At 39.3% G+C, this 288,358-nt stretch overlaps 3 protein-coding genes across 8 annotated transcripts; 2 read left to right on the top strand and 1 right to left on the bottom strand.

Moving 5' to 3' along the window:
- Positions 1-78,319: 78,319 nt before the first annotated feature.
- CNKSR3 (CNKSR family member 3) lies at positions 78,320-133,046 on the top strand. Of its 2 annotated transcripts, none has more exons than XM_061989007.1 (13): positions 78,320-78,498; positions 106,312-106,475; positions 113,387-113,589; positions 115,293-115,380; positions 118,180-118,221; positions 120,000-120,119; positions 121,822-121,881; positions 124,526-124,594; positions 125,442-125,588; positions 127,347-127,471; positions 129,841-130,049; positions 130,540-130,629; positions 131,738-133,046. In XM_061989007.1, exons 1-13 carry the CDS (start codon positions 78,447-78,449, stop codon positions 132,034-132,036), a joined length of 1,668 nt encoding a protein of 555 aa, XP_061844991.1. In that variant the 5' UTR covers positions 78,320-78,446; the 3' UTR covers positions 132,037-133,046. The 2 variants fall into 2 exon arrangements, with proteins under 2 accessions (XP_061844991.1, XP_061844990.1); XM_061989006.1 differs by having other exon boundaries at positions 125,442-125,669.
- Positions 133,047-155,511: 22,465 nt separating this feature from the next.
- IPCEF1 (interaction protein for cytohesin exchange factors 1) lies at positions 155,512-228,228 on the top strand. Of its 4 annotated transcripts, none has more exons than XM_061989009.1 (11): positions 155,512-155,569; positions 185,667-185,717; positions 191,541-191,577; positions 192,232-192,401; positions 201,604-201,677; positions 203,047-203,118; positions 205,996-206,057; positions 210,326-210,414; positions 214,956-215,334; positions 224,267-224,457; positions 227,794-228,228. In XM_061989009.1, the coding sequence occupies exons 2-11, from the start codon at positions 185,694-185,696 to the stop codon at positions 227,992-227,994; spliced, it is 1,299 nt and encodes a 432-aa protein (XP_061844993.1). In that variant the 5' UTR covers positions 155,512-155,569; positions 185,667-185,693; the 3' UTR covers positions 227,995-228,228. The 4 variants fall into 4 exon arrangements, with proteins under 4 accessions (XP_061844993.1, XP_010203470.1, XP_061844992.1 ...); XM_010205168.2 differs by lacking the exon at positions 155,512-155,569 and adding an exon at positions 167,888-167,927 and having other exon boundaries at positions 214,959-215,334; XM_061989008.1 differs by lacking the exon at positions 155,512-155,569 and adding an exon at positions 167,888-167,927.
- Positions 228,229-244,675: 16,447 nt separating this feature from the next.
- Positions 244,676-268,948, bottom strand: OPRM1 (opioid receptor mu 1). Of its 2 annotated transcripts, none has more exons than XM_061989004.1 (4): positions 268,594-268,948; positions 253,827-254,179; positions 252,314-252,834; positions 244,676-245,799 (listed from the first exon to the last, which is right to left on the bottom strand). In XM_061989004.1, exons 1-4 carry the CDS (start codon positions 268,938-268,940, stop codon positions 245,551-245,553), a joined length of 1,470 nt encoding a protein of 489 aa, XP_061844988.1. In that variant the 5' UTR covers positions 268,941-268,948; the 3' UTR covers positions 244,676-245,550. The 2 variants fall into 2 exon arrangements, with proteins under 2 accessions (XP_061844988.1, XP_061844987.1); XM_061989003.1 differs by lacking the exon at positions 244,676-245,799 and adding an exon at positions 245,839-246,311.
- Positions 268,949-288,358: the final 19,410 nt, after the last annotated feature.

Here is a 288,358-nt window from a genome sequence, read left to right as displayed (position 1 = left end):
TAATCATAAATGCAGCTTACATTAAAAAGAAAAGCAACATGTAGAAAAGCTCTCTCAAAACTATTTTCATATTCAAATACTTTTGCTTACTCTATGTAATTCACATACACAGCAGCATCTATGGCAGACAAACCTTTGTGTCCTGAAGAAAAACTAAAGATTAAAAAAACCCACCTCAGCATCCAGAGCAGATGAAGCCCTTTCCTCACCTCAGTCACATGGGTTATTAACAGCATGTACTTCACTGAAAACACCTGAGATACTTCAATCACTTCAGTGATGTCAGTCAGCCACCTCATTAACTAATGCAGACTTAACTCAGGAGAAGTTATTCCACACTAATTATTTGTCCCAGCCTTAGGGAAAGTATTACTAAGCCACAAATAAGCATCTTCTGGCCTAATAGTTTGTAATACTACATAGTAAGTGCTGGTTTACCTTAGTATAGCAGGCTTTAAGCTATAGCAGCTTTCCCTGCCATACATTAGCAACCACTGGGAGAGGACAAAGAGCAGAATTAGGTTCTTCTGATGTTTCAGCTTCACTTGTATTCCTGAACACTATTAGTAAGTTAGCAAAGTGTAGTAAGAATCATGGAGCAATGGTAGAGCTCACAAAAAAATTCCAAAACCAGGGCTTTAGAATTTCTTTGAAATTAAAGTACTTTAATGTCTTAACCTACTTATACAGGAATAAAAATAGCTATTCTATTTCATCACAATCAAAACATACACTATATGTTTTGCAGGTATATTCCAATCTACATTACCCATTTAGCCTGGAAACATCTAAACAGTAGCTAGGTACAAGAGCTATCTTATTTTAGTGCTTCTCTTGTGTTCTTAGTGACATTAAGAAAAAAAAAAAAGAACCCACCTTAAATAGATAACTTAATCTACTTGATGAGAATAAAAGAAACACATGTCAGAAACCTATCTGAAAGGAGCTATTGTTTGTTGTGGTTGGTTTGGTTGTCCTTGGTGTGCAGTTTTTCCTTTTAATTCTTTGAGAGGAGAAAGGTAGTTTTTTTTCTAAATGGTAGGCTTTTAGAAAAATGAATTATGTTATAGCATAAGGAGGTTAGAGGATGTTGTTTATTAAGGAATGGAGTGGGGAGGTATTTATTTGTAACTTTGCTCTGGTTTTTAGGTACTGAAAATCAAAATCCTCATCCTGATATTTTGCAGTTGAGGGGTTCTGAAAGGCATTCTCCTGCTAATAAAAGGTACAGCTTGTTTCTACCTAAGAAGTGTAGTTATCTCTGAGAACAAAGGAAGTGATACTGTGGTTTTCCTTAGGAGTGGTAGCCTGTAAGTCTTAAAAAAAACCAAAACAAAACAAAACAGTAATACTTGCAGCTAATGAATTATTTGTAGTTTTCTATGTTGTGCTACCAGGTAGCTTGCTACCAGGTTTCTTGCTTGTCACTGATCAAGATGAATACTCTGTCTCCAAGACTCACATAAATGAAGAAAGTGACTTAATGGCTTGTGAAAATAGAACTATGCTACAAAAATGAACAAAGAAAGGAAAATACTGAAATTCTCTAGGGAGAGAATTCCTATTCGAGGTATGAGAAGAGAAGAAAAGATATTCTGCCATTTTGTAGTGTAGCTTAATCAGTTAAGCCAAGTCTGGTTTGTGTAGGAAGTAAAAACTAGTTAGTACTTTCAATTTAGAGGCCTATAGTGACTTGATGTGGTATACCAGACTTTTATTGTAGCATTCAGAGGGTTTTTTTCTTAGTTTTCTTTAAGCTGTCTGTGCATGCTGTGTACTTGTGTTTCATCATCTCTAAAAGTTGACATGAAAATATCATAACTTATTAATAATAAGTAATGAACTTTTAAACCCTGAAGTTTATCGTAACCTATGTGTAAAAACCTAATTGAATGCTCTTGAGCTCCATTACCTGTTAGATTTTACTTACTGGGAATCTTGGATTTTTTTTTTCCCTTTTTCTTCCACTTTTCAATGCAAATACTGAAAGTGTGATATAGGAAGTAATTAATACTTCAAAAGAGATATTTCCATCATTACAACACAGGAAAAATTTAGAGAAACTCTTAATTCAAGCAAAAACTGATAAGTGAACTATATTTAAATAGCTAAACAATGTAGTCTTAGTAATTAAAAAAAAAAAAACAATATAGTCTTTGTTTCAGTTACCTCCTTTAGGAATACACCTACAACTATAATATGAATTGCATGGACAAACTCCTTACACTTGGATACAAGCATTTTGAAAAGCAGCGTTACTCCTTTTTCACCACACATTTAATATACACAGCTTTATAGAAAACATTGGCAATGTTTTCTTTTGTGTATTTTATTATTCAGTTCCAGTTTATGCTGACCCTGTAGTTCATAAAATAACTGAAAGCTTTTTGCCAGCACAGGTGGGTTTTCTTTGTTATTAATTGAGAATGGAAGTCCTCAATTCCTGGATGCATCATTTGAAATATAGTGCATGCTTTGGAACAGGCAAGAAGAGAATATTAAAATATATATTCTAATCACCATCATCTGATCTTCAGTGTAGCACTGCAAGTAAACCTGGGGAAGTTATAACAGCCTGGCAGGATTTATCACTGTGTGAATAGATGGATTGAGCAGAAGACAGTCCAGGACAACAAAAAAATTGTAGTATTGTGGGCAATAGCTATGCAACCTCTTGAAGAAATAATAGGTCATTGTGCAAGTACTAATCTGAAGTAAAAACATGTTGGAGCCTTAATCTCTCACACTAAAATGTCTTCTCTACTGAGGTTGAAAGGGATCCCTGCAGAACAAAACCTGTGTGTGTCTTCCTTTTTTTCCCTTAAAAAAAAACCTTCTCACTTAACAGTACTTCTCTGGGATTACTGTGTGTGGTGAGGATGGTTGTATTTTACTTGAGGCCCTTGTTTTAAGGGAGGAAAGTGCTTTTTCATTCTTCATATTTTATTTTTAACACACAATTATGATGGAGCTTTGACTGTTGGTTTCTTTTTCTTATAGAAAGGAGAAAATGAGAGTAAGCTGACACCAAGAGTCATTCTAGAAAGGTAGGAGTTGGAAGTTTAGTTACAAATTTGCCCTTTTCCTTTGGGGTGTGGCTATTTGTGATGGGGACCAGGCTGCCCCCAGGACAGCACTAGGTGCAGGTGTCAGACTTCTGTTGCTGTAGGCTTCAGGCTGCCCTGGCGTAGACCTGTGCTCACATAAGAGGCAGAGGTGGCTGCTTTCTCTGGTTAGTTAGCTCCATGTAACAGAGTCTTTCTGCCAAAGTTCAAGTATCAGTGAAAACCTGATGCCTGTGCTGCTGGGGAGTGGGAGAAGGAATTCAGGCAACTTACACAGAATAGCATTTTCAATCTTGGTTTTCCAGAGGTATCCAATAACCCCAAAGACAGGGTGGCTGTTTAACCTCATGACTTACTGAGGATAAGACGGGCTGAAAACTTTTGTATTCATTCCCTTAAAGGGCCTATATGTAATTTATGCTCTGTTCCTTTAAAATAAAATCAACAAGAAAATCCTGTTGAATAATACTTATCTGATATAGGAAAAGGGAAGAACACACGGTAAAAGTCTGTCCTAGTCCCCTAAAGTGGTACATGAGTGTCCTCCAATCTGCTTTCACTTGTTCACCTTTGTCAGTGAATAACCTTTCTGCTAGTACAAAGTTACTGTGTTAGATGTCAAAAGGTCCCCTGATATTACATCACTAATTGGGACTCCTCAGTGAATAGGATCTGGCCTTTTAGCAGTACCCTGAATGCACTATTGACTTGCTGACAGGAAGCCCTGTAGCGATAACAAAGGAAGAAATGATTCAGCAATCTCCGGAAAGCCTCCCTTGACTTCACAGCTGTTAGTCCATCTATTTCCATGCCAGCAGAGCTGCCTTCACATGAGGGCAAAGTGTCTCAGTGTTTGGTACTGGGATCCTCTTTCTTTCTTTTTACTTTAAAATGTCACATTTTCCACAGGCAGTATCACAACTAGAACTGTTAGGGTTTTGGAGCATCAAGGAGTATTAACTACTGCTAGCTGCAGCAGAAAATGGATATATGAAGACAAAGTGTTGCATTATGAATGGCAGTGTGATTTCCAAAATTAGCTTAAGAAAGTCCAAGGGATTAAGGTATTGTCTTACCAAACTGTAGCAGACCATTACTGTCTCTAGGGTGACTGCTGCAGCACTTTAATAGCCAAATCCTGAATCCTGCTTTAGATAAGTTGTTTTTGGCCTGTTACTGTAACAAAGAGGCATCCATCATTCAAAGTTTTAAATGCTTTTGCTTTGTCTTACAGTATGCAATGCACTTAACTTCCTAATATTTTCTCAGCTGCTTATTTTCTTTAAAAAAGAAAGCATTAAAGACTGTATCTTTGTTGATCCAGGCTTGAGAGAGTGCAGTGTATGCCAGCATGCTTAGCATGACTAGGAAAATTCTTTTCCTGTATTTGGGCAACACGTACACCAAGACATTTTTATATTTCTCTGGATGAACTCAAAACATCAAATGTTCTGGTCCAGATATTGGAATGTTGTGAAAATGAATAAATATGCTAGGAAGTGCATAAATAGTAGTCTAACCCTGATATGTTGATTTTATAATACGTAACACAACATAAAGTTTACATATTCTTGTTTTAATGCAGTTCGTGATGTAAGAAGGTACAACTTGCCATATGAAGTCAAAGCAATTGTCCATATACTTTGCCATTTTATCTCCTAGTTAAAATGACAAGTCTGAGGTGTCACTGAAGTTGTGTTCCTTGCCCTAAAGACATAAAAAAAGGAGTACCGTTTGCTTTGCCTGTTCACAGAGAAAGTTATCCTCTTTCTGAAGCAGCTTAGTTTTTTTCCATGTTATGCCTCGAGTAACTCCTTGTGCTAGTCCTCTTCCAGCTTTTTTTTTTTTTTAAGTGTCTGTATTTTCTGGGAAGCTACATTGCTGCATGGTTTCTGAGATTCATATCATCTTAATTTAAGCCTCTGGATTAGTTTCTTCTTTATGAGAGGATGTAGGAGATATAAGGATTATTCAGTGAGTCATCCTTGAATTCTGATGTGAGAGCTTTCTAAAGCCCCAGGGACAATTTTGGTGGACTAACTCTCAGACAGAGGTGGTAGGTGTGCAGTTCTTTGTTAGAGGCACTGGAATCCATCTGAGACACAGCAAATCTCAGGTTAATCCTGTCTCGGAGAGCGTAAAATGATTATATTGAAAATAATGAAGGTAGTTCCTAATTTTAGGTCATATCTTGGGAAAACAGCCATAGTCACCAGTGTAGGACTATATATGGTAGTAGGATAGAGACAACCTGATAGAGAATGAATGGCAAAACATACTTTCCTCTGTGACCTGTATAAAGTGGCAGTCTGTAAATTTTTGCGGAGTCAATATGGAATACAGTGTAAAACTAGTGTTAATATAAAAGTGGAAACTTTACCCATATACTCCAAAATTACTGTTCCCAACAGCGTCATAGGCAGTTGTGATCAATGAGATTTTTCTGGAGGGTAACTGTCGACCTGGAAAGCACAAGGCATTTTCTAGCAGCAGACTTTCTCTGTTTCCAGCAGAAGTCAAACAATTATGTGTTGGGAAGTGTTGCAGGGCAGTTTCAGAAGTCTTCCAAGTATTTTAAGGAGGAAAATGTGACTCAGGAACACAAGCCCCTAGCTGAATGGAATGTCAGCTTTAATTATAGCTTTCTTGCTTTGTATAAAAGGTCAATCTCTATCTTATGGAAAGCTGGGAATAAAAATAGTAATAAAACCTTAGGAGAAGAATACTAGAAAATGGGGAAGAGAGAGTGAGCACACATGATGATCCCTGATGATCTGAAATTCAGCTGTGAAAGTGAAATGAAGACATAAAACACTTTTTTTCATTGCTAAGGGACCTTTGTTTGTCATAGACCTGGGAATTGTTTGTGTTACCAGTGTTTCTTTAAGTCAAGCACTTTACCCTCATATGTACTGCTGTATTGTTTGTCCCCTGTGCTGACACCAACACAAGGATGAAGTACCAATGGACTGGGTGTGTGGAAAGGTGTTTTTTAAAAATAATTATTAAATATTTAATGATATTACATATTTAAATATTTACTTGTGCATTTCAGACTATATCTAGACATATACACATATATAAACCCCTATAATATATATATCTGTATCTATTTGTAGAATGTATATCTATGACTATATATGACTTTTTATATAAAATATTTTTATATTATAAATATCTATCTAAATATTTTCATTGAATATATTTGCATTTCAGCATATATGTATGTATCTCTGTGATATCTATCTAGATAAATGTGACCCCAGGAAAGCAGTGGTATGATTTCAGAGCTGCCTTTAATGGGAGTGAGACAAGCGGGAGGGGAGAGGCTGCCGGGCGGGCGGCCGGCGCTGGGGGGCAGCGCTGCCCCGCCGCCCGCCTCAGACCTGCCTTGCTGGGGAAACGCGCGCAGCTTGGGAGTGCCGACAGCGCTCTGAAGCGCTGCCCGCATCTGAAGGGGCGGCAAACTCGGCCACGGACAGATGCCTTCATCTCCTTTTCACCCTTCACCCCTACATCCTTCACGCACTCTAAAGTGTCAGAGGAGAGAGCTCACAAGTTCTGGACGGGGCTCGGAGTGATTATAATGCTGTACAGTCCTCACAGTCCACTTGTGTGCGTTTGTCTCTACTTGAAGATGATGGGACCTTCACAGTGGTGAAGGTTGCACCAGCACCCCAACAAAGGACAACTAAGGGGATCAGACCAGTCTCTGCAGGTGTCACAAACATCATCTATGTCCAGTTCTCTCTAGGAAGCATGTAATAATACAGTGATAAGGCTGGTACTTCTGCGCACTTTGTCTTTACGTTTCTTGCAGTCTAATGCATGCTGGAGAGAACATCTGTCTTCTGCTGCATTTCAAGCAACAGGCTGTTCTGGGAGGTTGCATGTTACACTTTCTCATGGAAATATTACTTCCACCCCCATCACCCATATGTTGGTTTGTTGTTTGTTTGGTTGCTTTTTTTTCCCCATGAATTCATAGTAACTTGAAACTTACGGCTGTTCTGAGTGTGTGAAATATTAGCCAATGTGACAAAAGATGTATTCCATATAAAGGAAATTCTTGTTCATTGAAAGTCCATTCTGAAAATGAGTAAATATTTCTTGAGTACTCCTCCTAACATGAACCCTTAAGGTGCCCTGGGGCAAAAGGATAGTAAAGTGGTCTATAGTATGATCTATAAAACTATATCTGACACTTGGCTTTTCTTTTTCTGGCTCTGAGTAGTGTGAAATTCTTCAGGAACCATCTTCTTTTTTCCTTCTTTCTTTTTTCCTTCTTTCTTTTTTCCTTCTTTCTTTTCTCCTTCTTTCTTTTCTCCTTCTTTCTTTTCTCCTTCTTTCTTTTCTCCTTCTTTCTTTTCTCCTTCTTTCTTTTCTCCTTCTTTCTTTTCTCCTTCTTTCTTTTCTCCTTCTTTCTTTTCTCCTTCTTTCTTTTCTCCTTCTTTCTTTTCTCCTTCTTTCTTTTCTCCTTCTTTCTTTTCTCCTTCTTTCTTTTCTCCTTCTTTCTTTTCTCCTTCTTTCTTTTCTCCTTCTTTCTTTTCTCCTTCTTTCTTTTCTCCTTCTTTCTTTTCTCCTTCTTTCTTTTCTCCTTCTTTCTTTTCTCCTTCTTTCTTTTCTCCTTCTTTCTTTTCTCCTTCTTTCTTTTCTCCTTCTTTCTTTTCTCCTTCTTTCTTTTTTTCCCTTTTTAGGAAAGTGATTATTGTTTCTATCACTGGATTCTTTTAACAGTGGCTTTAGTTTGTACTCCTGGGAAATAATAGTTTTCTTTTGGCTACTGTTGATGCTTTTTTTCTCTAGACTTACCCAGAGGAGCAGATTTCCCGAGCTTCTATTCAAATAACAAAGCACAACGATTGCTTACTGCCTTAATCTGCATATGTAAAGACTGCTCACCTTTCTAAAATTGCTGGGCTCAAGCCAACTCTGCCGGGATTTCTTACACTGTGATAAATAACAGGTCTTGCTCCTTTCAACTCATCCAATTTTTATTCCCATGTGTAAAAATGATGTTGAGGATGAAGTGAATTTACATGGAAGATATGTATTCCTTGTTTATTTTGGAGATGTTAGAACCAGAATACCAAATTGTGAATGTTTTCTTTGGTTTATCAATAATGATAGTATCTGGTTCTTATGTCATGCCATTGGATAATGTTAATTCCATTTCGTATATGAGAAACTGAGGCACAGCAAAGTAAAATGAATTCCTGGAAAACACTCAAGAGGCACATGGCAGAAACTGGAAAACAATCAAGTATTCTCAGTACCAGTCATCTGCTTTGTGTACAATGGTTCTCCTTCATGAAAACTAGAAGGATTTTCTTCTCTCTGGAACGATGAGATCAAGCATTGTGGGAGAGGCATTTAAACTCTAATGTAGCTACAACTAGCTGAAAAAAAGCCCTGCACTTTTTGAAACCTAAATAACTTTAAACATTTTAATAAAAAATAATTTGTTATAATAGAGGGAAAGATGGATCAGGAGATGAAAAGAAGGGAAGAAGGAAATATCAGTAAAAAGTAAAATTGCTGTTATTGTATTGCTATAATAATTAACCCATTCTAAGAGTTTATAAACTTCATAAAACTAACCTGACAAGCTTCCATGGCCTATTGAAGGAATGTGAAGCTCAGGTCAAAGTACATTTTGTAAGTACCTGCAGTTCATGATTCTTGTTCTTTTTTTATTTCCATATTAAACAAGGAGATGATGTGTCTCACCTCTCTGCTGTAGGTGGTCCCACAGCTACAGTGTCCTCTGAAAGGCGGAGGATCCTGTTTACAGGACAGGTACCATAAAGCACATGCTTATCAGCCATGACTGAATAAGGCTTTTGATCCTGACCGGTCACATTTTTCCTTTGAATGTAAGAGCCACAGAAAATGCCTTGTGACGCTAAAACTGTTTTTTCCAAAACATTAAACCTCCCACTTTGGACGTTAGAAATCAGACTTGCTCTGTCGGACTGCAAATAGAAATCCATCTTCTTCCGTCATCTGCTTCTCTGATCTTGTGCCAGTAGGTCACAGCAAGGGTGGTTGTCATTATGGTCCTGATGCATCCCACTTGTCTTGTGACTCAAAGGTGGAATATTCCCTGGGACCACTATCCTATCTTTCTTGTAGCCCTGTCATTCCTTGTGTTATTTCTTACTCCTGATAGCCTGGGCCAGGCTAATCTGCCTTTTTGTCTACACAGACCAGTCATGTACATCGTGAGGTGTTTGCTTTGAGCTTCCAGTGATCCCCATATCCCTGCAGAAGTAGATAGCTAGCTTCCAGCAAATGAATTTTTGCCTTTCTGTGAGCTGATAGTTTGGTGTGTGCAACTTGACCAAAATATTAGTAAAATTCTACAGGTATTCTTATCATGGTTTAGCTGTACTACTTTAGAGAAAGAAATTCATCTCCAAAGAAGCACTTACTTTAAGGCAACAAAAGTTCAAGATTACTCTGGGACTACTAGAGAATATTGACATTTCTGTCTCATGGTCCTTCAGAAAGTAAATAAAACATGCTCATCCTGGTGGGATTCAACAGGCAACTGGTTAATAATTATTACCTTGAACACATAATGCCTCTTCACTTAGATAATATGTTGGAAGCTGAAACCTTATCATAAGGAAATCCTTATCATTGATGTAATTCAAGTTAGGAGGGATCATCTATTAGGTTAGGGGCCTCCAGCTTTTTCCTGTAATGGATCATGGGGTAAAGAAGCCTTTAGTAAGTGGAAACTCTCCTGTATTCCAGGAAGTTGCAAGATGATGCCCAAATGTGTATGAAATACTGAAAGCAAGAAGATGCTTTTTCTAAAATGATTTCCTTATGTGGCATGCAGTTATGGTGCACGTACAACACTGACAAGAGTAAGGACAAATCTTATCAAACAGACTGAGTTTGGGACATAGCTGGTTGGCTGGCTATGCTCAGAACACCAGAAAGTGTACTGGTTAATCCTGGTGTGCCTCAGTGACAGGGAAGACAGAAGGACTGACCTGTGGTCTTGCACACTGGAAATACAGAGTGACATTTCTGAATTACTGATTGGAAAGTTATGTCAAATTGAGCTAGAGATCTGTTATAGTTATTTCTGATGATCACATGAGTTTGATGAACATAGAAGGATAGCTGTCTGGTCATTTTTGGAATAATTAATTCTTTACAATTTCAGTGTTACATTGCTTATTAGCTTTTATTTTGACTCTAAAAAAATGTAGTTGGAAAGTTTATTTTAGTCAACTTCTTTATTTTGAGTTTAAACAAATCTTTTATTTTCCTATGCTTCCAGCATTGTTCAGCTCTAATAAAAACTTTCAACTATATATGTGTTTTAGATTTATAAATAATTCTGAAAAACTTCTACTGCATGGCATAAAGTTCTTAAAGATACAGTTAAGGGATCTGTGTGAAAGTTTGACAGGCTAGCTGCTTGTTAGCATCTTGAATGTGTTTTTTGAAAGTATAAACCAGTGTAAATGACAGTGTACTTGTTTTTAATCTGTCGGTGTACATATAGAAAGCCTCAAATCAGTAGTCTTAACTAAATCAAACTGTTGAGTTGTTAACTTATGAAGGAGAGTTTTAAAGCAGATTGGAGGGGAAAAGAGAGATGGAGGGCTGGAGATGAGACATGAAACATGGTAAAGAAGGGGGATATGTGCCTGACAGAAAGCTATAAGAAGGACTTTAACATTCCCACTTGGAAGTTAGAGTGCTCAGAGGCTTTCTTTGTGTGAAGGTGCACTAACATGTTGAGCCCAGTGACATGGAAGAAGGACTTGGAGGTACATACACTGTCATAAGACTGTGTAAGGATGGATTATGCAGTCTCATGATAGGACTGCTCTGTTTTCTCTTTGAAAACAGGCCTTTGAGCTAGTCAAGCATGTCCAAGTCTTGCAGTCCTACAGTCTGTTTGATGATGGAGAGGATGCAAGCACTCTTTAAAGCCTATTCTCCCTGTGTCAACTTCCAGTACAGCACAATTTAGTCAGGCCAAAGAATCTGCTAGATTTCATCTAGATTTCTGTTGTTCTTAGCACTGGATTTACTAGAGTTTCAATAGCAATGAAATGTGATTTTTCTCAGTCTGGCTGCTCTGTAAGTCTCAGGCCCCTTTGTCCACTTCTACTCCCATAACAGGCAGCCTTTTCCAAAAAAAAAAAAACCAAAAAAAACCCAACCATATATCTGGCAAGCCAGGATGCTGCTAAAAACAGAGTATGTAGGAGTTAGATCCCAGAATGGCAAAACTGTTGACTCATGGTCTGTGCTAAAGATCCAGTTGTGGATAGTTGGATTGTTCTTGCAATAATACTGGTAAGTATTGTTGATGGTAGTTTATATGCTCAAACGTTTGTATCCAGAATGTTTCCTAGAGCAGCCTCTCCCATATGAACTGTTAAAGAGCTCAGTGAGCTAGTAGTACAACTTAAATATGTCTGTCCCCCTTCTCTGAGCTAGCTTTACCAGGGAGCAACCATAGTAATAACTTCAGTCTCCAGCTCAAGGGAGGCTCCTTCTAAATGACACTGAGAATTGGAGCTCATTCAGTGGAGAGAAAAAACAATTTCTTTGTTACTTAAGTAGCAGCTCTGACCAGCCATTTGAGGAATATTTGATAGGATGCTTGAGCTCCCTCTGCCTACTAATGACCCTCAGATTGACTTTGGAGGTACTCTGGAGAGCTACTACATAACGGAGTCTCCTTATGCCCCATGTAGCTGATGAGGTATATGTGCTATGTATATGTGATGGTCTGTGAAGGCAGTGCCTGAAAGAAGACAGGTGAAAAATATTAATTATACAATATAAGCTAGGGTGACAGTTCCTTTCTGAACACACTGTGAGTATCCAACAAGAGTGTCTGAGCATTCATGAGGTGTTTACATCCTATCTCCTCTCCAATGAGCCTGTTAACCCATTCAGAGCACAGAGATCAGGTTACAAAAGTGGCTGCTGGGAATATTCAAGTTTTGGGCAGAACCTCCAAACTCCTCAGTCAGATTTCTCCGAGCCAAATATCTGCAATATCTAGTATGGTCTGAAATAATGGAAAGGACAGCTGCTCATTTGAAAATCAAAAATGTAAGAAGTGCTCTGATAGTCCCAGAATAAATTAGGGCCATTGCAGAGTCTAAGACATTAGTTAGAAGTCAGGATTTTGCAGGAAATTGGCCTGCTACAGAGTGCAAAATGTTCACCTGTGAGATTTTCTACCCAGCAATGGATATTTCTTAGCATCTAATAAAAGTGCTAAAATTAGAAGTGGCACATGTTACATTGAGACTTTTTCAGTTTTACCAATGTATGACGTGATGCTTTTGTAGAGGAGCCAAAGGCTCTAACAGTTTCCTTGACAGGGTTTTATCATTGCAACTTGTTCTTGGTCACCAGTAGCCTGCTGTTTCTACTGTAAGAAGTCCTGTCCAAACATGCCTATTGAGCAGATTCTGAGAAGGCAAATACTTTTCTAGAGTGTATATAGTTTGTCTAGAACTGAGGAGGCTATTTACAAAATAGAGAGAAACTAGGGATAGAAGAGGGTTTGCCTTGGCAGAGTTTTCTGGAAAACAGAAAGCTGGAGTTGCCAGAAGAATTTTGTGACCCAAACCAGCCTCTCCTTGTTCTTCAGGAGACTGGGCTTGCTGGCTGCTGCTGGTGTGCAGTCACAGGCAGCCCTGTGGGGGTCTGTATCCGGGATTTTCTGCTGTTAGAGGCTGTGGACCCACAGTACCAGCAGGCTGAAGTTAGAGACAGTTGTGGTTTAACCCCAGTCGGTAGCTAAGCACCGCACAGCTGCTCAGTCATTCTTCCCCATTCGGATGAGTGAGGGAATTGGAAATGTAAAAGTGAGAAAAATCATGGGCTGAGATGAAGACAGTTTAATAATTAAAGCAAAAGATGTGTGCCCACAAGCAAAGTAAAACAAGGAATTAATTCACCATTTCCCATCTTTAGTCAGATGTTCAGTTATCCTCAGGAAATCAGGGCTCCATCCTGTGTAACAGTTTCCTGGGAAGACAAATGCCATCACTCTGAATGTTCTCCTCTTCCTCCTTCTCCCAGCTCTATATGCTGAGCATGATATCATAAGGTCTTGGATCCCTCTGGTCAGTTGGGGTCAGTTGTCCTAGCTGTGTCCCCTCCCAATTGTTTGTGTCTGCCCACAGGTGGGGTGAGAAGCAGAAGCACTGTGTAAGCACTGCTCAGCAATAACAAAACTCCCCTGTATTATCAATACTGTTTCCAGCTCAAATCCAAAGCACAGCCATAGCACTAGCTATTTTGAAGAAAATTAACTCTGTCTCAGACAAAACCAACATAAAATTGACATGACTGATCAGTGACATTTTCCTGCAAGATAAATCAACAGTGAATTTGATTCTGGTCCTTGCTTTGATCTACTAATTCATACAATGAAGTTTAATGTATTGCTCTTTTCTATTTGTTTATTTCTAGTTTTGAGGTCCTTATGCCAGTATCATCTGCTTGCTGTGTGTGGTAGGAAAACCTCTAATGAAAAAGTGGTTTTGAGTGGGTGATCAGGAAATTCTCTGCTTTCCAAAAAGATTTGGTTCATGATTTTGCCCAGGGTACTGCAGCATGTGGAAAAAAGATGCTTTTTTTTTTTTTTTGTAAAGCAGCAACAATAGTCATAATGTAGTGATGCTATCTATAGGTATCATATCCAGTTGGAGTGCAGCTGAGAAATCTGCTGTTTAAACATCCTGACAAAAAACAAAACAAAGCAAAAGTGAACCACAAAAAAACCTCCTTTCTTTAAGAAGTTTACAGTAAGATGGAAAGAAGGCATTCATTGAAGTGCCTTTGGATTGCTGTATGTAGGAGGAGGAAGATAATTTGCTTAAGCGATATACTCATCTCTTAGATAGCTAGAGTAACACCAAAACTACAAGCAAATATAAATCCATCCCTTCCATGTTTATGGGGTATCTCCATGACCTGAGAATAGTTTTCCATCAAAATAGCTTGCTCCAGAGTGACTATCCTATCACTACACTTGTATCCAAAAACTTGTAAAACCAACGTTTCCTTATTCAATTAGCACTGGATGTGGTTGATGGCTAATTAAGTGATGAGGAACCTCCATGGTCAAGGAAAAGGAAAGGCTCTTCTATAGGAATACTTCCTCTATGAGAAAGAAAGGGCAATTATAAAAATGAGTTACTGCAACATAAGCACTATTTATTGTACTGTCTTGTATTTACCAGGCATTGTCCAGAATATGAGCTGATGGAATCGTGTTGCCTCCAAAGCTATGTACAAAGTTTTAGCAAAAGGCTAAGAATTATTTTACTGCCTTTTTTTTTTGTAAAAGTAAGGTTATTTTTCCACTCATTGTCACATCCTGGTGTGTAATTTGCAATTCTTGACTGCTCTTAAATTGGCTTGGGGTGAAGCATTGGGGTGCAGGTCAGTAATCCACCATTGGTGAGGTGTTGGCTCTGTTCAAAATCCTCTTCCCCAGCTCTCTCCCCCTCAGCATAGAAAGATGTAAAAGTCTTCCAGACAATAGCTTCTGTATTCTGTAAACACATCAAAGGTCATAAAAATATACAGTGCTAACATCAGCTCCTGCTTTTCCGCCTCCTCTACCCCCATTTGACCCCATGTGATTGTGTAAAAAGATGAATAGTCATCTTCAGGCTTAACAGTGAAGAAAAAATGAGTTTGGTTCCTTCTGTAATAGGAGAAACCTGTTTTCAGAAGGTGTTACTGGCTTTGGGGAATTTTATTTGCTTTTTACATTTCTCTGTCTTTCCAGCACTGTAGACAAGTGTAATAGACTTTCTGCCTAGAGTTTTACTTAAGTGGTCACAAAAGTCTTCAGTTACCTGTCAGTCACAAATGTAGCAAAAATAGGACATTTAGCAGAGTCTAAACATTTAATGGCATGGATCTGCCCTCTCCCACTCTGATAAGGTTTTTATTCTGTAAAAGTAATGAAAAGAATTTGTGCTCTTTAAAATATTTGATGAGATCTTCTGAGAGAGGCATTAAGTAGCATGTCAATAAATTGAAATCAGACCTATAAAACTGAGCTTTGTGGAGAGGTTTTTTTGGTGGCATTTACTGGTTTCCTGGCTCTGTACACATCTTTCTCAAGTCTGTCAAGACAGTGAGGACATTTGTTTCTGTGAATGAGTAGAATGTGCTTGGCCTGTGAGCAGAAGGTATGTTTCAGGTTACAGTATCATGTTTTTCCTCTAAGAACTTCCGAGAAACATAACTTCTCCATGTTTAAGGTTGGTGGTAAACAATATAAAAATGTAGAAAGGTATTCTTGCTAACTTTTTTCCTCTACTCCCTCCCCCCAAATTGGAAGTATCTTATCTAATGTGTTCAAGAACAAGCAATGTGAAAAGTGTGAACTCGCCACAACGTATTCAAAAGGATTCAGAGATCTATAACCTCACTGGAAGGTGATATGTTAACACGAGCAGTTGGAAAAAGCCATGTCCAAAATTGGCAATTAACAAATCAAACCCTTGATTTCCTTTTCTGTTGTTTGGAAATGTATGATTGGACATCTGCTGTTTTATTTAGGATTGCAAAGTCTTTTTTTGGTCTTGTTTCCTCTGCTCAGCTGTGAGGATAGCATCCTACCCTCATTGCAGTCAACAGTAAAGCGCTCATTTGACATCAGTAAGAGCAGGATTGGACTCACAGTGCTATGTTGCTTGCCTGCAGTGCACAGCAGGCTCCTTAGCTTTTTCAGAGGTAGATCCAACTAGGACAAATCCCAGAAGATTGGGAATCCACTGCTTTAGCCCAGTAACTGGAGTCCTAGAGCTCTAGCTTAGGCAGAGGCTAATCCCTGGAGTCATAGTCCAATGGCCACAGGACTGCATGCCTCTGGGGCAGCAGCTGGGGCCTGTTACAGGGTATGGAGGTCACATCTAGCCTCTCTTCTGCTTGCATGAGTCTGAGGCCCCTGTGCCTCTCCAGAGAAAGCAGGAGGGTGGAGGTTGTGACTGTCTAGGTTACTGCATTACTAGAGCTGATGCCACCATCGGCAGTAGTGTTGTACTGCATGAGTGCTTCTGCAAAGGAGCAGAGTCATAGAATTGTTTCAGCTGGAAGAGACCTTTAAGATCATAGAGTCTAGCCTTTGTCCCAGCCCTATCAACCACTAGACCATTTCCCTAAATGCAACATCCAACCGTCTCTTAAACACCTCCAGGGATGGTGACTCCACAATCTCCCTGGGCAGCCCGTTCAAATGCCTGACAACCCTTTCAGTAAAGAAACTCCTCCTAACAGCCTGAACCTCCCCTGGCCCTACTTGAGGCCTTTTCCTCTTGTTCTATTGCTTGTTACTAGGGAGGACAGACTGACCCCTGCCTCACTACACCTTCCTTTCAGGTAGTTGTAGAGAGCAATAAGGTTTCCCCTGAACCTTCTTTTCTCCAGGCTAAACAGCCCCAGATCCCTCAGCTATTCCTCTTGAGATGTGCTCCAAATCCTTTACTAGCTTGGTAGCCTGCCTCTGGATCCTCTCCAGCACCTTAATTTCTTTCTTATAGAGATAGGTCCAAACCTGGACATGGGAATCGAAGTGCAGCCTCACCAAAGCCAAGTACAGGGGAACGATCACCTCCCTCCTCCTGCTGACAAGACTATTCCTGATACAGGCCAGGATGCCATTGGCCTTCTTGGCCACCTGGGCACACTGTTGGCTCCTGTTCAGCTGGCTGTCAATCAACACTTCCAAGTTCCTCTCTACCTCTCTAGCAGCTTTCCAGCCACTCTTCCCCAAGCCTGTAGCGCTGCTGGGGGTTGTTGTAGCCTATCTGCAGGACCTGGCACTTGGCCTTATTGAAACTCAAGGCACTGGCCTTCGCCCAGCCATCCAGCCTATCTAGATCTCTCTGTAAAGCTTCCCTACCCTCAAGCAGATCAACACTTCACCCAGCTTGGTGTCATCTGCAAACTTACTAAGGGTGCACTCTGTCCCCTCATCTAGATCATTAATAAAGATGTTAAACAGGAGTGGCCCCAGTGTCCTTGGGGTACAGCACTTGTGACCAGCTGCCAACTGGATTTAACTCCATTGACCACAACTCTTTGGACCTGACCATCTAATCAATTTTTCACCCATGAAAGTGTATGCCCATCCAAGCCAAGAACAACCAATTTCCCTAAGAGAATGCTGTGGAAACAATGTCAAATGCCTTACTAAAGTGATTCTTCCCCTCATCTTGTGTATTGCATGCTCCCCTGGAGTCAGGGAGAAAGAATTGCTTTGCTTAGACTGTCTTAACCCTTGCACGATCTCATCCCTCTTATTTTGCTCAGGTACTTCTTTAACATGGGGCTTGCACCCTTCCTGGTCCATCTCTCTACCTCTGGCTTCCTTGTTTATTCTGTTTTTGCTTTCGAACTGACTTGAAATCCAGACCATCACAATACTTCTGTCTTTATTTAGAAATGCAACTCCCCATCCCTGTAAGATTCTTTAAATTCTTTAGTTTTACACTAAAAGCAATACTAGCTTAGAAAGAAAACCAGAAAGAGTGTACTTAATGCAGTCCAAACTTCAGCTCCCCTGATCGTTGGCTTCATTTTCCTGGCTTGTACTGTCAACAGAAGTCTTGAAGATTAAGAACACATATCAAATTTCACTGTCTGGCTTAAAGTTACCCTACTGGGAAATGTTGCAGACCCTTTTTTTTTTTTCTCTGCCAAGTAAATTCTTAAGAAGTTTAATAAACTAAAAAAAGAATTAAGAAAGCCAAGGCGTATACTGAAATGGAATGAGTGTCAGCCTCCTGAGCAGAGCTATCTTCTGACCAGGATTTGTTAGCATCCTGCCTGCCCATCACTGGGAGTGCTGCTGCATCCCTTGGTATTGCCATAGCTGCAAATACCCACTGCCTAAGCTAGACTTGGACTACATCTATTCTGGTTACCTGCCTAGCTGCTCTAGATTTGTACTTTCTCCAAAACTGGGAAGTCCTTAAGAGTTTCCCTTCTCTTTTCTGTCTTTTCTTCAGGCCATCAATCAAGAACATTCACATTGCTGCTGTGCGTTCGCTTAAGCACCCATGAGCTTTAATGTTTTGAAATGATTTGGGATGAGTAGGGAATCTGTTTTCTTTAGATATTAATTTTAGAATTAATCATAATGTGTTTATATACATCCAGCACAAGAAGAACGTAAGTTATTTTTAAGGAAATTATGTTGTGAAAAGAGAACTCTCCATGGAGCCCTTCTAATGTGGTGAAAAACAGACTCAGCCTTGCTCTCGTCTGTGCTTAGCCACACTGCAGTAAGCAAGCAAGTAGGCTCAGTAGGTGTGTGTGTTTTGACAGTCAGACCGAATCTTACCCCTTTGCTGTGCGGTCACTACTGCTTACATGTGTTGCTCATTATCTACTTGCTCCCACACTCTAGGATAAAAAATCATACCTTTTGGGGGTTAAGACAAAGGGGATGGAAAGACTAATTTCTTTCAAAACTGATCAGGATAGAGGCCCAGGGAGCAGAGGATCCAGCTTCTGGGATGGGTCCTGCTTTCCCTCTCTTAAGCATGAGCTGTCTGACACTAATGGAGTGGGCAGAGCCTCTATTGCCAGTTGTATCTGCATCTGATAAGGCAGTAATTTCTGACTTAATGCTTCTATAGAGGCAAACTTTCACTTCATTAACACTTGTGTCATTAGTGGGATGGGGTAATTCACCATGTGATCCATACCCAGCTGTGTCCTGCATAGAGTCATCCAGTGGCAGTGCTAATTAGCGTCTTTGTGCCATGTGAACACTTCTCCACAGTCACTTTGAGGCCTCAACTAATTTCACATGAATTGCTAAGCAGCCATTGCCTGCTAACTAATTTTGGCCTCTAACTGTTTCAGTAAGACCTCCAACCCTGCCACTGAGGATAAATTACATCCTGTTGTTATCTGTCCTCTGGGCAGCTGCTAAATTCCCACAGCAGCTTCAGTTTGCTGTCTCCATTGAAGGATAGTGCTCCAGGCATTGCAGCATGTCCCTGATATGAACATGAATAATGAGTGTAATTAGGGACTGACCGGGTATAGATGCATCAGGCCCCAGTGGCAGAAGCTCAAGCTGGATCTTGGAAATATTTAGTCTTTTTTGGTCTAGTTTTTGGATCAAAGGGGAGAGGAAGGGGCAGGAGGAGTGTGGAGGCAAGAGTAGCAGCTTTCTTCAAATTCCCAGGAGAATTGACACTTTTATGTGTTTAATTTTGCCTCTGATCATTTGACGGGACTGTGCAATACAACTATGTGCATGGCACTGTGAGGAGATGCAAGGGAAATGCCTATAGGGAAGGATTAGTTGGTATTTCAGAGGAGGAGAGTAATGTTTGGGCAACGAGGCAGGCAGGGTTTACCCAGAAGATATAAAAAGACTAATTAAATTTTCTGATTAGATGGATTTTGTAGTTGGGCAAGTCCTTGGAGTTAGTGGCATTAAGTGAGCTATTACCTACAATAAGAAATCATCTTCTTGCCAGGAGTCCAGAATATTAAGTTGTATTGTTAAATTATATTTTGGTGTCTATCCTCAAGAGTCTTTTAGCTTTTTTCCTAATGCCTACTGAATTAGATAGTTGAGATGGCCCCTATTACCTCAAGAACCAGCCCCATGTCCCATAGGAATGTGCTTCAGTGTGCATACATATCCTGACAGTGTCTTCTGACTGATGGCGTTTCACTGACACCTGCCACCAGATTCGTCTCTATCTGCTCTTATTGACAGTGGTTGAGCTAAACGCTGTCTACATCAAATTTTGGAGGAACACATTGCAAAGAATAATTAGAAAGTTTTTACAGGAAAATAAACAAGCAAACAAAATGCCAAAAACCCCCAAACTTCCACAAAATCCTAAACAGTAGTTACTGTTTGCTCATCCAGGTCTGATTCTCAAGCCTAGTTGCTGCAACAAATGGTCCCAATAATGCAGTATTCAGAGTGCCTGCTTCTGTAATTTTGTACTGAAGATGTATTCTCTGTCTTGGTGGGTTTTTTTGGTGTTTCTTTTTTCCTCTCTTGGATGTTTAGCTTACATTTACCTGTGAGAAATCAATCCTTTTCCAGTGGAAGCTTCAGAATTGCGGTAGACTATAAGTACTAAATCAAGTGAGGAAAATTAAGTAACTACAGTTTGATGTCTAGCATTCAAGCTGTCAGGTTTTGGTTATGGGACTCAGCTTCAGCCTGAGGTTTTATGAAGTTTATCTACGAGTAAAATAAGATGTGCTGGTGGAACCTCTGAGGTAAAGCAGAAAATCAAAGCCTCTGACCATTTAGAGTTGGTAAAACTTACAAGTCACTTTTTTAAAGTGGCCTATTGTGTGGTTTTGGACACATTTTGGTTTATGTTTATGTCCAACCTTCTTAAAATTGAGGGGGTTTTTTTCCTGATTTTTGTACTTCATTGAAGGTATGCTCTGCCCCTTGCTTTACAGACCATCCCTATACAACACTTAACAATTCCAAATTGGTTTAGTGAAGGATGAACTGATCCCTTTTTGTTTGTAGGTTTTTTAAGTATGATGACAAAAGCTGTGTAAATGTAACACATGACTACTGTTTATGGTAGATTTAAGCTTGTTCAGCATTTGTCTCAATATTCAGTTTTCAATTTAAAGGATTTTGTGTTGGGGTTGTTTTTGTGGTCTGGGTTAATAGTTAACCTAAGCTGACAGAAAAACTATCTGGCAAAAAAAGCTAGACTGGACTGAGATGTGGCAGAAGGCTTCTCAGTGGGAGGAAGACCTTTGAAAGCAAACATCAAAGCTAGTATGTTAACTCTGTGGAGACTCAGAAACAGTCTAGGTAGCTTTTTTTCTTTTTTTAACAACAAAATTGAGTTTAAACAATCCTTTTCTGTTGTTCGTCTCTCCAGCATGCTCCCATTTGCCTATCCCTCCTAGAACATATCTCTGTGTGATAGTATCCAAGCCAGACTATTTTATGAAAGCTATTGTGCCAAATCAGGAATTGTTAGGGAATTTGTGGACTCTGGGGAGAAAGCTCCATAAAGGCTTTGCACCATGGAACCATGACAAAGATGCTACGTTTCTGGGATAAATACATTTCTGTTTTACATTTATAGTTTATTTTTAACAGAGGTAACCTCTATATGAGAAAGAAAAACTGTGATAGTTGATGTCTAGCAGTCTCGTGAGGGTAAACTAAGACAGAAACCAGTCTGGACCTTTAAGCTAAAAAGTGAGTTGAAAAGAAAGACAAATGTTCTGATCGATGGCTCACTGATTGAGGGGAAAGGCAACCTGTGCTATGTTATGTCTTGGATTTTCTGCAAGGGAAATTCTCCTTGACCTACTCCTGCATGTTGCCTTTTTGTTTTTGTTTTTTTAAAAAAAGGAAAAAGCAAAACCTTATGTTTGTCATTATCAAGGGCAAATATTTGAGACTAGAAAAACAAAGCAGATGAAGTCAATGGGTGGTCTGTGTTCACTGCAACATCTTCTTAAGTGTCTCGATACTGAGTTTGTTGTAATCACTTTCACTTTATAAGCACATATCTGGGTGGGAAAGGAGTAGGGCAAAGAGAACAGTAACAAATATTAGTCACTGAGACAGTATGTTCCTACCAATACTGATGTTAAAAAAGAAAGTAGTTTCCAGAAATGAAACATGAAACTGTTCATTGTTAAGGATTGCTTTGTTTATATTTTTGTATCACAGTCCAGCTTCAGTTCTTTTGTGTCACTAAATTTGATTCACTCACATTCCTACTTTTGTTCCTTGCCTAAATGAAGCTCATATGTTAAATGCTTCTGACTCCTTTAAAAAATGCTGATCAGTTGTAAGTCCTAAACACAGAGATATTCCATCTCCTTGTTGGCTAGAAGAGGCAGACTTTCCTTGCCTTTGTTTTCTGGGGAAATGCCTCCATTGCTGTGCCAGTAGTGCAGAAGGCTTTTCAGATGCAGAGTGGCCAGGGAAGTGCAGCCCTATACTGGCAGACAAAGCTTCTCATATTACTGAGCAGATGTGCCATATAAGCAAAAGAAAACTTTTTGGGTTTTAATTTTTAAAACAATAGTATTTAAAAATAAGAGCAATTAAAATATCATTTTTGTTTGTTTGTTTATTTTCTAAAGGACACTTGAGAAAACCATTTTGTATTTAGTGTGTATCTCTGACCAGTACTGCCTTCACTTTCCTGGCATGGCAAACAGTATTGGGGCTACTTTCACTTGCCAGGGATGGATAGCCTCTCACAGGGGCACTGAGGAATTCCCTCCCTTCTTCCCATGAGTACTAGGCTCTGTGCAAGAGTATTTGAGTATTATAACAAATACATAGATTTTAACCTCATCCTCAGCCTTGTGCCTGCTCCTGGACTCCTGAATCTGGGTGCATGGGCAGTGACAGGGCAAGGCCTGGTGGGTACCCTCACTCCTTCTCCATTAGGAACTTCCCTTGCCCTGCAGGCTGTGGGGCATGGTGATATTTTCTGTCATACATGCATTCTGAGGTACAAGGATGTAAGGTGTCACAGCAGCACACACTTTTTACATAGCCTGAGAGTACGGGGGGAAACTCTACTGTAGAGACTGTTCTAGAGATAGTACTGTGCTTGTAGATATAATTTCATGTTTGCAAACATCAACTGTACTACACCACCCTCTACATTATTGTTACAAACTTCTATGGAGTTTTTGAGTTATTATTTTTTCTATTGCTAGTACAGCAAGCTGGACTGTGAAGGTGAAATTGTGATGAGTAGTGTTCTGTACTGTTGATAGCTGAATCTGGCTGCCTTGCAGAAGTCATGCTGTAGGAAGTTCCTCAGATAACGTAATTTTGTTTCCTGCTGCTTCCAAAGCAAGAACCAGGATTTTTTTTTTTATGTCTACATCCTCTGTAGTCCTCTTTCCTTTGGCTTACTGGATAAAGCTGAACTAACTGGATAAAGCTGAACTAAAGCAGAAAATGTGATTCTGCTTCATGGATGGGTGAAGTTTGCATCTGACCTAATATGGAAGTCAATTCTGTTATTAAATTGCCTCCTGAGATTGTTTTGTTCCTGACTAGCGTGTTGCACTCCAGAGTGCATATCATTCACCTCTCAGTCACTTTTACACACTTTCCTAATGATGGGTTTTTTTGTTGTTTTGTTTTTAAATAATATTAAAAACACTTTGGTACACACCATTGTACAACACAACTAACAGGAATATGCAGTATGCTGTCCCTGAAGCTGAGTAATCCTCTTCAGCTGATAGATGCCAATCAGTAGGGAAGGTCAAGTTCCACTTTGAGACCTTCTGCTCTGGGGGCTGCAGAAGATGCAGGAGCAGCTTCATTATAGCTTGTGTATGTGCAGGAATGTGTCTACAGCTCATGTTCTTCCATATTTGTAGCAGCAGCAGCAGCATTAGACCTGTTGCTTCTGAGCAAGCTGTTTGCAAATACAGGAGAGACTCTCTGCCTGGAGAGCTGGTCATATTCTCCCTGGGGGAAACATGGTGAATGAGGTAGGAATAATCCTTATTCTGGATATTCAGAGGTTATTATTCAGGACAGAGGTTATTATCCCTGAATAAAAAGTAAATTTAATTTTAAATGTACATTTCCTTCTTTGTAATAGTTAAATCCCTCTCATATTATTGATATTTCATAGGATTTCAAGTTTCAAATGCTTCTAAACGGTTCTGAGAGTAAATCATGTGCTCTGCTTACGCCTTGTATTATGTAACAGCTAATTCAAAGTGTGCCACAATTTCTGCTGACCAAACAAATGGATGTGAGGCCTTGTACATAAATCTCCTTGTACCAAGTACTGAGTATTGTTTGATTTGCTGTTTTTTGGTTTGTTTTTCTGTTTTGTTTTAAAATAGTAGAGGACCTGCTGTTGCATGCAGCTTATGTTAAGTTTACCATCTTTGGTTTCTATAAGATGTTCTTCCTTGCATAACTTATATAAATATTCAGGCCTCTGCATTACCAAAATGGTGCAAAAAAGCCTTAAGATGAATGAAGACCAAAAAAAGATTATTTTTACTGGCCTGTACAGCTTTTCCTGCATTGCACATTATCACTGATTATACACATAGGTGAAAAACACATAGGTGGACTCAAATTCATATACAGTCAGAGTGTCTAAGTTGTAGAATTAATTGTATGGTATATCCCTACAGTTTTCAGTAGAAGTTTAGTTAATTGTAGAATTAAACAACTTTGTTTTCCATTGCTGTGGGTCTCTATTGAATTTGGCACAAGTTCAAAAAGCCTTGTAGCATCCACCCTAAAGCAAAGACCTTCCCTAGGAACACAAATGGAATTTCTTTCCACCACTACAGTGAGATTAATGACAGTGTTAGTAGGACTTTTTCTCCCCCTTTGTCCTGTAAATCTGAGCTCTATTCAACTAAAATGCCTTTTAAAGAAAACAAAGTAAAATTCATACTGCCTAAGTTTTCCTGAGGCACCATTCAAGGGACAGCATTTTGTTCATCTTATAAACCTTTCATGGCACTGGATTTTGCGCAGAAGATGTATACAGGCTCAGGCGTGCTGGCAGAGGCTACTGAGGCTTGCAGTTGTAGGACAAAGAGGCCACATGTCAGCTGATGCTGATGTGGCGATGGATTAGCAAACAGAGAAAGGTTTGCATTGTGCTAAAAATGGAAAGATTATCAGCTGCCCTTGTTGGGGGAATGCAGAGGGAGGAGGATGAGTAGGATGGCAGTATGCTATGGCACTGCTGTGTACTAGATTTCCTATCAGCATCCTTTACTGCTAATCTCCCTTCTTACTCTTCAGTGAGAAAAACACATCTGGAGACCTTCCTTTATATCAGAGCAGGAAAATTTTATTCCTTCCTTTTTGTTTAGGCTTTTTTATTATTACTCTGCTGATGACATTTTTATCCTGAAGTAACTTTTAGATAGAAAAGAGTTAGAGGTACTATCTTAACTGCAAAGGCAAATTCCTGTGTGAAGAAACAACCAGAGATGGTTGTGTGTATGGATTTATTAAATGCTACAGCTGTGTGGCTGGACAATGTGTCTTTGTTGAGATCCATTCCTGTGATATGAAGTTTAGATTCAGATCCACCTCTAAAATGAATAAGCCATGGTGTTTTCCTTTCATCTCCTCAAAAAAAAAAAAAAAAAAGAAAAAGAGTAAATTGATTGCTTATATTGATTTTTAGTACTTAGTTCCTTCGGACCCCTGTTTCACTATTTTGATCCAGTTCAGTGATTGAGACTCTTATGTTTGGCAAAAGACCTGTTTCAGAAGTGCCAACAGTTAGCATGACTGCCAATGTCCTCCGGTAAGAGTCAAGAATCTTCCTCAGATGCTTGCTGCCTCTTGCTGTCTATGCTCCCTTCTGCTGGGGACTGCCACCCTCAGAGACTTTGGGAAGGAAGGTGTTTCCATACCTACTGATGTCAGTGTCAGAAAGGGCTGTAGTCGAGCCTTAAATCGCTTCTGAGTATGGCTCTGAGCTCACTCACTGGGATGTGAACAGAAGCAGCTGTGTTAGCATCTAATCTGCCACTATTGCACAGCCACTGTGTGGCTGGTAGGGTATAATTCATGGCATGTGCTCCCCAAACCTGATGCAGCTTCTGGGACTGTGCTTAGGTGCTTTGATGAATTAGAATGCTGTTTCTTCAAGGTCCTCCAACATTTTAAATGCCATTTGGCTAAGTGAAATAGTATTCCTCAAGGAAACTGATTTGCATCAGCAAATCATCTGATCTTAGCAGAGAACTCAGTCTAATGAAGTTGTTAGCAGGTGAAACTCGTCTTTTCAAAGTTGTGTTGCAATAACTGATGTTTTTCCCTGATGGACAAATCTAGAGGTAAGGATTCCTCTGTCAAAAGAAACAGGAATAAAACAGGAGCCTTAAATTACCTGTCAGGTGGTGATACAATCCACTGGCCAGAATGCATGCAGGGCTCACTATTTCTAACCACTGAAACTCCCCACTAGGTCAGCTGCACTGTTCATGGGGACTGTAGCTTTTTATGTAACCAAGAACTTCTAGTATGGTCAGCAAAATTGATCTTATACTAATATGGGATAATGAGTTGTGGTATTTTTAAATACCTCCAAAGAGCTTTGTGGATTAATAACAGTAATTTGGATTTTAGCTTTTAACAAAGAAAACCCATGAGATTGCTAAAATCTATCACAGTATGGAACTGCAGTAAAAGCTGTTCTGGACCATCTTCTATTAAGTAGTGTGCAACATCTTGTGGCATTTCAGATTTCTTTTAATTTAAGGAAAAATGCAAGTCCAAACTTAAGAGCTGAAATTCTGAAAATGAAGCACTTAAATAGAAAGTTCTGTTCCATGAAGTTCTTTTGTACTGTATGAGTAAGCTCTTGTGAACTCTTCAGAAAAGAGTGATTTGCTTCAATATCTCACAGTGAATTAAATACTTAATTTGGGTTTACCCATTTGAAAAGCATTGTAAGACCGTTTGCTCATGTGAAGAACTATATTTAACAAAGTTACTTTATTCAATGAAAGAAAAAGAAGCTGTTTGCAAACAGATTGATTTTAAAAGAACAATTGCCACTGTAGAAGGGAGTTAACATAAGTGCTATTTAAAACAGATTATGCTTCTTGAGAGCAAATGTACCTGGGATTGCTCGTCATGTGGAGTTTGCTTAGCCACATCTCTTCTGAACAAGGACAGAGAAACAATTGAAGACAAGAGTATTCCTGATCCCTTGTCAGAATAATGATTTAATGCCTTATTTTCTGTCACATAATAATCTAGAATATTTGGTATCTCCACCTGAAAGGAGAGGAGAAGGCATTGTGGGCACATGCAGGAGAATTGCTTAGGGAAATTGATTAGAAGAACTTGCTAAATGAGAAAGCATTTCACTGTTTGGCCTCTCAGAAAGTTGCTTGGGAAGTTAGGACTGAAGAAGGTTAGGAAGAATCTGGCTATGTCTTACTTCCAGACTTTTCTTCTTCTCCTTCAGAGAAACAAACCCATTTTAAAAGTGTAAGTTGGAAAGAAGGGACAAGTTCACTCAATGTCATGTTTTATCTTGCTGGTTTTAGATGGCAAGAATTAGTTTTTCTGCATCTCTAAGCATTATTGTTGCATTGTGATCAGCATCTCTCATAGCTGTGAAGGGCATACTTCAGGGACAGTTGAAATTAATACTGCAAGAACAAAAAATCTTAAAGGGATCAAGGACTATTAAGAGATATCTGGTAGTCTGTAGTTCAACTTCTCATGCAAAGACTAGGTCATGCCATTACACTGTGTCTGCAAAGGCTACTTTTGGCCTCAGTCTTGAACACCTCTTGTGTAAAGATTGCACAGCTAGTCTGAGTGCCTGTGCTGGGTCCAACAGCTTCCTTGAGAGTAAAGTAATGACCTTCTACAACACTTCTTCTCATAGCAAACATGCATTTGATTTACAAGTATGTATAAATCTGCAGAGAGGCAAGGTGATGGAGAAGATAATATTTTTTATTTTAAATCCCTAAAACCACAAGAAGGTTTTGTAGCCTCAAAAAAAGGGGAAAGTTTAATCAGAAAATTTAGTAACTTGTTCTCATTGGCATATTTATATCACGTACTTGAAAATGTAATTTATTTACATGGATAATATTACTGTTTTACTTAACTATGTGAGGGCAAATAACATGTCAAGAGTGTAAGTTTCTGGACATACTGTTGAAGAATCATATGGCTCTTATTTGAGACATCCAGGGCTACAAGACTCTGAGTTCAACAATTCATTTAAATTAATCCACTTAGAAACTAAAACTAAAATCAGGTGTGATTTCCTAAGAGAGAGGGGATGATGACTGAAATCCCGAAAAGATACCCAGAGTCCTTATTACATCCTGATAGATGTGATTTTTCAGGATAAATTTGACAGAACAACAACAAAACCAGTCCTGTGGCTCATGGTCAGTAATCCAAGTTGTTTGGGAGATGGATGTGAGCCAATAGAAGTCTTTCCAGAAGTTACCATGGGATCACAAATTCATTCCTGCCTTTTTGTTTTTTCTTTTATTCTTAGAGGCTCATGCAGGCAGAGTGTATAAGATACTTGATGTCCTTCTTTCCCTGCCAAGGTACAATACATTTCTTTCTTCCTATGGAGAAATACCAAAGGAAAGAAGCACTTCAGTGTACACTCCTGATTTGTCCAAGCTCCTCTGCATGCTCTGACAGACTAGGCTGTGAGAGCAGCTGTTGCCAGCTGGCACGCAGATGGCTGCATTCAGCTAATGTCTGAGTACGCTTATGTTAAAATTAATCACTTTCTAACATGAATCACTTTCTACCCCTTTAAAACCCCATGGTGAACTGCACTGAATCTTACTTCTCCAACAACTGATGGAAACTCTTTCATGCATGGACTGAAGGTGGCCTTCAGATGGGCTGGTAGTACATTGGCATGATTTCTCTAGGGCAGCCAGGGCCCTAGGCACCTGAATACTTGTGATGCTTTGCCAACTGTCTCTCTTATACTTGCTTTGGCTATTACTACCCTTCATGCAGCTCAGGTGCCTATGCTGGACTGATAAATAAGCCTATGACATCTTGCATTTCTGCTGACTTCATTGCAAATCTGGCCTTTTAGCAAGTGCAGTAAAAGACTATGTTAAAGTTGAAATAACATTTACATGTTATGACCTGTATCATTATAAGAACATTTTGAATTATTTAGGCATAGCCTGACACATAACTGTTGCAAGAAATGCTGAAAATTTGCTGGTAATATTTTTAAAGTCTTCATAGTCATCTGAGAAAATGTTTAATATTTCTGTATTCTTCAAAGTTTAGATATATGTTTTTGAAGACTTGTACTTATGCACAGCCCAGACACCAAAACTGCTGGGATTTGATGACATTTTCTTTCACCTTTAGAACTATAATTCTGAACAACCTTCTTCAGGAGACTGATAGCCACATTTTAAGTGATGGATCTGAATTCCTTCTTCCAAATACATATGGTATCTGTTAGGATTGTTAGGACATTATGAAAACAAAAGGTCAATTTCTTTGTCAGGAAACAACCTTCCCTGAATAATTTATAGCTAAACACTTCTCGTAACTGAGCAAAGTGTTAACACGTGTATGAGTGCTCCATTTAGCTTCAGTGATACAGAGTCACTTTCCCTTTTTTGACAATCATTCAACAGCGAAGGAGGAGAAGATATCTCAAACTGTGAAGTTTCCATTTTTCGTTTTTTTAGTAAGTGGGCTTCTGGTTGCCAGTGCTCCTACAGCATTATCACTGGAAATGACTCTCCTCTCAGAAAACTCTTGAAGAGGTTTAAATTTGAGATAAATTATCTCCAATACATAACAAACAATGTGATTTGGTCATTTACACATTTCTTTAAAAACAATTTAAATCTCATGCTGCCCAAAAGACCTACTTTTTCTTTAGCTCCAGGAGCTAATGCAGCTACAGCAGTTATGTAAGTATGTTGGGTTTCCACATGATGTATGTACATATGTGAGTTCTGGTTTGTGTACTTGTAGCGGGGATCACCACAGTATCTCTGTCTCTCCCTTCAGACAAATATATTCTGCAATTACTAATCTTCAAGTACTTGTAGGCCAACAGAAACAGGGGGGAAAGAAGGACAAAGTACTTTTTAAAAACCTGAGTCTTGGGATTCGAGTACTTACAGACACAGTTTTCGTATCCCACTTGGTCAACTGCCACAGTACAGTGACATAAAGGCAGTGAATTTTTAAATTGAGTCTACAAAATCTTCAGGAGAATGGCAGAAGATCCTACACCTCTGATGATCACATTGAATCTACATTGTACTGACCTTTGACAACCAACCCCAATGGCCTTTGAAATTCCCAGCTCTGAACAGCCTGTTTTGAAACATAAATCAAAATCCGTAACTGTCTAATGTAAACACCATCTAAGGAGTTCCTGACAGCATACTTGGCCTTGCCTTGTATTGGCTTTCACTTTTAAATCTTTTAGAAAGCTTTGGACAAACCCAGCTCTGGCTGAATGCCTGCTCCCAAGCCTCCTGCGTTTGCCATGCCACTCTCCCAGGCTCTGCACAGTTTTCTCATGATGTGCTTGTGCGACAGCGGTCACACCAAACATGGTGGGTTCTCTGCCCTGTAAAAAGGTTTCCTCTAGAAAACATGTCCTATAGATGCCTATGTGACAGGTATATGTTGAAAATATTTTTCTATCTTGGGACCATAAGAGTGCAAACAGATTTCCCCCTAAATCTATTTTATGTAGAGACTTTGAGGAAAAAGGGGAAAAGTGGAAGAAAGAAATGCAGCAAATATACTAAGGACTTGATACAGTTTGTGATCATGTCCAAGTGCAAGAGAAACAACAATCATTTTTATTTCTGTCCTCCAGTGTTTAGAATTAAAGAAGTCATTGATATACAGGCTAAACTGAAACTAGACAGATGATTTGGTAAAACAATCAGGTACTTCATCAAAAGGCAGCATGTTAATGCTTTTAATTTATCAAAATATGTGGCATTGATACATGGAGTAAGACAAAGTACATTAAATGAGAATTCTATATTATAAATACAGGCAATAAATTTGCAGACTTATTATCTGTTACAAGAGTCTCAAAGTTGGAGATTATTCACCATTATTTGGACTAATGGTGTATCTCAACATAGAGAGCATATTTTCAAATGCTGTTTGAGATCTAGAGATGACAGCTAGCTCTAGTGAGCAATGCTACTTCAGGAATCTGGCTCAGATTCAGGAACTTAAGACAGTTTATCCAAAAGCTTGAATCACCCCTACTTGCATCTGAGCAGCCTTGGCTGGCAATCAATCAGGAAAGCAGAATTCTTCACCATCAGAATGCTAGAGGCAGGTATGTATTTTACAGACAGGGAGGCTGCAGGTTGCAATTGCTGGCCTGGGAGGAAAGGAAGCTGTTTCTATGATGAAGGAACACAATCAAGTCACTTCAGCTTTGAAGATAACAGCACAACTATGAACCTAGACATCTCTCCAACCTGGGAAATGATGTAGTTGCAGTTGCCTGTCTGCTAGTTTTACAGCTTACTTATGTTCTTGTGTGTCTATCCTTCCTGCCGTTACTTGTCTCCCAGTAAGTCTATAGATAACAGAAAATTGTTGCTAAGGGGATATAACTTGTATTAATTCAAATGCCGTTTCAGGATATGGCAATAGAAACTAATATCTGATGTCTATTGGGATTAAAGTTACTTTTAACTACGGACATGGCAAAACTGCAAAACTGTAAAGCTCTGGATTCTGCAAAGCTTCTTGGCAGCTGAGGACTGGACTTGTGAGGCACAGGTGTCAAAAGGCTTCAATAATCTTTTCTTTCATATTCTTCAGTAAAAGGAGTGATTTTAGTAGTAGTCAGAGTGTGCAAAGAGAAGTGGAGTATAAAAAAGAGGAGAGAAACATTGGGGCTTCAGAACTGAAATTCAAGCATTAGAAATCTATCTTGGCTTAGCTATTGGCTTGTTGGGTGGCCTTGGACAGTCTGGTTTATGAAGTGGGGAGGGGAAACTGGCACAAGAACATCTGAGAATTAAAAGATGTTTACAAAGTGCTTTGTACTTGCATCTTTTTAACTTTTCAAAGTGTTTATTAATTTTAAGCTAATCTCTTAGACTGCTTTAACAACACTGAACTTCCCTCAACTGGATTTCTTTCTTCATAAAAAAAAATCATATGTACTTAAATATGACACAATGCATCACACAGGTTCTATACAGTTATACAAATCTTAATATCATCTTCTAAGTATTCAGTATTGAAAAAGTTTGGAATTCCAAGGAGGCAGAAAAGTCTTTATGGGATAGCTGTCTCCTGAAGGCTCTCTTATGACTACATTTATTAACTTCTCACTTAAGGAAATACTGACTTGACTGAGAACTAGACTTTATGTACATTTTCTAAGTCTCTGTGCAATGCTTTTCTACATGAAAACAGAGTGAAAGTAGGTGCTAGTAGATGATACCATCTGCAGACATTGCTGTGCTTGTTTCAAGAGACAAGAACTCACATGTTAATCATCATTACAGTATGAAACTACTAGGTGCAGTCAATTTAAGAGTTCATGCAGAGTAATTCTCCTAAACCCACTTGTCTGCATTGCTTGGATATGTTCCAGGGAAGACACTGGCTCCTTGGGCTAGTCTGGTAAGATAGACTGTGAAGAGCATGTGAAAGGGAGGAAGAAAACAACCTAAAGTAATGCTGGTTATTGATGTTACGATGAACAAAATGCAATAGGTAAAGGAGTTGAGAAGATAGAGAAAGAGATTTATGTTATCATAAATATATGCTATGAGGACATCACAGTTGTTGCATGCATATACTGAAAGCCTAGAGTTCAGTATACAGTAGCTGTAAAGAAAATGTTTCTGTGCTCATTAAAGGGCTGATGGAGTTCAGGAGCTCTGAGGGCCAGCTATTCTTAAAGTCTGAGGTAGATAATATCTTTTGTTGTTAATTACATTGTATTACTGTTTGCTTTTGCACAGCAGCTATGAATATTCAAGTAATTGTGTGGCATATGTTTCAGATGGCTGGAGCCCTTCCTAGGTTTGTGAGTCCTTTACATGTCACTGACTGCAGAACTGCGGTTCCATTTTCAATATGCTTTGAGAGCAAACTAGCAAGGTCAGGGAATGAACATACTTGCAAAGGGAAAAGGTACATTTAGTTCCCATCCCTGGATTTTTCAGGTGTGAAGTCATGAGAAAGAACTCTTCAGAATCACGTACTTTGAGTCAGAGACCCACATTCAATGTTGATGTATACAGATAAGCAGCCTGATTTCCAGGAATGTCAAGAGGCACAGCAAGCTACAGACATAAATGAGATTTGTGTGACAATCAGCAACTCTGAAAAACAGGCCCCTGGTATTAAGTACTTACCATCAGGCACCTACTCTTGAAAGTATTGGCCAAATGCCACAAAACTATGCTTCTTTGAGAAAATGGGACCTGTTTTCTTAAAACTGTAATCTCTAGTGCTGGAGCTTTGTAAACGATCTCAGATATTTCCACTCTAACATTAATGAGTAAGTCATTTACCAATGGAGAAATAGATTGGCTCGATTTTTCTCTCATTGCTCTTTCTTACATGGTCAAGGTTGAAGGACTAGAGCTGAAATTATTACTAGAAGAAGAACTCTCTCTGCTTCTGCCTTTCCAGCTAAAACCCCTGCAAGAAAAAATGCTTCTCATTCCTGGCTCTCATTTCTGGGAGTAAGGCTATTCTCACTCCAAAGTATTTTTCATTTTGCTTGAAGTACTGCTCTTGTGCATTTGTATTTAGTGTCTATGTACAATGAGTATTAAATGTATTCTTAGGTTATTAGTGCAGATTGCTGTGGGCATGAGGGGTATGAAATCTTCGTGGTCTAAGAGTGCTCAAGTACAGATTGAGATTATTATGAGAGAAGCATGACACTTGTATTCAAGAGCGCTGTTCAGTCCCTGTGTCTGTTAGTGTTGTCATACCTCAAACATCCCTGAACTTCTCATGCCTTTTCCCTACTCTCAAAACATTTATTCAGCAGTAAGGTGAAATGAAACTGGGAGAGAGGATGACATTCCCAGTTGATGTATATGTCAGGTTTCTCTAAATTGCTTTGTCTTTTGACTGTTTCCTCCTGTCCAATAGGCTCTAGTAAAGTTTAAAAACCTGTTTCAAAACATTCTGCCAGTTCCAGATGCCTTGGTATTTTTCAGTAGCACAATTACCTAATGATTCATTTAAATAATTAGTTATGGAAGATGAATTTTTAAATAGTAATTAAATAAATATTGACAGCAATGACGGTGGATCCATGGGAGACCTATGGGATTGCACGTGATAGGATTTAGACATAGAAATGGAGGATGTGGATTTGTGCATTTTCTCAGTGCACCCCATGAAGACCTTCTGAACCTTGATCTTACCTGCAAGCTGCCAAAATGCTTGCCTATTGCTTTCTGTCACTGCTGCAGGCCTGATCAGCAATCACACTGTAGCAGACTAAGAGGTCCAGACGGTATCTTTGCAAGAGAAATATTCTAACAACTATTACAATTCCTTTCTGTTGCATAACCAGTGGTATTAGATGCTCTAATAGCTGGGCTTAATGATCCAATAAGACTTAAAACCTAACTGAGTGTGAATATGTTTGGCTTAGCTTGTGGCACTAAAAGCACTTTGCAAAGCTAATCGCCACTCTTTCTTTGAAGTTACAAGTGTAAAACCTCTAGCTTGACAAGAAATTTGCAGTATGCATAGGTGACGTTTACCACCAGCTCAGTAAAGTCAGCAACATATTTGTCTTAGCAATGCTCTCAGGAAGACATTCTGGGTGTGCTGTTGTCAAGGATCTCGACTTTCATTGCCCACAAATGTCTAGCACTTGGCAGGTCAGGTCAGTTAATGAAGAAAAAGGAATGAGGAAAAACCATTCTGGCCAAGAAAAGAGAGAAACCTGCAAATGGAAGCCTCAAAGTCAGCTACAAAAGGGTAACTTGAGCATTTCTTCTTTGGCCTCTCCTGTGAAAGCAAAAGGGCTCAAGGAAGTCACTGTCCTAATGACTCTAAAGACGGAGGGAGGAAAGCATCCAGAGCCTTTCCCTTTCTTATCTTGTGTTTATCTCCTGTTAACCATCACAGGAGAAGGCTTTTAAGGGCAAAATTGTCTTAGTGTAACAAGAAAAGAAACTCAGAAGCTAACCCTTGCCCAGACATTGCTCCTTTCAGAGCTGGCATTGCCCAAACAAAGCTGAGTGTAGCTTCTGACTTGCCGGCATACTAGAAGCTAGTACATACACACTGATATATAATCAGAAGCTATTTTCCTCAACTGTTTTCTTTCCCAGAAGCATATACCTCAGGGAGCCCTACTTCACTTCAACATGCAGCTTGTATGTGATGAATTGAGCCCCTATCACCATGTTCCCATGGCTACCATATAACTGTTTTTTTCTCAGATAGATCTTTCTTTTCTATCTTCTATGTCCCCTTGGGGTAAATAATTATTATTTGTGTCCCTGCCTGTTCTTTATTTTTTATTTCTTGCCAGCCTGACCCAGGCAAAGCAAATTTGGCAACCCTAGGCTGTTCTTGGATAGATAGGAGGTAGGAGGCAAGTGCTGCTGGCTAGGGGTAATATAACAGCTTAAAGGTGAACGCCTCATCCATATACAGCAGATATAGATGCTGTGTCACGGAGCCTTACAACAGGACAGAAGGACCTAGGGACTGAGAGGAATAGGAACAACTCAGGTTGTAGAGGGATAAGTAGGGCCAAGGATAGTATGTCAGAGAAAGAGCAGAACTCACTCAGGAGCTGAGGAGCTGAAAAGTGGGAGAGCATTAAGGCACCAAGGAAAATGGGACCCGGAGTTAGGATATATGGGGTCCATAGTGAGCTTAGGGCTGGGTGGGTTGGAGATGGGAGTTAAGAGGAGCTAAGAGTTTTGGGGATGGTGAAGTTGTGTGTGGAAGTAAAAGGTGCAAGGGGCCGTATTTTCAGCTTGGGAAATAATGGGAATTTCTGAAGAAAGACCAATGAGTATTTTTGATCTCTGTGTCACTCTGGAACACAAGAAGCTGGAGACAAAGTCTGTAAGATGGGAAAATTGAAACCAGGCTCTCTGGGTTGTGAGGGTCTTGCAATTAGGAGAGGACCAATAACCCCCTTCCAAATTTCTCTGCCTCTGTTATGGGCTGGTGGAAGGGACAATGCAATCTGCATAAAAGATTTAAAATACCATCCAATATCCAAGCAATGGCAAAAAAAAAGTAGTATTAGAGGGTATTTCTTTAGAACCAGAGGACAGCCAAGAGTCAACATTCAACAATGCTGCCTTAAGGTACAAATTTTAGTTAAATTTTAATAGTATAGCAAGCTATAGAAAAATAGATTAAAGTACCACATTCTAACAGCTACAAACTTGAGCCCTAAGAATCTAATTACTGAAAGATTTGCTTCAGAAACTGAAGCTGAAGTACTGCAATACTCTCAATTTCCCCATGCCCAAACACTGCTCTGAGGTTCCAATCAGGCACAGCAACCTTGACATAGGTTACCTTGACACATTTCTGTCTACAAGTCAATGTATGCAATCCCTTTTGCAGCCAAAAAATACTATTATCTTGGTTTTTTCCTTATTGAACTTATCTGTTCTCAGAACATTATCGGCGGTTCTTAATTGCCATCAAGGTTCAAGGTGATTCTGAGCATCCCTTAACACCTCAATAAAGTAGGGATTTTCAGGCTTTCAAAGGACCAGGGATGGAAACATTACAAAAAAAATCATGATTCAAGCATTCTCAGCTTGAGGAGAGTGGGGACTATGAATGTCACAAAAACCAACTGGTTTTTAATAGTATGCATATAGAATGAACTACTATACAAGGAACACTAAAATGCCTGAAATATTCAAATAAAAATTGTCAGATACTTTGTGGCCAAAACTGACCCAAGAAAAAAAAATTAATGAAAAGGAAGGAAATAAACTGCATTTATTAACTACTGGATATAAAAATTTGTTCTCATTACCTACCATTAACACTTGAAAACCAAAAAGGTAAGCAATGAAAATACATCAAGAATAAAAAAGAAAAATAATGATAAGGCAAATGTTGAAATAAACAAGCCCTGGTTTTCCTTTTAGTAACTGAACTAAGGTTTTTAAATATGGATGAAGCATTCTCTCAACAAATTTATTAGCCAAATGTCCAAGGAAACTATGTAAGAGAAGGACAAACAGATCCTTAAAAACTTACAATTTCTTTAACATGCAGAAATCAACTGTTCAATGTAAAACTAGTTTTGAGACCCCCAAATGTAATACCACTAATAATATGCTATATGCCTGTAGTGTTTCTTGCTCAGTGACCTAAGTATCTTAGTTTAGCTGTTAGGTCTCTCGTTTCTGCTTCCTTCACACATCATGTTTATCATATCAAATAAACATGGCAGAAAATACAAGAATTACTGTTTCCTTTTATAAGTTCAAAAATAGCTCTAAAGTTTGGTCCTCCAGATTTCTGTCCCATGGCTTCACAGGACTAGGTAGGCATTGTAAAAGGAACTTAATAGATCTTCCTTTTCTTAATATCAGTCCTGTTTATTTTAAACCACAACCTCTGACCTGCTTGCTTCACAATATGCGGAAGTTATAATCATCAAAGCAATCTCAGCAATACTTGCATGAGTTTCCAGACCTAAATTCTTCATGTGGAGGAAATATGTTTTCTTTTAGGAACTGAATTTTTTGTACTATGATTAGTTTTATTTGTGCAGTGATTAGGGATGGCACTCTATCTTCCTAATCAAAGAAGGGATGTTTCTTTTCAGTTCCTCTGCTTAGCAGTGATGGACAAAAGTGTGTCAGTCAAATACTCAGAACTAGAGGCTATGCCCATCTGTAATGTGAATGTAATTCAGAGAAAACTTAAATACAAAAGAATGATTTTTATCTTGTAAACACCTGTCAGTAATTCCATGCTCCTTGGTAACTGTGATTCAGTACCTCTCTTTTCGCTGTGGTCCCACTGGTGTCAGTACTGCACGAGTAGAAATGCTACTCACTGGGGTTTTCCCAGGCACAGCTGCAGTAGCAAACTTGCACAGGCCTTTCAAAGATCTGAAGGACTGTACAAAGACAGAGTTCATCTGGCTCGATGGCATTTAGTGGACGTAGGTAGAAGGAGACACAGTTTCAAGAATTTTTGTGTTTACATGGTGACTTTTACACTAAGATATGCTTTTCCATCTACTCTTAAAAGCAAGAAAAACATCCCCTTTTTTCTTAGAAAGCTGAGTTAAATAAGGAAAATGTGTACTGTTTTGCTTGCATTACGTAGGTCTCTTTTTGTCTGCAATACCTTGTTCTTGCTATGCACCAGAAGCTAAAATGCAACTGTTAATAGGAAGTGAGTAAGAATGAAGGGGCAATGTGAAGGGCCTCTTTTCTTCAAAAAGAAGTCTACTCCAGGCTTGCTCCTCTCAAGCAGACAGTGCTGTTGGTTCTTCAGGCTAAGAGCTGAAGTGAAGGTGAATTTTACACAATAAAGATGATGGCTTGGTGAGGAAGAGAGAACTACCATTAACAGTGAGCAGGGAGGAGCTTTGGGCAAGCAGGCAGTGCAGCAGGTAGCAGGCTCCCCAATCAAGCTGAGGCAGAGCCAAACCTACAAGCAGGTCAAGCTGAGTTTTTTGCCGTTTAGGCCACTTCTTTGGATGCTTCTATGGCAAATAAACATGACTTTGTTTTGGAGAAGGTGTTTTCTGAGTCACCTTAATTAACTGCTGTCACAATAGATAAAGGGTGTGTATGTGCCAAATCCAGTTAGGCCTGTCGAGTTAACCCTGCCAGTAAACATGCACGTTGAATCCTTGAGATGTAATCTGAAAGTGGGAGCATGCATGATTTCCCTGAGAGGGATGAGATAGCCAAGCTTGTCTATTTCCCAAAGGATGTATTATTGGAAGAGAAAAATAGGTCACCTGTCTGGATGACCACAACTGCAGTAGAGAGGTGAGACTGTGTGCTGTGTCCTATAGGCAGGCAAGGAAAAAAATGTTTCATCTGCCTAAAGGGTGGGAAGTTGAAGTGTCTATGTCTTCTCCTACCAGCTAGAAAATGAAGGCATGAAAAGATGTTTCTGTTCATCTGTCATTTAGTAAAATGACAATCCATTGTGATTACATCATGGATTACTGTCCTAGAAAAGAAGCTTTTGCATATGTCAGCAAAACGGTGAGCATGAAAAAGGATCAGCATGGGGTGAAAAACACTGACTACATGATGAGCAGGTTCAGGTGACACAAGAAGGCAGGAAGCTTCTGCCTGGCTCCACTGCTACTACATTTTGGAATTTACTGTGTTTGCCTTGAAATTAAATATAATACCTTGCAAAGATGAACTAACTACTCCAAAATGCTGACCACAGTTGTATATTCTACCACGGGGACAAGTCACATTATTTCTCTCTTCACCTCATCTTGGTACCTTCCTTTATCCCACTAGGGACACATACTTGGGTTTTACCAGGACCTGACTCTGTACGGGATGGTTGGAGCATCTGAGCCATTTGAAGTATATGCAGATTATTTCTTCAGAGCAGTGGTACAAGGAGCACCAAGACTTTTGCCATTTCCACAGAGATCGGTGACATGCAGGAATGCTTGACATCTCTCCCAAAGAGGCTGATGCCCTGGCTTCAGTATTTTCATTTACAAAAAGCAGGCTGGTGGTTTTCAGCCAGCTCTGTCTCTCCTAAATTCTATGAGGGACTCCTGAATTCTGTGAGGACCTCACTGCTTAATCCCATGGAAAGTTAGTTCTCTCTTCTGGGATAAACTGCATGAAGCTTTTGTGTAGGGAAAATTGAATTTTGCAATCCCAGATGGGAGGGACCAAACTTACTTTTATGGGAAGAGAAGAGAGGTGGAGAAAAACACAGAAAACGTAAGAAAACTAGAGGGGAACTAGGATAAGAAAACTAGGGGAGAACCTTAGAAAGCCAGGATTACTGCTTTTGCTGTCACAAAGTTTGGAGAGGCTTGAAGGGGACTAGCCCTTTTGACATCATTGCTTCCCTAGATCCCCTAATGTTTTTCTTGGACAATGGCAGTGCCAGCCTGACTTTCAGGGGTCTGTACCAGACATAGTACCCCAGCAGTCTGCAAATGCACCTGCCTCATTTGCCTTTTTCTCAAACCGATCTGATCCCCCTTTTTTTTTTTTTTTCCTGACAGTACGCTCCTTGATTTTTCTTTTTTTTTCTTAAGGAAAATGTGATACTCCCATAATAACGAGATTTCAGAAGCTGAGGCTTTTAGAAGAAGCTAAGTGGTTCTAGAGGGTTGGCAATTTCACTTAGACTACAGACTTAATCCTATGCAGATGGTTCCTAGTGGACCCAACGTGAGATTTTCTCTGATACAACTTTTAGGAAGGGTTAAAAGTTTTTGTTTGCAAAGTTGTATTAAGTGTAAATGTTGATTAGTGCTCCTAATTGTCACTAAACTGCCATATGTAACTATATCCAAACATTGGTCCCTAATTGTCCAACCCCATGCTTCTGCAAATTTTCATTGTTTTTCTAATTGAGATTTGTCTTTATTTGGCTGAAACTTGTTTTTACTGGAACTGTACTCTGTGCTTGTACAGAAGCCAAAATATGGAGGCTTGAATTCAGCTGGGAACTATAATTGATAATATTATCTACCATGCAAATAATTACAATTCAGTGTACTTCCTCTTCAGTAGGTTTTTCTTGGCAGGACAATTTGATCCTTACTGTTGAATTATTAATTTTCTCCCCACTTAAAATATATATCTCCCATTTCTTTATTCCACTAACATATCAGTCTATTCAAGAGTTTAGCCAAATAAGGCCCAGTTCACGGACATTTTGAACCTATATAAATCTCCTCTCTTCCTTAACAGGACCTGCATAATATAAAAAACGTGCCTCTCTGTCACACTTTGTAAACAGCAAATGAAGTATTAACAAATCAGTTGATTATCTAAAGATTGTAAATTGGGTATAATTTGCCAGTGAACCTACTGTAATCTGGATGCAAACAAACTGTGAGTGAAGTACAAACAAGTAGTAAGCCTTCTTGCTAGATATAAACAAACTTGAGGTGAACAGACTACAGATCAAGCAAAAAAACCCAGCAGCATACACTGTTTACAGGCTGACTACCAGCAGTAAGACTATGTATTCACCTACACATTAGCCAGAGCATTTACCTCAGTAGTTCACCATCATTACCAGCAGAGTTCAGAAGCTGCTCCTTCAGCCTGAGTTTCATTCTTCCCAGTACAGAGAGACAGGGTTACTGCTTTTGTATGGAGACATAGAATCATAGAATGGTAGGGTTGGAAGGGACCTTTAGAGATCATTTATTCCAACCCCCCTGCAGAAGCAGGTCCACCTACATCAGGTCACACAGGAACGTGTCCAGATTGGTCTTGAAGACCTCCAAGGAAGGAGACTTCACAACCTCCCTGGGCAGTCTGTGCCAGGGCTCAAGCACCCTCACAGTAAAATAGTTTTTTCTTATGTTTAAATGGAACTTTTTGTTCCATTACCCATTTTGTTCCATTCATCTGTTTACCCCTTGTCCTGTTGCTAGATATAATAGAAAAAAGGGATTTCCCAGCCCATTTATATACTTGTAAATATTAACGAGATCCCTCCTCAGTTTCCTCTCCTCTAGACTAAACAGCCCTAGTTCCCACAACCATTCCTCATAAGGAAGATGTTTCAGTCCCCTGATCATCTTGATGTCCCTGCGCTGGACTCTCTTCAGATGTTCCCTGTCCATCTTGAGCTGAGAAGCCCAAAACTGGACACAGTACTCCAGATGAGGCCTCACCAGGGCAGAGTAGAGAGGGAGCAGAACCTCCCTTGACTCAATCTTTGGGGAGGAAGTATTCTCACGAAAAATGACATTGACTGTGCTACAAAACTTTCTTCTCTAAGCACCACTAGCTTCATCAAAATCTGTGAAATTTCCTAAAAACTAACTAGGTTTTCTATTAACTGATATAATATTTTCAAGTAGTGTCGTTGGGTAGTAGCTGATCTCACCACAGGGAAGGAGGTGACCTCAATACAGTACTGCAAACATATGTAAAATGGACATTAAACTTCCAGGGGTTAAGTTTTATCTTCAGGAATCTGTCTGAATACATTACTGAAGTGCATTTGCCTGCAATTTTATTTCCAGTGAAACAGAGATTAAGTTCTGTAATTTTCTTAGATTGCCTATAAACAGACTTGGGAAGGAGAAGAAGAGCTCCCGTTGCACTACATGAAGGATATTTTGGTGTCTCTTTTTGTTTCTAGATGCTAAATAATATAGCTAAACTACATTTATGTTACGTCACATACTATATTACATTCTATTATATTACGTTCATCTATTAAGAGTTACAATGTATCTCTAACTCTTTACAGGGAAGCCACTGTTCTTTCAGCCATAAGGATATTAGGTGATTGAAAATTAATTGGGCTGCCACACTAATCAAAGTAGGAAACACTCAGAAGGACATGGAGTCCTGCAGTCCCTCTTTGTGTTAGGAAACTTCTTTGTCAATAATTTTTACTTCTCTGTTTCTGAGTAACCACACATTCATTTAGGCTTCCTCATTGCCCAAACATTATCTACAAATCTGTAGCAAAGTTGTTGTGATTTAAGCACTTTGGACCAGTCACTTAATGCAATTCTACTCCTACACGGTGGTCCCATGCTTAGACAGGAGAACTCCATGTGGCATAAAATGAGTGATGCAGTTATCAAGCTCTTTTCAAATGTTCTTCCCAGTTATCAGTGACAAGAGGTAGTCAGTGTGTGTGCATGTGAATGTGCTTGTATATTCATATGTCTGTATATATTTATGCATTAATCTTAAGGAAAAACTTCTTTCCTGTGAGGGTGAGGGAGCTGTGGCACAGGCTGCTCAGGAAGGGTGTAGAGTCTCCTTCTCTGAAGGTTTTCAGACCTGCCTGGATGCATTCCTGAGTGACCTGATCTAGGTGGACCTGCTTGAACAGGGTGGGGGGGTGAACTAGATGATCTCTAAAGGTCCCTTCCAACCCCTACCATTCTATGATTCTATGATTAGATATTATTTATATATAAGTATGTATCACATTATTGTAATGTGCAGTCCCAAATCAGTACAGTGCAGAATTTTTCTGTCAGAATTTATTGGTTCTCTAAAACGATTATTGGTAATTGGAGGAAGATGTCATTTTCCAATTATTTACAGATGTCCTTTACAGGCTGCAGTAAAATAAATTTGTTATGGTTATGGCTTGATAGCTAAATGATACACTTAAGCATTAAATATTAATTTATATTTCAGACAGTAACAGTTTTAAAAAGGTTTCCTTCTATCCTTGTGTCAGGAAACTTCTTTGTCAATCATTTTAAAGACAGTTTCTGAAATAAAATGTAAGCAAAACATTATTTGTGTAATAGTAGATGTAACAGTTAATCTGAGCAGATGTTTCTTATGAAAGTTTGCTGTTTGAGAGAATTTGAAATCCTTTTTCTTTCAGATACCAGTTGGGACAACCATCTCGGTGACATTTCAGTTTTTGGCTTGTTTTATTTATTTATTAATTTTCTTTCTCCTTACAGAAAGCAAAAATGCAGTGAAATCTGCTTTGCAGGGATACAATTAAAGCAAATATATACATTTTATTTTTCCTTGCCACTTTGGATGAAAAAAAAAAAAATAATGATTCATTCTTTTTTACAAGGTACAATAGTAATCAGAAGCAAAATCTTCAGGAATTAGTTGGCCTGTGTATCTGTCATATGGATGATCTCCAAAGCCCCACTTCTGTCACTTTTTAATGTTGGAATTTTGACCAGTATGAGAAGAATTCAGCACATACTACATATATTGCAATGTATTAAACCTATTGCTAATCCTGTAGTGTTCCTAAATTTATATTAATGAGATTACTGCGTATTAACTGCAGTAATCCTTTAAGATTAGATAACTAACACAGGTGTAGGAAATTCAGTGAGATCTTGACTGGCTTGAGAGTTGGGCAGAGAAGAATGTCGTAAGTTTCAACACGGACAAGTGCAGAATCTTGCATCTGGGGAGGAAAAACTCTATGCTTCAGTACAGGCTGAGGATTGACCTGGAGAGCAGCTCTGCAGAGAGAGACCTGGAAGTACTGGTTGATAGTAAACTAAACATGAGCCAGCAATGTGCCTTCATGGCCAAGGTGGCCAATGGCATCCTGGGATGCATCAAGAAGAGTGTGACCAGGTCAACCTGGTTTAAGATGAAGCCTCATCCCCCTCTACTCTGCCCTGATGAGGCCTCATCTGGAGTATTATTTCCAGTTCTGGGTTCCCCAGTTCAAGAGGGACAGAGAACTTTGAGACAGAGTCCAGTGGAGGGCCACCAAGATGATCAGGGGACTGGAGCATCTTCATTATGAGGAAAAGCTGTAGGAACTGGGACTCTTCAGACTAGAGAAGAGGAGACTGAGGGAACATCTCATTAAGAGTTACAAGTATTTAAAAGATATATGCCAAGAGGATGGGGCATCACTTTTTTCTGTTGTCTCAAATGACAAGACAAGGAGTAATGGAAAAAAGCTGGAACACCAAAAGGAAAAACTATTTTACTGTAAGGACGAGGGAGCCCTGGCACAGGCTGCCCAGGGAGGGTGTGGAGTCTCCTCTGGAGCTTCTCTAAACTTGCCTGAACACGTTCCTGTGTGACCTGATCTAGGTGGTCCTGATTTATCAGGGGGTTTGGACAAGATGAGCTTTAGAGGTCCCTTCAAACCTCTACCATTCTGTGACTGTGTTAAAGCATTTTTGGGGCATGAAGAGCAATTGGGCTATCTCTGGTAGGCTCTCTAGGAGCCTACAGGTCCAGCTCTAAGGCACAGAGGTTCCTCTGGTCTTCAAGCATCTAGCACACCACAGAGGAAATATTTCCAGGAAACTGACATGCTTTGTTCTTTCTGTCAACAGATGTGACATTGGTGTGATTTAGCCATGTGCTACAAGACTGTTCTGTAAATGTTTTGTTTCTAGGATTCAGTATTAATGGCAAAGCGTGTTTATGCCTTGCTGCCTTTATGGAAACTTGAAAATACATTACAAAAGACATGTCACAACCTTTACGAAATACTCAAGTGTGTTATTATTGCACCAGCTGTCCCTGTCCTTGCTTGTACTTGAACTGCACCAACATTAGTGAGGCTGGGAAAGGCCAAAAGCCTGAGAAGATTGAATGCTTTCAGACATTGAGTGGCTCCAAGCTGTCCCCTAGAAGGAAGAAGCCTGGATTTGTTCTGATGGTAGGACTTGGGCTGCCAGGAGAAACTCGGTTGCTAAAAGCATTTTTAAATAAAATCTATTGTACTTTGTGACTCCCTGGTTTTCCATGAAGATAAGTAATGATTCGGGGATGATGGAATGAGCCAACAACCTCACCTCACATTTTGTGCTGTCTACAAAGACATATTGGGAAGCATGCACAGATACCTGCAGATGGGAAAGAGATAGTGTGAACTGCAGTGAGTGTGATGCACTTGTGCTATAGTACATTGTGGAAATTCCAGGCAATGGGAATTGCTGATTTTATGCACAAAGAGGTATTTCCCACGGTTCAATGGGATATTAAATTCCACAAGGAAGGGCAAGACATTGTGGGAAATTATGTGTCATGTCACATACCTAATACTTGGCAAGTCTGAGGTAATAGTTATGTCTAAGATAACAGCAGCTAGTGCACTGGAAGTAGGCTGAGCATGCAAAATATTCACTATACCCTGAGGTTCTCAAACAGTCTGTGATGAGATATACCTACTCTCAGATCAAGTAAGGATTAGAGGAAAGGTGTAGCTGGCACATGTGTCAAAAGAGGATGAAAAAAAAAAGAATCCTTGGCCTGCTGAGTTCACAAGCAGAGCGAAATAAAAATAGAAAACTGCAACTCTTCCAAAAAAAGGCAAATGTGTGAACAGTTCCTCCTGAAAGGAAGTATAATATTGTTTACGTTGCTACTTTTAAGCAAGGATTCAATTCGCCACTTCCCAGAGCATAGATATTAAGATTTTTAATGAAGGCAGCTGCACGACATCTAAGAACATGGATAGTATCTATGGATCAGAATATATTGTCACAGACTGTGTTAACCCTGTAAGTCAAGAACAACTAATGAAGTAATGTACTTTTTCTGATTCTACACTTAATAGCAGAGATTAGCAAGGCAGAAACATTTTTGACTTTTTTTTTTCCTATGGGTAATTCCCTCTACACTTTGATAGCTTAAGATAAAAGCAAATAAATAGTGATTATTTTTGGTCAAAATGCTCAGAGGAATTATTTGGCAAAGCTTATTTTAAATTAGAGCCTGTCTTCCTACAAAAGGAGCAAATTTGGGGGAATCTTCTGGAGAAAATAATGGCAAAAAAATGGTGTTGTAAGCTCAACAAGGACTCTGGCTAATCAAGCCACAGAACTTCTTGAAAAGAAGTGGTGAAAAAAGTGGTGAAAAAGAGTTGAAAAGAAGCAGCTCTGTGGTAAGAAGCTGAAGGTCCTCTGTAATGTTTGCTACAGGAGATTGCATTGATAAATGGACAAATACAGTGAACTTGAAAAGCAGAAAAATATATTTCTGTGTATCTTCATCCACTGTTTGCAAGTGTAATATGCAAACTAATAATACAAGAAACAATTCATACATTAAGCCATTCGGAATAGTTACCAAAATTGCAGCTGAATTCTACTAAATTGCTCACATAGGATGCTGTCCCATTCAGTCTCAGCCCATCTCCATCCCAAGGAAGATGCCCGATGCTCAGGGCTGGGATTCTGCTGGTTCCCCTGAATGCTCGCTCTTGGCTGGGGCAATAGGATGAGTCCTGGCTGCCATGTCTTGCCTGACAAGCCCCCGTGGTCCCAGACACCCAGATCCTGGGAAACCCACTGGTGCTGGAGTAGCGCTGCATTAAGATGTAAGAAAGGAACAAACAAAACAACCTAGCACAAGACACCGGAACTGTTAAGAAAGATGAAAACCTTATGTGCTCCCAGTTCCATGGCAGCTAGACAGCTGTCTTCAGTATTCATAACTCAACAGCTATTCCCTGCTCCAGTGGCATCAGTGACACTGTATCAGATGCTTCCAATTATCCACTAATGCTAAATATGGAAATCCTTTACATAAAATATAGTACTTGAGAAGGTATAAAAAGAAAACCCAGCATTTTGCTCTATTAACGTTTATCAGCCTTGAGAGAATTAAATACCTGTGCTGACCTTTTTGGATCCCAAATCAGGGCTGGACAGGGAATGACTTCTCTCTGATTTATACACATCATTGTACATCTGGCATTAGCAGGGAAGAAGAGGGCTTTGTCTAAAGTAGATCACACTAGAGATTGACAAATGCAAATTATGATGCAAGAAGGACCAGTGACTACACCCACTACAGCATGGCCCATTTCTTAATTTAATGTGCATACCTACCTCATAGAAAAGAAAAAAAATAGACGGTGTCACTTAACATTGAAATCAAACAGCTTTACTGCCTGTTGTGTTTCCTGAAAACATGGCGTACTCATTACATTATGGTTCAGCTGCCTGGGATATTTGAAGAGCATGAAGTAAAAAAGAGTAAAAGAGTGATGTAATTGAATTTTGTTTCTCTTAAGAACTGCATGTTAATATATTTTTCAAACTAAGATTATGAACCAGGTGGGAAATTTAAACTCAAGGCTTCCAAATCCAGTACAACTATTACTTGTTTCTCTTTTTGCTGTGTTTGTCAATGGCCTTCTAAAACTTTTGAACCATTTCAACTACTTTGGAAAAGATTTTAGAGGTACAAAGTTCCTACATGTTTATGAAGACTCAGTGCCTGGAGAGTGGAATAAGAACCAGAGAGACTTCCCTGCTGAAGAAAAAGCTCAAATATAAGGGTATGCATTTACTGATGGCGATGTTGGCAGCAGCTGGCTGGCCAGGACAGAGCCAGCTCAGAGCCAGCCACAGTACCTCCTGCTTATCCACAGTTATTAGTGAGAGAGTACAGCATAGAACCAAGGGTCTTTTTCTTGTGAGGGGAGGTTAAGTGTTGATGGAAATGGTAAGCTGTAAAAAGATGTCTGGAAAAGTGTAAATTCAAATGAGAAAAAATGATTCAGCAATTGTCTCTTCATGGAATAACTTTTCTTTTTTTTTTTTTTTTTTTTTTTCCTGGTATTTTAAAACACCACAGTACAGGAATTATTAAAAAATCTCTATCTGATACTGTAGAAATTATCATATTAAGTTCCCAAAATGACTGCTGGTTTTGGAGAATCATAATTCACACTGCCTGAATATACAGCTCAATTTCTTCTTGAAAGGAGTCTTTCTCACAAGATTCCTGGCACCTCTTTGGTCCAGCTGGACTAGAAATAAAATACAAATAGCCTCTTGAATTCAGTATTTCTTCTCTGGCCACAACATCAATTAGGAAGTCAGCAAGGGTGTGTACATGTGTGGGCAGATAAATGAATATGTGAGATTACTTTAGTTATTCCCATAGATTTAGCTGCAACCTTTGTGACGATGACTTTAAAAATCTATTTCCAACCTCTCCCTCTTTCATATATAACACTAGATGTGTCATTGGTGGCTTCCTCAATCAAATCTTCTCTATCTCAGTTTCTCCCTCACCCCATCTGGGTTCCTGCCAGGTCACATAGCTTCATAAAAGCCCTGAAATCTATTTCCACAGCCACCAATCTGATTCATCCCATGACTTGCTTTTATCTCAGTTAATGCAGTTTCTTTGTTTCCATTTGCTCAGCCTGCAAAGCCTGCACTTGCACAGTAGTTGTGTTAGTTTTAGGCACTAGTGATGTCCTATATTTTCATTAAAAGATGGGAAGGGAGTTGAGTGCAATGAAATTGACAGTTTGTTGTTTGTTCACCTTTGAGAATCCATTATTGATTCTGATTTTCTTAATTAATGCAGCTTATATGATCAGAACATGAACAAACTGAGATAGTCTCTTCATATTTTCATAATAATGGGTCAGTTGTGGGAGGTGGCTCCAATTTGCTCCCTGCCTGAGGCAGCGGCCTGTGTGGCTCTTGATACTACTTTGAGTGATGGAGGGTGGAAGAAGGGATTCAAGGGTGCTAGTCTTGATATTGTATTTCTGTAAGAAAGAAAAGAATTTTCTTCTGTTCCCACACTCCGACTATCTAATAACCTTTTTTCCTTGTCTTTGATGAACTCGTGGAAAAAGAAACCAGAACACATATTCACTCAGATCATCCTAAACAAAGTGATATATCCTCATATCCAACAGAGTGTCTTCTGATTTTTCCTTTAGGTGGCATTTGGCAACTGCTACAAAATAATTACTATGTATTACACAGTATGTCCTGAGGGTTCTAGTAAAGACCCTGTTGTGTTCAGTGGTGTTCATACTTAACAATATCTCCAACAAACTTGTCATCTGAGTAGCCAAATCAAACAAAAAGGCAAGGAGCTGAAGAGCACTGCTGGGTCAGACACACCTCATTGTTGATGTTTCTGATGAGAAAAACCATGATCATCCAAATCTCAGTTCCTAGCTTTTTCCACTGGCCCATCTTTGACAGATGGTATAATTTATAAATCTCTTTAAAAAAATGAAAATTTAAATGAGACACAGATAGAAATTGCATTTAAGAACAAACTCATAATAGCATTTTCCAAGGTCATCCTTCTAATTGTCCTTTGACACTTGCAAGGTTAAAAGACAAGAAAGATTAATTAATATAGAAAGAGACAAATCCCAGTATTTCCATTCATTTTGAGTAGAGCTAAGGAAATAGGCCTCAACTGCCAGGCTGTGAATGGACCCATTTTTAGTTGCTTGCTCCCCTCGGAAGAACACAAGGAGTGAGACATCAAACTCTGCAGGATGTGCAGAGACCTTGGACTAAAGCACACCATTCCCAAGTTTAACTGCTGTCCTTTTTTATCTGGAACTGTGTTATTGCTTTGAAAGGGGTACAGTCCTCTGCATTCACTCAACCCGAAGAATTTGGCTTGGCCATGTATCAAGCATGTGAAGAACATGTGACCTTCTCAACATGGAGAACCTTTGTCATGCAATAAACACAAGTAGCAGCACAGAAAAGTTGTACTGAGATTATAACTAAAGCCTCTTTGCTCCTCCCATGAAGGGATGTGTAGTTCAGTCAGTATTTGGGTGTGGGAAACTGAAAATGTATCACAGACAGTTGTTACTTTTTTAACCTAAATTTTCCAGGACTCTTTCTGGTCCTTGGGGTGAACAGTTTTAACCACCTAGTGAGAGCCAAGGATACAAAGTTACTGTTTGTTATTGCTTCTTTTGCTTCTATATGCAGGCTTACCTCAGTGAATGAGACAAGAAACAATGTAGCATCATAATTTGAAAGAGCAAGAGCAAAAATCTTGCTGTTTGTATCATCCTCAAGCCTCCAGCATGGCTGTAAACAACTGGATGCCATTTTCTGCCTGTCTACTGTCAGATTGTGCAAAGGAGAATGACTCTGATGCTGTAACAATATTGACTTGGAAAATTGGTGTGTAGAGCTTCCGTATGAAATTCTGAAACCTTCATATAAACATTAATGAAAGCATTTCACAACTTTCTTGTCAGACAGGTAACTGTTATTGTCATCATTTGATGTCTGCAAGAAATGAGACAGAGACTATATGTGACAGAGCTAAGTACAGCATCCAGCTCCCTCTGCCACAAGCGTATGTGGCAGCTTCCCTGTCTATCCAATTTCGCTAATAAAATAGATGAATGTAACAATGAAGAATATAAAATCCATTTTAATCTGTGTGGTGACACAGAGAAGGTTTTTTTTTCCCCCCCCAGTAGTTGTATCAGAATGTGTTGGAGAAGCTGTGACTGATACAATGAGAGATATGTCGTTGCAGTGCCCCTGTGAAAGCGAGGACATTGAGAAACTGGCCTTCTGTTTCTACAGCCTGTGTTATCTTCTGGTGAAAGCCGGTGCTTATCTGTGCAAAGGTGTAGTAGTCTGAGTATTGCTTGATCCTTATGACTGCTGGAAAAGTCTTAGAAAGAAGTCTGTGTTCAAGTTTCATTACTGTTAAACCTACTTGGACTGGCACTGTCTCTTTTTCTGTATGTATGAAAAGATAGCAGGGAATGGTTGATTCATTCATGCCTGAATTTTCTTGCATCAGAGATAAGTCATTCTATTCCCCTATGACAGTCGCCACATTTTATTTCACCTCAAAAGAAATAGGCAAAGTTTATTCAGATACTAGGCAAGTTGAATCACAACAGATTAAAATAACAGCTTGTTCTACAAATCCTTAAGGATTAAGAACATTTATTTCTAAACATTAAATCCCAGCAAAAGAACAGGAGGAATTTGTTTTTGGCTTGAAGCACTATCACAGCTGATAGCAGAGATGCCAAATAAGAATACAGTCAATAAGGTTAGGAAAATGCATGAAAGCATAATTAGATTTCATTATTTTTATATTCTTCTGTTCAATAGGTTATTTCATTACCACATATTTATAGTAAAGAGTACAAACTAAGGTTATACTTTTATTTTTATTAAAAAATAATTTATATTCTTTTCTAAGTTAATGAATTACAATTATGTTATGAATGGAATTACCCTCACTCATTGGCCATGTATTCTACCTACAACAACTAAATTCTTGCTGAAATTTAAAGGTTATGAGTTTAGAAGGTTATGAGTTTCATGTAGAAACAATGAAAATACATATTCCCTGACTTGCAGTGCTGTATACTTAAAACCAGATGGTGAATTGCCTGTAGAATAATCTTGTTATAAAGTTCCCTTTATCATCTTCTCTTATTCTAATTCATTGTAAAACCAAGAATCTTCTTTTCCCATGAACTCTTAACAAATACCAGAGAAGTAAGATGTGTCTGTCTGAGGAGGGCAGAATATTGTATTGTCCTCATTGAACTGATTTCTCCTAGGACCAAACTGGTGTTTAAGTTTTACAGTATTTACCAAGAGGTCAACTATAGTGAGCAAACACTAGTATGTGCTACTGTATGTCAGAGGTGTACATTGATGAAGCTCTCTAGATGTAGGAACAATTTTTTAATCTGGGTAAACTTTTGAGGGTTGAATTGTAGGCTGTGTTTCATCTGTATTTCCTCCAGTATGCTCCACTTGGCCTTTTAGTCTTTTGAGAAAGATGTAATGGCTGGGAATCTTACAGGTAAGAGCTGAGTTTAAAAAACAGTTTGGTTTATTTGTAAGGATCCAAAAAATAGTTTTAAGGAGAAAATAACTGTATAGTAATGTCTTAGGTTCCTTCCCACTTTTTCTTTTATTTTGTTTAGCATGTGCTGATGCTGCCTCAGAGCAACTAGATTTCAATTGTGGTTTGTATGTTTTGGAACACTTATAGGATGAAAATACATATACCCCTTAAATGGTATTAATTATGTGTCCTTTCTACTAAATGAGAAAGAATGCCAGTACTTGCTATGGTCTTCCAATGCACAATAAGCTGTTTTAAGATCTAAATACTGCATCTACTTGATCTGTATTTTATTGTCATCTGGTACTTGTGTTTCAAGAAAATTTGATATATTAAGAAATTACTCAGCAGCCAGGAGAGAAAGAACAATGAAGTCTAGTTGTGGAAACTTCTGGCTCCGCACAGACTGTCAGTGTGTCTGTAGCAGAGGTACTCCTCCATGGCTTAAAGACTGCAACCCCCTCCAGATATGCAACACTTACCCACAATATTTCATTCGGGAGATTACCTGTGAGCACTCTGATGTGATAGAGAAGGAATTCAAATTGAAATATCTCAAGCTGATGAGCTTTCACATAAGTATGTTGCTACTCCAGCTTATTTGATTTCTTAAGATTTTAATGCAACTCTACAACCTCTTTGGGATAAAATCTTTGACAACACTGGATAGGACTGAATGTTCTATATGCCGCTGTGTGTCTGTGACAGCATCAGCAAAACATGGAAGCAGATATTTAGCATTTAGCAGCTACCGTAAGAACCACTTGTTGGTAGGGGCAACAGTACAACATTGATAGATATTGTTGAAAGCTTTATGTATCCCACAACCTGACTTGTCACCTTCCTGGGGTTCTCACAGTTCTCCTGCTATGTTTTACTTGGCAGTGACTGTTTTGCCTGTGTGGTTATTCTAGGTGTTGAAGAAGTGTTGCTCTCTCCCTTTGAGTGTCAGCAGTGAAGTACTTTACAAGATTCTTGTACTTTCACAGTTTGCTTCTGAGATTCAAAGTTTTGCCAAATGACCAAGATCTGTGAGAGAGATGCATTCATGGCACTCTAACACTCTGGTTTTGTGACTATCGCAATTGTCCAGCAGAGAGCTACTAAGATGATTAGGAGACTGGAATATGTCTCTTGCAAGCAAGGTTGAGAGACCTGGGACTGTTTAGACCTTACCAATGCTTATAAATAACTAAAGAGTGGGTCAAGAGGATGGAGTGAGTACAAGGGGTAACTGGCACAAGCTGGAATGCAGGAAGTTCCACTTGAACATAAGGAAAAACTGGTTTCCTGTGAGGATGAGGGAGCCCTGGCACAGGCTGCCCAGGGAGGGTGTGGAATCTCCATCTCTAGAGGCTTTCAAAACTTGCCTGGACATGTTCCTGTGTGACCTGGTCCTGTGTTCCTGAGGTGAACCTGCTTTAGCAAGGAGTTGCACTGGATGATCTCTTGAGGTCACTTCCAACCACTGTAATTCTGTTGGTCTATCATTCTGTGATTATTACTACAGAGACAGTTCAACTGTAAGTATGGTGAAAAAGGCTATCACAATAAACTTTATATTCTCACTCTACACAGGCAGACATCTTTGTATCAGTTGGCTCTAGAGATGTACAGCTCCTTCTCTCACTGTGCTTGTACCTGTCCTGTGCAATTGATGATGTGCAGCAGTATAACTCTTACTGTAAACAATTAGATGGTCCTCCTGGCAGAAATAATACTCCATCATCACATTATCTTTCCTAAATGATGTATACTTTGATATTTCTTATGGAGACTTTTGACAACCGCCAAGATTGTATAAAGGCATAATAGGGATGAAGGCAATAGAATCTTTTAACAGTCTGATTCTGTTATAGGAGATATTACAGAAGTGTAAACTTTGAGGATGAAGAATTACCATTTTTTTTTCATTTCCCATCTTTAATAAGCATGTAGGTCTACTCTATGTGTCTTACTTAAGTCACACAGATGGGTTGCACTGGATTTCCTTGCTTTTTTAATAATAGCGATATTCCTACTAAACATTACACAGCTCTTCTATGATGAATTCTGACAGACAGAAGTACAGTTGTTAGGCTGGAAGAAGCTTTTATTTAAAGGCTCAGCCCCATGAAGTACTGTATGCTTTGGACTGCTACTGACTAAAGAGACAATCTGAGCATCTAAAATAGATGTTTAGTATTTTTTAGAACTGAACTCTGCTTCTCTTAATGAGGCTGTTGACTGAAGAGTAGGTAATAGTGCTGCGAGTCTTGCACACCCAGTGTGTAGTTTAAAACTGATGACTCTGCTGATTGGTTATCCAATTTCAGTGTCTCACTATGCAATGATAGCTGAGGCTGAATTGTTGCTCTGGTTTGTGTGTCACACACTGAAACAGAAGAATTCCTCTCCTGTTCAATTTTTGTTTTTTTATTTAGTATCTAGAGCCTGAGAAACATTTATCCCAAAACAGAATTTCTTTGTGTCAGAATCTGGGATAAGTGTTCTCCCTTCAAATACAGTCTTGGGAACTTGGATTTTTAATACAATCAAAATACTCTTACCAAAAAGTGAGCTTTCACTTAGTCAAATTCACACAGGATGTGTAAATGTTGTACAACCGTCCAATTACAATTTTTTTCTATATCTTTTCTGGATCAAAACTCTCTAGGCCAATGTTAAAAGAAACACCTTGTTGAAAATTATTTGCCTTTTCTAAGAGCTTATTATTTCTTTTTTTCAGGGTTGTTTGGTTTTTTTTTTTTTTTTTGGTAAAATAGAAGTGGAACATCTGCTGCACCAAAGTACCTTTCTGGCTTTCAAACACAAAGAAACCTTGCATAGCAATTACTGAACTGGATGTTCCTTTCTGTCTTCCTGTACATCAGCATGTTGACATTTCATCAGTGACACAAATTTTCCACGTGACATTTATTTAGTTGTTAAAACCTGCCTACATATAGCTATTTCAATGTTTATCTACCCTCAGAATCACTATTATGCTTTAAAATGCTTGCAACTGTGAAAACCAATAGACAGATGTTTCCTAATGAGCAGTGTGTGCCATAGCTGGTTGCATGTGAACAGCAGAAATACAAACTTTTCAAAACAATACACATTTTGTGGTTGCATTTCTCCAAACTAGTCAATGTCTCCACCAAAAGTAGTTTCCTGGCATAACATATGGGCACAGCACCTGTTTGAACAAAAAAAAAAAAAAACCAACACCCCTGTTCCTGGGATAGTTTTGAATATCCTCAATAGATTTTTTTTCCCGAAACCATTCAAGTTTGCACCAGGAATTCACAAAGTAAAATGCAAAAAAAGGTCCATCATATGCACCAGGTATGAGACATCACTATATTTGTAGTATCATTAATGCTGTTTGCCAGGCTTCTTGTCTGGGAAGCTGAGTGAAAAGTTACTTGTATGCCAGGCATCAGGAATATTTATCAGATGAGAAAGATGCTTTTCTGAGTCCAGACTTCCACAGCAGAGTACGCCTGACTTTCAGAGGACTACATGTGTTCAGATCCCATTAAATCAACTAGAAATAGTCTTATTTAGCATCTCAGATAATTCTTTCTGAAAAAGCAAACCAACCAGAAGTACTAATTTCAGTTTAAGTGGTATATTTTGTTAACAAACAATTTATGTTTATGTGGTTTTAGGTATGTAAATGTATTATTATTACAGAAAATAACTTTAAAAAATCCATTTCACCCATTAATTATGGTCTTTGTTTATGTGTTTTTTCTTAGATTCTGTATCACAGAAGACTAATGAAATCATCTATGGTATGCTTCACTAATTGTTGCTATTTCTCTGCTGTTCATTAAGTATTTTTTTTAATAGGAAAGAGGAGAAGACATACACCATGTTGGTACTATGATGTTCTGAAGTGCTCTGATATGCTGGATGAAGGCATTCCCTTACATAAAACAGAACTTTTCTTTGGATTCTGCCTAGAACTGAGAGGCTTTGGAAATGTTCTTTTTTTAAGAAGTGAAAGACATGTATTTATTTTTCTTCTTTATTCTAGGCAGTATGTAAGAAGGAAAATATATTTTAAAAAGAATGATTGTGCTTTCAAACATATTTAATGTACATGCATTTGGATACATATTATTCACCTTTGTTTTATCACTCACTTCCCAGAACAAAGATGGCAAAGAAAGTCTAGGAAATACAAGCCAAAGAAATAGAATGTGAAAGTGTGTATGTCTGCATGCAATAATTTAGATACTAATTTCATTACACAGTAATACAAATCCTTTAGCCAGCAGTATTCGCCTGCTTCATTACACTGTGCACAGAAAAACTCAGATTTATATTAGACATCTTGTATTCATTGCCATCTGAATCCTTTGCCTCTTTCATTGTTCTGCTTATCTCAATTTAAAACACAGTTCCAATTTAGATCTCAGAGGACTAGAAGTCCAAAATGCCTAACAACTTCAAAGAAGCTTATTTCTGCTTTACATAGTTATAACTAAGATACAAATCTGGCCCATAGGCACATTAATTTTGTAGCAAGTTAAAACATGTACCTTTATTATTGGCAAATCCCTAAGGTTAACAGACACCCATGCGCTCTTAGAGTTGCACAGAGGTGGGGTGGTGCTTTGTTTCCATCCAGAGCTATTTTTGGTTTCTTCCCCTTTGACACACATTCCTGTTAACAATTAAAAGCAGTTCTTAGTACAAAATTAAAGCTGATAGCTCAGCACTTCATGTATCAAATACATTTTCTGTTCAGGTGATTATTATTGTACATGGAATAGAAATGTGAAGTCTGACTGTCCTTTTACTTATAACAGTGTAAACCAGCAGAGGTGAGGTGAAAGATGGATAGGAAAATGATTCTGGGAATCTATTCTTTAGTTCTTGTCTATCAAAAGAAGAAAGTGATGCACAAACACAGACTGCTTGTGCCTTTGTGGTCTCTGAATGATCCCTGTCCCTACTGGTGGAAAGTCTGCTTGAAAGGAAAAACAATGACCAAGATCATTCACAGCTTTCCTCTCTTGGAGCAGCCAGAGCTGACACTGCAGCACACTGCACTAATGGGCTTTGCCTTGACCTTGGTGGGAATGTCGGACTTTCTGGAACAGACTGCTACTAGTGTCCCTCAATATTGTCATACTGGAGTTACAGGTCTCATCTGTCCTTTGACACAGCTGTTGCCCTTGCAGGTTGAGATGGACTTGATATTTGTGCTCTGTCTGTGTACAGACTGTACCACAAAGGTTAAAAGAGAAGTGAATTACCTTGTCGATCACAAATTCCTACAGTGGGCCTTAAATCCCAAGTTCTCTCAGTGACATAAACTACTGAGTTCCCCTGCATCTAACTGATTTCCTCCAGAAACTCAGGAAAAGTGTTCCATCTTTTTTCAGGGTCCAGCAACAGGAGCTTCTTAGTGGAAAGTCCCTGGGATGTTGACTCATTATCTCTTTTTTTTTTTTTGTATCAGGGTCTAGGTTTTCTGACTTTCAGAGTGCATAACCAGGAATACTTATTTAATTTAACATTCCTGTGCCTAGGCAAAATGCCAGGAATTTATTTTATCAGTGGGTGGGGTGGGCAGATGGTGGTACAGCTTTGGGCATTTTCCAGCAGTTGGAAATTGCATTTGTTTATTTTTCTTTAACTCTACACTCTGCCTACACACGGCATTATGATAATATGGGCAAATAGCCATGAATAACGATGAAGAGGACCAGCTTCTAACAAGATCTCCATTATGTTGAAAGGGTGTTAAACTCACAGCCTACAGTCATCTGCCTATTAACTATCTCCATGTGGCCTATTAACCCAGTTCAACAATGTAAGTTGGTTAAAGTAGCAAACCTGTACTCAGGAAAACTTTCTCCTCAAGACTAGTATGAAGGCTTTAAGTTTAAGCCAGAGGGATGTAACCACATGCTTGTTTCCTGAAGTAGGACTTCTCTAAGTTTCATTCTTTCTAGATAAACCACAGCATTGCTGTCTATCCTCCAGAAAGAAAAGGCAACCGTTGCAATGAGATTAGTTCTTGTATGTAGAGTCCCTGGGTTTCCAAGCAGACTACAATTGCATTTGGAAATGGCCAAAAGTAGAGGGTAGAGGGCCCTATTTCCAAGGTAGTTGCTGGAATAAATACTGACAGTGTGGTCACTGATAGATGAAAAAGACTTGGAGTCATCTTGTTACATTTTGCCAAACACATCCTTTTCTGAAAGAGTAGAGGAACCACATAGTAAAGAGTATAAGAATAATGAATATATTCCTCTAATAAAGACTAGACCAGTTGTAGGCAGAGCATTATATGCAAAAGAAAGTCTTGTGTGGTGTCAGTAAAGATCATATAGTGTGGCCTTGAAAGCACTATTTGGCAGACAGGAAATACCATTGGTATCACACACTCTGTGTGTGTTATTTATCCTCTTGTGACACTGCCTGAAATTGCTACACTGCTTGCCAGCTTATGACACTCCAGGAGACCAGGGTGCATACAGCAGCACTTCTGGGATTTAGCATTGCCCAGAACATGGTGTGGCAGTTTCCTGGGATGTAAAGGATGCAACTGATGTTCATTATAATCATAGAATCATATAATGACGTCAGTGCTTTTATCAGGGCCATAAATTAGTTAGCCTCTTTTACGTACATTTTTAGGATAACACTTTCTCGTGTAAAGCTGATTACCAGAAAAATTTGATAGGAGTAAGCTTCAGACCAGCCTTAGAAGTACAAATTTATATGAGCATGCTGTCATGTGATTGCCTGTATTTCAATCTCAGAAACTTTATGTAGCTTTTTTTCTGAGTGTTGTAGGTGCTCTGATCATGATTCCTGTAATCTTCCAGCCCATAAACATTTGTTACAGCACATAACCAACACTGCCTGGTGCACCTGAACCTTCTATTTGCCTCATTATAGTCAATATTAATTCTATTTTAAGAGTCAAGCTTTCTGGTTAAGTTATAGCTCTCATTGCAAACTCTGTTCAAGTGAATCCTATGTTACGCCACGTCACATAGTAAGGTGATGGCTGTTTTGCATCACTGGAGATGTTGTAAAACCACAATGCCCAGCCCTAAGAAAGCAAGGTGCTTGGTCTAAAGCTCATGAGGCAACTGAAAATAGGAAGGGGGAAGAAAAAAAATCAGCTGACTTAAAATGAAACTTCTCTAGTAAATTCAGCAACTCGAAATACTACTTTTTCTAGAAAATCATATTTAAATGTAATTTAAATATTATTACTATTATATTATTATTTAAATATAATTTTCCTCTGAAAGCAACAGCTGTATGGGAACTGCATTTTCTTTTGGAAAGACATTACAGTGAGAAATCTTTGATCAGCACTAATAATTTAAGCACTGTAGCTTTATGGGGTATTATTATTTACTATGGCAAATAAACAAATGTGTCCTTTGCTCTGTTACCTGCAGTGCCCTCCTTTCCCTTTCTCTGCTTCCCTTGCATTGGCCCTAAAACGCTTACTAGACAAACAGATCATCTAACCTCACCCATCTAGTCCTTTTTCAGCTAATTACTGTGCTCCCAACCCCCAAGCAATTTTCATGTAAACATGTTTCAGGAAATGTGTTTCATTGTGGATAATTCCCTTGCCACTCTCAAGTTCAGGCAGGTGTTTTGTTTGTTTTCGTACAGGTTCTTATTCTCTATCATTAGTCTTTGTAAGTCATTATTTTTATTTTAACTGCTTTGATCTATTCATTAACGTCAAACTAGCCTAAGTAAAACTTGACTCCTGTATGTTTTCATTGATTCATTTTCATGTTATATTAATGTTCCTAAACACAGCTTAGCTTCATTCAGCTTTTCAGTTGTGCTCAAATAAATAAGATTTCTGCCAGAAATAGGACCCACAGACCTTTCTTTCCCACAAAAAGAAATACAGATCATCACACAGCAAGAGCTAGCAGAAGGTAAAACCCCAGCCTGTATCACTGGGGGTGCATATGCTGCATGGTGATCAGTGAGAGAGCTCTTGTAGCGCTGCAGGATGCCCAGTTGTGACAGGTCATGCTGTGGTGATCTAGGTGTCTCAGAAGAATATCAAAGACCAGAGCCTCACTTCAAATGCCGACTTTCAGCTTGTGCAAGGAGGAGAAATGAACTCAGATGAATAAAATTTATGCCTTGAGATCTTTCTTATCTTCAGCTTTCACCTTTCCCATCTCTCATCTCCATCTGTGACTAAGCTTGGTTTACCTTTAAAATAGGTGATGTTGCTTGACGGTTATATTGATGCATGCAATTATCAGAGAATCACAGAATGGTAGTGGAAGAGACCTCTAGAGATCACCTAGTCCAACTCTCCTGCTAAAGCAGGTTCACCTAGATCAGGTTACACAGGAATGCATCCAGGCAGGTTTTGAAAACCTCCAGAGAAGGAGACTCCACAGCCTCTCTGGGCAGCCTACTCCAGTGCTCCATCTGAATCATTCAGTATTTTCCATCAGATGCAGTAGGTCATGCTCCTGTTTTCTTGTAAGTAGTTAAAAAAAATTACACAACACTAGAGAAAATGTAGGGCCTTTTGGTGTATATATCTTATGAAGAAGAGCACATAAATATGCTGCCTAAAAATGCAAGTTTTAAGAGAGCAAATCACGTGACAAAATAGACTACAGGGCAGTAGTTTGTTGTGGTGACCAATGAACATTAAGTCTTCTCTCTTGACATACTGAAAGCTGAGATGATGTCAGATCACTACTAAATTAATTGGAATTTTGTGTTTGATTTACCCAAAGTTGCTTTAAAAAACAGAAAAAAATATCTTTGTTTCTTTAAAACTGCTGAAGAAAGTTATAAATCTAAAATATTACCAAGTTTTATTGTATTTAGTGAAGAACATAAAGAATGCAAAATCACTACAGGAAATCATAACATCTATCTAAAGCCTTTCATCTCTACACCTGGCAGGAATATGTGAACCTGTTTCAATGCCATCATGATCTTTCTTCCTGAAATTAGGAAGGTGGATTATTTTTCTGTTTATAAATGAAAAACAAAAGGAGACTGCTTAGAATAAGAATTTTCCATTCATAAGTGATATTAGCAACATCTGGACTTGGTGTTCTTAAAGGTCTTTTCCAACTGTAACGACTCTATGATTCGTTGGCCCCCAGTGGGAAATCTGTTGAATCCTTTGTAGAAATCCAGTTGGTTTCAGTCAGGAGAGGAGTAGAGACACTGAAAGTTTCCAAGACCCAGCTGTCAAATAAAGTGTGCAAAAAGCTGTGATTTAGAATTTCCTTTCTCAGGTTTCCCGATACAGTGCCTAAAAGCAGAATGTGGCTTAGGGAACCCACATTCTCCCCAGGGAGATAAAACAAACAAGCCCTACAGTCAGAAAATGATCTGCTCTCATATTTACAGCTTGCTTTCAAACCAGCTGGGATTTCCATGCTGTGAAATTTGGATCCATATGGGAGTGAGTGTATACTACTCTGACCCTCATTTTACTTTCAAGCTTTAGAGTTTTTTCCACCTCAGGGAAAAATATAAAATGGCATCAGGATGGACTTGGAGGAACAAACATATTTGTGCAACACATTTGGCTTCACAGTTAGGCATTCTTGATGCTAAATTCAGTCAGGAAGTCATTCATGGCTTTCATGGGAATTTTTGCCTCTTAGTGCAAAGATAAATAAGTGAAAATATTTCCTTCTTCCCAGAAACAGAAGTTATGTAGGCATGATTTGACTTTGCAGTGAAAACAGTGCTGACCTGGCTGTAGTACTGGGGTCTAATGGGCTAAAGCTTTAATTCACTAAGCTACTATGTCAGCTTGGCTTTCCCTTTCCAGCTGTTGTGAAGAGAGATCTAGTCTTCTCCTAATTCCTTATGCTGGCCTAATCAATGTGCCCTTTGTGTGAACATGACAGACCCCGAGGTAGATTGGTACATAATTTGTTATTGCTATTTTCAGGTCAGTTCAAAGATCGATGCATTTACTGTATCTTCTATTCCTATGTCTTCGTGCTTTCTATGCTATGTTAGGGTATGTTCTGACTATAGGATGCAGGTAAGTCTTTTCCAAGTAAGCCTAATACCTGCCTTTTCAAGGCACAACAGAATGTATTGCCAACACTGCTTGTTAGTACAGGAGTAGGAGCAATAACACTACTGTAGCAATGATAACTGCAGATATGAAGGGGTACTTCCTTGAGTGCTTGAAAGCTATCCTGTGTCTTCTACCAACATCACACAAATGAATATTTTCCTGCAACTCTTACTTCTGTTTGTTAGTAACCTTAGAAAAAAAATCTGTATAAATTAATCCAAAGCTAGGATTTTAGCTTTCCTTATGCTCCTGAAACTAGTTAGGACTTAATTAATTCTTAAATAAAGGGTCCCTTTACTTTCGCCTCAACTTTCAGATCTGGAATGAGAGCAGAAACAGACCTGGCTCAGTGTAATCTGTAATATTGCTTACTTTCATTGCTTCTTTTCTTCCCTTAAAATCTCTTTTCTTAAGGCTTACAAATCTGAGGCAAATTGATATTTTTCAATTATTTGTTGATGGAAAATGGTGCAAATTGATCCATGTAACTGAATAAATTCTAAAAGAAGTCTTCTGTGACAGGCAAAGTCCTGCTTTGTCTTCACAAAATTATCTTGTTCTTGTAAATAAGCAGTGCTTAACATAACACAGACCTGGGTTTTTTTTAAGTGTGTTTTATTTGTATTGTAACAAAGTGTTGTTAAGGTTGTAGCAGCAGAAAGTTGCTTGAATTTACCTTAGATGTTACTCAGAAAAAAGCAAACTGATTTTTGGCAGATGTTTGAGCAGAAAATACAGGCCAAGACAATTAAGAACTTTTGAAAATGTAGCTCTGTGTTAGACACTTCTCATCGAGGTGGAAATTGGAGTTATTTTGTGTAGTAGAGGAAAATATGTGCCCCTGTTGAGGGCAGTTTGTATAAATGAGCTCAACTATAATACCAGACACTAGAAAATGCCACGGGTGAGACAGACAGTGGCAATTCAGAAATGTTCAGATCAGACACTGCAGTTTGTGCAGTGCACACAAATAATTAAGGCTTGAGCTATGGCTGAGATGCATTTCTATGTCCTAATTTAAGCCATTTTACCTATATTCATCAGTGGACCATGGCCACTCCCATGAAATAGAGATGATTTCTCTTCTTCAGCCTTTTGCAGTGATGACTGTGTTTGGACGAGGCAGCCAGAGCCTCAAGCTTTTTTGTTTGCCAAATGCATAGGTACAGAAGACAGATGTGGTGCAAGTTTCACCAAGCTCCCTAGCAAACAAAGTTAGATCACAATTCAGAAATGTGCTTAGGTATATTCTCTGCTTTGAGCACCTGAGTAGTGCTCAGATGCTCAAAATGAACATGTATGCTTAAGTTAGGCCTGATCTTAAGTATGCTACTGAATCAGCAGTGTAGCAGTTGTGGCAGCCAGAAAATGTGAACTCTGGGCCTTTCTCTGCTATTGACTTTTGTATGACTATGCACAAATCAGTCAACGTTTATCACTGTCTCTGCTTTCTGAGAGTCAGTTATTTGTGAACTTACTTGAACTCCTCAAATGGAAGTGTATGCAAGGACAAACCAAAATACATGTATCATGATATAATTCAGTAAAAGCAAAATATTCCTTCTGCTTAGCTTTGCCTGATAAATCAACATTATATTTTTTTTCTTTTCCTCAATGTCAGTGAGACCTTAAAGCCCCTTTTGTAATAATGCTTTTGAAGGGTCTTTCAGTAATAGAAATAAAATTGCTCTTCCACTAAAATGATTGGTTTCAGCAGATGCTCCTCACATTTGTAACATCATGATAAAAGAGATGAACAAACTTCTAGTTTTCTTGCCAAAATGTATGTGACATTGTGATATATGTGAGTCTTCTTTCTTCTCTGCTAACACACGTGTGTCCATATCAAGTTGTTGCTCGAGAATTTGGCTGCTTATTTTCCATTACCATAAGGAATTCTATGTATTTGTTTGGCAGCATAAATTTTAATCTATGACAGCACTGCTGAAACATTTTGGGGAAAAAATTGATAAAAGATATTACCTTTCTATTTAAACTAGGGCCACATTCTGTCTTATATCAAATGACAAAGTTAATTATATTTTACAGGATTACTGAGCCTAGTTATGACAAAATGACCTTTGAAAAAGCACTGAATATAGATAAATGGACAAAGATTGTGACAAATATCTAATGTGTGTTATCTGCTTTATCAAAAATCAAATTCTCCTTTTGATTCTTCTCCTTTCTCTGTAGAATGATTTTTTTCCACACATTTCCAGAAATATGGGATATAATCCAAATAGCTACCTTACTCCTTAAACATATGAGTCTTATATACATAAGTGAGGGTCCTTCCGAAGACTACATTTTACATTATCTCATTCTTTGGGATTTGGGGGACAAAAGATGGCTATTGGGAGACTCAGAAGTTTAAGCTGTCAAAAAGCATGCATTACAGGCTAACTGTGCAGGTACCTTGTTATGTATTATTACTTTCTTCTGCAGTATCTGTGGTTTTATTAACACTCTCTGTTTTTCTGCTCATCGACATGGTAGCATGTGCCAGCTGCTTTCCTTAGAGCTTCTCCATTCCTCTACTATGCTGCCCCTGGTAGTCAGAATATCCTCCTACAGCAATGAGCCCCCTTTAGCCTTCAGTTCCTTCTCTAAAACACACAAATATTGTAAATCCTGTACCAGTTCCAGTTCCAGTGCACTGCTGACTAAAACGAAACAATTTTGCCTTCTTCTTTGGATATCTCCATCCTCAGGTACATGTGATTTCTCCATTGCAAAGCTAGGTAGGTGCTTGCAGTTTAGTGGTTATCTCAGTCTGGTTAGAAGATGAGCTCCTTGAGGCACAGATTAACCTTAGATTATTGTCTGTGTCAGCCCAAGTACACCACTGGCATGTAAATCCAAGTAATAAGCATAACACCAGCCCACAAAAATCAAGAACTGTTATGCTGTTAAAATCCTTCCTAGCTGCAGGTTTCTTTTAAAAGTAAAGTGCTTAAGGAATTGTGAGTCATATTGAAGGAAGAGGAATAAGTAAAATTTAAAGGAGGAAATATTTAAAATATTAAATATTAAAATATTAAATATTTTAAAATTCAAAATAGGTTCATCCAACTCTTCAAAGCTGGGTAGAGATTGAATACATATTGCTTGCCTTGTTTGACTCATTGGAACACTTTGCCTCGAGTTCTTTCTTTTTCTTTCCCACAAGTGTGTAAATAGCCAGATATTTTGTCAAATAAAAACAGATAAATCCTTTTTCAGACTTCTGGATAAGCTAAATGTATCAGGTTTATACAAGAACTGCCCGGTTACAGATGCTGTCACTTATATAAGTCTTCTAAAACAGATCTGCCAAGTAACTGCTGAAGCCACCAAAAAGACCAAAGTTATTATTCCCATCTTCTGTTTTAAGCAAGCTCTGAGGCACAGTTAAAACTACAAAAGCAATACATCACTTGTAAAATGAAACCAAATCTCAATAGTATCAGCTATTAGCCAGTTATCAGAAGACTAAGAAGTTAAAGGGAAAAGATAAACAAGTGGGAAACTTATAAAGATTATTAACCAATAAAAGCTTAAGAGGGAAGTTTGCCAAAAGTTTCAGAGGCTCCACATAGTTCAAATGATAGACTCTTAATAACTTCACTATTTATCTATAACTACTTGTTAAAAAGCAGAATGATGAATCTAATTGTAGTTGTATTGAAGTCACTGAGAGATCATTCACTGATTTCCTGTAAAAACACATTATTCTGTGTCAACAGAGACTACCATAAAATATCCTTCCAGCATTTGCAAAACAGATATACACAATGTCACAAATTGCAACAGCAAATGTCACAGTCAGTACTTAAAACTTTGACTAAGTTTCAGAAGTCTTTGGCAAAGAAGAACAACAACATGGGATATCTGACATTAGCACCAAATGTGATGTACTTAATTTTAATAGATCCAAATAAGACCATTGCTCTTTAGAAACTATCATTGCTTAGAATTTTAACAAGGATCTGTACATCCAGTAGAATCTTAAGAGGGGTCTGTATACTCCCAACCACATGTGGTATCTCAAAACCATCTGTATAAGCACAAGAACATTGCATGTTTTAAGAGACTATGGGAAAATTGAATGTAGTACTATGTATCCTGGGGAAGACTCATCTGAGGCCTGATCTTATTTATATTGGATTGAATGGTTACATAAGAAGTCATTCAAAGGTTCTAAATATCCTAAAGACCTCATTCCTTCATTTATTACCAAATCTTCTGAAGCATGATTTAAAAGGTAAAAAAAGGTAAAGAACTCATGGCAAAAAAAGAAATAAAATCTTATAATTCTGTTGCCATTAAAAGATAGGTAAATGAAATGCAAAATCTCATTAGCTCCATGAATGCATTTCTACTTTTTTTTTTCTAGAGAGCTGTGAAAAATAACCCCAAACTTCAGCCATTACAGACTTTGGATTACTTGGCAGGGGAAGACAGCATTACTTGAAAAGGGAACTTCTGTAATGTTTTACATTTTGGTTTTTGTTTTTGGTTTGGCTTTTTTTGTTCATGTTGTTCATCTGCGATTTTTGTTCCTGTAGCTGTAATGTTTGGAAGAGCTACCCGTTGTAAACGGCGTTCATAAAAGAAAGAAACAGAATCAGAAGGAACTAAGATTGCACTACCTGGTTTTGTTTCTGAAATATTTTGTGTAGAAAACAAATATTACAAGTAAAATAGCCACTTGAGCCTTACAGATTTTGTAAACATTCTCAGATGCAGTGCTAAGACTTGTTTACACCAGCTGTGCCAACTGCTTGTGTCTGTTAAAGACTCTACTTTTCTTCACACCGAAGCAGCAGGGAAGGAGACACATAGAGGTGGAACTTCCAATTAGCAGCAACGTAACTGATCATCCAAAAACCATCTGGAAAATTTGCCTGTCGATTCACAAACTGCTGACAAAGGTTTCAGGATGTTTAACACTTAACACCCAACACTACACTATGCTCATGGAATTTATGGATTAGTGGCAAACTGTCTGGCACCACTACTTTTTTCTTGGCCTTCTGGATTACTTAAAGCCATGAACCTACATTTTCAGAGTTGTTTCTTCTCTGGAGGTCAGCTAAATTCATTGAACAGCTATGTTTTGCATTAGAGAGATAGTCTTTAAGAAGCTAACACGGTATCTTTTATTTGTATTTACTCTTTTTATCATTGCTTGAATCCTCTTAAATCATATATTAATTATATTACTGAAGTTTGTGCTTCCCGACTTACAATAATATAGTCAACTAAGAGCAGCTCATCTTTGGAATTTTAATAATTCCAAAGACAGCCATTCGATGACTTATCAGGAAGTATGAATATTTTTTTCACATATATGATTTTTTCCTTTAAATGAGTCATCTCAGCCCACAGCATTAAGGTTTAATTCCACAAAGTACTTAAATACAAGTGTAACTTTAAACATATGACTAGTGGTACTGTTTCAAAAATAGCCCCTTTGGTCACACTCCTAAATTTATAAATGCTGAAAGACCTTGTTGAATGAGCAGCTTCAGAAAAATTGGCAAACTTGCATTGCTCTGGATCACATTTAGTTGCCCTCCCCTTATTTTTTTAAAGCATAAGCCTTCCAAACAAGAAAATCAGTGGGAAAAATCCATGAATCAATTAACAGTAAACAGAGGGCATACTGGTAACATCCAAATACACTGTCAAATTGTGCCTAGTCGTAGATAACTGTACATAAAGACAGAAAAAAGCTTGAGCCTCACCAGACAAGTAGTCCATTTCTAAACCTACTTTGTTCAAGCATGTACCAACAGCCATAACTTTAGGTTGAGTTACCAAATGTATAGTAGTGCAATAAAACCCCAGCAACTGATCACAATAAAGCTATAATTTTGTCAAAGGACAGTAAAATATTACTATATAAAAGAATTTTCCAATACAGTAACACTGAGCTAAAAGGGAGTCATGAAGCCTTTGGGATGTATATTTTATGTTTCCATTGAATTTGTCTTCCTTCAGAACACAAACAAAGGGTGCACAGCGCTGCCTGTCTCCCGTTTTTTCAGGAAAAAAAGGGTTTTGGTTGATGACTTTCATGTGCAGTGTACATGTTCACCTTTTTCATTAAGAAGAGGTTTGTGTTTTGACACAAACACTGCAGAAGAAATCACCAGGGATCCAAAGGAGGCAGGCTTGATACAAACCTGCTGTAGGCAGTAAATGAAGAGTATAATTCATGTGAGTGTTGATTAGGTAGAGCAAATCCTGGCCATGACGTGGATCAGTGAGCGGAGAAGCTGCTTCTGGCTTACTGAGACAGGATTCACTCCAGAAATCCTCTGGGAGCTTTTCATGGAACCATGCCCCTTCCACTTCTGGCATTAAAATCTTGTAGCACCTTTTTGATCATAGTTAAAATTACCTCTGACTAGGTCCCATGGGACCTGAAGGTGTTCAGCCTTGATATATCTGTCCACTCTTTCCATTTGCAGCCATGAGAGACAAAAAACTTCGACATTAAATGTTAGGGGAACCCTAGTTTTGCTTTCTTTTTTGAAAAAAAATGGGCAAAACCTCCTTAGTCCTCCCTTGAAACCATCAGAAAACGACCCTTATCCAGCTGTACATTAAAGAAAAGTATTTCAAGACTGCTAGAAGTTGTTAGGTGACCAAATCTTTGCATATAAATTGATGGAGGAGGGATTCATCCCAACCCCTTCGCAACCCAACATATTTGCCCTCTGGTGATCTCTCAGTGACAGCAGAAAGGCTGACCAGAGGCGAGATCAGTCTTTCTCTTGGACTTGTTTTCAGCACTGGGGCTCTGGTGTTCACACAGGGCTCGATATTAACACTAGCATCTCCCAATCATAGAATCATATTATGGGGGTCAATTCCGCTCTGCTTTCTTGAAAAGGAAAGCTGTTTTGGGAAAACACAAGCAGAGATCTTTACAAATAATTGTCTGTGTATAGCAGGGCTGCCGTGCTCTGGCGAAGCTCTGTAGGGAAGACGGATTTACTGTCAGCCTGATGTGAAGACCACTGCTGTCAATGTGCTCAGCACATCTTATCTTTCTGTGTCTTGCTGTTAGACCTTTTGGTTTCTGCATCCTCCCATGACCATGAAAAACACTTTTAAAATCGAAGAATAAATGTAAAAAATATATAGTGCCATAAACTAAACCAAAACCACAATAAAAATAAAGGTAGGCCCCAAACTAATAAGTGGCAAATAACAGCTCTATCTGTGTGGGAGGGATGGATAATTGAGAGACAAATGAGGATCTTGAACTGGCACTGGTTCCTTGTGGTACTGTTTCTTTTTCAAGGAGCATGTGAGAGGTACCAGCCTTCCAATGAAGCACTAAATGATTAAAAACAACTGCCCCACTCATCTGGTGGCTGAACTTGAAAAAACAAACATCAGTCCATTGTCTCACTTCTTCAGGCATCTTGTACATACAAAAAGCCAAAGACTCCAAATAATTTTGCGGCCTCAGGCATCAACAATAAACAATGTATATTTGATGTGTTCGTCTAATTTCTGTCCACTGAATCTGCCATTTGAAAGTTGTTTCTATGCTTTTTGTTATTGTTGTTGCATTTAAGTCTTTGTATGCCCTGTGATCTTTTTTTTTTACCTTTCCCAAGCCTTCCAGTTTCATGTTTAGGATACTGTTACTGGTGACTGAAGTGCTCTTTCACACTAAAAGACTGCTGTAGACATGAATCTGGCAGAAACTTGCAATTTCAGTCTGGCAAACTCGCCTGTTGTTACAATTTCTAATTAAATTACCAAATTTTAGGGAAAAAAATCCTGAAAGAAGGGGAAAGGAAACATAATTATCCTTGCAGTGGAGACAATGAATACTTACTGAATGTGGTTTCCAAAGTTTTTTTGCCAGACTTCTGCTATGGAAATTATCGTCCAGAAGGGAGACCGTTAACCTATTTTTGAAGATGAGTGTGTTTCAAGGATGATTGCTTTAACCTTTCTCATATGATTTATAACGTCTTCTAACACTTGTGATACTAACATTTGTTTGTGACTTTTATTGCTTTCAGAGCAGTCTCACTGATTCAAATGACAGACCTAGTCTTTGTTCTCTGCAAAGCTGTATTTTCAGAGGATTAAATGGTCTCTTTTTCCTCTCCATTCCTCCAAGACTCAACACAACCAATGAGTCAATTCTTTGCAGAAGCAAGAGTAATATATAGTCTAAGGAAGCATTATACATAATGAAGTAACATATTAAAGGAAAAACTTCTGATGAATGTACAGGAAATACTTTAATGCTGCTCCTTGACAAAGGAATGATGAGTATAAGCTTCTCAACAATCATAATAAAAGAGCTATAATGTACAAAGCAAACTGTTGAGGGCCATTTACCATTTCATTTTCAAGCAGTGCTTTATAATAGCGGTGCCAACACCATTTGGGAGGGCAAGTGCCACATAGCCAAAGCATCAGCTTTCTCAGATTATGTAGGCAACACGTGAGGAAAGCAGGCCACGTAAAGAGTATAAGCCTTGAAATCTAAAAAGCTTTGAAGGAACCAGCTGAGCCAGCCTACTAAGAAACACTGCTAGGCTAGACTGAGAAGGTGAAACCTGTAGCTAGAAACGGCCTCAGGAAGCAAATAAAAATCCTATGGGGCAGAGAGGGAAGCTGAACTGAGATGCCCCACAGCCTGGGTGAGGCTGCGGCTCACCCAGATGGTGGATAGAGCCCCAGTGTTTTCACCCAACTGGTTTGATCAGACCTGAAAATGCCTATTAATTCAGGATTCCCACATGCCACAGAGAAGTGAACAAAGTCAGCACCTGAAACCAGAAAAGGCCTTAGTTAAAAGTTAGGCAGCACTCTGCAGAGCTTGGCCAAGCCTGGACCAAGGGTCTGGGTACACGTGTGCCAAGACAGCTGCTGCAATAGTTAAACAGCCTTGTGTTAAGGTACTACTACTCTCCCTCCTACCTCTCTTCTGCACTCTCCAGCAGACCTTCTGCCACAGACCCTCCCCTTGCAGCAGAGTACACAGAATTGGTTTTAGAAACTCCTCAGGTGCTTCAATGGACTCTAGGAGGGTTGTTTGGATTTTGAACCCAAAGGTAACCTTAAATTCCTTTAATCTGGAAACATTTAAGCACGTTCTTCCTACTGAATTTAAGAGAATTACTCTCATCTAAATTTAAAGCACTTCAGAGTGAGAATATTTCTTAGCCTTGCGTGAGCTAGCTGTGATTTAAGCAAGGCTTTGAACCTCTTTCTTTTGAAACTGAGTTGGGCTGTCTTAACCACAAGACCACAGGTATTTTGTGAGATTGCTCATTAATGTTTGCAGCATGCTTTAAGATCCGAAGATTTGAGAATGCTATAGAATATATTACATTATCTTGCTTTCCTGCTTTCTAGAGATACTGTTGCTAAAGTTAATGGAGTCTTTGATTCCTGATTAGGTTGATTTTCTTGTCTTCAGTAACCAGTTGTGATACTGCTGCCAATTCTATTTCAAAAGTTTAAATAGAAGATATCTAGTGCAAAAAACCCACCCAACTACAGCCCAAACCTACTCAGATTTTAGGTATTATTTTAACAGCTAAGCAAATATTCAAATAATTTGTTTATTTCCTACTATGCTTTTCTTCTTCCAAAAATAACTTCTATTTGTGAATAAGGCTCTAACAAGTAGAGTTAATACATGTTTCTTACATTTCAGTGTCTGCAGATAAATTTAAGCTATTAATAAATTGGCTGAATTAAAAGAAGAAGCAAGAGGAAGATTGCAAAAGACAGCAAAAAAAAATGGTCTTCTTTTTAAGGCCATGAAGCTTTTCAAAAAGTCTGTTTCTAGCTCAAGGTTCCACTGCTGCATGTGCACCTGCAGCCAGCCTGACTTTAAATCCCTTTGAATGTTATTTCCTGATGTCTGAAGCCTTGAGTAAGAGGGGGAGGAGGGGTTAGAGTAACTTAGGCAGAATGTAGAATGTACAAAGAAGTATCAGCATCCTCAGTGCAGAAATAGCTCTGGTTTTTCATCAGTAAATTCATATCTCTTAGACCTTATTTTACACAAGTTTTCAGACAAACATGGGAGAGGATGTGCTAGCAGCATCTCTGATAATATAACAGACAGTCTTCCCTACTATAGCCCACATGTCCCACTTCAGCAGGAGGAAGAGGTTTCCACTATCTGCATGTTGCTCAAGGGATGGTGGAGACATCCCGTCTGCTCCAGCAACCCTTTTCTGCACTGCCTGCCATCACAGTCTCGCTTCCCACACTTCCTCAGCACTGAGCAGCGTGGTGCTTGAAGGAAGCAAAATGGTACTTCTGCCTCCTTCTCTGCTCTGGCACCAGGGGCTTGGCTGTGCTGGGTCTGCTTCACCTGCCAGGAGTACACCATCTCACCCTCCCTGCCTGTCCAGGCATCAGGCAGGACTGGGGCCCAGTCTGCTTCTGTGTGCCTTTGATAAATGACTGCTGGACAAACAACTGCAGCAGATGGGGCAGATGCTGCTTCAGCTAGTTTTGAAAAGTACTTTCCACCAGCACAAGCTTCTCCTTGCTAGTGTCAAATGTTCAGCAGTTGTTTTCCATTTGGGAACATAATTCTTCTGTATCCAATCAAACTGACTGTATCCAGTCCAAATCATGACTGATGGGGTACATTCAAGACAAATCTTTCTTCTCTGTGCCGTTTGGGCAGGGAAATCATCCGTCTATTTCCATAAAAATGCTGCCATTTGACTTCAAGTGTCTCTTTAAACATTGATATTGTTGAGTTTTGTAATTTTACACAAATCACTTCTGCACTCTGTTCACAGGAGAGTCTGACATTTTCATAGCTAGGTCAAGGGAATCAAGGTGGGCCAAAATAAATTTATAATCCAATTTCTATTAAATATAAAATATATTTGTAATAAATCCATATTTTTCAAAACAGGTTTATGATCCTCTTCTACAACAAACTGCCTCAGCATAAGGTTCAGTGGAGGAAATTATTTCTGTGCAGTATTTTGAGACTCAATAAAATCACATAGTGGATTAAAAATGCTAATATATGGCAAATCAGGTCCTATTTCTGTACTCTTGAAGGGAAAAAAAAACCCTCAAAAAAGCTCAATAAAATTTATAGGATTTTTCCTCAGAGCAAAAACTTCAGGAGAAGACTTTGCTTCCTACTGCTTAGCTCAGTTTAGCACAGTGTCATCTGTACATATATGTACACACATTTTTATATGTAGACATATATATACACCCATAGCAGCAGGCAGTGGCAACTTTCACCTAACTAGGATTTTCGTGTAAGTTGTTTTAAAACCGAATCGAAGAAAATAGAGACAATCCTATGATTATAGGACCCAGTACAGTTCTATCCTTATGAAGTGAGTAGTGCAGGAACCTTGTAATTCAAAAAAACCCCACCTCAAAAACCTAAGTCTACAAGAGCTCTGATAGAGCCACTGATATATGTAGGTCTTCCTAACATAACTTTGATTACAAAAAAATATGTGATGTACTATGACCAACTGCAGATGTACATAAAATGAATTCAGCAAAATCATTAGAACCACTTAGAACTCATCTCTTTATCTAAATATTTCTTACTCCTTTGTACTTTGAAATATTTTAGGTCTTGGAAAGCTTTCCATTAACTGAAGTTAGCAATTTGTATTTTATTTCTGTAGATATTTCAGTTACTTAGAAAGGAAAGAATAAACTGGATAAATAAAAACAGGGTATTTCTCACCAATTTGAGATCCATAATTCGAGATTTGAGTGGTGATGAGATGGAAATAGAGAGATTAAATTCAGATTACAGAGATTCAGGTCACCAAGGGAAGTGCCATGAACATTGAGATCAGAATTCATCTCTTTTCAAGGTTTCCTTTTTTTGGCAACCAGTACTTCATTTAAGGCAAGACTCTGTATATACTCGGTGTGATCTGAAAGGACTATTTTTACTTTATAGAAGGGAAAATTTAGTTGTGTTATCAAAATAATCCTGAATGCATGAGACAATTACATCAAATGACAGCATACCTTTGTCAATCTGTTCTCTCTAATGCACAGGGAAGGCATGCCAGGACAATTGTTTTTCCAAAGTGCTCAAGCCAGGAAGACCCCCCCTAGGCTATCCTCCTTACCCCATTCAGATGAAAAAGGCATTTTGAATGCACTGTATTCAAAAAAAGAGTAGGCTGGCCTATTTCTTTCAAGGGAGTACACCAACATCTCCCACAGTCATGCTTAGAGGATCTCCACCACTAACAATTCTGGTATCAAGTCAAGAAACAGGATGTTCATTTTTCTGCAACAACAGTTTCCCATTAGTGTGATTTATTTTTTTTTCTGAATGACATGCTTATAGAACCAAACCCAGTCCTAAATCTGATTCAGTCTGACTCAGTTGGTTTACCTGTTGCAACCTCCAAATGAACTTTAAATACTCACCGACCTTACAAGGAAGCTCTCAGTTCTAGTTAGGTAGCATAAAATTCTCTTGCAATTGTGCAATTCTGACTTCTTGCTATTCTGACTTCTGTGGATCTTGTGTATGATTAAGGTAATGCTTGGAAAACTATATGTAAATACTTTTTTTTTTTTTTTAGTGATAGTAGTAGTGATGGAATCTGAAACATGATGAGTGACAAAAGGTCAGGGAATTACTATTCCCTGATAATCCTCTGTGGATTGTCAATAGAGGCAAACAGTTGATTTTCTACCCATATACTGGCTCTTGTTCCTGATACACAAAAGCTGTCAATTTTCACAGCTTTCAACTGTGAGTATTAAATAAATAAAACTATAAGATTTTAATGAATATTGTACTGAAACAAAGTAAAACTTTCTTACACAATGCTTTGCCAAACAGGGTAAACATCCCTCCCACCCAAAGATACAAATTGCAATATGCTGACCCCGCTAAAAAAATTGATTCAGTAAGAAAAAACACCTTTTCTTGTCTCTGAACCGAAAATGCACCTTTTAAACTTGGTATGTGGCCTTTGAATAAACACTTGTTTACTCATCCTTCTAGAGATGAGTAAGTTATCTCTCTTAGAGAAAAGGGGCTTAAGACTCAAACCTGTATCCCTGCAGGCAGGAAGCTCTGCAGCTGTGCAGAGCTGCTGCTAGCTGTGCAAATCTGCACTAGGCCAAGGAACCTGAAGCCTGGCTCTGGTAGCTGGAAGTAAGTTTGGTCACAGGCAAACTGTGATGCAACCGTCAGGGGACACAAGCAGCCATCTGCCATGTGATGTAAAGTGATAACATGGTCCAAACTCACTAAAGTTTAAATTGTTCAACGAATTTTTGTGTGTTCTCTCTGCTGTACCAGCAGGTTTTTGTGCTAAATCAACCATTGCCTGTCACCTTGATGTCGGTTTAAAATTTAAATACAATCCTTGTTGTACACTTTGCTTACTTTGTCAAGAATGCGATCACCTACCTGCCATGCATGACTCAGATCCAAGCTAGTGACCTGGTAGCACACAGATTTGATATTGAAAACTGTGGCCTAAGAGGCAGGGTCAATCAGGTTGTTTTAGATAAAATAGTAAGTCCAGTGTTAAGCCAAACTAGAGCCAACAAAGCTGCTGAAACGATGCTAAGCCTCTTTCATGATTCAAATACAGTTTGGTTTTTTTGAAAGGGTAATTTATTCCAGCAGACTTTGTGTTATAAAGAATCACCTACCAGGGTAGAAACCTGAAGGTGACAAACACTGTGTAGTTTCTTCTACCACCTTGACAGGTGTGGATTTATGACCATTTAGTAAGCCTTTGTTGTGGAGTGATAGAACAGTGCACAGTGTTGCATCCGTGACTGGAACCATGATCCTGGTCCACGCTCACCTGTGTGTTGCTAGACTGCCCATGTAAACTAACGTGATGTCCCTTTGAAAATCTGGTCTGCAAGGGGAAACAAAAAGAGAGAAACCAAAGAAAGTGAGGAATCAGCAAACAATTGGTCTGGAGCTCCTTCTCGAGTCAAATAAATTTTTATTGCTGGAAAATTATAACAAATGAAAAAATGTGCACCTCTGGAGAGACAGTAGTCTGGTCCTTGCCACAGCAATGAATTCCATACAAGGCTGCAAGCAGAGAAAGGGAACTGACATCTTTCCTAATAATCCATACTGGCACAAAACTCATAACTAACTCACAGAGCATCTGAAGACATGCAAAGGGGCAGTGTTGTTTTTTGATTTGACATTACTGGAAATTAGGCAGAGTTGTTTGTTGTTTTTATTCTCTTAAATTGCTTTTGGCAATGAGTATTTTTTTAACAAATATATTCTACAAAGGAAACTTCTAATTGCATCATGCCCTTTTGACTACTAGTTAAGCTCATCTCAAACAAAGATGAGATTGAGATGATGCAATCATGAGAAAAATCAGCTGGTCTTGTCTATGAATCACTTTGAAAAACTGGAGGCAATCTACCTTCCCCTGTAAGCCCAATTCCAGCTGCCCATAGCAGGCTGCAAAGCAGCTGGTATTGGGGGACATCATGTAATAGAAGACCAGAAAGTCACTGTAATGTCATCCTGCTTTATAAAAAAACCTAAAAAATTGTCATTTGGAATATGACAATAAATACTAAGAACAAATAATGGATTTCTCAGATTGACAATCTGATAGCAGTAGACCAGCTCTGCATGCCTTACAAAATGTGGTGCTCGTCTTACCCAAATCAGATGGAGGGACTGGCCCAATATATGTGACAGAGAAGGATGAGAGCAGATGAATGCTCCAAATGCCAACAGTGAGAAACATTTGCTTTCCCTCCTGAAACCTTGTGAAGCATCTTTGTAGTTAAGACAGAAGCACTGTCACATTAACCCTTGTGACATTAACCTCTCATTATCAGGGCACACAGCAAGGCCTACGTGTTTACTCAGGACACTGTGAGTGGGGAGAGCTGCAGTTTTGTTCTTTAAGTGTGAGTGACACATGATTCAATAAAGAATGAGGAAACTTTCAGTTGTCAGAGCTATAATAAAGCCATGGTGAACTGCATTTTAATCTTTCAAATAGGTAAAGAGGTTAACTGACAGGACAGATGTTTCACCAACTAAAAAGCAAAGTAATAAATTAGTTAGAATGTATTGACCTTAAAATCAAGAACTAAAGATACGCCTTGAACCAGTATGTGTTAACAAAAAGAACAAGTTACAAGTTTTCAGATTTACATGCAGAAAAACTATTTTTTAGCTACTCATTCCCAAAACTAGGACTTGTGAAGTGCTGCTTCTCAACTCCATGGTGGGAGTCTGCAGCAATGTGTGCATGAAAGCAGCTGTTTGTGCCATAGTGGGAAAGCTGGGCGCTGCACAGCCACTCACAGAACTGGCAATCCCTGTTCCAAAAAGCCTACATTTCAAGTACATGACTGGGGATAACAGATGGATAGAGATGGGAGCCGATGAAAACAGTGGGATACTGGACAGTCTGAAATCCCAGCTGCTTACATACTCTCTAATATTGTCAGGTTAAAATTTCAGAATCTTATTGTCACAGCAGAGTTTGCTCTGCATTTCCTCTCTAAAGAAGAGGAGCAGCAAGACCTCCTGCATGTTACAAAAGGGCTTTGGGCCGGAATTTGCTGAGGAATTAGATCTCCTAAATGATGCACACAATAAAAATGCCTGGTTTCTCCACATCTCCTTGCTGCTTCATTAATGGAAAAGAGGTTGTAGGCTGAGTTACTTGTTTGGTAGCAAGGAATGGTGGGGTCTGTATGCTGGTCACACAGTTTTGGAGGTCAGCATTTAAACTTCTGAGTAGTGGCTCACACTCACTAGGGGCCTCATGTAGGTTTCAAGAGGTGGCCAAGACACAAGCCACATGTTTCTTCTGAGGAAAGCAAGTCTGAGATACAACTGATGGCTTCAAGGTAGCTTCCAAGCAAAAGCAGCAAAACAGAAGTAACCTATTGTGGTGAAACTGCCTCTAAACCCCAGGACACTTTTAAGTGCAGGATTCAGAAGTAAAAACACCCGATATTGGGACAAGGGCGTCTGAAAGCGCTCTGCAGTTGCAGCTAAAACTGCCACTGAGCCATGACTCACATGGAGGCACCACTGAAGCGGGGTGAGGAGCCCCAATCCGTGGCTCCACGCCGCGGGCAGGTCCCAACAGGTCCCCACTCACGGGGACAGGGTGCCAAGCGGGTCCCGAATTACAAATTGCAGCGAAGGGGAAACGTCTCGTAGTCCTCTGTCTCTTTCCTCACCTCTCCAACCACAGCGCGGGCCCGAGCCTAACGCCGCTGCGGAACCGCCCGTAGAGGCAGTGTCGGGCCCTGCCCGGTGTGGGACGGTACCCAGAGGCGGAGCGGCAGCCGGGGTTGGGCCCGGCCGTGGCCTGTGGGAGGAGCCGGGCCGGGAAGGGGGCGGCCCGGAGCCGCGCTGCCGGAGATGGGAGGTTGAGACAGAAAGAGAGGGGACGAGGCGGTAGGTTGGAGGAAGGCTGTTGTGGGTCTCCGACGGGAGGGTTGAGCCCGCCATGGAGCCGGTGACCAAGTGGACCCCGAAGCAAGTGGTGGATTGGACTAAGGGTAAGAGGTTGCAAAGCCCGCTTGGGAACTTTTCCGGTGTTGGGCGGCGAGGCGGCGGCGGGAGGGTGACCCGTCGCGGCTTCTCTGCCCGGAGCCCGACTCCCCGGCGGAGCGATCGGGTCCTTTGGTAGCCCAGCCCCGGCTCTGTGGCCGTCCCGCCGGCTGAGCACCGCGACTGCCCCGACGTGCTGCCTGGGTGTTCGAGGCTTACCGCTCCCTCCTGACTTGCCTCTTTACCTGTTAGCGCACTCAGGCGCGCTTGCCGTGGTGGTTTGTTCTTACTATCATGTATTTATTTATTTATTGATGTGGGGAAAGCACTTTTTCTTTTTTTTTGCATAGGCTGTGTGAGAGTGATTGGTGTAAACTACATCAATCCTTCGCGGGGATAGCTCGGTCCCCTTTCTGTGGTGCTGGCTACTCTGCTTGCACAAAGGTAGTCGACTACTCTTCTGCTTTAGGCAGATACAAGAACTTAACTTCCAGTTTTTCAAGCAAAAGCTGTTCAGTGGTCGAAAAAAACCTTCAGTTTTGTAAGTTATGCAAAACCTTTATAAACTAGCTCTAGCAAGAACTCTTTAATGTTGTTTAACGGTGATGGGATTATAACTCGGAGAGAGTTGAATTGCGGCCCCTTCGTCCATCTGTCCATCCACCTCTCATCTCTGTGTATATGCTTGTTTTGCTCCCGCCCATCAAAACTTCCTACGCTGCTTCGAGGTTTGTTCACTATGTTGACACAGCCGCGGAAAGCCTCTGAAAGACTGCTACGTGAAAGAGGCCTTTGGGGAGCCTGCCCCCAGCTCTGGGATGCTCTGTGGTGGCCGCTGTGTTGTGGGCTGCACCCACGAGGTGCCCCGTGCCTGCTGCGGGGACCTCTGCGGTGTTGTCTTGGGGTTTTCCTCTGAAGGCAGATTAAACTTCAGTGTTGCCAACTCTGATTGAACCCCACGAGTGCTTTCTGAATGACCGTCGGGCTACTGCTCCCACAGTTTCTGCTGTACAGGGAATAAATCAAAAGGGAAGTTACTGTGAGTTAGATGAGAGATTGATGACTTGTGCCTCTCTTTTCTTGTAGATTTCCGTTTTAGCGTGATCATCTTTTGTTACATAAAGTATTTTCACAGGCTTTACTGGAGTTGAAGTTGATGCAAAGTTAGGCATGTTTTCAGAGGTGAAAGCTTCCTCGGATTAGAAGCAGCATTTACTTATAGCAGCCATTACTCCTCTGTCTCAGGACCATAATGCTGATTAGACTGCGTGCCTGTGGTCAGCACTTGGCAGTATTTCTGCTCAAGACTGAGGCAAATTTGGAAAGCAGGCTCATGTTTTCATACAGTGCGAGATGGATACTCCCAGCCTTCCTGAGCCTGAACATGTGCTTGAAGGGGCCGGTGCCAGTGAGGGACCACCGTCCAAGCAGCTTTTGTGAGAAGAGGATTCCACACAAACGTGCTGTGAAGTTATGCGTTAACATATAAATAACTTCCACTGAGAGATCTCTCTTTTTTTTTCTGATTGATTTAAACAAGAGCGCATTGTTCCAATGAAATAAGCTTTTTGCTTTGGCATGTGGAATATTTATATAATGCTTTTCTCTCCTTGTGTTTTTTCTCTTGGGCACTGAAAGTTTGTTACCCTGCCAGATTAAAGAGTAAACCTGCTAATAATTTTAAAAGGCTTTATTATATTTAATCATGCTTGGCTAGCTTTCTTGCATAATTTATTTTACTTGCAGGTTCCTTGAACAGGTAACTCTCTAGCTGGACCCTCAATTAGTGTTATGCAGAATAATTTGAGGGCTGGCTGTAGTTGGGAGGTGGATCTTCTGACTAATGCAAACACGTGTCCTTTGAAATGCAAAGGAATAAATTAAAGACTGCTGGTGACTTTTGTTTCTGCTGTTGTTTTTCAGTTTCTAGGTAAGCTTTTGACCTCTTTAGTGCACAGTGTCATTTTATGTCACTCCCTGCATGATAAGACTGTAATAAAGAAAAGAGATGTGGAAAGGTTTTTTTCTTTATGGTTATGCTTTCATCTCTGCACATTGAAATTGACACTTTAATAGCTAGCTAATAGCCTTGTTAGCACAATGTTTCATAGTTTGTTTATTTAGTATGTAGTTCGAAACCACTGGATTTTGTTTGATTGAAGACCAGGATTCTGTATTTTACCTTATGAATATTATAGTTAATTCTTAAGGTTAATTTTATAAAAGAAGTGACTGGAGGGGAGCTTATGCTATTTGTTTTCTTACCTATCCCATCTTTGAAGGGTGATACCATGATCTTCACTGCACTGGTCAAGCTCTGGGAGAAAGTTATTTGACTGGTGATATCTGCTGCCTGTATTTAGTAATGTGGTGCTATGGAGATGAATTCTAAAAGAATGACATAAATAACTGTGGTGGGGGATGCCAGCTCTTAGTGAGGTGATTGGTTTTGCAGATAATGATGCCTGCTTATTGTACAGTGATATAAACATCTTGGAAAAAGGAAGAGAGCAGCAAAAATAAGTAGTCTGATTTAATCCATTTTAATACTCAATGTAAAACTGAGACTCTTTCTCCTTTGGTTTTGTTCCTCCCACTCCTTACTCTTAAAAAAACTTTTTCCAGTCCAAAAGATGCATAGAAACTTCCTCTTGTTCCATGAAACAAACCTCCAAAAGCAAGTCCACAAGTAAATTGTGTGACCACTGCTGGACAGTTGGCTTATTTGCTCCTCATGAGCTTTCCACCTCACCCCCTCTCTGCCACCCTCTCTCTATTTTTTTTCTTAAATGGCTTTTGAACTAACTTTTTTTTAACAAAGTAACTGTTATCCTGAAGAGTTTTGTTCTGTGATTTTTTTGAGCTGTTCACTCCTAGGTAAACACTGTAAATAGTATTTATCTAGAATTTTAATTGCAACCTACCAGAAGTTAGTAAGCTGAACATCAATATTTTTAGTTTTTTGTAGTCAGGTTTTAAAAAAACCCTCTGTTCATTGTTACCAACAACAGCTGATACAGAACACAGTTGCTTGTCTTCTCTTGCTAACTCAGACTAGAATGCTACTATTTTTTGCGAACAAGGGTATGTTTTTTTTCTGGCAGAGTGCACTGTACTGTCAGTAGCAGGCTCCGTAGCTAATTACAGTTGGTCTAGTTAAACTAAAGCTGCTGGAGAAGAGTTATGCTTCCACTCAATAGCTGTTTTCTGTGTACGTGAAGCATTCCTCCAGTTTTGACCAAGGATGTGATCACTTTTTAGCTACAGCATCAGTGTTTGAAAACTCTTGATATTTTTATATGTGCCTTCTCAATTTCTATCTGGAACAAGTGATGCTGTCATTATAGGTTTCCTGTACAGGATGACACAAATTCAAATAGTATTTAGGGGCCATATTCAGCCTTGAAACGGCACTTCTTTGACTAGGATGCTGTGTTCATTTGACTCGTGGTTGGATTGGCAAGGAATTTACGCTGTTTGATTGATATAACCTGCATTGTTTTTCCTGGCTATGCTGAGATGATAGTTTGTTGGGGGTTTGGGTTTTTAATGTCTTTTTGAGTTGATCCTTTTTGGGGTATAAACCAATATCTGGATGGTATTGTGGTTGACCTGCATTCTTGCTTTTATGCAGATTAAGATGCTTATGGGCTCAAAGTCCTTACTTGTATCTCATGGCACTCCCTCCCATGTCTGTAATTCCCCTAGAGCTCCTCAAGAGAGATTCCTGGAGTTATTCAGGTTATTGTGGGACAGATATATGGCTATGAAAGTTGTAACACATCTGCAGCACACTGCTCATGTCGGTTTGATGGTGAGTTTGCAGTTCTCTGAGCTATCCTGAGTGAAGAAACTGGCAAGGACCTGTTTAATTTCACTGGCCTGTGGACTTGGAGAAATATTCAGCACAAAAGTGCTGACTTAGCAGCATTTTGAAGGAAACTGATCTGATGGTGTGGAGAAACTTCCTCTGGTCTCAGAAGCCCTTGGCTACTGGAAAGAGCTAAGTTGATTCCTCAGAAGATGTGAAGCAGAGGAAAGCTGCTTATGGGATAGAGCCTCCTGTGTGAGAAATGTCACTGTCTTATTAGAGAACATTCATGTGCCTGTTCTTTGTTTGCTGTAGCCTGATCTGTCTCTTCCCTCTGCCCCTAGGCATCACATACTTATGTGAGTTGTGACTTCAAGCCAAATTTTACACGTAAAGACAGTTTGATGGGCTTGCGGTTAGAAGTCTTCAGAAGTCTCCCTTGTTGTGAGTCTCCATTACAATGTGACATTTGTCACTGTAGCTGTAGCTGCAACTGGCTGAGGATCACATGTCTTCTTGGGGCTCTTTATTGCGCTTCAGGTTTGGTTGTTGTCAGTTTAGTTCATGGCTATCACTTATTCCTGTGCCTGTTACATCATAAAATGCTCTGATTTCCATTTCTGGTAAAGCTTTTGGACAACTATATTTATTTATAGGTATGCCTAGGAGAAATATGCTAATTTATCAATAGTTAGCAATTAATCATGAGGGCCTGGTGTTCTTTTTTTAGAGCTAACTGGCTCACCCAGGGAGATTTCAACAGGGTCAGTCATGTTAACTGTGTGTGCTTAGAGCTGCAGACTAGCTGGAGTTTAGAAACAGTCATGGGTAATGCATAGCACTGGAGTTACTTTTTAGCCTTCTTTTTCTTTTTAGATGCTCTGAAGTGAGTGGTATTGTGTCCAAACTATTTAAGAAAATCTAACACTAAGAAACTCCTGGTTATTTTTTGAGACAGTATTTTACTTTCAGTGAGGAATAGAGAGCTGCTCATAACTGGGGCTGCAGATCTCTTTCCCCTGTTTACTTGATCACTTAAAAATAGTTGTATAGAGTATTTGTATTTAATAAGATTATAAAATGACATCAAATAACCACTCCTTTCAGATCTCAGCTGAAATTGTGAACATTACAGCTGGCCTGTAATGTTTCACTAGAAAAAGGTGACTGTACTAAATGCATCAATTTGTTTATTTTTGGGTTGAAACAAAGTAAAAAGTTGCACGGATTTGTACTACTTTAATCTTAACATTATTCATACATTGTTGCTGTGGTTTTGTTTGCTGTGTTGCACTTTCCTGAGCTACTTATGAGTTCTCTGGGTTTTTTGGTTTTTATTCTCCCCTCCTTCTTATATTCAGTTGACTCCATTTTTTTTGCCTTTAAATTGGTGTTCAAGGTATTTTAACAAAAAACCCAAAAGTCTAAAAGTTGTGTGCAGCCAGCTTAATGTCTTGAAAAGCAACACTTTAAATGCTAAAATCGGGCATTAGTGGAAAGTTGATTGACGGCATTCTTCTACAAACATTACAAAGTCTGACAATGAATTTTAGGTATACAAGTTATATTTAGGTAGTACCTGAACATAGATAGATAGTGTTAAGAGTAAAGATGCTTACTCAGTCTTAACCAGCAGGAAATGTAAAGTAGTATTCTTGTTAAAAGAAATTTCTTTTGCTTAGTGGAAGGTGCAGAGATTGGACAGTTGGTTGGTTGTTTTTTCCTTCTTTCTTTAAAATTTTTTCTTGAGTGACAGGAAGTTGTTTTTATCTGTTGTTGGAGGTTTCTGTAGGAAAAACCTCATTTCTGATGAACTGTTGTGTTTTTCAGTTTTCCATAGCTCTTGCTTATGTCTTCATTCCTTGAAGTTCTGCCTGGGACCTCATGTTTTGAGCACCTAAATCCTTTTGGCCAAGGATCATGCTGCTTTCAATTTGTATGCAGTCTATCACACTGTAAGAGCTAAGGGAAGACAAAATACAGGGCACTGGATAAAATGCATGTTGTAATTTGTTGTGGTGTTTTATTTTCTGAAGGAAAAGAGCCTGACAAAAGGCTGTTATCCAATACGTGCTATTGGATAATTTTGCAGTTATGAGTGATGTGTGCATATACCTGTCAGCAAGTATTGAAAAGTATGTTCAATTTTTTGGGTGGTGTTAGTTCTTTCCTTTTGATTTCTTAAATCTAAACTTCTGGATTGTCTGGTTTAAGCCATGGTGTAACAGATGAGCTCCTTACAGACATGTCCAATGGACAATGACTAGTGACAGGGACTGCAGAAGAGGTGGTGAGACTGCTCAGTGTTCAGTTTGCTGCATCATCTTAGGACAAGTTTTTCAAGGAAACTTCACACAATTTATGTTAATGGGTAAGTCTAAACAGTACCTCTATGAATTAAGTGGAAAAACTTGATTACCACCGTACTTTTTTTACATAAAGGTGATGATATTGGTCTTAATTTGTACCTTGCATTTTCCTAACAGCATCACACAAGTCAGGTCTTGCCCCCTCAGAAGGATGATGCTTCCACACTGTCTCCTTGTTCCATTCTTCTCCACATACCCCAAATAGATAAGTCCCACCAGAAGGAGGAAGTAGTGAGGTACTGGTGTTTTCAAAGCTAACTTGTGGAACAGAAAGGAAAAGCAGTCAGGAGTTAATGGATCTGAGACCTCTATAGCAACCTGTCATGTATTTATGATAGTTCTTCAGGACTCAGCTTCTTGTCATCACAGGATTGTTCACAGATTTTGGTATGTTTGCCCAACAGACTGCAGTATAAAAATGCTAGTTGACTGTGGATCTCCATCAGTTCATCAGGGTCATTTGGGCTGTCATTACCAGAGTGAGATGACTTTGGAGTCAGACTATCATTCAGATCCTTGGGCCAGGCTTTCTTTGCAGGAGGAAATTGCCTGCAGGTTTCCATATGCCTGCCCCATCTTTTCAGAGTACAAGCAATAACGTTTCACAGCTTGAAGGATCTGTGGGGGGTATACTGAATCATCCTGGTCCGTTTCATTGGCTTTAAACATTGAAATAGATATTTAGGATATTATGAAATGTAGCTAGTTTTCATCAAATGTCACTCATGCTGGACAAAAGCAAGCACCTGTGTTTGGTTTGGTGAGATTAAATCACTGACCTCTGTAACTTTGGTCTACAGACACGCGTTCAGTATCTGGCCAAATTATGTCATAACATTGCATCGCATCTGTTTCTTATACTAGTAGTTAGGTGTAGGTAAGCAAAGCACCTGGTGAGCTGTTGCAATCAAAGCTCTGTGGCATAAATGTGATCTTATCTTGCCCCTTGATCAAGGGAAGGAACTCCATTTAAAATTTAATTGGTGCTCATCAAGGGCTAAGGCTTCTGCTAAAGCAACTGTTGATATAGGCTTCTAAGCTAATGATCCTGAAGTCTCTTGTCTTGTGTATGCAGAATGAATGTTGCTTAGGTTGCCATCCTTTCATCTTTAATATCTTTCCTTGTCTTGCAGCGTTTTGTATTACTGGAATGAAGTTTGAGTGAATCAAATTTCATTAAGAGCTCTGTGATATGCCCATTTTGTCATTAAATACAGATATCTTGTCTGATACGGATGCATTCCTAGCCAGAACAGAAGGGAAAGGCTCAAGATATTGTTTCTTTTGAATATATTACGAGTCTAGTGGGCCAGTGAGGCAGACTGGTTAAGGCCTTCTGTAGGGCTTCTAGCTTTTGTAATTTGTATAAGACCTTTATTTAATAAGAGAGGATTTCTACCTTCTGTTGTGCTGTTACTACTGTTTCCCATTCCAAAGACGTTTTGTTCCAAGATGCAGATATTGGCAGTGCATTTTTTTTCCTTCTGAAATAGCATTGTGAAAGAGCCGTGTCCTTGCTGTCATCACCAAAAGGCAACTCTTGGTGACAGATGGACATGTAAACAGAAGAATGGAAACCTACCAATCTTTTTCATTGTGACAGCAATATTATGATATTATTTCGATGCCTTGAAAATGTCATTTTGAGTTGGCTGCTATCCCACTGCTGAAGGAGGCAGAACACTATACCTGAACAGGTATCTTAGCACTGCACTGCTGAGAAGATGTTTGCTTGGCAATGGAGGTCAGGAGGGAGAGGGGAACAATAAAGGATTAAGATTTTTTTTTTTTGCTTTCCCCACCATGTAGGACTTCTCTTGAGGAAGGAGGGCTATAAGAACAAGTTCAGACATGCATGAAGAATGTGGACTGAAAACATGTGCAGGAGCCAGGGGATGGATCTGTGCCTGGAGAGTATTGTGGTGGAAATGTGTGAACCTAGTGAAATGTAGATACTACTCTGACATGAGTGGGTTTTTGTTGTTGGTTTTTTTTTGTTGTTTGGGTTGTTTTATTTTTCCCCTCTGAGTTGTTCTAGCAGTGATGTGTATTCACTACTTCCTTTACAAGGTCCAGGATCCTTGCTGTTTGTATTCTGTTAGCTTCACCAAACAGAACTTTAAAAGCATTACAGCAAAAATGTAAAACTTCTAGTAATTGTTGGCATTCCTACTGCAAACTATAATGGAAACTTTGGATGAAAGAGGCTGCAAAAAAATAAATATTACATAAATTCTACATGCTTGTGTATTTTTTTTTTTTTGTAAAAATTTGTAGTATTCCATGTAATATTTGGACTTAGGTTGTACTTACTAGTAAACATACTATTATACTCTTGTGAAATATAATCTGTAAACATAAAATCATCATTTTTATTTCCTTGTATTTAAAAACAATCCTTCATCTTTTCTCTGACTATACATACTTCATGCTATTTCAGACAGTAACACTAGATAAATAAATCCTACCAGACTGATGCTGGCTGGTAGGTTTTCTGTCTGGTAGGATTCTGGCTAATTGTGGTACCTTTATTCAGATTTTAAAAGTATCACAAGAAGATGACTGGAGTAGAGCCTTGAGAAACAAAGTCTCTGGGAGCTGAGGAAGTGTTTACTTTGTGCCTTGTGTAATTTCTATCCTAATTTAACCTTAACTCGTCATCACAGTGTCCTTTGTGCTTTGCAGTCTTTATTTTATTATTTCAGCTCCTCCTTAGTAGGAATTTGCTGTTACACTCATCTTTACGATAGAGAGCTAACATTGTGAGGAATAGGGGTGCGTGTACCTTACACAGTTCAAGTCCAACTAACTTGAAGTTATCTATGTAGTGGAAACAGCATTAACATGAATATCATGGCCATTTTCATCCCCTAATGCAGTTTAAGTGCTTATGAACTGAAATGTCTCTGGGTTACTTCAGTGTCTATTTATGATTCTGCAATGTGGATCATATGGTGAAATAAAATGATTTGTCTTTGGACACATAGCAGATGGCATTCAAATTGGGATTGAGATGTGATTAATTTAGATGTCTATATTTTTGTTACCTGTACTGGAGCCTAGAGAGGGGCTTGGAAGATCTTGTGCTTACTGTTTCAAGGTGAGTTCAATCATGCTCTTGACTCCATCACGTACTGGGTATGTCTCTGTTGAGCATCCTGGGAGTTTAAGCTTGTCAGTCTCCAACCAAGTCCATCCCATGATATCAGCATCTCCTTCTGGGGCTACTTTGGATTCTTTTTACAGCAGACCACATCACAGACTCCAGGTTTCAAGCTGTTGAGCATCGTTAGTATATAAAATGGAAACAAGACAATTGAACAGTGAGATGTGGCCATAGCAACACTATATGTCAGCTTTTAGGGTAGTAAAAGAACTAGTTTTCTATTAAGATATAAACTGTTTTGACTCTGCCTGCAGCATCCCCCTAGCAGCTTTGTTACCCATATATGTGAGGGCCCTTTCTAGAGATGCTTCTGGCACCTAGGAATTGTACACTCCTTGGAAGCTGCATCAATGAAGTTGTGTCATTCCTTGTCTTATGTTCCTCTGTTTCAAGCTCCCTTTAGACAGGGGTTGGAATTTTTGTTATTTGGCCTTGATATTATTTGTGTGTCCCAGCTTATGGAAGGAACTCTGAATTCCTGACGTAAAAGCATCTCCCAGGAGAATCCAGTAGTGACTTCTGGGGATCTGTTCATGAGTGAAGGAGTTATGAACCATCAGCATTTTTTTTCTTAGTGTCATTCAGCTTGCTGTGACACATTAATGGGATTAGCAGGTGCTGATGGCTATAGAGATTCTCCTGTGCCTGTACTCACACCTCCCTGGTGACTATGAGATTGTAAGGTGCTAGTCATAAATGTTTCGTAACACTGTAGGAGGTTGTAATCTAAAAGGCTGGCAACTACATCAGCTGTATTTTTACAACAAACTGCTCCCTGACTAGCTCATGGGTGTAACACTAATCACAGTGTTTGCAAGGGTGCATGCAGAAAGGAGAGGCAAATGTGAGTAATGGACTTTGTTGCAATCAGCCAAAACAGTTCCACATGGTGGTGTGAGAAGGCAGCCAAACCAAATTAAAGGGATCACCCCATTCATTTCTTTTTGAGAGGTAAGAGGCAGGCAGTTTTGCAATGCTTTCTCTTGTTTCCACTGTGGGAACAGGCATCAGAGTGTTAATTACCAGAGTTCAAGAAAAGGCGCTCTTGTGACTAATGAACTACTCCTTCAACCACAAAAACCTTGAAACTTTTAAAAGGCAAACTCTTAATTGCATGTTTGAGATGAAGGCCCTAGGGCTGGGGGTTGTTGCTCTGTATTAACCACATAAAGTTATCAGGCACATAGGCTTTGTGTACTAAAGACACAAGTAATGTTGAGTGTACTATTACTGCTTTTAGAAAATGAAATGACTTTGTGCTTGATTTGTGGAACAATAACATGTAATTTTAGGGCTAGTAAGGGCATTTAAAAATAATGAGAAGTATAAAAATTGCTCTTACTGTGAAGATGTTGACCTTTTACTCGTGGAAGGGGTCTAACCTACTAAAAGTGACAAGTCATAGAGGTAGCCACTTTAGGAAGCATGCTTCAAGGAGGACAATGCTTTTGTGTGGCCTGTAGTCAGTGTGTAATTACTGTGATTAATATGAATATTGCATGATCTTGAGTTCTGTGTTTGTACTAGCTTCCTTTATTCCATTGGATAAAGAGTATTTATCAATGCTGTTGTGAAGAAGTTGTTAGCAGTAACAAACCAAATGAGCAGAGGCTTGGTGATGGGATGTATGGACTGATGGAAGTCCAGTTCTGGATAAAGTGGGCTGAAGTTTTGATTTTTGTCTGAGTGGAGTGGATTAGTTGTTTTTTAGGTTAGGTTATTGCTTTGCCAGGGAGTTTTGTTATGCAGTCATCTCTAAAGGCTTCTCTTGCTGTAGATTTCAGCATGGAAAATGTAGCACGGTGAGGGTCTGGGCTGTCCCTTCTGTCCCAAAGCTACCCAGGCCTATCCAATTCTCCCAGTAGGAAGAGAGTATGTACAGCTGCTCTCAGCTCTGATCTGCAAGTAAATGCACATTTTTAGTTTCTGTGGCTCTCATTCCATCATTTTCCAGCAGGATTAAAGTGTATGTGTGAAAGACGGAAACAGTAGTTGGAAGTTTAGTGTCTGCAGACCAAGAGGTTGATGACAGTTTTATATCTATTAAAATCAAAAACATTGTGGGTAAAAGAAATGTCTGTCTTACTTTATGTGAGTGGATGGGATGTCAAGAGAACTTAACTTGGAGAGAAGACGACTTTTATTTTACCCTATTATATGCCTGTAATGCTCTTCTGTTGATTGCTTTTGAGATATTCCTACTTCTGTCAATTTGAAATTAACACTATGATAGGAAAATAACGCAAGAAAAATAGTGTGCTTGCTGTAGTTGAAGCAATGTCACTGTGAATTGGTCACTGTATGGTGAATTTCTCAAATGGAAATTTTCAATAATAGTTTCTTCTCATCTTTCTTCATGTGGCTGTATTCCTCATTATTCCCAGTATTTTCATGTTATGCAATCTTCTTTCCCAGGTGATAATTTGTCATGTTGGTTTTACTTGGGTAGGAGCAACGTCAGTGTCTCCTGGCTGTTTTATAACAGTTTTCAGATTGTTTTGGGCTCTTCCTCATTAAAGAAGATGCTTTTACAAGTGACAAAGAGCAGCAAATGCTTTACTGAATTGTGTTAGTCCTGGGGTGGGGGGCTTTAATTCTTTTCCAGCAGGAGAGAGGAGTGCCTGGTAGCCTCTCTTGTGACAGTTTGGAAATAAGTTAGTACTTCACAGCTTGCTGATAATGGGCCTTCATGACTTGTGCAGAGGGCAAAGCTGGAGTTGATGGGTTTTTCTGGAGGTTTTGGTAAGAGAGCACATGGGAATGGTGATATCTGCTCAGCAGCAGTCTTGGTTTGGGGATGTGTTCCTAAGTCTGCATAAAGAGACAGTATCTGAGGACGTGATTTATTTGTTGCTGTGCAATAACTTCTAAAAATCACTAATGCCTTTAATTTAGAACAGAAACCCTCCTTTTCCCCACCCCTTACTTTCCCTCACTGTTCCTCATGTTAAGACCTAATGATTAACTTGGGTGTAAAAAAGGTTGCCAGAGTGCTGGTAAGTGAAGAACAAAGATGAACAGTGATCAAACAGGCTTCCATAAATCACTGATGCTGCATAGTTAACAAATAGGAGTACTCTGAGGGGTTGAAGAGAATCAAGGTGATTGTGTGGTGAGGTAGGAGTTGGTCTCTTCTTTCAAGTAACAGTGATAGAACAAGAGGAATGGTCTCAAGCTGTGCCAGAGGAGGTTTAGATTGGAGATTAGAAAGAACTTCTTCACTGAGAGGGTTGTTAGACACTGGCACAGGCTGCCCAGATAGGTAGTGGAATCACCATCCCTAGAGATATTTAGAAGACATATAGATCAGGTGCTTAGGAACATGGATTAGTGGTAGGCTTGGCAGTGTGAGATTAGTGGTTGGTCTTAAAAGTCTTTTCAAACCAAAGTGTTTCTATGATTTTATGCTCTCCCCTTACAAAATAGCACACAAGTATTACTTGTGTGCTTACATTTCCAAATATGTCCTTGGGAACAGCAAGCAATTTCTCATGATTTGCAAGTTTGAAAATTTGATCACTAGTTGGAGATGGCTATGCAGTACTAGCCACACGGCAGATCAGCTTACAGAAGTCCAAGCTGTGGAAATAAGCTCTAGCTTGAAGAGTGTATTTGATCTCTTTAGGTAGCTTGGAAATAAGACTCTGTAATACTTGAGATGAAGCTGCGTGGGCAGTCTCTCTACTGGATGCATACTTTAAGTTGATCAAAACAAAGAACTGTATTCAAATAAAACTTACAACATTTCTGGATCAAATATATTATCTTTTTATTAGTGGGTAAGTTGCTGCTTCTAAGTTTCCATGCTGTTCAGTTTCATACAGTCTTTATACCCATCAGATAGCACTTTTGCAAAAAAAAATGGGCCACTCCTAAAGAGAGAGGGGAGAGAAAAAAATAGTTTTTAAAAGGAAAATGCATCCTGTGATTAAGGTAATTGTAAATCCTTTGAAAGATTGGGAGAAGAGGAGAGCATATTATAATTCACTTTTGCTCTAGAAAGTTATGTTGAAGACACAGTAAGTACTGGTTGGAATAAAGTGACTGGGCTTCTTTCAAATCTTGAACACATCCAGGGAGGGGGCATCCTTGCATTTATTTGCATTTACTACTGGTTATTATTTCTACTCTTTGTACTGGTTTGCAAAAACCACTGCAGTTTGTAATAGCTAGTAGTGGACAGCACCGACAGGATGCTGCAATTTTTTTTAAACAAAAAATGCTGTTTAAAAGCAAAGGAGAAGAGCATCAAGTAGAATAAAACTAAAAAATAAATGTCTAGGTAACTCTAGAAATAGAAATTGAGGAGAGGAGCATAATGGATTTTAAAAAAGGTGCAAAAATGATTGCATTCACTGTTTTTAAGGCAGTATTTGTGTCTGCTTATGTCTAACTTGTTTTCCACCTGTTTCAGAGACTTATGGATGGAGTTAATTCATTGTGATTAACTGCTGGATTAAGAGTAATGCAGTTATCCCTTTTCTGCACTTAGCATTTTCTCTTGCATGTCTTTGTAATCGAAGCTAGGGACATTGTGTTGAAGAGTTTTTTTCTGTATGTTTTTATTTTTAACAGATATCTCCAGTTGTCAGCATCCAACTAAAGAGCCTTATCCTTTTAATTGAGTACTTGGAGTAGCTAAAGCAGGGTCTACACTCAGGAAACTACAGTATGCTCTGAATCATCAACATAAGTGCACAAGAAATATATGAGAGATTGACTGATTTATTTATAAAAAGCAATCAAGAAGAGTGAGGAAGAACAACTGGATTTGCTGGGAAGCAGGAAAACAAACTTATAGTGATGCAAAAGTCAATAGGTGAAAATTTGTTCACTGCTCTTAATATAGCAGCAGAACCGTTAGTTATTTTTTGGTGCTTAGAGTAATAATACAGGTGCTGGATTGTTGTAAAAGTTTACATGCAGTCTCCCACATACATGTACATATGTAGTGCACTCCCCAAGGACTAAATTGTGTCATACATTAAGAATGCAAACCATTTATGAGATTTTAATCTGTTTGTTCATCTGTTTTGCAAATACAGAACTCAAAGCTTAAAGAGATGATTGTCCACTTAATACTCTTTTAGAAGTAGGGCTGTGCAATGATTAGTTTTATCACTTTAACAAACAATAACTATTTAGCTGGATTTGAAATCCAATTTAGAAAATCAACACCTCCTTGGTTATTGTACATTTGTAGACATAGCTGATGCAAAATTTGATGTAACTGAAAGTGGGAGTAGTACTATTTGGGATAAGGGAGAAATATGATCCTCACACAAGGTGGATCAGCTACTGGGTTAACAGATGTTTTCTCTGTAGCTTGTCAGTTTTTAGGAGATACCTGCCTGCTTTTCCGTCTTGTGGAGGTTGTTTTTACTCTACCGGTTCCTACCTTTTCAGCTGTTGAATTTGTGCTTAACTGAGATGAACATGGGAATGATGATTTTTTAAATATTTTTTTCATGAATTATTTACATACTTTTGCATGAAAACCATCCCTAATTAAAAGAAAAAGATATTTTGCTACTACAAGCTTTGAAAGTAATATTGTTGTTGTTTTTGTTTTTTTTAAATAACAGATAGTGACATAGAAAAAACTCAGTATGAGGAAAAATTGACTGTATGTAACAAGTCAATGATGCCATGTAGACAAAGAGAATTGTTAAATGCATGAAAATAATGAACTGAAGAAGCATTACTTTGAACTGCCTGTCAGCAAAAGATAACATAGATGGAAATACAGGTGGCTGTATTTTATTGAGGTTAACTCTCTGTGAGGTTTAGATATCTTTGAATTCTTAACACCTTGAAGTTTTATCTTGTGATGGTGCTGATGTAAACTGTGTGTTAGTGTGAATTTGTTAACACTACAATTGAAATTACAGGACTTTATAAGGGGAATGGCTCATTAAATTGTCCAGGTGTGATCCCATGTCTGGTGCTGTTGTGCAAATTGTTTTTAAATTTGGTTGTGAATTACTTTAAAGTGTATTAATAATGAAGTTAGGTGAGCTAGGAAAGTATAGTGATAGGGAGCTACCTCTTTGTAAGTTAAACTTGATATATCTCCGTGCTCCAGTTTTCCAAGAAGCATGGGTAAAGGGTTGGGTAAAACACTCCAAAGGATATACCCCTTCATAAGTGAAATGTTGCTTCATTTTAAGCAATATTATACAGAATGGCTGAGGGTAATAATGTCCAAGTCCAAAAAGACCTGTCTGATCAGTAACCTGGGACACTGATGTGACACAGCATAGCCAGTGTTGAGCATTTAAGGCAATAAATGCACTTGGTGTGTCTTAAATATTTTTTATCTGAGCAATATTATGCAGGAGGGAATTTGTTGTTCTGTCAAGTACTGTCAGTGCAGAGACCTTCTCCATCTATATTCCATCTTCCTCAACCCCTCCTTGCCACCCACACCGACTCATCCCAGCAAATACTTGGAGGAGCACGTAGGATTGTAAGCTATACCTTGTATATCAGCATGGTAGCTATGCAACGCTCCATGTCACCACACTATATTACTCAGACCTCTGTGTCTTGTGGCATTCCCTGCCTCTTTTCCAACATCCCATCAATCATTAAAGCACCTTCTTTTATTAAGTCTATGGTGGCAAATACAACCCTGTGATGTCTGTCTGGTTCTTCCTATATGGCACTTCCATAGTAGCTTTCCAAAAACCTGTACCTTGTGTGGTGTCGTTTGCTGCTAGGCTGTGCACTAGTGTTTTTGTGATGTTGGTCCATAACACAGAGCTTATCCAACCTATTCGCAGCATTTCTTTGATATACTGGCATGCCTTCCAGAAGATTCTGACACAGCCAGAGCACTCAATGAGGCACCTCGTTACCTCTGGTTTGGTTGTTTCTCACCAGTTTTACTATGGATAGGACTTTGAAAGTTTTCTGGCAAGAGAGTGGTAGTATGGTGCAGGTGAGAAAGAAGGGGTCAGGGATGTTGCAGAGAGGAGTAGGATGATAGGAAGATGACTAGACAAGTGGTCTTCAGCCATACAACATGACTTACAGACTGTGTCCTAATTCTGTAATTTCCACAGTTTTTGCCTCTGGAGACTTAAAAGATTCCATATTCCTGCTATGGATTAAGGTTTATGGTTTATGTTTCACTAGAACAGTAAAACAGAATTGTTTTCATTAAAAAAAAAATCTGTTTCCTGAAATCTTGTGGATGACTCCACAGCTAGCATTGAGACTATTTTAGGTTCAGTGCCATTATACTTCTGTAAATGAAACGGTGAAGTGTTTTAAAGGCTTGTTTTGCGTAAAAGTTCTCCTATAAAAAGTGTGTGTTAGAACAGTGGTATAAAACAGAAACTACCCAACAAACTCAGCATGGTTATGTTAGTTGGAAAATTCTGGGAAATGTATTTCTTTGTGGTTGCAATGATTTAGTGAAAACATCTGTCTATATCTGTTAGTAGCTGAAATAAGATTTCTTTTGAGCTTGTCTTTGGAGCTGTTAATGGGTGTGAGGAAATACGACTCTCTGACTGCAGTCTGCAGCCAGTCCAGTGAGGAGCAGTATGTGAGGTACAAGTCTGGTCTCTGGCAGATAATCAGTACTAGTCATGGTTGTACCACTTTCTACTGTTTATCTCCCATGCCTCTGCAACTTTCTGCTCTCATCCTCTGCAGTGATACTACAGCAAAGATGGCAGACCAGGCTGTGTCCTCCTCCCTCTTTTCCTACTTTGCAGCCCATTGCACTAGCTGAAGCTGCTGCTGCCTTAGGTCCTGTTGCAGTGATTGAGGCAGAGGCATCCATGCAGCTTGCCACTTACTGGCAAGATATTAATGTTAAGTTGCTGGGACAAATCAGTATCCAGTAGTATGGGGGAGCTTTACCTGAGTTTTGGATAAAAATGAGTTATCAATAACCAACTGTGTATCTCTTTGTGCCATTTCAGATCCAATAAGTGGATATTCAGAGATCATGTCCTACTGTGTGTAGCCTCCTTAAATGAGTCAGGATGCTTGATCAGACTGGAAGTGAAATGGCAATTGGTATCCTACTTCAGTTCTTGTTGCCACCTAGCTTCAGAAGAGACAAATATTGCAGTATGCCCATGGGTGACTAGTTTCTGAGGTAGTCATCGTATATGCTGTGTACAAGAGAGGGCATGTGGTGAAGTGGATTGATGCCCTACCAAAGCTTAGCATACTATGGAGAGGTGGACAAAGGTCTTGTCTGTAGATTCTTTTAAACTTCAGCTTTCAGTGGCCAGATACCACTCTGGTTTCATTCCTGCCAAATTCCCTACTGTGCCTAGGCAAAGCTGTTATTTGCATCAGTAGAACGAACAATTATTTTTTTCCTGTGTAAGAGAAACAGATCTACTTTGACTAGGGAGGCTGCAAATTCCTGTTTGAGTGTAATTTGAAATGTTTTGGCTAGCATGTCTTAAAGTGTACTTAGCATGAAGAAAAAGTCTCAGTGGGGTGAGAAAAAGAAATGCCAGAAGTCTGGTTTTGTCTACTTTTTACTTTTGATTTTACCACTTGCTTTTGTTTCCTCTGGAGAAAGACTTAGTTGTTCTTTGAGCCCACATGCATCAGGAAACAACTGAACATCCAAGAGAAATGAGATTTTTCAAGCCCAGAGTGGAACAGAATCCTCTAACTTTAATTAAAGTTTAATTGTCAGACAGTACAAGAGGACAATGCTTTATACCACAGCCTGTAGGACACAATAATTTATCCTGATGTATGCTCAGTGCTTGAATGGAATTAGTGAAGCCACTTTATACGGGTGTAAAAGTAACAAACTTTAGTTGATGATCTGTTTTAGAAACACTTTTTCAATTAGTCACAGACGTCAGGTGTAAGCAACAAAAAAAAGATGGAAGAGAATTTTCTAGGATATAGGAAGGACCTGGCAGTGCTTTTAGATGCTTTATATCTTATTGTAGCTGTCTCATCACAGCCATGTAGTCATCTTTATTCTCTCTGCTAATATGTTCATGTGACTTTAAAGTCACATTGGGAGATAATTATCTTCCCGTTCTAAAATCTCAGTATTTGCTGACATTGCCAGCGTGTCTTCAACAGCAAAATGATTTTATTAGCTTGTGACAAACATTAGGGCATGTTCACTGGATGCCACAGTTGTCAAGAGAGTTTGAATTCAATTTGTTGAAGAACAGTCTTTCTTAGTACCAATTAAATGTGATTTTTTCTGCCATTGTGATAGTTTACTAGAATATGCAGTGCCAAGCTCTGTGTGTTTAAAATAATTTTTGGTTTTGAGGGTATAGATTGATTGCTACATGTAATGTAAATCTTAAGATGAAAAAGAATAACAAGATCTGGGTCATACTTGTTGGAAAGGCTTTTCTGTCAGTGGAGAGCCGTTCTAAGCCCTTATTAAAAGAGATAATTACAGCTATTTTAAATGCAACTAACAGACAAATAGGCACACCTTTGCATGTATTAGCATATTGGACAAAAAGATATATTCTTGTTTCAGTTTGGAATTTACAATAGTTCTTTGATGCTTCTTGAGCAATAATTAAGTGTTGATTAAATAGAAGTGCCTCATTACATCTGCAATGTGCTGCCATTGTATTTGGTTCTTGTTGCCTTGCTCATGCTGTGGTATACCCATTACATCTTGCCCCAAGTAGGATGTTGTTTTTACTGTGCAATTGGGGAAGATGTTGTCAGCAGTGTCCCTGAAGACATCATGTGGTATTGGCTAGGCAGCTATTTGGGCATGTCTTCCCAAGGCAGGTGTGTTTTCTATTTTAATGTATTTTCCATGCATTTGCTAATGTTGGCTTTCACCGCATGTTCTGTTGAAACTTGAGTGCCAGGTCTATCTTCAGAGAACATATGGATATTGTCTGCTTCCATCTCATTTATTTAGTTTGCCAAATAAAATCTGTTAAAGCACAGAAAGTTTGCTGTTGCCAAGCATAGCTGGTTGGTGAGTGATGTAGCTGATCCTTAGAAGTATTGTATTGTGTGAAGCTACTTCATCATATGGATGCAGATAGAGAATGTACACTGAAGTCAGCAGGAACAAAATTATGTGCATCAGGGTTTTTTTCTTCTTTTTATTTTTTGTTTTTTTTATTCCTTCATCTTTCTCTGATCAACAGTCTTGTTCTGCTGGTGGCTGGAATCAACAAAGAGTTACAGCTGAAATGATGACAGTAAGATATGCTACCAGGTGTTTGAGGTCTTGAATATGAGCCCTTGTTTGTGGTCCCTATTCTTCCTTCTTGGAATCCCTTTTTCCCTCATGAGTGTTTGTGATGGCACCATGGAGCCTGGCTGCTTGGGGCCGAGTGGCAAGTCTTGAACAAGGGTGTGTCTCGTCTCTTCCTCTTCCTTCCAGGTAAGTAAAAATTTCAGCCCTAGAAACTTAATGGCCAAATGTTCAGAGATGAAGTAATTTGTGTTCTCTCAGTGAAGTGGGTGATGTTAGCGAGTGTGATGCCAGCAAATCCCTGCGAGGTTATGGCCTAGAATAGGCAGCAGCTGGAGCCCACAGCTATGCACAGATGTCCAGTACAGCTCTGGTGGTGAAAAACATGACTGCATGTTTATTCTGACCCACTTGCCTTCAAATCAGTGAGAATGTAATACAATAGGTGTGCATCCGTGACTTTGTTGTTTCTTTTTGTTTTCCTGTATACTCTACTTTTTCATGTCTAGAGGGAAAGCTCTGTCAAATTGAAAAAGGCTTTAATTTCTGTCTCTCATGTGGTTGTGGCATAGTGATCTATTTTTCAGTGTAGTGAAGTGTAATTGGGCTATGTCTTCCTGCTTGTGTGTCTTATAAAGAGAGATTGTTTTGGTTAAACCTGTATGTCATTATGCTATGCCCTGCTTTTTGATATTTCTTTCTTTTTCTTTTTTAAGAAATGTGTCATGCCAGCACAATTCACTTTTCAATTTCTGTAGCATTGCATTTTAATTTTGCCTTAAATTTGAAGTGTTAAAGCAATGTCAGAGTAAGAAACCCCCTATGGAAAATAGTTCAGACAATTTTCTCTTCTACCACCACAATTTTTAATGAGTTCTCTGAAAAAGCTATTAAAAAGAATCAAACCTCAACTTTGAGTTTTAGCTGAAGTGCTTTTGGAATTAAATACCGTTCCATTTTCGTTTGTTATGGAATTGCTTTTATCTCAGTTGGTATAGTATGCTACCATTCAGTCACATCAGATGTATTTTTGCAGTCTTGATGCAAGTTCATTTTCAAATGAAGGTACAATTTCTAAATTAATTCACACTTGCAGTTTCCTACTCACTGTTAATATTTCAAGATGAATTACAACCCACAAGAGCAGTTGTGTGATTCATTATGATCTGTTGCCTAGGATCTTTTTTTGCTGTGTGTAGGGTTTTTTTTGTTTGTTTGTTTTTACCAGCCTAAAAGCTTTGATTATGTCTTCAGTTTAAACTGATGTCTCAATCTGGTATTACTGTTTAGCCTTTTCTTCCATTTACTCCCACCTGCTATTTCTCTACATAATGTTTTTGGATTTTTTGGGAATATTTTGTGTCACTACTACAATAAATACTAACACCAGTAATAGCTTTCGGTAGTGAAGAAGTAACAATTTTCTTAAGTTGTGGCATAATTAAAAGGAAACTACCATCTATGTTCTGGTGCTGTGTATGGCACAGCTGTGAATGTAGTGTCCTGTGCTGTCTTGCTCAGTGTTGCATCCTGAGTGTTTGTAAAAAAGGGACAAATTAAGGAAGATGTTAAAGATAACATTTTGTATGTTTCCTTCTCTAGGCTTCCTCAAGCCTTCAGCCATTTATGTTTGAGTCTCTCAGCTCAGACATGACTTCTTTGGCATTTTCTTTTGTCAACCTATACATTCTCCTCTGAACTTGTATAGTTTTTGAACATTCATTGCATACTGCTGTGTGAAGAAGCACTCTCTTCTTGTTTGGACCTCTTAAACTATAGCTTCATTGGCTGTCCCAAATTCCTGTATTGGAAGAGACAATGAAGAATCAGTGCTCTCTCTGTTTTTCTGTGCCAGTTCTGGCTTCATAGGCCTTTATCATGTCCTCTTTCTCTCTCTTTTCTTCTGTAAAGACTCCACTCTTACTCATAAATGACCTTTTTCTGCATGTTTACTTAATTTTCTGCAAATATTTTGTGAGGGAAAACTGAGTGGGTTTTTCTGACTTTAGTAGAGAGAAGCCTTGCTTTGCAAAGCTGCTGGAGTTCTTGGAAGGATGCAGCAAGCATGTCAAAAGCCATTTAGACTTTTCCTTAACATAGTTCACAATGTACCCTGTGAAGTGTTGATGATCATAGCTGTCCTTAAATTAAGAGACTGGAACATGGTACTGGGTATAGCTGAAATGGTGTCAATTAATGGCTTTGTTGAGAAAACTGGTAAAAAGTATAGTACAGCAGAAGACATGTCAGTCCGAGATTGAATCTATATGGAACAGCTAAAGGTTAAACACATTCTCCATAGCCTTTCTGGGCAGGATGATTTACAACCCAAATTAACCCACCAGTTGTTTTATTACAAGGCAAAGCTTTCAGTTTTGCATTCAAAAGAAGCTAAGGGATTTATGGACGGATTTGAATGGAATGAATGGATTTATTTTGAGGTAGCGTGAATATATGTGTATTTAGTCTGTTTTACTAGGCTAAATACATCGGTTGGAAGTACTGAAAATAGGAACATGTTGTAAAAGGCTTTCTGTGCAACTGTCAGTCAGAGGGGATTACAGAGGGGATAGCAAAGCACTCATTATCAGAGTTGAAGTCTTTGCCCTTTCCCCTTGTCCTGCTGTGATCTTCGTGAGAGTGCTGCCCTTTGCATCCCTACTGGCACACAAAGTCCAGCAATTTGTTTGGTTCCATGCCTGTGTGAAGAATTGGGACAGACAGGAAGCTTCTGTGCCATTCTTGACTGTTTTAGGCAATGCCTGTCATAGCTAGACTTAATGCCTGGTGAGGCAACAGACTGTGCCTGCTTGGTTAGGGTGCAGATGACTAAATAGAAAGGTGGAAGAGTTTCTTGCGATTGACTACATGAGGAGAATGTTATTTTATAAACAATCTGGTATATGCAGGAGACATTCTGTGAAGCTGATAATAATCAGCTGTTGCTCTTTAATTCTGTGGTATTTAAAGAAGTGACTGATATTTAAGATGGTCACAATGTTATGAGTGAGTGTGGAACTTGGAGGTCTTTGAGCTCTTCTGGCCTCTGTAAGTGGCTAATGCCAATTGATAACTAAACATTTGTTTTGAAAGCTTATGAGAAGCTAAATACAAAACCAATCATCATAGCTAACAGACAGACATGTGGATCCTAGAAAGTAAATTCTTAACTAGGCTCAAATTATTACTGAATTAAGTTTCCACTAGCTACTGTAGATTAATTTTATCATCTTTTTAAAGGACCTTGAATGCCTTTGTTAAAGGCATCCCTAGCTCTGTTTATGATATTGTAGGAGAATGGCATCTGTGCTGTTTGAGTGGAACAACTGCCCCACTGTATTCTACATCAAACTATGTTTGTTTTTTTCTCCTTGACATTCTCAATGTGTTCCTTTTCACCCTATACCTGTCCTGCTGATCTACTTTAGCTTCTCACAGATGTCTTGAGGGCCCTTTTTCCTTACTTTTGTTTGCCTCCTCAGGTGCTTATTCACCCACTGTTACGAAGCAAATATCTTCTCTTTCTAGTGTGCATTGATGGCCTTGATTCCCTCCTGCTTTTTCATTTATTAATTTATTCTAGTCCTGGAAATAGATGGAGGAAAGGAAGGAAGCAAGCTATCACAATAAGTTATAAAATGATTCAGAATGTGATAGTATAATAGTATGTATCATAGGGCGTGTCAAAGATTCTCCTGGAATTGATGATATTTCAAAGCTTGGGAGGATGAAGTTGGTGTGTTTGAGGAGGCTTAGGAGACTAAAAGTGACTCCTTGGAGGGGAGACCAGAATAAGAGGGACGTCCTTAAGTGAGGTCAGATTCTTAGAATATTGTAATGCATATTTTTTAAGGTTATGAGGCTAAAAAAGCCTTTGAGAATTCTGCCTAGCCAACTATCCAAGGTCCAAGGAAGCCCCTTGATGGGGTAAGCATACTTGGTATTACCCTAAGACACCACTTGCTGCCAGTTTGAGTTACCCAACAGAGAAGAATATGTGTCCATAATATAAAGCTATTTTTCCTTGAGACAGTGGGCAACGATCCCCATGGTGGTGCTATGTGAAGGAGAAGGTCTTGTACTTATGAGTTCTTCTTCTATTTAAGTGACATGTGCTCCTCCTGTTTCTTCATATCAGCTTTGGCCTTTTATGATCCACCTTGAGAATCTGTTCAAGTTCCTGAACTAATGGAAAATGATCCCTGTATCACCTTCCAGTACCCCTTCCCTCATCCTTCTGCAGTTCCTTGCCCTGTCTATCTCTTTGTCCCCTTCCTTACTGCCCTTTTGCCCCGGCTATTTTGGAGTGTATAGACTGTGGTCTCACAAGAGAAGAGTGGGATGATGGGTGGACAGAAGGAAATGGTGACTCAACTCGTTTTGGACCTCTAATACATTAGTTAATTATTTTTATTGCTTTATGGTTGGGAAATTATTGTAACGTCCAGAATAGAAATTGAGCAAAAACCATGGAACAAATTAATGGCTCTACTTAGAAAACACACATCTCTGGTACTTTGGAAGTCAGATGTATCTTTGCTGAATGGCTAACATCAACAGTACAAATGTTAATTCTTACTGAATAGTAAACTGATAGTTCTGGCTTAGACTCAAGACTCCCCTCTTAACTCCCTCAATGTTGAAGGTTTTTTTTCCTGTCAATTCTTATTCAAAATAACTTTCTTAATCTCGGGAATAGACAGAGATTGGTATCAGTGCAAATCTGTAAGTGTAAGCCTTGTCCTAATGTTTTCGCATGAATGCGAGGTATTGAATGTCTCATGGGGTCCTCTGTGTGGTGGTGGAAGGTTATTTTAGACAGAAAAGTCTAGACAGTTCTCAGGATCTATTGCACATCTCTACACTTGCCAAAATTTGGGAGAAAGTTTTGTTCTGGTTATGATGTAGTTCATCAGAAGGGTTTTCATGATAAGAATAACACTAACTAGACCAGTTTCTCTCTTTCACTCTCCCCAAAATCACTGCTACTATTGTAAAATTTCAGTAATGTTCCACAGTTGCTAGTTCTATCTTCATTCTCTTAACAATTAAGTAGGAAGGATATTATCTTTTTTGCATGGTTTTGATGTATGTACAAATAATAGTATAAAGGATTTCTCACATACAATTGAGACAAATGCTTTTAAAACACATTTTGAGTATAAAATTGATAGATTAAACTTCAGATGGGCTCCTGAGTGGGTAAAAAAACCCAGATGTCTTTTTAGTGGCAGTCTTAATTCTATCTTTTTTTTTTTTTTTCTGAAATAAGAGAAAACTGTTTTCTTGGTCTGGCATGTTAGCATCTTTCTGAGCAGTGTAAACTGCTTTTTATAGTTCTTAATTAAGGTACTCAAAAATATCTCGGCTTTGCTGATGGGCAAGTCTTATATGAGACTGAAAGTTACAGAAAAAAATACAGGGAAAGAACTGAAAAGTTTGAAGGAAGGAAAAAGTGAACAGTTAGTTTAGATTACCAGTGGCATTTGAATGCTGACTTTTTTTTAAACTTAAATATAATTTAGCTTATTTTGCAGAACTTTTTTCCTTCCATTCTCCTTTCCCTCTTGGAGAAATAGGATTCTTTTTTTGTTGTTTGCATATGATGTTTAAATATTTGATTGCTATGATGGAAAATTAAACAATAGGCTATAAATGTGGTTGCTATCTCAATTAAAATGTTTAAGATTTTTCCATATGTTTCTTAGTAAAAATAACTACAACACTACTGTTAGCAAGTTGATTTGAGACCATTGGTGAATGCTTGCCATGAATGTGTGGGTCTGTTTTCACTTCCTCTTTGCATAGTTTTGGTTGCTTAATCTTAAATACATTTCTGAGAGACTGTGCCTGTGTGACTGTTTTGAATTCACATTTGTGTGATTGGTTTTTTTTAAGTTTTAAAAAAATAAAATATAGTCTTATGCTATGATTATAGTTTTATTTTTAAGGATTCATTAATAAATATTTTAGAGGTAGCAGTTCAATTTACAACAGACCTTCAAGAACAGACAAACTGGAAGTCATATTTGTATTTTTTGGAGGGGATATGTACATTTGTGAGTCTCATGTATTCATCCAGAAAGCTGAATCAACCCACAGAAAAGATAATAGGGAAAAGCAGCACTGCATCCAAAAAACTTAAATGAAAACCCCAAATAACTTGATTGCATGCTGAATAAAGTGTTTTGCTTGAGGTGTTTGTGTAACTTGTAATGGAAACTGTGGTCTTACAATGGCAAATGATGGGAAACAGTGGTCTGCAAGACAGCCTTAAAAATTGGGAATGCCAAATATGTGCACTGTATGTCACCCTTCGTTGAGAATTTGTTTTGAAAAAATAAATGTTAAACAATGAAGGCCAGATATTTTTATTATTTTTCCTGGGAAGAGAGTTTGTATAGCCAAAGGAAGAATTTGGTGCCTGTGGGAAAGAGAACACTGGGCTCAATTTTCAAAATTGAGGAGGCCTTGCCAAGACAGATGGGAAGAAACAAAAATGCACCCTGAACACAATTTCAGTCCTGGGAGACTCTACTCATCTTGCATGTGGGTTTTCCCATTCATAATTATGCTTAAAAATCAAGCTGTGCACACTACTGGCTCTGCATGTGGAGAAATCGAGCTTGTTCAGACAGATTTTGATGTACTGCAATAATTAAGCTTGTCCGAGTCATGTGAAGGGCTGACTTTTAAGTGCCAGGGTGTCTGTCCTTATTAATTTCTGAGCAAGTATTATAAAGGCAAGTGATGTGTGTTAAGTAAACCTGTGCCTTTTACAGTCCATAATCTACATGTCTGCTCTGACCAGACACTGCAAGGCAGCAGTGACTGCTTGTGCTGCTGGTTTGAAATGAATGTTTCATGTGACTTCTAGAATCCCCCGTGTGATTTATCTTGAATGTTTTCTTGGCAGTAGAGTATGCTGGGAGTGCTTGTTTTCCAAGCTGCTACTGCTGCTCCATGAGTGGAACTGAGTGTAGGTCTTCTGGCTCTTATTTCCTTGTAGTTCAGGATGCTGTTCGTGTTTCTCATCTACAGCATTCAACATCCTGTCCATGTCAGTAGCTTCCTTTTGAGCCAGTGTAGTGGATAAACATCCTTTATACAGCTGAAGGTTCAATTTTTAAAAAACTGAACCTTCAGCTGTATAAAGGAAACAATGTGGCAATTGTGGGTGCTACAAAGTACATGTTGAATGTGTAATCTGAATTTTTGCTGATCTCAACTATTTTCAGTGAAGGTGAAAATAATCTTTTTCTAAAAGACAGATCTAATTGAATCTGTTCTTTTGCTCTAGCTAACATGTTGAAGAACAGGACATCAAGAGCACTGTGTCATCTTTAAAATAACACATCCATCAGAGTTTTTTCCCCAGTTTGTTGCTGCTCACAGGATCTTTAAGAACAGAAGAAGTTTATCACATAAAGTTTATCTAAATAAAACAAAATGAAAACCAGAAATTCTTTCTGTGATCACTGGGGAAAAGATTCTGTAGAGAACAGATCATAGAATCACAATTAAAATGAAGATTTTGGGGATATTATTGGGACAATATAAACTGTTTTAAAAATACTTTATAGATACAAAAGTGAACTAGATTTCTTATTGGTGCATGCTGTTAATCCTTAGCAAGGGAAAGGAATGACTGATTCAGGAATCTGCAGGGTTTCATAAATCAAGGGGATAATGAGAGTTGAGACAAACATAATTCTGGTTGCGTTTTATTGTTCCATTTTCCTCTTGTCATTCATTAATCTCTTTTATATAAAAATGGAGGGGGAATGGTGGGAGGTGTTTTGTGCTTCTGGTTGTTTGTTTAATCAGACTTTGGGCAAGATCTTTGTTTTTGCTTTGTATTTATCTTTTGTGTGTGTCAATTGTTATTTTTTTTTCTTGCTGTTGCTTTGGTTACTCTTCAGTTTTTGAGTTGCCCTTAGAACTGAGTTTACTTATGCCCACTAATTGCTTTGCCTGTCTAGATGCCAAAGGGGGAATATTCTTACCTGCTGAGCTTGATCCACAAGGATCAAGTGTGTTGACTTAGGTGACCCAAATATCCACAGAATCTGTATGCTTTGTTCCTGTGCCCCTCTGGTACAGTTTCAGTTACACTGCATTTTTTTTCTGTAATCTTGGCATCGCATATTGCGTGAACTTACAACCTGTGCCTTTTACAGGGTTTGTTTTTGTTGTGTGGTTTGTTTTTCTGCTCTTCCCCATCCATTTTTTTTTTTTTTTTGAGACATAGATTTGCTATCACATCCTCTTCTCTCTTTTTTTGTGTTTTAATAGGTCTGGATGATTGTTTGCAGCAATATGTCCATAAATTTGAACGGGAGAAGATAAACGGTGAACAGCTGTTACAGATTTCTCATCAGGGCCTTGAAGAATTGGGTATTTCACGGATTGGACATCAGGAACTGGTTCTAGAGGCTGTGGATCTCCTGTGTGCATTGGTTAGTTAAGTGATGAACAGATTTGCAGAGTATTTTTTAAAACATTCATTTGGGTGAATAACTAAGGCAAGTCTGATAAAACCAGAATACCTGTGTCTCCTGCTTTCTATTACACATTCTGGTAAAAGAAAACAGTAAGAATTTGTGTTATACCTTGAGTTTGTGTTAATAACTCTCTAACTTCTTCCAGATAAGTGGCAATGTTAATTTGTTTGGTTTCATTTCTAAAACAAAGAGGTTATCTGAGTAGCACTCCTAGATCTTGTGTCTCTTTTTAATGAGCAGAGTGATTAAAATTGCTATTGAGTAGAGTGAATGTGTCATAGAAGACATACTGTTGAAATGGTAGCTATTAATGATTCATCACATCAGCTGAAATGGGATTAGGGCAATTCTGTAGTCTACATACAAAGTGAAGATGTTCTGAAATGAGGAGTGTTTTCCTAATTCAGTTACAGTCCAGTTCAGCTCTCATTGGATTTGGAAGTTAAACTGTTTCTCCGTCTTATTCATGATATTTAACTGTGCAGATACACTCTGGAAAGAATAAATGTATTTCAGATTGTTTTTCTAGTGCAGGCTTTATTTAAAAGCCATAGTTTGGACACAGTCTTGAAGACGTGTTTGATGTAACGCAGTGAATGAGTGCCAGAGGTATTATTACATGAGGGAGAAGGGTGGGAAAGGCTGCCTGGTGATTCCTTGGCTGGTACTGGCCTGCCTTGCCTTCGTTAGGCAAGACTTGCAGCCCTGAGCATACTCTTCTTAAAATGGAAAGTCTTTATTGCCCATGTGATGCATCCTTTATTTGCTGCAGAAATGCCGCAGGGATCATTTGTACTCCATAACCAGGAACAATTTGGATAGCCTGTACTGAAAGGATTGTATTTAATGAAATAACTTCATTCAATCTGAAATTTTTCCCAAAGGTTCTTTCTTGTATTTTAAAGAAAAAAAACCTTGTGATCAATCAAAAATTTTTAACACTTAAATCTAATAGAAGAACATAATTAGTCTGAAATGTGGTTCATTCTGTGGGAAGGTATAATCTATTGGGCAAGTGAAGGGGTCTGAGTTAGTAAATGTACTATGTACGGTACAGTCCTAACTGAAATAATGTCTGTGGCAGACCCCAAAGACACTTTCTCTTTAAAATGTTAGAACAAAATGAACAAAGCTGGATAACTGCCAAAACCTAAAGCTGTGTTTTATCTCCTACAATTTCCTTCTAATTTCCTTTGTAGACAAAAGTTTTGACCTAGTCCTCGTTTCTGGAAATCTTTTGTGAAATGCAGCTCAGGTTAATGCCTTAGAGTTCATATATTACAGCTGAAAGGTTCATGTTCTTTTTTAAGAAGTGGAGGAAGAATTCCCGTGTTCTAGGTTTGCCCTTTGTTACCTTTGTGATGCCACTACCCTTGTTTTTAGGATTGTTCTGTAAATTCACAGTTGGTTTTGTTCCTGAGGAGGTGATGTCTTTTAAGTTCTAGTGAAAGCTGATTTTTTTTTTTTTTTTAAATTTTGGTGTCTTTTTTTTTTGTGTGTGTGGAAAAAATAAACATTTTCCTATTCTGTCTGTATGAATCTTTTGAAAGTAAGTTAGTGTATTGATATCATTTAGTGGATATTTTCTGTGTTCGTGTGTGTATATGGTGACATTTCCCTAACTTTTGAAGCCTATTATTTGAGTTTTTATCTATGCTTTTAACTCACACTGGAAATGTGGCATTGACTGGTCCAGCCTCTGTAGATTAGTTGTTTAAATATAGTCATTGAGAAAGGACACTATTTACACCTTTTTAGCTTTTATGAGGAAAAGCTTTCTTTCACAACCACACTGCCAAGCTAAAAATAGATCTTCCAAGTTATGGTACTGGCTGCCGCAGTAAGTGAATTCTAGAACCAATATAACTGAAAGAGAAATGAAAGAGCATCTTTCTCTGCTGCTTTGATGGTGAGGTGTTGTTCCCTCATCTCCTTATAGCAGTAACCACACATGCAACAAAGCTGCAGCTGAAGAGGCACAAGGAGAGAATGTGAACAGAGGTAAAAAGTGAAGGTTTCCTGTGAGCATACATTTCTGGTGCTCTCAAACTGGTCCAATACACTTTTCTGAATGGGCATTGAAGACTTGCTTAAAGAATTTAGAAGACATCAAAGAAATTGAATTCTTCAGAGAGAAAAAAACCCCAAACCATCAACTTGAGTGCTTCCATCTTTTTGTCAATTACAGTATTTACTTGGGGCAGAAAAAAATGGAAGGTGTTTCTGAGTTGACTAAAGTATTTGGGGAAGGAGTAAGAAATATACATAAATATCATAGAATCATAGAAGGATAGGGGTTGAAAGGGACCTTTAGAAATCATCTAGTCCAACCCTCTGCCGAAGCAGGTTCACCTAGATCAGGTCACACAGGAATGCGTCCAGGTGGATCTTGAAGACCTCTAAGGAAAGAGACTCCACAACCTCACTGGGCAGCCTGTGCCAGGGCTCCCTCACTCTCATAGTGAAGTAGTATTTTCTTATGTCTAAATGGAACTTTTTGTGTTTCAGCTTACTTGTATCATCCTTTGTCCTATTGATAGATACAATAGAAAAAAGGGATGCTCCAGCGTCCTGACATCCACCATTTATATACTTGTGAATATTAATGAGATCCCCCCCTAAATGTCCTCTTCTCTAGACTAAACAGCCGCAGTTCCCGGAGCCTTTCTTTGTATGAAAGACGTTCCAGTCCATCTTGGTGGCCCTGCGCTGGACTCTGTCCAGAAGTTCTTTATCTCTCTTGAGCTGGTGAGCCTAGACTTGGACATAGGACTCCAAATGAGTCCTCACCAGGACAGAGTAGAGGGGAAGTATCTGGAAGCAAAAAAGGAGCTCACTTTTCTTGAGGTTAGAATGAAGAAATATTAGTTTTTAGCATTCTAAAGAAAATACTCAAATCAAAACAAACCACAGGGGGATTGGACTAGATCACCTTTTGAGGTCCCTTCCAACCCTTAAGATTCTGTGATTCTGTGATAATTTTCAATGTTGTGCTTTTGATAATTTCATTGGTTGTGATGTTGTGCCAACATCTCTTCAGAACAACAAAATACAATGCCAAAACATAAAATAGAATGTGCATAATTGAAGACATCTTTTGTATCTAATTCTTGTCAAAAGCACCACAACTATGCACCGTCTTGTAAAATTTCTGTTTTCTATAGGTTTCAAATTTAGTGCTGTTTTTAGGAAACCTGAGGCTCCAAAGTATTCTTTAGGATGCATTTTTGTTATAAGGGAGAGAGCAAGAGTAGGTGACTGTGATAGTACCTTGAGTTAGCTCTAGTGGTTATACGGGCATGCAGTGGGTTGGATCAGCTTTTGAGCAGGCATTCAGTTTCTTTTTATTAATTTTTTTTCCAAACCTGGTGATCAGTTGGATCAGCCAGCAGATCCAACTAACTCATCACACTGCGACACTTGAACCTGGCAATGACAAGGAAGGCGATGCTGCCCCTGGGCAGCTGGGCAGAGCTCTGGGTCAGCCAAAGTCAACAACTGCAATGCTCTTTTGACTTTGGTTAGCCATGCTTTTATTTTATGCTTTCTGCTTGACCTTGAACAACTATTTGGTCAGTGTACTCTTTCTCATTAAATGTAATGGAGAGTGGAAAGAGCATGCGCTTGTGCGCATATGCTTTCTACTGCACGTGTGTACTGTCTCTGGCTTCAGCCCTGCAGCTTAATGAGTAACAGCCTGGGAGTATTTTACATAGGGTGCTCCTGACCGCTGGCTTCAACCTGTGTTTTGCTGAAAGTAACTTTGATGTTTTAAATCGGGAGTGCTGGGAATAGATGGTGCATTCTTTGGTTCTTGAGCAGCAACATCTAAACCTTTTGGTGGTTTAAATAATAATCTTTTAAATATTGTAGCCTCAGTTCTGTAGAAATGTTTTTAAAAACACCTGTACTTCAACTGTAAGTTGCTGTGCAGGCTATTTGGTGTGCTGCCACACTATCAACATTCCTATCTGTCTTGAATTGGCACTGCAGCTATGTGACAAGGTAAATTAATCTAACTCAGCAGGTGACTCCACCTGCTCCCGTCCTCTGTATGATTGCACCCACCTGACCGTGAGGTGAGCTACTTCAGGGAGCTAAACCAGCTGACAGTACATTGCAATAAAGAAGGAGATGATTTTGAATGGTTTAATTCCCCAAACCAGCTTTCCCAAAGGACTAGATGTGGCAAGGGAAAGAGCAGGAAAAATAGCAGGAATAGGTGATTGTGAGATGGTCAAGACAGTGTCAACTTGGATAGAAACATTGCCATATCTGGTGAAGAGGCATAATGTTTTCTGTGTATTAGAGCAAATGGATGGGGCTGTGAAGTAGAGGTGGTTTGCGTTGGGATGACCCTTTTTTCTGGGCAAGTTCATCTCTCAGAGTTTATTCATAGTTGGATAGTTCAGTTTCCTGTACTGAACAGCTTTGAGCTCCCTGTTGTGCTGGCAGGTGTAGTGCTTAGCCGGGACTTTTCCTAGGGTGCAAACTACTGGTTTCGGTATCTCAGGTGCACTTAGGTGTCTGTGGAAGAAGTTTTAGGAAAGCCTAATGTAGTGTCTAGAGAGCTTGGCTGTGATGTGCTCTTGATACACTGTTGGGGATAACACTTGCAGTCATACAGGATCTCCTGTATATCCAGAGGCAACACCTATATTGCTGAAGTCCACCTCAAAACTGAGAACTATTTAAATGACTTTAAATTTATTATTTAAAAGCTAGCTTAACTGGAAAAGTCACACTGGGCTTTCACACCAGTGAAAGAGGTGTGATAGGCAGGGTATGAATGTTTTAGGGACAAATAAAAAAAATCCAACCTGGTATATCAATATGGGTCCTCTTAAATGCTGGAACCATATCTAATTGCTGACACCCACAAATGGTGGACACAATTTCTGCATCTGAATGACAGAAAGAAAGACCTGGAGATACTTAAATATATCAGGACTCTCTCAAATTCTGACCAAAGTGATGAGGTGGTTATACCACTACAGAAAATATTCTTTTGTATTTTCTGTTCCTTTATGGAAGGAGCAGGGTCAAATGTCCTCTAATTTCCCTGTTAGAGAGATTTTTGGTATATGGCTACTTTCAGGTTCTTGTGGCAATAGGAACTTACCCCAAATACAGGCCTGTTGGTGAAAAAGCGTTTCTCCAAAAGTAGACTAATACGCAGTGTCTTGTGAGGAGGAGAAAACTAGATGTATTTATTGCAGTTAAATAATGCTCTTGTTTGTGGGTTTAGTTTTTTTTTTTCCATTAAAATTAAAAGGTGGCAAGTTCACACATGACAGTACGCAAGTACTTAAACATTGTTTAGTAATCCAAATCTTTCCTTCTATGTGATCCTGGAAAACTTCAGGATATCCTTTACTGTTGCAACAGTGGCATTTTTTAAATTAGATATATCCTCTTAACCTCTACTTCTGGCTGCACTTTCAGGGTATTTCTCCCTGAGGGCTCTTGGCAAGGAAGAGATACTTGTGTAACTTACACCCACTGGGATCCTATCCATAGGAGGCGGTAGTTATTTTAAAGGTAGCTGAGTGGCTAAAACCTCTTCTTACATTGATGGGTTTCTTTGGGGGAAAAGGATCTGTTTTGTCTCTTGGAAATGGCTTAATCTAAGATATTCCAGCCTGCTTTATGGATGCTTGACCATGGAGGGAGTGGAGTCACAAGTCAGCAGTGTGCCCTGGAAAATAATTCAGTGGTACCTTGGGCTGCATTTTGAGAGCATGGCCAGAAGAGGGATGGTATCAATTATCACCCATAACTTGGGCACTCAGTCTCCATGTGCCTCTTGCCCTCAAGTGCAGGAAAGACAAGGAGAAACCAGAGCAAGCTCAGTGGAGGGCTGCCAAATTGGTTAGGGCTGGAGTACTAATTCATGATGAGATGCTGAGGGAATGGGACTCCTTCAGTGTGGGGAAGAGATAGCTTCAGGGAGAACTAACAGCAGATCCCCAGCACCTGCCTTGCAGGGCAAGCTGGTGGAATAAAGCCCTGAACAAGGTGCTCTGAGCTCACAGCTGACAGCAAAAAGGAGAAACTCTGGATTACAAAGTTGAGTTGCCTTAGGAACAGATATCTTATAGTATTTTTTATGCCTTTGGAATGAGATGTTCAATCTGTTGCTTAAAACAATTGGATTTTAATTTACAGAGTATGACTTCATTGTGTTTTAATGTATAAAGTTGAAGCTATAGGCAGGACTTAGATTTTTTTTTAAGATTTATTTTTTTTTAATACAGAAGTGGTTGAATTAAAAATATAACAACTAAGAATGCTTTTAATTACTATGTATAGTGTTAATAGAGTCCTCAGACTTGCAAATAATTGCACTGCTGTAATCGAGCAGCACAGTTGTTGAAAACTTATGATCCAAATATTTATTTCAGCTTTTGACTGTGATGTTACATTTGCTTCCTGTTGATGTTTTTATCTCCTGCCAGATTAAATTTAGTTGTGAATGAAATGTTACTTCAGTACCACAGTATAGATAACATTTTTAGGAAACAACAACATTCACTTTTCTTTAACAAAAGATAAACACCACAATCACCTTCCTCCAATTACATTTTAATTAGGAATTAATTACATTTACATTAGGAAATTGAAACTTCATTCAGCTTGAAAAGTGGCCTTTCTTTTCATGTCAGAAACTGAGGAAGTTTGGCACTCACAAAAACATTCTTTAGTGACTGTAGTGTAGAAGGCATTTATAAAGCGTTTTTTGTCAAAACCCAGAAAAGATTTGGCCAAATCCCCAGAACTTTTGTCCTATATGAGTTTGTAACATGGTATAAGATACAGGAGGACTCAATAGGGAGATTTATCAGACTTAATAATACTCTTTGCAGAACTATGGCCTTGAAACAGACAATATGAAGAACCTGGTTCTGAAGCTGCGAGCATCATCCAACAATCTGCAAAATTACATCAGCAGCCGTAGGAAAAGTTCAAATTATGATGGAAATACCTCTCGCAAACCCCCCAATGAGTTCCTTACTTCTGTGGTGGAGCTTATTGGTGCTGCTAAAGCCTTGCTTGCATGGTTGGACAGGTAAGAGTAAAACCTTTATATTTTAATTTACTGCTATAACAAATTTGTTGTCCTTGTAGGGCAATTTTTTAGATGCTTGATTGTAAAGATCTTCCTGGTCTCACTCACCTCTTTTTTGGTTTGGCATTGGTAGAATGCTTTTAGTGGACAAATTTAATCTAGGGTATCTACTCTTGTACTTCCAGTCTTGCTAAAACCAGTGAAACTGTTAACATTGCATCCAAACTGATGTCTATAAAAGTAGAAGTCTCCCTGTTCAGGTCAGTTTCTCATACATATGTGACTTCCTCCTCTTCCATTCCCACTTTTTAAGCTACTTCTTGTTGGCGAGCTTACTTATGAAATTGTGGCCTTAACTCTGTGACTTGAAAACCAAACAGTGGGAGAGACTCTCCCTCTGTCTGTTGGTTAGATTTTTTTTTCCTATGTGGGGAATTTTTCTTTTTTCCCTCTCCCTCTCCTCTCCCTCTCCTCTCCCTCTCCTCTCCCTCTCCTCTCCCTCTCCTCTCCCTCTCCTCTCCCTCTCCTCTCCCTCTCCTCTCCCTCTCCTCTCCCTCTCCTCTCCCTCTCCTCTCCCTCTCCTCTCCCTCTCCTCTCCCTCTCCTCTCCCTCTCCTCTCCCTCTCCTCTCCCTCTCCTCTCCCTCTCCTCTCCCTCTCCTCTCCCTCTCCTCTCCCTCTCCTCTCCCTCTCCTCTCCCTCTCCCTCTCCCTCTACCTCTCCCTCTCCTCTCCCTCTACCTCTCCCTCTCCTCTCCCTCTCCTCTCCCTCTCCTTCTCTTTTTTTCCTCTTTTTTTCTCTCTTTTTCGACAAGACCCAGAGTTATTTTGTGACAGCTGCAACGGAAGCAAACAGACAACCAAGCCAACTGGATGCTGGCAGGGATGCTGTCCGTGATAACAGATGAACGTAAATTCTCAAGCCCCATGCCATCTTTCCTGAAATAATGGTTAGGAGAAGAGCTGCACAGGGACCAACAGCAAGGAGCACTTTTATCCTTCAATGTCCCTGCTCATCAGCAAGGAGTTGGTTCTGTGTCTAGGCAATGACATTAACAGCTTGTGTGTCTCACCTGATCCTCTTATTTCACCCTGTTACTGGCACCTTGTCCTAAACTTTTGAGACTGACTGTCAGCAAGATTACTGGCTTGTCTATTTCCAAACCTGTTGAGGTTGCTTCTCAACCTTCTCTTGTAGGTCTTTCATCTGTCTGGAGAATCTGAATTGAGACTCTGTAGGCTATAAAGCTGCCCTGCTTACAATGATCTCTAATTCTCTAAGATTGAGCCTTATTTACTTACTCTGTAAAATGTGAAAATCTGTTTTTCTTCTTTTAGAGAATATTTTTTCTCTTTGGTCTGAGTTTAGTAATCAAAGACTTACAAGTTAGAAACCAACCCACAGGCAAACCCAAGGATGTGATTTATTTATTTTTTTTTTTACAACACAATGTGATCTGACACAAGCATGCAGTTTAGAGGACTATAGTTTGGAAAATTGACCATTTCTTCTGGTTATGCTCTCTGAACTTGCTTATCACAGGCTTAAGCAGGGACAGGACTCTGCATTCAGGAATATTATAGAACTGTGTCCCCACACTTGTGTAGATGTCAGTTACAGCTCTTGCATGCCACTCGTCACAGATAAAGCAGGGTGGGGAAAGACTAGTCCCTTCAATTTAAGGGCATTTTTTTTCTTGTTGCAGGACTCCATTTACAGGTATTGCTGACTTTTCATCAATGAAGAACAGAATCATTCAGCTTTGCTTGGATCTCACTACTACTGTTCAGAAGGTCAGCTGAGTTCTTTTCCTCTTTGCATTACAAAAAGGAAGGAAGGGGGGTGTTTGGCAGAGTAACGTGTTCACTGTATGCAGAGAACTAATTGGAAGGCATATCTGGAAATGAAAGCTTACTCGAAACTTTGAAGGTCCACAAAGGTCAGTTTCAGTTGTCCATTTTTCTGAGATTTTTGTGTTTATTGTTGTTTTGGTTTCTTTTTTTTTTTTGTTCTCCTACACATTCAATTCATTTTTGCTATTGCTCATTGTATCTGAAGTGACTGTGGTTTAAAGGCTAATCGTAATTTCTTGAGCTTTAATATAAAGAAGGTTATTTTTTGAAGCAGTTGGTCCACATTTGAAGATTTTTGAATTCCAATCAACATGTTGAAAAAGTTATCAGTGCTAACTCTAAAACAGAAGTATGACTTGATTGGTGATTATACCTGTATTTACACACTCCTTAGGTCTTGTCCCATGCAGAATGTTTTAGCCATCAAATAGGAAACTCTGTATGTAATGGCAGGAGACACCACCTTTACAGTACAAATTCTGCTAGCCAGGTTTCTTCTGCCATATCACTTTACATTAATCGTCTGTTGTATCAAGTTGTGTGGGTAATAGCTAAAAAGACATGTAGAAACTGTGGCAATCTTGTCAAGTGATGTCACTTTGCTGTCTGAATAACGTCAGTTTTCAAAACTATTCTGACAGCATGCCTCTTTGACTGTGAAGCACTGTGTGCATGCTTTACCTCCTACCCAGCTTGCTCATAGCAGTTAGTCCGTGGCTGTATGTTTGAACTCTGAAGGACCATGTCTGTGACACTGGTGATTTGGAGAGATCCCATTTTGAGGTGATGATATCAAAAGACAGAAACATCCTGTGAGTTGTCAAGCTATGATGACACCCACTTGTATCAGTTGAGCGGCTGTGAAAGGATAGCGTGTCTGTATAAGTTCAAAGGTGCACAAATCTGACTTGCTGCTGAATGCCCTTCTTGTTTGGGTGCCATACATGTGGGTTTGCAGAAAGCCAGTCATTTACAGCTACAGATTTGTTAGACTGTGAAGTAGATCAGTAAATGTCTCTAACAGCAGATGATGTTCACCCAAAAGTGCTACAGGAACTGAGATGTGAAGTTACTACTAAAAAGAGTATCTAATCTGCCAGTTAAATTGGCCTTTGATGGCAGGGGAACGAAAGTTGGCAAATACAACTTTTAAAAAGTGTCAGAGTACTTCTGTGCCAATTTGATATGAGCTATGATAAAGAATAGTTTTGGTTAATAATAGGAAAAAGCATTAATGGAGGAAGAACCAACATTATTTTGTACTGGAGCACTGCAGATCTGTTAGAATGATCTGAAAGAGTCCACTGACATGGAGAAGAGAGATGTAATTGAAAAAATCTTTGGGTGAATTTGTAGACTTCAAAAGCATTTCTTATTAGGAAACAGAGTGTAGGAATTAAATGGTCAGTTCTCATGGTGGAGAAGAGACCAGCATGGCTCTTGAGGAACCAGCGCTGCTCTGCATAATCGTAAATAATATGTAAAAGTAGATGAATAATAAAGCAAAGTGGGAATGCAGTGAGATTCCAGTTGACTTCATTTGCAGCTATATAGATACAATGAACAAGGTTTACTCCACTGTTTCTTAAAATTTTATAGCAAATCTGAATGTTAAAAAAATCATATGTAAATAGAAGTAAAGAGAATCAGAAGGACTTTGCAATATTGAGCAACTGGGATGTATGATGATAGGTGACATTCACTATTGATTCACGCAGATGTAATGAATAGAGAAAAATTAAGCCACAGTGGAGCCTAAAGTTTGTAGTAGTGTCTGGAAGCTCTTGGTAGAATGTAAAAAGTGTGACTTTGGTCCTTAGTGGTCATTACAACAGCATTAAGACTTTCTATGAAAACGTAGCTGACCTGTTTTGCATACCCCTGGTGTGTCCATATCTGGAGAACTATATACTTTTTTGCTTTTAGATTTCCTTGTTTAAAAGCACATAAGAGAGGTAGGAAGGGACTAGAAGTGTTGAGGATAATCAGAAGTATGTTAATAACCTCGATTCATGCATCATGCTTATGTGCATCTATGAGGCGTTGTGTGTTAGTTGTACAGATTGACATGTCAAGGGCAAATATTATGGAGTTTAAGCTTGTTTAAAAACTTAGGGTTTGGTGGATTCTCCTTATAGATGTTGTAAATCTTGTTTTATTACTTGCTGTTTCAACTTTTGAGTCTGAGAAGTTAATACCATTCTCTAGTTTAGCTCTTCTTGCAGATAAAACTGATGACTTCTGTAGTTTAACACGAACTTGTTTAAAGTCTTTTGTACCTAATCTATGTAAATAGTACTTTGTGTGCAATCCTCTGGCCCTCAGGAATGTCATTGACAGAGTAATTAAAACAAATTACATTTTTAACACTATGTATTAGATACATTTCAATGCCTGAGACAGAGGAACACACCTGAGTTGGGCTTTATCAGTGTAAGGCAAGCGCATGTTCCTGACCTTCTGAGAATCTTGTTTTTATTGAGCAGAGTTCTGCTGCTGTAATGAAATCCCACATTCTCCTAGTTTTCAAGGTTTGTTATTGCTTTCTATGAGGGTTATAAAATAGTTGGTTAACAGTACATTTGAGCCTTATGTGGTAAAACTAATCTGATTAACCCCTGCAGCATGAATAACTATTTGAGTTTGAGGTTTAAGTGTCAGTTCTGCAGAGTTTTCAGAGATTATGTGTTTGCATGATTATTGGTTAATGTAGGGCTTTTGTTCTTGTTTTGTTTTTAGGACTGCACTGTGGCTGACATGGAAGATAAAGTTCAGAGTGTAGTAAGTACACACTTCTGCTGAAACTCAGCTTCTTACATTCATGTTTATTTTGGGACTTCTGCACTGACTGTACTGATAACAGCTTTCCAATCCCACACATGCACGCATAACATCCAAATAAACATTGTTACGGGCCATTTTATGAATATTCTTAAGGAAGTCAAAACTTGAACAGGTAGGTAGTGTGGATAATAGAATGGAGTAATACATTGCTTAAAGTTTCATTGCACAGCTATTTATTCAAGGGAGTTTATAGATCTCAGATTTTCAGGGAAGGGGTAATACTGTAGAATGATCACAGACTAAATAAACTTGTTATGCCTTTGATGTTCATTTTAGTGCCTTAATAAGCAGACACTATGCCTTATTAAGCTTCTTCAGTAAAAGAACTGCCCTGCCAAAGAACTGAAGTTCTGTCTCTGTGTTTGAGCTGGAGTTTTCAGTGTTGTTTGAAGCAGCCTTGTGACCAAAAGAGGAGAGTAATGGAATGCTTTTTATATTTTGTAACAGTTAATCATCGCTTCCTGCTTTTGACATGAACCAGGCTGTGCTCTTTGATAAGGCCTTCCGCTAGCTCATAGATGCTTAGGAATTTAGTAGCACAATAACTAAAAATAATTTTGTCTCATAAATAATGAGACCACGTAAAAGGGAGTTTTTTTGCGTCTTTCCATTGGTGCACACCCACTGTAGAAGTAGGCATTGTTGTTTGGAGTTCCCTTGTTTGAGCAGTTCCTCACATTCACACTTGAGCATTGTTTTGATTTATTTTACTGTTTCCCTATAAATCTGATGTAAAACAAAAAAAACCATTGGAAGTATTGTTTCCAGGGGCTTTTGTAATTCAAACGAACGTTTTCCTATGAGACAGATCCACCCAAATTATGTATGAGTAAACTACTTTACTGTGTACTAATCTTACCTTCCCTCTGCTTTAAGTTTTTCTGGCTTACTTTTAAGTTTCCACATTGCCTCAGTGTCCACACCCAAAACACATAGGGAGGCATTAATGAAATTTGTGAATGTAGGGAGGGCACAGATTTTTAGACTATAATTACTTTCTTTTCCTGGTTAATTCTGCTGCTTAAAAGTTTTACAAGACAAAGCCATTCTGCCTCTGACTTTACTGACATGCAGAGTCACAGTTCGCCTTTAGTTATAATGTTGGCTTAGAATCAGTTATGTTTTGTTCAAAAGGAAATATGAACCTTGCCTGCGTAAGCATTCCAGAAGAGGTCAGTTCAGAGGCACAACGGAGAGAAGTAGTACTGAAATGCTGAAGTGTTAGATGTCCTGCCTTATATATAAAGCTTCATGGAGATAAGTCAGTGACCAGTACATCACTTTCTGACACGTGCCTGATTTTATTCTCATATCAGAAATACAGAACAACATGAAGGTCTGTCATTTGTTCCCACAAGGAATCATCAAATTGTTTCAATATAATAATAGATTATATTTTGGCTAAGGGAAGCGAACTCCAGAATCAATTTTTTTGCTGAATTTTGGGATTTATTTTTTTTTAAAGCAGAGAATGTGTTGGCATCTGTTAGTGATGATGAGGGGGCACTAATGGAGACAGATTGTTTGTACTAGGCAGTAAAAAAAAAAGCGTGCTATAAAATAGATCTTTACAAATGAATCTTATTTTATTGATTCATAAGTACATGTTATTAATGAACCAAGTTTTAGAATTCATTTAATTTTTCAAAACTGAAAAAAGAAGCAGCGAAGTGGGAAATTTAGTAACTTTTTTTTCTTTAATGTTCTCATTGTAGGCCAAGACTTTAAATGGCATTTGTGATAAAGCCATCCGATCAACTACAGATTCATTGATGAGCCAGTGTGCGTGTCTAGAGGAGGTTCATTTAACCAACATTAAACCTGGGGAAGGCCTGGTAAGAACTGATTCTGGAGTGTCCTGACATCCTCTGTATTGAATAGGTAGTTTTGAGACCCATCACAGATGTGTGTACAGCAAGATATTTCGAAAACAGTAATATGGGGAACAGAAAGAGGCACAGGGTGGAATTCTGAAGGTTGATTGTCAGGTGGTGTGGTGCAGTGGCTGTGAGGGATGGTCACACATGTTAATAGGTTTTATCTCAGATACATTTGATGGCAAATTGTTGCAGATTTGTCTCTAACTAGACTATTAGTGAATTTATGGATGACTGTGAAATCAGTTGTTTTATTTTTGCAGATTACCTTAGCCAGCTGTTTTTCTGTTAGGGGCTGGGACAGGGAGAAAGGGATGAGAACTGATGTTTGTTTATAGCAAGATGGAGAAGAATATGAGGTTTTTTTGAGGTTTGCTGTTAGTGGGAATGAGAAATGTTCAGTAGCTGTTGTAATGTTACTGAATCTGGTTTGGTCAGTGCTAAGTACTGGCAATGAGAAACCAAGTTTGAATCTTGGTGGATTTTCTGCTGTGGAACAGCCATGTTAAAATGAGTTAGAGGGAATTTAAATTCTTAACTGCATTTTTATTCCCCTTGCCCTGCTCCTAGCCCTGAAGGCAGAATAGGTGAACACTTTGGAGGAAGCTTTACAGTCTTACTGTGATATGTAGATTTACCTAGGCTACTGGATTTGACTGAATCAGTCACATGTTCTTGAAATTATGAGGACTTCTTTGTTGCAGAATAAGATACAAAGAAGGACGGTAAGCCTAGCTTGAACTAAGCAAACAGTAAGAGGGTAGGTGCAAGCAATTGGATACTGACAGGCAAACAGGGAAGAAAATTGGCTGGAGAGGAAGGAGTAAAAAGAAATCTTATATTTTTCCTTTTGTACTTCTAAGCATATGTAGTAACGTCAGGCAGATAAACTGTCTACAGCTCCTGAGTAACATCTAGTTCTATACAGCTCAGTGTGAGCACTTCTAACAACAGATGTAGGTATGAAATGTAGAGATGTATTTGTTCATAAATGATGAAATTGATGACCAATCCAATGGTCACTTGTGGGGAAATTATGCAATTGTTAGTGAGTAGCCTGTTGGTGATTTTCAGTTTGATGTTCATATGGTCAAAAGCCACTTCATCTTAGTTTGTCCTTGCATTCATGCTCAGCATTAATGTATACAGTGACAAATAGTTCTGCCAGAGGTTTTATTTGTGTCAGCAGTGTGATTACAAAGCAGTCTGTATATTGGCTTGCTAGGAGAAATTGTAAGAGAATGTGTAGGCAATATTTGTAGCCAGGCTGTGTAAGTGTGCTTTGTATGGGGAAAGCTGGTGTCTACCTACTAAAACCTGTAATTCTCTAGTGCAGACGAGACAGTAAGAAAATAAAGCTTTGTTCACTGCCAAACACCAACAAGGCAGCAAAACCAGCCAACCAGACAGTGTTTCTGAATTGCTTTCTGTATAATAAATGTTTTAAGTTATTACAAATATTATAATGAGTTACAGTAAAATGATCTGTGAAGATGTTCAGAATGGTTTAATATTAGACCACATGCTTTTCTAGGGAAAATATGTGGATTGTTAGGTGTTTTTAATAATGTTTTGAGTCTGTTGCCAACAGTTGTTTAATCAGATAAGTTATGTGGTTTTCTGCCTTTAAACTTGCTTTTCATTTTCTACTTACATTTAGGGAATGTACATCAAATCAACCTATGATGGATTACATGTAATTACTGGGACTACAGAAAATGTAAGTGAAATAAATGTAGATTAACTCAAACTCTCTGAGTAGCTGTGAGATAATTTGACTTTTTAACTACTTTTTCCTGTTTTACATATGATATGATATTACTGCTTTAAATATTGTGATGCATCATTTGTTTATTAACAGTTTGTAAATATTTTGTGTCTGCATGTTACACTGTTAGTCTAATTAAACCAGTTTCTGCAAGTACATGAGTTCAAATACTTGGCATTAAAATTATTGCTTTAATAAGTTACTGTATCTGATGTTCTGGGTGCTTATGGTATCTTGCTTAACAAAGTCTTGAACATATTTGCTCTCTGCTGGCAAAGGCAATCTCCGCTAATGGGAATGTTTAGGTGGTAGTGTGCTAAATTCAGTAATGAGTAATGAAATCAATGAGCTGTCCAGTTACAAAATTACTTTGCAGAGTAAAAAGATTAGAAAAAAAGTAAGGCTTTAAGAGGGACCTACTGGTAGGAAGTGGTCAGTATTGTAGGCAACTGTGTCTTGCTGCAGATGGCTACTTTTTTTATTCTTAAACTGTGAGCCCTTTGTAGCTGAATCTTTATTAAAAGCTTCTGGGCAGTTGTTCCAGTGGAGCTCTGATCGGTAGCTGAGGTTGGTGGGGAATGCTATGATGTTGTCAGATGTGCTGCTCTACAAAAGCAGTGTCTGAAAGAAAAAAACTAACCAAACCAAGCAGCAGAGTAACTTGGCTTTTGTAGTGATGCTCTTAAAATCTATTTATTTATTTAGGTGAATAGGAAAGAACCATGGCTCTGATTGTATTCCTGCCAGGTCCAGAGGCCAGGGAGGAGTGAACAGAAATCTGTGCTTGCAGTTCAGAGTGAAAGCTGAAAGCTTTTATGCTATTGCCCTGGCATAATTCTGTACAGGATCTGCAATAGAGAGCAAATCTGCTTTTGTCAGCAATTTCAATATCCAACAAACGTGAAATAATGTATTGTTGACTGCTGATAGTCTGCCTATGTACTGCTTCTAGAGCTTTGAATGTTGATCTAAACCTCTGCTATTTTTATGAGCACTGGTTCTGTCTTTGAGGAACTTCTTTCCCTTGGAGCAACAAAGCTTACTGAGTGACTGAGAGATCTGTAAACAACTGATGTCTTAAGCCGCTGGGTCTTAGCTCAATTTTCTTGCACCATTTGGAATGGTATGTTAGTAGCTTTCCCTAGAAGTCAGTGTCTCTGGAACACAGAGAAATTGCACTCCAAATTTAGCAGTAACATATACTGGAAGGACCAGGAAAGCCTATGCATTTTATAGCAGTCAGCCAAGAGGATTTCTGAGTTGTGTTATCCTACTTGTGACTTCCTGTTTTGCACTGGCATAGATCTAAACTTTGTGCTGTTCTTCATTCTCACAATGCAGTATCTGCTGTGCTAGCTGGCACTTGTTGTAGGAGTCCTCTGTGCAAAGGTCCCCCACCCTGCCCCAGATGGGCTGTTGATTGCCCAAAGACAGCTTGAAGTGAGCTTTGTTTTTCATAGACTTGACTTTGGCCCAGCATATTTTGAGTCATATATATGCAGCCTTTCACAGAGGCGTTTCCTCCCAGAGGAAACAAGAAGACAATGAAGAAAGCTGGAACCTCCCGCAAATTCCCCCTCATGTTTTCTTCCCTCATTGCACTGTTTATTCTTACAGTTCCTCCTAATAAAATAGTTACTTGGGCTCTAAAGGTGTGATGACGAGGAGTCACTAGGAAGAGCTGGCCAGCTGCCAGATGGTTACTCATGGGGTGGGGGGAAATAGGAGGAGAAATTGTTCTGTGATTAGAGTGCAATATATACCAAGGTGGTATGCCTGTGCACTTTGGGTGTTGCCAAGGTTGGTCAGAGTCAGTGTATGTTATCAGCGAAACCATTTTTAGTAACTGCAGCGATGGCGGGTGCATGACATTAGACATAGACAAATCTAAATAAATATTGACACATTTAGCTGTTCCTCACTAATGGATCCATAGAACTTGTTTTTTGTTCCAAGAAATTTGTATTTTAAGGTGTAAAGTTATTAGACAGGTATTTGAAAAATAGCTGTCTATATGCATTTGGTGTGTGCCAGCATGTATTTTTATCTCTTGAATTTGATGAGTCAGCAGGTAATGTCATATTGGAGTTGGTAGTTCTTATTTACATTAGGAAACAAAAAGAGAAAGTGCAATGGATTTATTTTGTAGGTTGGAGAGTTTTTGGTCCCTTGTTCTGTATATTCAAAATCTTAGTGTGTTTTTTAAAAACATGTATTTGAAAGCTAAGTTTAAGGTAGTTGCTGTGTTGGGACAGAAGTCTTCAGTCTTCTCTTGCTGCTGTCTCAAACTGCAATACAAACTGGAGGCAAAAAGACAGTGGAGACCATCCCATGAGTTAAGTACGGATGTGACGGATGTAGGCTATGCCTTCCTGCTCCCTTTTCCCATAGTTCTTCCAGTATAAAAAAATAAATTATAGGTATAATTTGTGTGCATTTCTAAGTCATGAACAGATACAATATGTGATCTAGCTGTGTGAAAGCTTTCAGCAGTGCTCTTCATTATAGACAGGACCTCTGACTTTGCCTAATGGAGGTTGTTATGGGAGGGAAGAAAACCTACTGAAGCACATGCCTCTTGTTTTCTTCTTTGCAGTCCCCTGCTGATCGGTCTCAGAAGATTCATGCTGGTGATGAAGTGATCCAAGTTAATCGACAGACTGTGGTGAGTAACAAAGAGCCATACCAAACTTCCCTTGGGCTTGCTCTGCAGAGCTCTCTCCTCACAGGTTCTGAATGGAAAAAGTTAGGAGGCTATTCTGATGTTTTGTGACCTGATCTAGGTGAACCTGTTTCTGTAGGGGGTTGGACTACATGATCTCTAAAGGTCCCTTCCAACCCCTACCATTCTATGTTTTTTTCTGTTGGAGTCTTTGAGGCTTTCTAACATTTTGTTTTCAAGCAAATTTTGTGTTTTGCAGTATTTTGGTAAAATAGATATGCAGTATTTTGTGTTTAAATGCTGTATACATCACAGTAGAATACTTCATGTTGTGTTTAAGACTGGTTTTAAAACACATGGTTACGACCTACTGAAATGTATATAAAAATAGCTTCAAAAAAGCCCCAGGTATTTGTCAAATCACTTGCATCTGGGAACCTAGATAAAATGATTGCGTTTTTGCTTAGCAGAGGTGAGCAATACCTTTCAATATGAGAAAGAAACACGGCAGAAGTAGTTCACTGTGAATCCCTCTGTTACTCAATTTGAGAACATCCATGCATCCTTCTAGGACTGGACCAAGGTATAAAGAGCATTGATTAAAATCTCAGTATTTAATTAACAGATTAAGTAGAGATCTTTCTTTGAAATGAAACAAAAAACTACTTTCCAAAAAAGAATCTTTCAAATTTTTTTCTGCTTTTATTTCTTTTAATCTCTTTTCTCTCTCTAGGTTCATGTTAAGCAGATAGTTTGACTTGGCAAATTTGGATTTTCTTCTTTTTTTTTTTTTTTTTTTTGTTTTTCAGAAAAGCAATGCTAAATGAAAGGTATCTTTGTTCTCTTCCAGGTTGGATGGCAACTAAAAAATCTAGTGGCAAAGCTGCGAGAGAATCCTGCTGGAGTTAGGCTACTGCTTAAGAAACGTCCTACTGGTTCTTTCCATTTTACACCTGCTCCGCTAAAGAACTTGCGCTGGAAACCACCCTTGGTGCAGGTGAGAGGCTGCCAGCTCCACTCTTGTGTCAGGATGGGAACGCCCTGTTTTCAGCTTGAGAAATATCAGAAACGCCACCAGGTACTTACATTTAAATGTAGGTCAAGGAAGGTTAGGTGAAATGACTGTCCTCTTCTGGTTCCAAGATAAAAGGGAAAATAGTCTTGCCTTTAAAAAAAAAAGCACAAACAAAAAACCAAAAACCCAAACCAAACAGATAATACTCTCTCGAGTCACAAAGGGGTTAGGTGTGGTGAGCATTTTAATCAGTCTGCGTCCCACTGAGAAAATTTATCTGAGACAAAACTTCTGAAACTGCTGATATGTCTGGAATTAATCAGTATGGAGTAATAAATGCTTCCTCTATTTAGCACAGTAATACTTTTTTGCTGAAATAACAGGTTATTCTTTATATTTGTCCTCTTTTTAGTCTATTGAAGGATGGGAAAGAGTGAGTGTTTTTCAAGAAGTTATTTAAACTGCTTGTTTAAATAAGGTTTGGTTGTTGAGCAATTCACAGATTGGGTTACGAGTGGAAAGAGAAAGTGACATTAATAACTCTTAAATAACCATATTGAGGAATGGCTTACTGTGTTCAAAGCTTAGGGCTTAATGCTTATAGGAGGAAATGACCTCACTGAATCTAAACTGATTACCTGAAATAAAACTAGGGGGAGTTCCTGTTTCTGTTATGACACAGGTCTTCCTACAGCTGTGAGGATTTTGCCAGCCTGTGAAATGCCAGTGGCTATCACAAGTCAGATTTCTCTCAAACCGAGTAGAAGTTGAGCACTTGACTCCTTTCTCATGCTTTCTTTCATCAGTGCTGGTGTCTTTTTTGTGTGGTATCATGCCTATCACTTAATCATAGCCAAAGGAAAAAAACCTACCATCCTGTGAGTTTTCCAGGATTACCCAAAGCAAGGACTGCATTCCTGGTGTGAAAAGTTGAGATGGGCTGAGATACAGACTGAGCCAAGAAGTGTTTCCTTGAGGGAATGAGTGATGAGAGAAATCTGATGACCATTCTGGGTTCCAGAAAGACTTGTGGAGTGATGCTATTAACTGAGTGGCCAGAGTGCTAGCCTAGGCAGGCCCTTGACAAAGAAAGAAGGGTTCCCTTTCCTGACAAAGGTGAAAGGATCTTTCAAGTCTTTTCTCTCCTAGAGGCAGACAGGAGCCTGGCAAGATGCTGGAGATGTAGAAATGAGCCACAAAGAGCAAAATGGCAAACTTGCTTAGATGAGCAATACCAAATATATTTTTCTTTTGCTTCTCTTACCCTAGTTATATCCCTTGACACAATTTGTGGTGAACTTCACTACATTCCTGCCCATGCCCCAGGCATTGGACTGCATGGAATAAGGGTAGAGTGAGCTGGCTTTGTAAGCATTGCAGATCATATCTGTATTTAACAAATTGAGTTCTATTAATGTATCTAAAAATAGAAGAGGGGATTATGTCTCATTTTTTTTTTCCCCTGTCTATGAAATTTGCAGGAAAAATAGAACTGGAAGGAGCAAACTAATCTTTTGCGCAAAGCATTACTTGTGATAGGATTTCTGTAGGAGGGCCTGTGAGGCTAGCCAAAACTGAGGGTGGAGGAAAATGTAAATGCTAAGAGTTTTTTTTCAATGTGTTCTATTAAGCATAGAAATAGTGTTTCACTGGGGGATGAAATCATACTATTGATTCTTGAATTATATTTTTGAGAATGATAAATATGCTCAGATGTTTGACAGCTGTCTAACGTTTCAGACCAGTCCTCTGCCAACTTCAACCCAGTCACCAGAAAGCACCATGGATACCTCACTGAAAAAAGAAAAGCCAGCCATTTTGGATCTGTACATACCACCTCCACCAGCTGTTCCATATTCTCCTCGGTATGCAAATAAACATGCACTACTCAACAAAAAACTCCTTTATTACACTTGTTTCTGAGCTGGCTTGCAGTTAGAGCTCCGTGCAGATTAGCTTCAGGAATTTTCAAGTCTCACAAGCTTTGGTTGCTTAAATGTGTACAGCTGCTTAAGGTTGCAATTTAATGAATAAACTACCAGGATTGTAATAGATTTTGTTATTAGAAGACTATTGTATGCCACGTAGATCACAGTTGTTCCCAAAACATGGATGGATATCATCCCTGGTTTTGTTGTAGCGTTATGCTTTTGTTATTGTTTAAATCTGACCTTACATAGCAAGAAGTCATTTTTGTCTGTGACTTTTTTTCCAGTGTTGAGGGATTGTGTGGTTTTTTTTTTTTTGTTTGTTTTAGCAAGTAACTATTGTGGGAACTAGGATAGAAAAGAACATGTTTTAAATTTGTTAAACTCGCAAGTTGTATAAAACAGGAATGTTCCCGCTGAAGGGAAGGGAGAGTCAATTTATTCAACTCTTTTTAATCCTGTGGTATAAGCTATAAAAATGCACAGTTGTGTACACAAAAGGTGATGTGGGTGAATGTATGGTATGGCTAGCTTTTGTTTGTTCTCAAGTTCACATTGACTCATGAATCCTGCCAGTTGACCTGGGAAGGTGATGGACAAAAGAGTTTTCAGGCAAGGCGTGCTTCCTGGCTTGCTCTGACACTTTAGGTTATGTGTGGATAGCCCAGCATAGAAACTCTGACTTTTTGCTGCAGGCCTCATATGAGAGGAGAGCTTACCTCCTGTTATGTAAGGCATGATGCAGAGAGGTTATATCACTGCAGTATTTAGGGGCTGTATTGGGGCTAGGGGAGAGGAGTTTTCCAAGGTTAGGGTATCTCTACTGAAGTTGGACCCACCTTGACTTACTCTCTCCCTGTTTTTTTCATGTTTGTGCGTGCTCAGTTCTGGGGGAGAAAAAAAAAAAGAGAAGTGACGATAACTGTATTGGCACAAAACCAAGCATATAGATTCAACAGCTGAGTTTAGAACGCCTTGGGGTTATTTTAAAAAAATCTTTAAATTTCTAGCACGTTGATGAATCATGAGCATGTGCTCAGTTTGTTTATCTTTCCTAAAGAGTAAAAAAAAAAATAGAACAATCTAGCTTCAGATTCCTTTAGACCTGAATCCTTGTAGTCAAGGGAGGAAGTAGCAATGCAAGCTCTAAAACTTGTCCTGGAAGATATGGGGAAGGAGGAAGGTTTCTTTACTCTGACTTTAAAAAAAGCAAACTTAGGAAGCTGTGGCAGCCAGGAAGAGGAGAATGAGCAGTTCTTTCACCTTTTGTTTGTCCATTTAGTTTAACCTATGCATTATTTGGTCTTCTCCTGAAACTGTGATGTATTTTTGTGGTGATTTGATATTTTTTCTCCCATCATCATTCTGCTCTTTTCTCTTCCTGTCATGGACCTTCTCTGGTCCACACTAAGGCAGAGAGCAGTGGCTGCCTTCCCTCCTCATGGCACAGTCTCCACATGGTGGTGTTGTAGGAGAGCTCTCCACATACATATGGTTGTGGTGTCACACTTGTATGAAATTTTCAGTCCTTGAATCTCCATAAATTCCTGCTTCTCTTACACAAAGCTCTAGTGTTGCTCTCAATGGAGAGCTGGAAAAAGTGTTACGGGCTGGCCAGAGGGCTGTTGTGCGTATTGGGGTGTGTATGTGCTTAGACAGTCAGCTATGTGTTTTTATGCCTGATTTGGCTCATGGTTGCTTCAAACAGTAAGATTGTAGCATGTACAGGGAAAAGGAAGAAAAGCAAAACCCACTCAAATCTTGACTTAGAAGGTAGCATTTTTTCCAGATGTGCTTACAAAGACTGGTTCTAAAAATGATTGTTCCTGGCCTTTGGAATGCAGGATTGCTCTGGGAAGAGAGTTCCCACAGAAATTGCTCCAAATCATAAGCTATGAAGTTATTACTGACCATCTCAAGGGGATTGCACATTTGGATGGAGAATGAAGGTGGTGAATATTCAGTGGCAGTTATTGGACTGTCAGTGAATTAGGAGTTTTGATATCCTCAGGGCAGAAAGGTCTCATTTCTCAAAAGCTTTTTCAGTGCTGGTACTTCTAAAATTCTCCGTGTGTTTTCATCAAAAGTGAAGTAGCATAATGGGAGTAGCTTTCTTTTCTCCTTGGTAAATATGTTTATAATGAAGTCTTCCATCACCTGACTTGTGAGTGTTTTTCAGCCTTGTTTGCAGCACAATGCCAGTTGTCAGGAGCGTGACTGGGTGCTAGAAGTAGAAGTAGAAAACTACTACTGTCTGTAGTGTGAAACTCTCTTAAGCTACTAACTGAAGTGAAATGTCCTTTCAGAGATGAAAAGGGGAGTTTTGTGTATGGAGGATGCAACAAACCCAGTCAGCCACTGCCTGGGTCCAAGGGTGCCGAGTCTCCCAATTCTTTTCTGGATCAGGAGAGTCGAAGGCGAAGGTTTACTATTGCAGATTCGGACCAGTTGCCTGGGTATCACATGGAAGCAAATATCCGGCCAGCCAAAATGAGAGAAAAAACACAATCTTATGGTGAGTTCCTTCCTTTGTCATTAGTACTTTTATGATAAATTCTTTGGTCAGTTTGGATTTTTTTGTGTTGGAAAAGTACTCATTAGACTTCATGAATGTTAAAGGCACTCTGTGCAAATTGTGACTGTGAATAAAGCCCCACATCTGAAATAATTCTGCTTAAATACTCTTCTTTCATTAATGAATGTCATTCAGTTGGGCTCTTCTGTGATGGTTGGCTATTTCCATGTGTGTTTTGATTATAACCTTTGGTCATTATGCCCACTGTTGCTGTAAACATGAAAGAGTGTGGCTTTTCAATCTCAGCACATTGCTTTCTTATATTTCACTATTGGAAATATCTTGATTTTTAAAAAAAACCCCTATTTTTTCTCCTGCACTTTCAACTCCTTGTTGCCATTTCTCTCTACTTAATTGTTAAAATTATTAATTTAGCAATTGTTTTCCTAAACTTAATGTATTTCCTCCCAACCTTCTCTGTTGCTTTTAGGAAAACCTCGCCCTTTGTCAATGCCTGCTGATGGGAGCTGGATAGGAGCTGCAGAACCCTTCTCTAGGCCACGAGCACAAGGGAGAAAAGGCAAGGTTTTAATCTCTTTCCTTCCTCTCCAAAATTTCTTTAGGGTGAGCTACGTGGAAGTATTTAAATTAGGAATGGAGAATTAGTGTTCGCTGAACTGATTCAATATGACGATTGTTGGTTTTCACAGGAATAACAGATGGTAGTTGTGAAATTTGTGAGGCTACTCGGAGCTGGGACTCAAACTTTTCTTATCTTGGAATTCTTGTGAGTGTTAAAATCAGGATTAGATGACTAGGGCAGGTCTGTACTTGTTTCTATTCTTGAAACCCATTATGAAAACTAATATGTAATTCTAGGGAAATCAGAAGCTGAAATCTAATATTTTAATGCAAAAATAGAAGCCAATAGTGAGAAGGATCAGCCTGGGGGGCTATTAGAAACAAGCTAAGTAACTAGTCTGATAGAACAATCACCAGGTGGCAGAGCTTGTTTTTGTGTGTGTGGGATTTTTTGTTTGGTTTTGCTTTTGATTTTGTGTTGCCTTTTTAACACTTGAAAGTGCTGCAGGTTTATACGTAAGCTCTACCGGGTCAGAACAAGGGCCTGTCTAGTCCACTGGGATGTCTCCAGCAGCAGCTGCCATGGTTGGATGTTTAGGGAAGAGTGAAAACAGAGAAAGCATCAGAAATCAAAGGTCAAAATCAGGGAAGCGCTTAGATCTTCATTTGCAAAATTATTTTCAGTTGTTTGGTGTAATATTTGTAGCTTTGAAGTTAGTCATGAGTTGCATTCAGAAAACATGGATTTAAACTCTTATTGGCATCTTGAATGACATGTTATAAGAAGATCTGTTAGGTGTTGCTCATGATGGTGATTTGCATGAAGTTAGTCTACTAGCAGTTTGGTGTTTGTGAATCTGGAATTTAACAGTCAAACAGTATTCTCTCTGTGTGTGAACATTTGGGGTTTTAATTCTTTGCTTAAAAATATGAAAGATGCAAAAAAGCCATAAATCTATTGGAAGCTGTTTATATCCAGTTATGTTATGAAAAGTAACTAAAATCAAGGTAATTTGAAATATAACCAGAATATTTTTATAAAAATAGAAAATGTTAGCAAAGAGTTTTAAAGTCAGAAATAATTGCTTTTCCTCCTGTTTGTACAGGTGAAGATGTCCTCTGCAGGTATTTCAGTAATGAAAGAATACCCCCAATCATTGAAGAAAGCCCCTCCACACAACATCTCCTTTCAAGGCCAGCGTCTGACAAGCAGTTGGTGAGAGGAACAGATTACATTCGAGGCAGTAGGTGTTTTATGAATACAGACCTCCACAACAGTGCAACAATTCCTTTCCAAGAGGAAGGTGCTAAAAAATCTGCTGTTACATCATCCACAAAATCTTCCTCTGCGGAGCCTTCACTGCTGGTCAGTTGGATCACGAGACTGAAATTGTTGACTCATTGACTACATTGTTCACAGGACTATTGCCAAGTGCCTTTACTCATTGGTCAAACTTCTCTACTTTTCAGCTTAACTGATGCATACTGACTAATGCGGTGTTCCTTTCCTGGAGAATCTTAATTTTTGCCTTTCTGTCTGTGACTTTTGATGGATCAGGGGGTTTCCTGTTGCAAGGAGGGAAGAAAGATAAAGATCAAGTTCCTCTTCCTAGACAAAAGATGAGGGCATTTATTCACCTGGAAATGAGTAAAAAATCAGCAATATAGAAGCTACACATGACCTGAAATATGCATAACGACTTGAAGGAAATCATTGCATTATCATAAAGTCCAATGGCACTTCAGTTGTCTGAATATTTAGAGGTTGCTGCAACTGACTGGATGTTAGAGTATGCAGAGCTCAGCAAAGGTTGTGTTGCTCTCCTCACCAGGAAAGATAAGCAGGGAAAGAGCAGTTTTGTGCAACTTACTGATCCTGTTCCAATTACTGCATAAGATCAACCCTGTGAGGAAGAAGTAGTAGCGTTGCCGTTCTTTCTCTGATATCCAGAGATCTTAGGAAGTTGGACTAATTTAATTATAAATCAAGCCAACCTGATATATGATTAATTTTATTGAAATCACAGTATAAATAAAGAGCACTGAACAACTGCATTGCTCATCTGTAATGATATGTGGATCACTACAACGTGCCAAGGAAATGCATCTGTAGAGGTGGTGAAAGAATAGATATATTTTTTCCTTAATTGTTTAAGAATGATTTGCTGTTAACCAAAGTAAGCTTTTAAAGACAGTCCTGTTGGACTTAGGAGAATTCTTACAGTTGTTCAGTTTTTGACTGATGTGTTTTTATGAAAAAATGTGCTATGATACATTACAATTGTAAGACATCTTGCTATTTTCTGTATAGCTCAAATTTTTCCCTCTCCAGAAATTTAAAATAGCATTGGGTATTTTGGGAGGAAAATAAAACTTGTTTAACACAAGAGGATATTAAAGAGGTATTGTTTAAAACTGAATGTACCTGAGATTGTTAGTATGCAAATAGTTGTGTTTAAAGTAATTTAAATGTAAATATAATTGTATATATTTTTTACACTTAAACAGATACAGTTTGTATCTTCCTGTCTGCGGTACTGGGCACAGATTAGTCAAATGAAAAGAAAAAGAGTCTTTTGTATTGCCTGCTAATTATAAGTCTAACTATTTTTGTGGATGATACATTGCCAACGGCCTTTACTCCTTTGGTCTTGCTGAAGAGAAGAATTTATATTTAATAACTTGTGGAGAAAGAGAGAGGTTAAGCACTAGTTTGCATTTTGGACTAGGGCAGGAATTATGTGTGGTAAAGTGAGTGTTAAAAACATACCATAACTCTGTGAAGATGATACTATTCTGCTGCAATGAACTTAAAAAGTTGCGCTACAGCCCCACAGAGACAGGGTGTTAAATTCAGTTCCCAATTACATTTGATAGTAACTCGCTGATGATTTAAGTTGGTGCTGTTTTGTACCTTTCTGATCAAAGCAGATTACATGTCTATTTGTGCTGCTCTTTCCTCCCCAAGATGTCAGCTTGTACTAGACATGGCCAAACACAGCTGAAGTGCAGTTGAGCTTTAGACCAGTTTGGTCTTGCTTCTGAGAAGAGGGCTGAAAGTGCCATGAAGGCACGGTAGTGTAGTATAGTCTATCCCCAAATTGACTGAACTGGTTTAAATTAAATCAGTTACCAAACTAGATGAGTCAGAGGTGTTGTGTTAACAAGAATTAAATGTAGCTTTTATTCATCTTTAATGTCATATTTTCCATGGTTTAAAAATGAATGGGGAAGCATCATGCATACTAATGTTGAAGAAGCTTGTTCAACATTTTCATCAATGACCTGGATGAGGGGACACAGTGTACCCTCACTCAGCAAGTTCCCTGATGACACCAAACTGGGAGGACTGACTGATTCCCCAGAAGGCTGTGCTGCCATTCAGCGGGATCAAGACTGGCTTGAGAATTGGGCAGAGAGGAACCTCATGAGGTTCAACAAGGTCAAGTGCAGAGTCCTGCATCTGGGAAGGAACAACCCCATGCACCAGTACAGGCTGGGGTTTGACCTGCTGGAGAGCAGCTCTGCAGAGAGACACCTGGGAGCCCTGATTGATAATAAGCTAGATACGAGCCAACAATGTGCCCTCATGGCCAAGAAGGCCAATGGCATCCTGGGATGCATCAAGAAGAATGTGGCCAGCAGGTCAAGGGAGGTTCTTTTCCCCCTCTATCCTGCCCTGGTGAGGCTTCACCTGCAGCCTTGTGTCCAGTCTGGGCTCCTCAGCTCCAGAGGGACAGGGAAGTGCTGGAGAGAGTCCAGCACAGGGCCACCAAGATGATTAGGGGACTGGAACATCTTTCATAGGAGGAAAGGCTGCGGGAACTGGGGCTGAGTCTGGAGAAGAGGAGACTGAAGGGGGATCTTATTAACATGTACAAATATCTAAAGGGTGGGTGTCAGGAGGTTGGGACATCCTTTTTTTCTATAGTAGCTAGCAACAGCACAAGGGGTAATGGGATGAATCTGGAACATAAAAAGTTCCACTTAAATATAAGAAAAAACTATTTCACCCTGAGGGTGAGGGAGCCCTGGCACAGGCTGCCCAGAGGGGTTGTGGAGTCTCCTGCCTTGGAGGTCTTCAAGACCTGCCTGGACTTGTTCCTATGCAACCTAATCTAGGTCAACCTGCTTCTGCAGGGGGGTTGGACTAGATGATCTCTAAAGGTCCCTTCCAACTCCTACCATTCCATGATTCTAAGCTATGCATGTCATTGGTTTCTTTGCATTGCACCTAGGCACACTTTTAAGACCCTGAAATGTTTGCTTCCTTTGGTTAGGTTCTCTTGAATTTTGATCCAAGTGTAGTGAAATAATCTTGCCCTAATTTAAGAGATAGCTTTAAATCACTGAAGCTATGAGGAAATAAGAATTTTTAAGCATTTAGACAGAATGAAACTTTCAGAGTCTGCTTTGTTGCCTAAATACCAGGAGTGGTATTGTATTTTCTTGGAATCAAAACTAGTTGAACTTGGAACGGGCCTCTGGAGGTCATCTCCTCCAAGCCTACTGCTCAGGCAGTACCACTTGCCCAGGGCCATGTCTAGATAGTTTTTTAGTATCTCCAAGGATGGAAGCTACATGACCTTGCTGGGAGAGCTGTGCCAGTGCTTGATCACCTTCTCAGTTAAAAAGTGTTTCCTGAAGTTCAGAGGGAACCTCCTGTGTTTCAGTTTGTGCATGTTGCCTCCATCCTCCTTGCACTCTCCCTTCAGGTATTTTTGCACATTGTTAAGATTCTGCTGAGTATTTTCTCCAGGCTGAACAGTCGCAGCAGTTTCAGCCTTTCCACACTGTAGGGTTGTTCCAGTCCATTCATCATCTTAATGTCCCTTTGCTGGACTCTATTCAGTATATTCATGTCTCACTTGTATTGGGGAGCACAGAACCAGACACAGTACTCCAGGTGCAGACCCATGAGTGCTGAGTAGAGGGAAAGGATCACCTCTTTCAACCTGCTGGTAATACTTTGTCTAATGCAGCTGAGTTTCCACTGTGAATTAGCCAAGAACATTAAAAACACATTCATGCATGGTTTCTCAATCAAAAAGGCAAATAATACTGGAGGATTTTCTGCCTCTCTTGAGCTTTATCATCATTTGCAGATGACATCCAATTGGATGGCAGTGTTGATTTGCTTCAGGGGAGGAAGGCTCTTTGATCCAGCCTGCCCTGGTTCTCTGATGGGCTAAGGCCAATTGCATGAGGTTCAACAAGGCCAAGGACAAGGTCCTGCACTTGGGCCACAACAATGCCCATACAATGCTACAGGCTTGGGAATGTGTAGTGGAAAAGGACCTGGGGGTGTTAGTTGACAGGCAATTGAATCTGAGCCAGCAGTGTGGCCAAGAAGGCCAATGACATCCTGGCTTCGATCAGGAATAGTGTGACTAGCAAGACCAGAGAAGTGATTGCCCCCCTGTACTCAGCACTGGTGAGGCTGCACCGTGAATACTGTGTTCAGTTTTGGGCCCCTCTCTACAAGGACACTGAGGTGCTGGAGCATGTCTAGAGACAGGCAATAAAGCTGGTGAAGGGTCTGGAGAACAAGTCTGATGAGGGATAGCTGAGGCAACTGAGGTTGTTTAGCCTGGCAGAGACTGAGGCAAGATCATCTCACTCTCTCTATAGCTACCTGAAAGGAGGTTGTAGTGAGGTGGAGGTCAGTCTCACCTCCCAGATAACAAATGACAGGACAAGACGAAATGGCCTGCGACTCATCAGGGAAGGTTTATATTGAATGTTAGAAAAAACTTCACTGAAATGATTGTCAAGCATTGGAACATGTTGTCAAGGGAAGTGCTTGAGGAGGTCTGAAGAACTTGGGGAAGGCTGCAAGTCTGTAGCCACCTGTAGCCCAGGTATTTTGGAGGAGGACCACTGCTCCACAGCCCTCCTCTGATCAAGATTATTCTTAATTAGTATGGCTAACCCTAGTAGAGGAGCCTGGCTTAAATCTTCAAGGACTTTCTGGCAGCTGCTTTGCTTATGTGTATGCCACATCAAGGCTTCTCCCCACCATCCTGTGAAAACTTTTGATATTTGAAGTGGTTGCATGTGACTTGAGAGGTGACCACTAAGGAAGAGAGTCTCTTGGATCATGTATACACAAATAATGTCCAAATGATTTCTTTACCAAAGAAGGACGCATGTAGCTCTAATTTCCTTTCTTTTATATTTGTTCCCTCTGTTAAACAATACTAGAAAAGTCTTTCCAAGAGAGCTGATGGAGTAGATGAGAGGGAGTCAGGCTCTGACCTGAAAAAGTTATTGTGTAGAGAATGTGTGCTGTTGCTACCAGATGATAATGCAATCACTTGAATAAGCTGCTGTAGATGTGTAGTGGCAGCTAATAAAGTCCTACATTTCATTTCAAAGAAACATTGAAATTCTTCATTGAATGAACACCAAATGAGAGGGAAAATACAAGTACGGTGGAAGAAGGGAAATAAAGTGAAATTGCAAGGAACTGGTAGAAAGCAGATCTTTGAGCAGCTCTTACACTGTTCATGAAAAGCACTTGGACTTTAGATGGCTTGCTTTCCTGCTTGACCTTTTTTCCTTAACAAAGAACATATTAAAAATCATAACTCTCTCTATGTCTGTGCACAGCATGTAGTATTAACCAACTGATGTTTAGCAACTAGCAACATAGCACAAACAATTTATGACTATTGTTGTGATTTGGGAGAGGTACTGATGTTGATTGGCGAAAATGGTTCAAAATACAAGAAAGACCCATAGCAGTGCATGTCACAATATTCCCAAGTGTGGTTATTTTTAGTTCTCTGTCATAGTGACTCCTGTTAGAAGTTCTAGTGTATGGAGAACTTTTTTGGATCGTTACTTTTGCATTTTAATCTAATTTGCAGAGGATGAAATCTGTCCTATGTTTGTGGCATGATTTCTCCTACTCATCTTTTCTGCTATTCCTCTTTGTCCCATATTAATTGAAAAGTGAGGGGAAACATTGAGAAGTCTAAACTTCCAAAGACTACTGCACTTTCTTTGTCCAAGGCTTTAAGTTGGAAACATATTAATTACTTAACTTCTTACTGTGTATAGTGAATATAGAAGGTCCTCTGTAGTTTGAGGGTTATAAAAAAACCACCACATAACTAGGAGTAAATCAACATAAATATCTCTCTGGCTTAATCTGAGAAGAGTGTAGGTAAGAAGTTAGAAACTGCTGTTAAGGAGAGACTTGTTTTATCTCTTGGTATTGTATCAGTTGTAACAAAAACTATGCCTAGGTTGACTTTCCTAATGAGTACAACATATGTATCCAGATATCCTTCCATGGTATAATACTCCATAATATTCTGAATACTCTGTCATTGTGGAAAAACACCACAGTTACATGCCAAAGATTTTAAACCCCACAAACCCGAAAAAGTTATTTGGTACTCTTGCATGTATAGCGGGGCTTCGGGAATGTGCACCTCGGAAATATTGAGCAGATGTTTGTTTTAGTCTGTGGAGTGTTTGCAAGCCAATATTTTGAGTGTTCCCTTATGTAACCCTTGAGAGAAAATATGATTCTCGATGGTAATGTGCAAGAGGAAACAAGATATAAAAATGAATGCTGATGGCTTGTAGAGACAGAGTTCAGGACAACTCTTCAAGGAATTTCCTCTAATATTATGGGTAATAAAATTAATCAGTGTTTGAGTTCTGGATGACCTGCAGAGGTAAACAGAGTACTGTGAGTATAAAAATGATTGTATACTAATCAATGAACTGATAACCTTTTATTCCTCCTAAGTGGGATTTGTATTAAAACCAACGTACACTATAAGCTGAGTGCTCATTTCACAGAAAGGGGAGGGGGGGGGGAATAATCTAAAACCTAGACAAACCAGGAAACAGATGAGGAAGACTAGCTTTATAGTTGGAGAGGATGAATAATTTTCTTTTCACAAAAGTATTTTTTGTGTCTAAGGCTTATGTCCTGTTTTGTTACATTGCCAACAGACAGTCTTCATAAACTGCAGCCACATTGTAAATAGGCCAAGTTAAACCCCCTGTCAGGCTTTAACTTGAACCTTGATGATAAATTTAGCTCAGACTTTTTTTTTCAGCTTTTCTGCATTCATCAGTCAATTTTTGGAGTCTCTTATATGTGATCTGAGCAGCAAGACACTTGTGTGCATGTTTTCTCAGAACTGCCTTTGCCAGCAGGACTGGTATCTTGGCGGGAGGGTGGGTTTGGCTTGTGGTTTCTACTCTTAGGTAAGTACTTCTGGCTTTTGCTGTACATCTTATTGCACCATCCCAGAGTTTGAGTTAGAAATGCTCGTGCCTAATTAGAAACAAGTGTTAGGTTCTTTGGTGTAAACTGAATTTGTCCTGTTCTACAACTGTGGCTTCTTTCATTTCTTTAGTCCCTTTCCTTTGTGTGTGCTGTGATTATGGTGCAGGTGCTGTTTGTGGCCATCGCAGAAATGCATTTGCCATCTTGTGAGCTGTAAGGTTTTATAATGGACTAGAGCTGTCAAGAAAGTCATTGACTTTATCTGAAAGTAGAAAGAGCACTCCATAAATACTCAGTTTGGAGAATAAGGAAAGAGGGGCTGGGCAAAGCTGAATGTATGGATCTGTGTTGTGCTGAGCACTCTTAAGCTGTGTGTCAGTAACTGCAGAGAAAACAACCCACACAAGTGCTGCATGCCCATTTGTTTCTACTGCTAAGATTTGTGTGGTGCTGGAATATGAAACAAAGACAGTCACTCTTAAGAAGTTATATATAGTTCCACACGTGACACTTGAGCTGTAAGATGTATGACAAAAGCAGTCAAGAGCTGCTGTCAATCTATAATGTCACCAAATTCTACTGCCTAGGCTGCCACTGCACCAATTTAAAATAGTAACCTCACTTTATCCTGTTGCCTGCACAATGCAAACCCAGCTCTCTGGCAATTGCATAACCAACAATTTTGCCTTCCTTTGTGATAGCTGGTAACTCCTGGTGAGATGGAGGCCTTCCCATGGGGTCTCTCACAGTGGTCCAAAAGCTTAATTTGTTTAGGTTACTCTGGACTCATCCTAGAAGCGTATAGTCAAATTTAGAACAGTATTTTGAGCCAATATGACTTAAGATTGAGATTGTTTTTTATGCATGCTAAATATGAAGCAGACAGGAGCTGTCAGTTGAACATTCTTTCCCAGTAGGAAGAAAGATGAGGATTACATATTTGGTGGAGGAAAAAAACCCAAACCTTTAGTGTCCTCTGGTTCCTGCCAGTGGGAGAAATGTGTTTGTTTTAGTATGACTTAGAATAGATGTAAACATTTCTTTTTAAACACCCCTGTGTGGCCACCTCAGTTATTCAGGATAATTTAAGGCACTGACTTTCCCCCTTAAGTTGTTATAGAGTTAACCTAATATATTTTTGGGGAAGAGGGCAAAAATATCTTTTCTTTCTTAACGATATGGTCTCTTAACTGAATATGGATACAAAAGAATCTGACCAGGGAGAATCCTTGGAGTCAATTTCAGTTGTGATTTCTGTTTATTCCCTGGGCTCTGGTAAGGATGGATGTTCACCATGTGTAGTGACAGTTTGGCAGCTAGACAACAGCCAAAGAGTCAGCAGCAACCAAGTCCAATTTACAGTGCCACTTTAAGCAAAATGGGCTAGTTTCTTGGCTGGTCTTTTTTTTGGGGGGCGGAAAGGATTTCTTGTTTCATTTTGTTTGTGGGTTGGTTTTTTGTTGTTTTTTTTTGTTTTTCCTGCAAATGTATCCCTCTTTCAGTGTGGATAGGCCAGAGTAGGAGCTGCTGAAATGTAGCTGTGGAGCAAACCTGATAAAGTAGCGGTCTGGGAGTGCCTTTGCAAGTAATGAGCTTCAGACCCTTGTGACCTTCACTTAGAGGCTTTCTTTGCTTGGGAAATATTTAGAGAGCCATAGAAAATGCCACAATCTAAACTGATATATGTATTTTAATGTTTTTTCCAAGTAGTTGCATGCTTCTCAGTGTTACTTATTAACATCTTTCCATCTTCCATCCCCCGTTAGCTCTTTCTGGTGCACATACTTCTAATGAAATCCTCACATCTTTCCAGTGAAAATGCTAATAATGCCAAGTTGTAAAACTTTATCTAGAAACTGTAAAAAACCCAACCAAACAGAAAACCAAAAACAATGAAAACATCCAAACCCACAAGAAACAACTGTTGGTCTGTCTTATGGATAATAACTTCATGAATGCTAATGGGTGATAATAAAACTAAGGATTTTCACTCGGGTGAAACAATCAGCCAAACTTTAGTAGCTGCATCTTGGGCAATCTGTTTGATTTTATTGCATGATGGTAGGAAGCCAGGGCTGTAGTTCAGGTATTGCTTGTAGAGCAACTGTGGTGTTTCAAGTTCTCTCCACAGAACTTGAACAAAGGCTTTCTTAAACATAGCGTAGCTGTAGCTGAGACTCTTTCACAAACTTACCATACGTTTCACTGAACACACAGAAGTCTTAGTATCTTCTGACACACCTCTTGACTGTTTGTCTCTGGAAAGTTGGTATAAGTTACTATAAGTGAACAGGCTGAGGAAAAACATAAATTATATCCGAAGTTAATGATTTCCCTTTCCTTACTTCCTTCTTTCTCTATGACCTTCTCCTCTCTGCCAAGGGACTTTCCAGGAATTTATTGCACAAACAAACATCTATAAAGCTTTTAATATTTGTAGCATATTCTAATTTGTTTTATTGTTTGAGATGATAGTTTTGGCCAGAGCTTCCCCGTAAAAATAGCGTTGCTGGGAAGATGACATTTCCAAGCGTTTGATTCACATAAGAATTCTACTCTGCTCAGTAAAGCTGTTGGCTTAGACTCTGCTTTGAAACAACTTGGACCACCTCAAGCAGTCCTTTGCCCAAACACATCAGCTTCTTATCACTGAAGAAAAAACTGCTTTTTCTCCTTGCTGAGTTTTGTAACTCTGGATTTGCAGATCCTGTTGGAGCGATAGGTGTGGACCTACCACACAGGCCTCCTGAGCTGTCCTGCCTACCCCTTTCATACTGTCTGTGCTTTCACTGGCAAGGAGGAGTCCAGTAGCTAAAATAGCAGTCCCTCTTTTCTCTTCCTTCCGCTCAGGATCTCAGGTTCAATTCTCAAAATACAATTTTGGAAAGTTTTTGGTTGCAGACGAGACAAGTAATTGTTCAGGTATTTTTCTAGAAGTAGTAAATTCAAAGACAAGAAGTACAAACATTTAGAATTGAGTGCACCTGATTGTTTCCGAGTCAGAAGGCTTGCCTGTGATGCTACTAATGTGGCTGGCCATTAAGCCTTGAAGCTGCAGGCCACTGGTGAGCTCCATGGTCAAGGATGGGTTGGATTTTTACTAACAGCATATGTCCTGACAGCTTCCTACTGCTTTGTAAGTCCAGTAGGGTATCTCCTTCCTCCCCAGTGTGGCTTTTTGTCCTGATTTAGGCCCATCAAGGGACAAAAGACCATGATAGACTCAGGTACCACAGACTTGAGAATTCCTAAGGGCAAGGAGAGCTTAATTGCTGCTTATGGTCCTGGACAAAATGGACAAGGCTACTTGGCTTGGGGAAGAAAACAGAAAATAATTTAATCTATCACCAACCAAAACATAACCATAAAACCCCAAAATATAACCAACACAAACCAGCACAGTGGTACAATGACGAAGAGCACAACCAAGCCTTTAAGACTACCTTCTCCCCACTCCTCCCTTCTTCCCAGGTTCAGAGCCCTGATTCTGGTGTATTCACCTCCTTCTCCACTGCTCAGGGGGCAGGGAGTGAGGGTTTCAGCCAGTCTCTTCCCAATGGCTTCTGCCATTTGTCTCAACTCAGGGCAGATGGGCCCTGCACCATTCCTCCCTGCACCTCTGCTGGGTACCTCACACACTTGGCAGCCCTGCATGAGCTGCTCAGACATGTGTTTATCCCGAGGGCTGCAGCAACTCTCTGCCTCTCGTGTGGGACTGCTCTGCGTCCCGCAGGCTCCAGCATGGCTGCCTCCTCACACAGTCCCTCGCCTGTCTGGGTGCACTAACACGGAGCTGCTGGTGGCTCTCAGTCCTGCCATCATCCTCCATGGGTTGCAGGGGTACAGCTGCTTTCTCACCACAGCTTGCAGAGGGGTCTCTGGTCTGGTGCTCCTCCTTCCTTCCTCTTTCTATGACTATGGGGTCCACATGGTCGCCTCCATCTTGTACCACTCCTGTACCTCCTTGTTGCCACTACAGGCAACACCACCGGGCCACCTGCACAGATCTCTTAGCCCATCCCACTGAGGGGACAAAGATCACCACACACATACTTTATTCCAACCCCTTGTTTACACCATGTGCTTTTATCTGCTAACACCAGCATGTCCTCTCCCTCCACCCCGTGCCCACCTCTTCTGTACCCTCCATCTCTCAAGTTACAACCCGAGATCTTCCGGATGCCTACTACACTTCCTCCTAAGCATTTCAAATTCCTGTCCTTAAATAGTGATCACAGAGGTGCCAGATTGGCCCAGCCAGGCTGGAGGTGGGTCTGAACCCAGGAGCTGGGGGAAAGTCTGAGAACTCTTTAACAGGTCTGCAGTGCAACCCGCTCTCCCCGTTACCAAGCAAAAGCGACTCCTTGCTAAACCATGACACTTTTAAGGATCTTGAAGGTGGGGGAGACTCTCCACCCCATTAGCAGAGAGAAAGTGGAGAGATTGGTGCAGTCTGCTGGGTCCACGTCCCACATACATGGGCTAATGGTCCACAGGCTGTGGTCCTAGTGAACTGTAGGTTGGAACTAGAAGAGCAAATAAATCTAAAATGAATTTAAAACTAAAATCCAGAATGAAAGGCTAATGTGATGTGTGAGTTGTTCTTTGATTTGCAAAAAAGCTTGTTTTCCTGTGAAAGTGTGGGAAGAGTTTGGAGGGATGATGTGTCCCACAGCACAGTGTTAACGCAGAGGTAATGTGAGGGAGCTGTTATTTAAAAAGCAAAATATGTTTGACAGCATATGAGCTCCTTGTGTGGCATGGGCATGATTCACCTAGTGCTGTGCAGAAAGGCCTTTATTAAAGCAAAGTGGGCAAGTAAGCTGGGGTTGTGTGGGAGGAACTGAATCAAGGCAATGAGGCAGACACTTGGAGGTGCTCAGTCGAGTAAGCCTGGATGCAAGAAATGCATTTGACTTGCTACTGACAGGAGTTTGCTCTTGTGCTTGGGATGAATGTGGTCGTTGTGTGGAATAAGGCCTCTAGCAGGATGTGGAAGAGGTTCAGGTTTCAGTATTGTGATTCATTTTTCCAGTGGTTGACCAAAGAGAAGGAGTTTGATGGGAAGCTGGGACAACAAGTACACTCGTTGCTCTCAAGAAATGGTGGGGAACTAAATAATCATCACGAGATATTTGAAGTTCAGTAAACCTGAACCACTTCTTTTAACTGAAGCATGTGACATCTACCACAGCCGAGTCACAGAATCACAGAATCTTAAGGGTTGGAAGGGACCTCGAAAGATCATCTGGTGCAACCTTCCTGCCTGAGCAGGACCACCTAGAGTAGGTCACAGAGGAACTCATCCAGGTGGGTTTTGAATGTCTCCAGAGAAGGAGACTCCACAACCCATCTGGGCAGCCTGTTCTAGTGCTCCATCACCCTCACAGTGAAGAAATTCTTCCTTGTATATCTTTGGAACCTCTTATGTTCCAGCTTATACCCATTGCTCCTTGTCCTATCATTGGACAACACCGAGAACAGCCTGGCTCCACTCTCCTGATACCTGTCCTTTACAAATTTGTAAACATTAATGAGATTACCCCTCAATCTCCTCCAAGCTAAAGAGCCCCAGCTCCCTCAGCCTTTCACCATAAGGGAGATGCTCCACTCCCTTCTTCATCTTTGTGGCCCTCCGTTGAACTCTGTCCAGCAGCTCCCTGTCCTTCTTGAACTGAGGGGCCCAGAACTGGACACAATATTCCAGATGTGGCCTCATGAGGGCAGAGTAGAGGGGGAGGAGAAATGTGACTTTTCAATGAAGTGTCCAATGAAGTATTTGACGTTTTCAAAATGCAGAAGATTTCAAGCACCCTCTGGTCTCACACAGTGCTTGCTGCTCATATAGCTGTGTGACTGGAGATACCTTGGCAAGGGTGAGTGTGTCTGGCAAGTGTTGACTCAGGGCAGGAGCTGTAAGATGAGAGTTGCACCAGTTTGGTACAAGCTACTCAGGTTGGGTATACATAACCCACCTACATCTTAAAGTGAAAGTCTGTTATAAAAACATAAAACCAAACAAAAGCCATTAGTGGAAGAAGAGATGCTGCCAAAGCATGATTGTCTGTTTGCATTCTAGCACTCCTACCTACCTTGCACCCTTAAGATAAAATCCCAGGTGGGGCCCTAATTTAAAAGGGCATGCTAGGTGACCCCAAAGGCTTCCTTCTGTTGATCAAAGCATGAGGCCAAGCCACCTTTCTGTGAGTTCCAGTGATGACTAGTTCATTCAATCTGTTTCTACCTTCTCCTTTTGCTGAAGGAAGGTGGTCTGTGGTGACATGGGTCCTGCATATGCACTTGCACAGCAGACTAACATTCCTCTAGATGGTTCCAGTTTGCCCTCTCTTGCTGAGCACCTCAGGCAGTTTCTGCACTGTTGGAATTGTGTGCCTGCAGAAGGCAGTGTTGCATTTGACATGCTTGGGCTGCTTTTATACTTTAGGATAAATAAGCATTGCTCCTGCTAAGTGAACAGGGCTTGTCTGGCAAGAGATTTTGTCCAAGGCAGCAGTAGGTCTGATTTTTCTTCTTACTTTTTATGTTGAAACTAGGTTTGGCTTATTAAGAGACATTTCTGATTTATGGCTACAGTATAAAATGAAAATAGGACCTTGTTGATGAAGAGGCCTCAAGTGAACTGAACATTTGAACAAATGAGAAAATGCCAAGGAAATTAGAGAAGTAAAAACAGGCACTACTTCTTCATCTTCGAGCAATGCTAAACCAAAAGCACAACTAAATGAGTATGTCTTTTGCATTTGTGTGTGTGTGGGGGGGGGGTTCTGTTAGCCTATTGTCTGGAAACTTTTTAATATTATTCTCCTACAAGTTTCTAGACAGTGAGAATATCTTGAACTTTCAAAATGTAGGGGGAGGTAACTTTATGGGACATTGACAATCAAGCTGCTGCTTATTTTAATGCTGTCTCTGGGAGAGCAGACTGCTTGCAACATCTGGCTTTTCTGTTCTTTCCCAGTCCTCCCACTCTAAAACCAATGCATATCACATCAGGTGGCTTTCAAAATGGTGAGCTTGTCACTAGATCCTCTTTTCACTGCCCTATTTGGTGCAACTTTTGACAACAATACAAAAGCCATGTTTAAAAGCTGGAATATATAAGGCTTTTTTAAAGGCAGCAGTATATAAACACAGGTAGATGTAATTATCAATAGATTTGAATACTGGAGCTGTTGTAAGGTAATGATACAGTGCTGCATTTTAGACAAAAAAGTTGTTCTTCAGATAGAAATTCTGTTGATATGTACTTGGACTATTAATTACACATTTGATTCAGAAATGCACAAAGCATCATTTGTGTGCAACTTCGGTAAAGTTCACTTGGAAAAGCTGAATCATCCAAGCCAACTGAATAATGCACACTTTGGTGGTTTCTTTCTTCAGCAGGCAGCTGGTGATCTCTCTTCCTGTATTGGGAGGGGGTAGAGGAAAGGAAGATGTGAAGCGGGTCTCTGGGCCGGTGGAGCCTTCTTGGTTCATGTGTGCAAACTTTACGATTTTCCAGACCTGTGGTAAGTTAAAACTATATTCAGAAAATTGAACAGACAATATATATTACAACTAAGTTATAAAATGTTTTTGTTTCAAATTAACAATGCTTTAAACACTTTTCAGGTGTATTTTACTGTATTTCAAGCAGCACTTCACAGAGAGAACATAGGAATTGTGCTGTGTCTGGGAATCCTTCAAACTTGGTAGCTTTTATGTCTCCTGCTCCCCTCTTGAAATCAGGAGGAGAACTGTGAGGTTTGGTGCCTCTCAACCACGAGCCAGAAAACAGTAACTGGCTTTGTTTCTTGTGCTGCCTATGTTGTACACTTAATACTTAATTCACGTGTTTGTAAAGCTTTGGGATAGTGAAGGGCTGTTTTAATGCTTGGAAACCTCCCAGCAATGAAGTGGGCCACAGAGGTGATAGGAATAAGGGGGGAGCAGTAGCTTTGCAGACACTTCCCCACACACTTCCTGCAGCTACAACATCTTAGTTTTCCACATATAGAATGTATCTAGTTTTCTGTGAAATATTTTGTTTACATTGACATTGACATTGACAAACAAATAACTGATTTTTTATGCCCTGACTCTTTATTACAGCCTGTCTTGTCTGTTTAGATTGTAAGAGTTTTTGTAGCAAGCTGTATTTGACAGTTGTAATTTCCTGAGCGTGCTGGGTCAGTGATTTAATTGGCCTCTAGGCAATTTCATACTAAAGAGTAACTACACAGTTCAAAAGGCCTAAAGAGCAGCAGAATGGAAAAAGCAATGCAAAGAAGCTTTGCCCACAGATCTTATTGGCTCCATTTTCCTTTCCTTTTTTTTCTTTTTCTCTCCACAAAGATGAAGAGCCACACAACCAGCAGGCATTCAGACCTTCTTTTGACTCCATACCAAAGTCTGTGTCACTGTGAATAATAATCTGCCTGGGAAATGATGATGGTGAATTGCTTGTATTTATAACCAACGTAGTATAGAGAAAAGGGCTGGAGCTCTTGTTCTCAGCAGGTTCTTCAAGACAGTCTGTCATTTACTGTGCTGGGGGGTGCTTCCATTCCTTTTGGTGACTGTCAGGTTAGGGCTGGCTGTGCCTGTCATGTAACCTGAAATACCCCAACAGGTGATTCTGATGAGTGAGTAGCAGCACTCATTTGGGGCCCATTGCTTAGAAAGCATTGACCTTTGAGGAAATATTTAATAAAATGATGTTGCATAGTCTTAAGGTGACTGAACTGGTGTCATAGAACAAACACGATAAAGACTTATGTAAGACGTATAAGACAAAGTTTTATAGGATAAGAGAAAATAGTTTTAAATTATGGAGCTTGACGTTGATAGAAAATCCTAACATCAAGAAGAGTTAAGCACTGGTTTAGGCTGCTGCAGGAAGCTGTGGAACCTCCATTGTTTGTTTTCTTTAAGAACAGGTTAGGCAGCCTCTGTCAGCCCAAGTGTAATTGATCCTGCTGGGAGGGACAGACTTAAAGATCTCTTGATGTCTCTTTCCAACATTATGAATCTATGGAGATGTGAGTAGGTTGTATACAATTGCATCTGATGGAGTTCATCAAGCACTTTCAGGTCATTCTGGATAAAAGCCACCATGTGCACTTCAAATCCCTGTAAGTGTAGTGAAGTTTTGAGGTTTAAAGGAGCCTGAAGTCATCAAGTGGATACCTGAGAAGATTCAGTGGCACTATGCATGAAAAAAAGGACAGGGAGCAGTAACATACAAAATCAATACTTCTGCAGTTTTGTAGATACCTAGAATAAAATCTTCTACAATTACCGTTGTCATTCCTCCAGTTGAGGCAATTGCAGAATATTGGAAAATGAGAGCTGTTTATTTTGAAGAACTATAGGTTTTTCTCCTTAACAAAAGGAAAGGATTAGCTTCTGAAAGCATTAAATTTCTGAGTCCTCAGGGGAAAGCATATTGACAGCTCTAAAAAAATGTTTTAGTCTTTGAAAACCAAAACAACAGATCTACAAAATCTATTCTTCTGTGTTGCTTCCTTTGAAATGATAGAGTTGAAAGACCTCCCTGTTCCTCTTGTAATCTTTAATTTTTAAAAAGGAAAATAATTTCCAGACAGGCCAGGTATCTCAGTGTTTGTGGAAGTAGCTTGTTTCTGTATAAAAGTTCCTTGTTAAAATAAGCTGTGAAGCAAAAAAGTACCTACCCTCGTCTCCTTTCAGCCAACGGGTGGCCCATGTAAGAGCTTTGTGGGGAGACACAGTGATGGCATTATACTGAGAAATTAATTTCTTACACAGCGCAAGTCATCAGTGGCAAGTCTCAGGAAAGCAACACCAGATGCCTTGAATACTTTGGCATGTAAGTCTGTAGAAAGCTCCAAAGAGAAGGAAGTGAAAGATCGGTTGCAAGTCTCTTGATAGCAATTTTAGTGATGTGGGACTTCATTTGCATATGAGTACAGGAGCTCACTTCAGCAAAAAGCATGTCGGGAAGTGGGATAGACTATGTCTTTTCTACCACTCGAAGGACTGAGTCATCTGCATTTCTATGTCATCACTCGAAACTGCCTGGTCTGCTGATTTTGTCTCTTTCCATGGACTATTCATTCTTTCCTTAAGTAACACAAATGTTTCTTCAGGCCTGTCACTACCACCCTTGCTGTGAGTCAATGCACGTGCAAAGGCAGTAGTTACTTTGGGAAGCAATAGCTGAGTCTGTATGTCAAGTTCTAAGATATATTCTTGGTCAAGTTTTCAGATAATCCATTTATATGCAATTAAAGCACTTTATATCTTCAAAGTGCTCTGTTAATGATAAATACTGTTTAGTTATGCAAATAAATGGAAATATTTTAATTAGGACAATTTCAACATGACTCATACTTTTGAAAAGAGCCTATATAAACATACTAAATAGGTTATTTATTAATGGGAACAACTTGGGATCAAAGGTGTTGTGTTGTAATTTTTTTGGGGGGGGGAACAGAATAGTATACATAGCAGTGTAGCAATGCAAGAGAATAACAAACTGATAAGCTAAAAATCAATGACTGATAACCTCTGTTTTTAAAAGTATACAGAAAGCTACAAATTAGATATTTGCGTGTTTTCATCTCTGCTTGAGCCACAGTACAACTCAGAGTAGGGTGGGGATGCTCAGATTTGATGATCTGCCAGTATCCTGACTGGGAGTAACAGCAAGCAGCTGGAGCATTTGCCACAAGGCCTTCTGATGTTACAATGGAGATGAGTGTCAAATTTACTAGGTCATTTTATATCTACTACATAGTCACTTTTGCATGTGTATATGATTGGAAGTAAGGCAAATAGAAGTGGAATGCCAGGATCAAGGTGTTGTTATGATATACATATTCAAGGAGGCTTCAGAGAGTTAGATCTTTCACTTTGTTCAATGTGGTTGCACCCTATACTTTTACTTCCCTTGGAAAGTGGGATCAGGTACCTCTGTGATGAGGAATGGAGCAGAGCATCAATAACAATAGAATGTTACTGATATGTGTGTGTTTATCACCTTTGACAGAATATCTGGGCAATGTAAGTGATGAATGTTTGATGGACTATGGGAATACATTAATGAAATTATTCCTTGTCTTATTGTTTTTAGTGTCAGGACTTGCTTATAGTGGAGTGCACCAGAGTTCAATTAACCTCCAATGAAAAATCAGGAGAAGCAACAGTTTACCTCATGGCAAACACCATTTAGTGCCTCAATTTACTGTCTGCCAGATAGTCATAACACCCATGGCCTATTTAATTTATGAATAAAATGCAAAAGCTTACTGTAAAATGAACCTTCCAGTCTGGCTTCCTAGTTTCAGTGGAATTTGCCCGAGTGCATCTGCATGTGTGTATGTCTGTGGATAAATGTCTATGTACCCATGTACTTTTCAATCCTGAGTGAATTTAAACGACTCATCTGTAATATTTAACAGAGATGGGATAGCTGGACTTGCCAGCTCTGTCTTTCAGAGTCATTCACCTTTGCTGCAATCCTTCCCAAAGAGCTTAGACTTATCAACTATAGTCAAAGCACATTGTTCTGCCAGTTGCTATGTTTCTGTGTCTCCACAGCAAGTGTCCTTACCTAAAAAGGGAGTAAACTCGGACTCAAGTAAAAGCTTTAATGATGCAGCTCATGTGTAACCTGGAGTTTCATACTTGTACAAGAGATCTGTTTCTCTCACTTTGCTTTGCTTTTTCTTTTTTTTTTTTCCTTAAGATGAGAATATACAACAATAAATTTTCATCACTGAGATTGTAATTCCTACTGAGTAGGTATTTACATTTTTTTTATGGCTCTCTACACAAAGTTCAGTGCAAAACATCTTGTTAATCATTGCCATTCTCTTTCTAGCATAAGGGTTACACTCCAAGTGCAGCTGTGTCTGTCTGCCTTTAAAAAAGAGGTCAAATTGATGTTTAGAGTTGGGCTTTGAACAAACTGCTGTGACTTCATGACCTTTCTAAAACTAGTATTCTCTGCCTTTTAAATAGGTACTTTCACTTGAAGGAATTTACAAGAGATTTTCTTCTCAATCCTTCACACTTAGATACTGGCTTCATTCCAGATTGTAGAAACTAGATTTGTAATTGACTTATTTACAAGGTAGGATTTCCCCCCTCCTTGTTTGCTTAACTTGTCAGATTGTAGACTATCAGGCGCCACTTAAAAAAAAAGTTTTATTTAAATTCCTTTTATCTTAAAGATCCATTTATGTTCTTAAGAAACTCTCATCAGAATGAACAGAAAAAGTATGTTACTCTGAATTAAATTTGTAATACTGAGACACTGTCAAATTGTGGGTTTCCCAGAATGAAAAAAAATAGACTAAAGTTGTGTCCAGTTTTATTAGCAGAAAATTTGACTTAAAACTCCTGTTTTATTTTTCCCTGTGAATTCACAAATTTGGGTAAAACAGTGGTCTGAATTCCTATTCCAAGCTTAAAACCAGATCCAAACATAGTAAATGTTTTGGGGAGCAAAACCCTTATCTCAAATGGCTTCTGGCTGTGGGCTATTTATTTTTACCTCTCAATCTCTGCTTCTGATATCTGACTGGCACTAGGAGCCTGAAGCACAGCTGGAAGGGACACACAAGCCAGCACATAGTTGGGAAGACTTATGCATTCAGGATATGCTCCTCCTTTTTCTCCCAGACATGCCATCATGTGCCCTTCTACCTCCTCACTGTCCAAACTAGCTCCTCGTAAACATCTTCCTCTTTTCAGTGGCCCTACCTCTACCTGCAGGTCTTGGATTCAGCGTTTTCTTTAGGAAGAAAGAGTTGAGGGTTGAGAGAGGGTGTAGTTCAGAGTTTGTTTTGGAACCAATGGGCTATAAAAAAGCTCCCAACTGTGCTGTTTTTTCTCCTAGTATCTGTGATTCTCCACTGGACTCTTCTCACTGCAGTAAGGGCTACAGCAGTGCCAGGTCCTCCTCATGAAGGTAGTAGTGGAATGCTGCATACTTTCAGCCGTGGTGGGGACTGGAATATGGCTGGAGGATCTGGGTTATCTGTCTTTGATTATCCTGTTGTGCTAGGTGTACACTTGGTGTTGCCAAAGATCCCCGAAGAGAATTGTACATTATAGCAAAGAGGAAAATACCCCGCATCAAGATATGTTTGGTGCCTGTAGAGTCCATTCACACAGCACTGTCATGATCTGAGTTAAAAGCAGTGGTACCACTCCCCTCACTCCTCTGGGACTGGCACCAAGTGATTTTTCCAGCATTGGTACCCTGAGGTATTTGTGCCCATGGCACTGGTCAGAAAGTCTCTCTGATAAAGGTCTTTCTCTTGGATGCAATACGCTTTGGTGGTGCTCACTTGCTGTAGCTTCCTCTCCCTGCTCCCTTCACAGACCATATGAGGACATTAGAGTTACAGGTGGAGAGATCTGGTGCTTTTCTGCAAACTGTATCGTCTTGTGTTGGTAACCTTGGCCAACACTACACCAATCTCTGCTAGTTTCAGCCAAGATGGGAACTTCTGTGTGAGTATGCAGACAGTGACTACTGAAATGTGTATTAATTTATACAGCATATTCTCTCATAACTTTCTCTAGATTTATTTCCCATGAGTCCATGCAGAAGGCTAGCCTTCATCTGGAATTTCCAACTGTTTTGTTGCTGTATCATTTAACTGGTTGGGCAGCCAGGCTTTTGTCTGTATGACTGCTGTAGGAAAGCACAATAGTAACTATTCAGCTAGCCGGGCTACTGCGTTATCAGTGGGGAGTAGCACTGATCTGCTCAGACCTTCTCTTTTATCTCAAATAGCTTGTGAGAAGATTCAGAATTGTGTAAGTCGATTTGTTTGTAAAAGTGTGACAAGCAGCTTGTCTATAACAGCCTGGTGTATGAGTTCTTTGGAAGCATTTATGTCCACGGTTTCTTATTTGTTATTCACAGCATTTGTCTGCCTGACTGAGCTATATGGGTCTCTTGCTGCTTCCTTACAAACTTTTCCAGTGGGAGAAAGATAGTTTATTGTCCTCTGTAGATGAATACTGGGTATTCATAGAAAGCACAGACTATCCAGTCATGCAAATAAATAAAAATGATCTGTTCAAGAAAATTATGATGGAAAAGAAACATACACAAGTCAAACAGATCATCTTCTGTAAATCCAGATAATAGTGAGATCTGTAGAACCTACTCAATTTGGGCCCTGGTCCTGCAAGCATTTATCACTGTGTGTGAATACATTTATTTAGCACTGTTGACTTTTAGAAGACTACTTGGATTTATTAGTCCAAAGACTTTGGAATACCCAGAGTAATTTTGTTAAATCACATCTGTTATAATGTGTTAGCATCTTAAGGCTGTGGTTATATGTATTTTATACTTCACAGGCAGGAGAAGGTTATCCCCAGAGGTGGATAGCTGCTAAATGGGAGCTTACAAGTGGTGTGATGTGAGCAGGTCCCGGGGCTGCTGCAGCCTGCCTGCCATCTTTCACCTTGGCAATAGGAAAAGGAAGGTCTTGATAGAGAAAGTAACGTTTAACTCTCATATTACAAAGTCTTGAAAGACTGAGTGCTTTCAAAACTGATGTTTCATGGGGTGTGTAGCTTATTACAAGATTTGGATGTGTAACTTCTTATAAATGCCTTCAGATTTGCCATTGAGAGTAGAACTTAAAATGACATTTTTGGCTTCATCTACAAGTTGAAACAACCTCAAAGAAAGAGCGTTTGAGTTAAATGACTGTTTAAAACCATTCTGGTAGGCAAGATTGAATTTATTAGATTTTTTTTTTTCAAAGGAGATATTTAAAGCATGTATATGTTAAATATGATGACAAAAAACACTGATAGTCATTTATAAGTATACTCTTTTTTGATATACTGAAGACTTGTGACCTCTGGTCTCTTAGTAGACAGCAGAAAGATGATGGTCATTCTTGCACTATCGTTGTTGAACTGACTGAAATACGAAAGTTCAGATTTCTCTTCAGGGGATAGTCTCATGCTTTATCATGTATGTGTGTCTTATCAGAATTAATGTTTGAATTGATTCTATGCCAGTGAAAAATAATGTATAGCTCAGTTGTAATGGAAACCTGGATACAATAAATAAGAAGAGAAAAAGTTGAAGGGAAAGAATGAGAACAGGAAGTCTAATCTTCAGATTTTCTATATATAGAAAACATCTCAAGGGTAAACACATATTGTTTTGTATAAATACATTTAAAGTGTGTTTTGTAGGCACATATTTTCAATGTGTTGTCATGATTGGAAACATATGTAGACTGAAAAATTATGTGAAGCATGCAGAGCCCTTGCAAAAGCTATGCACAGTGTATACGTGTGTAAATATTTAGTTGGAGCAACAGCCACATGAGAACTACTTCAGAACCATCCCCAAGTCAGGAAGCCACAAATTATAGGTCTGAAATTTGCCACGCTGGCATGTCTACATAAATAAAACCAACTGAAAGATAGAAGAGAGGAAAAAAAGCATTTACAGATAGCATTAGATTAGAAAAGTAGAAAAATGCCAAAGTCTTTTCTTAGCTGTAATCAGAAGACTGGAAGATTATTATAGGCAGACGCTTGCAGACTTCAGCTAAACAACTTCCTGACTCTGTGTTTGAGTCTTGATTTTTATTTACATGTGTGCATGTAACCAGGGCTTTACACATAATCACCATTTTGATAGAGACCAAGAAGGGGCATGGCTGTATTTTTTTTTCCCAGGAGCATTGCCATAATCTTATTCCCTCTTTATCTTTGCCAAGTCTTTGGGATGGGATGATGTCATCTCCTTTATCTACCTAATATCTACCATAATGAGGCCTTGATCCTGACCGAGGGTGTTGGCTGTTTCTTGACTGTTGAATTGTGAATCAGCCGTAGGAAACCTGAATTTATATTACAGACAGCAACACTTCTGCTAGAGTAAATACAACTGATACTTGCAAAACCACCAAGACAACTGCTACTTGTCACAAGGCCTTACATAGGCATTGGTATGTCAGTCGTCTTCCAGAGCAAGGTCCCAGAGCTTCTCTCAACTTACAATTGGAACTCAGCTGCAGACGGGCTGCTGGAGGTGTGGGAAAAGTAGCTGTCTGGAACGATCTGTGAGATCCAGGTGTTATTGGAGCTTGGAGTAAGGACAGCAGGTAAAATACAATCCTTTGCACTGAAGAGTAGAGAAAGGGGCTGCCAGTAGATCTGAAGACAGAAAGAAACGCAACTGTGTATTTTTCTGTGGAGTTGTCTTTCTCTTCTGTCTCTCTGAGGAGAATTACTGAGCAAAAGTATAATTGTGTCTGATGTGGAGTATCCCTCATGGTAAAGAAAGTCCATCACTCACCTCATCTCCTGGTTGAGTCTGAGAGGTCTGTAGCATGCCTGGTGAGAACATAGCAAAGACTGCTATTCTTCCTCATGCAGACCTCTTGAGGCTTTGTCCATGTCCTCTGCTTCATCGGCTCGGAGGATTTAAGGGAAGAGGAGGAGATGGGAAAGCATTATGTAAGTTGGGGAAATTCCCTTATTATCTAACAAGGGCTGAAACTTTTAAACAAGGAGGGCGTGGGGGACGGGTGGTAAAAGCAAACATTTTCGTGAGACCACATGTCATGAAACTAGAGTTGAACATGCAGATTCAGCTTCATTACCTGGCTTCTCCATCAGGAAAATATCAGGAGTTTATTCTGTAAGTACCTGGAAACAGGAGGATTAGCATAGGGAGCTCTCTTGTTACAGGAGAAGATTCAGTAAATTTAGTTCTGTCCTTAGGCTGTGCTATCTGAGATACTAAGTGAATGCTGTGTATAACCCTAAGGAAAATGACTGACAGGAATATGTTGGTGTTAATGTTACGCTGGCAGCTCCTGAGGACTGGAGCTCTGGTGTTTCTGTGAGAGGGTACCTTGTGCTCTCATACTGAGAGCCAACTTCTGTGTTCTTGTAGCTACAGAACTGTCATAAGCTTTAACTTAAAATCATGATAGTTTGGTCAGCAGTTACTAGTTCTCTTATCTTTTTAGTTCTGGTTGAAAGGCTAACTGCTTCTATCAATGAGGCAGCTGGATCTTTACTGGTATCTAATACTAAATACTTGTTTTGCTCGGTGTCTGAAGACTGCACTCCCCACAGCTGGGGAGCTGAAGTTTCCTGTAGTGTTTAGTGGATTTATGTCTGCTCTTCACAATGTTTCCATCTGCAGAAGTGAACAGCTGTCGCTCTCCTTGGGTGATTTGGGGAATTGAGACAGAGGGTAAGCCAAGTTTGCTCAGCACTGCAAAGCAAAAGGGGGAATGGAATTTTGTAAACTAGTGCTGTTCTGCAGCTGGACTATCTTCTCTGCTGTCAGTCTCTTAACTATTCAGTGGCTACAGATCATTCAGTAGTATTTGGTGGTGGTCACTACCAATTATTCTGTCCTTGAAATGATCTCTGCTTGATGGAGTTCTTGTGCCTGCAGAGAACTGGTCTGAAAATTGTTTAATGAGGAGATGAGAAAAACTTAAATCTGCAAATTAGCACTGAGAAAAACATCCGATTGGATATTTCTCTGTGCAGAGCAAGTTTTAATGTTTTAGATTTTTGTTGAAGACTTTGATCTGCTTGGGGTGATTCCACTTTCTTTTTATGGTAACAGAAGTAGTCAGAGTCTAAATCTTATTTCTGTTTAATTGTCCTGGGTTAGAATGTGCTCAGTTCTTCTTACTGGAGAATGAGGAAAGAAATGGTTTGAGCTGTGGTACAGAAAGTTTTTGTGTACAGAGAGGCTCAAACTTAGTGGTTTGTGATGCTTCCACTGCCTACTGCCTTGTTCACATATAGAGCATGGTCTCTTTGAGGACAGGATAAGCATGCTCTTGTCACCTTTTGCAGCAGAAGGCTGAATATACAGCTGCAGGAGGGGAAGCCTCAACTGAGTTGTAGTAATTGGAACAAAGCTGTTATCTTCTATAGACTTTAGTAGAGTCAGATTTATATGTGATACTTCTTTCAAAATACCTTCCTATGTATTTTGCAAAAGCTTTTTAGCTGTTCCTTTTAGATTGTCCTACATGTGAAAGGACACTTCAATATTTAATGACTGCCACTCATGGGATTAAAATTTGGTGATAACTTGTGCTTTCTTGGATAGTTTGTATACCAGTAATCTCTTAACATTTTATACAGATGAATGCTGTTTCAGCCTAACCATCTCCTTCCATGCTTTGGTTAGATAGAGATGATGGAGTCATGCACAGAAACCAGATGTCTTATTAGACTCTCCTTATCTCATCCTGGGCCATAAGAGGTCCCACTGAAACCTGAGCTTTCCACAAGTCAAGCCCTGCATGCAAGAACAGGTCCCTGCTTACCTCTCTGCTGGAGGAGGTCACTCCACCAGCTGTCACTTTCTGCTCTTTAAACCACCACTTCAGCCAGCTGTAATACAGTGGCCAGATCAGGAACTGTGCTACTGATATGAATCTTCCATGGTCCAGTGAGTAGTTAATAGTTAAACACTTTGTAGCTGGTGTGAGGCTTGGTCATACACAAGTTCAATTTTTTTATGTGAGGTTAGGCTGTAGAGAGCTCTTGAACTGCTGCAGATGAGTGTTTCTGGCAGACAGCCGAAGGGGTAGGATAGCTTTTGTAAATACACTGCTCTACAAATGTATGCTTAATGTGTGCATGCATATGTGGTATTTATTAAACAAGTAGCTTTGCATAGCAGGAGAGGCAAGCAGCTGTTTTGCATATGGTTGTGACATGGTACTGCTTCCCAGCAGAGCTTGGCCCCTATCCTCTCCTTCCAAGTATCATCAGCCCCTTACCATGGCAGCAGTAGCAGCACCTGGCAGTGCCTCAAGCCCTGGCTTTGGGGTGAAACTGTTTTTGTTAATTTTATCATTATTTTTAATCTTCCAACTTGAGATTTCTGAGAAAGTGAACATCAGCACTTAATCTATAGGGTTCATCCTTCGAAGGGTGGACAAAAGTTCTCAGTTGTAAAGATTGTTTAGTAGGATGCACTTATCAAGATGAAAGAAAACATCCTGGATAAAATTCTAATTCCAGATGTAAGTGGCTAGGGGGAATGTCAAAGAAAGAATTGCATCTCTTTTTTGTTAAGGTAAATATGTATAGGATCCACAATGACTCCAAATTCAGCATCAATCTGGTAGTTAAGAAACCAAATACAGTAATTTTTAGAAGTGGATCTAAATGATATGAGAGTATTTTTTGAGAGAAAAATAAGAGGAGTAGCTAAAAGAATAAGCTGTTTGAAATAGCATCAAGACTATTTAAATGTATTAGAAAATAAGGATAAATGTTTATTACCTGTCAAGCAAGATTTTAAAAGATCCAATAATAAAATGAAAAATACAGTATATGGAAACTGTGAATTACAAGAATCTGTTTAGAAAGAGGTTATTAAAAAAAGGGAAATCATATCCAATAGAGTAAAACAAAAAAGATCACAAAGTTGTTAGTCTTTTGGTTGGATTGCTAAAGTAAAAAAGGAGTTGAGATGAGGAACGTGCCAAAATCCTTTCAGGTCATTATGAACAAAAGCCAGAGGTGGATTTTGATACAGTTTGAGTTGTAAAAGAAGTGGCAAAAAATGACAAGACCATAAAAAACAGTGTTAAATGAGCCCTTGTACTAAATGTTTCTAGGGAAGAGCTTTTTTTTTAATTTGGAGAAATCTAAGGAACTGTCTCAAACTGATCTACTACAAGACTATCTTTTAAATAAGTAAAAGAGGCTTCTATATCATCAGGACTTGTCATTGTTTATGGAGAATTCTAAAGAAACTGGGAAAAGGAAATGTGAAATGATATACTTGTAATTTATTATCTGAATCAGTTACAGAGTATCAAAGGAATCGAAAGTGGCAAATTAATAACTGGTTGGATTTACATGTATCAAGGAAGAGTAATGCTTACTTTGGGACTTTTTTGGGTAAAGATGATGTTATTCACAAATCCAAAGTCCTTTGGATTTGTGAGCCAAGCTGAACCAAAGATGTATCCAGTTGATAGAGGACGTGGTGCCATAGATGGGTTAACTCATATCAGGATTGCAAATCTCCTGCTTACCCCCCACACCTTGCTGTTGTTCACACAGTAGACTGATCTTGCATTATGCAAAATGAATATCCTTTGAAAAAAGGATATGTGCTCTAGGAGTGCACTGCTAATCAGTCTGTGGGACTGGATTACCAACACTCATTTACAATACTTGTGTGGACGTCAGATCCTTGGCACCTCCCAGTTTTACTCCATAAATTCTTTGTTGTTGTCCTACTGCACTGCTTGCCCGTGTGCCTTGGCTTTCCAGGAATCTTTTGGCAGGGCTATTGCAAAGGTTTGTGACAGCTAGAAAGATATAGGTCTTTTACGGGTTAACAACTAATTGAAAGATGGGACGTGAAGTTCAGAAACAAAGTATGAAAAAGGGGAACTAGAGTTTCAGTACTTTGGAGCTCCTCAGATTAGAAAGGGGTATTGAGAGTGTGATAAGGATCTGACAGTTATGACTGGCACAGAGGCGGTTACAGGATGCCACTGAATACTCAGTTTTTCATGGATAACTTATATGCACTGTTTATCAAAATGAAGCAAAAACAGCAACAACAAAAAACTTCAAGCAAATAAAAAAAACCCCTGACCAACCTGATGTTAAATTTAAGCAAAAATGAAGTAGTTTTGCACATCCATTTGAATACTTATGCTCTTTTTGAACAATATTACACTGCCTTGCAATGGCCAAGGAATCTTGTTTTAATTCTGGAGATCCTGCTGATACTGTGAAGACTTGCACAGGGCCTCTCAGCCTTGTGCATCACCTGTAAGCTCACTTGCAGAGTCTTGTAGTAGTATCCAGTTTGCTCAGGCTGTCTCTGTGTCAGACTTGGGGGTGATCTTACCCTGGGCTCAGTGTTAGGAGGGAGATGACTGGTGAAGCAGAGGGCGGGTGGAGAGATGCTTTGGCAAGGACTAAGATAAGCAAAACTGCCTGTAGGTTACCTTAGTAGTTTCTGACTGCAGAGCATTGGGGATATTACAGCTGTGATTACAGCTGTTGTAGCCAACCATATCACAGGAAGTGATCTACTTTAGACTGGTAACACCGAGGAAAACACATAGAGCTCCTTGGAGAGTTGAAAATGGAAGACCAGGTGGGTGGATGTCCTGGCAAGTAGGAAATGCCCAGGGACCTACGGAGAACTGCTTAAAAGATATGGTACTCTTCTCATTCTCCAAGATGCTTTAAACTGTTTATCAAAAAAGAACTGATGGAGGCTGTTGGAGAAAAGGTGTATGTCAAAGCAAGAATCTATACTATTGGTTTGTCTAATCATATCTTCTCTCTTGCCTTCTCACTTTTTTCACTGTCTCTGTAACCACTGACTTTTGTTCCCCTTTGCCTCTTTTTTGAATAGAGAAGGAATTCCTGTATAACAGGAACTGTTTGAACTAAAAGTATAGTACGTGAGCTCAAAGTGTTTGTTGAAGTACTGCTATGCCTTGCATAATGAGTTGTTTGAGTCTCAGCAGCTGTTTATAGTGGTGGAACAACTCTGTAGGAGTAGTGGTGGAATGGTGGAGCTCTGAGCCCTGCTTGAAGTGTTGGAGAATGGCGTGTGGCAACACCACTGAGTCAAGCTGGCTGTGGGGGTGGGAGAGCAGCAGAAGGGCTCCTTGCTTTGTTTGCAATGTCTTGAACCTTGCTGTTTTCAGGGGACCTTGCCCAAAGGCTGATCAGTTCTGGTACAAAAAATAAATTTCTGCTCATGGCAATGAGCTTGAAAATTAGAGTGGATAACACTGTCTCTTTAGTCAAGAAATAGTTGTAATGTCTTTCTGAGAGCTGATTAAGCAATTACTCCCTTGTGACAAAGCAGAAACTAGTGGGATATCCTCAGTGTGTGCCTGCATGGGAAGTTTCAGTATCTTTGCACAGAATTACTATCATCAACAATGTAAAAATGTTGGTAGAAGTGTAATGCAAGTTTTTAGGGACTTGTTAGTTTTTGTTTAATCAGGGTACAGTCTCATTCTAACATTTTCACATTCCTCATCTATACAATGGGGTTAACACCAAGTTATCTTCCTTAAGATGTTTGGAGGTCTCCAGGTTTAAGTCTTTACCAATGGTAAGTTTCCTGTTGAAGCACACGTGTACCAAGAAGAAAATGACTTGTTAAAAAAGGAATAGTAAGTCCTGCTTATGTTTCTTGAAGCCTAGCACTTAGGTACTAGCAGAGGAGCCTGTTCAAAACAGAAAGGGAGATTTTAACCACTATACCACAGTGACTCAAATGTTTACCAAAATGTATCACAAAATGCTTTTATTCACTTATCTCACCTTAATATGGCTGACTGTTTATGATGAAAAATGTAAATAAGCTGGGGGAATACATGAAGGGCAAAAATCATAGCTTGGCAGAAAGTGACTCCATCACCCTCGTCATCCTGGTAGGTTCATGACTGTGCTCTGGACAAATGCTGTGGGGGTGGAAGAGAAAGAGGAAGAAGCAATTGCAGACACTTTGCAACCTCAGCAGAAAATGCTGATGAGAAACAACATGCATCTGAGGTTGGTGCATCTCCCGGTGAACGTCAGCATTGCTGCATGAGCTTCTTTGCTCATCACAGGCGTAAGAGATCATCTCAAGGATACGCACAAAGGAAATAAGCTGGGAGGGAATTTGATTTGGGGAAATTCAGTTAATCCCAATGAATATAGATAATGTGTATATACCTAGTGATAGTATAATTTGAAAAGCCATTATTTAATAAATAGATGTGCAAACAAAAAAGACCACAATAAGTCAGTCTTTTCTTGCCAATGTCTCAAATATTAGCCTTTTGCAAGTTAAAGATTTTGGAAGGCTCTACATTTCAGATGGCTGTATCATGATGGTATTTCGATTTAAATGCACTCTCAGTGATTCATGAAAAAAAGTGATTAAAGTTTGTTGATGAATTATTGACAAACTATTGAATATATTACACAAGTCCATGGCCGTGTTACCTTTTGTTTTACAACTGGAATGAGACATCTCTCTGTTGGGTTCTCTACAAGAAATTAGATGGACTAGCGTTAAAGAGATTAGAACACAACTCTAGAGTTATTAGAAAACATGAAATTGAAATGTGAAAAGTAAATTTTTTTTCAGTAGACTTTCAAACACTTCAAAAGGTTTTTGTTTTCAGGAGATATGCTGCGATTTTTTTTTTCCTTTTTAATTTTTGTTTTTGCGAAATGGCCTTGTGTTTGGAATAGAAACTGTTGAGTGAGAATGCAAAAAAGGGTGTATGTGATGTCGGTTTATTTTTCCTATTCAATTGGGTTTTTTTCTTCTCAAGAAAATTGTTGAATCCAGCAACTGTAGTGTTTTCTCAAATACTTTTTAAAACATGAAATAGTTGTATGAAAGTCTTATTCTTTTTCTGTCTATGAAAAAAAAAAAAAAAAACCATCCTTTAAAAGCTTTAAGTTTGGATGACTTGACAGAATAACTGAAATGTATGAATGAAGGAGAAGGATGTGTTGACTTAGCAAGAAAAATACTTCTCAGGGAGCATGTTTTTGAAGATATATAGTCTCAGTTCATTATCATGCCCCTAACAGCAATATTTTGTTGCTGGATTTTAGCACAGACTTTTACAAATGTATGCAAGTACCTGGGTTGTCCTAAACATGTGTTACATATTGTCATATGTAACCTGCTTTTTGAAAATATATGCATCTTTCTACTTCTGGGAAGACTTTTTAATATCTTCGCTGCAGGTTTGTGAATAAACTGCTAGTCAAAGATAGGTTTAGTTCTAACAGGGGGAATGACAGGCTTGTTGCACCATCCAGGCTGGAGAGGAGCTCAGGAGCTCAGTCCAGCCTCCTGCTCACACCAGTCTCAGTTCAGATCAGCTCACTCACCTCCAAGGCTGGAGACTGCACAATGTCTCTGGGTGACTGGTCCCATTGTCCTTGTGAGGAAAGAGGTTTTCTTTATATCTAGTCTGAAGCTCTTCTCTTTCAACTTCTGCTTGTTGTGTCTTCTGCTATGTGGGAAGAGCCCATCTCCATCATTTTGCTGACCTTCTCATAAGTGGTGGGAGACGGTTCCTGAAGCTACTCTTTTTCAAGCTGGAGATGTCCGTCCCTCAGCTTCTCCTCACAGGACATGTGCTGCAGCTCCAACCATCTTGGTGTCCCCTACTGAGCTTGTTCCAGTTTGTTGCAATATTTCCTATATTGGGGAGGGGGGAGGGTGTGTCTCAAACTGGATACAGTGTTCAGATACGGTTCAAACCAAGCAAAAGGGGGATAACTATATCTTTCAGTGTCCCAGCTATGCTCTTATAAATATATCCCAGTATGCTGCTGGCTGCTGACCTTCTTGCAAGCTCACCACACTCCCAGTGTTTCAAGAACACCCAGTTTCTGTCACAAGGTTAGTGATGTAATTGTCCATCTGAATATTTACGAGAAGCCGTATAGGCTCTCTGAAAAGTCAATGCATTTTGATAAAAAGCCTTCAGCAGATCCAAGTTGAAAGGAAAACAGTGACATAAGGTTGTGCAAGGAATTATTTAGAAGAAAAGAGTGGGATTTAAGATTCTGTACATATGTTAAACTTCTTGATTAGTATAGTGCTGCAGTAAAACCAGTATCTAATGTTTAACTTTGGCAACCACAGAATCACAGAATCTTAAGGTTTGGAAAGGACCTCAAAAGATCATCTAGTCCACCCCCCTGCCAGATCAAGACCACCTAGAGTAGATCACATAGGAACTCCTCTAGGTGGGTTTTCAATGTCTGCGTAGAAGGAGACTCCACAACCCATCTGGGCAGCCTGTGCCAGTGCTCTGTCACCCTCACAGTGAAAAAATTCTTCCTTCTATTTATTTGGAACCTTTCAAGTTCCAGTTTGTACCCATTGCCCCTTGTCCTACCATTAGCTGTCATTGAGAAGAGCCTGACTCCATCCTCCTGACACCCATCATTTACATATATGTAAACATTAATGAGGTCACCCCTCAGACTCCTCTTTGATTTCAAGATATTTAAAGATGTCATGCTTTTCTTTTCTGATAACACTGTTATTAAGATAGCTAATATACTACCCTCCTCCAAAGCAACTCATCCAGGGAACTGTGAACTAAGGGTGTTAATTAGCAACTTTTCATAACATTCCTTCAATGTTATGAAAATTAGGTCATAAATATATACTTTCTTTAAAAGTATGGAACTAAAGTTGTGGAGTAGGTCCCTTCAAAGTAGCATGGTAAGTCAATGACAAGGTCAGGACTGGAGCCTCTGAATGTTCATTCTGTGCTCAAAGGTTGCCAGTCTCAGTGTTGTCCACCAGTATTTTATTCTCCAAGTCCTACACTGGGATTTAGATAAGTAGTAAAGGTGAATATACAGCTATTTTCCTCTCCTTTGACTCTGTGAATAAATGCCTCCACAAGATAGACTTGAGCTGAAAGAAAGAGAAATATAAGACTGAAGTGACATTTGCAGGACCCCACCATTCTCTCAGCACTGGAGGTTTTGAGGGCTGGTAAGGGCTCCCAGTTTCAAATTCGCTTAATTATGTGAAATAAGTCAGAAAAAAACTCACAGAGGAAGCTGGAACATATTTACTGCTTAGAAGGAAAACTTTTATGGTAGTGGGAGTTGGTAGGTTTTGATCATGAATGTTGAATGCCAACAGCAACTGCTTTGCATGTAACAGATGGGTAAGGCAAATATGAATCATGTTGGTTGACAGAGACTCATCTTATCCCACTTGTGGTCTCCACAGCCTGTGGCAGAAGTCATGCAACCAATAGGATTTGTTGGTAAGTGATATGTCATCTACTTTCAGTGGCTTTCCCACACCTTCTGATACATTCATTGGCTACTTATTTAGTTGAATAGGCAAAGGAAGGTTCAGATGAAACCTTACTTTCTTGTTTGGTGAAAAACTGACTCTTACAGAGCATTTTTTAATAAAAAAGACAGTGTCTAGTGGGATTCCATTGCAAATAAGTTGTGAACTGAGTCACTCTTCCTTATTTCTGTGACAACTCCTGTTTGGCTTAAGAAGTAGATATAGATGTTGTGTCTTGAATTTTTAACCAGACTGATCTTTTCCCCTGTGCAATGCCCTGATCCCAATGAATTTGAAATCTACAGTAGGAACACAATGGAAAAGTAATTTAGCCTACCTCCTTTCACCTAGTGTTACTTGTCTCATCTCTGTGAGCAGCCCTCATGTTCCTGGTACATATGATTGTGGTTATTCCACTTCCACAACCCTTTGCTTCCTCACAGGGAGCTTGCCAGCTAAATGGGATTTGGGAATTCCTAAATATTTGTGGTTCTTCCCCATTGAAATTTTCTTGTGTTTTTGTAGCCATGTTGGCAAGCTATCAAGGATTTGGAAGTCCCTTCAGAAATCTCTCTTGTACCTTCCTGTTCCCCCCTGCCTCCCTCCCACCCCCTCCCCACATGACTCATTGGAATTTTTTATTCCTCCAATGTACAGCATTTACCTCAAAAGTTAGTGAATGTGGCTTACTTTCCATCACTGCAATAACTTTCTTACACCGTGAAATTTGCCACTTGTTTCAACCTAACGTTCCCAGCAATTAACTAATTTTCTGCTCCCTGCACACAGTAAATCGCTATTTGCTCTGCTTCATGGCAGCACTGAGTTCCAAATACTGTACTCAAACCCACTTCCTTCTATCTATCACCATTAATTATTTCTTCCTTCCTGTGTCTTTTTTGTTAGATGATGAGAAATAATTGTTTTCTCTATATAAATAATAATTTAAAATATTTATGTTGAATCTCTTATCAGTTATGACACACTACAAAGCATTGTTTGTATTAAAATCCATCTTCTTACAAGAGCTTTTTTTCCTGGCAATTCTGGATTATTCTTTTCAGTCTTTGCTATTTGATCATATGGAATGCTTTCTATTGTTTGTTGGTGATGGTTATTTTATCCATTATTCCACACTAAATTACTATTAATTTAAACAGAAGCATTCTTAAATCCATAATATTTTTCACCATTCCTTCCTCATTTGTCTGAAGATTTTGTTCTGGTCTTGACAACAGTAGAACATTAAGCAGAAGCTGCCTTTGAATGTGCCTCACACTACCTCTTTTAAGTTCATTCGCAGCAACAAAGCTATTAGGTTAATCAGTTGAATATTTTCCATTTCAAGTGTATTAATAGAAATTTAGCAGCAAAGGTGCATTTACTTACCTTTATCTTGCTGTGTGTTTTCAAACGATACATTGGAGAGAAGTCTACAGACATTACCATAGGTATGAGTTGGAAAAGTAGAAAAAGATCTTGTTGGTAAGGGGAAAAAGAGAAAGTAACATAAAATAAGTTTATTAGTATACTCTGAAGGTTGTACAACTGCTTCCCAACAGCGATGAAAGTACCGTATGTATGCAATGCAAATACCAGCCACCAAAGTATGATGCATTGAGTTACAATGTCGGTATTTAAAAAGTAAATTAAAGGGAGAAAGTTTTGTTTTAAAAAAGGTGTGTGGTCATAAAGGTAACTTTCCTCAGATTCATCTGCTTGAGAGTGATGTCTGTCTTGGTTGCAAGTGATGTAGCAATTCCCTCCTTTCTACAATGGCACAAGCTCTAAGGAGGATGGACTATGAATGCATTGTACTGGCACATCCTCCGCCATCAAGAGATTAATCTTTGTGACAAAACATCCTCTTCTGGATGCACTGAGGTTCTTGAAACTGTATATGTTGCTCAGTGTGAACAAGACTTTCAAGTTACTCCCTGTAGACTGGCATGAGTCATCGGGTTTTTTATGTTCTTATCCTTCTGCCAAGACTACTAGAATGCCTTATAATTACAACTACTGGCATTCGTGGCATCAGTAGGGCCCAAATTAAATTTCTTCTAGGTGTCCCACAGGTGGCACTGTAATTTCAGTGTCATGAATAGTAAAGACTTCAAGTGTCTGAGTCTTTCCTTTACCTGACTTTGGACCCTGGAATTTCCTTGCTGCAGCAGAGAGATCTGAGGAAACACGGGAGAATCCCTAGGAAGCAGCATCCCTCCATCCTGCTTTGAAGAAATCAATCTGTAACATTCCAGTGAGTCAAAAAGGAAAAATTCACTTCAAAGCATGCAAAGTTCTACCTTTATTTTTAGCAATGCCTATCAGCTTGAAGGATAAGATGTAACAAGAGTGTGTCCTCTATCTTTTCTAGACTAATGTGATATGTGAAATAAGTGGAATTGTGTAGAAAGAGCAATGAAAATTATTTAGGTGTTTGTGCTATGGTTAGATATTTATTTATTCTTCAAGTCCACATACCTATGGCTGGATCTGTTGAATATTCAAGCCATAAAAGTACTTAAAACAACAAGGATCCTGATTTTTATTTTCCTTTGTTCCACAGGCATAGTAAAAATGTAACTTGCAGAAGCATCTATCTCATTTTTAATAGAACTATTAATTTTGGCTTGCCATTGTATCAGTTAGTCAAAAAGGAAAATTGGGAAACAAAGGTTCTTGATTTGAAACTATTAGACCCATGTGCTCTTCTTCAGGCCTTGCTGTCAGCCCTATCAGTGCTGGGAGGATGTTTCCTGGGACACACCTTACAACTGACCCAGAAAAACCAAATGAGTAGCACTTCATGTGCCATTCTTCATTTTGTCCTGAGGATTCCTTGGACTCTGTGTGGCTGGGCTTGGTCTGCCCTGAGCTCTCCTTGAGATGCACCTTGAGGTGCAGGGTTGGACCTTGGAGGTCCCTTGGGAGGCTGAGGCTGAAAGGGCACTATTTTCACTTAGCTTAGTTCTAGTATGAATAGTTCTGGCAGGCATGGCATTTAGCACTTACTTTGATGCCTGGCTTGTGGTTTGTGTAGTCATGACTTGTAAAAGAGACGCCAATTTCCTCTTGGGCAATTTCAGTATTGCAACCGATTTCTGCAAGTTTCCTTTCTGCTTTACGAGGTGTTGGAGTAGATAGCACAAGTGTGGCTGTTTGTCAGAATTCCTTGCTGGTAAGGTTGTGGCTTTTGTCTTTCCTCTTAAGTGACAAATATTAGATACTTCTGTTTAATGATGTCTACTTTCCTTTTTTATTTATTCTTTTTTTTTTTTAGATTTTAGCTGATGAGAAACAACTTTTACTTGGTATAATAAAGGAAGTTCACAGTGGCAAGTAATTACCCTTCTTTTAAAGGCTAAGATCTTAAGTTTCCCTAGCTCCTTCCCCTTTTGGTTAAAAAAAAAAAAGCATTTGCATTATTTAAAAATATTAAAATTAGTTGAAGTGACAGGTTTTTTTTTTTTCTGGAGTGAGGACAAGTGACAGCATGTATGTGATTCCTATTTTGGACAAGTTTAATTCAGTTATATTTTAAGAGGTGTCAAAGGGCAAAGTGATAGTCTAGTTAGTCATGCTTAAATAAGTTATTTGTGAAGACAAGTGTGTCACGGGGAAATGGAAGCAATTCTTTTATTGATTTTTAGGTTCCTAGAGAACAATCTAACTCTAGCATCATGTAAAGAGTATTTAAGCTGCAATATGGGGGTAGACTGTAATGTTTTGTGGTGACAGCACTGAGCAGACTAATTTCTGTTTTTAATCTGAAAAGAATTTTAGAATACATTCAAATTAATGCTTTTCCTCATAGACATGAAGTTGCGTGAATAAAGAGACAGCAAATGTACTATGTGAATGATCTTACCCATACAGTAAACAAAAGGATAGCTGGAATTCAAATCTCTTATCATCTGAAACAGAAACCCCTAAATCCTGACGGCATCTCTGGGCTTGAGTTTTCCTCAATAAAATGTTTCTTTGGTTAAAGCTGAGATTAGCAGCTTGCTTAATCATTCACTTGCCTGCTTCCTTCCAACAAGCCTTTGCCAGGGTGTAGGGTAATATCTTCCTTTGCTGGATTCAGTTGCATTAATCAGGTTTCTTGGAAGATTTATTATCCCTGCTGAGGGACTGCAGTTCAGTTCAGAAGGATTTTCCTGTCTGCCAGTTATACTGACATTTAATGGTTTGTGAAAATTCATAAAGGACAGAGAAATTGTTTGGGAATGCCTTATGAAATATCCTTTCTGTACTTTCCCCTGTAGTGAAATTTTTATACTTTCTAGAGGTGAAAAGTGCCTCTCTGGGAAGGAGAGACTCACATCATGCCTCTCTCTTGGCATTGACTCTGATGACAACTGCGTATGATTTGATCAGGTGGAAGTCCTGCTGCATGATGGAGGCTGTGTGCATTGGGTCAGGGATGTTGAAGCTCTCTGCTTTCAAATACTGCATCACCTTGAGTTTGCATGACATGCTGTCTCGCCCCTGCCCCTGAGAGAGCAGGTTGCTCCTCAAAGCAGAGAGAGTGGGTGCTCACACACCCTGTTCCAACACCTGACTTTCCATTGGAAAGTCACGCTGGTTTCATATGTGGGAAAGGTGAAAGGGCACATTAAAATATATGGTCTGCAAAAACATGCCTCATGACAGCATCTGTACCGGAGTCAGAAAGAAACTGTGGTGCAAAGCTCCACACCCTACAAATGGCAGAAGGCATTGATGCTAGATTGTTGAAGTTCACACAAACTTTTTGTGTAAGCTGCTTGCCGTCCATACTGGGAGACCTGATTTCTTACGAGGCTGTCCAGTGGCCAGAATGCAGTATTTGCCTCTCACTTTTTTGAGTGTATTTCCCTGAGTGGGTGTAGCATTTGGGTACTGTGTGCTCAGCATGGAACACTCTCCACCAGCATCTGTGCCATTCCTACAAGGTGCCTGAGGAAAGCATTGAGCCAACATGGGCTGAAGAGATTCCACAGTCGTTAAGACACTCTCTGTTTTGTCCTTAGTTCCAGATGTTTCCCCTTGCTCCTCAATCCATTCCTCCCACACTCCTACATGATCTATCTAAACTAATAGGGACTTGTTTATCAGGACATAAGACAAGGACTGGTTTGAATAAAGATGCACTAGTAGGACACTATACAGACAACAATATTGTTTGATTAAATTGTGCAGCCTGCTGTTAATCAGCTTGTCATGTGGAGGTCCTAGCAGATTCTCAGTTGGTGTTGATCCTGAAGTAACAGCAGTAACCCAGGGAGAGAGCTGTCACTAAATTAGATGTTTCAGTATTTTAATCACAGATCTCTCTTTAAGGGATCACTCAATCACCTGCTAATGCACCTAGTACTATTTAGGAGCCTGGAGAAACCCTGATACATCACTTACTGTTAATGAAAATGTGCTGAGTGTGGTTATACAATCACTAAAGGAGATGGGCGCTGAGGTCATGCTGTATGTGAAATTATACCTATTACCCCTTTCTGCATCTCATTTTGCCTCCCATCTGAAGCAGAGCCACTGAAAGTAGTACATGCAGATAAAATACATGCTCATTGAAGTGCCTAGGCATATGCGTTCTGTTTATGCCTTAGTGACACACATTACCAAAAATATCTCCTTTCTTACAGCCTCCTCTATGCTCTAGTTGTTCACTTTTCCTTCCTATCAAGTTACAGGCTGGCTGCCCTCCAGTGTCTGCTCCTTTTGCTTTTGCTATAGGGCACTGCTGGCATAAGTCCCACAAATAGATTGAATTCTTTTGCCACAATGACTGTGTCTGTCCTCCTTTAGCTTTATCCCCTGCCTCTGGCTTAGCTGAGTCATGCTTTCTCTGTGCATGCACTTTCAGGTGTCCCCATGTTCCCGTCTCTTTCCTCTCCAAACAAGTCTTGCAGGTTGCTTTCGAGGACAGGAGAATCAACATAATGACTTGGCCTTGCCTCACCTACTACTTAAACCGTTTCTCTTGCAGTTATGGCTTTTTTCATCTGGGTAGGCTTCTTCATTTGACTTCCTTACCTTGCTTTTTCTACAGAACCTGCTCTAGTCTTTTCTTTCTCAGCATATTTTTATTTCTCCTATTAAACACCAACAAAACCTTTTGTTCTCTGCCATCATTTTATCCTTGCACTTACCTTTCATTTTATCTGTAAATATATTAAAACCTTACAATCCGTGGTCATCTGTTGTGGTTTAGGTCCATTTAGGAACAAAGAAACATAATCAGCCATAAATGCCAAGGGCTTTTGGAACCCCCTAAGGACAGGGAGGATTCACTCTACGCTTATGACCCCAGGTAAAACAAACAAAACTACTCAACTTGGGGAAGAAAATGAAACCGAATTTAATCCATCATTGAGTAAAACCATAACAAACAGAAATACCAACTGAAAACAATACAGAGAAGGGTGAATAATGAAAGGTCCAACCAGCTCCTTTAAAATCCCCAGCCCTCCTCTCTTCCCTGGGCCAGGCACTTGATCTCAGTGTCTTGGCCTTGTCCCTGCCTGAGCAGTGCAGGGCACAGGAAATGGGGGTTTCAATCAATCCTTTTCCAATGGCTCCTGCCACTTGTCTCTCCTCAGGGCAGGCAGTATCCTGGCCAGTCCTCCCTACCCCAGCACGGGGTCCCTCACAGGCTGGGCTTCACTGCATGTGCTGCTCAGAAGTGCATTCATCCTGAGAGCTACAGCTCCTCTCTGCTTTCTCTGGATCAGAGTCCAAAGCACTCTCCCCCTCTAGCACAGTGTCATCTTGGAGATACTGGCAACCATTAGTCATGCCATTGCTCTCCATGGGTTGCAGGGGCACAGCTGCACTCCCACTGCTGGCTGCAGGGGAGTGTCCACTCCAATCCTTCTCTTCTGGCAATGGGGTCTATGTGGTTGCCTCCATCTTGTCCTACTTTTCCACCTCCTCCTACACACTACAAATTTCTGTTCTTAAATAGTGATGGTAGAGGTGATAGGTTGGCCCAGCTGGGCCAGAGGTGGGTTCTACTCAGAGCCAGAGGAAGTTTTGGGAACTGTTTATGAGGGCTAGCACTGCAGGCTTTTCCCCCTTACCATGTACAAGCAGCTCCACACAAACTCATCACATTCTCTCTGTAAATGGTACTCTGTCCATTTTCTGAGACAAAGTTACCAATTGCCTTTCAGAAGGTCCAGTTTATACCCCAAAATACTGTATATGATCTACTAAAAGATCTTATCCTTTCATCTATTTTTCCTCCACACTTTATGCTTGAGTAATTTTATCCACAAATATCATCATGGCTTTTCCTCCTATGAAGGGCAGATCTACAGCTACAACAGAGTTGCCTTTTTTTGGACCAAATGTAGAGTTTAGCTTGCTTCTGGTATGTTGTGACTCAGACTTTAGTTGAATCCAGTATGATTCACTTGGCCTTTCCTAAATAATATCTGTTCATTACTGACAATGACATTATGTTCTATGTGCCTTCTTTGATTCTCAATGTTACTATTTCCAAGCTATGTTTGAATTTTGCACACTCTTTCAAAAGACTTCACAGAAATACAGAATGGTATTGGAAGGGACCTCTAGAGATCATCTAGCCCATCTCCCAGCTAAAGCAGGTCCATCTTGATCAGGTCTCACAGGAACACATCCAGGCAGGCTTTGAAAACTTCTAGAGAGAGAGACTCCACATTATCCCTGGGCAGCCTGTGCCAGGGCCCCATCACCTTCACAGTAAAGAAACTTTTCCTTAAGTGGGAGTTTTTGTGTTCCAGCTTTTATCCATTACTCCTTATTCTGTCCCTTGAGACAACAGAAAAACCTGTCGGCACATCCTCTTAACATACACCTTTCAAATACTTGTAAGTGTTAATGAGCTTCCCCCTCAGTCTTCTCCAAGCTGAGCAGTCCCAGATCTTGTTGCCTTATAAGAAAGATACTCCAGTCCCCTGATCATCTTGGTAGCCTTCTACTGGAGTCTCTCTCAAAGTTTCCTGTTCCTCTGGAGCTAGGGAGCCCAGAACTGGACACAGTACTCCAGGTGAGGCCTCACCAGGGCAGAGTAGAGAAGGAGGAGAAGCTCCCTCGACCTGCTGGCCATATTCTTGATGCAACCCAGGATGACATTGGCCTTCTTGGCCATTAGGGCACATTGCTGGCTCATGGTTAGTTCATTGTCAATTAGGACTCCAAGGTCTCTATCCAGAGCTGCTCTCCAGCAGGTCAAGCCCCAGCCTGTACTGGTGCATGGGATTGTTCCTTCCCAGATGCAGGACTCTGCACTTGTCCTTGTTGAACCTCATGAGTTTCCTCTCTGCCCAACTCTCAAGCTGGTCAAGATCGCATTGAATGGCAACGTAGCCTTCTGGGGAATCAGCCAGTCTGGTGTCTTCCCTCTCCATGGACAGAAATAAACTGTCATCCAAGAGTAGTCATCTCATGTGACATTTACTGAAATCTCCTATTCTCTGGCCTTGCCACAGTAATTTCACCATCTCATATCAATTTAGAATATCACTGGAAGGGTAATTTTCTTGTTCTGCTTCTTTATTGAATTTCCCAGCCCCTTAATTACACTTCTGGACATCATCAAACATACTGAGCCTCAACTCTCATTTTGAAATCCCTGGGATCTCCCTCTCCATTTTACAGACATTTAAAAGCATTATATCTCATCATTTTTCAAAGTAATTTGCTACACTGCTAACAGAAACCTTCTCAGTCTCTCTTCAAGCACCCTGAGACCCAACACAGGATCCTGATGACTGCTGGCTCACTGTTCCCTTAAAGTCTATCTGATCCCTGTCTACATCCTCCTGTTGTATTCTGTCTTAAACTGGAAGCTGTCAGGAGCAATTACCTTCTCTCTTGTTCCAAGTTCCTGCAGTACCTGACATACACAGTCCATTATAATGGAAATAAACATACAACAATCCCTATTACTTATTTCCCTATTTCAGAAAAGTTTATTCAAGGGTATTTTGGATGGTAATGCTGTAAATAATTTTACATAGTTCCCTGCTTGGTTACATTATGTATCTGTTTTGTTATCCTTGCTCCTTCTTGCAAAGTCTCAGGAGAACTCATGCTCTTATTCTTTGGTGCATCCAAGTCTATAAGGTTTTTCCAGGAAGAGCTTCTGGGTATAAACACAATCAAAACACCATACTGGCTGAGTCACATTAATTGTGCTCATTTTCTCCTACTCTAACCCAAATGCCAGTGCTAGGCAGCTCAGTTTAGCTTAAATCTCTATTGAAGTTAATGTGTCCCAGCTGACACATAGTAACTTGCTTACACTTCTGAGCTTTCTGTAGCTCCCTAATACAGGCTCTAAATGATTTGTGTGGATCTCACAAAGTGCAAGGAGAATTAAGATGATGTTAAGTAGTCTTTTTCTTTTTTCCCAGAAAAGAACAATGTGAAGATCTTTGTAGTGAGTAAGAAGCAGCACTTTCTGAACGTGTTGTTGAACATCTCTCCAGTTAAGAGCAAAACAGGGATTTGGGAGGAAAGGAGGATGAAATGGGAAAAAAGAAATTATTTTTGTTTACTAGCAATTCATTGTACTAGAGGGGTTCTCTTCAGATGTGATTTTTGTCTTGTGTCTCTATCCGAAGTCTTATGGGTTGCACCCAAATGCACTACCACTGTACTTAAAGCAATTCTCCACCTGCTGAGATGAAGACTGAAGCTGGGCCATGTGCTACATGCCATTGCAGGGGTAAGATCCTCTTGCAGTTTTCTGTCTTCTCAATACATTGTCTGTGCTTGGCATAAACTGTGTTTTCAGTAAAGATGCCTTATGGAGAAACAATCCTATAATCACACTAATTCACAGCAACTTAACCCCTGTCTTGGGTTCCTGCAATCCCAGAAGAGACATTTCTGTCTTGGATCAGTTAATTGCTGAATCCTCAGGGCATTTTCCAGTTAGTGCACTTTGATTTCTGATGAGATACACTTTCAGGTTGTGGTTGGATTCTAACCTGTTTGTATCCTGATGGAAACATTTTAACAGTTTTAGAGACAATTACTTAGCATGCTTAACTATTTTGCTCCTACTTTGGGGCAATAATATTGCTTTATACTCTGTCACATGATGTTAGATTTGGGTCCTATAGTACTGCCTGTGGATGTGCAAGGATGTTGGGTACTCAGTTTAAATTTTTATCTTTTCTCCACTGCTGCTTCCCCTTCTTTCACATTTAATGAATGTGAAACACAGTGGGAACATATTGGATGCACACGCAACACATTATGAAGTGTGCTGAAAACTTGACTGACATCCAGTTTGAACAGCTGTTCAACTTTCTGACCTATCTTACAAAGCCTAGTGGAATTTCAGCCTTGGCTACCTTGAGTTCAACATTTCAGCATTGTTTTATCCTAACATTTGTAGTCAGCTCACTTTCCTCTGCTATGAATTGGGACTTAAACTCTAGAGTGGAAGACATTTAACCCACTCCAACTCCGGAACACAAATATTTTCAGAGTGAGTCCTCTGGAGTGTTTTGATTTTTCTTGTTTAGAGTAGCTTGGATTCTTTTTTCTTCCTCGTTGACAAATCACAGACTAATGGTCAAAAGTATATCCTCTTCATGAGACTTTGGTTTCTTGTGCCAACCTTCATACGAATTTAGGTGCATTTTATATTACTGTTGAATTATACATAAGTTATAAAATTGAAATTTAAGGACTGTAATTGAATTTGAAAAGTATTTGAAAATCAGGATATAATGAAATTTAGACACAATATTGTGGCTTTGTTCCAATTAATGTTTTTGTCATCCTACATTGCACTATAGATATCATCAAGAGGAAAGATTAATACAACAAAGGAATTAATAATGTGAAAAAGTACAACTGAAATAAAATATTTTTGTCTGTATAGTCCTTTAGTTGTTAGGATGTTTATCTAATTTGTGGTTTTGGATAAAAATAATTCCCTGTAGTTTTTTTCATGCTAAGAAAGGGAGAGTTTTCCTTCAAAGTTGTATATTTTTTGATAAAGTTCATTATATTTTCTGTTTTAAAATCTCTAAGGAGGGCATTAAAAAACCAAAACAAACAAACCCACATTGTTTTCGCTGAGATTTTGTGTGGAAGAGAAGTACAAAATAGGACCAATAATATCTTGAAGATGAGAAATCTTCTGTGGTCACAATGCTGACATCAATAAAACAGTAGTTGATGGGATTTAAGATTGTCATATTGACATGTTAAAGTCATTTAAGTGTGATGCTTAGCTTGTCCATATTTAGACTTTCTTCAGGATATTTCTTCATTGCTGAAATGAATAGTAACAGCTGTTGTCCAGAAAGACAAAGTGCTTACTGGTATTGAGTAGGACTTTTGCATTCAGATATTCTCCTCAGAGCTGTGCTCACTGAGGTGTTTCTGGTCATACCTGCACATCTAAAAAGCATCATCATCCATCATGAAGTGATAATTCAGTTGTGTTCTCCCAGTGATGTGCCTAGAGGAGTTGCATTCAAATTTTTCGATGATCTTTTAATCTTTTCCATGACTTTAATGAGACATGAGTACTACAATCACGTGTTTGACAATGCTTGCAAAACAAGTTGATTAATTTATAATATTTATTTAGAAAGCACTAGAAGCTATCTAGTTGCCAACAGAAATAGGATGCATCATGGCACTTACTTGAGTAAAGCCTGAGAGATCAGCTAGGAAGACAAATACAACATTCCTTCCCATGTCAGAAAAAGTGTGTGTTGAAAGTTGTGTCATCAAGTGAGTTGATTTAAACTGAGACAAATTAAATTATGGGTATTTCAAATCCTTACCTTAGCCTTAAACTCCTTAACTGGTATAAATTATAGCTTTGCTGCAATGGGAAATACCGAGAGTGGGGTTGCTTTTCTCCAAGCATTTACCTCTCATTAATTATTTATACTACTATGGGGATTTTGTTGCCAAATTTTCGTGTTGCCAAAGTGGCACGAAGCATGAGAGGTAAAACTGAAGTAAAAATTTAAAATAACTTATTTAAAGAGGCTCGGAAAAGTAAGAGTAACTATGGAGGCTGCAATTGCTGTGATCTGTGTGTTGTCATTAAATAGCTGATAATACTATTTTTATTTTGTCTTTAGTAGTATTTTTTGTCACTAGGGAGTCTAAAAGATATTTTGCCTGTTTGCTTTTTTATGTAAAGCTTGAAAGATATTCGTACAAGAATTATGATTAAAAAATGGGGGTATCCTATATTGGAATGCACTCCTTTAAATATAAAAAGAGATAAGCATCTGGGAACTGGTTTAGAACAAAGAGAGAGAATCTCACCTTAGAAGAAAAGAAGGAGAGACAGATACAGACTTAACTTTGTGTAAAGTGTTGGAGGAGATATAATACGATGGGGAAAAGGTCCCAAAATTAGGGGGAAAAGGTTTGGTAAAGTCCAGCTTATGACATAAAAAAAATCCAGATCTTCTGAGAAAACCTGAAAATTGTTACTGTGAAAGAACAAGTTCAGTTTTTAGTTTCATAGAAATAGCTTCAACGTATCATCCTCTCATTTAGAAAAATACTCACTGCTTTCCTTTTAGATTTTACTGCAGTGAAGGCAACCCCAGAGAAAAAGAGTAAGGAAAAGTGTTAATTTCTGTAAAATTTAAGAAGCAAGTCTCTGAGGTAGGTAGTTCGATTTCTGGGGAGTACCAAACAGTCACCTTTAATGATTTATTTCTCCATGCAGATGTTCTGGCAAAGACTACTGTGTTTTAGAAGCACGAATAGTAAATCTTGAATTCCTAGAGGTGATGACAGATGCTGGAAAATATTGCAGCAATCTTTTGCAGTGGGTAATAAGGCTTTTAAAAAAAGTTTTATTTCAGCTCTCAGGGCCAATTGGTTTGTTATGCTACCCATCTCAGACAAGACCCCCTTTTCACACCGGTGGGAATCTGTCTTCTAGAAGGTACTTCTTACCATGCTCTTCTTAGGTAGTGAAACAGCATTTCTTCTCCTGCTCATTGCAAACAAAAATCAAAGAAAAGATGGCCCAGTTCCTGCAGCTCTAGTTCTGACAGCCTTCTGCCCAGGACTGGCTGATTCCCCAGAAGGCCGTGCTGCCATTCAGTGGGATCTCAACCAGCTTGAGAGTTGGGCAGAGAGGAACCTCATTAGGTTCAACAAGGCCAAGTGCAGAATCCTGCATCTGGGAAGGAACAACCCCATGCATCAGTACAGGCTGGGGGTTCACCTGCTGAAGAGCAGCTCTGCTGAGAGAGACCTTGGAGTCCTGGTTGATAATAAGCTAAATGTGAGCCAGCAATGTGCCCTCATGGCCAAGAAGGCCAATGTCATTCTGGGGTGCATCAAGAAGAGTGTGGCCACCAGGTCAAAGGAGTTCTTCTCCCCCTCTACTCTGCCCTGGTGAGGCCTCACCTGGAGTCCTGTGTCCAGTTCTGGGCTCCTCAGCTCAAGAGGGACAGAGAACTTCTGGAGAGAGTCCAGCACAAGCCCACCAAGATGATCAGGGGTATGGAACATCTTTCATACGAGGAAAGGCTGTGGGAACTGGGGCTGTTTAGTCTAGAAAAGACTGAGGGGGGATCTCATTAATATTTATAAGTATATAAATGGTGGATGTCAGGAGCTTGGGGTATCCCTTTTTTTGATGATATCCAGCAACAGGCCAAGGGTGATCTGAGCAGTCCATTTTCCCCATTCTCTTGTTCCTGAGGAACTGCCTTTCACCCATGGAGAAAGGAAAACCACTTGCAAATCTCTCTGGCTGACCAGACACATTGTAATGCAGAAGCAGTTTCACACTTCTCTGGTGCAACCTGGCAGGGCAGTTTGCCATTGCTGTACTTCACCCCACTGAGATTTCTCTTTTGCAAAGGTGACGTTTGAGTATGGTGCATGTACTTCGTGTACTGTGAAGGGTGGAAGGAAGATAAATTCTTCAATGCTCCTGATCCTCTAATTAAGAATCAAACAAGAGTTTCAGAACTTCTGTTTCTTGTCAGCTTTTTGAATGTGAAGTCTTTGACAGAAGCAGCAGCAAGTCCCCCAGCTATTTCCTCCTTTGCCCTCAGAATCATTGGCATAATGATTTTGCTTTACTTTTTAGAACCTAGTCTCTTGACATTTCTCTGGGAGTTTGAACACTAGCCTTTTGTATAGTGCTGTTGGTACAATGAACATTCCTTGAGTGGAAGAAAAGGGGGAGCAGATTCACATGGAAGTTTCAGAGAGTGCTAACTGTCAACTTTTTTTGTGTGGCTTTTTGTTCTCAAATATAGGAGCCAAAACTGTGCTCTTGTTACCCCGATGTATTATGTTGCGATTGTGGCAGTTGTAATGGGACTGAATTTCCTTGTCACATCTCTTATCAGGGTGGCAGCTTGGGAAATTTTGCTCAGATAACTCTGTGTTGTGGTTTAAGCCTAAATGGTAATGAAGCACCATGCATTCTTGCTCCACTGTCTCCTCCTTGCCCCAACTCCAACCCCACATGGTGGAATGGTAGAGGCCTCACTGAGATAGAAGGAGAATAGATAACCAGGAGACTGTGGATTGAGACAAGGGCAGAGAGGGCTCACTGCCAGTTATAGCTCCTGGCAAACCAGACCTGACTTAGGGGGAAAAAAACAAGGTCAGTTTAATCCACTACCAGCTAGAAACAGAACATATATAGAGAAAAAACAGAGTAGGATTAATAGAAAGATACAACCAGACCTTTAAGACCTCCTTCGCACAGAGTCACTGCCAAGTCTGGTCATGGCCTCTGGCACGGGCTCCTCCATGAGCTGCTGGCAGATCCTCCATATGTGTCAGGGAGACAGCTGCTGTCTCACCACGGGATGCAGAGGGGTCTCTGCTCCAGCACATCTCCTCCCCTCCTTCCTCACTGATTTTGGGGTCTGCATGATTCCTTCCATATGCTTCCTACTTCCATCCCGCTCCACCACCACCACCTCCAGACCCTCCTATTCTGACTTCTCCTCCTTAGAAAGTAACCCCAGATATGCCCCGTTGGCTCAGCCTCAGAGGTGGAGTTGACTTAGAACTGGGGGAAGTTTCAAGCAATTTCTTACAAGAGCCATTATTACAGCCCCTCCCTCATTACAAGGAACAGCTCCACACAAACCCAACACAGTCTGTCATTTTGGACATAGGAGAAAACTCTATCCACGGTGTTCTGAAGAGTCACTGTAAACATGGTTGGCTTCTGCTCAAATCTTGTTTCCACTGCCTTAAAACAAATTATTGCTGCCCACGAGAAGTCTCTGGCAATGTGTGGGTGGGAGATGAGCCCCTCCAAGCAGCCTGACAACACTCTGGGGGACAGCAGGGAAGTCATTCTCCACCCAGGGGAATCCTGCCTCTGAGGAGGATACTCATCCCAATGGCCACTGGAAGGTAAATTGTAAAAATTCTCAAAAGTGAAAATACTATTGTGAAGTGCTGGGCCAAGGACCCCAGAGTCAGTTTGTTCTTGAAACGGTGTAGGGCAGAGATGGAAGCCAGGCTGTCCCAAGCAGCCTTCCCATGTCAGCTCTGTCAGGATTTTTTAAAGTTAGTCTTATTTTAGGAAATCTGATTCACTTTTTCTTTTTTTTTAACTATAACTTTTGTCTTTCTTTTTCCCTCTGAACTTCATCCTTCAAATTTACAAAATGTTTTGCAGCAGCTTGTTGCTATGATTAATTTTATTTCAGTCTTTACCTTCAATTCTATGCATAGAACCTTTTTCAATGCCTTGACAGAAAATGCTTGTCACAACTATCTTCCAGTGAAGGTGTCTCAGAGTTCTGTCACTGCTGTGATCCATGTTATAGGCTTTGGGCTTTTTTTTTATCCTGCCTTCTCTTTGTGTTTTGTCTTCTAGGCTAGCAAAAAACTATGCATTTTTGGAAGAAAGTAGAACACCAGGGAGGCACATCTTTAGACTTGGAATGTTTCTTTATCTCTTAATTGTATTAACTCTTCAGCAATTTTTGCAGCCATCTTAATTGTGCCTGCTTTTATTGTCTGCAACAGCAAAAAAGCCAGCTAGGAGGCAGTAGTAATTGCAATACTGCACTCAGTGTTTCTGCAAACACGACCTCCAAACAACAACATGAGGCATTGGCTCAACACCATAAGGAATCTGCATGCAAACTCACATTTGAGGCAGACATACTTCCCTAAGCATGTCATTTTGATTTCTTGTTTTTGTCTGAAAGGTTGCAGAGGCAGCTGGAACATTTCTCTTCTGTTCAACCTCTTACTTCTTTCCAGGCCCTATGCTTCTGAAGGTGATGAGTGTGGGGTCCTGAAACTGCTTGCTTGGAGCTGTCAGTGCCTCTAACCTGCTACTTGAGAATCTCGGATGGATGGAGAGGGCTTGTCCATGATATAAGCAGGGCAATGTCTTCTGAACCTTTCTGTCTCCAAAACTGAAGTAGTGAACTTTGTTCCAGTTTTTCCTGGCCCTCTCCCAAACAGAGTCAGAAGTTATCTTTTTTAGTTGCTTGAAGGTGGTAAAGGTATTGAATAATTTCAAATGCATTTGAAAATAAGGCTTTAATCAATGATATTATTATGTGACAAATGTAGCTTCTTGTTGCTAGGCTTGTGATGTGATAAGAACACTTTCAGCTTTTCAAAGGGTAATTTTTATTTAACAAGTTTAAATTTTCCATTGTGGCCAAAGCTGAAGTTATATTCTGACAATTATGACTTGAGATTATACTTCAATGGACATGTTGTTTTCAATGCTAAAGGGGAATCTGTAGTTTCATCTGCAATTAGAAACAAAGTCATGGGGACGAAGGTGAGTGGGACATAACTGGGGTGGGAAGGTCCATGAACTTTTGTGAAAAATGCTTTGATGTCTATTTGTCACTGGCACCTTGGCAAAATATCAGCTTAATGTCCAGCTCTCCTGATGAGCCAGTAAATGAGAAAATCTGCAGATCAAGAAACTTCTCGTACAAGGAAGATAGTAAATTTAGATAGCTAATTAATCACTTAAGTAACTGACTAGATCTGATTAATTAGTAGTTAATGGTAAGGTTCCATCAGGTTAAATTGATCTCTAGTAACCCAAAGGGCAATTAGGAGCTTACAATCACTATTATTATCTTTCCTGTGTATTGTTGCAAGAACCCCAATTAGAGGTAATGTGATAATTTAGGACTATTATGTAAGGCTGTCTCCTTGCTACAGGACAGTGCTCCAAGCGCTGATGTAATTTGTGGCAATGCTATTCCTGATGCATGGCGAGACATGTGATCAAGTAATCATTGATTTTTTAAGGGAAACTTTTGTAGCACTATCACTAGTTTCGTATTGCCTGTCAATTCATTGCCCATTGAAGTGCAGATTGTCGTAGGTAGCCAAATAAACAGAAAGCAAGCAGAGAGGTTAAAGCTGGTGACCAATGTGAGAAATGTAAACATTAGGAAGGTTTATTTCCCAGGTTGTCTAACAGCCTCGACTTGATGCTTGCTAATTGCAGATTATTTTCCTTTGAGTAGTCTATGTCAATGTCATCTGAACAGAAACTGAGCCATGTGCCTTTTGGGTGCTTCTGCAACACAAATAATTTGAGTCACATTACATATCTCAAATATTTTGCTTAGAGGCAGAAAGGCATATGTCCAGTTTGGATGTCATCTGAGGGATGCCTGGAAGGCATGTTTGGCAGACTTATATCATTGCAGATTGTCACACTCACTGTAGGTTGTAATCGTTAAGAGCATCAAGCCTTGTGGATTTTGACTTCCACAAAAGGAGTATTTACTATTAAGATTGATTTTTTTGCAATTAGAATCATTGGGATCTCAGTATTCTCTCCCCCCCCCCTTTTTTTCCCACCCTTAACACTGCCCTTCATCTTTTACAGAGTTATTTCTATTTCTGACAGAGAAGATGATGTAGTCAAATGGAAATGATTGCAAGAGATTTCTGATAAGTCACTTGCTGTGTTTCCACATATGTTGCGTCAGCTATTGCTCACGTACCTACTTGTTTATCACTCTTCTTTAAAGAGCAGGAGTGAAGTGGATTTAATAAAGCTATGTAAACTGATGTTTGTGGTTCAGTTGTTAAACTGAAATAAAATAAAAAAAAATCCCTCAAAGGCTTGAATTAGAGATCTTTTAGCTGAAACTGATTTTGACATACTGTATTCCATTCAGACTGAAATTAAAGGAGCTGTTTCAGGCACCTCTAAAAAAAGACAAAGAAATGTAGGTATGGTTTACAAACTGGTAATGCGAATCCATCCCCTTTGTTTTAATCTGGTAGATCCATTATGTTTTATCCTCCAGGAAGTGAAAGATTTAAGTTTTTCTCATTTATAAAACCACTTGAAGTGGGAGAGGTTTCACTGTGCCTTGTTTTATTTTCTCTCTGGTTTGTTCCACTTTGCAATTATAGTGAATCGCAGCAGACTACAATGCCACTGCATGGTTTTTTGTGTGTGGGTGCCCTTTTCTGTAGGCTGGAGTGTTTCCCTCTCCTTCTGTTCCTATTTCTTATCTCATTGCAAATTGAAATGCTTAGGAAGAGGGTTGGAATCCCACATCCTCACCTTGGTGCTAAGGGTACACCTTTGCAGGTGAGACCTCACTTCAAATTCAGTGTCCATCAAAGTCAGGACAAGGAAATGTATATGGGTGTCTCCAGTTTGTGTGCTATGAACTGAAGTGACCTGGGCCAAGTCTTTTCCTGCTGCAGATGTTCTTATTAGGAATTGGGACACCCTCCTGGTGGTTGTGAACTCAAGTGTTGTTTCCTATGAACCTCTTGCTTGCTTGCCAAGCTCTCAAGCCAAGGTGTAGCTTTCATGGGCTGGTAAGCAATTCTGTCAGCAAAACCAGTGGCTTTGGGCACACTCCTGGTCTGTCATGGTGTCATCACCTGCCATCACACAGAGGGCATGTGAAGGGCATAACTCAGTGAGGGATGTTAAATGCAGTGTTTGGGATAAGGAATATGGTGAGAAGGGCCTGTAATACCCAGAGACATCCTCTGCAGATTCATGCCGAACCATCCAGTAAGGTGTGTATAGACAAGCTTTATTTGAATGGCCATATTTATCCATCTCCTCCTCATTCAATTATCTGTTTAGAAAGGATAGATGATTTTCTAACAAAGCAGAAAATTGAAAGGAAACACTTATTTTACTGTGATGCACTAATAAGCAGATGACGCTCTTCTGAAATGTTGGATTAGATGAGGAGAGATCCTCAGAGTGAGGAGGTCTCACTCTGGTTAGATGAGGAGAAATAAACTCAGGATATGTGTATGAGAGTTATTTCTGCAGTGAATGTGTGATTATTTTTTTTTAATATATACTTTTCTTTACACAGGGAATAATAAATTATACTCTTAACTAGAATTAGACAAAAGTCAGTGCTGCTTTGGAAAATTGAACATTGGCTCAAAGATTACTTATCCTGTGCCTGAAATGTAAACAGTAGTTTGAGTTCAAGTCACTGAGAAGGTTAAATCCATTTCAACTTCTCTGGCCTAAACCATGCAGACGGAAACGTTTCCTTGCCAGTTAACACTTTCTCCTCTTGCTCCTGCTACCGTAGCTGATCCAAATCTGTGCAGTTTGCATAATTAAACCTCACCCTCCCCAAACCCCATGAAATGAAGAAATGATAGGAAAAAGACAGTGTCATAATAACAACTACTATAATTTGGTCTGTTATTCCTTTGTTTTCTGGCTTGGTATTTGATGCTCGATGTTAATTTGCTTGTATAACTAAAGGTGTTTCCTCCATTTGTTTACACTACTTATGATTTCTAAACATCCTTGAAATTATTTGCTGTAACATTGCTCCTCATAATGATATTACTTAAACTTGAGCCGCTTGTAGGAAGTGTTTCTTTCTATTTTTGAACAGAAAGAGTTGGGAGCCAGAAAAATATGTATTTGTTTGCCTTTCTATTTTTGGTTTAAAATTTCTGGAAGCCATTAGGTGGGGTTTTGTTTTCTCTTTTAAGATTTTATTTTCAAACTAAAACAAATATTATGTATGAGGATTGGCACATAAATTACTGGTTTTAGTAACAGGAAAATGTTCTTGTTAGAAATTCCTCTGAAATGTGTCTCTCTTTCTGGAAATCTTTTCTTGCTTACTTCAAAGATCTTGTATCCTCTCTTATTTCACTGAATAATTCTTTCATATGTAGAGGAGTGATTTTTATAGAAACACTAAAAAGCTGGTATGTTTTCTTTCATTTTGTACACTGCACTGATTCTTTCATCATCCATTGAAACAAAAATCACATAGAGTGTTGACTATTTGTTGTATACACCAAACGAAGGTATGTGAACTATCACCTTCATGGGTAACTGCTGACTTTGTGCATCTTTGGAAAATAAACCCTAGCATCTAGGGACTGCATGAAGTTTGCTCTTCAAAAGGAAAAACTACAATTCATTATTATTCAATGGTCCAGTATGAGACCCCATCCCACTCAGGAGAGCTAATTCTAGTTAACAAAAATTCCCAGAAAACACTGGGAATAGCTCAGCTGAAATTAAATCAAAACCTTATAGATCTCTTTCAAAGTAAAACTTCAAACCAACAAAAATCACAGCTTCAGTTTTATATTCTTTATTTCCTTTTTTAAAAAGCCTTCCAAAACTCAAAATCAACCCAACAAAAAGCAACCCCCCATACACATCCATGAGTTTTATTCTGTTTATTTCATATACAAGCTTGCATAGCTTTAAACTAGTGTTCCTTAGCAGCAATTGACTTCTATATCAGTAAAATTCGATCATATAACATAGCATTATTTTTGGAGAAGGTCTTTTTTTGAGGAGGCACGTGGAAAGAAAAGAGTAAAGTTGACAGATCAAAGTGTATTAACACACATTTTTACTCTGAAGACTTTTGTTAGATGAAAAAATAATACAGAACTTTAACAAAATTTTCTCTTTTTACAGCTTTCACACTAAGCTTTGCAACCATTCATGGAAGCTGATGGCAATGCTGTCGTAAGTATAACTGAAGTTGTGCCAGAGTTGCTGGAGATAAAGGGGTCATAAGCTGGGGTTCTGTCCTTGTAATCATAGAAGACTTTGGAGAACATCAGTGTCTAAAAAAGAAGTTGCTTATGTGCCAGGCCAAGTGATGAGGCTGCCTCAGAATGCCCCAGTTCTGCACTGAAGGTGAAATGAATTATTGTACAAGCTTGACGCCATTTGCAAGTCCTACCCTTCAACAGATGAGAAAGTAGTAACTTAGGACATGTGAGCTTAGAGAGGATTTACCCACACGTTTGTCAACCTTTGAGAAGATTAAGGAAAATATAGGAGAAGATGAAGTATTGATCATAGCTCCCTTTGGTGTCTTTGACTCACAATCCATGAATCTGAGAACTTCATGAGACTGGTCTTCAGTATTAGCCTAATGTCCCTGCTTTTGCTTGCAGAACAAATTTGTTCTTTCTCCTGAAACAACCTCATAGACCTATTTCACCCCATTTTTTGCTTCTACCAAGTTTGCAGGCTGCAAATGCCTCAGTCTCTAGACAGATACATCCCCTGAGGCCATTCTCAACTGCTTCTGGCATCTTCTCAAGGGGATGCTGCCCACCTGAGTCTAATTCCAAGCAATAATTGCTCAACGCCAGCCATTTGGAAGGGGAGTTGGAAATATGTAGCCTGCATGGTATGTATTTGTAAATCCTTGTTGTCGGGCAAGGATGAGGTAAGAGAAGCCATAAGGGTGAAGGCTCACAGCTTCAGTTGCCCTAGACCCAGGGTACCTGGAGCTTTTGATACAGCTCCCTTTGGTTAGGGAGAGTCAAGCACCTTGTAATTGGTGCTCAGAAAGGACCTATCAGGCCCAGAGCACAGTCAACAGATTCAGCAGTTTCTGCAGCAGGGTGTGAAGGAGTGAAGTAAAGACGCCTCAGCTGAAATTGTGCTGCTGTAAGTCTTGGGCACAGTGATTACAGGGAAGATTCCCCATTAGATGGGGGAGCAACTGTCCTTACTTGGACAAGGGCTAAACTTCAGATGGCAGATGCAGCCATCCCAGTCCCAGGAAGTGACTGGGACCTCTCTGAGAGACCAGGAGAGATGGCCTTCTGCCCTACAGCAGGTGTACTGTCTTGGAGGAACTGTGTTGCCAAGTCGAAGACATATGGGAGGAAGTGAACAGGCTGTGCAGCATCAGAGAAGATGAAAGGGAGATAGATTAATCTTTACTGGAACATAACAGCTTGAAAAGCCTCAGTATCTACTTGCAGTGGAGAAGGCAACCTTTGCCCCCACTATCAGAGTATACAAAACCTCTGAGATGGATGAAAGTTGATTTCTAGTACGAAGAGGAAAGTTGCCCTCCCCCCCCCCCAAGGATTTGGAGCTGTAAAATAGGTTGACTGTCCTCAGAACTGAAGAGGAATCAGATATGAGTATTAGCAAAGGATTTGGTTCACTTAACCGTAAACCATACAAGGCTACCACAAAGAAACGGTGAGTCATTGTGAGGGGATGACTCCCTGCTATAGGGGACAGAGACACTTACCTGCAAGCCTGATCAACCATTAAAAGAGGTTTGCTGCCTGGCAGAGGCAGGGATCCAGGATGTTGTGGAGGAACTGGCAAAGCTTGTCCAGCTCTGACTTCTAACCCCCACTATTATTCCATGTGTGCACAAATGATACTGCCAGTTGGAAAGCATCTTTGCAGAAAAGGACTTGGGAGGCTTAATAAACATCAAGTTGAACATGAATAAGCAATGTGCCCTTACTGCTAGGAAAGACAATGGTATTGCCAAAAGTATTGCCAGCAGGTCAAGGGAGGTGATCCTTCCCCTTTATTCAGAGCTGGTGGGGCCATCCCTGGAGCACTGTGTCCAGTTCCGAGCTTCTCAGACATGAACCTACCGGACAGACTCCAAGGAAGGATCACAAGGATGGTTAAGAGACTGAAACATCTAATATATGAGGAAAGACTGAGTGCACTGGGACTATTTAGCTCGGAGAACAGGCTCAGGGGAATCTTATTGATGCATACAAATACCTGAAAGGAGGGTACAAAGATGGTGGAGACAGGCTTTCTTCAGTTGTGACCAATGGCAGCACCAGAGGCAAGGGACAAAAACTGAAACACAATTTTCCTCTGAACATCAGGAAATAAGTTTTTTTTGTGAGCGTGATCATGCACTGTCACAGATTGCACAGAGAGGCTTAAGGAATCACCATGCTTGGAAATATTCAAAAGCTATCTGGACAGTCATGAACAACTGACTTTAGGTGTCCTTGCTTGAGTGGGAAAGGTGGACTAGATCTCAACCATGCTGCAATTGTGCAGAAAAATAGGATCTCTAAACTGACAAGTCTCTCACTGAACTTGTCAATTTTCTTGTATGTTTTTGTTCATTGGTGGAGCCTGCTTGGCACAGAAGAGGCTGTGAATAATACTGTTGTCCAGCTCCCTTTGCAGCTGGCTCATGGATGTATTTGACAAGTGGGATGGCAAAGATTGAAGCCTGCATTGTCCTACAAGATCACTATTTCACCCTGTTCAGCCCTCGTGTTTCAGTAAACCAATGAGTAAACCAAAACCTACCAAAAAGATTTAAACCTACTCTGTATTTCCAGCCTTGCACAAAAATGACAACCCCTGTAACACTGTAAATAGCTAATGTTTTGCATTTATTTCAGAGCTTTCTGAGGATTTTTGCTCTCGGAAGGGCTAGAAATAGATCTGGGTTTTTTTGGTTTGTTTTTCAGTTGAACTTTTGATAATGAAATAAACAATTCGCCATCAGGAAATTGAGCTTTATTGAAAAACATCCACCATTTTCAGAAGCATAGTAAAATTATGACATTTAGTTCAGTTTCATAACATTCCATTGGCAATGTCTGTTAGTTGCACTACATTCACATCTGAAACTATTGTTATGACCCTAGTCAAGCACCGTTCATTCTACTGGCAATAACTTTGCCTTCCAGTTTTCTTTGTTCTGCACTGGCGTTAACGTCTCTGTCTAGGAGTGAAATATAAGTGTCTGCTAATCAGTATTCACTCAGACTCATTGAAATGGAAAATTATTGGTTCTTGGAAGAGGAAACTTTAATTTACTTCTTAAAGACAGATTTGCCACTGGAAATTTGCTAATATCTTGCATTCTGTGGAAAACTGAATCCAAATCCTGTGATGAGGCATTTAATGAATGTTATGGTAAATTCACTTAAATATAGGTTTTCTATTGGTTTAAGATGAAAACAAATTTACTGAAAGCTGTTTATTTATTCCATAAAACATCTGACTCCAAACACTGGTGCTTAGGAGGAAGAAATTGCTTTTGTTTATTCATAAATCAAAAAAATATTTGTGAAGGCAATTTTGTGAATAACACCTGATGTCATTGCTGCAGTCTGGGATTAGAGGTTTCTCTTGTGCAGAACAAAACAGATATTTTTCTAAGATGACGTTAGGATTCTAAACAACAATAAAAACATTTAAGAGTTGCTGAATTCTAGATTTAGGATGAATTTATTGAAAACTTACTTGGCTTTCAGTAAAATGTAACTTAATTAAATCTCACTCAGCAATGATTTTATTATGGATTTATCACTGATTTTATCCAGTTAAACTAAATTCAATGCTTGCTGGGAAACAACCATTCTTTCCACCATTAATTTCCCCACTTTTCCCACAAGATGAAGAGATTGGGATTTATCACCCCTGTCAGCTTGCAGCAGGATATCGTCATTGCTGATGAGTAATAAATGCACATTTATAAATTCTTTTTGCTGTCCTGAGTTCTTACTAGATCATTACTGATCTAGGTGGACCTGCTTCTGCAGGGAGGTTGGACTAGATGATCTCTGAAGGTCCCTTCCAACCCTACCATTCTATGATTCTATGATCAGTTTGATTCCACAGTCTGTGTTTAAAGCAGGTCTTAACAGATGATTTACATAATATGGATATTAGCCTTTTCTTGCTAGATAAGACATATACCATGTTATTTTGCTTTTTATCGTCAATAAGGTTAGTGGAAAAATCTACTTCTTCCTCAGTTGTTTACAGAAAGCCACATCCTGTCCCAGTATTACTTTTCTTGTTGGTTAAATGAAATGACCCCACAGAAATATTTGGGGCAAAGATGTGACGTTGCGTCACTACATAGATTTTGTATGGAAATATTGGATTCATATTTATGTTTCTTAACATCACTTTGGATAGCTCTAAAGAAAAGTAACAAATGTGATTGTATAACCCATTGATTAGCTGAGGCTATATGTTATTTCCACATGTTCTAAATAGCATTACTTTCTTTGGAATGAAGACATGAAGGGAGCCTGTATAGGATGTGGAAATAGTGGAGGCTCCAATAGAGCTGATGTGTTTTCTCATCACTTTCCTTTGTCTGTTGTCATGGAGAATAGTCTGAGAGAGAAAGGCAATGGTAGAATTAAAAAAAAAAAAAAAAAGGAAAAAAGAATACATGATGATTAAGTAGAAGCCTGGGATTATTCATTCTGGTACAGCCTCCTTCAAAGAGTGCTGTTCAGGTCATCTCAAACAGGCATCAGATAAGCACACGACTGTGATGCGCAGTTCTGCACTCTGATACATACTGCAAAGATCACCAGTTAGAGAAAGTTCTAGCTCTTGTAAATACTGGTGGCAGTGGGCTCTTCTATTGCTGTTCCCAGATGGTGTTGCTTTACTGATCTTTAATTTACCTGTGGGAAGAGCCATCAAATCCTTCAAGAATAATATGAAATGAGGTTTTGTTTTCTTGAAAAGCTGCCTGTCTAGGCAGAGGGGTTGCATCAGGTACGTTGGCAGCGTAGCTGTGCAGCAGAGCAGGTACCTACCAGCTTTGCTTAGCAGCATTGTGGCCGAACATATTAAATCATACATCACCCTATCCAGCATTTGTCATTTGGATGATTAAAAACCTTCCTAAAAGCAGGAAAAAAATGTGAATACTTTTGTTTCCATACTCGAGATGGAAATGATGAAGCAAAGAGAAGTCAGGTTCTTTGTCCACAGTCACATGACTCACTAGCCTGTCCAAAAAAGAGATTGTACATTTCTAATGACCTCTTCTTCTGTCAGTGGTCTTCAGTTTTAGTTTCATTTTTCTGTGTGTTTATGTGAGATGTAATATCTACACTGAAAATGAGTAAATATAATTCAATTGTGTAATTTTTGCTGTGACTACAGCGTTCATACAAGGTATGGCAAACTTCTGGCATATTTATGTTTTACAGTTTGGATAATCTGACAGGTTTGTGTGAGTCTATTTTATAGAAAGTTATAATGAAACTCATATGGAGGGAAATACTTTTTTTGCACTAAATAAAGAAATAAAAAAGAAGAGTGGAAAATTCACTTTTTCAGGATTTCTCAGAATGAACTTAAGGATGATCAGATGCCAATCTTTCCATGTTTATAAATCCCCCTGGTGAAGTGTAAAAAAAAGTATTAAAATACTGAAGTCCTAACTTCTATTTTTTAACTTCTTGACACAGAATACAATTCAGGCAAACATGTAGCAACACAGAAACTGCCTGTGGGTGTGAAACAGGAAGCACTCATAGATAGACACATGTATAATAGAGTTACGTTTGCTCTTGCTCAACTAGATACACATCAATTTTAATTAACACATTTTATGCTTCAGCTACTAACATCTCTTCAGCAGTGAGTGGGTTATGCATTTCTACCCTGCATATACCACCAGCATCACCACCACGTCCTTCTCTAGCTTCCCCCTCCCTTTTCTACACAAATGTTGCAACACAATCTGAAATTTCCTCTTTTCTTTCCTTCCTGCATTTCTTACAGGTTCCCTTGCGTCAGAAGACAAAAAAGAAAAGTCAAGGTAATGAGAGATTGTTTTTTCTCTTCTCTTGTGGGTTCCTCTTTTGTTATTTTCTTAGCATGTCTTATTCTTTGGAGGCTGAGGATTTTATACTGCTACTTAGCTGGTGGAAGGCTGCTTTTTAACTCCACTGGGTCTTGCACTGATTCTGAGAAAAATGACAATGGGCTATTCCTTTGGACTAAATCCTTGTGGTATGTTGATTGAATCAAAGCTGGAAGTCAGTGAGATAGAATCAGCTGCCTGCACATATACACGCTAGAGATTTTTGTGTACTTGGCATTTCTCTCACTGACTTAAATAAATGTATTCTTTTCAGTGCAGCTGTGCAAAGGGAGGTATATGCACTATTCTCTTAAAAAGATCAAAGGCTATGCTTTTAATTTACAAAAACTCTCGTATGGTTATCAGCATTAATTAGTGTCTGCATTATCTATAACTTACTATTTTGTTTCTGCACATCAGAGTGCCTCTCAAATGAATGTGTTACTGTCATAGCCATTATAAAACTGAATAACTTCTAAGTATATTTTAAGATATGCTTGGATGACTCTCTTAGATTACTAAGGAAGACTGATGTCTTTAATTGGCAGTAACATCTTTCCTGGTAATGCACTTTTAAACAAGCAGAACACTGTATTTTTAATGGCACAGGGTTCTTTACAATGAGCCGGCGGAGGATATCATGCAAAGAGCTGGGGCAAGCCGATTGCCAAGGATGGCTCTACAAAAAGAAGGAAAAAGGAGCTTTCATTGGCAACAAATGGAAAAAGTTCTGGTGTGTGCTGAAGGAGTCATCACTGTATTGGTATAGCAGCCAGCTGGTGAGTACAGCATCCATCCAGCTCTGGGTGCCAGATAAACAGCATCTGCTGGGACCGAGAGGAGGGAACCTGGGGCCACAATTTAAATGCACCTTGGAGATGTTCAAATGACTGGGTTTATTTCTTACAATCTGAGAAATGCCTTTATGAATGTGAAAAATGTAGAAAACGATGTGTTTTCTAGTACAGTAAGTACTTGTAAAATGTCAAATTGCTATCTGTTCCACCCTTTCAAGCGCTGGTCTTCATAGGTGTTGGTGGCATGTGAATTTGGGATTTTCCTGAGTTAGGTGGTTTGCAGACACTTACTGTAAGACCAAAAACACGAAAGCTCTTTCACTTCTTATTAGTTTAATTTTCAGAAGTCTCCTTCCTGCTTCTCTCTGCAGTCCCTTCCACCTCGAGATTAATCTGTTTGCCTTTTCCCCTCCACTCCTTTTTCTTTCATTTCTTTTTATCTGCCCCAGTTTATGTTATTAGGATTGAATGTATGAGCACCGTCTGCCCCAGTTTATATTGTTAGGGTTGAATATATGAGCACTGTCAGTTGGTAATTTTTTTTTTTATTTGCTGCTGGTCTTGCTGATGTTTCATCCAGAGCACTGTAATTTAATGTTCTCATATTCTGCTGATTTTTAACTTTCTGCTCTGACAAGTAGATGTTACTACTCATATCTGCAGGACAATCCAGTGTTTTTAATAAGGTCCATCTCCCTGTTTGGAGAACGAGCTTTTCTCAGGACAACCGGTTCATATAGTGTTTCTCTTCCAGCAGATTTAGCTCAAGTAGCCTACTCTACTTACAGTGTGAGTGGGAAATAATCTGAGACAAAAACCAGCAGGCCCTGAATACCTGTAATCAACTGAATAACTATGAATTTTAAAACCAAAAAAGAGTGAGTGTGGAGGAAGATATAGTGAGAAATCCAAGGAAAGGTCAGGGCTGAGTGCAAAGAAGCAGAGATGTGAGTCCTGGGGAACAGCTGTTTTTACTCTAGGCTATTTGCTACGGTTTGGCTTGATTTGGCAGAGAGGAGTTTTGCTCATCCTGGGAAGATTCAGACATGATTATTCCCTTCACTTAAAATTCCGGAAGATGTACAAGAAAGAACTTCACTGTGGCGCAGTACACATCTGTACTGCTGCCTTTAAGAAAGCTCCTATTATGTCCAAGTGATGGACAGACAGAGCTTAGAGTTGGGATGTGAGGACAATTATTGGATGATAGCAACAACATAGATTGAAGCTCAACAGCTTCTGTGTGCAATTGTGGATCAGCACCAGGTTTTCTAAATGCAAATGGACTGCTCTGGAAATCAGAATGTCACAAGCACAGGAAAGGAAGAAAGAATAAAGAAAATCTTATTAATTTTTAGAACATTGTAAGAAATCAAATGTAATTTGTATTGTTTCCACTTTTTATTTCTGTTGTAGTAATACCCATTAAAAATCTTGTTAACTGTTTCAAGGAACAAACTGTAGAATCATAGAATATTAGGGGTTGGAAGGGACCTTTAAAGATCATCTAGTTCAATCCTCCTGCAGAAGCAGGTTCACCTAGATCAGGCCACAGAGGAATGCATCCAGGCAGGTCTTGAAGACCTTGAAGGAAGGAGAGTCCACACCCTCCCTGGGCAGCCTGTGCCAGGGCTCCATCAACCTTACAGTAAAACTTTGCAGAGGTGCAAAGTTGTCCACTTCCCTTAGTTGTTGTGGCCTGGCTAAATTCTGCTCTCAGGATTCAGAGACACCATGGTCATGCTGATCCTAGTATTCCTAGATACCGTTTTTGTCCACTCATCCATACCACTCATCCTTTTTGTCCATGCTTGTTTTCTGCCTGTTACTGACTGTCTCAAAATGATAAAGACTGAAGAATGGGTTTCAGACTCATTCTGTTTATTTCATACACTCTAAAGAGCATATATGGCTTCAAAATACTATTGGCATGTGTTGTTAGCCTTGACTTCTCACTTATCATAAATGTTCATGTAAACATATTAGCTTGTAGAACCTCTTTACTTTCAATGTGATATCACCACCCCTAGAGATATTCAAAAGATGTATAGATGAAGTGCTGAGAGATATAGTTTAGTTTAGTGATGGGCTTGGCAGTGTGAGGTTAGTGGTTGGACTTGATTATCTTAAAGGTCTTTTTCAACTGTAATGATTCTGTGATTCTGCTGACTCTTGCACACAAATTTATGTTAAAAATCTGAGGTTTGTTTGGACAACTTTAAATGCAGACTCTGCAAACTTTACTTTCAGGCAACATTTGCAGAATGATAGTAACTGAAAAGTGTGGGAAGAAAAAGAAGTGTCCTTTGCTAAGATCCGCTTACTTAAATTGTTGAAACCAGGGCCATGCTCAAAGTTATATCTGAGATTAATTAGACCTGTTGTATTTTCACACATATTTTCACCTCTAGACTTATGAAGCAGAAATAGTAATGACATATTCACTTGCTTGATGAATATTTATTTTTATTATTTGGCCTGACTTTAGTACTGTTTGTACTTGCACTACTTTCAGTGGAGTTAATCCTTGGTCCCACAGGGCATCAGAGGTGACAATCTTTAGTTCAGAGTTGTTTTGAAAGAGGAGGAGTCTTGCTCCTCAAGTGGCAAAGGCTTCTGATGATGGGCCCTCTTACAGAGGTTGAAGTGAAAGGTAGTGGCATAGGTGTGGGGTTGAGGTTGAAGGAACTGGGGTGCACAGGCTGTCTGTAGCTCTGTCTGATCAGTTTTGTTCTTGTGAGAAACAAGTATGTTTTGTTCACGGCTGTGTGGAAACCGCAGTCAACCAGACACTGGCAACTGTAGCATAGCAACAGGGTGCTGGACCTAACCTTTTTTTCTAATGGAGATAGAGAAAATAATGAGTGGGTGGAATTTGCACAGAAACGTGTGTTGTCCCGGATTTGGGTAGGTAACCTCAGCTGACATTGTGTTCTCGGTGAAGTCTGCTTTCAGGAGGCTCTAAAGCTCTGGATGTTTCTGTTGCTCTGGTTTATTTTGCCTTCAAATCATTCTGGTGTGGGTCTTTCACATGATGCAGATTGGGGGATGTGATATATGATGCTTGTGGTGATATCTTCAGACAGTGGTTCCTTCAATTTAACATAAAAGATATAAAAGCCACATCTCAAAAGAGAAAAAAATAATAAAATGCTGAGTGAGGAACATTGTATTAGACATCCTGAGAGTCAAGCTTCTCCTGAAAGCAAACCACAGCATACAGGCAAATCAAAATTAGCTTTTGACCTGAGGTACTGGCAGTGATAAAGTTAAGGCCCCAGTGGTCTCAGCAGACTTGGGTAGACTACTTGGAAACATATTCCCAAGTACATCTGCTCTTTCTGTAAAATATGGATATTACAAAAGGCAGGTAAACTTTTGTTTTCAGCATGGACTAACCCCCAGTCTGGGAAGGGGAAGCTGTTTGGACTAGGAAGAAACACAGAAGGACTGGCTTTGCAAGAAAATATGAGAAAACTGATCTGAGCAATCAGGCTTTCAGTGTGCTCTCAGGAAAACCAGACTCCTTGGACAACTGCTTGTTGTTAGTGTTTGATTCCTTCCTTTCAATTCTGCTCTCTCTACGGAGTTGTCTTGAAGACAAGTGTTTAAAGAGGACAGTATGTGATCCTGTCGGCCTCTTTAGCAGTTTTAGTCCTTATACTAAATCCCTGGAGGGAAGATCATCATGTGTAGCTCCAGGGTCCTGGCTCCTTGAGCTTGTTATGACTGTTTTTCATAGTGTTGGTTGGAAAGAAATAGAGAACTAAACACCCCTTTCTTGCAGGCCTTTAGGATGGTTTGGAAGGTTTTCCAGCTAGGGTCAAAATATAGTTTTGCAGGATGTGTTAATGATGGTTGTCATGGGGATGCAGCTGAAAAGAAATATAAGTATGAAATCAAAGGGTTGCAGGTTGTGATCTACTGTCACTATTTATCTTTGGGTATTTTATCCCTTTCATTGCATTTAAATTGGTCCTCACTTCCAAAGTTCTGCCAGGAGTTGTATAATTGCAGTCTTTTAAAATGGAAATATCTTAACTTTCACTCATGGTTGCTACTTATGTGGATGATAAAAGATCATTGGTGTCAGCTGATTATACTGAAGACTTTGGGGACTTCTGGTCCAATATCTGACACAAATAATGCACAGTTCAACAGGTTGCCTCACTGCTGTACTTGGCAGAGAGAAAAAGACTAAAAAGGCTGGAGGATTGAACTGCTTCGCTAACAGCCACAGAGTCTTCTGTGGGCAGTGCTGAAACACTGTGATGAGCCCATATAAGGGGTGCTCTGAATTACAGTTTGGAACTGTTCTGCAATAACTGGATATTTTGACTTTACAAAACTGTTTAAAAAAAAAAAAGAAAATTCTGCACTCTTACATTTTCTTTAAATATTGAAAAAGGTCTATTAAATTATCTACTGAGTCTCCTAAAGCCACAATACTTAGACAATGTATTGAAACAAGTTGAAAGGACATTAGCCTCTTTCATTAGATTCATGCATTATGTTTCATAAATATGTTTGAATTACTCTGAGTGGAAAGCTTTTGCTCTTAAAAGTGGTTGCTTTCTTTTTACCCCAAGCATTTGCAGAGACTGGTGTTGTTATTGAAATTATTTTCCTATAGCTAGGCTAGTAAAAAGGGCAGATTTATATGTTAGGCTAACCTGCATAAAACCCACAGGAGATAACAGCTTATTTTTTTAAAACATGCTGATTAAATAGGAAACAGGTCAAGGTCATTTTAAACAGTTTTGTAGGGCTATTTTACAGCATTGCAATAAAATATGAAGACAGTTTGAATGAAATGTATGAGTGAAATAATAACATGCTTAAAATCGCATCGAAGATAACATTTTGAAGAAAACATTTAAGTCTTCTATGCACCTTTAATGTTTAAAAATGTCTTTTGTATTCCAAGAATGACTGAAAAGATGACTTTCACATGTTCTGTTCCTTATATTTATTTGGAATTCTGTTTGCTGATTGTAACATCACTTACAAGGTTTTGTTTTTAAGGTTTGGTTTCTTTTTTTCCATTCTCTTTTCTGATAATTCTGGAACTATACACCCACTGAAGCTCTGTTTTCTGTGATATAGATAGCATATCTGAAGTGTGTACCAGTAATGTATAAAAAACCCCAAAACATTCCCTACATTATCCTCCTTCCTTTCACTCATACATAAAACAAAACATTAAACATTTCTTATAAATGAATAAATGTGAAATCACGGTCAGAACTGAGATAGAGTGCATATGTGAAAACATAATCTTTTACCAACTAGAATAAGACAAATAAGGCACAAGAAGTCTGGAGGTTTCTTCGTTGTAAAAATGGTAAATGTAATTTGCCTAAATAAAAGCCTACAGACCTATTTTCACTGTCTATTTGAAGAGTATTCCTCTGATTTAGATACTCGTTAGATATGTCAGCCGTTCAAGTTGAAGTTCCGTCTCCATATAAGTGGGAACCCAGGTGAGAGTTCCCACACTGGCTTACAGGGTCCTCATAATTCACTAGTCCAATACAAAATCCAATACAAAATGCTGAAATATTTGTATACGTAGTGACTTAACTAATGGCATTGTGTGGACTTAATCTCCTCATGAGTGCTTGTGCACTAAACAATTTACAAGATGCAGTCTAAACCAATGGCTACTGCACCAATAGATAAAACTGACTGTGGTTGCATTTATAACTTGTAAGGCCCATCTGCCCCCGACCCTAGTCATCTACTTACTCACCTGATGGCTTATCTAGCTCAGGCCATGGATTTATTGGTGTATGAGTCAGAAGGTACCTGACTATATTCCTTTACATGGACTCCTCTGGATGGACTCTTTTTTTAATAATTGAACTTCTTGATTCATCCATTCACTCATTCATTGAACCTCATGAGGTTCAACAAGGGCAAGTGCAGAGTCCTGCACCTGGGAAGGAACAAGTCCATGCACTAGTAGAAGCTGGGGACTGACCTGCTGGAGATAGACCTGGGAGTCCTGTTTGATAATAAACTGAACATGAGCCAGCAATGTGCCCTTGTGGCCGAGGCCAATGGCATCCTGGGATGCATCAAGAAGAATGGGTCCAGCAGGTCAAGGGAAATTCTGCTTCTCCTCTACTCTGCCCTAGTGAGGTCTCATCTGGAGTCCTTTGTCCAGTTCTGAGTTCGTCAGCTCCAGAGGGACAGAGAACTTGACAGAGTCCAGCGCAGGGCCACCAAGATGACCAGGGGACTGGAACATCTTTCAGACGAGGAAAGGCTGGGGGAACTGGGGTTGTTTAGCCTAGAGAAGAGGAGACTGAGGTGGGATCTTATTAATATTTACAAATATCTGAATGGTGGTTGTCAGGAGGTTGGGACATCCTTTTTTTCTGTTGTATCTAGCAACAGGACAAGCGGAAATGGAATGAAGCTGGAACACAAGAAGTTCCATTAAAAAACATAAGAAAAAAGTGTTTTACTGTGAGAGTGAGGGAGCCTTGGCATAGGCTGTCCAGGGAAGGTGTGGAGTCTCCTTCGTTGGAGGTCAAGACCCACCTGGACATGTTCCTATGCGACCTGATCTAGGTGGACCTGCTTCTGCAGGGGGATTGGACTAGATCGCGAAAGGTCCCTTCTAACCCCTACCATTCTATGATTCTGAAGAGAAACATTTCTCATCCATCAATGTAATAATGGCTTTGATACCTCATGGACTGCTTTTTTATTATTGTTCTCTGATGTTCTTAGGATGGTCTTTGGAACTAATCAAGAATTTTGATGTTCTTGCTGCACCTAGTCTATTAAGTGACCATTCTTTTTGGTACAGAAATGCAAAATAGGACATTCTCTATCCTCAGTATAATGCAGTCCATGAATAGAGTTCTTCTTTTACTTAGGCTACTCAGTAACTCATTCCTATATACTTGGTTTACTATGGACCTGGGGTAGAGATACTAATATAAAGTCTAATTGATCAAATATACTTTAAAAAAAGTCTTCTAAAAAAATCTTATCACTTTATTTTTCCCCTTTAGCTAATATTTATTTTAACTCACTAAAATGATTTTGGTCTCACTAAATCCTAATCTGTGGATTGGAAATAAGCTCTCAAGCCATATCCTAAACAAGTTTGGTAGGTCCAAGTATAATCAGAGAAAGTTAAAAACCCACAATAGCAAATAAGCACTTTTTGGTACAAATGAAGTCACGTAGGAAAAATCAAAGTTTTTTTAGTTAACATGTAGATAAAATCACTGCTTCTTCTGTAATGAAAAGAAATAACAGAAGAATTCCTTCCACTGCTTTTTTTTTCCTTTTTTCCTTTTTTCTTTTTTTTCCCCTCCTTTTTCATTTTTTCCCCCCTTGTTTCTTTTTTTCTGTCCTGGAGCAATTAAAACCTTTTATTGCTAAAGATGCAAAATATATGAGTATCTAATACATGTAAACTGCAGGAATGATGGTTATGCCATGATTTATTGTATACCAAAGAACAGATATACAGAGGTGCAGGGAAACCACCCACAAATATATCTATTCTATATCCATATTTTAGTTCTCAGAGATTTATACTTCCAAGCATTAAAGCTGAAACGCTAGTCTCGATGAATATCTTTTTATAGTCGCTCCATATCCATGCATAATGTGACTTGAGATGCTGTCAGTCATCTTCATTTATCCTCAGCCTTTGTGATTGTTGTGTATATTTTACCTGTTTTAACTCTGAACATTTTCAGAATTTCAATGTACCCAGGGATAAAGACTGGGAACAGCAAAAAAAGTTATTCAGGAATTAACATTTTTTGTATTTTGGAAAGTACAGTTTTTTCTGACATTATATGTTACGGTCTACAGTAGCGCTCTTCTTAGGAATCTTAGTCTTATTGTGTCTGATCAGCTGAATCTAGATAGATACAGTAAAGAAAGTTATTTCAGCTGCAGGCAGCAAGAACAAGGTTTTGAGGCTAACCGGAAACTTCAGTTTTTCTGGAGCCACTCTGACAGAGTCCAGCTGACCCAGAACAGAGATGCCAATGTTCAGTAAACCCTCTCCCATACACAAAGGGATGACTGTATCTAAATAGTGTATTTTAAATGTCTGCCTGGCTTTTATTATCTCCTGAACCATGCCTGAAAATTTCTGAGGGAAGGGATAGCTGCATGACTAAAATTATTCAGGGCTTGTTCACACTGTTTAACAACAAAGCTCAGCTGTGTGGGACCATTCCCTTGCACCATTTCACCTCCTGGCACGGGAGCAACCAGTATTGCCTCTGCCTTGCTCGTATACGTAGATGAACCTAGAAAATGGTACATGTTACAACCAAGGAGACAGTTCTCCATCTCTTCCTCAAATCATTTTGGATTGATTTTCGATTTCCATTGCTACAGATATATGTTATTCAAATATGTATATATCATTATATGCATTGCTGGTATGCCTTTGTGTAACATGCACACATGTCATTTAATAGAACAAATACTCCTTTGAGATTGTAAATAACATCCAGACCTGAACAGATGATACAAATCTTATTAATCCTCTCTTATGTCATCCATCTCCTTTGAAAGGCTTTTTTTTTAGAGGTCAGGTTCAGTAGTTTCATTTTCCATGGTCTATTCATGAAGCGGTGCTGGTCTCTTTGAAAGAGGTTGTGTGATTACTGATGGCTGCAAAGGGACTGGATTTCTCCATCTTGCTGCTGCTTTTAGTCCTTGTTGGATCCAAATCTAAATTTTGCCCTTGACAATTTCAGACTCTGGACTGTTAATATGACTTCATCTTGAATCTTAGTAAGGGCTGAACTGATATGAATGCTTTGAGATGAGGTGGAGTGATAATCTATATCAGCACTGTTGCAGGAGTTGAGGATCCTTCCTCTTTCAGGTGCTTTGATATTTGGAAGTGTACAATAAATCCTATGCTCACACTCTGACTCTTACACAGACAAGAGTGGTGACTTTCTAGCCTCCAAGGCTTGCACAAATAGAAGTAGCTGGTACAGAAATATTTCTTGCTTCAAAATATTAGCCAAAACATCGTGTGTTAATCTATCCTTAAAGACATATTTTCACACTACAAAAAAACCTATCAAAACCAAGTGCTTGCATGTTGAATGTCTTTGAGCACTGGAGTCTGGTAGTTGACCAACTGGTTGATATGGTGATTTTTTAATATTATTTTTAATTGCAGGCTGAAAAAGCAGAAGGATTAATCAGACTTCCAGACTTCAGTGTGGATCGAGCAATTGAATGCAAAAAAAAGCAGTAAGTTTAGCTCTTGCTCCCAGTTTTGCATGACTTTTAAGACGTTGCAAGGAATCGAATCTCTGTAGTGCCTGACAATGAAGCTGTGGGGAGCTTCTCTGTGTTATATAAATAATGAGATATTAATTGAGCTACTGAAAGAAAACCATATTGCAAAAAATATTTTTGAAAATTCACTGTCAAATGTGCTCTGCTAAAACTACAAAGAAAATGTAGATCAGTATGCCAATGTTTTTTTTCTTTTCTTTGTTCACTCATTATGAGTGTGTTGTAATCTAGCTTAGATACCTTCTCTTAGGTGGGCAGGTGAATAGTGATGCAAGTAATGCTGCTTCCCTCTGAGTTACGACTGCTTTTTGAGATGCTGTGGTTCAACCGAGCTTGGGCTGTACCTGAAGCCTCTGATTGTGCAGGGAATAAAAGCTTTGTTTATCAGGACAGACATTTCAAGATATTATTTTCAAATTCCATATATAGCACTGGCTTCCAGCTGCTTTTGAGAGAGGAAAACCTATATTTATCACTTATTTAAGATGCACTAAATCAGAAGAACTAAGAGGATAGACTGGAGTTACTGGGGCCCATTCAAACAAGGTGTACTTCCACAAAACAGAGACAGTCACCTAATGAGGAACAAAAAATAAAAGTCTCCACATTGGAAACTATGTTTTAGGGTAAAAAAAGTCCCTGGAAAGGGAGATATACTAGCAGATATACAACTGGAGGTACTCAGGAGACTACCTTCATTTTGTTTGTCTTAAACCTGTCACATAGTTCACTCTTCGGTGCTTCCTAAAACCTGTCTTGGAAAAGACAGTGAGGAATCAGTCTCTTTTCACCCATTGAGTGTTAACTGGGATTTTATTTCATTACATCATATGTCCCTTTCCTCAACCATCAGTTTTCCATGCTATCAGGTCTTAATCTTATCAATCAGTCCTGGAAGCAGTTCCATACCTTGGGTCATCCTGGTGCTGTTCCTGAACCTTTTGCAGGTTCACTATGTTTTTCAGAGCTGGGGGAAACAAAGATGCACACAGTATTCAAGATGTGGGCATGTAGCTGAATTGTGTCAAGGAATAATTAAGGTCTTTGTTTTACTCTTAATTACTTACTTTTAATTTTCTGTAGTTTATACCCTCTGAATAACGTGTGGCCTAGGAAATGAGCTAAAAATAGAATAAAGTTTTAAGGAAATGCACTAAATATAGACTAGAGTTTTAAGGAAAGAACTATATGGATACATAAAGTGATCTGGATTAATATCATGGAGTGAATAAATATTTTTAAATCATTAATTCGTTATTTTTATATTTTTCTTATGTAAACTAGTTTTCTTCATATCTCTTCTATTTTTCTTTTCTTAAAGTGCTATTAAGATCAGCCACCCACAGATCAAGACATTTTATTTTGCAGCAGAAAATGTTCTGGAAATGAACATGTAAGTAGGAGTGACTGGCCGTGTTTCACCCTGTCTCATGCCTGAGAACACCCTTTGAAAGTTAATTCTCTCACTGTCAAGTGATTGTTGACAAAGTTATTTGGAGAATTACTGAGTCTGTTTTGTTTTCTGGTCACTATATAGAAGGAAACTACTGCTAGTTGTTCACTAATGACGGTTGAAATCAGAATCACATTATTAGCCTGATTTTGTTCCAGATCTTCTCAATATTTGCTGGTATAATTCTATGATTCTATAAACCCCTTTCCTTTAGAGACATGCAGATTTGATAGCATACTCATCACCCTGGGAGAAGTGATGGAAGAAAGAGAGAGAGCTTAATATAGTTTTGTCCCAGAAGCAATCCAGGACCAGAATTTAACAGTGTCTGCTTTTGGAGTAGTCTGGCAGTTAATAAGAAAGACTAAAAGGATATAAATGGCAGTTTTTTTACTGCAAATTTTTTTTCAGAACCAAACTATGCTGCACTTAAACAGTCCACATGACAGGTCAGAAATTTTCTTTTCGTAAATGTCAATAAGAAGAATGAATTCATGCAATTTTTAATGGAAGAAGTAAAAATGAATTTGAATACTGACATTTTAGAAACCACTGAGCTATCAGTTTTGGTATTAGATCCAGTTTTGGCTGATCACCTCTCACATTTTCTTATTTTTTACTTCGTATTGCAGTCTATTCACAATGCTATTGCATTAAATGGTCAAAAACTGGACAAAAATGATACAATTTTAATGAGAAGAGAGCTTTTATGACAGTCAGGTCAGGATTTTAATCATGGCTCTGCTGGTGATCTTCATGAGATTCCTCACATATTTACCACAACATATTTACCTCATATGTATTTACCAGTACAGGAAGGGATAGAGGTTGAGGGAGTATGTGTGACCTTCTCAAAGAGCTATAGACACAGAATGATATGATACTACTACAGTAGTGTATGTACATAGTCACATATTGACAACTCTTTACCCTATAGATGCATACAAGTACATACAGATGGAAAGACCATCTGTTGCCCTTTGCGACTTGGAGCCTCACAGAGCATACTGATGGGGAGATAACCCCGTGGTTTTTCATCACTGGGTTTCTTAGTGGAGCTCCTGTACAGAATGAGAAGTTATTGGAGGCAGATGGGCTGACCTACTGGACTGGAATACTTCTGTAAAGAGTGTAATCCTGGTTGAAAGAGGCGAGAGGGAAGAAGGAAAAGTAGAGCTAATGGAAAACATTAGTGAGTGATAGCAGCCAGTTTGCAGCATAGTTGGAAATTCTCAGTGTCTTACACTTTTGAAATGTTTAGACTCATGTGAGTTAGTGGTTGAAATCCATGCAGGTGTCTCAGTGCTTATGTTTCCAGAATGTTTTCCTTCAAACTCCACTTCTCAAGTAAATCTCATTTTTTCTCAAAGTGAGTAGCTTAACATTAAACCAGCTTGCACTATACTGCATTAATTCCTCACTGTTGTAACTGATGATGTTTGCCTTGGCAAAGGATAAAATACATACATTTAATACATAAAGTACACGTATACTCACGCATATGTCAAAACAGACTAAAAGACATCTGTACTCTTGGCTCCAGTCCCACAAACACACATGCACGTGAGTGGTTCCACTGAATTCACTGGGGCATTCACATTTGCTGAGTTACTGGTGTGCATAAATGTTTGGAGGATCGTGACCTTTTGCAACTCTTCACACATATGTATACATATATATATAAAATCAGCAGTGGAATTTATTAATACAGTCATTTGCTTCACTAATTTAGCATGTATTTGCTGTTGTCATGCACACATGAAAAGTAAATGCATGCTGGCTGGCTATATGCATCTACCTGGCTAATTGCATGTGGTTACTAGAAATGTGTCTGACCTTGTGGTTAGTGAAGTGCTGGATCTTTCAGCAGATCTTTTATTACAACTTTTTTATTTTAACAAATCATTGTGTTACGATTAGCCGTTAGAAGAAAGTCAGTAATCCATTCTTACAGAAATGATACTTTGTTTTCTTGAATTATATGTCTTCGTTGTCCATATTGCAGTCTAAAAGTCCAATTTCTTTGACACTGATCTTACAAGCAAATTTCCCATTGCTTCAAAGAACTAAGATCAGACAAAATATCTTTTTAGAGTTGTCAATCTTAATTCCTGCCTGTCATATATTTCCTATTTAGTTCTTGAGTTTTAAGGCTTGAGCTTGTTTAGTTGTTATTTTTTAAAACCTGGATAGATCTGAATGTCCTACAGGCAATCAGAGATGGTTTCTAGCACTAGAAGAATGCAGACATCTGGGAAGAGAAATGAAAAAAAAATCCTGTTAATAGCCTAAAACAACACAAGAAGTGAGAGTAAAGCCAAAAGTACATAGGGAATTAAGAATGCAGTATATAATGTTCAGAAAGTCTAGTTTTAAATGGCTTAGATCCTTAGACTGTGCTGTGATAGCTTTGAAGAGGACAGCTGCATCTTCTATGGCTCCTGTGCCTTTTGCTTCATCTCAGGTGAAACACGATACTTCAACAGAAGGACTAAGCCACTGACATTGTGTTACAGCACACACACTTTTCCTTTAGCTTCCACAAATCCAACTTATTGGTCATAACTAGTGCTTTTTTTTCAGGATCAGGGAAAGAAGACATCCCAAGCAACTAGTCCTGCTACCACAGGGAATATTAGTGTTAAGGTTACTGATGTCCTAAGAAGATGACCTAAGAAATAGAAAGAAATTAGACATTTAGTCTTCAGGTTAATGAAAACAGATGTGGAGATGTACAGCACCTCTGAAAGGGGTAAACTTCTGTCTGAACAGCATGTAGGTATCCTTGACTCTGTATTCTCTCTGTTTCAAACACAGGTGGCTAAGTAAGCTGGGGATGGCTATAGACCCTCAGGCACCCAATGGGAAGAATGAAGAAGGTATGGTCCAAGCTGCATCTTGTTCTTCACAGTTTTTTCTTGGCTAAACTTTTTCCATATTTTTTTTTTTCCTGTTAAATTGTCAACTTCAGTCCATCTGCTGACTGAGCTCAGAGAAATCCCACTGACACAGCACAGAGTAATCACAGAAGGAGAAACAGTGGTGAGAAACAATGTCACTGACAATCAATGATCTTGTGACAGAAGTGTAACTATTTTGTCAGTTTTCTGTCTTGCTAAGCATACCAAGTACAAGGAGAAACAACTGTGCTGCTCTGACTTTAGAGCTGGTAAGGTATGTTGCAGGATCTGTGCAGTGGCCCACCCAGGAGTTCGGTAGCTGGCAAACATCTTGTTCAATGTAGACCCCTCCCTAGGGTCTTGCCCATTTCTGGAGGTTCCAATAGCAGCAATGATGGGGGCTGGTAGCCTACAATTTCCTTCAGAGCCAAGCCCGAGGTCTCTAGCAATTTATTTATTGTCTTAATTTGCACACTGACCTAGAAGAACTTTTTTGATGGGAGGATTCTTGCAAAGGAATCTCAAACCTCACAAGAGGCCAATGCAAGCTGCCTGTCAGAGTGCTTGGAAAAGCTGCTGGCGTGGACACAAGTGCTGGGGGCTAGTTTAGAATGAAAAGTGCTTTGGGTAGTATTAGGTTAGCAAACCAGAGATGGACTCTGACCTGAGCAATATATATCATCTTCTGGGCTTTCGACCCTCTATTTTTAGAGTATTGATATCCAGTGCCTTTTTCAGAACTGTTCAGGTTGTGAAGGAGCTGTCATTATGAAGAAACTAGTATTTGTAGGTCACTTAGGTGATGTAGCCTAATTTGTCTAAGCACTGAAATTGTCCTTTCTGCAGCCCTTCTACTTTTTTCCATAATAAAATTGTGATTTATGTCCAGGCTTTGGACATGTAATTCCATTATTGATTAGTCTAATCTGGTTCTGTTTATACTCCCTTACACTCTGCCATTAAAAGCAGCTTTGGAGCTAGTTAACATAGATGCCACTGATTTCTGGAGATTCATCAGGTTGAATCAATATCTTTGTTTTTGGTTAATGGTTCTTCTTTATTTCTTGTCAGGAAACTTAATTCCCATACTCCTCAAATTCCTGCAGTATGTCTGTGTCCTCTTTGGAACACAACTGGAGTGCTGCACTGGATGGCCACAGACTCTTCAGAAGCAATAGACAAGGGAGGAGAGATCCCTTTATATTAGGGAGTACCTTGCCTGGTTTGAGGTCAGTGATGGTGAGGATAGGGTTGAGTGTTTATGGATAAGAATCAGGAGGAAGGACAACAAGTGGGATGTCATAGTAGTGGAGTCTATTATAGGCCACCCATCCAGGATGAGAAGGTAGATTAGATGTTCTTTAGGCAACTGGAAAAACTCTCTGGATCACTGTCCCTTGTTCTCATGGGGGACTTCAGATTACCAGACATCTGCTGGGAAGACAACACAGTAGAGAGGATGTGATCCAGGAGGTTCCTGGAGTGTGTGTAGGAAAACTTTCTCATGCAGCTGGTGAGAGAGCGAACGAGGGAAAGCACCTTGTTGGACCTGATGTTCACAAATAAAGAAAATCTGGTGGGGAATGTGATGGTTGGAGGCTGTCTAGGGCATAGTTTTCATGACATGATAGAGTTCTCAGTCTTCAGAGAAGCAAGGATGAGGGGGATCAGCATGAGAAGGCCAAGTGCCAGATCCTGCACTTCAACCATAACAATTCCATGCAATGCCAAAGGCTTGCGACAGAGTGGCTGGAAAGCTGTCAGGCAAAGAAGGACCTGGGGGTCTCAATCAACAGCTGACTGGACACAAGCCAGCAGTGTGCCCAGGTGGCCAAGAAGGCCAATGGAATCCTGGCTTGTATCAGAAATAGTGAGACCAGCAGGACCAAGGAGGTGATTACCTGTACTTGGCACTGGTGTGGCTGCACCTCGAATACTGTGTTCAATTCTGGGCCACTCACTACAAGAGGAACATTAAGGTGTTAGAGTGTGTCCAGAGATGGGTAATGAAGATGATAAAGGGTCTGGAGAAAAAGTCTGATGAGGAGCAGCTGAGGGAGCTGGGGATATTTAGACTGGAGGAGGCTGGCAGGAGATATAACCACTCTCTACAACTACCTGAAGGGGAGTTGTAGTGAGGTGAGGGTAAACCACTTCTCTCTAGTAAGGAATGATAGGGCACAAGGAAATGGGCTCAACTTGGGCCAAGGGAGGTCTACCTTAGACATCAGGAAGAGCTTTTTTACTGAGAGGGTTATTAAGCATTAGAAGGGGTGCCCAGGGAGTTGATGGAGTCACCATACCTAGGCATATTCAAAAGACACATAGATGAAGTGCCAACGAACCTCCTGAGGTTGAACAAGTCCTGTACCTCATGAGAAACAACCCCATGCACTAGTACAGGCTGAGGGTTGACCTGCTGGAGAGTAACTCTGCAGAGAAAGGCCTCGGAGCCCTGAGCTGGACTCTCTCCAGAAGTTCTCTCTCCCTCTGGAGCTGAGGAGCCCAGAACTGGACACAGGACTCCAGATGAGGCCTCACCAGGGCAGAGTAGAAGGGAAGGAGAACCTGCCTCAACCTGCTGGCCACACTCTTCTTGATGCATCCCAGAATGCCATTGACCTTCTTGGCCATGAGGCACATTGCTGGCTCATGTTGAGTTTATTATCAACCAGGACTCATTACATTGTTACATTTCAGAAAAATTCCATCATTACCCACAGTCACTTCTGTTCTTGCTGACCTGATATTCCCCTCTGTATCACACATCATAACTCTGCAGGAGAGTTTTGGCTTTTGTTATGGCAGTTCATATGCATTCATGTACTTTCTCTGCATTTTAACACCCCTAACTCCATTTGCCTACATAATTAGAAACAGCTGTTCATTCTTTTTCAGTTCTTATTTGTCCCTAAAAGGTGAGCTGTAGAAACAATAAGCTATTTACTAAGAATTATTCAAGAGGACATTAGTAGAGCCTGAGAATTTGATGTAAACCTTAATGCAGTCAGCTTCAGCCCTTTATGTTGAGATGAGCCAGCACATACTTCCAATAAACAGAATAACAGCTATGCTATTAAGCCACATATAGCTCTGAAAAGAGTACAGTGAAAGTAACGAATCTCTTTAAGTTTCACTTTGTTAACTTCTTAGAAATCTCTCACTCTTGTGTATTTTTTTTTGTCTTAAAACTTTGTCCCTCTCACACTGTTGTTACTAAACCCTCCAAAATGACATGCACAAAAAAGAAAGTGTACAGGTATTAATTTAGTGAAAAGATGAGATAATCCCAGAAACAATTGTTTTCCAGTAGTGTGAACCCATGAAGTCCAAGTCTTACAAAATGGTCCCTGAACATACACAGCCCTCATCCACCTGTGCAGAAAGCTGGCAGGTTGCTGCTTCTGGAGAGATCCAGCTGCTTTTGGTCAGCAACTTAACTGCCTCCTCTTTTCTGTGTCTCATTTTATCAGTATCACTTAATTTAGTCCACGTTTAAAAAGAATCTGTGAAAACACTTTCAACTGGAACACAGATAGTTAAAAGAAATAAGAACATGAATGCCTCTCTGCTACATCAAGAGATACTGAGGCTCTATCAGCTTGCTTTTTATTGAAAAAATAAATTAAATGAGTGGAGTGTATAGTCTTAGAGTATCATGCTTACTTTTAGTACTAGATTTGCACATGTATTGCCGTGCCTCATGGCTTGCCTATATGAGTTACTATATAATGACAGAAGATTCTCACAAGACTGCTTTATGGTTTCCAAAGTACCATGCGGGCTATGTGTTTTCTCCAAAATTGCAGCCAAAACATCAATACCTGTTGCTAGCTCAGGGAAAACTTATTGATTATAGAGAGATTAAGGGACAGAATCTATAACTTGCAACAGGTCTTCCTAACATATTAAAAGCAATGAAGCCTTTCTTTTAAGACTTCAAAGAGAGGGGAAAAATTTCCCACCTCAAACATATTTGTGAAGCTATCTAGAGCAGTTCTGCCTAGTATTTCCTGCCATAGAATAGCAACATTTTTTTTCTTTAAAAAAGGAAAAGAATGTTGCCATGAATTAGTGTTACATTACCATAAGTGGGTTAATTTTCACTGTAGGAGAAAGACTTGTTACAATAAGGTTCTCGGTTCAGAACATCCAACTTGGTGACCTTTGATTACCACAGCACTGTGAGGAATAAATGAGCATTGGTCTAACACTTTGTTTTTGCTCATTTTCCATGTCTGCCTCAGAATGCTACAGTGAAAGTGAACATGAAGATCCAGAAATAACAGACACACCACCTCCTCCCTACACAGTCCAGCCACCACTACTTCCTTCGGTAAGTATTAATTAGCATGTTTCTTGTTACTAGATAGTTGGAAAAAAAGTTTCTTGAAGTGGTGGACCTTTGAATAATGACCTAAGCTTCTGGAAACTTGCACCTCATATGCTTGTAAAATGACGATGCACTGACTACCCGTGCCCCATGGCAGAGCTCATGCAGTTGCAGCCTGTGCTGCCATGAGCTCCACACAGTAAAAGAACAACTCTTTCAGATGGAGGCATATTTATCTTGATGAACAAAGGAAAGTGTCACTCTACCTTGTATGCATGCTGGGTCTTTTCTTTGCAAGCTTTTTAACATACTGCCATAATCTAATTTCTCATACTTGTGTGTTTATTTTCCAGTCCATCCTAAAGTTCGTTCTTTCTTTTTATGACTCTGATAGCATCATCCAACAGATTTGTATGTATTTATTTGAGTGAGTTGCTCTTAAGACTTCTGATTTTGAAACTGCCTTTCTAGCAATGAAGATAAGTGAAGGGAAAGAACTATCTTCTTACAATGATAAAACTGATTCTTGTCTCTACCTCTGAAAAATAGATTATAAAAAACCAAAATAGGCATTCTCCCAAAATCTATCCTATTTTCCTCTTTTGCTGTAGAGTATTTGCCCAGAATATTGCTTCCTGTCTCCTTAATTTCATAAATGAGAATAAATTCTATGCACTGTCATGTGTCTAATCAAATTGAATTATCTAATAATTAGTCACTTATTGCCCTATAAATCCTGTTTCTATATAGTTGCTTTTCTCAGTGATCTCATGGTCTCTTATATATGTTTAATGTTTACTTAATTCTGTGTTTAGAAATGAGTTACACATTTTGGAATGGTAATGCAACTGAAATAAGGAATCCTGTGTTTAAGCCTTCCTCTCCCCCACCTGAAAATTCGCATCAAGGGGTATTCAGTAATATACTTAGTACTAAATCATCTCACTGCATCTCATGGAAGGGAAATGTCTGCTGCCACTTTGGATGTGGTACAGGTTCCTGAATGGTGTGCTGAAATGACACCCAGTAGCTGAGGTGGGCACAGTAGTAGCTAAGCTACTAGGAACTGTATTTGAAATGTACAGATGGGCTGCAGAAGCTTGCATGGTCACAGGCAATCCTGTGTACATCTCCTTTTATTGTTGCCTGTCTGGCAATCTTTAGTTTGTTCACATAAAACTGGGAGTGCATGTCACACTGTCACCCACTTGCCCTCTTCTGTTTCGGTCAGCTAATTCAGTCTTCACTTCCTCTCCTGAAACAGTTGTGTAACATTTATCACTGTAAATCAATCCACCTGGCACACAGGGATGTGTCGTGTTCACTGTTGTGTGACACATGATTATTTTTTGCCTATATTAGCTGGAAGTTAGATGTGGCTGAGTGGCTATAAATATCAGAGTAAATAGGAACCTTGGCAATACATCTCCAACAGTTATTCTGAGCTGAAGGTTGATAATGAAACATCTTGAATTCTATACCTCAGTGGCTTGCCTTTAAGAGGCTGTAGATGTCTTTTCCCTCTGCTCGCTTCCGAGTGAGTGCCAGCATTTTTCCAGATGATGAGTTTTAAATAGGTGCTGATTTTTTTCAGTTTTCTGGCTTTCTGTCTTCCTGCTGCTTGTCAGTCTATTGCTTCACTGGTGATCTCTGCATCTCATATGCACTCCTTGAGTGCTGGCCTCCATGTTTTAGCGAAAGATGTGTGGGAGGCAGACAATGATATAGGTGCTAAGGGGTCTTGCTTCCTCATCCTTTCCCTTAAAGATTATCTTCTGTTCAGCCTTTACTTCTCTCAATTGACTTCCTTTCTCCTTCGCCCCAGATTAAAATCCCTTCCCTCATGGACAGTTAGCATTTTCTGAGAAAAGTTGTCATGTTTTCATCTTAGAAGTGTGCACTGGAATAAGCTCCAGCCGCCATGAGTCTGTCTGTCTTATGTTTACTTACATGATGGGTAGGAACTGTTAGGTACCATCACATCTGTGTTTGACTGCAAGTCAGAGTCTTCTTTCACATTTCTTAATCCCCTTTTCCATTCTGGACAAGTTCTAGAACAAGATAACCACAAGAAGGGCCATGAGAACACAAGCTGCTGGAAACTCAGTTCTAGGAGTGGAGCTCTTGGTTGTCTTAGGGAAGGCTGATTAAATATTTCTCATTGTCTGTTAATTAACTGTAGAGTTTTTAAATTAAGCTGTGACATCTCAAACATACAATGTGTTTGGGTTGAAACTCTGTAGGTACACCACTTTTGGAAGGCCTGTTTGAATCTTTTCAGACTGCTACTGAAAGAAACCCTCATCTTTGAAACCCAGCGCAGCATCAAGAATACCACAGGCATTTTTTAAAATGATAATTCTTCCTTCTGTGGGACAAAGGGATTTTTTGAAACAGGAATTAGGAACTATGGACATTTTGGAAAATCAAACCAATGCTGTCTTAAGCAGAAAGGCCTCCAAACTTCTTGAGATCAACTCTAGACTGAAAACTCCTAATCTGGAAACTAATAACTATGCAGGTGCAGGCTCTACGATGTGTTAGAGTAGAAAACATTTTGCTGTACTTCTAGCAAAATATTTTTGCCTGCTGTTCCATTTTATGCTGATCCAAAGCATTTTGAAACTTGGAAAATAAAACAGTAGTGATGATGAGCTTTCTATGTTTATGCATGCTTTTGGATACTGTGGAGGAAAAAAGCAAGTGAGGTACAAGCAAATTTTAGTATCTGCAGGACAAATGTTAAACTGTCAATCTGCATTAACTTCCCTACTTGTGAATGGATTTACAGTTCAAAAACCAGCAGCTACAATAGATTACAGCAGTCCCAAAAGAGTAGTTGAGGTGTTACATGGTGGTAATTTTTCTCTAAAAAATGCCCAGAGACTCATTGTTCTCCAATGAAATACTTATGATCTGCTGGCTCAAGAATCTCTTTTTTAAAATGTCCTCAAATGGACATTTATTATTACACAGATGATTGCAAAACTTCCAAAGGAATTTCTGAAGTAAGTTAGGTAAATATTTGACACGTCAAAGAAAAAAGCCAAAACACAACACATATGCAGAGAAAAAGAAACACATTCTGGCAGTCAACTTTGTTCTCACTCACATTTTTTTATTTAACACAAAAGGAAAATGAATAAAAAATACATTCCACTATGTGAGGCAAAGTTTTTGTTTCAACAGCATTTTCTTTTGCATGAACAAATGCTAGAAAAATAGAAGTGAATGCTAACATCTCCCTCTTCTGTCTTCGAATAACTGAAACTAGACCACCCACACCACGTGAGCAAAATGTGAACAAGTGTTCAATTGTACTGCTTGCATGGACAAATGCTTCAACAATTTGTCTTTGCAATATGAACTCTTAGATTAAATGCTTCAGATCACCTGTGTTCCCATAAGTGTTTTTATCACTCACAGGTGTAATTTGTGACAATAACTTCATCTTTTGCTTTAGGATGCATTTGTGAAGGTCTCCTTTTTAAAAAACAAAAAAGCACCTGAAACAAAATGTTGTACTTCTTGTAATAGAAATATAAATTAAGTCTGGGGCTGTAGTGTTTGGGACAGTCTTGGACAGTGGCTTTGAAAATTTACAAAAGTGAAGAAAGTACTACAAGCAAATGGTGATCCACAGTCTGATATTAGTCCTCATCTTTTGAATTTATTAGATGCTATATGATACATAGGAAGGCAAATCTGCTTTGCTGCTTTTTTTTAATGTAATCAGGAAGTAATATACACTACAGAAACACTACATTGCAGAAGTTTATACATGTAATATTTTTTGAAGAAATGTCATTTGCTTTGGTTTATATGAATACATATTTCTAGTCTACAATGTTATAGAAAAATATTCCAGGCTAGTCCCTTTCTTTTGTGTTTGCACCTTGTCAGGGTTACCCTAGTTACACCTTCCCAGTAGTTTTCAATATTTCCAGTTATCACCTGGTTTAGTCCTTACACAGATCTACTCTGTGTACATTTTGAGAATAGAAACTTGCCTTGAATGAACCAGGTAAAATGGCTTTGTATTCTAGGCAGGTCAAGTTACTTCACTACTCAAGCGCATTTCTATTTGTGATTATGGCATTGGTGGCTTTATCTAGTGATTTAAGACAACTTCATGTCCAGTGGCTAATTCAGAATTTCTCTTCTGCAGTCTTGATGAAACCAATAAAGTGAAGACAAAGTAGAGTGAAAATGTGTAAGACCTAGCATGAGAAGCTACATTAAACACAATATCTTTCCTTGTTTTTTGTTCCTAGGCATTGACAGGTTTTTGTCTGTTTTACCTCTGTCTTCCTTGTGGCCTAGCTTCTGAAGTTACAGCTCTATAGGATATTGGCTGACATACTTCAGGCTTGCTTGCATGGATAACTATCAGTTACATAGTTTGTGTTTAGTTAGCATTTCAGTTGCATATCTAGAACATGTAGAACAGAAATACCTTGGAAATTTTATGAATCCATGAAATAATTTTTCTTCTCCCTCCTCACCCTTCCCCCCCACCCCCCCCTTTTTTTTTTTCTGGAAAGCAGGACCATCAGAAGTCCTCCTTTACCTCAACTCTGTCGAGTGAAGCATCTTGTTCTCTCTCCTCTCCTGAAAGCACTTTCAACTCCCAAGAGTCATCATCTTCCTTGACATCCAAAGTGGTTTATTCCGAGAGGCAATCCTGGCTTGACCTAGTTAACAACTCTGCCATGGAAGAGGGTGATCAACCTTTAACTTTCTGTGTACAGATTCATTCTGATGAGTCACCAGAAGTAGACTGTGGAGAAGTGGCAGAAAGCCAGGAGATCCAGGAGGTCCAGCTTTCCAAGCCAGGTGGTGGATCCCAAAATTCGTTTTTAGGTCCGGATACCCATTGTCTAACTGTGCCAGATGCAATAGGACAGAGGTCACCAGCCAAAGGTGAGCTAATGAGAACAGAGATTTTTGCCTGCAGAGCCATACAATATGGGAATTCAGGGTTTTTCCTCAACTTCCTTTCCACTTCCTTCCTTTATGCTCTTCACTGAAGAGTTTTCCAGTGGCATTTAATTTATTACAGATATTTGATTAACTGTACATTAAATATATAGCCTAGTATCTAATTGGTGAGTACTTTTACAGCTTTTCTCAAATTTTACATGTGTGTTAAGATCAGTGCCTCTGTATAAAATACTCACAGACTTATTTTTACTAGCTTGATCTATTTCAGTACAACTGTCTTTTATTAGTTAGAATTGAACCAAAATTTTAAGAAAACATGTAATAGAACTGACACCCTAAAGAAAATGGCATATGTAGGAAGTGATGAACATGAGGTTAGGTCAAGCCAATTTAAAAAATAAAAGCAGTTGCATTTAGTTTTCCAGGGGAAAGAACTGCAATCCTGGATTAGGAAGTCCATTAAGACTGGATTTTATTTAAGCAAATGGGTATCTGCATAGGTATCCTCCTACTGCAATGTACTGCTAAATTAAAAAGGTGGTATAGTTCAAGAATTGGGTCATTGTTACTGCTAGTAACTCTCCTGCCATACCGGGGCAATGTATCTTGTCTTTTGAGAAAAACTGCTTCTTCCTGCATTAAAGGCTGTTGAAACATAAGAGGAGTTTCTGGCATGCAATATATTGAAAGGAGAAAATACTGAGCATGCTTCCTAGAGAGGCAAGGAATCAACAATATTCTTGTGCATCAACTCTACTCTTGATTCTAAATCTTTGTAAAGATTTTGAGATTTGGAGTACTTTGTTGCTGAAAGTGCATTATTGTTTCAGTACAATGCAAAACAAAGGTGCATCCGAAGGCTTACACTGAAGATAATGCAAAGGTTGAGAGAAGCAATACTTGGATGTGTTGAGCATTTTAGATATTTCTCTCGGGGTAAACTGAGCATTGATTGAAAAATTACAGTATAAGGCACATTGGTTACGTTATCAGTCTTTACAAATACTAATAGCTAGCAATCCTTTAGATTTTAGCAAATGTGAAAAATAATTCACTGTTTTGCAATCAGCTTCATTATTCACCTTCTAGCTTACACTGCCAGAGACTTCTGTAGCAATGAAAATCAGTAAGAATTAAAACCTAGAGTGAACATATATACTGTTCCTATGTGACAGAAAAGAGTGGATGTTTTGAGAGAGGTACTGGGGAATCTATTTCCAGCAAACTCTGTCTCTGCAAGTAGTGAGAGACTGGGGTTGGCAGAAATGAAGTCCCTAATGAAAATGTCACAAAGATGTAGTAAATGCATTATCATCTGAATTTTTACCTTTTGGGTTAAATTTCATTAAGTAATGCTTTTGGGAAATGTTATTAGGTACATGTGGGTGAATTCTTGGAGTGTAGATCATATATATTCCATGTCATATAGATCCTGTTGAGCAAGATTCAATGATTGCTCTTCAAAAAGGTAAACCTTTGCTTCAAATATGTTAGTGTGATATTGTCATAAATTCTGCTAAAATGTATAATTCAATGCTTTCCGTTGTAATTCTATGAGATACTTTTATGGATGGTCATAGAATTAGCATGACACATTCATAATCATTTAAAGCATAAGTTGATAGGCTCAATAATACTAAACAATAAAAGTGGTATTAAAATGTAAAAATTGTCATATTTTTGGTATATTTATGCTGTTTGCAGGATGCTTTCATTTTCCCCAAAATATTCCTGCGGAACTGAATTTCTCTTTTGTTCACTGCTTAGTTTGATGGTCAACCCTGATTACAGAATGATTCTATCCTAACGACACTGGTGATCTTGGATGGAATTCCAGAAATAAGATCATTTCAAGAAGACAGTCACTATGGAAACTGTATAGCCTCACTAACTAGTGTCTGCATCATAACCCATTGTTGAGCAAGCAAGACGAACAACATGCACACATTTTTCTTTCTTTTATTAGTATAAAGAAATGATGAAGAGTGTTCATGTGTGGGGCCCTCTACCACAATGGACACTGAAAACATAAATGAAGTAATTTGCAAGGACATTATTTAAGCTATTTTCATTTGAAAATGAAGTAGAAAAAAAGGACTAACATAAAATAACATTTCACTTCCAAATGAAAGTTATCAAAAGGATACAATTCTTGTTCTGTACTTTAACCCCCAAGAATTTCCTCCTTCAGCTAGCTAAGTATGTACACTAATACTGTGAGATTAGTTCATATTATGGGGTAAAAGCTAGCTGAAAAACCTGATGATTTACAATAACTAGAAAGAACACTCTCTTTATTATCTGATGTGAACAAGAATGCGTACCTCTGTGCACTCCATATAATTTGCTTTGTAAGGCTTCTGAACAGTGCATTTCTGGCAACTCATCATATTGCAGACTAATTAGACTGAACCCAGTCATAAATCCATCTTCCCAGACATAAATCCATCTTCCATTGACATCTGTCCTGAAAGTTCATGTCACGTATGTAAAGCCAGCCCTGCTGTTATCAGAACAGCTATGTGGTCTTTGAACTCACTCTCTCAGAGCCTTCATGTATGTCCACATTCTCTCCTTCTCCTTGCGAGGACAGAAAAAACCTGTAACACACTCTGCTTTGTGGCCACATTCTGCTTAGTAAAACCCCATGAGTATCTTTGGGTTGTAACTGATAGCAGCCTAGAGCTGAGCTAAAATTTTTCAAGAACTGAGGAGCACTTCTGTTGTCAAAAGTCAAAAACAGAGGCCAATGTGAGAAAAGTTGGTACCTAGAAGAAAGAAAGAGTAGCTGTAGCTTTGTGGGAAGAGCTGCTCATGAAAATACAAAAACAGTGAAGAAACCTCAGCAATGAGTTACACAGGGAAGGAAAAGTTTCTTAGTGTTAAATGGATAAATCTTTGTAAGAGAAACTACAGATTCAATTAGTGACCATAGATTATTTGTCAATGAAAACAATTTAATGAAATCTTCTAAGCAACTCGAAGTGTTTGGTGCAAGAAGCTGTATCATATGAGACTTTTAACGACCTTTCGTGCCGTTCTGAGTGCTGCTATGACCATTCTCAACCTTAATTCTCAGGGCCAACTAGTGGGAAGAGGTTATATACAAGAGAGTAATACAAGGATACGAAAAAGGAGAGTTTAACACTTTTCTCTTTTGAAAGAAGATCAGCATTTTATTTCCACTACTTTATGTGTACCTTCAACACTTCCGTGTTGCAGCTTGCTACATGCACAGGGACAAAGGCTTGAAAGCTGCATATGACACAAAGAAACTGAAAGGTAAACAAGAAACAGTTGAGAATACAAACAGCTACCTGACTACGTGCTCTGTATCCAGAAGCTGGCCTTACCCCATCCAGGATGGCTAAACGTGCTCTGCAGCCAAACTCCATCTTTTTTTCTTCTGGCAACCACTGGAACAACAAATATCTGACTATGACCCACCACCATAAGAAACTATGATAACAAAAAGAAGTCATAGAAACATGGAGAAAAGAAGAATGTGCACTTCTGTTTTTCTAGGGATCATCTACTACAGCTATAACATCCTTCTCATCTTTTCTGAGGGTATAATAGCCATGTGGAGTTACTGTGTCTTGGCAAGGAGTTCTTATGGCATCACTTATGGTTTACTTATTTCACCTTAGCTCACGGTAGCTGGTAGATCTGATGGTGTGTGCCAATATTTTGAAAAACCTGAAAATCTTTTCAAATACCACTTGAATTTTATCTGAGTTGGTTTTGTGGGAAGGAGTTGGTTAAATGGGAGCTGTATACACTCAATTCCGTCTTTTCTCAGAACTGACATCCTCTTCCCCTTTGGAGTCTGTCTGTGCCAGTAATAGTCAGAACAGATCCTCTGGTGTGCTCAAGTCCTTTTGTTCCTTCTGAAAAAATTAGAGAAAATGTCTAGATTGTGGCTGAGACTAGCCAAGAAGTACACTTATGGTGAGAACAACAGCATAGAGAAACAATTGTGTTTGAATGGTTGTTTTGTTTGTCCTAAAAAATGCTTTAGAAATTACAGTGTAAAACACAGTGTTACTGTTTTCTGAACTCTCTGAAAACGAGACAGTTGTTTGTGTTGTTTCCAATTCAGTCACAGTTTGTTAAAATACCATCCCTTCCTGACAAATCTACTATACTGTCACAGTCAAGAGCATCTAGCTTTTGGTGGTAATGTACTTTTCCTGTTATTTTCTCCCTCTCTCTCCTACTTTTAATTCTGCATTTGCCAATGAGGAGTTTGCTTAAGCTGTGCCCACCTAATTCAAATATTTCCTCTCTTTTCTGTCTTGTAGTTATGTGAAAAATATTATTTCCCTGATGTGTCATCCTACTCCTATTGAAAAGTTTACTACCATTGTGAAAAAGGGATGAGGGTTATCAGGAGTGGGTGGGTAGGTAGGTAAGAGTAAAAGTGATTTATTAATTTTTTGCTCTCCCCAGCTGGGGTGTATGTTGTCCCTTTGGCAGAATTGGAAACAGAGGTGCTGGCACAGCTACAAGAACCTCCTAAGAGTAGCAAAGGCAGTAGGAAGAAGTAGATCTTTTTTTTTTTCCATGGGATTAATATACAGTTGCAGAGCTGAGATGTCAGAGAATAGGAGAATAAGTATTTACATTTCAACTTAGATTTAGTAAGATATATTCTACTGGAGGTAGTGCAAAAAACTCTTTCTGCCAGACATTGTCAACTTCTTTACCACTGGGAAACTCTAAGCTTGATTTTTCATAGCTGTTTTTTGAAAAATTCTAGATAATTTGACTCTGCTAGGCTTAAAGAATATTAAAATTGAGATTTCAGTCGAGTTTCTGTATTGCAAAGTGGGAAATCTCAATGCCTTAATGTCTTCCACCTGTGTCAGGTTGGCTGACAGGAAGGTGGAAGCTGAAAATTGAGGAGGTGAAGAGCTGGGGTGTTGAACCTCTGGCAGCTTGTTCTTGACTGAGATATCTCCTATTAGAGGGAAATTCCAGACAAGTGGCACCAAGCCACAATATTGTGTTTTACTTCTCCTGAAATAGAATTTGTCAGAAGTTCTGACTTGTCTGAAATGTTTATTTTTTCACACCCCAACCTAGAAGGCTTTTTTTCTCTTGAGTATTAAAATATCTCAGGGTAGAACTTTCCTTGTTCACAGGACAGCACTGGTTTTTTTTCTTTTCAACTTTCACCACTATGGAGTCTGACAAAATTAAGAATTATACAATACAGGTTTGTTTGTTTATTTGTTTGTTTTTCCAGAAGTGCTATGAAGCTTTAGCAGGCTGTGAGGCTTTTTGAGTGAAGGGCATGGTGCCAGGATCCCAGGAAGACTGATTCTTCCAGCAGCATCACTCAACACAATTGGTTATAGTTAATACTGCCAAGAGAAGGGAAAAGTGCACGATGCACATGTTCTCCTGTGTGCACGTACACATTCATAAATGCAGACAATATGTAATATCCTTCCGCTGTTGCCATTTGCTCCTTAGCACTGATCCTTCAGCAGATCCTCAGAGAAAAATGGATGTATTTTAGCTTTAAAATAAGATGAGATAAATAAGTGCTGTAGCAGCATTTCAGTTTCCTAACTTGCATGCCTGAGACAGAAAGTGCTTAGCTTGAAGAGTACTAGTGGAAGAGATAACTTGCAATATTATACTTTGAAATGATTTTGAATGTGCCTGATGTTAGCTGTGTGACCCAGTTGGACTCACTCCAATGCAGTGATAGTGGGGCCCAACCTGTCTATGTTATTAGAAATTTTTGCCAGCAGAATACATCCATCATTATAAACCTTCAGAGGTTAACAAAGCTCAGAGTAGGGGTGGTACATTTATCTTTGGGAGGCTGACACAAACAATCTGTTCCTTCTTACACCAGGCCCTGAGCTTATACTGTGTGCTTTTGCATAAATTTTTACCTTGTAATGGAAAGCAGAAATTTCATAACAATCAAAAACTATGGTCTAGACAGCCCAGGTTTCATAAGAGGAATCCAAAACACTGCAGCCTGAAAACATGGAACTGGTGTATGCTTGTGCTTCTATTAGAGCCTTGCTCATCTGCAGGTCAGACTCAAGGTGGAAGGGCATTAAGCAATGGCAAGTTCTGGGAGAATGTGCTGTGTATGTTTGAATCTGGAGAGAAAGTCGAGTCTGCTTAAGCCTTGAATCATGTTACTTTATCTCTGTTATCAAAACTTAATTTTCTCTCAGCTGTTTTGTGAGGAAAACAAGTAAGCAAACCATGGGTGCTGGTTTCTTTGTTTACATTCATGGCATTAATAGACTTGTGTAATACCATAATGCACCATTGTGTGAGTGAGGAGAAATAGATTTTCTTATCACAGATCCTTTTGGTGTTAAAAAAAAATTTCTTGTTAATTGATTGCTCCACATAATGCTTCTCCCCTTCCTCTGTAGTTCTATCTTCCCCTTTCAGATTTGGAGCATCAATCTAGTATGTTCAGTGGCACCCTGAAGCCTGTAAAACTTGGGCTTTCTGAGCTTGACTCAGTGAAACTCAGGACACTGAAGGTAGAAGTCTGATAGGTATCAGAGAATCTGACATCAATTTATAGAGGTTTATTGGCAGACATACTCTTTGTCAATAGCAGTAGTATCTGCTTCTTTACCAAAGCACAATATTAAGGTGTCATCTTGTTAATTTTTTTTAACTGTTATGGGAGAAGTTCACTGCTCACCAGTGTAAATAAAGATGGAGATAAAAGTACTATATAACTCATACCTGGCTCTACACAGCCTGTAGATTTCACTCACTGCTGTTTTATGTATTCTGAAATCCTACTTAGCTACTTCACTATCACTCCCTTTATCCACCTAATCTGAAGAATCTGGCATATTCTTTCCCTTCTGGAATTACCTGACCCTGATCAATCCTTTGGGGGTGGGAGTAGTGGAAAAATAAGAAATAGGAGAAGATTTTCAGGTCACAAGCTTGAAAGAATGAAGGAGCTGAGTGCACATTGCTAGGCAAGTGCATCATCTGTGAGTCGTCTGTTATGTTTTTCTGCCTTTAACTCCATTTATTCTGTGCTGAATATTACAGTCCTTACCTACACCTACTAGTGCATGGAAGACATCAGGCTGCTTAGCGTGGAAGAAGAGAGTTCAGTGAGGGCATTTTTCATGCTTGCTGCTTGTTACACTTTTGGGATACTGGGAAGAATCACGAGTTAGCCACAAAAAAATATCTGGAGCAGTGATCTTATGTCCCCCATGGCTTGACTACTTTTTAAAGTTGCTGGATAGGATAAATGCAATATTTTTTCTTCTTATATACTCCTTCTTGGATATCTGATAAAGGTCAATTTGTCTCTCAAAGTGATTCTGTGTGTAGTCCTGATGGGTAATGTCTACAGTAAAGCTAAGCCAGTCCTGTGCAGGAGCTGCCTAATGAAACAAACAGCTGCCTCATCCCAAGAAAGTAGTCAGGAAGCTAGTTATAATTACAAACCTTATGGCATGAGCCAACAGTTTTCAGGAAATACTTCTGCCGTGTATTATGCCTTACACTTGATTTTTTTTTTCTATTTCCCCCAGCTTGATAAATATACAACAGTTCTCCTTTTCTTCCTCCAACACTGTACCAATGTTGGAAGCTATATTTAGTTCTTGTCAAGGTACAGTAAGTTTTTTATACTCACAAAGCAGTGAAAAAAGGGCCAGCAACACAGTGAAGGCAAATGTTTGTAGCATATCATAAACCTTTCTTGAAGCCCAAATATTCAGAAAGAACAGGGGTTTAGGAGGATGCTGTACTCTATAAAACATGGAAAAGACAAGGACTAGTCTCCTAAATGTGCTGATATGTTGGAGAAGTCTTTTTACTGTGACACAAGTGATCAAAAGGATGTCTGCCTTTTGTTCAGAAAATGTTTGCTTACCAAAGATGATTTAGAAAAGTCAGTGTTTGAGTTTTTATGAATAGAAAAAAGTGCCTAACCAGTTTGACTGACAAATGGAGGATTGCAGCTGCGAAGAACCATGGCCACTGTCATCAGTGTAGCAAAACCAAATGTGATCTCAGTGAATCTTGAGGGACTCATTAATCCCCTGAAAACACCAGTAACTAAGATTTTCTTTCAGGAAACACCCAAGTAGAAAAGCTTGCAATGTGGAATGAGGGACAAGAAGGGAGCTGTGCAGTCTGTTACTGAAAAGGGCATTTTGCCAAAATGCCCATTTATATGTGTGATACCTCTTTAGTTTCTGACTGTTCATTTTTAAGTTGTTTTATTCTGAAAAATGTCTCTATTTCAATTTTGATCTTATTTTACACTATTTCATTCTCATCTGTTTACTAGCTTTTCCTTTCATGTCTGCTCTGTCGTGGAAGATGGTGCTGCAGCTTGGGAGCCATCAGAATAATTAAGGTGGAGAAAATCAAGGCTTTCTTGTGAAAAATTCTATGCTGCAATCTGTGAAACTCAGGGATTAGGTATCAGCTGCCCCAAGGGTTCTTGCTTTAATCTGTTTTCTAGGGGCCTTCTCTTGGGGCCCTTGAAATATTCCTATGTTTCATTTCATGGTTCAATTTTTTTAAACTCTGGTTTCAGTAATTCCCAAAACCTGGAGACAAATCGATACACCAAAATGCCAATTGTTTAGAGTCTGAGATGTATTCAGAGCATTAAAGCAGCACTCTGACAGTGGAAATGCATGCTCATATCTCTTTGGATCAGGACATGATTCTTAAAAACTTTGGAGTTAAAAACATTGGTAGTATATCTTTCTCATATATATTATTACCCTACAAATTATAATAAAAATTGCCCTTGGTTTGAACTATAATACCATTACTTTGACTTGGCTAAGAGCCTTCCTGATGACTGAACTTAATATTGCTGCATCCGCTGCCATATTCCCATTTCATACCCAATTTATTCTTTTCTTTGCAGATCAGGAAAAATGTGATGATGATGAGATGGAGAGACTTTACAAGTCATTAGAACAAGCAAGCTTGTCTCCCATTGGTGACCGTCGTCTGTCAACAAAGAAGGAGCTTAGGAAATCGTTTATCAAACGCAGCAAAAACCCCTCCATCAATGAGAAACTCCACAAAATTCGAATGCTGAACAGCACATTAAAGGTGAGGTCACAGAGGCAGCCAAAGAAAAGCCTGAAAGGAAGAAACAGTTTGGCTGAAATAAGAAGTAAACCTAGACTTCAGCCAAACTCTAATTACATATTCACTTAAAGCCCCAGAGAATTTGGTTAAGTTTTTGAGATTGCTTTCTACCTCATTCCAAATACTGATCTGTGTTTTGCTGTTCAATTTGAACTTGAAGCAGAGGCAATAGTTCAGAAGGGACTCTTCTTGCAGAAATTCCAGCTCATTTGGAAAATTTCATAAAGAAAGCTTTTCTTAGTTAACTGTAAAGCTTGCAAGCTCAGCTGAATACACTAAACAGAGGAGCTCTAAAAACGGAAGAGCAGACAAAGTATGGTGATGATCAAGGACATGAAAATGAATCTCAGCCAAAAAAACTTTTCCTTATGTGATGTACAGGATGTGCCAAAGCTATTGTAAAGACCTCCTGTAACTAAAATATTTTTAATAACAAAAGCATCCTGCTTTTTTGTTAGAAATTTATCATGAACTAGAGGAATGGAGGGGTTCAGGGGACATTTCATGAAAGGGTCGCTAAATCTGACTGGATTATGGGAATTTATGAAGCTGTTTACTTGCCAGCATCAAGTGGCACAGGATGTTAAAGCCTGTTTCTAGATGTTACTGAGGGAAACAGAAAGCTTAACCATAGCATTTAAATTATAAAGGAAGAAGGAATAAATGCAAACCTGTGACTTTGCTTATTCCTTTTTGTATGTATTAGAAACAGGAATTGAGTATCTTGTTTATCCTTAATTTGATTGTCAGTTGCAGTGAGAAGCTTCACTTTGGCACTCCAACCAGTGTTAAAATTCCTGAAGGTGAAGTTGAAAAGACAAATGGGAATATAGGCATTCTCCCTAGCTCCATATGAGATATATTGAAGTCTCTCCTCCCCACCAAAAGGTCTTCAGTGACGTGGTACTGACTATAGTAGTACTCATTTGGATCTGCAGTAAAGTGAGCACAGAAAGTTTAAAAACTATGCCTGTTTTATAGATCAGGAAGCTAAATATAGAAATACATTGCAAAGCTTTGCCTGATAGGTGCCCCCCTAATAAATATAAGAAACACTTAGTAGAAAATGGAGTTTTCTTCATCTTGTGGGGGAAATCTATTTACTTAGTATGGAGCTGAATGGAAGTCTTACTGCCAGCCGCAAATAAGGAGGATAGCTTTGCATTGATTTAGCACAGGAGTATTGTACCAGTTGTGATAGCCGCATTTGTAACCTTAGGCTTGTCTAACATTTGTGTTTCACAGGGAAAAATCTGTTTTGGTGTGTTCATAATACATAAAATATGTTGATCTTTCTTTTCTTTCCTCAAACTAAGAAATTGGAGCATTGACAAGACAAATATAGCACAGACACAAACAAAGTTCTATACACAGCAATGTTTAAGTTAGCCTGTCTGAAAGGCAGATGCCTGCAGTGGGAAAGTGCCATATTCTTTGGACCAATGAGATTATGTACTTTTAAGTCAATTTTCTTATTGTATAACACAAGACATGACAATATTTTAAATGTAAAAATCAGGAAAGTTTTGTATCTGATCCATATTTACCCGGCTTTAATTAAAACCCTATTAGTTTGAGAAGTGATTTATGCAAGATTCAGTGCAATTTTAATTTTGGACTTTTGACTCCACATCTTTAACAACAGATTAATGTTGCTGCCACAATATATCATTAACAAAACATGCTTTGGAAAGTTTAGAAGAGAAGGAAGCTGGCATGCAAATGCATCACAGACTTAATAAATGTGGGAAATAGATTTAATGGTACAGGAAATTCTAAGGCATGGCTTTTTACCATCAAGATTGTCCACTGAAAATACTTGCCTCTCTCTTCTACCTCCCTATCTCCTTTTCTCTTGGGCTAACTACTCATATCTCTGCATCAATGCCAGAAGTCTTCTTACAAGGACTGGTACTACATCTTGAGGGTTAGAATATGTGTAAACCAAGAGGTGAACTTGGTTTTATGTTTAAAAAGTGGCTCAGGCATCACAGGGATTAGAGTAGTTGTTGCTCATTTGAGATATAAATTTGAAAGCAGACAATGGCTACTATCAGAAAGTGTCATGAATATGTGGGTGTATTTTCAAGGTGTTTTCAAGGCAGCCGCTAACACAGAGTGTCCTCTGGAGTGATGAAAACAGGTGGCAGCAGGAGAAGATGGTTAAAACTACTACGTTGCTTTCATACACAGACTGGGAGGGACAGGGTCAGGCAACAGGAGTGAAGGTTTGTTAGTGCAGCATGGTGGCCCCATTAAGAAACTATAGCTGCTAACTAGAGCTCCTCTATCCTATAGTCCACTGCATGAATAGACAACAAGGGCTGGAAAACCAGGTTTGTTGTGTCTGAAAATATAAGAACATCAATGAATATACATATCTGAAAGGAGGGAGTAAAGAAGATGGAACTATACCTTTTTCAGTTGTGCCCAGTGGCATGACCAGAGGCAATGGGCACAAACTAAAACACAATAGGTTTCCTCTGAATATCAAGAAATACTTTTTTTATCTTGAGGGTGACTGAGCATTAGGGCAAGTTGTCCAGAGAGGCTGTGGAATCTGCATCCTTGGAGATATTCAAAAGCCACTTGTACACGGTCCTAGGCAGCCTGCTCTAGGTGGCTCTACTTGAGGAAGAGAGTTGCATCAGGTGACCCCCAGAGGTCCCTTCCAACCTCAACCATTCTGTGATGTAAAAATTCTGTGCCTATGTTATTGACTTGTTCTGTCAATTGAGCCAGGAAGCCTGCAGTATACAGTCTGAGCTGCTCTGGTCTAAAAGTAGAGACTAGATTTAGTAGTAGTAGCTGGTGGTAGATGTATTAGCAGCCACATATGCTCTAGTGACCCTACTGCCAGTGCACAGGTTATGCACAAAATGATTTTCTATCTAACTCCCAGAGAATAGACATTTACTGTGTGTCCAGAGAATAAGCATTTTTTGAGAAAATTGAAACTGGTGTGAATTACAGAAATAAACACTGCTGCATCTACTTCCACATAAATTATGAGACAGCTTAACAATGTCTGATTATCACATGAATTCTCTCATGAAGTTTTGCCAAGAAATCTAAAAAATCTACATAAAATCATGATCTTGCCTTCAACTGGGATGAATCTCTGCTGTGGATTTAATTTTGATGATTTGGATTCTAAAAACAGGAACAAGTTGCCAGGAGGATGGATAATTGGTCATCTCCTTGTGACATGGTTTTCTAATGTTCCCAGAGTGTTTTTTGTTATGGACAATGAGCTTGACAGTTTTTGTAGGAAATAACCACTTGTTCTCTTCCTAGTGTAAGGAACATGACCTGGCGACTATTAACCAGTTGTTAGAAGACCCAAAGTTGACGGCAATGAAGTACAGAGAGTGGAGGAACACAAACATCATGTTGATCCAAGATATTTATCAACAGCAGGAGGCCCAGGATGTATCCACAGAGAACAGTGAGGAGCAAGAGATGACTCCACAGCCTATCACTGAAAGTGCTATCTGAGGCTATGGTTCGATGGTTTATGGCAAGATTTTTCCCTGCAAGTCTTCACATACAGGCACTTTAAACTACTGCTGGTGTGTTTTTTTCCAAGTGTTCTTCAAAAGGAAAACAGCTCATTCTCCAAAACTTTAAAATTCATCTTGTAAAACTCATTTCATGTCAAAAAAATGAAACACTCAAATTAAAAAGGCAGGCCTGAACTTGGGCTCCATACCTGCAAAGACTATTTTATGAAGCAGCAAAGAAATGTTTTTATGTCTTTGGAGAAGTAAATTAACTATGTCTAGCTCCTGGAAGTCATAGAACCATGTAATATGTACTGTATAAATGTGAGATCCTTGAGGTTGATTTAACCATGTAACTTACTGTTAAAGGAAACTAAAACAATGCCAACAAGATGCAGTCTACGCTCTACCTTTTTACTTTTTAAGACAACCTGATTTTCATTTTAATTTTCATCTCTACATTCATTCACTCTACAAGTTTAAACTGAGACAAATAGGGTAGTAATTATGAATGAGTTTATACTACAGATAGCTGTCAGACACCCAGTTTGTGCTCTGCCTGATGTTTTATGAGTTTCAAATTTATTTATAGACCAGACCAAGGTACTGTCTTTCTATATGAAGAAGAGAAGATCTCTCAATGTTTGTTAGTGTATAATTTACTCTTCAGTGAGGCAGCTAACCCTTCAACAAGTTTCAACTTTTCCTATGGACTTAGAATCCCTTGGAAGATTTCTTATTTTGACAATTGTGAATATATAAGGTACAAATTCATCCTGGACTCCTACTTAAGAAGGTGATCAAGTTCACAAAGCAGAAGCTAAATAATTAAATTCCTGATGTAGATCTGAAGCGGTAAAACATAGCTGCAAATATTGTTGTAAATATATGTAATTTTATGGCTTATATGAATGTAACTATGTACTGTATATATATTTTATTTATGTATTTATATATGCTGGATTTCCTAATGTAGATAGGCACACACGGACCAGACTCACCCAGAAGAGTGTGCTTACAGGTTGAATTGAAATGCCTCTTCGTTTTTTGTTCCATTATGAATCACAGTAATGGCTCTCCGCAACTGAGATTAACAGGACATCTGCTGTAACTTTTTAATCTGTCTTTCTAGCTTTGAGTTTTAGATGAAGAAAATCTGTACAACTTAGAGAAGGACATAGGATTTCTAGAAAGTTTCAGGATTTCTCTTTGGACAAAGAAAAGTATATTAGCAGGTTTTTCTGTAGGATCATAACTTTTTGGCTTAATCATCCTCAGCACAAGCTTTGGGTTATTTGCCTTTCCATCTTCTGTATATGTAAAAGTATGAAGAACTTCACAGAACTTGACATTTTGAAAAGCAAAAATAAGCCTGTCATTTTCAAAGTAATGCCACTTATGGGAACTGTGGCTATCTGTGCTTTTATTGACTGTTTTGTAAAGATGTTATTTGTCATTAGTTTTCAACACAGTTTCTCTTTCAAAGCAAAATACACTGTACAGATGCAACCACATTCAGCTATCTTTATACATTGTGTTTATCATAGCCTGGCTGAGAAAACAAAAGTTAATAGTGTCAGTGGGAACATATGAAATCTTTCCCATGTGTGTGTTGATATTGCACTTTTAAAACCCAGCATTTTCTTTTTAAAATAGAGATAAGGAATTATGTCCCAATGTATAAAAAAATGTCAGTTAAGGCTGTGTCAAGTGTAAGAACTGAGGAGCAGAGGGTAAGCTATAAGAAAGGAGAATTAGAAGGAAAAACATAGGCTTCTTTGATTTGGGCTTTAATGGGAGATGATCAGAGGAAATGGGGGCTGTTTGCATGCAGAAACAGGGCTATGTATGGAATAGCATCACTGCCTCAGATAAGAAAGTATTTAGATGTGTGAACATTAGGATTTAATATCTGGGACTAGTCTGCTGGTTGGGAGTAAATGTTAACTGAGACCTGGAAGGAGGTGACACTGATTAAATGGGGAAGTAGGCACAAACTGCAGTTTGGTTAAAAATCTATTGTTAAACAGGCTCAATACCTAGTGCAATTTGGTTTAGATAAATCATATCTTAAAAAATTGAGCCCATTTTAAGTTTAGGATTTTTTGTTGTTTTAGTTTCTTTTTTTTTTAATCTTTCACCATTCCAGAAGGCCCTCTGAACAGTAGGCATCTGTAAGTGTCCTGTTCCTAACTGAAATTCTTTAAAGCAAATGCATATGTGGGAGAAGGATAGTTCTTGAATTTGACGTGACGTCAATTAACTGCTGAGAGCACATTGAAAATTAGGAATGTAGGGATTAATCTGCTCAGTCCATCTCAATTTTAACTACTTGGCGCTAAATAATGGGGGTCCAATTGCACGTACATTTTCCCTCACAAATGTGAGTTTCTAGTGAAGCAAAGCATGGAAATACGATTTTTCTTCTCAAGTATTTCCACTCAGATCTTAAAAACAAGCACATGCTTAAGTGGTTTGTCAAACTGGGCCTGACAAGTCAGTGCCTTGTAGTTCTGAGTAAAGTCCCAGTCAACTCTGTTTGCTGAAGTAGATTTGCACTATACAAAGTCCTACGTGACCTACATATGCTGTGGTAGCTCTTTTCACACGGTGCTTGTATAAGCATATGCAAAACAAATTTCTCAGATATAGAGACAGACAAACTTCCTCGAGTGGCCCAAAGTCTGCCATTGGTTTTGACAGATTAAGTAGCCTAAAGTAACTCTTAAATTACTCTTTCAGATGGTCAGTAGATACTTATTGTTGAACTGTTGATGTTCTGGAACCTGCTGAGAATGGGCTGTACCACTCTCTTAGAAAAGAACAGAAAAATTATGAATAGGGTTACTTTAATGCAGTTATTTTAAAAAAATTCTCTGTACTCAATGAATCAAATGTTTGAGTTTTATGCAAGTGTAATGCTGGGATGCCATCTCCATTTTCTTCAGCTACTATTTGGACCCCCCCAAAAATGGAAGGTGTGGGAAAAATGAGGTGAAAATTGCAATAAAGCGGGGTTCGTTTTCCAGAAGTGCTAATTAATTTAACAGTTTTCACCTGGTGATGGATTCCTCACAAGGGGCTATGCAGCGATGTCAAAGACATAATGACATAAAGAAGTGTGCAGAAGCTGACAGCTACAGCCAGGGAATGCAGTGGAGAAGCCATCTCGGCTGGAGAAGCCACCTCGGCAGGAGAAACTTGGACAACTCTGTGCCCTGCTCAGTGATACCTGATATAAAGGGTATCCATTGGTCTGTATTTGGAAGGCCTGCACTATCAACTCATAGCATAGTGAAAAAGTATATCGCTAGTTAATGTCCAAAAATCTTTAACCATCTGCCTCAGGAGACTTTTTTTTTGTGTACTTTCACAGAAGAAAATGTGTGTACATGGACATGTGCACATCCACAATTTTTCTTTTGTCAGTAGAACTTTCTGGTATTGGTGCAGTAAGTCCAGCTGTACAGATTTTGGAGGAACTAGTAACAATATATAATTTCAGCTGTTTCTGTGGCCCGTCTCTGGTGGCTTTTCTGTAAATTGAATCTCCATTTTGGCAGCATAGGTCTCATGAGCTAATAGAACGAGGTGGGATCACATTTCTTTTCTGAAGATGGGAGAGGTTTCATGTGGTGACTGTGAATCATTTCTGCATCTGGTTCTGATGAATTACTCAACACTGGTTTTCACCTGAAACAGGAATAAACATGCGCTATGAGTTTTGATGTTTCTTTTCCCAAACAATTTTCTTTTTGGAGGAAGCCTTCATATTGAGAGAAATGGCTCTTTGGGGACAGCCAAGGAGCAAGGGGAAGAAGTAGTATTTGATTTAAAACTACATAGAATTTCAGAATTTAAAATGATTTCTAACTAGGAAAAATAGTGAATATTCCACATCTATTGCATGAGACTGGGAGCTTACATATCTATTACAGTTTTAATATGAAAACTTGGGTTTTTAAGAGTTAAAGCAACAAGGGAGCCCATGTAAGCATACCTCTATGTGGGAAACTCCATATACTGTGGTTGAAATTTGGGGATTTGGCTTTTTGTATTGTTTTTCTTGTTTGATGGTATAAAAGGGACAAATTGCAATTACTTCATTTATACGAGACATCTTTCTGTTAACAGGAAGCCAAAGTGGTTTTCTCATAGTAGCAGAGCCAAAGTGGTATTTCCTGTTTCACGTGGGGCATTTTGAAGCAACTGACATTTTGAGATGTCAATCAGCATTTCTTTGATGGCTTGAAGATTTATTCCATTTTGATCTGCTTCAAGCTGCCACATTCTTGCGTTTTTTGAGAGCTAGCTTCATTATTAACTAAAACAATAAATGAAGTGAATAAAAGGAAAAGGAGAAACAGAACAGAAAAACTCTGAGCAAAAATCAGGCTAAAATTCATGTCTCTGTGCATAAAGGGTAATGGATCCAAAGTTTGCCAAAAGCTAGGCATTTCAACACTGTATCAAATCATCAGGTGTTGAAGGAAAATATTACATTCCTTGAAATTTGCTGTGGGAGAAGTTCCAACACCTGTCTGCTCTGGAAAAATGAATATTTCTCTACTGTATTTCCTCCTGGTAAAAATCTAAAGGCAATGGTTTATAAGCTGGCAGAAAGTTAAAAATGAGATATGTTTGTAATTCAATGGTACTTTATCAACTTTGATGCATTACCTTGAAATGATTGAATTAAGGTGACTCAGACTTCAGTGCAGAAAATCCATTTATTTTGGAAACCAATGTAGCTACCATGGTGTCTGAAGCTTATGTACCCCATCTGGCCCACACAAAACCCATTTTGAGGTTGTAAATGGCATTTCTATAGGGCAAATAGCTTACGACATCATATCATAGTTTAGGAACCATGTAAACTCTAATACTCCCTGTGTCTTAGATGCCTTGGGACCTATCCAAATTGTTTTCACTCTTCAAGTTGCTTGAGACAGTTTTACCTTCTCTCATCTAAAAATAAAGTTTGGAAAATATGTCTCTCACTCTCATGTAAAGAGAAACTAGCACTAGTTAAAGGTAAGTCCCTTTATGAATGTTTAGTAAAATAACTCACCTGGTGAAATACCATATGTACATACTAATAGAAGTGCTCTTGTGCAAAGGTTTCAGCACTGAGGACTAGCCAAAAGGAGGAATGGGAGTGTCTATCCCATTACTCTCTGTGTACACAGGGAAAGCCATGCATAGAGGAGTATTTGCAAGGACATCTGTTAGTCAGGGGCAGGGCCTGCACTGCTATGAAGGTATATGAAATCACAATTTGTATTTTATCTGCTAAGACTGTTTCAAGCTGTTTCACGGGTTTCAAGCTCAAAGCACAATGTTTGCACTCAGCATTGCCTTTTTACTGCTTGTTGCCCACACATGTGACTTGATTTTAATGGAATGATACACACATCTTGCAGAACGAGAGCCTTATGTTTGCACTTGTCAATTAAAGACTGAAATGAGAGAATATTTTGCTTAGCCTTTTTTTTACTTTCACTGCATATTTTTCAATTTACTTCTACGTAGTACAAGAAAGGATTTGCTGCTTCTTTAAACAAATAATGTCCTCTTGGGACCAGAAAGAATCAATGAATGGCTTGATTGAGGAACACCTTCGACTAGTTGGCAATGTAATTTTGGAAACTGCTGTTAAATTAGTTAATTCTCTTTAATTGCTTGCTGTAGCCACCCTTAAGGAAGGATTGTCTCTTTTGATAGGGGTGGGATGTGGTTTTTTTAACTCACCTATCATCATCTTATTTTAATTTAAAAAGGATTAGCATCTTTGTCAAAAGAGTTTCAGCTTACCCTGATAGTCCAACCAGATAGCAACACAGTGAATATGTGTTCCTGAGAAATAAACTTGTCTAAGGGTTGAAAGAAGAATGTCCCTATGCCCCTTTGTTTTCACAGTTCCTGCATGTTCCTACAGCTTGCCTGGGGCTAACCTTCTCGTTATTTGGCACCTCTGTCATCTGGTGAATAAAATTGGTTTATGGAGTGGTTCATTGCTTGCCAGGGCCCTCAGAAGGGAGACAGCTGGATTGTGTAGGCAGCAGAAATATAGATGTATAAGTGGGAGGGAAGAGGAGGATCTCTCCCTTTTAGAAGCAGAGACTACAAAGATATAGCTTCACCCTCACCAGGTGATGATTTTCCTTTCTTCCTCCTGCAACACATGCTTGTGGAGACAACCTCAGGAAACAGTTTTTGTGCAGGGTTTACTGTGATCTCAGCCTGTGCTCTTGCTTTCCATGCCTCATGTGGCAAAACATTTTGTTTCTGGGCCTGAAAGCCAAACTCTGCAAAAATCCGTGCTGTGTTTCCTTAGGATTCTTCCTGATATGCTTGCTGCAGGGATGCTGGTGAAAGCATGAGAGAGGCAGTGCTGGGGCTGGAGCACCATATGTATGCCATTTACACTAGCTTTGAACTACATCTTACCAGCTTGGACTGCTTCTTTTTTTTCCTCTGGCTTTTGATTTATACCCTCCTGTGTCAGTACAAGATATAATCAGTTTCAAAGTTTTGTATGAATAGAAATGAATTGTTCACTGTAATTTATACTTTTGTCTTTTGTCTGCTTAAGGATACTACTGGGCTTCACCAGGCTTCCAGACAGTCCCTATGATCTTGGGATCAATGTGTTCACTGGCAAGAGGTACTGTTCCTGGTATTTGACATTATTTCATCACTTCATATTTTGGAAATGCTCAATATTTATTCCTCATGAGATGTTTCTTATAGATGGAAGAAAGTATCTACTGTCGGAAAAAAGCTCCTATATTATCTTCCTGTGCTCAATAAATGACCTAGTTGTCACTAGGAGATGTTTTAAATTGTCAGACAGAAGCCTTGGCAGTACATGGGATACTGTGCATGGTGACAAAGTGCTCTATTGTTTTGTTGGAGAAATATGTATCTATCTTCTTTCCAGTTTTGGGAAAAGGAGTATCAATCTTTGGCAAACAGACAAGTTCTCCTTGTATTGCTAGTGGGAAAACACAGCTTCTTGCAAACAGACCTCAGTGAATTTTTCTAATGGAGAAAACTGATCCCTTAGCACAGCCTGCTGGTTGTTATTGAGTAAGCAAGCAAGGAAGAAAACCACAGGTTTATCTGTGAGAGGGAAAGTGATGGCCTTACTGCTGTAGGTGTGATGGTCTCAGTCTATATTTGAGCAAGTTTTACAGTAAGGTGATAGCATTTGCTGCAGGCGGGAAAATAGAGATGATGTCTGACACCCCAGCCCTCTCCAGACCTGAAACAGAAGCAGTAAACTGAAACCAAGTACAATCTGATGATAAAGATGCTCTGAGAGGAAAAATAAGTTAACACCTGAGAGGCCATTGCAGCTGCTAGGAAAAAAAGGTGGTAAATGGGAGGGAGAGGGAGGAAGGGGGGTGAGGAGTTAGGGGAAGGGAGAGGGGTAATTATTGCCTGTGAGAAAATGAGGGGCCTGAGATTGATGGCAACCCACAACCTGCTGCACAAGTGATGTCTCAAAGGAGATGCTGTTCAGTATCTGGTTATTTAACATCCATGAATCTCAGTCAATAACTTCTTACAGCAGAGATGAAGATGACTCTGGTGGTGGTGTCCTTTCCTGCGTTATTTGAAGATTTCATTATACAAATGCCAAGAGAAGGCCCAGACAAGACTCCACACTGCCATAACACACATATCACCTTTTCATCTTGATGTGACATTTCATCATGAGCATAATTTGGTTTATGTGGAAAAAAATTTATTCTTCTCATCTTCCTAGTGACAAGTTAAGGCATGCACCAATTCAGGTGGCTGCATCTTATGTGCTGTTTCTGAACTGTGTTTTCTAATGCATAAAAAAGGATGAATTATGCTGCTGATTCTGGTTAGAAGAAGCAGGTGAGAGACTTGGAACTGAAGTAGCAAACAAAGCTCAGCACTTTGGAGGCAGCAACACAAATGATGTGTATGTCTTGAAAAGAATATGTGGGAACCTCACTCATTAAACAAAGGAAAGAAATCAGTTCCATGGGAATCAGAGGAATGATGAAGGCAAAGTTTGTGAGATAGCACTGTTCACACAAAAATCCAAGTGCTTACAGTGATTTAAGATAGGAGATCCAGGGATAGGATCTAGGGTTGCATTCAGTTTGGCATAGTGGGAACAGATTATTTTCCAGTAGCAGAAAAAACTCGGAGAATATTTTAGGATTAGCAAAGGCTGTTGCTTTTCTGTTAAATTTTATTTGAGGTTGAATGGCGTTGCCAGATTAGGGTGACAACTGGTGTTTGGGCTAGAGTTAGGCCATATGCTGACACTATTTCTTCCCACCCACACAATTACATCTGTGATCTGATTGTCACTTTTGTCTGTAATAGAATTAAATTGGACCTAGCGCTACTGCAGGCTCATCTGTCCTTAATTATGTGTGTTATCCTTAAGTAGATAGAGACTGAATACTGCTTCAAAGACCATAATTATTTCCCTAAAATTTCATCTCAGCTCTAGAGGCTAGTTTTGTTCCTTGGCAAAGATAGAGGCAGAAGGCAGAAATTCTAGTTTAACTGTAATAGACTAAGTCTCAGTTTGACCACATAAGAGAAAGAGTAGCATAATTGTTCTTTTTAGTGTACATGGGCACTGTCAAACAGAACATGGAGTGAAAGCAAACTTGCACAGCCTTAGAGAGTGGTATCTGATTTGTGCATCTTCAGGTGACCTCAGCTGCTTCCTGCTAAATAAATGCTTTCTGAAGACAAAGCTTCACCTGTAGGTGTGGGTATATCACAACATTCTGTATTTGATACAGTCACATAGTCAGAATGAATTTTAGAGTTTCTGGTTGTCATGGGTTTGTGTAGAGCTGCTTTTTGCTTAGTGTCAGGGTGAGAGGGCTGCAGTGCTGGTTTCTGTAAGCAGTTCTTGAAACACCCTTCAGCTCTGAGGTGGACCCACCTCCAGCCCAGTCAGGCCAATCTGATGCCTCTGACATCATTATTTAAGTATGGAAGTCTGCAGTAGAAGAGGGGGTGGAAGGGTGGTACTCCCTTAAGTACTTATAATTTCTTTTAAGTTTTTTGGAAGAAGCAATGTATTTGTGAATAAGGTGTGGTTTATTTCAGGATAATCCAAGTTCTCTCTCATTGCTTGAAAAGTCTGTTAGTATAGATATTCAAGCTCTTTCACGGAATGTTTGCTTTGTTTAGTCAATAGTGCAGGGATGATATAGGCTGATCAAATTTATTTACTCTTTTGTATTTCCTTCATTGAAATATTTCTTTGGATCTGATGTTCTAGTGAGTCAGAAGATAAAAGAACAGGGAATGGGAGGGTTCAAGGCATGCACCATTCACGTGTAAATTATACATTACTTCAAGGCATGCACCATTCACGTGTAAATTATACATTACTTGGATGTTTCTGCACAGCTGTTCACTGTCATGGCCTCTTTCTGTAAATATCTATTTTATTTTTTCCTTTTAATGCTGTTAGTATGCAGCGTCAAAAGACAGCATTCTTCCTAGTTCCCAGCATGTTGAGTCAGAGGGATAAATACAATCTGATGGATTCACATATGTTAACGATCTGATGACCAGGGCTGTCAAACCCTCTTGCTCTGAAAGCTTTACAAATTGAGATTGCTTCCGTGTATCATAATGGAATTAGATAAAATCAGAGAATGGTGGCATCATAACACTAACATAAAAGTTATTACACAATGTATAAGATATTACTTTTTCAAGAGAGGATCAGATCAAACCTAGACATCAGCTTATGATGACCAGAGTATTATGCATTGACATTAATTCTTGGTAATGGAGAAGATGATTATCATCACCAGATGAACTCTGAACAACAGGCCTCCCATTGGTGTTGCTAATGACTATAACTCTGTGCTGATCATCTCTGGCTTAATGTTATTCATTACAGAGCAACACAAGACATTTTTAAAGAAGTATTCGATTTAGCATTTACATTGCCTTCTTATATTGCCATCCTTTATTCTGTCATTTGGAATTTGAATTTGGAGTAACTGTAAGAAGTCTTTTCTTCTAAGAAAGCCATGCATTAGATGCATCAGAGAAATTACATGTTAATAGTATGAAAATAGAAGTAGCACCGGAGTTACACATTCACAGTTGCACCACCAGTGTTTCTGTGCATTGATTGTGTAGAAATAGAATCATAGGATCATCACAATTGAAAAAGATCATTAAGATCTTTGAGTTCAACCATTAACCTAACACTGCCAAGTCCACCACTAAGCACGACATCTACAAGTCTTTCAAAGGCCTCCAGGGGCAGTGACTTGGCCACTTCCTTGGGCAGCCTGTTCCAATTCTTGACAACCCTCTCAGTGAAGAATTTTTCCTAACATCAATTCAAAACCTCCCCTGGTTCACCTTGAGGCCATTTGCTCTTGCATATTGCTTGTTACTTGGAAGAAGAGACCGACTCCCACCATGCCACAACCTCCGTTCAGGTAATTGTAGAGAGCGATCACATCTCCTTTGGAAATTAGGAAGAACTTTTTTACCAAGCAGCTTATTAAGCATTGGAATGGGCTGCCTGGGGACCTGGTGGAGTCATGATCCCTGGAGATATTCAAAAGACACATAGATGAGGTGCTGAGGGATATGGTCTTGTTTAGTGATGGCTTGTCAGTGTTAGGTTAGTCATTGGAGTGGATGGTCTTAAGAGGTCTTTTCCAACCATAATGATTCTATCCTTCTTCCCTCAGCCTCCTCTTCTCCGGGCTAAACCTCAGTTCTCTCGGCCTCTCTTCATAAGACTCGTGTTCCAGACCCTTCATCAAGCAGAAGTTTTAATTTTGAATGTGGATAGCTAATGGAAGGTTTTTTTTAAAACAAGCAAACAAACAAAAAATCCACACCAAGATACAACATTTATTTCTTTTATTACTATTTAATTTTCTCAATCTAGTTTTCAGAAGATTGAAGAATTTGCTTCAGCTTCAGGTTCAAACTTATGTTTACTCTTCATTGTTTTGGCTTTTGATGATGGAGCTTGTTAAGGGAGACTCAATTGAATCTTTTATGTTCTAACATTGGCAGATACCAAATCGTGGATCTGGGAACAAGAATGTTGCTGAAATGAAGTAACACATTAGTAGATAAAAATAAACAATTAAATGATAGGAGCTCCTGGAATGATGCTGATAAAGTGAATAAAACCCTGGGGGAGCATAATCCCCATGCCCCCTCCCTAAATTTTCAAGGAAGGATAGTGGCTAGTATATTAATGCACTTCTGAAATGTCATTAATGTGTCTGAAACTTTAGGTACTCTTTTCCACACCAACAAAGATACTGATATTAGTAGGTTAGTTGGCAGTAAGTGATGCACAATGAACAGAAATTTGGAAACCATACCTCACAGGAAGAAATTCAGAGTGCAAAGTGTTTCATTTAATGTGTTTAGAGTATAAAGACTTTGCAATGGTCTGTTTTTTTCCTAATGATCCTGAACCTCAACTTGATTTAAATGAGAGTTCCAGTCATAAATACTCTTATCTGTCCTATAGGATCCTGCCTCTCTGCCTTGAATTTACTCAAGGGAAATTTGAGAGAATAAATTCATTAGATCAAAGTTATCCTCTTAAGAAGTCTCTCATACAAATCCAGTATCCATGAAAATGTCTTCTAATAGCAGGGAGTCCTTAAACTTGCAGAAGGGGCATTGCAATAGGTAGTAAGTGAATCAATGGCCAATTCAGGTAGCTCCCCTTTGTAAAATATGTGTACCAGAGATATATTTTGGACAGAAGTATCACAAGGTTATAAAGGGATTTCTGTTGTTTAAACTCATTGAATCAAGAATACCCTCCACGTTTTTCCTAAAAAAATCCAAACATGTTTCACCGTGCTGTGGGATCGTTTAGACTTCTTAAAACACTAGTAGAATGATCTTATAGAGAGTCTGAACAGAAGGTTATAGTATTTGAATTTGGCATTCAAATCCCTTTCTTTAACCTCAAGGTTTTTTGTTTTGTTGCAACCAATTTCAGCATATTAATCTGTGAATCTGTACGTATGTGCAAATATATTCACAATTCAGAAAAAGGCTGTTGGATTAGAAGTCATTAAATGAAATAATGTTGTCTTTCATCTTTGGCCGTATGACTCACTAATGTAGCATTTAGGAATTTAACTTGATATTACAAATCGCTTTAAAATTTTAGAACAAAGAAAAAAGATCTATTTTTATTCAACTAATGCCAAAGATGAATTCAATGCAGTGAAATTAATTTTATGAGGCATTAAAAACTTAATACACATTTGTGTATAGTTATTGTGATGACTCTTACTGTAATTTTTAACAGAGTAGGAGTATGAAATGGTTGCAAAGATCCTCATCCACAGAAAACATGGTCTTGCTGTGAACTTGATGAGTCATTTCACTGTGAGACTTTGAGAGGTTGTAGATGACTGCATCCCAGAGGTCAGCTATGTCTTACTGGGCAGCTGAGCGGTGTCTGGGCAGCTTCCCTTGGATCATAAACAGCATTTATCACTGCTTCCCATCCAGGCCATAGATAGTACATCAGGGAAGATCTCTTCCAAAACCACAAAATCATTGAAAGATTGAGGACTGAGGAAACAGAACTGTCAGTACTGCCCAATGACGCATCATGGTTCAGGCCATGCTTCACAGTTCAGGCCCAGGGACCTCACTTATTGTGGCTGCCTACTACATACAAGTGTGTCTTTGGGTACTGAACCTATTGTGGTTTCTCTTCTAGAATCATAGAATTTTTTTACTCCCTCAGCTGCTCCTCATGGACACTTGTTCTCCAGACTCTTTGTTGCCCATATCTGGACACATTCCAGCACCTCAGTGTCCTTGCACTGAGGGGCCCAAAACTGAACACAGTATTTGAGATGAAGCCTCAGCAGTGCCAAGTATAGGGGAGCAATAATATCCCTGGTTGTGCTGACCACACTATTTCTGATTGAAATTAATGTTCCCCCGCCCCTCCCCCCCCCCCCATCCTTTCTTGACACCAATATATGGTTTACTATGTCTGGATACTCACTCACTTTCTGTCCAGGTGGTATCTATGAAACAAATAGAATTTCGGGACTGATGTAGTTCTACATCATCTTTTTTCTCTCAGCAGGATCCTCTTGCTTTGTGTCATTAGGCTACTTCCTGATGTCCAGTAATGTGCTCCTTGAGGACAAAGGTTCTTCTCCAGGGGCTTACACAGACTTGGAATGTCTGAAAGCAGTGCCTTTAGCAGCTGCTGGCTTGCTTCATTTCACTTCCAGTCACAGAGAAATGTAGGTGCAGAACAGATATAAAGCAAAGACATCAATGCAGAGATTTACGTTCTTCTATATCCAAAACCAAGGCCCTGTGTGCTTACTATGCAACCACAGAATTATGGAAATGGTATTTTGAAAGAATCTCTGGATATAGTAAGTTACTTTCCTGGTATTTGTAATAATTCTCCAAATGATGCAATGTCTGACACTGACAGTGATCATAGATCAATTAACTTTTTTTACTATGGACTTACCTTTGTTGACTACTCCTACTATATGTTGACAATATGAAAAAAATCTTAAGATCTAGAGTAAACATAGCATGACAAATTGGAAGGCTGATGAGGGTCTGATAAATAACTACAAAATAGATGGTAGAAAATGAAAAGATGTGTCAATCCTTTCCATGAGAGTTCATTACAGAGGAGCTTAGTTTCTGTATTGTATCCCCCATAGAGAAGTAGCCTGAAGAGGCATCTCAGAATGAAGTGTCAGCTGAAAAGGCTTACAAAAATTCAGCTTTTCCAAGGATCAAATAGTAGCAGTCAGGTGTTATTCATTCAAAAGTTCTAAAAAACCTCAGCACTTTAAAACTTAAATAGTAGTTGAGAACATTTTTATTTTTTTGGAAAGGGGAACTACTGACAGATAATTCTAGTTTTTCAGTAAGCCTGGTATGTGGAAGAGCAAAATGGATAGACAGGTGACAAGTACGACAGAACGCTGAAGAATTGATACAGCATTTCAGGCTTTACTGGGGGAGCTGATGAGCATATGGAAAACAAATGATCCACCTGAGGTATGGTGTGCATCAGTTCTGAAAAACCTGTTGGACACTGTACCTTACCAAAGGCTTTTAAAAGAAGCCAAGGTATAATGATATACAGGAAAAAAAAACCCGTCATGAAGTAACAGCTGAATGAAAGGCAAGAAGCAAATAGTAGGGATAACTAGTAAGGGGAAGGGAGGTTTCCAGTGATTTTTTTTCTTTTTTCCTAGAAAGTTGCTGTCTCATTTTGTCATATGTTTCATGTAAGAAGGGTATGTAGTGAAGTAACTACGTTTATAAAAACATAGTTGTTTAAAATAGTCAGAGCTGGTCTGGATGTGACAGAGAATGCATGATATTGGATGGCTGGGAGACAAAATGATGTGTGGTATGCAAAGTTGATATAAACAAAATAATATGTACATGTGGAGGAAAAAATGTCTCCACCACATATGTACAACAGTGGGTAGTAAATTAGTTGTTTCTGATCAGGAAGAGGTTTAAAGAGCCATTGTGGGTAATCCCCTGAAAACATGCATGCTTTGCTCAAAATAGCAATGACCATTCTAGTAAAGAAACAATTGAGGAGTTACCCACTAAAATCTGCAAAATCATGACTGGCATGAAGAGGACAACTAAAATAGTCTTGATTGATCCTTACTGAACAGTCATATCCATATTGTCTTTCTCAAACATGCCAGCAATGTGCCCTTGTGACCAATGACATCCTGGGATGCATCAAGAAGACTGTGCTCCCCCTCTACTCTGCTCTGGTGAGGTCTCATCTGGAGTACTGTGTCCAATTCTTGGCTCTCCAGCTCAAGAGGGGCAGGGAACTTTTGGAGAGAGTCCAGTGCAGGGCCACCAAGATGATCAGAGGACTGGAGCGTCTGTCTTCCTTATGAGGAAAGGCTGAAGGATCTGGAGTTTCCTGGAGGAAACTGAGGGGTAATCTCCTTAATACTTACAAATATTTGAAAGGTGTATGTTGGGAAGACGGGGCAACACTTTTTTCTATAGTGTCCAGTGATAGGCCTAGGGGTAAAGGACAAAAGCTGGAACACAAAAAGTTCCACATAAACTTAAGGAAAAGCTTCTTTCCTGTGAGGGTGAGGGAGCCCTGGCACAGGCTCTCCAGGGAGGTTGTGGAGTGTTCTTCTCTGGAGTTTTTCAAAACCTGCCTGGAGGTGTTCCTTTGTGACCTAATCTAGGTGAACTAGCTTGATCTTTAGATCTTTAGTCCCTTCCAACACCTACTGTTCTGTGAAATGTTGTACCCAATGCCCATTATTCACATATTTTTCTCAAGATATAAGAAACAGTAATGCCAAATTAAAGTATCTAGCATAAATTTTAAAATCAACAAAACAGGAATATTTTAGCACATCTCATCCATGGAACTCCTTGCTAGAGGACATTTTAGGTAGTAACTTCTCTTAATTTATAGATTGAGGAATAAATAAGAAATCACCAAAGTCTTTTAAAAATTACTAGTGCTTCTATAACAATAGAGAAAATGTGCCCAGTAACATTGTCAAGACACTGTGACTCCCTGGAACAAAACAGCTTGCATTGAAGCTAATAAATTCTTTTGTTCTCCAAAATTGTATAGCAGCATGTAGATTGGCAGGGAGAGAGGTAGTAGCACCGGGCTCTACCTTGCCTAATGATACAGGCAAGCTTGTTCCAGTGCTTGAGTAATTAATCTGGGAATCTTCACAGCAGTTGTGTTGGTATCAGTTGATTGCATGGCATTTTTTAGAGTTAAAATGTTAATTTATGGCATGACATGTTAATCAATGTGTATTTGAATACAGTATGTTGCAAATATACAAGAAACTGCATAATTTTTATTAAAGGTTTACAATGCAGATACAGAAGTTATATAATAATATGCTACTTACTGCAAAGCACTACCATTAAGCACTCAAACCTTTTGGAAGAAAATCCATGACATTTTACTTCTTTTTGCTAATGCTCTGCTAATAAAATTTAGTTCCTCATATCTTTAGACTATCAAGGCTACAGCCACATTACTCCTGGTAAAAACTTTTACAATCAGGTTGCTCAATTAATTATTGGACTATAGAAACTGAAAATTCTTTTAAAAATAGTAGGTGGTCTGTTGGCAAGTCATGGTATTTGTCTATGAGCCTCATTCATTTCCAAGTCTAGAAGAAATAATGGCTTCAATTCATTATGTAAATTCTGTGAAAGCTAATGAACATTTGATCAGTCACAAAACTATGATTTTAAGTTTAATTAAATATATTTCTGATCTGTTAAGACTTTTCAAATAGTCATTCCATGTATTTCAATTTTGTGAAGTGGTTGTACGTGTGCATGCCAGAGTACTCAGAATCCATCAGATAGTAATGACATTGTATGATGTTAATCTGTTTGCATTTCTGGTGTAATGTATGTTATTCTCATTATCTAATTAACACTGCTGTGTAGTGCAAAACATTATGTCAAATTCTTCCAAGTGTCTATCTTATGTTGCTTAAAAATTAGATGCAAAACATCTCAGAATGGTGATGACTCTGGTTTCAACTTTAATAATGACTATGAGGAGATCCTGCTAAACTTACACAAAATTAAATACAAAATTCCTATGACAGAATAGTGTAATTTTCAACAGAAAATGGAAAATAAATAAGGCACTTCTGCTATACCTAGTTTCACATTCTGCTGACATATTGGCCTACCTACTTAGCTGTAACACAGAGATGAAACTCAAATATTACTTTAATTTACAACTTACAAGGATTTAGCCTTCAATCTTTATTACACAATCCATGGCAGAAACAAACAATTTCACTTTAAAAGCATATTATTACATAGATTTTAACAATGAAAATAAGAAATACATTTTGGCTGCAGAAATAAAGGGGCAAAACTCCCCTGTTCCATAGAGTTGGATATTAGAATACAATGAAACGAATCAAAGTACATTTTCCCCTGGTAAACTACTGATGATTTATTTACAAAGCAGGTAACAAACAATGGCTAGAAAATACCATTGCACCACAAATTATCTACACGCATATTTCTATTTTCATACTAGAAAACACTTAAGGTGGTATTTACTTCAGTACAATGTTTTTTTATAAATCTTCATGTGTTTTAGCAGCTAATACAAAATGGAGATGCAGACTGTATTGCATTAGTTAGAAAAGCAAACATATGGGTTTGGTTAAGAAAAAATAGATGTCTAGCAAACCATAACTTTATTTTTTTCTTTAAGAAAGATGTAACGCATTAACTGGTCCAAGCACTTCACATAGGGACTGTCAATGACTGCCTTAGAAATTCAAAATGCTGCTGACACAGCAGCTAACATTTGACAAACTACTTGAAAGAGAAGTCATCTAGTCCGTACTAGCTCTGACAGGACTATAGCTAGATTTCTATTCACATAGGAATTTATGTGAATGGAGTCTGTGCTCATTTGGGGATCATTTGGCAATGAGTTACAAAAAGGAATACTTTCATTTACTCATCTCTTAAAGAAAAAGTGATAGCTCATTGTTTTGATTTTAAAATCTGGTTTTAATGCAAGAAACAGAGAAGATGGTGAAGCTTGGAGATTTGGGGTTTTTTTAAGTGAGCACTGAAAGAAATAACTTCCCTTTGAATTTGTGGAACATGTAATCCTTGTTAGAGAAGACCTCTTGAACTGCAAATGCATTGTTCTAGATGATCTTGTGAGATTTAAGCATGAAAATAACTTACACAGAAAACACCTCTACAAATAAATTATAAGAATAAATTGAATACCCAACAGTATTATAACTTCATTTCTCATAATTAAACATTCACCTTCATTTTTCAAACTATAGTTGTATAGCTCTTGTATTTTTGTTTCCAACCTGTTTAACATCACTGTAACTTGCCAAAAGCATATCAATTCGCTACAGGTGCCGTAGCTTTGTTTTAGATTAATGTATGCATTCCTGGTAAACACGATTGTTTTGAACACTGGAGCCTCCCAAGCCCCTATATCTCTTGGCTCTGTTTGCTATTACGTTTCATGCTTCTGTTATGTGCAATGTAGAAATGCTGCAGAAGCAATTTTTGACAGACTGGAAAAGCAGGTACTTTCCTCTGCGGTATTTTTTTGAGGGCAAGTGTATCCTACACATTCCCATAGCATACTGCCCAGACACACTGTGGCGCTGGTGTACAACTGCTTTGAGACCTATGCAGCAGGAGACCCTGTCACGGCAGTGGAGTAGTTTCAGCTTCTTGAAGTTCCAACTGAAAGGAAAGAGATTGCAAATACAATGAACAATTATTTGATTTATTCCCACCCACAAATTCTTTGTGTGTTTGCATATATGGGTTGTTTTCAAGAGGAATTTACTTCTCATTTGCAACTATTGTCCTTTCATATAAAGCTAAACAGGTAGTTCAGAGAGTGATGCCAGATTGTGCCTTTGCTATGAGACGATAAAGGCAGAGGAAATGATCACATAAAAGGTTAATTTCTGACCTTCAAAGACAACCATTAGTAGATTTGAAATTTCAGTTAAAATTAGAATATATTTCATACTCAGACAGTTGTCTTTCTAGAAGAGAACTCTCTATGAACTTTACAAGTATGGAAGGTTTTTGCTGCCTCCCTGTATTCTCTTTGTAGCAAGTGCAGGGGAATTAGTATTTCAGATGATACATTCTGTGCTCATACATGTACATTGGCTAACTCTTAGATTTACAGTTATAGTCTTATTTAAATTCTATGTGACAAGAGCTTGCATCAGCAAATAAATCTAACAACTTCTCAGCTATGTGTGTCCACATTATCCATATCAAGCCCTATTTGAATATAGGCACAATAGCACTACAGATGTTTTCATCAAGAAAATCTGCCTATTGCACAGCACGCCTTGAAAGTCTACAATCCTTTTTTCTGTCCAGTAAATGTTATCCTGCAGCACTAGAACCTGTTGAAAATAGTGAAACTGTGTCACTCTGTGTGTGACAGTGTTTATGATACAGAGTCACAGGTGGAGCCTATTGAGACAGAGGGAATGTGTTCCTGGTAAAAGTAATGGGTTACAGGTAAGGATTTTGTGGCAGTCAGAGTGAAAGTGTATTTTCTAACTGGCTTGCTTTACAAGTATGTTTAGCAGAATGAAGGCTGTTAGGACTTCTAATTTGAAGATAAATTTCTTCAAGACCACAACATAACTCAGTTTAACATGCTATATTTAGGGATTTTCTTTATTTTGTATTGGGAACATTTCTCCTCAGCTCTTTTTGGCCAGAAATGGACCTGATCCTAAATGTTAACGTCCTGTCTTTTGGAGCAGTCTAGATCCAGAAATGAATTTGGAATTCAATATTCACTTATCTTTATGGATTAGATAGACTAGAAGTATTTATTTTGCATTCTTTTAGAAATCATCTTTTTCTAATTTATTAATGAAAATATTAAAATGTTTCGTCCCCTGTTCATTCTAATTTAGAGTTTAAGGACCGTCACAAACACAGGCAACCTTAGAAGCCATCTAATTAGTTCTGGTCCTCATAGCATAGTTTATTTTTGCTTCTTTTCAGGAAGTAATCCAACAAACACTTTCTATTGTCTCTGTTGCTTAGAAGACTCACAGAGGATTCATGTCTGTGCCGGTCAGCTACAGAAGAAAGCCCAGTTTTAAGGATCTATTGAATTTAGACAAGCTATTCACAGATGTTGTTATCCTGCCAGAAAAGGGCTTTACAAGAAATCAGTACTTTATAAATATTGAAATACAGTATAATCTCTAAAGGAGATATGTTCATTTTCTAAAAATACACAGAACCATCATTATCAATACAGGTAGATGTGAATCTGCCAAGATTTGGAGTTACAGTCTGCTCCATTTGTTTTTCTGCATAGGACTCACCATCATTCCCCACAATTGTTTACAATCTCTCATAGAATACTGGGAAAATTAAAATGTAAGAAAGTACTTTCTTCATTTATTTAATCAAATTTAAACTAACTTTCTTTTTCCCTCCTTGTTTCAACATAAAACTAGCTTTTTTTTTTTGATACCTTGTTGTTTCTACATGTGGCTGCCAATGTAAGCAATAAAGGCAAAGCTTTCAGGCACAAATACCAGAGTTTCTGATTTCTGAACATATCTGAGGTTTCATTATCAACATATGAGGAGGATTTGCAGCTTTCATTATGGCATTTAGAGATTTCAGTGGTTAAGGAGAAAGCATCAGAAGACAAAAATACAAATAACAGTCACCCAGGATGACTAAATAGTCCTGAAAATGTACCCATACACAATTTGCTTACTTGGGAACATTCACGTAAGGCTGCTATAAAAGCTTAAATGGATCACAAAGAAACTAACTCACTGCAACCAAACTTTCAGATTTCTGTAATTATTATCAATCCATTTTCCTAAGTATTTTTGGATTTTTTTTACTAACAGATATTAGTAAAATTAAGAGATATCTGCAAAATATGGGGAAAAAGAATTATCAGTGAATTATAAATTTAAAAAATACTCAAACTTTTTTTTCATCTCAGAAATAACATAGACAGTCTCTGTGCATCTGAAGCAAAAGCTATTTTAAAATACTTGTTCAGGTCTTTTTTATAAATCAGGTTAGTGTCAATGACATCAAACAACCTCTGCCACTTGCAAAAGCTAATATGTGACCCTTTATTACCATTCCTTACCAACTTTGGGTCATACAGAGAGAAGTTTGAAGCAAGCAGTTTTGCTCGCAAGCAATTTTTCCAGCACTTCATCACTTCTATTCTCGTTTTAACTCTTCATGCAAATGCACTTATAAGGCAGGATATGCCTCCCTGAAAATTAATGTAAGCCAAGACTTTAAGCTCACAGTGGAACAAACATAACCTATGCATTTTACCGCAGGAATTAGTTGAGTGTAACACAGTATACATCCCCCACAGATGTGAAACATTTGTCTTACAATTCTTCCAGTTTTTGCAAGCCTCATCAGCCAAGGTCTTTTCTCTCTTGTAACTATGTTGCTCCACTGAAGTGCTCCCACCATCAGTGTTACATTGGGATGCTACTCTCTGCATTTGAAAGAAGCTGTGTTTCTGGAGCAATTTTGGACTTGATTTGCTCTTCGACTTCTTGTAAGTGCTGGTAAAACAATAATCAAACTCAATCTAGATATTTTTGGTATTATCAAAGAGATATAGATTAAGTCAAAGGTCAGTATCTTAACTCAGAATAATATGGATATTTATGATGCTTCCTGTTACTGCTTTTACATGGATAGAAACCACAGTTTTTTCTTCCACCGGCAAATTCTTATTTTTAAGCACTTTAAGAGTATGGGGCTTTAAGCTGCTGAGTGATTGAGTGCTTGCAGTTCTCATTTACTTTAGCAGGAGTAAAGAGTTCTCATTTGGCAAAAAAAGCAACTTGCAGAACATCTGTTTCTTCAAAAATTATTTGAAGTGTGCCAAGTAGTGTACAGCCTCACAATTAGAATTCATTCCAAATGCTTTCCAAGGCCTTGTTTATACAAAAAAAGAGCTTCTTAGTCTACCTAGATCAATATAGATATATTAGCTTGACTGTTGTACAGAAAGCACTTACCTGTGAAAAAGAATGTCCTGTCAATAGAATTTAAAAAAGATCTCTGAGCAAAAAATTGTTTGGGTTTTTTCCTTCTTTTGTATTTTCTGAGAGAAAAAGCTGCATTTATCCTACAGCTTTCTCTGTTTATAAAAAAAAAAAAAAAAAAGAGTTACACTTATAAATACCATCTCAGAGAAATTTTTTTGTGTAGATCAATCCTACAGCCTCGTCTATCATTATGATAGTAGTAGACAACAAAAATGTTGTCTCTCCCAGAAACATTTGCTGGAGGAAGAAAGAAAAAAAAGAAAGTACTTTAATATTGAGGTTTAAACTGGGCTTGCTGTGAACATGTTCTAAATGTTGTGGAGAGGGAGAAAGCCTGAACCTGATGGCTGATATCCAGGGAGTACAGGAGTGAGAAGGCTCAGGTCAGCATCCAGCAAGAACATATGGCAGAAATAAATCATCCACAGCAGCAGCAACTGCTAAAGCAAGGACTGCAGGGATCGTGGTGAAGGAAGTGAAATTGAGTCCATTAATGGTCACTTCAACTTTTTTCAAATATCAGATTAGGTAAAGAGACCTATCTACCCATCTGTGAGGACATGAGTTGCCAAGTGTTGTCTTCTTCTCCATCGCCATGGGGAAAACTGATGGCTAGTTGCTAGAAAGGGCTAACAAAGTAGTGAAAACTGGGTAGTTTCACTACCCAGCTCTGCATATGCCTAGTCACATTTTTTAATGTCATGCCTATTGTCTCTTTGCTTCAGTTTTCTTCCTTGTTACCTCACTCTGACCTCATTTCTGATACTTCCCTGTCTACTCTGCACTCTTCCACTCACCTCCCCTTCCTTTCAGCATCTTCCTCTTCACTTTACACATGCTTTGTGTGTTCTTAACTAATTTCATCACTATATCCTGAATGGAAAAAAACCCAACCAACCAATAAAGAACCTAACTGCGAGACTAGTTTCCTCCTCCTTGCCACTATAAAGCACATCCTTGTTGGGGAAGGTTCAATGATCTTTATATGAAAGGTCATCTTCTATTCTGTGTTTGCTCAGTCCCCAGGGAAATGGACACTTCACTCAGCCTCTGAGTAGTACCATATTAATCTTTGCTAAGAGTAGAAGTTTAGAAGACTATGGTTCTCTTAAAAATGAAATAAAGGTACATGACTAAACACAGACTGCTCTGTACTAGATATAGATACAATTATGTTTTATGGCAACATGCACAAAATTGTATCCATTGAGGTTAACAAATGCATTATTAACAGCTGAATCTGTTCAATAAAGTTTCACTACACCTAGTAAATACTACAGATGTATATACATACATACATGTGCCTCTGCCAAGTTTGGCAGTTTGCTCCACAACCAAAGTGTGTGTATGCCTGACTAGATGCTGTTTTCATAGGCCACAGTTTGTTATGCATTAATGAGATGCTGGTGAATGCCAACACCAACTGAAGATGCCTAATAAAGCTTCTCCCTTTAGCCTGCTCCCTCCTCTTTTCTGATGCAATTACTATTTTTTTCTGTTTGGAGATGGTAATGTTCCAATTCAGGCTTTCTAGAGGTAGCTGAATGGCAGGCATGCAACTGCTTTCACAATAATCAATTGATTTCTACATATTGAGGAGGCAGCTAGCTCACAGCTGAAGTGACAGCACTGGTGGAGGAGCAACCATATTACTGAAAGGTGATATAGCAAAGAATGAACTAGGCTTATGCCTTTTGTTCTTTTTAACAAATTACAGAGACTCGGACTTTTCTAGTGCTTGCAATGTGCTTCAGTTATTTTCATGAATGTTAAGATTTGCATTCATGTTTTGTTTGATCTTCACTAAGGGATGGGGATTGGAAATTCTCAGGACTAATCACAGTAACATGGATATTGAACATGTAACAAAGGGGCTTCTTTGCAAAAGCTAAGCACAAATAGCCTGAATAAAAACCCTATTTCTCTTGGTATCTGCTGTGCCATAAAATCCCTACTTCTCAAGGGCTTTTTCTACCTGGAAAAGGCATACCTTAAATGGAAAAAGGTCACAACACCCCTTAACATGTATAAATATATTTTTATATATAAATACCTCAAAACTCACCTTAGCCAACACAGATAACTATCTGATACAAGAACTGCATGTAAACAAGTCTTTGTCTACTGCTTTATTATTTTTCCAGTACAAAGAAGGCCAGATAGGCCTTCTTTGTGTATCAACCAAAAGTGTACAAGCACAGTTTCTTCCCTTTTCTTTTCACTGTTGCAATGAGAGAAGAAGAGAGATCTATATTCTGCCTCACTCCTGTCTCCGTCGTCAGACAAAGAGCGTGAAGAGAGAAATCTGTGATTAGTCTCCAATCAGTTCTAAAACAGTCACCTGTTATAAATATCCTGTAAATCAAACACTGGTTTGTGTGTTTTGTATATGCATGCATGCTGGATCTGGTCATGCAAGGTACATTTGAAAGCCCTCAGCTTCTGAGTGTCTATTAGAGGACAGAACAACTAGCACCATGCAGGACTGAGATCTCTGTGTACACAAATACCAGTTTCAAATATAACCCTGAAGGTGTTTAGACCTTCAAATAGCTACAATTCAGTATAAACTGTAACTTCAGAACACATGTCATCTCCAGGTGGGAGGCCTGCATCCAGAGATGACATCTCCACTGCTAGTCATACCTGATGGTTAGTCCTGTCCACAGTGTTGGCAGTGGAAGCATGTTCACGAGTATTTTGTCGGACTCGGGTGGAGTTTTGCTGCTCAATGGCTGAGGAAGTGGGGATGCAGAACTCTCTGAAACACCTTTTGAAATTCTCATCTAGAAATGCATAAAGGACTGGATTAAGGCAGCTATTAGTATACCCTAGGGCAATACAGAAGTGCCAGGAGACAGTCTGGAAAGTAGTTTCTGGGATATTGACCAGGGCTTTAATGATGACATAAATGTGGATGGGAGTCCAGCAGACAATAAACACCGCCACCACGACAAGAACCATCCTCGTGATTCTTCGCAGGTTCCTATCCTTCTCTTTGGAGCCAGACAACATGCGAACACTCTTCAGGCGTAAAATCATCAACCCATAGCACACGGTAATGATGAGGACTGGCATGATGAAGGCAAAGATGAACACACAGATTTTCAGGAGGTTCTCCCAGTACCATGCAGGGTGGGAGAATGTAAGTGTGCAGTCGATAGAGCCTGGAGAAAAAGGAAAATGGCAGAGAAGAACAAGTGTATCAGTTTTTCATTTGCTCTTCTTTAAACCTTTTTTGTTAAATATCATTGGCAAATTTATGAAGATTTACTAAGTAAACAGATAAAATGAAGCAATCAGTGACCCATCATCACAGTGCTGCAAAACATGTATAAAGAGTGAGGTAGAAAAACAAAAATACGGTAATATGATCTCTTTTGCATTTCATTGCTTGGAATTGCATGTATATTGGAATCAGAAATGCTTAAAATTCGACTCATTTTTCCTTTCAGTATAAAACCTGGTTAAAAGAAAGTTTAACCACTGTATTCAAAACCCACTCGCACAAGTTCCTGTGTGACCTACTCTAGGTGGTCCTGCTCTGGCAGGGGTGTTGGACTAGGTGATCTCTTGAGTTCCCTTCCAGCCCTTGAGATTCTGTGATTCTGTATCTGCTGAGAGTTTGGGCATTTCAGCCCAATGGGGAAAAGAATGACGTAACACTTGGTGACTGTGAACAATGGAGGGATTTGGATTTATGTTGCGATGCTGTCACTTCATGGAAGGTCTTTGAGCACCAGTGATCCAGAACGTGCTCTTGACTTTGTATCACATCCTGCTAGTCTAGGTGCAGTGTATCTGTGAACACCAACTTCACTGCGAAGATCCTGGGTAAAGCACAGGCTTCTGTGTTGTAGGACAGTGCATAACCACCCACACCAGAAGGCAGGCAGTCACAGATGCTTTTCCAAACGCTACAGTAACTGTGTGGGGCAGCAAGACTCACACCAACAGAAAAGACAGATCATGTGCAGTGCTACATCCAGTCAGCTACAGCCACATGCAAAACTGTTGAAGGTGTCCATTTGGACTGACACCTGCTTTAAACAGGTTGGAGGTCAGAAGTTAATTTAATGCCTCTACAAATAAAGTGAAACAATGCAGAAAGGAGCTTAAACACTGAAATACTCAATTTGGGAAAGAAAGTCAGACTTACCATGTCTGTACTTAGTAGTTGCCATGAACATAACTGGCAGGCCAATGGCAGAAGAAAGAATCCAGTTGCAGACATTGACAATTTTGGCATTTCTGGGGGTACGGAAATCAAGGGCCTTAACTGGGTGGCAAACAGCTACGTAGCGATCCACACTCATGGTGCAGAGTGTAAAGATACTGGTGAACATATTGTAGTAGTCTATGGATATAACAATCTTACAAAGGATGGTACCAAATGGCCACGTTCCCATCAAGTAATTCACACTCTGGAACGGCAGAGTACTTGTTGCTAGGGCATCTGCCAATGCCAGATTGAAAATATAGATGTTGGTGGCAGTCTTCATTTTCGTGTATCTAGAAAAAAATCAGCAAAGCATATGAACAACAACAACTGACAATGTTAAGTAAAACTGAGTCTAGTATAAGAAACTTCTGTGAAATAATGTACTAGATACTGTCAAGAATACATATTGTATGCTTTTAACCAAGTGATCTTGCTATGGTTTATTTACGCTAATATTTGCAGTTCAGTGAGGTATTACCTAAAGGGTGCAAGAAAGGAAAGGGAAGGAGAAAAGATAAGATTAATTTACCTTGTGTAGAGAAAAAGGATACACGTAAAAGAAACAGTATTATAGATAATAAAGAATTGAGAAATGAAAAAAGTTTTATTTGTACATATCAGACATCAGATAGATTTTCTGTATCTGCTGATGTTATGTCAAGTATCTGAAGCATGATCTGTAGAAATAGCCAACTCATTTGTAGGTTGTGGAGTAGTAATGATGTAATTCTGTAAGGAAGAAGTTGTTTATAATTACAGAGTTTTAATATAATTCATAATGATGGTTACTATATTGCTGTACCAATTTCAATGTCCAATATAATTTGTGCAGCTGTTCTGTCAATTGAATGAGAAGACAGATGCTATTAAGCATAAGCACTGAATTTATCAGTAGAACCACCACTCCAGGTGGACTTTGCAGTCCTGTTGCTTGAGGTAGAAATGCTTGCTCTGCTCCACAGGGCCTATTTTGGTAGGAGTGCCTTCAATCTCCATGACACCCCCTTCTTCCTACGCCTATGCTCCCAACAATTTTGAATATGTCACACTTCAATCACAACTGTGTGGAAGGAGTTTTTTATATTTTAATTTGTATTGCTAAAGGTAGAGTCCTAATTCATCCCTAGTTCCATGAAGTTTTTGAAGAGCCTTTCACTGTTTCAAGTACATTGTGGCAGCTGAGTAGCACTTGAAACTCACATTTTATGAGGATGCTGTACTTTTTCAGTGATACAATGAATGTTTCACTCTAAGTAATGTTCCTGGCCATGCTGCACTTCTGTGCTGATTGCTGATGAGATTGCTGAGCACTGTGGCTGCCTGGCTTTCAGGGGGTCAGATGGCTTGTTCTTTTGATAAAACTTCCTTTTGTTTCTGCAAAGTCCTGTGCTTGATCAAATATTTTACAATTTACAAAGTGATTTGCAAGAGGAATAGCCTATTTGAAAAGATCTTTCAGGTAACCTACTGGGGAAGACAAAGTAAAAAAATACAGCATTTAATGCTTTATTTTTCTCTTCAGAACAGAAGTTAGCTGCAAAAAACCACCACCCTACTACAGAGCTGTGTAGGGAACACACATTTGGAACTTCTTTTGGTAAAGTCTGGAGAAATACAGACTTCTTGCTGAGGATATCTAGATAGCTTTTATGATGAATGTCTGAATAAGTTTGTACTGGCTTTATTCTCTCATTTTCCAGAACTGTGCACAAAGAGACACTAAGAACCCTAATTTCAATTTAGGGTTGTCTTTTAAAAAAGATTTTTGAGTAGACCTAAGCTCATTTTTTAGATCTGTCTTGAAAAGTAAGATCTGAGTATGATAGTACCAAGTTTTAAATTAAGCCTTTATTCTGAAAGTACCCTAAATGCTTTTCTTACAGGAACACTTCCATTTATCCAACAAGATTGTAACACTAACTTAGGAAGAAGTAGATGTTGCAAGCATCCATGTCTCTCTCTGATAGGAATTACTTAGAAAAAATGAACAAGATTGCAGTGTGGGGCATACACATAATAAGATGCAGCTCTAAAAACAGTCTGGAGGGAGGAGAAAATATTTGCTGGACAACCTCACAGAGGAGAATGAAAATAGCAATATTTTTATATGGACTTTACTATTACTAAGATCAAAAATGTTGCACTAAGCCTTCTTTTTTACCATGTCCCCTGCTCTTTATTAAAAATTAATGTCTTCTCCATAGGTCTGACTACAGATTCAGGATTAGCTAAGATTGTATCCATAGAGCTAACCTGGAGGTTTGCTTGGTTTGTAAGTGGACATATCCAGCTTGCTCCAGTCTTATCAGCCCAGGCAGCAACAGTAGCAGAGGGGCAGTACCTCTCAATTCAGCACAGACAAGCAAAGACAATGAGGATCCTGTGCCCTCACCCAGGCTGCTGATCCCCACTCAGTCCTGAGGTGAGTGCTCTATCTTGTCTGGACAAGAAAGCATGCTTAGGTATGTTGCTTAGTGCTGCTGCCATCATACATGACTCTGGCAGAGTTCTGTCTGGAGAGCACATCATCAGATGGATCTTTAATCAGTAAATAAAGTCATTCTTATGATTTAAAGGGAATGCTTGTTACAACAAAAAATAAATACATCAGCCAATATATGACTGTCAGCATGTAAGAGGATGGACAGAGGAAAACAGAATAAATAGAATAAAGTCTCTTCACTGGGACTAGCATAGGTCTTTGTCACACTTAAATGGTACATGTTTTTCAGTCTTGCTATCTTGATTTCATTGTCAGTTTAAACTTAAAAGTTTTGGGATTTATTTTGTTTAATGGGCTCTATAGGCTATCAACGGAAGACTTTGTCTTGATGTACACTGTAATCTTTATGTTTCTAATCATGCTGTTCTTACAAAGAAAGGAAGCAGAGCTTTTGTGGTGATAGAAAGTATTTACTTCCACAATTGCCTAACCAACAAAAGTCCATTGAAAGTCACAGTATTATTTTCAGTGAATTCTATGGGATTTGGGTGTTTCTCTGTATGGGATATTTCAAGATTATTATAAAGGGCTTATTTCTGAAAGGTACATTTTGCTAAACATATGTTTTTTCCAAATAAGTAAATTATCAGTGTCCCAAGGATTATTTTTTTTGGTACGAACAAATAAATATTGAAGCAATTGATGAAAAGTAATTTTAACAGCATGGAAAATAACAGTCCCTCAAATGCAGCTTTTTAAAGTCTTGATCTTAGCTGTTATTATATCTTTTGCTAAGGTATAAGTGTACCTATTCAAACAAGCAGCACAAACATTTCCATCATCCAGACACAGATGTGTACATGACGAGATTTCTATACTTCCAAGAGACTGGATTTTATATGTAATTGAAGTGACAGGATATCTGTATGACTTATAATACCAAAAGTATTGTGTATAGAAATGAAATCTTTTAACAATTTTCTTACTTTCATTGAAGGCCTCTAGAGAATATACAAATGAACAGATGTGTAAAGAAAGAGTCTTAAATGCAAACCCAAGAAAATCTAAATGCTGGTATTTAGACTACGTTGAAATTTCAGCATCTAAAACACAAAGTAAAAACAGTAAATTAAATTTTGCTTGACAATGAGAAAGGTTGCTATTGAGACAAGTTGGCTTTGGGCAACATTTTACTTTTACAATTCTGCTATGAAAGACTCATAGACACACAAGATGTCTTTTTAATGGTGAATATTTAGCTTGATACTGGTCTTGATACTTATTCAAATTAATTACCCTTATTATAATACTAATACCCACTAGAATGCCCTTTGTATCTCCTCAGTGCAGGTCTTGTATCATAAAATATCTCTGTTTATAAAGTATTTTTTTGTTATTAGTAGTAGATGAGAGATCTGATTTACAACAGTAAGAATATACTTTATATCTGTATAATTCTGTAAAGAAAACCCAGTCTTGCTTTTATCTTCAATCCACCAAAACTTTAAAATATACTTGAAGATTGAAGATGTGAGCTGTAGAGGTCCACACAACTGGGATTTGCTTGGAATAAGAAAAAGCAGTAAAGAAAAGCATGAGAATCCTCCCCCTAGTCACTAAGTTCCTAGCATTCAAGGATAAATAGTCTTGAAACGATCTCTTCAACTGGCAGCCCATGGACCACTTGTAGTTTGCAAACCAAAGACATTCACCAAACTAACCTAGAGAGACAGATCTTCCCCAGCTCCGTTGCACAAAGTGTTACAGCAACTTGAGCAGAAGTGACAAACACCTTTTCTTCCACCTCACGGTCATGCAGCAAAAGAGATGTGAGCACACTTATGCCTCTCCTTCTGTAAGACACGTGTCACAACTCTATTTATGGCTTGCCCACTCTAATGGTTTAGTCTTTACCTTATCACCTCCAAAATTTTTTAAGTCTTTTCTTTTAAATGTCCATGGCTCAAAAGCAAAGGAAAAATTCAATGAAGACCATATCTTTTCTTTAAGAAGATACATTTTTAGTTCACATCACACTTTGTCTAAGCCTAATAGACACAGTTGGCATACTGTCACCTGAGTCTTGTCCCTACTGCTTCTTGAGACAAGCTGTTTACACCCATGTGGATGGTATAAATGTACCCTCCTCCAGACCCTTCAGCCCTTCTGTACCAGATCAGATCAGTTTTGTAGCATCCTTGTACCATTCTGCTGATACAAAGAAGCTAGAGAGGGGGTCCATGTTTAGTCAAATGAATACAGTAATACTTACCATTGCAAATTAATTTGAAAATTGCCCCTATCTGAATAACAACAGTGAGGAGAAAAGCAGAAACAGTCTTTTTCACTTAGGAAATGGGCTGGTTGATGATAGATTGGAAATAACGACTTACAGCAACACAAAGTCATGCAATCTTTTGTCCATGAAATGCTAATTTGGAGACAAAGACTGCTTCAACTGATGCATGTTTAAATTCTATGCTAAATAAATGGAAAACTGGCTTAATTGCAGAAGATTCATCGCAGAAAGCAGTCGTTCATGAAAATGGTTTGGCTGCTGAAAGAAACAACAGCCAGCAATTAGGCCTTGCACAGAGACAACCTGACATAACTCTTGATGCTGGAGAAGATTAGGTTAGTGTTTCAAAGTCATGTTCTTCTTGCATAAATGACTCGTTAAACAAATGAATAATCATTATGTGCATGTGTTAGATTAGTTGAGGTCTCCACGGGTGGGAAGATTAAAACATGTAAAGTATGCCTAGTGGAATTTATTTCCGTGTCCTGGTACATCTTGCATATGTAACTCAAAAACAGTAGGAAAGGTGTGTTTTCCTGAGATATTAGGTATGTTCATTTTTTGTTGAGCCCTTAAAACTTTGACAAAGGTCATATTCTATTCAGGATGGTCTGGAAAAAACAATCAAAGATTTCTTCTACCTGCAAATCCAATTAGAATGGTTGGCATTGAAATGAAGTCTTTTAGCTAGGCCATTTTCTGGAAAGTATGTTTCGGGAAAATAGTCTCAAATGATGCACTTAGTTGCTGTCTATCCTGTCTTATTGTTCTTTTTCTTTCTTTGCATGATAATGGGTCTCTATGCACTGTAAGACCTATACTGAATCTCAGCCACAGCTGTGATGTGTGCTGTGACAGACTGTTACCTAAGTTTTGAAGTCACACACATATTCTAGATGAGCCTAATCTACCTATCTGGAAGCACGTAATTTAATCAGCTTGAAAATTTAGTCTTTGATTTTTCTATTCATGTGTACTTCAGAAGGTTTATGCCTTAAGCCATTAAATTCAAACTCTAGGTTCAAACACCATAAATTTATGTCCAACTCTTTCACATTATTAGGTGGTCAGGCCACTCAGATTGGAGGTGCATTACTGTGGTTAAGAACATACTTGTCTTTTTGATTGATGTTCTTCTGAGCAGATCATATACAAAGATGAAATGTAAAGATGATAAGCTTTCAGTGAAAACAAACAACCCACAAATACCCTCCAGCAGGTATAACATTATAGCAGAAAATGTTCACAGTTACAATGACACTGAGCAATTTGCAGCACAATCACATGCTTCTTGCACTGATCCTGCATCTGGGGGTAAAGGCTGATCTGGAGAAGGGAGGAAGACTTCACTGCTTTTAAGAAAGGCAGAAACAGTGGTTATTTCCTCCCATAAAATCTTGCATCCTGATTCCCAACAAGGTGCTACCTGGCTATTGCTGTGGCCAGTGATGATGGTTTTATTAGGGACCAGAAAAAACATATAAATATGAAGCACCATTTCAGGTATCAAAGCATGACATAGTGAACTAGATCTAAAATCACAAGGCTCAGTTATTTGACGTGCTCAGTTGAGAGCACAGTAAGACCTTCACAGCCATTACGCTTGAGCAGCCTTCTTCTCCCTCCCACACCCACATGGAGATCTGTTTTATGAAGGAATCTGAATGCATGTGCTGAATGTGGATCTGACCATTGGGAAGAGAACTGCTGGATTGTAGTTGCTTCAGCTGCTACCTCTTGTCTGCCTAATACTTTGTTTTCCCACTGCCAAGGTTCTTTTTCACTTTGTTCTCCTCCACAGCACAAATGAAATTAAGCCAGAATTTCAACAAAGTTTGCTTCCCTGTGGTTATCTTGCTAGCATCTTTGACTTCCCAGCTTGGTCTTGTACTGGGAGAGCATCAACTCATGTGTAGATCCACTAGTAATTGCTTACAGGATCCAGGCAGGAGAAGTAAGCAGAGCACATCACTTCTCATAACGGCTCTGGGCCATTTCTCCTGTACTAAGTATCAATTAACAAGTTCTCTCAAACCTGAGCTTTGGGAGAAGTAGAACTAAAAGACAGTCTTTTTGGGGAATGATGTAGCACCAAGAAAGTGAGAAGTGTATTTTTCAATTAGTTCCAGTACTGTGTTGAGCTTTGGGCTAAGGCTAAAATTCACTTGTTGCTTTCTTTATGACTCTTCCTGCGTTTTTTCTTTTTCAACTGAATGGCATCATATAGAGATTCTCTTTCTGCTATTTAGTTTGAATCAGTGAGTTTAGTCCCTCATAGAGAAAAAAAAAAAAAACCAACAAACCCAAACATCGTCTTTCTTTAGGAAAAATAGTTATTTTAGGAACGAAGACTGGTCCTTTTCCTTGATATCTGACTAAGAGGATTAAGGAGCAGTGAGATTACTTTAGACAGAGCACACAAACTCCATATTAGCCATAACAGGTAACTATTTTAATATTTCCCTTTTATTGTTTCCCTACATTTTAAAATTACATATTTAAGTAAAATATCCTGGCAGAAATCCTCATAAAATAAAGCTGATGGCTCTGAAATGGGGAGGGGATCCGGCCAATAACAGGTAATTTCAGTAATATATATGCTCCAATGCCTAGTCATCTGCTGGTACACATTCTTCCTTTTCAGACCAGTTAAATGGGGGAAAAATTATCTGCCAATTATTCCAGGACTTAATCTTGCCTGTTTGTTACACCACCTTTAGCTGAGTCTCTGTTTGCCCTGTGCTGAGGCATATATGGGTCTCCAGTAAGGGTTGCTGCTTCTGCAGTTACTTTAACACATCTTCCTGAAATAAATCAATGGTGCTCAAAAAGCTAACTCCAATATATTGCTGTTATCTGGCAGCAGGTGCTTACTCATTGCTGAAGTTTTTGCTTTGCTAGGAAGATAAAGAAAGGAAAACTGCCAATTCTGTCAATGTCTTCAATTTAACTTTCTCCCCTCTGTCTTCAGGGAAGCATGACTGAGAGTAAAACCACTGATGACATCTATGATAATTGCAGTGATATTTTTCTAGGAGGGAAAAATTATCAGCTATTTTCTCTTGGTCTCTAGGTGCTGGATCACCTCAAATCAGGATTGCATACAAAATATCTTCTGCTTAGCAGGAAAGATAACAGGGAAGCAGGCAGGGAAGCCTTTGAAGACAGTTTTACCACTACTAGATGTAAGATCCTCAAAAGTGTGATGGAAAACAGCAGTGGTAATCCCTCTTGGTCAGAGGATATCAGGGAGGTAGTGTGAAGCTTAAGGCAATGCCACGGATTGTAGAGAAGAAAGTAATGCGAAGTATACAAAGTGTGGTCTCTCATACGCAAGAGATTTGGATCTTCTAGTGAGGCTGTTGAGTGGTAAAGGAGTGACAGAGGTGAGATAAAAGGACTGGAGAGAGAATAAATGTGGAGGAAGACTTGACTGTGATGTGGGGAAGAGGGAAAGCAGGCAATGGTGTAGGCAGGCATGACAGAAAGGAGTATGATTATATGTTTTGACAAGACTGAATCAAAAGTACTCAGAACCATGGATTTAGTCTCCACATGGCAAGGATGAGATTGCATCTGAAACTAGGGCTTTGAAAGAGGTATTCGGGTAGCTGGTTTCTTAAATGATTTTTCCACAGAGGCAGCAGATCCTAGGGCTGGAGGTTAGCACCACACAAGGGGGAACAGGAAAAGGTACCCTAACTCCCTGTTCCCTTTAAGTAAAAGACTTCTCTCATCTGGGATTGCTCCATACGTGAGGATGTGATGCTTTGTTTTATAGAAACATATTTGTTTTGAAGTTTTATTCCTGATCTGAAATACAAGATCTTATAGCTGATAATTGAACACTTCTCAGTAAGAAGGTGGAGAAAATATGCTATTTCATGTCTTTCACAGTTATTTGATTAGCTATGTTCTGTCATCCCTACCTTATTTCATCACGTAAATTCAAAGGGAAATACAAATAAAATTTAGAAGTGTTTAACATTAAACAGAGCTTGGCTAAACTATGGAACTACTTGCTAGTGAGCACCATTAAAAGCCAACTTCCAAAAGGGAGTAAGGGCTTTGAAAGATGATGATTGCATCCCCACTTATAATACCATAAACCCAAACTTCATTGTATAAACCAAGGAAGACACAGGCAATTATAAAAAGAATTTTGTTTGACATCAGCCTAACCACAACAATTCAGAAAATAGATGCTTACAGGTTTTTAAAAAAACATAGTTCTAATGAGTGGACTTGTATTTAGAAGAGAATTATCAAGGACTGAATATTTGGTTTTGTTTGGAATCATAATGAAAACAAATAATTTTTGAAAATGTCCACTGATCTCAGAACAGTCGAGCGTAAAAATAACCATCTTAGAATCTTTTAAAATGTTCTCTAATTCTGAAGCCTTTCTTCAGAGAATAATTGTTTCAAAGTAGCTTTTTTAAGAAGTGGTAATATTTGTGATCTTTTGTTTCCAACCTTGTTTTTGATTGTGATTTTTTTTTTTAGGACCATTGCATTTTAGAAATGTTCCCAAAATGCTACTGAATTAATGCTGATGCAAACTGCAGCTCAGAAAGTCTCTCTGATATCTAACAGGCTATTAGGAGGAGTCTCATGCAGTGATGCCCTTATTTCTATTAACTCTTTGACTAAACACCAGCTTCTGGCTATAGTAGGAATAGAGGCTAGTAAACTAGACTATGATTCTGAGACATCTGGACTTACATTGTGCTGTTCAAGATTTTTGTAAATATGTCACCTTTTGATCTAGAAAAATTACAGAAGCTTGTCAATGATGTTCAGCAAAAGCTATGCCAGATGATTTGAAAAAAATACTGAGTTAAAATGAAATAAAGCAGTACTGTAAGATAATGTTAGCTCATTAGCTTATTAGTCATTAGCTTACTAATAATTACATAATATAAATATATGCCTACAATATTTTCTCATTTTATTGAAGCCATGAAAAGCTGGTACCATTTCATTTATTTTTATAAGGAAATTAAAACAAACAATCAGGAAGTGTTTAACATTATTTTTCATGGGAACCATTACCAAAATGATATTGCAGGAAAAATACAGTGGGATCACAGAATCTCAAATCAGCTTTTTCAAGAGAAGCTATGTGAAAGGAGGTATTTTCTGCCCAGAAGTCTGGTGGTAGCTGCTAGCAGAGCAAGAGGGGTCTGATGTTCTGGGGCAGGCATGCTGTCCTGCAGGCAAGAGCTCGCTGACACTGGGGCCAGGCACAGAGTGAGGAAACAACTGCGGGTCTGCCACTTCTCACTTGTCTTGCAGTCACTTCTGCTCGCTGATGGAGATTGTCCCCAGGTTGCAGGTTAATGTATTTTCAGCCAAATTTTGACCATATTAACATATTTTTTGAATAAAGAGAAGTCAAAGGTATACATGCCATTTTATCTGCTTGCTTCCTTTTGATCTTGGGGAAGGGAGCTGCTTGCTGGTCAAATATTTACCCACTAGCAGAGGTTAGTAAACCTTTGTTACAAACAGAGTGCAAACAGGCACACCTGCCTTTCTGTAACGCAGGATGCTGAGGGTCAACTCCTCACTATGCTGCTCCTTTAATTCAGTTTCTGTGCTGCTCTTGCCCAACCTGACTCCCTCAGTTCTGGTCCCCAGATCTCTTCTGACTAGTGCCTATGACCAGTATCAACTCACAATTGGCATGACTGTCAAGGCTGCTGTGGTTTTAGTTAACAGCTCTTAGCAATGGGGTGGAACTTTTTTGCAGACAGTGGAAAAGGATGAACACACATTCGCACATGCAATGCCATCCAAATGCATAGAAGTTCATGTGGCTGTGGAGAGGAAAGAAAAGAATAAGTTTTATGCATTTCTGGGTTTCTCAGTTCCCTGATCTTTGCTGCTACACATGATGCTGTAGGCCTTCTCTCACACTGCATCCATAGCGCCATGTCACCTTAAAAAGAAGAACATTTGCTTTTCAGAAAAACTTGCTTCACTTCAGCCACTTTCAAGCATGTAATCATTTTCAATTTATTTCTTTAAACTGCCTCCTTCCCCTTCATATGCTATGACCTTATTCCCAACCTTTCACTTCTTCACTTTTGCTTTTCTGTGCCTCATATGTGAGAATATTTATTCCCCTGATGATATTTATTACTTCTACAATTGAAATTTCACCCTAAATTCCATTCTACTTAGTGAAACAGTTTTCCTGAAGTATCTGAGATGAGAAAACAAAGCTTTCAGTAGTAAGTAGTCTTTCCAGATTAGATGATGTCTCAGGTGTCAATCACAGCTCATTTTAGCAAAACACTAGTAAGAGATTGTTTTGAGAAATGTAGAAAGAAATATTTTTGTTTCAGAGAGGACTTATTTCCCAGTTTTCTTTTTTCCTTTTTTTTTTCTCCCTAAATGAAATAATAATTCACTGTAAGGAAACAAGAAATTTCCTGCCTTCTGCAAAGGATCAGTGAGAATCTGAGACCCCTTTGTTGATGACATGTGACAAAAGCAATTAAGGAATCACTCTTGGAGTGAGTGACTCATCAGTGCTGGTGGAATTACAGTCCTCTCACTTGGTATCATGGAGAAATGGGGCCTCTGAGAGCAGCAACGTTAAAGATTTTCATCTATGATTTATTACAACTTTCTTGCCTATTGCCTTAAACACCAAGTGTATTCTTTTCACTCTAAGGTGTGACTAATATCCCACTGACTTGATGACAAAGATAGAAAAGCCTATAGGTAACCATGTAAATTAAATCAGTACCACATAGTACTAATTGTACGCTGTCTTGTACTTTGCAACAGCTGGAAGTACCATTTGCTGTTGACATAGCTGTGAACAACACCGTGTTCACATTAGTAATTTACAGTTTTATAAAGCACATGAGGAGAATAGATAATAAAAATGATCTACAGATTTTTCAGATTACAGGAAATTTATGGCTGGCAGTAGAGCTATTACTGCTGTCACTCAGAAAGCACTTTTTTTGTACTTGACAAAGGAAACAGTTCAGTGTTACTAACATTGGGGTTCAGCCTCCTGCACTACAGATACAACATGTAAATATTAATTCAAGGATGAAAGTATTCAGCTTGAAGAGGAACCATCTGGGAGAATGATGAGGGTGGATGAGAACACATTAATTATAAAGTAACGTGTATATAAATTGGAAATCCATGGACCTGCTTTGCATGAAAAGCCTGATTTTCATATTGATAATGACTATACATTTCTAACTTCTCGTTGGACATATCTGTTTTCTGACCCATTTGCACCAGTTGGGATGACAATGGCATTGTGGACTGATTGTGAGAGTTCCACATTAGGCAAACACTTGCACAGCTCTGGGTCCAAACCCATGGATCTGCTTCACATGGAAAAGTTGCAAGAATAATGTTTATAAGAATAATACAATAATTATTGAAAAAATCTAAAGAAGCCAAGCATAAGATATTAGCATGCAGTGCACTGAATATGAAGTCACTGCTGCTTTCACTGGTCTGGACTCTGAACAGTGAATAGGGCCAGTTTCAAATACCTAAGCACCTACTTCTCAGCTCCTCATATTTTCAAGGCAAACTAGGTACTAATATCACTTCAAAATCTTGCTTCCAGTAGTCTCCATTCTTCTCAAAATGAATATGAACTTCAATGTTTTGTTACTCCTCAACAGGTGTGGTGTGAAAGGTAGATAAAGAGGAGCTTTATGTGATGCTAAATTCAATCTAGTGAAACATTTGCCTCCTATCTGCAACTGAATCCAAGGACACATGAATGTGAGTACATATGTTCATCATTTCGTATATGCATATGATATGATGGAGAATACAGTCATGTTAGTATAGCTTGCAATGAGAAACGGATCAAAAAGTTCCCTATTGCTATCCAGATATACAAAACCTATAGAGAAGTACAGAAAGGAAAGGCATTTTTATATTGCTTAAACCATAATCCTATTCAATTGTTAACATGTTTTTTCATCCCAAACTGGTAAACAGCTGCATGATACTAATTAGGAAGGACCTCTGTCATACCAGAAACTACTCTTGCATAGTAGACCTGAGTTCGGTCCTGCTTTTGCTATAGAATTCCTGGATAGCTTTGGAGAAGCCATTTAACTAGTTTGCCTTTTCTTCTGTAAAATGAAAACACATTTTTGCTTTCTCCTATTGACTCCGGCTTTTGTTTTTAAGCCATAATCTCTAGGAAAGACGATCTCTTTAGATGGAAGTCTAAATGTAAGTGCCTCGTTCAATTTGGCTTTGTAGTGCAAGTGTAATTCAATTAATTAATGTAAGAAATATGAACCTAGTATGGGTTATGCTTGGTATAAATACTTAATTCCACCGACAACTTGTGGCATAGTTCTCTGCTGACAGCTATCCTGGCTCTGTTGCATTCTGCATCTGCCTTTTCTCCCAGAGGAATGCATCCAACATCACTTGTCAGATTGCAGTCATGCCTCTGTTCTGTCTTCTCATAGCTTGAGTCTCGGACTGACCAAAACCATGGGGCACAAGAGATTCTCCCCTGCTTTGTGCATTCTTAATGAAGCCTCTAAAGTATAGTTGAACCCACGAGGTTTCTTGGCTACTACCGTTTGAGTACTGATGCACATTACTTGTATTTGCACCAGGTCTATGAGCTGCATGGGCTTTGCAGTGACATCCCTGCAACGTGCCGAAGGAATCGTCCTCCACTGTGCCACAGCCCCCTACCTTGACCGCTACCCTCTCCCCTTCCCCCTTCCGCTTTTTCGCTTGCACTTTCAGCACTGCACCCACCACAAAGCCACCCCGATGCCACTGGCCTGCAAGCGACGTTAGCCGCCCACCTCTGCTCCTGCCTCAGCTCCCTGTGGCTACAGCACCCGTCCGTGCCCGACGACTGCTACCCCGAACCTTTGGGAAATGTAGTATTCAAAAGGAAAACGGTCGCTTTCTACACCTGGGGAAGTGGTCGGGTTGGGGTTGCCCAGGCAGGGAGGCTGCGTGCCCCAGGGGCAACCCCGCAGCGGCTCCCGCTGGACCCGGCGGATGCTTGATTTGGAAAAAGAGGAGCATCCACGAAGTAAGAAAGAGAGGCAGAGGAGCTGGGTCAGCCCGTCCCGCCGTCGTCGTCCGAGCCTCGAGCCGCTCCCGGGAGGTGGCGGTGTTCCTCCGCAGAGCCCGCCCGCCAGCCCGCGCCAAACTGGGACCATTCCATTGCCGTTTCCCGCTGACTGGAGGGCGCGAGATTTCTCGTGCATGAAGGACACTCGTGTGAGTGACCAGTAAAAGCCTGGGTGGGCTTGCAGGCGAGAAAGCGGCCAAGTGCTGCAGCATAGCCGGGAAACCAAAATTACGGATGGCGGCCGAGGTCTTGGCGTATTTACACGCGTGTATTTGCATGCATGTATATATACATACAGAAATGTTTACGAATATAAACCTACATATCAAGATCTGAGGCAGAAGATCTATAAACTCGGGCAGAAGGATGCATTTAGCCGCGATGCCATTTATACTTCACTTGTGCGTTTCGGGGAGGTGATGGGAAAGATGCGTGCCGGGTGTCCATATGGACCCTATAGCCGCTCAGAGGAGCCCCTTTCAATCCTGTCTATTCAGCGGACAGGTGGGGGATTCAGGCCTCGTTGGCCAGAGCAGCTCGCAGAGATGCTGCAGTACGGGAGGGTCCGTACAGTATTCCCGGACCCTCTGCGGTTTCTGACGGCCCCATCATAAGTTCGTCTTCCCCGATCACCCTCTCCGGCGCTTTCTCACGCGCCTTCTTCACTTCTTTCCCTTCCCCGCAGGGACAGGAGCCCCTTTGCGCGCTGCCTGCCGGAGCGAGGCGGTGGCATCCCCCGCCGGGACGCCGGCCCGCAGCCCCATTCCCCGCGGCGGGACGTCCGCCCCGACGGCCGTGGGCTGTGGGGCAGCGCGGGGCAGGGCAGGGCCGGGCGGGGCGGGGCGGCACTCACCTGACGATGACATACATGACCAAGAAGTTGCCGAAGAGCCCCACGACGCAGACCACGGAGTAAAGGGCCATGATGGCGATGGCTGTGACCACGGAGGGGCCGCCGCCCGCGGGCGCGCAGGGCCCGCCGCCGCCCGCGCTGCCGTTGGCTCCGCCGCAGGGCTCGGAGCGGTTCCATCCCGCCGCCGCCGAGGTGTTGCCCCAGGTTCCCGGCGGCGCGGCCGCGCAGGGCGGCGTGGCGGAGCGGCAGCCGGTGGCGGCGGCCGAGGCGTTGACGGCGAAGGGGACCTCCAGAGCGCCGGCGAGGAGCGGCGCGGAGCCGTTGCCCAGCAGGTAGGCGACAGCCATAGCGCACGGCGACCTCAGCGCGGCCGGCGACTCTCTGCGCGGCGCTGGTGCGGGGCGCTGCCGGCGCCGTGCGCGGTGCCGGGGAGGCGGCAGCGCCCGCCCGCCCCGACGGCGCGCCCCGCCGCTGGTTGCGGGCACATGTGTGCAGCGGGCGGGGCGGGCGGTGGAGGCGGGGTCTGCGGCGGCGAGAGCGGCGGAGGGCGGTGGGGAGGCGGCGCTTCCGCGCTGCGCTGCCTGCAGGGGCAAGGGCAGGGTCAGCAGGAGGGCCAGGGGTAGGGCGAGGGGCAACGGCAGGGCCAGCCGCCGGGCCAGCCGCCCCCGGTGTGGCTGCCTCACGCGGTGAGCGGAGCCCCTGCTGCGACACGCCTGGAGCCGAGCGGGGCCTGTCCGCCCCCGTACGGCCGGCGGTCCGCGGGGAGCGGCAGCAGACTTCCCCGTCCCCGAGGGTTGCGCTTGAAAGCAAAGTGCTGAGAATCTTCCCCTTTCCCGAGTGCCGCTCGCGTGGGTGGCGGACCCCAGAGAGAAAGTAGCGGGAGAGACTGACTTAGCCGGCTGAGGTCCGTTGTGGGGAGGAGATCGGTGCGCGGCTGACTAACGTTAACGAGTCAGGGATGTTGACAAAACGGTGTCTAGAGATAGCCGAGCCTGACGATAAAATGTGTCAAACTGTACAGCATCATGCTGAGAGGGGTGACTGAGCAGAATTATGCTTTAGAAATTATTCGGATCTCACGGATCCTTGGGATTTTCAGAGGACTTCGTGTTTCACTGCTCCGAGAACGGTCTCCCATAGACACTGGTGTGATTATTATCGGGTGCGATAACACGGACAAGGAAGATATCAAAACCCTCTCAGTACATACATTGTACTGAGTGCTTGGCTTGCACACTGCTTATTTGCACTGGCACATTTCTGTGATCAGTTTTTTTCCAGATGAGCACAGAGGTGCATCTCCAGGACTGCCTGCAGGATGGCTGATCATTAATTACTAGAACTTGGCTCACTTGCTGTCTCAGTAATGAAATCAGAGGGGATCCTTGCTAAGGCAGAAAAAATACCTCCTAGAGAGCAGAGATCAAGTGTCAGTGATTGCTCCCACTGTCTCATCATAGATGCATACTCAGTGTATCTGCTCACCATGTGCAGAGCACTTCCTACTGCTTCAAGAGTGGTAACAGCTGATGTGGAGATGCAGCAAGTTGCACTTTGAGGGAAAGATACAGAAGCCCCCAACATTTTGCTCTGAGGAGTTCTTATGTTTCTGTGCCACAATAAGAGCCAGCACCCATCAGAGCAGCTAATGGCAGCAGAGTTAGAACACATACTCTCCAAAGCATCTCTGATTGTTAGCAGTGGGGAGGAAGAAGAGGGAATTGGGAAAGGGATGTCACTGAACTTTAAAAGGTATTGAGATCTGAATAATTGGTATTCCTTTTGTAAAGTTAGGTACTGTCAAGTCCTATTAGGTATATAGTAGAATGGAGGAAAAAGATCAAGTAAGCTGCTAATGGGCACTTTTGGTAGATAGCATATATTACTTCATGGCTAGAGAGAGTATTTTCAGCATCTTTTATTGATAAGAGAAAGCCATTTAGCATCATTTTTAGAAAAAGACCTACAGGATATGAGTTACATTGTTGCTGCAAAAAATTGTGGGCAAAGATAAATGAAAGCAAGAACTCAGAGATTTCACATGGTCAAAGTCACTATCTCTTTCTGTAGTATGTTTAGTCATACACACAGTAGAAGGAATAAGGCTTTAAAACCGGGCTGTTCTCTCTGCTTATGTGCATAGCATTCAGGAGCTTCTCTCTGTGCTTGCCCTTTGTTCCACAAAAGCCATCAGAAGCGTTTAATGTAAGCTGGGACAGAATCAATGTTTAACCCTTTAAATACACCCATACCTGTCTGTGAAAGGGATGGAGAAGATGGGGAACAAACATCAAAGCTGCTTAGAGATCCACTCTGTATCTTGTCTCATAGCCAGATTAGTATATTTCTTGCTATCAGATGGGCCTTTGGTGTATTGAGTGTCCTCAAAAAGCCTTACAAATAGATACCCAGGTAAATCCAGTATTATGTACAAGTCTTTATTATTAAAGAATTATTATGCCCTATTCAGTCAACCTTTGATAGGTGAAGATGAAAACTTGTGCTGCAGAAAGCACTGGCAAAAAGCCTTGGGAGTTGAGCTTATTTCAGATAGGCCTCATTAAGCAAATTTTCAATGTAGAGGAGTTATAGTTAAATGCAACTCTTTGCAAAGTCCTTGTAAAAGTTATTTCTCGAGGACACAGGCAATATGAAATAAATCTTTATAATAATGCTTTCAGATAGTGAAGGACATTTTAAGTATAATAACACATGAGAACTGTTCTTCAGACGATTTCAGATAATAAAGGACTGGGTAGTCAAGAATGCTGAAGAGGTATTTGTGAAGTTGCAGAGAAGTAATTCCTTCTTGTGGGAAGTAAGCAGGAAAGGGAAAACTATAGCTTTGAGATATGTACATTTTAAATGAATGCCTTAACATCAGATTGGGATCAGAATCACAACCTCCATCTCAAATAAAATCTTTTCTTGTTTCTTTTCTGCCAAAGCACTAGCAATAGGAAAGTTTCTGGGGCTGTAACCAGAAATAGAGGGACTGAAGACTTGAGAAAGACTCAAGACTTGCAGAGAATTTTAGGATGAATATAGCCTGTCCTAGGAGTTGTGGTCAGTGAGGTCATTTTGATGCAGTTATAAATATATATACACACATCCCGCTATATCAATAGCAAAAACAGAGTTTCACTTAGCACATTTACCTACACAGCCTCTCCATGACTCCTAAACTAAATGGAAACCACGTGCTTTGCTTACAGTATAGTTAAGCGTAGTGGCTTCTTTAAACAAAGATCTGCCAGAAGCCTCCCCTGTAGCTGATAGGGCTAGGGCCAGTCAATTCTAAGAGAGACCCCACAGCTGACCCAGGTCTGGCCAATTAGTGACTGAGATAACACCTATGTGAATAACTTATTTGAGAAGGGGAGAAAGGTGCTGTGCAGTTGCTAAACTGTAGCAGTAACAGGGAGTGAGAATGTGGAGATAGCTTCTCAGAGACCAAGGTGAGTGGAGTAGGAGGGTGAGGAGGACGCTAATTGCTGACTGATCTCTCCATCCTTATCTCAACTCACAAACCTGCCATTATATTTTTCTCTCTCCAGTCCAGTTTAGGAGGGGGAGTAATATTATGGCTTGGTGGACATCTGGCTAAACCACCACGTTGAGAGACAGCTGAGAGTTGGTTTGTTGCGTCTTGGCACTTTGAAAAGATGGCATAAATACTAGTAGCACGATGGTGTGACCTGTTTCTTCTAGGAGCAGGACAAGGAGGAGTCTGGAAGCAGGCTATGCTCTCCTTGCTGGTGGAAGTGTTCCCTCTTCTTTCAGTGTATTACCTAAGACCTGTGCTATGTCCATGTATGTCAAGCAGAGTGAGGAGCAGGAGAGATTATGAAAGAGGGGAGAAGAAGGGTACTATGTCAGTAATCCCAGAGCTATTTGAATCATAGCATTCAAATGGTTCTGAAGTTCTCCAAAGATAAGTCGTCTGTTCTCCTTTGAAGGACACCTTCAAGGTAATGTAGGAATAGTATTTTGGTAGCAGCATTGTGAAGACTGTTTTATGGTACCAATAGGCCATATGACCTGTTCTCAGGTTTATCTCACCATGCAATATGAGAAATGTGTGGCATGGAAAAGGCTATTTAAGAATTTACAGGCAAGTCTATGAATTAATATATATATTTCAGTGGCCAGAAGGACTGACTGCAGTCACGTTGGCTGATATTTTATCTAATATAGCTCAGATAATTTGTGCATGTCTTGTTTCTTGTTTAAATCAAAGTAATGGAGATCAGCATGTCTCTGTCTCCTTAGTTTCAGTGCAATGTTTTGTTCAAAACATCTTTTTACCCTGAAGTAAATAAAGCCTCCATTGTTCAGTGTACAGACATTTTAAGTACAATTGTTATATAATGATACCACATAATTCTGAGACTTAGGCTACAGAAATCAGATGAGAAAAACATAATCTAGAGTCGTAGATTTCATCACTTTTCATATAACTTCAGGATTTGTAAAAATGTTTAAGTGTTGGCCTATGCTCTTTTGAAAATTATGTTTGTAATCTTAATACACCATGGAAATAGACGTGTAGATTTTGTCAGCAGAAGCCCAGCCAAAGAAGAGGTTAGAGTAAATGGTGGTAGCTAATGAGAAGATATGCAGAGGCCAGGGTATGGAGCAGTTGGTAAGAAGAAGATAGTAGTGAAGGAAAGATCCAGGATGTGAGAGGCTTGAGTAGGACTGTGATGTGTTTTAGTAAAGGGAGATGGAAAGGGGCTCATGGAGTCAAAGACAAAACCCAACTCTGTTTATGTGTCTAAAGCAAGCCAATGTACTGTCCTGCCTTATGGAATAAAACCTATGTGCATATCATTTAAAACAGCATATTCAGAGATGACTAGTTTGTGCACCATAGTAGGATGTGAGGACTGAGTTTTGGAACTGAAGGGACACCAGTGCCAGCAGACCAAATCACAGAATTGTAGAATTGTTTGGTTGGAAAAGACTTTTAAGATCATCTAGTCCAATCACTACCCCAATTCTGCCAAGCTCACCACTAAACCATGTCTCTGAGCACTTCATCTACACATCTTTTAAATATCTCCAGGGAATGACCTGGAGGGCTGCTGTGAATTCTGGGATACCAGGAATAAGTGATGTGCTTGCTACAGTTTGGGGCCCTAAAATTAATGTAACACCTTAATAAATTTGATACTAACATTTTTGCCTCATTTTCTAGCACATGAACAATAATAATGTATTAATAGTTCATGGACAAGGGTGGTCTCTAGCCAATTATCTCTGTAGAAATTAAAAGTTTCTATGTTCAGCTTTTTCCGTCTTCACATTGAAGAAGCAGTCTCAGTCATTTGCATTACTTTGGTATTAGTGACCCAGGTCGTCTGCATCTCCTTGCTAAATTGTGACAGTAACTCTGCAGATAAGGGTAATCTGCAGGGTGGCAAAAACTAAATCCATTAGTTGAAAGTAAGTACTTTATGTTCCAGGATCTCTGATTTTTTTTTCTGCACTTGTGAAAAATAAAATGTATTTTGAAAGTTTAACAAATGTAGTTATGAGGGACAGCTTTTGCATCTGTAAAATAAGGCTGAGGGGCATCATGCTTTGGGGATACAGACTCAAGCTTCATCATGTGGCAAGTCTACTAGGCAGATTCATTAGTGTTTGTTAAGGACTGTATTAGCAGAGCTATCATTGAAAAAAACGATTAATTTTTAATTTGCTGCATATTGAATGAGAAGAATGAAAAGTGTTTTGAAAAACTACCACTATACTGAATGACATAAGAGTCTAGAGGAAGTTAGTATGTGGTATAATTGAACAATATAGTAAGTGGAACACTTAAATTCATACAATCTTATGTTTTCTAACTCTTGAATATTTCAACTCTGCAAGTTTAATTCATGGTCATTGGTTAGGCTTTCCAAATCTTGTAGCTCAACAGAGAGGAGGCTGCTGCAGCTCTGTTTCCTCAGGTCTAACCAATAGCAAGGTGGGATTGTATTCTCAGTAGTTGTGCATGTAAACTCCCGTAGAGAACCCATACATAAACATACCCACAACTGGCCACACAGACACATACTCAGCACTCATGGAAGCACAAATAGCACCAATAGCCTCATTCTGTTTCCGTCTCTGGCTGTCCAGGATGAAGATCTGCTAGTGTGAACATACTTACACACCACGTGGCTTTCTTCAGTGATCAACTGGCATCAGACACTCGGTCTTTCCAGCAGCTGCTCCTGGTATCTCTGCTGTGGCCACCGTAACATATGAGCCCCCAGGTTGCAACATCACTCCAGCTGCTGCTATGTAGCCTCTTACAGACGCCAATGCACACACCTCCCAACTATATACTTTTAGGAGATCTTGAGAATGCACCAGTAAAGTACTCATTATAGGCCTCAGAGGTTCTGTGAGGCATTTTGAAATAAACAGAAAAGTCTGAGGAGCCCTGTGACAAATACTACCTCTAAATCACAGATTAATGCCATCTTGGTAGCACTGAAAATACAGCATTATGTGACACTAAGCAATTGCCATCCATGGTTTGTTTAATGAAATTAAATAATACAAAGTTGCAGAGATACATTTGATTCTTGGAGTGGAAGAACACTGATGAAATTGTTACAGAGTGATCTTGCTGATGCTTAGTTTTTTTCTCCGTGTGATTTTATTTTGAGAAATACTTGCACTTCAGAATGAAAAGCAGAGGGAAAATGTTGGTTACGTTTTTGAGAATTTTCCAGTGTGTGTTTTGGTTCATTTTAGAAATATTTTAAAGCTACAGAATTAAAAATTTGGCAAGCTTTACTTATTTACAATTGAAGAAATAGTCTTAATTTGCTCCTCTCTGAAGTCTGAACTTACGATTCTTTCCATAAATCCAACTCTGAGATCTTGTTGCCTGACATGTTTATCAAACGTAAGATTTTATTGCCTCTACCTGCATACATTGCCAAAACTTCTTCCTGAACATTCTTTATGGATCTTTTATAGGACTGTATTATTTATTCCATCATTCAAGCTCATGTCCTGTTCCCTATCAAATCCTTGCTCATTTCTCATTCCCTCTGCAGCACTTAAGAGAATTTATAAGAAAAGTGTTCATTTTGTCTACTATGGGGAAATCTTCTCTGGTGTAACTTTACTCATTCACATTCCTATATGAATACTTTGAATTTGAAATAATGGGAGGTTTAAAATATACTGATAGTTTTATTCCTAATTATTCTTACACACAGATGTTAAACATGTCAAAGATAATGCATACCTCTGTCAACAGCTGCTGCCAAGCACAACTTGATCTCCACATTGTGTTTTTACAGGGTCATTCTCACACATCACAAGCCTTGTTGCACCAGTGGTTCAGATCTGATTGTATCATCAGTTACAATGTACCTGGTTCTCTGTGTCTTCATGAATTCTGTTCATCCTCTAACTTACAAGGGAAAAGATGGAAGTCTATTGAAAAGAAAAAAACCTAACCCATCTCTCAGTACTTTGCAAATCCTAAGGATGGTGCCAGTGTCCTAGATCACAGATATCACATAATGACTGAGGTGAGAAGGACCCTCAGGAGGTCATCTAGTCCAACAGCCCACTCAGACCATGGTCATCTACAGCAGATTGCTCAGAATTGTCCTATCAGGTTTTGAATAATTCCAAAGTTGGAGACTCCACAAACTCTCTGGGAAACCTCTTTGTGTTCAACCACACACAGAGTAATGAATTTTTTTATTAAATTGGAATGGAATTTCTTGTATTTCAGTTTGTTCCCATTGCTGACTTCATCCTCTTTACACTACCCTATCAGGTACTTGTACACATTGATGAGATTCTCCTGAGCCTTCTCTCCTCCAGGTTGAATATTCCTAGCTCTCTCATATGTCAGATGCTTCAGTTCCTTAATCATCTTTGTGGCCCTTTGCTTGACTGTCTCCATTACGTCCATGTCTCTCTTTTACTGGGAAGCACAGAACTCAATGCAGATGTGCTTCACCCATGCTGAGCAGAAGGGAAGGGTCACCTCCTTCAGCCTGCTGGCAATGCTTTTTCTAATGCAGTCCATGAGACTGTTGGCCTTCTTTGCTGTGAAGTCACACAGCATGCTCACGGTCAACTTACTGTTTTCTAGGACCCCAGGGCCTGCTCTGTCAATGTGCTTTCTATCCACTCAGGTCCCAGCTCATGCTGGTGACAGGATGTAGTGTTTCACTTTGGAGGTCTTCATGAGATGCCAATTGGCACATTTCTCCAGCTTGTTAAGCTCCCTCTAAATGGCAGCACAACCCTCTGGTCTATCAGCCACTCTTTCTACTTTTGTATCAACTGCAAACTTCTTGAGAGTGCACTCTGCTGCAGTGACCAGGCCTTTAATGAGATATTAACTAGCACTGGCCCCAGTGTTGACTCCTGGGGTACACTACTGATGACTGATTAGTCCCCAACTGGAATCTGTGTTGCTGGTCACAACCCTTTGAGACCAGCCATTCGGTTTTCAATCCGCCTCACTGTCTGCTTATCTAGTCTATACTTCATTAGTTTGGGAGGCTGTTATGGGAGACAGTGTTGAAAACCTTGTTGGAGAGAAGATAAATGAAATCCACTCCTAGCCTTTCATCCACTAGGCTCATCAGCTCACTGATGAGCTGTCAAGTTGGTCAGGCATGACTTTCCCTTTGTGACAATCCATGCAGACTACTCCCTATTACCTTCTTGTCCTTGAGATGTCTGGCAATTATTTCTGGAAAGATCTGTTCAGTCATCTTCCCAGGAACTGAGCTAAGGCTAACCAGCCTGTCATTACCTAGATCTGCCTTCTTGAAGACAGGAGGGACACTTGTTTTCTTCCATTCCTCTAGAGTCTCTCTTGATCACCACGATCTTTCAAAGATAATCAAGAACGACCTCACAAATGACATGAGCCATCTCATGGGTTTGTCCCATCAGGGCTTATGGCTTTCTGTGTGTCTAATGTGTATAAATACTTCCTACTTAAACCTCCTTCACCAAGAGTGTGTCTTGTTTCAGAGTTTCTTAAGGGGCTTGAGCCTGGTATTGTAGATGGTCAGTTCTACCTGTAGAAACTGAGGTAAAGAAGGCATTGAATATCTTGGTGTTTTCCTTGTCCTTTGTGACCAAGTCTTCTGCTCAATTAAGACATTAATCTGCACACTAATCCTGACCTATAAACTCTCAGATGACCTTTTATCTATCCCCAAGAAGAGCTCTGTGCATTCCTGCTGATCTTTCCTCTCCTTGATGCCCCAGCCTGTTCTTGCTAAAGAGTCTGTAGCTATTCATTGCAGCTCCCCAGTCACATGAGTCACCACAGACCTCTAAATTCTCCTGTGTCCTCCTGTTCACATTATTCCACTCCCTTTGCTTGTTGCCTCAGTCCATCACTTCCTCATTCAACTTTTGGTCATCTACTCTCTCCCCATCATTCCTAATTCAAAGCCCTCCTCACAGGCTGGTCAGCCTGTGGGTCTATGCCCACTGCAGGTAAATCCCATCTCTTCCTAGCAGTTCTTGGTCCTCAAAGCAGGTCACATGGTTGCATCGTCCCTAGAGCCATGCAGTCACTCGTGTCTGGTATGCTCCAGGTCTTCTCTGGCTGCTGTGGTGCAGAGAACAAATTAAAATACAATACAAGCTGCATCTCTCTGCCTTTCTAAAATTGCCCAGTTTAGAGAAACTAAAATAGGAGACTGAGTCTGAATAATTGTCTTTACTAATGAGTTATGAATATCTTTTTTTTTTTTTTTGTTTAGTTTAGTTAGAACACATGTGTCAGCTTGATTTCAAGGTAAAATTGTGATCTTCAGCCCTCAGGAAAGCCACCTTTAAATTTCTAAGGTTAGAAAATTGAAAATGTTTAGATCCCGACTAGTGGAAAGATGGAGAGTGAGGAGGAAACACAATTTGATTTAAACAGCTGATTAACTTACCCCTGGGACAGGTCCTCTGTGCTACTAAACATATATGGAACACAAAAAGTTCCATTTAAATGTGAGAAAAAACTATTTTACTGTGAGGATGACGGAGCACTGGAACAAGCTGCCCAGGGAGGTTGTGGTCTCTCCTTCCTTGGAGGTATTCACAACCATCCTGGATGTATTCCTGTGTGACTTGATCTAGGTGGACCTGCTTCTGCAGGGGTTTAGACTAGATGAAGGCTCCTTCCAACCCCTACCATTCTATGATGCTATTATATTTATCTTTGTTGACACTTCTTTTAGTCATATTTAGTCTGATTTAGTAAAATTCTCAACCTTGACTTTTGATATGCAACAGTGAAGTTGTTCTTTTTATCAAAAGTGGTAGGCAAAGTAAAAGAAGTACAAGCAGTATGCAACATGACTTCAGTTATTCATATATCTTTTCATAGAGAATTTTCAATATCTCACTTCTCAGAATGGGCTTGACTTCAGAAGATTAGAGTGTCTGTTATTCCAGTCTTAAGTTCTTGCAACTTCAGAAAAAATATATGCTGAATTACTTTAAAAAGTCCCTTAGTGGAAGCAGCTTAATGACATGAGCTGAAGACATCCTGTTAAAATTAAATTTGCAAATTCTCTCTTGTCATCAAAAGTAATTTTGTTTTTTTTCATGGGAGGAACTGTTGCCCTCTCTAAGTTGTAAGAGCAATGCTTTACTTCATTTCAAGAAGAGAATTTCAAATCTAATGACTGGCAAGGCTTTGTTAAATTTTCTTTCCCTTTTTGATAGTGACATCCAGATGTTATGTGTATTTCAAAAGTCATGCTGCACAAAAAGGATTGCTGCTTTTTTGTGTTATGATGTTCCTACTTTATTGCTTTTTTTGCTGCTATTTGCTCACAAGGGGTGAATAAACTGAGACAAGATAAAAGTGCTGAAAAAAGTGTGCAGTGGAAGCTGACAAATGACAATGCAGCATCAGCAACTTGCCTGAATCGGAGAGATGTATATTTTTCCTTCTGGGGCACGCGTTTATGTCTGAGATGTACTTTAAGGGTTAATTAGATTTAAATATTAGGTCTTTAGCATGCTAATGGAACATCCTGATAATGTCTGTCATAAAGGGATATGTTGGTTTTTATGAGTATGCAATGGGTGTTTAATTCCCTATGTTCTTCCAGAAGGACCCTCAAATGTTTTTAGTGAGCTTCCTTTGGGTTACTGAGTTCACTCTTTCTTGCCTTCAATCCCTTTAGATACTCTCTTAATTTCAATACAGATTACTGAGGAGCTGTAATCCTGTCGTGGACAAAAATATCAAGTGGTTCTTGGTCAATAGGATATCAGCATAGTTTAAGCTCTGAGGTTCAAAGTTATGAATCTGTTAGTAGTTCCTTAATTCTGGAGAAATCAGAGATCCATAGACACCTAGATTTTAATCTTAAAAGTTTCTGAGAAACTTCTTGTTTATGCTTAGATGAACTTTGACATCCGCAGAGTGAGTATTTTTCAACAGCTGAAACAGCTGTTCAGTTAAATACACAGTAGTCAATAGCTAAGACAGCATTGTAGTTTGTGTATGTGTGAGTCTTGCCTCTAAAACAAGGGTTTTGAGTTGAAATACGTCCTAAAGATAGTATTTTAAATTTAAATCTTAATCAAGGAGTTATTATCTGTTTTTCTTAGCATCACTGGAAAAGTTAAGAACATATTTTCCAGAGTTTTGTGGGGAGTTATTACTTGTGTCTTTCAGGTAATTATTGACTACTTAAAATTTTGTAATGATACTTTGCAATCAGATAGCTTCTGATATAAGAAGCCAGTGGTAATAATAAATGACTTTTATATATTTGTTCACACACACCAGCATTTTATTTTGACATCAACAGAAATATGCTTGCTGTTAATGTAAAGCATTTAAAAAAACTTCCTAGGAGATGTTTATGCCATTCAGAAAATCTAAAGGAAGACCAGTGTTTGAGAGTGTTCCACTGGGGAACTGTGTATAGTGTAAGAAATTGGTCTAAGATTTCAGAGGGCTAATAAAATTGATATTAGAAGCAGATAAGAGATGAATTTCTTGGCTCAGCTTATGGACACGAATCCTAGAAAACCATTTTCTAAGATGTTTCTTAACAAAGAGCAAATATTATAGTTTAGAATTTTATTTTTTCTATTATATTTTTTCTTTTCAGGCCAAGTTGAATAAAATATATTAAATGAGGATAATAAAGTGAGAAAACTGTTGATTTGCCCTTCAAATATCCTGCTTGCTCCCTCATGAAAGCATAAGCCAGAGCTGAGATGCTATTGAAATGAGCCAAAATAAAATCTCAGGACAGCTTCTCACAGACTTTCCTCTGCCTGTGGAAGAATAAAAAGATAAACACACTTTACCACCATATCTACAGTAATTTGTGGTAGACAATTTCAGAGACTTATGTGAATCATGAAAGCTGCGACCTCACAACAGCTCTTGCAAAAAGCACTAGTAGCAAATCTGACTGGGAGCAATTACCTACTGGCATGCCATGTAGGCTGCCAGAAAGGCCATGGGCTTTTCTTTTCAAACCTTTCTACAGTAGCTGATACTATAAGGTGAATTAATATCTATTTTGTCTTCCCAGTAAGAATCAATTAGTGTAAAAGGAGGCTCTCTGTTTGCCAGTTCATGACAGTAATTGTTGTTTCTGTCTGCTATGGCAATTAATCCTCAAAATACTTCTTAAAATGTTTGTGTGCACTCTTGCTGTGGGCAGCATGTGTTGCTTCATTCAAAACTCATCTGGAAGGCTGCCTGTTTTCTGTAACTAAGCACTACATTCTAAAGCTTGCACTTAACAGATATAGACCAGAAGGCAGAAGCTGGGCTAAAGACTAAGCAAAGATACAAAAAACCAGAAGAAACACACTGGAAAAACTTGAATCCCATAAAGAGTCTGATGTCAGACTGGCCTCTCATACACACCAGGTACAGTCCTATAAACCTCTACAAATAGTGAGGGAGACTCAACCTTGTTTTGGGTCACTGAGTGGTGGGAACAATTGCCTTGAGATGTGACACAGTTCAACTTGAGTTCATAAAGACAAGACATCAGTTTAATTGCTGCACTGGGAACTATCATTGTCCTTTGGCTCTGAATAAGTAAGTGGTTAATAATCCACTCAAGTTGAACTCTGCTCAAAATTGTGCTCAAGTCCTTTTGTTCTCATGAGAGATGTGAGCTCAGACCTTCCAGCTCCTGTGCAGGTGTTCTTGTCCTTGAGGTGTGGGTTAGGATGTATGAGGGAAAGCATCACAGCAGCAGCAGTGATTTATGGAATGACATGGAGATGGGCACCCGGCAGTGGAAGAAGCTGGGGCTTAGATTCCAAACGGAAGGGAGGCATGTCCCTGAAATGTGGGGTAAGGGAACTGAAGTCCCAAGTAAAACTGCTGATTTTGGTGTTCAACTTCCCTTTAATGTTTGCAAATGCCTTCTATAAAGAAACCCTTGGGTTTGAACTCAGTCCATCCAATCCTCTATAGATGACTGTGACCAGATAATAACATTGTCTAAATAAAGTACTATGAGGAGAATGCTGATATAGTCTCCTGAGCTTCAGTTTAGATTTATGACAGAAAATACAGCACTTCTCTTTCTGAACTTGCTTACTTGCATTTGCCTTTGTCATACCTTTGACAAATGTTTAAAATTACATCTTACAAGTATTGTGTCTCTACATAATGCACCAAAGAAAGGCACTCCACTCTTCTTGCCAGAAACCAGAACTATCAGGATTATCCTTCACTCACCTGCAGATTGCCAGTTCATGGGCCAAGGAAAGAGTTGGACATAGTGTACCCTCAGCAAGTTTGCTGCTGACACCAAATTGGGCTGATTCCCCAGAAGGCTGTGCTGCCATTCAGTGGAATCTCGACCGACTTGAGAGTTGAGCAGAGACTTCATGAAGTTCAACAAGGGCAAGTGCAGAGTCCTGCACCTGGGAAGGAACAACCCCATGCACCAGTACAGGCTGGGGATTGACCTGCTGGAGAGCAGCTCTGCAGAGAGAGACCTGGGAGTCCTGCTTGATAATAAACTGAATATGAGCCAGCAATTTGCCCTCGTGGCCAAGAAGGCCAATGGCATCCTGGGATGCATCAAGAAGAGTGTGGCCAGCAGGTCAAGGGAGGTTCTGCTTCCCCTCTACTCTGCCCTGGTGAGGCCTCATTTGGAGTACTGTGTCCAATTCTGGGCACCACAGTTCCAGAGGGATAGTGAGCTTCTGGAGAGACTCCAGCACAGGGCCACTAAGATGATCAGAGACTGGAGCATCTTTCTTATGAGGAAAGGCTACAGGACTTGGGACTTTTTAGTCTAGAGAAGGGGAGATTGGAGGGAGATCTCATTAATATTTACAAATATGTAAATGGTGGATGTCCGGAGGTTGAGGAATACTTTTTTTCTGTTATATGTAGTGATAGGACAAGGGGTAATGGGAAGAAGGTGGAACACAAAATGTTCTATTTAAACATAAGAAAATGCTATTTCACTGTTCAGGGGATGGAGCACTGCCACAGACTGCCCAGGGAGGTTGTGGAGTCTCCTTCCTGGAGGTGTTCAAGATCCTCCTGGACATGTTCTTGTGTGACCTGATCTAGGTGGACCCACTTCTGCATGAGGGTTAGACTAGATGGTCTCTAAACGTCCCTTCCAACCCCTATGATTCTATGTTGTAGCTTTATTCTTACACTAATTAATTTTTAATTATGACCTGGTGAAAAGAGACATTGCAGCAGGATACAGAGGCTTTGTGGTTAATTTTTATTGGAGAGGTATAGCTGCTCAGCTTACTTCTTTGAAGCAAATACAGGAGACAACTTACAAATAGGTAATGCTATTTCTTTGTGCCACATGGCACAGGGTTTCAGTGGAACATGAACAGGTATTACTACAGTCAGAGTGGTACTAATTAGTTGTGTTGCATATGCGTGCAAGCATGCAGATCATACTTGGTGAACTCTTCAGGCACGTTATGAAGTATGTGACAGAGTCAGCAAACTGCACAACTTGTCTGAGTTTTTTTTTCTCATTTGTAGAGGTAAGATAATAGTACTACTTATAACAGGATGAAAGGTTGTAAGTATGTTCCTTTATTTATGTATTTTTAAGCAACATAAAAATTAAAAATTTAAAGAAACATTTGCTTCTGGCTTCTCTGGTTTATGTTCTGCCTTCCTTCCTTTTATTTTTCCTGTTTATTTATAAGTAGCCTGCAGTTACTAAAAAGAGAGCATAGGAGATGATTCATTTCCAAATAAGCACAATAGTAGATAGAAATCAACTCAAGTGAAGCTTTCACGCTCATCTGTATAATAAGCACTTGTAATTTCTCATCAGTTAGTGATTGCAAAAGCTAATTTACAGGAGGAGATGACATATAGGAAGATGACCTTTAATTTGTCACTAAGATTCTGGATGTTAGCAGCCAGTGGCAATAGGAAGATGTCCTATTTGAGTACATTTGAAGTGAAATTAAAGTATAGTCTTTCCCTCCCCTACCTTTGGATTATAGAAATGATTGTTTATTGACATTCCCATGATTTTAATTGCTTAAAATACCTTTTCTTCTTTGATTTCTCCCTTCTATGAAACATCTATAGTCTATTAAGTTGACATCTCTTGTAAACGCTGAAATGTGACCTTGATGTTGTCTTTGCCTGGAAGAAATAATAGAGTGAAGAAGCATGTGCATTTTTTGTGGGAGGTAAATGGGAGCATATATGGGGGAAGCAATGGAAAGTTGCATGATGTATGAATGAAAACGTGGATGTTGTAGTTTCATGCTTTTTCTTGTTCTTAAATGTTTTTATGCATTTGAGGTGTATGAAATGATAGAAGAATATTTTCTATGTTAGACATATTCTTTTTTTTAGTATGCTATCCTTAACATCACATTCAAATAGCAAAACTTTTCCTTTGAGGGTACCATTATCTTTATGTATCATAAATAATTTTGTCAGAAAGATAGATATGAAACTAACTTGTCTTTAATATTACCAACGTAGTTAAGATATAATTCTGCTGAAATCAGTGGGGCTGCACAGGGCAACAGGAACTTGAGGAAAGACTTGTCAGAAAGAGATTCTGCCTGGTATATTGATTTACTTAGACAGCAAGTTCTGGAGAAGAGGCAGAGATCTTTCTTTTGCTATAAGTAACTTTGTAGAGCACAAAGTCAAAGAGTTGTGGCAAACAAGGTCACCAGAGCTTTGACCCCATGGAGTGGAGCTGACAAGGAAAAAGGAAACAACAGCCCTTCACCTGCCTGGAGGCACCGGCAACCACATCACACTGCAGCCATGTTGGGAGCCACAAATCTGGGAGGTTGTACAATAGCCATAGTTGATGATCTAATTACCACACTGTGATAGCAAATGCTGCAGGAGATGGAGGAGCGAAGGAACAAAGGGCACTTTTTGGCAGAATTATTGCTGCAGTGGTACTTCAGAAGTTGAAGGCACTTGTATTACTAAAGGATCAACTGTCCTAGTAGGAGAGGAAAATGAATTCCTGACTTATGTGTTCATTAATGTTTCAGTGGATCTGATGCAAAAGGAAGCTTTAGCTGTCTACAATAAGCTGCTACTGAATTCCCTTTGTTTGATTTCAAAGTGACGTGCTGTCATTTTTCACTTCCTGTTGAAATGTTTATATACTGTCAGATAACTTCTTGGTTCTCTCTTGGAAGCTAGTACATTTTACTGAGGAGCTGAAGTATCTATTACATCTTTTATGTATCTCAGAAGGCTATTAGAAAGTTCAATTAACATTTGAGAAGTGTTCTGCAATCCTCAGATGACATGTACAGTAGAAGTGCACAAAATTATTATTATCCATTGAATGCATAATTTTTCTTGTGTCAAGTTGCTCTTGGGTAGAAGTGTTCTTGTCTTGGTTAGAAAGCCACTTAAAACTTGTGCAGTGTTACCGGCCAAATATAGCGTTAGTGAGTGTGAGATTTGTTTTTTCTCATCGAAATCATTCATATTTGAAGGGACAGTGACAAATAATTGTTCAAGGCTTTATTTATATAAAGAGCTTAACAATTCTCAGTGCTGTAGCTCATAAAAGCCTATGAAGTCATTGTGAAAATAAGCTCAAAGGAAAGGAAATCTAGAAGACACAAACCATGATCCTGCAACGGTGAAGATTTCACCTGCCATGCATGACTGTCTTTGCAGTCCCCACATCACTTCTAAGGTCAAGTAGAGTAAGCACAGTAATTAGAACATGCATTTAGAGTCTGGATCATCATTGTAAGTTTGCTCTTTGATGTGACAGATTGTGGGAGGATGGATTGCCAAAACCCTGAAGTTTCCTTAGTCCTGGAATGAATCATTTGCACAGAAGAAAGGCTGAAGTCAGCCTGCCCTCTTTCAATGAATAAAGGGGTTTTTTTTCACACACAAGTATGGAGAAGCTGGTTTCACAGCATCCCATGATTCATACTTTCCAATAGCTCACTTGTTCAATCAGGTGGCCTTTCTGATGGTGCTCTCAAAACACAAGCACCCAGGAGAGCATTGTACCATCAAATATTATTTGAACTTAGAGCATAAGTGTGAAATAAAAAGTTAGCAAATGCATATAGTCCTTCAGCTGTAATATAGAGGAGTCAATTGCAGCTAAGGATCTATCTCTGATAAAGAACTTAGCAAGCCAGTGAGTTTATTTCTCCCCTTCCAAGTCTTGCTAGGAAAGTTTCCCTTTGTGCTTGAGTATCATAAGAGTGCAACAACTTCTGGTATCACTTTTCTTATGGCACCTGCTGCTATTCCAGCCCAGCCATAATGAGATTTCCTTCCTGTGAGGAAATGAATAAAGAGTCTCAGCCCTAGAGATGTACAAAAGCAATAGAGAAAAGAGCTACAGTGAGTATTAGTTAGTGGCAGAGTGGGAAGTAGACTGAATAGTGTGAGAGAAGGATTTCTCTCCTGAGGAAGCTTCCGTGTCTCTGTTGGCTGTGTCCACACTGGACTGTGTTGTACCTCAATATCCCTATGACAGGTGCTTCTGTTAAGTGCCTAAATGTAATTAAAATGAATTTAGGCTTCCATTTCATTAATTCTCATACAGTAACTTGCCCATAGGATGTGTGGTAACCTATATTAGCCTGGGATAAATGGAAGTAGTTTTTGTTGACTAAATCCATGAGTTTTTCAGGCTGAGGCAAGAGAAATTTGGCTTAAGTTTATCTATTTGTTTTCTTTCATGGTATTGTAAGGAAGTAACAGATTTTTTTTTTCTCTGTTGGGTGTATATTAAGGTAGGTTTGTAGGAGCCAGGGAGCTTGTGCCTTTTCAAGAAAACTGGTACTGTATTCTCTTGAATACATTCTGCTTAGTTTTCCTTGTAAGTTTGTTGTATAATAAAATACCAGCTTCTTCTTTTGGGATAGATTCTGGTGCTTGTCACAGCTCAGGAGAAGGAGGAAGGTGAGCTGCAACAATTGTTTGAGAATGGCTTGAGTTCTATCATCTGTGTGGATCTGAGAAAGGAGTAGAGGAAAAAGATCAGTTGACTTGATGTAACTTACTGATAAAAGGAGCCATTTGCTACTATTCTTGCCATTGCTACTTTTGCTTCCAGACAACAATGAATGCCCAAAGGGATTGAACCCTGAGTGGGGACTGGTCCCATTCTCTGTGTGCTTCCATGCTGGACAGCTCCTTGCTGCTGAATCCGTCAACATGAATTCAGATCTCAAGCTGGCAGGTACACTTGGGAGGTGCCAGGGCTGATTCTTTTCTTGGTACATACTGCTGTACATTAGGGTTTTTTTTTTTTCCCTTTCTTTTTTTGGTCGTCATTTTCTATAAGCAACACTGGCAAATAGATCAGTCTACTAATCATCATATCTGTAATGGATGATATAAGTGTCTTCTTACCATAGCTGACTTGCTGTTCTAAACTACTGTTTAGTAGAGTAGCTTTATGCAGCATCAGAGACTTTAATTTTGATGATAGTGAAGGGCTGATTTTGACCAAATATGTTATTAGAATAAACTCTTTTTGAAGGATTTGCTGATTCTATCTGATAGATATTTGTGTGGCAGAGAGAATGAGAGGTCATTACCAGACATTTCCAGTCATCTTAGGAAACAAATTTGTGCCCTGAAGGCTGGTAGCCATTCACTTTTTAAAAAGATGTTTCCTTCTAATACCAGAACAGTATTTAAGGATGTATAGGAATGGGTATTTTCAGTTCACTTTAGGCAATGTTCTCTAGATGTTCTGTAATATAAAGATGGATTCATATTTCTACTTTGGCCTTAACTCCCTGCTCCTACAAAGCCCACCAAACTTATGAGTCTTATTTCTAACAGTAAGAGTAGAAGAAATGTGAAAGAAGGGAGGGGAAAAGAGAAGAAGGCCTATCTGTGGAGACGCATATTGTGTATAGAACACGTGACTTCCTTTGCATGGTACTCCAAATACGAGAAAAAATCAACTTTTTCTGTCTCTGAAATCTCTCTCTGGAAGGACACTCTAAAATAAGTCAGGAGTCTACATTCCAGTTTAAAATTGGGGGCACAAAAAAAAAATGACCTTTTCTAATATAACTAATTCATGTCATAAACAACTTCACAAATGGAGAGCACAAGCTGCCTCTTAAGTCTGGCAAGGTTTGGATGTAATTTACAAGTCCGCCACTTAAAGGGCAGTTCAGTTTAAAATTGCTTGACAGTTCAAATTTTAATAGTTTACTTTTACTTGCATCTTTTTCTATCTCCTTCTAAAATTACTTATTTGTGTGCAAATTTCTCAAGCTCGTGTAGAATCTCTTTCTG

The sequence above is a fragment of the Colius striatus genome, chromosome 2 (assembly GCF_028858725.1).
Source record: "Colius striatus isolate bColStr4 chromosome 2, bColStr4.1.hap1, whole genome shotgun sequence".
Classification (NCBI taxonomy): Eukaryota; Metazoa; Chordata; class Aves; order Coliiformes; family Coliidae; genus Colius; species Colius striatus.
The sequence above is the reverse complement of the archived record's forward strand: the minus strand, read 5'-3'. Positions and strand labels throughout refer to the sequence as shown.

Excerpts from the sequence above, each read along its gene's own strand:
- IPCEF1 (XM_061989009.1), top strand. The coding sequence starts at position 185,694 with ATGGAAGCTGATGGCAATGCTGTC. Across the intron at positions 185,718-191,540 it reads AAGCTGATGGCAATGCTGTC|GTTCCCTTGCGTCAGAAGAC; the intron begins GTAAGTATAACT and ends CATTTCTTACAG. Across the intron at positions 191,578-192,231 it reads GACAAAAAAGAAAAGTCAAG|GGTTCTTTACAATGAGCCGG; the intron begins GTAATGAGAGAT and ends TTAATGGCACAG.
- CNKSR3 (XM_061989006.1), top strand. The coding sequence starts at position 78,447 with ATGGAGCCGGTGACCAAGTGGACCCCGAAGCAAGTGGTGGATTGGACT. Across the intron at positions 106,476-113,386 it reads TGGATCTCCTGTGTGCATTG|AACTATGGCCTTGAAACAGA; the intron begins GTTAGTTAAGTG and ends TACTCTTTGCAG. Across the intron at positions 127,472-129,840 it reads GCTGTTCCATATTCTCCTCG|AGATGAAAAGGGGAGTTTTG; the intron begins GTATGCAAATAA and ends ATGTCCTTTCAG.
- OPRM1 (XM_061989004.1), bottom strand. The coding sequence starts at position 268,940 with ATGGCTGTCGCCTACCTGCTGGGCAACGGCTCCGCGCCGCTCCTCGCC. Across the intron at positions 254,180-268,593 it reads GTCATGTATGTCATCGTCAG|ATACACGAAAATGAAGACTG; the intron begins GTGAGTGCCGCC and ends ATTTTTTTCTAG. Across the intron at positions 252,835-253,826 it reads AACTACTAAGTACAGACATG|GCTCTATCGACTGCACACTT; the intron begins GTAAGTCTGACT and ends CTTTTTCTCCAG.